Here is a 288,358-nt window from a genome sequence, read left to right as displayed (position 1 = left end):
CGGGAGAGGAGGGAGGCCCAGCCTCTGGTGGGCTCTGAGTCACACAGGTCAGCCCTCAGCTGTCTGTCTCTCCCGTGCTGCACGGCCGAGCCGGGCCCCCAGATGGGAACTGCCATTTATAAGCTCTCTGGCAAAATCAACTTTCAGGTGAAGAAAACCCGCAGACCCGGTAGGTTACCTTTGCTTCTGAGCCCACGGCACCTGGGCTGCTGGGAGGGCGAGGAGCCTCCACGTTGGTTCGGTTGTCTCTGCCTTTGATGTGCTAGAAAGACCCAGGTGGCCTTCAGGGCTGGGGAGGAATGCTTCCGTGGGGTCGGCTGTTCGGCTTCTCATCATGAGTGCGTTTATAAGCCGGTTCACAAGTGAGCTCTGGGTCTTGGGGGCAAGCGCGCTTTCGGATTGCGCGTGGGTCGCAAGAAGGATGGAGACTCCGGAGGCATGCGGCGGCTACCGCAGGACCGCTCGGTAGGTTTACTTTTCCGTAGCAGATGGAACATGAACTCCGGCATTATTGTGACCAGTTATAAATACCAAAGACATGTGTTTGCGGTTCACAATCTTCCTAAAAGCACTCAAGGCCTTCTGCGCCTTAGTCGGCAGCTCCCAAATCTTTCTTGAGGCGCGCTGGGAAACCGCGTTCGGGCTGCGGCGCCGGAAGGAGAACGGTGGGGGCTGGGCAGGTAGAGAGGCGCGCCTGCGAGTGCGCGGGAAAGCCTGGGGCTCTGCTGGGCTCAAAAAGCGGGGGGATACCGCTTCTGTGTCCCCACCATAATGTGCCACACTGTATCGGGAGGGTTGCTTTTCGTACCCTTTCCTCCCTCTGAGGACAGAGAGGGAGTCCTCCGGTAACTGTCTAACAAGCCCTGGGTTGAAGGAGGCACTAGCGTTTTTTTGCACGGGGAGTAAGTCTCTGCAACTAGCTGAGTTTGACCCTAGTGGCTCTGGCTTCCAGGTCACCTTTGGATGCTATTTTGTAAGCCAGGTCCGATTACCCTCATAGGTGTGATGAGGGCATCAACACACAAACATTTTGATGACGATGATAATATAGAGTGCTTTATCCTTGGCTAGAATAAAAACTATGAGTAGATCCCCACTCTAAATTTTCCAGCGGGATCTTTCTTACCTGGATAATATTACTTTAATCGGTGAAGTTATTTCATAATAAGTTCCCTTAAATACTTCATAATGTAACCGATTCCATTACTAGACTAGTATTGTGAGAATTCTGTTTGCTGGTGAACAGAGTTGTTCTTAGCTATGTGTTGTAATGGGGATGAAAGGGCTCTTTTAAAGACATTTACATTGGAAAACAGTTCGGCAGTTCCACAAAAAATTAAACAGAGTTACCATATGACCCAGCAATTCTATTCCTAGGAATGGAAACAATCCAATGTCTATCAACCGATAAGTGAATAAACAAAATGTGGCCCTTCCAGGCAATGAAATATCATTCAACAATAAAAAAGAATGAAATTCTGATACATGCCACCCCCTGCTGGGTGAAAGAAGCCAGACATAAAAGCCACAGATTGTATGATTCCATTCATGGGAAACAGCCAGAAAAGGCAAATCCACAGAAAGTAGATTCGTGGTTGCCAGGGGCTAGAGGAAGAAGGAAATGGGGAGTGACTGCTAACAGGTATGGGATTTATTCTTGGGGTGAATGGAATGTTCTGCAATTAGATCATGGTTGCACAACGTTCTGAATATACTAAAAAAAGACAATTTTACTCTTTAACATGGTGAATTTTACATTATGTAAACTTTATCTCAATTGAAAAATTGCAAAAAAAAAAAAAAGTAGCCTAATCCCCTGTCTTTGTGAAATATATTCACTGATATATTATGTTTAGATTTCAGTGAAGGCCAAGACGGTCCGGGTTTAAATGGCCCCGCATACTGTTGTGAACAACTGGGCCTCACACAAACATATGTTCGTTACTCCAGGTCAAATGCTGGCTTTTGGTTTGAGGACTTCACCTTCCCTCCTCCACATGTACCTAACCAGGAACCTCACGTGCTCTCTCTTTCAGAGGGTCAATATATATGTCATTCTTACTGCCAAGACCTGGTACACCTGGATTATCCACAAAATGGGAAATCACCAAGCTGCATGCCAGCTCGCAAAGTAAGACATTCAAGCAAAAAGAACACTCAGGTAGGCACTGTTGGCTGACATTCTGGGTTTGGCAGTACCGTCTCTCATGTGCCAGGGAATGGTCTTTTTACACCACCCCCCACCCCGGGGCTTACCCGAGTATCTCCACAGGCTCCCATGTCCATTCTCTGCCATTTCTCCTGTCCTCAGGGCCCATCCAATCAGAACCTTGACCATGGGTTGTGATATTAGAAATACCCCGACAGAGTGGTTTGATGGTTCATCCAACAGATTTGGGATAAGGTCGGAGGCTTCCATGTACACAATTGCTTGTCCAGTCTCTGAATGTGGTCTTGTTGGCAAGCGCCCTCACTGCCACCGGAAGCAGGACGTGAAATGGGAATGTGTGTGTCAGTCGTGTCTACATCTGATGAAGAACCTCAGCATGCACGCCCTGCTGGGGAATCCATCAGCTGTCACGGGTCCATCCAAGCTAGGATCTCTAGCTAGTAAGTAGTGATCTACTTCCCCACGAGATCCTCAACCTCCCCCTCACTGTTCTCCCTGCCTGGCCGAGATTTTCCAAAGGAACAGGGGTGCCTGCTCCTCTGCAAACTCGACTATTTCTAGCATCTTCTCTCCTGACACATCAAGACTTTTTGGGTTGCATGTTCATTTGTGTTTTTTTGTCATAAGGTTGAGGACACTGGCATTAAATGATCTCTGCTTGGCTCATCAGATCCCATTGGATCTGAATGGGATTCCTGAAAGCAGGCAGCAATATTCTTTCTTTCGTATGTGAATAACACTATTATTCAATTTGGGGCCACGAGGCTGATTCATCATTGCCCCCCTGACCAGTGCTGAGTACAAAAGACCAGATCTGTGGTTTTGCTGCTTGTTTTTCCCCTTAAAAGTTAACTCTTGATCAGAACAGGAATCGCTGTTGTGAGGAGTTTGCTCAGCGCGTGTGGTTCCCATCTGCTGACTTCCCATTCAACTTAATGATACTTGGCAGGGGCACAGGACACGAATAGGGAATCTGCAAAGGGCACAAGTACTAGCTTTTCTGGCAAACTGACGGCTTCAGCTTAAGTAATGACTGATGTGAGTTTTACAGCTGGAGCCTCCCGGAGTCCCTGCAAAGTTGTGTCAGCCTTAAAACTAACTTCAGAACATGCCTTCATCTCAGGAAGAAAAGCTTGGATTGGGGATGCAGTTTGTAATTTAATAGGATGCCTTTGGAGCCAGCAGAGAGGATAATAGAGGTTTTATGAGAAGCTCTAGGGAGAACAAATATATGCTTGTTCGGCTTGAAAAAAAAAATGCAGAGTTCAAGTGCAAGGTTTAAACAAATGCTTTAAGAAGTTTCTCAGAGGGACCTGAACCACCAGAGCTTGAATCATTTACAGTCTTTTCTTGTATGGATCTTTTTTTCTTGTATAGATTTTTTAAAAAGTATACTGAGCTCTCTAAAAATCTTAGAAAATGATCATTTGATACTTATTTTCATTCAGTAATTTCAAAACTGTAGAACGTAAGATTTAGAGGTTGACATTTCGGGGAGTCCCAGATTTGGTTTATAAGATAGAACCACACAGAACATTGTGAAAACAGTTTTCCCAGCAGACTGAGTATAAAATTCTTCCATAGTAGAGTAAGAATAACCCCCGACTGGGAATGCCACTCTAGCAGATCATTCTGTATGTACATCTGCAGGATAATGACATGTGCCTGTCCTGTGGTGACGAGAGTCATATTAGAGCTTGAATATTTTTTTTTCTCATGAGGCGTACCCAAACTGTAGTAGTATAATACATGATTTTCACATTCTATGTAATCAATCTACTCTTGTGAATTGGAATTTGGTACTCTGATTTTCTCTTATTGGCTCTAAGTGCAAAATGATAAATGTCATTGTTCCAAAGTCATTAACAGGATTCTGAGTGTTGGCAATATCTCTAGCCTCAGGACATTAACCTTTAGGAAGTATGTATCAGCTGATTGTGTTACAAGATCTCTAAGTCTAATTGTAATCCCCAATGCTGTTGGCCTTGGCTACTGATAGTAAGAGAAACTGCAGAATGCTTTCAATTCAGTGAATACCCTTGAAAAGAACGATTTAAGCAAAATCTCCTGGAAACCATAGAATTCGGCCAAAGAACCAAGAAATGAATTCTCTCACTCTTGTTTTCCTGCTGTTTTCTGATATGGTGAGGAATTTGAAAGAAGGTTGAAAATCACTTTTCAACCATAAACCATATTTTATTTTATTTTATTTTTTTAGATTTTATTTATTTATTTGAGAGACAGCACAAACGGAGTGAAGAGCGGAGGGAGAAGCAGGCTCCCCACTAAGCAGAGAGCCCAATGAGGGACTTGATCCCAGGACCCTGAGATCATAACCTGAACCGAAGGCACATGCTTAACCAACTGAGCCACACAAGTACCCTCAACAATAAACCACATTTTAAAACATATTTAGTTATTTATCAACTTTAGGTTTTGATGAAACCTGGTGTTCAGTTTCTATATTCAATACTATGAAGATTTGACTGACTTTGCAAATAAATTGCTTTTATATTCCATATAGTTTTGTGATTATGAAAGTAATGCATGATAATTACAGAAATTTTGGAGACTGTAAAAAAAATTAAGAAAGTATTAACATTAAAAAAAGAAAGTGGGGTGCCTGGCTAACTCAGTCGGTAGAGTGTGCAACCCTTGATATCAGGGTTGTGAGTTCAATCCTCACCTCCGGTGTGGAGCCAACGAACCCAGAAGTAATCACTCAGTATTTCAGTATCTTTCTTTCCTCTTTTTAAAGTGTTTATTGGGTAGCGCAGTCGTTAGGCGTCTGCCTTTGGCTCAGGGCGTGATCCCGGCGTTATGGGATAGAGCCCCACATCGGGCTCCTCCATTGGGAGCCTGCTTCTTCCTCTCCCACTCCCCCTGCTTGTGTTCCTTCTCTGGCTGGCTGTCTCTATCTCTGTCGAATAAATAATAAATCTTTTAAAAAAATAAATAAAAAATAAAAAATAAAGTGTTTATTATCTATATGTATTTCTTTTAAAACTGGAAGCATTCGATCGATAGATACAGATATATCTTCACTCTTCATTACGGTGTGACCATTTCTCTAGTCATTCTATGTTCTTTGAAAACATGATCTTGAAGATATAATATTTCATCTTATTAATATTTTATGCTTGATTTAATAACTTTCTTTTAGTGTTGTTTCTTACTACTATAAAAAAAAAGCTGCCATAACATATTTGTATGAAAATCTTTTTGCATGTTTCCCTTTATTTCCTTAATACAGATTCCCAAAGGAGAATTATTTGGTCAAGGGCTTTCATGGCTCTTGATATAAATTGCCAAATTCTTTAACAGAAAATTTGTATCAGTGTGCACCCTCACCAGCCATTCCTGAGCAGGCTTATCTCACTCACTATAAATTCACCTGCAGTCTCCTGCATAATGTATTCCATTAATTTTTTTTTTTTTTTTTTTAGGGGCACCTGGGTGGCTCAGTCAGTTAAGCATCTGACTCTTGATTTTGGCTCAGGGCATGATCTTAGGGTTGTGAGATCAAGCCCCGAGTCAGGCTCCCTGCTCAGTAGGGAGTCTGCTTCTCCCTCTGCCTCTTCTCCCCCTTCCCGGACCCCAAACTCGTGCATTTTCTCTCTCTCAAATAAGTAAATAAAATCTTTTTCCAAAAAAATGTTTTTAAAGGCCTAGTCCCTTAAGATTAGGGGAATGAGGTAGGGAAATGCCTGAGTAGTTGGGTCTATTCTAATGTTTCAAAATTGTGATTAGTAAAGCTAGGACTCAGAAAAATTGGTGATTTTTGTGACTCAGTTTGGTCTTTCTCAGAAAAGAGAAAGACCCTTTATGCAGAGGATATGGGGTTCACAGTTGGTTGTCCTCTTGATTTTCCGAGAGCAGATCTTCTCAAAGTAGGGAAGGAAATGACAGGTCTGAGTGAGCTAGTAGAAAACGAAGGTCCGAAAGCCCACCACCACCTGTGTTTCTGTGTTGAAAGAAATACATGCGATTAGAAAAACAGCCCCAGTTATTAAAATCCCTGAGGGGTTTGACTAAATGTGAGAAGTTGTCTGTTCCTCTTTTAACCTCTCGATCCCACAGGCCACAAAGTCATTCTTAAGTCATCGTCTGTTTGGTTTCCTTGGTTTAGGACTTTACATGCCCACAGTTTTACTTACACCCCATACGGTAGCAATTATTAGCTTCAACCCTAGAACTTGCCGTTTTCGTGGGTCAGAAATGGCTGACTACCAGCTAGTTTCGTAGGGCTCAAACTCAAACGTAGGGAATTCTTCTTCATTATTATGAGTAAATGGTAACATTTTGTGATGGGAGCACCTGTCGCGTGGCCTCCACCCTGCTCTTTCTGGGTGGGTGTGGACTGGTGATTAACAGCGAGGCCGAGCCTTCTGCTCCCGCCCCACGGAGGGGAAGGTGGGGAGAGTTGGTGGTGTTGGTGGCAGCTTCGCCACCAGAGGGTGCGCTGGCACCGATCACCGCACGTTTGCCTGTTTGCCCGATTCCAATGGAAAACGGTAACTATATAATCGTTGTTAGTATTTATTGTGCATTTACGGGGAGCACTAAAGTGTAAACATATCATATTATTATTTGTATTTTTAACATTAATTATACTTCCGTGTGCTTGCCGCCTATTATTTCATTTCACGCTTACCGCAATTCTGGCAGCAAAATACTATTTTTATTTTTACAGATGAGATTGAAGTGTACAGAGGTTAAGTGGTTTTACAAACGAAAAGAATAAAACAGATTTTATCGACAGGCTCAACCCTCTATTAAAGCGTTCTTTCCTTCCCTCCCCGTTTTTTCTCTGTTCCCCCTGGCAATGCAAAGGAAATAGATCCTTGTTTAAAAACAAAAAGAGCTGAAGCTTATTCCACAGAGCCGGCAAACTTTCCAGCGCCGCCCGTTGCTAAAGCAATAACCGGCCACCCCCATGCCTGGACCCACACATTTCTCAGGCTCCTGCTTCCATGACTCCTTTCCCCCTCACGCTTGCCTGAGATGACTATTTGATCTTAGTTTCACCCTTATTCATATTGTGAGGGGCGGAGGGCAGACGGGAGGAAACCTTAGGACTCTGCATAACCCTCAAAGATGGCGGCTAAACTTGCTTCCACAGCACTCGACGGTACGTGCAGGCTACCTACGCGCTGTGACTAAGCCAGAGCCGAGGCATACCACCGCCACTAGCTGGGTGGCCTTGGTTCAGTCATTTAACCTCATCCATCCATTTATGCAACATAGTACCATCTCATTCTTAAGATTTTTGTGGAGATTTGATCAGCACATAGAGAAGTTCTTACTCCAGTGGCTGGCAGAAAACTATTCGATGAAGGTCACTAATACTACCATTTTCTTTACTTCTCCCAACAACCTATAAGGTTGTTACCTGCTAAAGAGCAGAGAACCTGGCTGAGAGCAAATGTGTCGAGTGCTGGTGGTTCATGGAAGAGGAAATCTGAGTTCCCAAGAGGCCAAGCGACCTGCCAAAGGTCAACAGCTAGCATTTTAACTACAACATATTTTCAAAATTGTTTTCAGTTTTTTGGTAGGCAAGACTGAGAGACATTATTTTCAAATAGATTACAAAAGTCACGCAGCACTATAAGCCCACCTTACACAAGAGCTGAAGGCCCTCCAACAGCCTTCAGAAAAGGCCTGACCTTTTCTGACCAATCCCAACCCCACCCCAGATTTAGGGGAGCCTTGAAGTTAATTTCATTTAAATATTGTAATGTGACTCTCCAAACAATTAGCATTTTCTTTATGCTTTGATTGTTTTTTAAAAAATATGGGAGAATAAAATATATCTATTTATACTATATATATAAAAATACATATACTATGTTATTAGTATAATGTATTTATATAATTATATATTTATAGTTTATGTAACTATATTTATATTTTATATAATTATATATATATTATATAAATATATAGGAGAATATAATTTTGGGGACCAGTGGTCATGGCTGGAAGGGGGAGGGACAGAGAGAAGTAAAGTGTGGTGGGAAGGCCTAGAACTAAGGCAAGAGATTGGAACCCTGGGCTTCCTTGTCCTTTTTTTCCAAAAGGAGCAGCTTGGATTCTGCTTCTAAAGTCCTATGATTTGAGGGGTGCCTGAGTGGCTTAGTTGGTAAAGCATCTGGACTCTTCAGCTCAGGTCATAATCTCAGGGTCCTGGAACTGAGCCCTGTGTTGTGCTCTTTGCTCAGTGGGGAGTCTGCTAGAGATATTCTCTCTCTCTCTCTCTCTCTCTCTCTCTCCCTCTCCCTCCTTCTCCATCCCACCCCACCCCCTGCCCAACCCCAAGCTGGCTGTCTCTCTAAAATAAATAAATCTTTAAACAAAATAAAGTCCTGTGATTTGAATATTTTCTACCATTATCCTGCAGATCTTTCCACATGCTCTTTTAGATATTACACAGTGTGGGGCACCTGGGTGGCTCAGTTGGTTAAGTGCCTGCCTTCAGCTCAGGTCATGATCCCAGGGTCCTGGGATTTAGCCCCACATCAGGCTCCCTGCTCAGTGGGGACTCTGCTTCTCCCTCTGCCTCTGCCCCTGCTGCTCCCTCTCATGCTCGATCTCTCTCTCTCTCTCTCTATAAGAAGTCTTTAAATATACATATTACACAATGCTTTATATTCTCAGTACCAGCTTTAGAGGTCTGTAAGTTGTTAGCTTTTTCTTTCTATGGACTTTATTAATATACTCTTAAAAGGCTGGCTAAGTAATTACATTAGGTCCAGTCACTAAAGAGAAGAGGTAAAGTCATCTTGTGGAGTAAAACTGAGCAATAAATAGGAAGCAAACAGCTGTATGTCTAAGGGCTTCTGGGGTGCAGGAGTAGTGCACAGTGGGGTGGCCTAGGGTGGATACGTGGCCTCTGGCACTCAACAGCCTTTGTGAAAATTGTGCTGCTGGTAAAGTACTCTAAGAAATTTGGAATTTTTACTAAGAATTATATTAAAGTATATGCTTCGAGGTAGTATGTATCCTTCACGAGCAGAAATACGCTATCTGGGGTCAAGAAACATTTGATGCTTGAGGTGCCTGGCTGACTCGGTCAGTAGAGCATGCGGCTCTTGGTTTCAGGGTCATTAGTTCAAGCCCCACATTGGGTGTAGAGCTTACTTTAAAAAAGTAAGAAAGAAAAAGAAACATCGATGCTCAATCAAGGCCACAGAAAGACCACATCTCAGAGACCGGACCTTGGGTGTCAGTCAGCCGGACCTCCTTCCCAGTCAGGTTTGCAGCCTGAAACAGATGACCGTCCAGTCTCCAACATTTCTCCTGAAGGGGAGCTTATTAATTTAAGAAGTAGTCTCCAGCGTAGTCAGGGCTACAGACTTCTTGATGCTGGGCACCATGTGTGTCTCCCTGCAGTTGTAGCCCAATGGCCCAATCCCTAGTCCAAGGAACAGAACAGAACTTCTTCTCTGTTCACTCTGACCACCTCCCTCTTCTCTAGGTCATTGTTCCTCTTAAAATATAAGGAAAACAGGGGCTCCCGGCTGGCTCCGTCGGGGGAGCATGAGACGCTTGATGTCGGGGTTGTAAGTTTGGGCCCCATGTTGGATGTAGCGATTACTTAAAAATAACATCTTTTAAAAATATAGATAGATAGATAGATAGATAGATAGATAGATAGATAGATAGATGATAGATAGATAGATGATAGATAGATAGATAGATAGATAGATAGGTGATAGATAGATATTCAGCCAATGCCGTCAGAATGCAGAGGAATCTGGTAGAAAGCCTCCCTTCCTTTCTTTCTTTTCTTTCTTTCTTTCTTTCTTTCTTTCTTTCTTTCTTTCTTTCTTTCTTTCTTTCTTTCTTTCTTTTAAGATTTTATTTATTTGACAGAGAGAGAGACAGCCCGCAAGAGAGGGAACATAAGCAGGGAGAGTGGGAGAGGAAGAAGTAGGCTCCCAGAGGAGGAGCCCCGTGCGGGGCTCTATCCCAGGAAGTAGAAAGGCTTTCTTAAGTGCAGAATTCCCACAAACATAAAAAGAGAAATGAGCAGGTTCCAGGAGGTGTCAAGACCAAGTGAGTTGTAAGAGCACTCAACAAATGCAATTCCTGTAGGACCACCCTAAGGCGATCCTGGTCTGGTTTCTGGCTCAGTTCAGCCAATGAGATTCAGAAAGCATTTATTCCATCTCCACTCTGTGTAAGGCCCTGGTGATTTCAACACCAGCCCTGTCCTCAAGGAGTTCATGACCTAGCGAGTAATCTTATCTAAAGTGGCCGGCTCAGTCACTCTCTATCCCTGCGCCCTGCTTTATTGTCTTCAGGTACTTCATTCTAGAAATATTCACTGAATGCCAGCCACATGATCAGAATCGACAAAAAGCCCAGCCTTTGTGGAGCTTATATTCTGGGGGGAGAAAACAGACCATAAACAATAAATAAAATATATCATTAAATTACACAGTACAATAGGTGCTGATAAGTGCTTTGGAAGCAAAGAAGAAAAAGGATAAGAGAATCTGCAGTGTCCAGGGGTGGTGGTTTTCAAATGCTTTAGTGTGGTCTAGATCAGTTTCATTGCAAAGGTGACATCTGAGAAAGACTGGAAGGTGAGGAGTGGGACCTGCGGATAACTGGGAAGGAGCATGGTGGACAGATGGAAGAGCTGGTGCATGGGCCCTGGCAGGAGTGTGCCTGGCCGGTTGGAAGCCAGTGTGGCTGGAGGAGAGAGAATGAGGAGGAGAAGAATAAGGGAAGAGGAATGGGGGGATGGCGGGTGATCTGTAGCCCACTAAACAGATTTTGGCTTTTATTCTGAGTGAAACGAAGAACCATCACATGGTTTTGGATAGAGCGTGACATGTTCTAAGTTTTCTTTTAAAAGGATCGCTGGTGGGGCACCTGGCTGGCTCGGTTTGTGGGGCATGCAACTCTTGATCTTGGGGTCATGAGTTCAGGCCCCTCATTGGGGGTAAGTTTGCTTTAAAAAAAGCATGTTTAATGGAATTGTACCTTTGTTATACCATCAAAAGTCTCCATCACAGGGGCACCTGGGTGACTCAGTCGGTTGGGTGTCTGACTTCGGCTCAGGTCATGAACTCAGAGTCCTGGGATCGAGCCCCAAATTGGGCTTCCCGCTTGGAGGGGAGTCTGCTTGTCCCTCTCCCACCCTCTTTACTCCTCCCCCTGCTCATGCATGCTCGCTTTCTCTCTCCCTCAAATAAATAAAATCTTTTAAAAAAGGTCTCTATCATAAAGTAGATTAATGAGACTTCATGATATACTTCTTTGTTCATTTGGATCCTCAAAAAAAGTAGAAACTAGGATGGGATTAGACAAGCAAAACATTTACTGTGGGGGGTGCCTGACTGGCTCAGTCGGTGGAGCATTGATCTTGGGGTTGTAAGTTTAAGCCCCATGTTGGGTGTAGAGATAACTTAAACATAACATCTTTAGGGGCACCTGGCTGGCACAGTTAGTTAAGCATCCAGCTGGGCATGAAGCCTGCTTAAGATTCTCTCTGTCCCGGGGCGCCTGGGTGGCACAGCGGTTAAGCGCCTGCCTTCGGCTCAGGGCGTGATCCCGGCGTTATGGGATCGAGCCCCACATCAGGCTCCTCCTCTGGGAGCCTGCTTCTTCCTCTCCCACTCCCCCTGCTTGTCTTCCCTCTCTCGTGGGCTGTCTCTATCTCTGTCAAATAAATAAATACAATCTTTAAAAAAAAAAAAAAAAAAGATTCTCTCTGTCCCTCCCCCTCCGGCCCTCCCCGCCACTAGCTCTTGAGCGCTCTCTTGCTCTAAAAAATTAATTAATTTAAGCTTTGTAAACATTTTATTAAAGATTTCATTTATTTGAGAGAGAGAGCTCATGAGAGCACAAGCAGGGGGAGCCGCAGAGGGAGAGGGAGAAGCAGGCTCAATCCCAGGACCCTGGGATCATGACCCGGGCTGAAGGCAGACACTTAACCAACTGAGCCACCCAGGCGCCCCTAAATTTTATCTTTAAAAAAATTACTGTGGGACCATCTGTGAAGGGGAGGGAGCCGGGGAAGCAGGGAGAGACTTCAGGTAGCAACGCAAACCTGACACCTGATGAGGAAGGGGCAGGAGTGAGACTGGGTGGGAGGAGCCCAAGACTGCAAGAATTCTGAGAAATCCGAGGTGGGAGTCCTTGAGTCCGTTAAAAAATGAACTAAAAGGGGCGTCTGGGTGGCACAGCGGTTAAGCGTCTGCCTTCGGCTCAGGGCGTGATCCCGGCGTTATGGGTTCAAGCCCCACATCAGGCTCTTCCGCCATGAGCCTGCTTCTTCCTCTCCCACTCCCCCTGCTTGTGTTCCCTCTCTCGCTGGCTGTCTCTCTCTCTGTCAAATAAATAAATAAAACCTTTAAAAAAAAAAAATGAACTAAAAAAACCCCTGCCATTTGGAACAACAAGGATGAACCTAAATGGCATTACACTAAGTGAAATAAGCCCGAGGCAGAAGGACAAACACTGCATGATACCACTTAAATGAGGAATATAAAACAGTCAGACTCATAGAAGCAGGGTGTAGAATGGTGCCTGGTGGGCTAGAGATATGGGGCGGTATTAGCCAAAGGGTATAAAGTTTTAGTTAGGCAAGATGAATAAATAGGTCCTGGGGTGCCTGGCTGGCTCAGTAGTAGAGCATGGGACTCTTAGGGTTGTGAGTTCAAGCCCCACCTTGAACATATATCTTACTTAAATAAAAAAAATTAAAAAGTGAAAAAATAAAAAAAAGATAAGATCTTCTAGAGATCTCTTGTATAGCACAGTGCCTATAGTGAACAATTCTGTATTTTATACTTTTGTATTTTATACTTTATTTTTATACTTTAAAATTTACTAAGAGGGGGAGCCTGGGTGGCTCAGTCAGTTAAGCATCTGCCTTCAGCTGGTCCTGGGATCGAGCCCCACATCAGGCTCCTTGCTTGGTGGGAGTTTGCTTCTCCCTCTCCCTTTGCCCCTCTCCCCGCTGGTGCTCTCTCTCTCTTTCAAATAAATAAATAAGGGCACCTGGGTGGCTCAGTTGGTTAAGCAACTGCCTTTGGCTCAGGTCATGATGCCAGAGTCCTGGGATCGAGTCTCACATCGGGCTCCCCCTGCTCTGTGGGGAGCCTGCTTCTCCCTTTCCCTCTGCCTGCCACTCCCCCTGCTTGTACGCACTCTCTCTCTCTCTCTCACTCTCCGTCAAATAAATAAATAAATCTTAAATAAATAAATAAATAAACAAACAAAGAAAGAAAGAAAATCTTTAAAATTTGCTAAGAGGGTAGATCTTATGTGAAGTATTCCTATCCAGAATGATAATGATGATAAATAAAGAGGGCAGGAGGAAACTTCTGGAGGTGATGGGTATGTTTATGGCATAAATTGTGGTGAGGGGTATATAGTTATCTGCAAACTCATCAAGTTGTATGCATTAAATATGTACAGCTTTTTAATATGCCAGTCATACTTCAATAAAGTGTGTGGGTTTTTTTTTTTCCTAATTAAAAGGATGGAAACAAACAACAAAGTTGTTCAGTAAAGGAGTCAAGGTCTGGCAAGAAGGGGCCTTTTTTAGTTCCCTCCGTGCTCAGTGGTTGGCTGGGAGCAGCCTGTAGGAAGAGTGGCTCCCAATCCAGCGTGGGGTGGATCTGGGATGTCAGCAGCCGGGGCCCTCGGTCACGCATGCCCCCTCAGCAGAAGATCTGAATGGCCTGCTTTCCTGGCCACCACAACCTCCCGCCAGGTCCCCTGAAGGCTGCTTATATCACTTTTGTTTGTATGTCTTGTGAGTCATGGACTAACAAAGCTGGATTGAACCTCAGAGGTGATATCATTGAATGTCCTCATTTTATTTTTTTATTTTTTTTTTAAGATTTTATTTATTTATTTGACAGAGATAGAGATAGCCAGCGAGAGAAGGAACACAAGCAGGGGGAGTGGGAGAGGAACAAGCAGGCTCCCAGCAGAGGAGCCTGATGTGGGGCTCGATCCCAGAACTCCGGGATCACGCCCTGAGCCGAAGGCAGACGCTTAAACGCTGTGCCACCCAGGCACCCCGAATGTCCTCATTTTAAAGATGAAGAGAGACTCAAAAATTTTAAATAAACTTTCCCAGGGTAGCACATTTCATATTCCTGCCCCAGTATTAGATGCCAGGGGTCCTGCCACCCTTCATGGTGACAAGCAAAACTGTGCCCTCCCTCTCTGAGAGCTACGTGGAGGCAGTGAGTCTCAGGTAGTACACTGAATAGCTCACTGATACTATAGTCAGAATTATTATGCGGATAGGACCCCTGTATAACTGCATAGCATTGAGAACACCATATAACAAAAAATACCCTCCGGAACCTCCCCATTTCTGCTTCAGGGAGTCGTCTGTGTCTTGGCAGCATTTATCTTGCTTTAGAATCTCCTTAGACATCTTGGAGAGGAGGACCATTCTAGGCAATTCTGTGATAGTTCAACTTGCCTTCTTCTTTTTTTTTTTTTTTAAGTAATCTTTATGCCCAACATGGGGCTCAAATTCACCACCCCAAGATCAAGACTGAGCCAGCCAGGGGCCCCTTGCCTTCTTGGTATCTCCACATAAGTGGATGAAAAGTATCTCAAAAGTAAACTCATCCTTTTTCATCTTTTTCCCATACTGCCCCTCCTCACCTTTGCTCCCATCTTTCCCTTCTAGATAAATGACATCTCTCTCTCTTTAGCTGACAACTGTTCAAACTAAAAAGAGGGGAACGTTCCTCCATTCTTATCACCCTTTCTCCCCACACCCAATGAGCAGATTCAGTTGGCTCTGTCTCTAAAATACAACCAATGTCTGTCCATTTTTTTCCATGTCCACTGCTGCCACTCGTGTCCAAGCTACCATCATCACTCACTTGTACCACTAGGGTAACCTCCTACCATGTTTCCTGCTTCTCTAACAAATAGCAGCAGCCAGAGAATATTTGTAAAATGTCAATCAGATTACATCACACACTTGTTTAAACCCCTACTGCCCTTAAAATAAAATTTTCATTCGGGGCGCCTGGGTGGCTCAGTCAGTAAAGCATCTGACTTCGGCTCAGGTCATGATCTTAGGGCCTGGGATTGAGCCCCATGTTGGGCTCGCTGCTCAGTGGGGTATCTGCTTCTCCTTCTCCCTCTGCCCTTCCCCCAACTTGTGCTCCCCCTCTCTCTCCTTCTCTCTCTCAAATAAATAGTCTTTAAAAAAATAAAATAAAATCTGCATTCTTTTCCATGCCTCACAAGGCCCTTTATGACCTAGCCCATGCCTACCTTGCTGATCTTGGCTCCTACCATTGCCCTATTCAATCACTATGTAACAGTTCTGCTGACTCTTGTTCGGTCCCTTAAATATGCCCAGCTCAGTCCTGAGCTCCTTTGTTGTTGACTCTGCCTGGAATATTCTTCCCAGGGCTTCTCTCAACTGGCTCCTTGATTCAGGTTTCAGTTCAGATGTCACCTTCTCAATGAGGCCTTCCCTGGCCATCCAAATGAAAGTAGCCCCCATCCCACCCTTATCCTCCAGCTGTTACCCTGCTTTATCTTTTTCATGCCACTTACCATCCTCTGACTCTATTTTATTTCTCGTCTCCCCCGTCTAGAATATCAGTTTCTCTCCCTCTTTTTTTAAAGATTTTGTTTTTAAGTAATCTCTACACCCAGTGTGAGGCTCGAACTCACAACCCTAAGATCAGGCTCTACCTACTGAGCCAGCCAGGTGCCCCTAGAATGTCAGTTTCATCAGAGAAGGGGCTGTGTCTTAGTTCCTGGCTGCATCCCTAACGCCTGTCTATCCCAGCTTGGCCCAGGTTGGGGTCTCAAACTGAACGTGTATTGAATGAATGAATGGTACCCTCGATGTACACAGTCTGTGCACATCTGATGTTGTGGGAGATTTTGATCGTTGACTTAGATGATCTTGGCTTTCCATAGACAGCATCCCAAATGCTGGGATTATTGTCTCAAACTCTGTCAGTTGTCACTATTGACTTCAACGCTCAACTGATAGACAATGTTTGCTGTTTTACAATGGAATATGTGTAATTTCAAAAGAGAATCTTTTATAAACAAACATGGGAGGGACCCCTGCCCTCTGATCACTACTATCCTAATTTTATTGGTTTGGGGGCTGATAATTTTTTGTTAGCCTCTAAATTCAGTAAATACCTTCTCATCCCCATCACATTTATATAAGCCACCATCTCTAACAAAGAAGCAATCATGTTCTTTGAGAAACAGTTAGTTAAGTCTCAACACTTTTAGATAAATTTTTAACAACCTCAAAAGTAAATTCAACATTCATAAGTAATAGAATAAGGTAAATTACAACGATCATGTGAGCAAGAAACAAAAGGCTGGTCCATGAGCAGACAGAAATTTCTTGCTTCAATTTGGGGTGTGGGTCAGGAGGGTGCGGGGCGGGGGGAACAACATCTTTTTGTACTGATCACCAATCCCCAAAGGACTAAAGAGTCTTACTGATGGACCTCTATCCAGAATAAAATAGGAGGGAAACTTTTCTAAGAATGCTCACCATCCTAGACATTTCTGCTTTTTTCTCCCAAGGAATGTGAACTATCTTGTTTTACATTTTTTAATTTTATCATTTAATCCATTTGCATGGCACTGTTGCAAAGCATTTGAAAAACACATTCCAAAGCAGAATTCACTGGAAGTAAAGCCCTTGGCTTCAAAATCCAGTGTCCAGCAGCGCCCAGCATCCAGCACGTAGTGGGCACTCAGTAAGTTTACTAACCAGATCCAGAAGTCCAGAAGGGGTCCCGAAAGGAGATTGAGCCCTAGGTCCCAAAGGCTCAGTCATTGTTTTGAGAACTCTAAAAGAATATGAATTGAAGTTTCCACGTGTACACACTCAAGAATTTTCCTAGGCAGAGACCAACAGACCACATGCTAATACTGTCAGAAGCCCATAGTGAGGCTTAGATGTAAAGACGGTGGGCAGGTTTGCTGCAGATGAACAGAACATTGACTTTTCTAACCATTCTGTACACATTGCATCTGTAAAATGGAGGTTATGGTGCACGTCTGGCCCTGGATCTCCCCTGAGGGGTTAGGATTCCAGGCCCTTGAAAGTCTGAGGTGGTGTTTGTGTTGTTGCCAGGTGGGGACCAAAGGCAAAAAGCAGTTGTTCCAGTGATTAGGTCCAGATTAAGGACGGCTTTATGGGCCAGGGCTGACATCTTGAATCCTATCCTACAGCAGATCAGCAGATGCTGCAATTCACTGAGAGCAGGGATAATTGATTCTCTTGCTGCTGGCCCAGGAGGAAAGGAGCAGCTGGGCTTTGCAACTGTTGTGGCAGATCGATTTCAAAGGAGGCATGGTTCGAAGAAGCCTATTGCGGGCGTCCGGCCAAGAGACAGAGGCGTGGGTGACCACGGTGATTCCCAGGGGAGGAACCCCGGTGACACTCTACCTGAACTCGAGGAGTGAGAGTCACACCCTGGTTCTCGATCCTGAAGTTACCAGTCAGAGCCGCAGCGGCAAGCCTCTGGCTTGAGCAAGCACACAATGAAATGGAAGCAAGCAAAGAAATGGAAGGAATTCTGTCCCCACCATACCCCCTTTGGCTTGCCCTCACCTAGAACTTCCTTTCTGCAGAGAGACAGTGACTGGCAGCAGGCATCTATCTACGGTCTCCTTCTTCCTGGGCAAACATTTCCCAGCCTCCCTTGCATTAAGGGTAGCCATGTGACTGAGTTCCTGCCAATGAAACGTGAGTGGAAGTGGGCCCCTCTCAGGCCTGGCCCTCGAACCCCCCACCCACAGCCGCCGCTCTGTCGTCTCATCCACTGGCTGGATGGAGACAACTTGGGGCAGCGGAGGGATGGTGGAGCCATGGGTGGAAGGAGCTGGGCCCTGAATGACTACAGTCCGCGGAGTAGGGTTTGGGGATTCTCTACAGCAATGAATGTAGCCTGAATAACACACTTCTGGGACTGCAATTGCTAGAAACCCTTCCCAGAAAGAGTCTCGCAAAGTCTCACTGATGGAGCTGCTGGCCTGCCAGAGGGGACTCCAAACTCGGGAGCTGCCCCTCAGACGCTGGCCCTGCAGGGCGTCCTGGCCTCCCCTTCTGCACCAGGGGTGGAGGGCGGGGGTAGGGGTGGGGGGAAGCAGCTTCTTCCACCAGGCGGGGCGAAGGCGCTGCTTCGCTCACTGCAGGGGCGTGCTAGGGGAGTCTTTGGATAGACTCCCATGCCCTTCCCTTCATATCCTGGGGTGTGTCTCTGTGGGTGTTTGCTTGTTTGTTGTTTTTTAAAACGTGTGTGTGAGTGTGTGTGTGTGTTAAAATACATAAAACATAAAATTTGCCATTTTTACCATTTGCTTGTTTTTCTTTCTTGCATTACACTGTAGGACCCTAGGCCTTGGTAAGGATCACATCCCCGTTCAAGTTGGGTCAAAGACAATTTTCTTTTCTTTTTAATTTATTTTTATTTTTTTTTAAAGATTTTATTTATTTATTTATTTATTTATTTATTTATTTATGAGAAAGAGAGGAAGAGAGAGAGAGTGCACACAACTGTGGGGGAGGAGCAGAGGGAGAGGGACAAGCAGACTTGGGGCCGAATGTGGAGCCCCACAACCCTAAGAAAATGACGTGAGCCAAAGTTAAGAGTCAGAAGCTCAACCAACTGAGCCACCCAGATGCCCCTTTGCCTTTTCTTTCCTCTTTTCTTTTCTTGCCATATGTAAGCTCTATGCCTAACATGGGGCTTAAACCCATGAGCCTGAGATCAAGAGTCACATGCTCTACCCACTGAGCCAGCCAGGACCCCCCAGAGACATTTTCCACAGCTACTTTTCCTCACACCTCTGAACGTAGCACATGGTGGCTATTCTTTCTTCCCCCTCCTCTGTTTCCAAAACAGCTTCTGGACCCCACCAGTGCAGGAGCTGTAGATGGGCACTTCTTCATCTGTTTGGGGATCCACTCTGTAGAAAATTCCAAAAGGAATCTCGTTTTCATTCACCCCCTAGCACGAGCCTTAGGGTGTAATAAGCCTTTTCGGAGTTAACTAGCAGGGAGCAGCCAGTCAATTAGGGAGTCTCAAAGAGGAATACGAGGACGGTTGGTGAGGATTAAGTTTTGCTTCTAGAGGAGGTTTTGGTTAGGACATGTTTATACCCACTCCAGAGTTCAGTGACCCAGAAACAGCAATATGTATGTGGATGGCAGCTTCTCTTGCTTCTCCCCCACTGATAACCTTTTCTACCAAAATGACTCCCAACTTTCTTTTTAAGATTTTCATTTTTTAAAGTAATCTCTATACCCAACATCAGGCTTGAACTCAGAACCTGGAGATCGAGAGTTGCATGCTCCATGACTGAGCCAGCCAGGCACCCCTACTCACCACTCTTGATACCATCTTCTAGAAAAGCCATCTTTCATCGTTGTTCATTGCTACTGAAGCCTCCAGAGTTCTATTGGGGCATAGTTTGTAGCACAAATTAGAAAAAAGCTCCTTCTCTGGCATCCACAGCCTCACCCCAGATTCCCTAGCTTGCCTGGTGGAGGAAGGCTGGATTTCAGCCTCCATCTGGACCCCAGCCAGGTGCTTTGTGCAGTGCACAACTTGCACACCTGCAGTGATGGCCCCTTCCATCTGATGGCTGAAGTTCCCCCCCACCCCCCCGCAGCGTTGCCATGCGTTATAACCAGTACCTTCCTCCTCCAGATCATCAGTGTCATCACAGGGGCTCAAACACATAGGCTTAGGGATCTTAAGGTGACTGGAGGTAGAGGTGACTTGAGTTACACTGTGTCAAATAAAATTCTGTGGACTAACCTGAGAACACAACTATCTCAACATCATCGTTCCTATGGGGGACATGTATTCCTAGGTCTTTTCAAAAAACCAACTCAATAAAAGTCTTTAGGGGACAGTCTGCCCATTAAAAACATAGGACCTGACTAGAATGCATTTGACCTCCTTCTCATCCTTAGGCTTGTGAATGTCTGTGGCTCCCTCTAACTTTGGCGGTGGCTGGCTCAGATTTGATCTTGGCTCTCTCAGACTTTGCCCTACAAGTTGCACAAACTTGGGAGAATAGATTTCTGGATGTAATGTTTTCTTTGAAACTTGAACTCCACACAGAGGATGTATCTTTGTAAATGACTGATTTAATTAAAAAGCGGACAGGCACTGATTATATGCATTTCTCCTCTTATAATGCTTATTTTGGTGGCTTCCTAAAAACTGCTGTTTTGTGGCTGATGGGTAAGGAGAACAGATGTTTCAGCTTGGTCTTTTCTCCTTGATATTTCTCATCTGGGCATCATCATAATATCAAGGGACAAACAAAGCTGAACTCAACACCATCACTTGACCTCATGTCTGATTTATGAATTCTCTCGCGACCATGCAATTGGAGAAGAAGGCCGGCTCTGAAGTGTGTTTTGAATTTTAATATCTTTTCATACTGGCCTCTTTTTTTGTCAACCACCATGTGTGTGTCTGCCTTAACTTGCTGACTAGAAAATTGAAACATACTTCTAGCCGGCAGCCAGGAACAAAGGGAAAAATTGTCTAAAGAGCTATTTAGCTGCCTGCTTTGCCCCACCCCCACCCCCGCCAACACCCCCTCACTTATATGAACAACCCTCACAAGACTCTAAGCTGCTTTTGTATTAATGTCAGTCATGGCATTTCTCACAGGGTTCTGTGAGCACTGAAACAGTAAGGGTTCTGCCCTCTCGGGGTGTACTGTTCTGTTGGAGGAGCTTGAGGGGGTCTCCCATCATCTGGCAAGCCAGATTCTGGGTTAAAAGAAGTGTCTAGAAACCTGGCTCAAGGTTATGTCCTTTTAACTCTGTCTGCTTCCTGGCTACTTGGAAGCCAATCAGGATGGGTTCAAGGAATTGGCAGTGACTTCATCTGAAAGCATTTTCCTGAAACATGTAAATATTTATACCTCCAGGGACGCTCTGACTCCAGAAAGGCGGGCCCCAGCAGGTGCTCTGTGGAGGTGAAGCAGAACCCACAGGACATGCTCAGGGGCGACAACGTCTTACCTACCTGTCAAGAGAATTTTGAATTCCAGTGACAGGAACGATCCAAAATAGGAAAGTTCTGTAAGAATCGAGAAGCAGGGTGGGTGGGAAACAGGCAGTGCCTGAGAGTCAGGCTTGCAGATGTTAACTCGCTAGTGGAGGGGGCACCCTGGAAATAGCCTCACGAATGGCAGTTCGTCCCCGAGTTTGTCCTGCTCTGTGCTGTATAATGGCATGCTGCGGACACTGGGCCCTGAGAGCCCTGGACAAAGGAAAGAGGCGGTCAGGTGTTCAACACAAGGGCTTCAGAGGACTGTGGGGCCACCTGGCCACAGGAGATGAGAAAACCGCCCTCCAGCCTGCACCCACCACTGGGAAGCCTCACTAGTACCTGGCAGTGGGGCAGAGACGGAGACAACGAGTTCTGTCTGGAGATCCGCTGGCCTGGCGGGGCTGAGGCCTCCGCGTGAATAAACTTCCTGATCATTCAGCACTTTCTTAAGACACCTGTGCTTTTTGGCTGCCACGCGGGGGAAAAAAAAGCCAAGCTCTTGGCAGCTTCCTCTGATCTGGCGTTAACAGCATCGCACCAGTCACTTCCAGAGATTTATGACACTTTCTTTGTGTGGTTCCCATGCAGGCATTCAAATGTAAGATGAATTTTGTTCAAATGGTCTATCTTCTGTCCTCCCCAGGTTCTCAAGTGCTTGGCCCCGCCCAGCCATAAGCTGCAAACACAAGCAGAGGCATATTGGTGAGGACAGTGGGCCAAGCAGAGTCGTTTTTGGGATTCGCTGGGGCTAGAATCACTCGCTTTATTCTTTCTGATAGCTAGAGGGCAAAAGTCCTTTGACCACGCTCAGAATTTGTAGATTATGACATTTCTAAACTTCCTGTTACCCCAGATTTGGCCCAGTTCCCACTTTAACTTCTCTTGTGCCTCCCTGAACCTTTCTTTCATGGATCGTATCACAGTTTTTAATTGTAGATTAAGTGTGATTATTTATTTTACATCTTACTCCCGTTAGACTGTAAACTTTAAGGGAGGACAGGCCACGTTTGTTTTGCTTGTTACTGAATTCCAGCATGAAGCACAGAGAATGACGTATGGTTGGGATCCAGTAAATATTTATTAAACGAAAGCGCAAGTGAATGAATGAATGAATGAAGCCTGAAGACCACAGAGAATAAGTCTAGTGCCATCACTTAGGAGATGAAGACACAAAACTTAAATGATTCATCTAAGTCTGTGAAGCTTGGTTGGGTTTTTTGGGGGGTTTTTTTGTTTTTGTTTTTTTTGCTTTGTGTATATGAAGACACATCAAATTTGTCAATTAATTTCAAAGTATTAATTGAACATTTATTCTGTTGTATTAGGGGATCCAAAGGTGAATAAAATCCAATTCCTATTTTTAAAAAAAGCAGAGGCACCAGGCTGGCTCAGTCGGTGGAGCATGCGACTCTTGGTCTTGGGGTAGTGGGTTAGAGCCCCACACCGGGTGTGGAGAGGACTTAAAAAAAACACAGCAGTTAAACTGTTAGGATAACAATAATGACTATTCCTTAAGTGCTTACCAATACATTATTTCATTTAATACTTACAACAGTCCTATGAAGTAGATTTTATTGCCCCCATTTAACAGATATGGAAAGGTGAGCTCAGAAATAATATTGGTAAATTGTATTAAGCTTTTACTAGGTGCCAAAATTGTTCCACATGTTTTACCTCCATTTATAAACACATTTAATCCTCAAGACTTGACTAGGGAAGGATCCACTTCCAAGCTCACTCATGTGACTGTGGCCAGGGCTCAGGTCCTCACCCACAGTTGGCCAGAGACAGTTCCTTGCTAAATGGGTCTCTCTATAGTGGTAGTCACAACATGGCAGCTTGCTTTCCCCAGAGCAAGGGCCGAGAGAGACAGAGAGACAGAAGAAGAGGCAGAGAGACAGAGATCAAAGATAAAGTCTTAGTAATGTAATTTCAAAAATGACTTCCCATCACTTAATTATTGCTCTTTTCTCCTCATTTTCTATTCTAGTCACTAGGCCCAGCCCATACCCAATGGGAGAGTATTAAGGGCATGAATACCAGGGAGGTAGAAATGACAGGTCATCCTAGAGGCTGGCTACCACAGCAAGGTTAATTTAATAACCTGAAGTCAATCAGTGTACTTTGCCATATAAATAGCACAAAAAAATATATGATCACTTCAACGGATGAATAAAGTATTTGATAAAATTATTCATTGATGATTAAAAAAACCTTAACAAACTAGAAATGGAAGGTATTGCTCTTATTTATTTATTTTTAAGTAGGCTCCATGCTGGGCCGAACGCAGGCCAACTCAGGACCCTGAGATCAAGACCCAAGCTGAGACCAAGATTTGGACACTTACCAGACTGAGCCACCCTGGTGCCCCTGGGATTGCTCTTATTCTGATAAAGACTTGTGATAGATTGCATTAATAGCCTCACTTTCTCACTCCTCCTGTACCACACACACCCTTCGCCACGTAACTTTACAGGGTCCTCCCACCATAGGCAAAGTTACTGTTGACTGAGTCATATTTGGCAATAATATTTGGGATATTAGCAGATGTGCTGCCAGCAAAATTCTGAAGTAGGATTGCCTACTGCAGTTTGCTCTTTTGTTCTTCTACCATTTACTATGAGAAGGAGCAACCCAAGCTAGCCCACTGGCTCCAGAGCTTATTTAAAAAAAAAAGGGGGGGGGGTAACATTTGTAATGGTATGAAAAAAATCAAATACCTACAAATAAAACAAAAGATTTGTAACATCTCTGTAGGACCAAGGACTCTATATTTTAAAAATGTCAGTTATCCCTAAATTGATCTCCCCACTGAAATCCCAATAAAATTCCCAAAAGGTCTTTTGTGAAAATTTACATACTGATTCTTTTTTTTTTTTTAAGATTTTATTTATTTATTTGACAGAGAGAGAGATAGCCAGAGAGAGAAGGAACACAAGCAGGGGGGGTGGGAGAGGAAGAAGCAGGCTCATAGCGGAGGAGCCTGATGTGGGGCTTGATCCCATAACGCCGGGATCACACCCTGAGCTGAAGGCAGATGCTTAACAACTGCGCCACCCAGGCGCCCCTACATACCGACTCTGAAATATGTTTGGAAATGCAAAAGGGCCAAGAATAGCTGAGCCAATCTTGGAAAAACAATATGGAAAGATTTAATTTTCTCAAAAAAGTTAAACCAATATAATTATCATATAATAATATTAAATCAATGTAAGTAATTATAAACCAGGGTGCCTGGCTGGCTCAGTCAGTGAAGCATGTGACTTTTGATCTCAGGGTTGTAAGTTTGAGCCCCACACTGGGTGTAGAGATTACTAAAAAATAAAATTTTAAAAGGGGTGTCTGGGTGCCTCAGTTGGTTCAGTATCTGAGTTTTTATTTTTTTAAGATTTTATTTATTTATTTATTTGAGAGAGAGACTGAGCAGGGGGAGAGAGAATCTGAAGCAGATTCCACGCTGAGCAGGGAGCCTGATTCAGGGCTTGATCTCACCACTGGGCCATCACAACCCGGAAATCATGACCTGAACTGAAATCAAGAGTGAATGATCAACCAACTGAGCCACCCAGGCACCCCAAGCCTCCAACTCTTGATTTTGGCTCCGGTCATGATCTCAGGGTTGTGAGATTGAGCTCCACACTGGGCGTGAAGCCTGCTTAAAGTCCTTGCTTCTCCCTCTGCCCCTCCTGCCCTGGCCTCTGCTCCCACTCGCCCGCACACGAGAGCAATCTCTATCAAATAAATAAATAAATAAATAAATAAATAAATAAAAGTGAAAAGGCAAAAAAAGAAAAAAAAGGCAAATCTCTGAGTGGAAAAAAAAATGTGTAACTAACAAAGATCTATCCAGAATATATAATGAAGCCCTATACATTAATAAGAAGAAATAACAAGAAAAATGGGGAAAGAGATAAATAAATACGTCACAAAAAAGGAATGGCCAATAAATACATCAAAATGTGCTGAACAGGGGCTCCTGGGTGGCTCAGTTGATTAAGCCTTTGACTCAGGTCATGATCTCAGGGTCCTGGGATCCAACCCTACATTGGGCTCCCTGCTCAGTCAGCTTCTCCCTCTCTCTCTCTCTCTCCACCTGGCTCTCCCCTCTGCTCATGTGCTTGTGTGCACATGCGTGCGCTCTCTCTCTCTCACTCTCAAATAAATAAATAAAATCTCTAAACAAAACAAAACAAAACATAAAGAGGGGCACCTGGCTGGCTCAGTCGGTAGAATATCTGACTCTTGATCTTGGGGGTCTTGAATTTAAAGCCCCGTGATGGACAAAGAGTTTACTTTAAAAAAAAAAAAGGGAAGGGATATCAGTATACACTCCTAAGAATGACTAAAATTACAAAGACTGAAAATATCAAATGATGACAAGACTCTGGAACAGCTGGCAGGGGTGTAAATTACCACAACTGCTTTGAAAACTATTTGGTAGTATCTTCTAAAGGTGAGCGTGTGTATGTACGAGAACCCATCATCTCCACTCCTACGTATATCCTGAGTGAGTAAGTGTACGTTCACCAGAAGTCATGTATAAGATGCTGATAACATTATTTATAATATCCAAAATTTGCAACAATCCAAATGTCAATCAGTAGCCAAACAAATTGTGGTAGTCATACAATGGAGTATTACACAACAATATATACACGATTCCATTTATATTAAATTGAAAATCGGGTAAAGAGAATCTGTGCTGTCAAAAGTCCACGAAGTGGTTCTCTTTGAGGAAGGGGAAAGGGATCGTGATTGGGAGGGAGCCTGAGAAGCTTGGTGCTGCCAGTGTTGTAAGTGGTGGTTGTGTGGGTGTATTTATTTTGTGATGATTCATTGAGCTGTACTCCTAAGAGTTATGTGTTTTTACGCATGTAAATTATACTTTAATCGTAAGTCTTCACTAGTGAGCTGCTGGGCTGAGCGCTGGGGAATGCCAGGGTCAGTGGTTGGCTGAACACTGGACACCTCAACCAATCATTGTGGCAAGGGTGATAAGACATCCTGACTGATTGTTCGCAAGTATTTTTCAACAGGGGTATTGTTGGCATTTTGGGAAGATAGCTCTTTACCATGCAGGACCGTCCCACAGCACCCCTGGCTCCCCAAACACTAAATGCCACTAGACATCTCACCTACACACACACCATTTCCCAATTTGGGGTGGTGGGAGCCCCATTCTGTTTTGTTTGAAAACAATCCCTTTACACTGATCGGGACCAACTTTTGGAGCTGAAGTAAATTCCACCAAAGCCAAAAGGCTGATACATAATAAAAGAGGGTGCAATGGCTTTGGGGAGAAAACCACAAAGGCCACTACATACTGATGAAAAATGGGGACTGAAAAAACATTAATCATCCCCCTTCTGTCTGCACCAGCGTCTTTCATTTCTTTAAGGGGAAAATTCAGTCTTCCAGGGGAAGTAGTGTGTTCAGTGAGTGAAAATACTTATTTAATTGCTTTGTGAGAAACAGGTAAATGAAAATAATTGGCGACCTGGATGGCTTTTTTTTTTTTTTTTTTAAGATTTATTTATTTACTTGACAGAGAGAGACAGCCAGCGAGAGAGGGAACACAAGCAGGGGGAGTGGGAGAGGAAGAAGCAGGCTCTGTCCGAGCACCCTGGGATCAGCCCTGAGCGGAAGGCAGACGCTTAATGACTGAGCCGCCCAGGCGCCCCTGGATGGCTTTTCTTTATGTACAAGTTAGTCTAATATCTTAAATGTCCATCAACTTGCTCAGAGAGGAGTTACTTTAACACATGCTGTTGTGAATGTACACTTAGCCTCTGAAAACTAATTTAAATCACAAAAAATAGGGGCACCTGGCTGGCTAAGTCATTAGAACACGTGACTCTTGATCTTGGGGGTAGTGAATTCAAACCCCACGTTGGGCGTGGAGCCTACTTGAAAGAAAAAAAAAATTTTTTTTAAAGATTTTATTTTATTATTTATTTTGACAGAGAGAGCCAGCGAGAGAGGGAACACAAGCAGGGGGAGTGGGAGAGGAAGAAGCAGGCTCCTAGCGGAGGAGCCTGATGTGGGGCTCGATCCCGGGACAGCGGGATCACGCCCTGAGCCGAAGGCAGACGCTTAACGACTGCGCCCCCCGGAGGCCCCTGAAAAAAATTTTTTTAATTAAAAAAAATGATCTTTTGGAGGCACCTGGGTGGCTCAGTCAGTTGAGCACCTGACTCTTGATTTCCGCTTAGGTTGTGATCTCAGGGTCCTGTGATCAAGTCCCAGGGCACGTTCTGTGCTCAGCGGGAAGTCTGCTTGGGGATTCTCTTTCTCCCTCTCCTGCCGCCCCTCCCCCCCCACTCATTTGTGTGCTCTCTCTCTCTCTTTCTCAAATGAATAAATAAATCTTTTAAAAAATGGTCTTTTTGATGAAATGTGGAAACATGGAAAAAGATCAATGCTATTATGCGCGGTAGAGGATGCAGGAGGCGCGGAGGCATGCACACTGTGGTGGCAAATACGTAAACTGGGAGTGCCTCTGACCACGGATAGAAAGATGTTCTGCAAAAACAAAGAGTGGGTAGTGGTCCTTTTCTCTTTTCTCAGAATGATCCCTAAAACTATTGCATGGCCTTCTATGAATGACAAACTAAAAAAAGAAAGGAAAGCCTTTCTTCCCTTGGAGAAAATCCCATTTCCCTAGGAGGTACCATCGGTTTTTGTTGTTGTTGTTGTTTGTTTTGTTAAGATTTTACTTATTTGTCAGAGAGAGCACAAGCAGGGGGAGAGCAAGGAGCCCAACATGGAACTCCATTTGAGGACCCTGGGACCATGACCCGAGTGGAAGGCAGACACTTAAGCGACTGAGCCACCCAGGCATCCCGAAAGTACCATAGTTCAAGCTCAACTCCGATGAGGTTCTTTAAAAAGGACCAGCCCACCTCCTTGGGGCATGCGGTTGGGAATTCTGGCTTCTAGTTCCAACCCTGCCGACAGACTGATGATAGACCTCACACATGTCCTGGAAGCTTTTCCCATGTCTAAAGCTGAGAGCGGTTTCACCTGCTGCTGCCATTTAGCTCGTCGAGGTACATTTAATGCCCACGAAGCTCATGGTGGTATTTCAGATTATAGTCTTTGAGACCTTGGTGTTTATGAAGGAGAAAGAAATAGTAGGAGCACTGGTGTGTTGTTAGAAGTGAATTCCTTCAACCAACTTTATTGTGCAGTGTCTATATGCAAGGGATGGTATTTGGACTTGTGAGATACACACAAAATGTCTTAAGTTAGGGCTTCCGCCTTCAAGGAGCTTACAATCTTCTAATGATAAAAATATCTCAGATTTATTCATGGTTTACAGTGTGACAGACACTGTGCTTTATGTAAATTCTGTACAAATTAATTCTATATTATCTATCATTAAGATGTATTAACATGTAATGAATTTATTTAATCCCAACAACATCCTAGGGAGGTGAGGATTATTGGCATCATTTTATTTCATTTTTAAGTCAGTTCTACACCCAGTGTGGGGCCTGAACTCAGGGCCTTGAGATCAAGAGTCCCATGCTCTACTGACTGAGCCAGCCAGGTGCCCCTATTAGCATCATTTTAAGAAATAAGTAAATTATGGGGATGCCTGGCTGGCTCAGTTGGTAGAGTGTACAACTCTTGATGTTGGGGTCATGAGTTCAAGCTTCACGTTGGGTGTAGAGATTACATACATACATACACAAATAAATAAACAAACTTAAAAAAGAAAAGTGCATGTTCTCCATCACTCTCCTATACTGTTGCCCATGCATTAGTGTAACTGTCTTCCTCAGCTAGCTTGCAACCAGTCAGTTACCCTGTACATCGGTGCTGATCTACAGAATAATACCTTTTCTTAAAGTTTATTCATTTTTCTTAATAATTTCTACATCCAACGTGGGGCTTGAATTTACAACTCCAAGATCAAGAGTTGCAGGCTCTCCCGACTAAGTCAGTCGGGTGCTCCATGACGCCGTTTTGATAGAAGACTAGTCTTTTAGCCAAATAGCCAGATTGGAAAGTCGGTACCCATACTCAGCATCAGAGGCATTTTATTTATTTGTCTGTATTATTATTGTTACCATTTTTTTTAAGATTTTATTTTTTTAAGTCATCTCTACACCCAACACAAAGGCTTGAACCCACAGCCCCCCCCATCAAGAGTGGCGCATTCCACTGACTTAGCCAGACAGATACCCCACGCAATGCTGTGCTTTATCCTGAGAACTGACTCATCTTCTAGCTGCAAGATAACATACCCTCTTTCCAACATCTCTGAAATTGTCAATTAATCTAGAATGGTGGGATAAAAGTCATCACATTTAGTTTGCAATTAGGTGTTTTGATATCTGTTATTTGGGGGAAGGGAGCTATGAGCAATGACCAAATGTCATTAATAACAATATTTTTTAATGTTATAACTTTGCATTGTTAATTATTTTTTAAAAGATTTATTTGAGAAAGAGAGGGGGGAGAGAATGTGCAAAGAAGTGGAGGGTCAGAGGGAGAGGGGGAGAGAGAATCCTCAAGCAGACCCCTTGCTGACCACAGAGCCCCACGTGGGGCTCAATCCCAAGACCCGGAGATCATGACCTGAGCTGAAACCAAGAGTTTAACCTGCTGAGCCAACCAGACACCCCTGTGTTGTCAATTATTAAAATATTTGTCTTTTTCCAGAATCTAGAAGGAATTATAGGTTAAAGATCAGCTAAAAGGAGAAAAGGATACAAAACTAGGTCTTTTTTGTGTTCTGGTTCCTCTGATCTACACCCCATTTATGCCTCCTAAAGTCACAGACTCTCAAATTTAGAAAGAACCTTAACTCTCCACTCAGTGGGGAGTCAGCTTGAGATTCCCTCTGCCCCTCCCCCCACACTCTCTCAAATAAATAAATAAATCTTTAAAAAGAGAAAGAAAGTCGGGTTCCTAGGTGGCTCAGTCTGTTGGGCGTCTGCCTTCAGCTCAGATCATGATCTCAGTGTCCTGGATTGAGCCCCTCACTGGGCTCCCTGCTCAGCAGGAATCTGCTTCTCCCTCTACCCCTCCCCCCACTCACGTGCACACATGCTCTCTCTCTCTCTCTCCCTTTCTCTCTCAAATAAATAAAATACCAAAAAGAAAGGAAATAGAAAAGAAAAAGGAAGAAAGAAAAGAAAAGAGAAAAGAAAAGAAAAGAAAAGAAAAGAAAAGAAAAGAAAAGAAAAAAAAGAAAAGAAAAAAGACAGACTAAAAGGCATTTGTAGTCCGATATTTTTCACACTGTGGACCCCAACCTATTAGAGGCTGTAAAACCAATGGACTGGGTTATGATAAGTATTTGCAAAAAATTAAACAGAACAGAGTAAAACTGAATACATATGGTAAAGGTAATTATCATTTAGCAAAACTTTTGTTTTAATTATTTTTTTTTAAGATTTTATTTATTTATTTGACAGAGATGGAGACAGCCAGCGAGAGAGGGAACACAAGCAGGGGGAATGGGAGAGGAAGAAGCAGGCTCATAGCGGAGGAGCCTGATGTGGGGCTCGATCCCAGAACGCCGGGATCACGCCCTGAGCCGAAGGCAGACACTTAACCGCTGTGCCACCCAGGCGCCCCATCTTTGTTTTAATTATTATATTAGTTTCATAGGACTGCCATAAAAGAAACACCACAAAGTGTTGGTTTAAAGGAACAGAGGAGCGTGGCTCAGTTGGTTTACCATCTCCTTTCAGCTTAGGTCATGATCCCAGGACGCTGCATCAGACTCCCTGCTCAGCGTGGAGCCTGCTTCTCCCTCTCCCTCTGCTCCCCCGCCCCAAGTAAATAAATAAAATCTTTAAAAAATAAAATAAAAAATAAAGCAACAGAGGGGTGCCTGGGTGGCTCAGTCAAAGTGTCTGCCTTTGACTCAGGTCATAATCTCAGGGTCCTGGGATCCAGCTCCTCATAGGGCTCCCAGCTCAACGGGGAGCCTGCTTTTCCCTCTCCCTGTCCCTCTGCTTGCCGCTCACCGTTTGAACTCTTTCTCTGTCAAATAAATAAAATCTTTTAAAAAAATAATAAAGCAACAGAAATTTGGGGCACCTGGGTGGCTCAGTCAGTGAAGCATCTGCCTTCAGCTCAGGTCATGATCCCAGGGTCCTGGGATCGAGCCCTATATCGAGCCTCACATCGGGCTCCCTGCTTCTCGGGGAGCCTGCTTCTCCCTCTCCCTCTGCTTTCCACTCCCCCTGCTTGTGCTCTCTCAAGCGCGCTCTCTCTAGCTCTCTCTCTCTCTCTCTCTCTCTCTCTCGCTGTCTCTCTGTCAAATGAATAAATAAAATCTTAAAACAAAAAAAAAAGCAACAGAAATTTATTTTTTACAATTCCAGAAACTAGCAGTCCAAAATCATGATATCAGTACAGCCGTGCTCCCTCCAAACTGTTGGGTAGAATCCCTCCTTTTCTCTTTCTGCTTCTGATGGCAGCCAGCCATCCTTGGCCGTCCTAGCTTGCAGCTGCATCCCTCCAGTCTCTGCCTGTCATCACACGGCCTCCCCTCTGGGTGTGTGTCTCTGTCCAAATGTCCCCCCTCTCAGAAGGACACCAGTCATACTAGATTAGGGCCCACCCCAATGACCTCATCTCAAGTAGATCACATCTGCAAAAATCCTATTTCCAAATCAAGTTACATCCACAGGTACCAAGGGTTAGGACGTCAACATATTTTGGGGTGGGGGGGCACAATTCATTCCATAACAATGATATATATGCAAAACTTATGTACTGCGTCACAGTGTAAAATGTGTTTAACATTAATTGTGATTTAAAAAAAATCTTGGGGGCTTGTGGCTGGCTCAGTTGGTAGAGCATGTGACTCGAGCAAGGGGTCGCGAGTGTGAGCCCCATACTGGGTGTAGAGATTACTTGAAAAAAATGTATCTTGGTAAACACTGTTTAACCACTCATCCAGTTCTTAACCTTTCTGTAATAACTTGCCAATGGTAATTGGGACTATCCTGAGCCTGCCAACAAGTGGCTGACTGTCTCAGTAGACTCCCCATGGAGCTATAGACAATTCTGATTGTTGGCAAGGCTTTTATCAGAGAAGAATTTATTAGGACTGCATCATAGCTTATAAGAGACCTAAGGAGCACCTGAAACCACAGGATAGTTTTTTTAGTTGCAATGGTTGCAGGTAAGTGCTCTTTTGGAACAAATTATTATATGACATGAAAGTAGTCATACCTTTAAAAAAAAAAACACAAAAAAAAGGTAGTCATACCTAGTGATGAGGATGCAAATTTTGTAAAACTTAGTTTTAAAGAGGAGGTACTTGACTGGTTCAGTCAGTAGAGCATTCGACTCTTGATCTTGGGGTCATGAGTTCAAGTCCCACGTTGGGGGTAGAGTTTACTTAAAAATAAAAGGCACGTTTTAAATACTACATATGAGGAAGATCTCATTGCCAAAGCCTGAGGAAGGATGCATAGTCTTTTTATAATTGAAAGCCTTTCAAATGAGTTCAAAAAGATGTGTTTTCTTATTCTTTTTTAAAAGATTTTTTAAAAAATTTTTATTTATTCATTTGAGAGAGAGAGAGAGATCACCAGCAAGGGTGAAGGGTGAAGGGAGAAGGAGAAGCAGACTCCCCGCTGAGCAGGGAGCCCTACCTGGGTTTCCTTTTTTTTTTTCTTTTTTTAAGATTTTATTTATTTATTTGACAGAGAGAGAGACAGCCAGCGAGAGAGGGAACACAGGCAGGGGGAGTGGGAGAGGAAGAAGCAGGCTCCCAGTAGAGGAGCCTGATGTGGGGCTCAATCCCAGAACTCCAGGATCACGCCCTGAGCTGAAGGCAGATGCTTAACGACTGAGCCACCCAGGCGCCCCCCTACCTGGGTTTCTGATCTGAGGACCCTAAGATCATGACCTCAGCTGAAGGCAGCCGCTTAACTGACTGAGCCACCCAGGTGTCCCCCCAACCCCCCCCCTTTTTTTAAAGCTTTTATTTATTTATTTGAGAAAGAGAACACACAGGGGCAGGCGGGAGGGGAAGGGGGAGAGGGAGAAAGAGTCTTAAGCAGACTGCACTGAGCTCAGAGCCCAACTCAGCCCAAAATTAGGACCCTGAGATCATGACCTGAGCCAAAACCAACAGCCAAAACCAGCAGACACTTAACCGACTGCACCACCCAGGCGCCCCAAGAAGACATTGTTCCTAGTTGTAAAAGACAGAACAATGAGCTCGGTCAAAGGCCTCCCAACCAATACAGTAGGGTCTAAGTAAAATTGTGAAGCCTTACCTTGCCAGGTCTCTTAGGATGTTGCTACCACTCTGTCTGCTCTCTGGAATTCATCCCATTTCCCTCCTCTGCGCCTCACCAGCCTGCTCACCCTCGTGGAAAAAAAAAATAACTTAGACTGATCTTTCCTTAGGTGATTTCTAAACAAATTATGCCTGTTTTTACTTTGAAAGGCTTTACTATTTTATTGATGGAAGATAATTTTTTTTAATTTTTCTTTTTTTAAAATATTTTATTTATTTATTTATTTGAGAGTGAGAGGGTGAGCTAGAGCGCACAAGCAGGGGTGGGGTGGAGGGAGAGGGAGAAGCAGGCTCCCCGCGGAGCAGGGAGCCCCATGCGGGCCTGGACCCCAGGACCCTGGGATCATGACCTGAGATGAAGGCAGGTGCTTACCTGATTGAGCCACCCAGGCGCCCCGAAGGTAATTTTTAGAGCTTGAAAGACACTCTGAGTAACTGAATCTTTTTTGTCTCCAGGACATTCAGGTTGGAAACAGTCCTACCAATGACAGTCGTCACCTTGCTGAGATTCTCAGGGGAAGGAGGGGGGTACTTGCACTTTGGGAGGAGTCAGAGGGGTACATCTTAGAATGAGAGGAAAGAAGGCATGGAGTTTGAAAAGATCTCATTCTGAAACCACCTCCCTTCCACGTCCCACTTCACACCTATGAAGGAAACGGTACCACCTAACCTGCTTCTCCAAGGGGGCATCAGACCTGGGGTCTTTCATGACTCCTGGCTGTGTTGTGGGCTTCCCACTGCAGGAAAGATACTAAGGCTTGAGCCAGATTGCTGATTTGACTCTGCTGGTCATTTTCCTAACATTCGTACCAGCTTTTTTTAACTCTTGCATGGGGAGGCTGAAAATGTAGAAGGAGCTTCTCAGAGACACTAATCATCCTGAAGGGCTTGATCAATGCTAGTACACAGGAGCAGAGAACTTGGGCCTCTGAGGACTTGTGTGGAAGTGAGCCTTCTATCTTTTGCTTGCTTGTACAACAACACTCAGTCCTGCCCCTGCAGAGGTCTGTCTCCCCACCTATTACCCCACCTCCACCCTAATCTCTCCCCCAGGCAATGGGAGGTGCTTGGGGAGTCTTTGTCCCCAGGTTGGAACAAAACAGTCTCTACCCTCTGGCATAGTTGATGCAGCTGATTTGTTCTGGGCTTTTTCCGAAATTAGAAAGAATCCCTTTTTTTACTCCCAGTGAATGGGATGAAAGCTCAAACGTTCAGTTTCAGGTAGGGGAAGTCAGACTTGTGTTGTAGACATGCACGGGATTTCGGGATTTCGCGGGCACGCGGCCCCTCTCCTTGCCCCTCCCTCTAAGTCTTCCATCCCGTCAGCCCTCACTGTGCTAGACTAGAAGAAACCAGGGCTCCTGCCTGTAAAGTTTTCTTGACTTCTCGTCCCCCAATCCTGTCTGCCTACTGTTTTCATTTAACGCTCCCTAGCATGGTGTTATTTTGCATGAAAAATGTGGTGGGTTTTTGGGTGCTATCAATTTCCAATGAATTTACACTGTAATCTCTGTCCAGGCTCCAACTTTGCTTACACGTAGGGGCACAGCTCTTGCACAGAAATGGTGGGGTCCAACTGAAATCCTACATGGAGGCGCTGATTACAGCGCGAGACACTGACCTTGAGCTTGGGCTGTGTTGCTGTGTGGTGATCCAAGCCATCTGCACTCGGCAACAATTGAAACCTTCAGATCTCTCAGGCGTTTCCTTCCTCTGATTATAACTTAGGGGTTGCAGCAAAACTCAGAAGGAAACAGAGCAGACTCTGGTGCCAGCTTGATTTCTGCAGGGCACTTCCAAACAGAGAAATCTCCACTTTGTATCTGCTCTTTGCTCAGCTGACATGCAGGTACTTAACATCTAACTTTGTACATTTAATTTTCTGATTGCCCGCCCCTTTTGCCCAAAGGGAAGAGGGGCCTTTTGTTTGTAGAGCCAAAGTCTGGCAGAATAACCTCTCCCTGTTTTCCACATCTCCCTTTTGACTTCTCCTGCCTGCTCTTCATATGCTCAGAGGTCTTGCCTTATATTAAAAATGTCCAAATAAAGAAAACAAAGGGGGAAAAAAAGGAAAAGAAAGTTAACGTTCCATTCTTCACTTCCTTTCCCATCCCTTAACATTCCCATGTCTTTATGACTGTGACTTTTCCTGTGACTTCCAGGGGAAATGCATACAAATAAATACATTCAACCGAAGTGTGGAAGAAGGACACACTGTCACTCTTGGGAGGTGGAGGTGATGAGTGATAAGGAAAAGTCAAGGCACAAGAGGATTCTTTGAACTCAGGCTCTCCTGAAGGGTGGAGGCTGCCAGCTTCAACCCAGGAACACCAATAGGGATTTTTTGGGTGACCTCTAAAAAAATCCAAGACCATAAGGATTTCTTTCTCTGACCAGGCACCAGACTGGGGCAAGAACTTCGGGGATACAGTACTTTTTTTGTGTGTGTGTGAAGATTTTTATTTATTTATTTGAGAGAGAAAGCACGAGTGATGGGAGGGGGGAGAGAGAGAGGGAGAAGCAGACTCCTGGCTGAGCAGGGACCCCGACATGGGGCTCGATCCCAGAGCCCTGAGATCATGACCAGAGCTGAAGGCAGAAGCCCAACCAACTGAGCCACCCAGGTGCCCCTACAATAGTTTTTCTGAAGCATGAAGATTTGACAGAATAGCTCCTAACTCAGGGGCCAATAAGTGATGAGAGGGCAAAAATGAGACCTTTCTTTCCCCAAGTGCTTTATCAACACTCTTACTTAGTTTTGCTAGACATGTCTTTGACGACAGTCGTCACAAAGTGTTGGTGTCAATAAAAACTTTTACATTGCATCTCACTTATTCCTATTCAGAACCCTCTGAACTAGGCATTTTCATTCTCTTAAAAAAATTAGAGGGGCGCTGGGTGGCTCAGTTGTTGGAGCGTGTGAGTTTGAGCCCCATGTTGGGCGTAGAGATTACTTAAATATAAAATCTTTAAGGGGCGCCTGGGTCGCTCAGTCGGTTAAGCGTCCCATGGTCTTGGGATCCAGCCCTGCTTCGAGCTCCCTGCTCAGTGGGGAGTCTGCATCTCCCTCTCCGTCTGCCACTCCCCCACCACCCCCGCTGGTGCTCTCTGTTTCCCTCTCAAATAAATAAATAAAATCTTAAAAAAAAAAAAAAGGTAAAATAATTCACCCAAAGCCAAATGTTCTTTTTTTTAAGTTATTTTTATTTTATTTTATTATTTTTTTAAGATTTCATTTATTTATTTGACAGAGAGAGACACAGCCAGCAAGGGAAGGAACACAAGCAGGGGGAGTGGGAGAGGAAGAAGCAGGCTCCTAGTGGAGCCTGATGCGGGGCCTGATCCAGGACCCTGGGATCACGCCCTGGGCTGAAGGCAGATGCTTAATGACTGAGCCACCCAGGCGCCCCCAAAGCCAAATGTTCTATCTCCAAGTTGCATACTCTTTTAAGTCTATTTTCCATGTCCCCTCCCGTCTTTTTTTATGGAGTGGTGGCAGTAGTGTATGTGCACGTGTGCGCACATGTGTTTGTGAATTACTTTTATTTTTTATTTTTCCCCAAGAGGAAAAAAAAATAGCTAATAGTTTGAGAACAATCTAAAGTGGCTCTTTTATCTACAAGACAGCTATGCTGCCTTGCCAGGTTATAGACAAATGCAATGTAAAATACATAATTTTTTTAAGTAGGCTCTATGCCTGGGATGCCTGGGTGGCTCAAGTCGGTTAAGCACCTGCCTTCAGCTCAGGTCATGATCCCAGGGTCCTGGGATCAAGCCCCACATCAGGCTCCTTGCTCAGCAGGGAGCCTGCTTCTCCCTTTGCCTGCTGCTTGCCCTGCTTGTGTTCTTTTCTCTCTCTGACAAATAAAAAAAAACTTTTAAAAAATTAAAAAAATAAAAGTAAAAGGACTGGGTTTTGTTAGTGGGTCACCATCCATAGGTTACTGTGTCTGAAGCCTGGTAGTGTCACAGTCCCCCCTCCCTTCCACTTGCGGGCTAAGGGACAGATGCTTCTAGCGCAGAGTATGGTATTCTGTTGGCATTTGCCAGGCAGGCGGCTGAGCTCCCACAGTTGTGGCTTCTATACTAAGATGGGAGGTCCTGGTTGTTTTTTGTCATTCCAACCACTTACAACATGTAACTGTTTGAAGAATATGGAAACTGTAACAGTTCTATTTTTGTTCCAGTTAAAAATAGTTCAACATAGACAATGGTATCTCAGCAGAGTAGAGATTATACTAATTTGGTTATTTCAGGGTATTAACTAAATGAACACCACCCCCTGGCTGCATCTTTAGACTTCTATATTTATCCAAATCCATTTGTTAAAGGAGCACATCAGGAACGAGCGAGTTAGTCCGAGTTTTGCTCACATGGTTATTGAGACTATAGAGAGGGAATAGAAGGAAAATGTCACAAGGGAATATTTCTTTGCATTCGGGCTTTTGTTTGCTGTGATGGACGGAAGACTGGAAAAGTGAATTGTTGAACAGTCCAGTCTACTATATATTTAGTAGTCCATTTCTGTTTGCCACAGAGTTGCCAGGAGCTGCTTATAATCATTATTAACAATATCCATTATCGTGGGAGCCTGGGTGGCTCAGACGGTTGAGCATCTGACTCTGATTTCAGCACAGGTCATGATCTCATGGGTCATGGGATTGATCCCTGAGGCAGGCTCCGCCCTTGGCGAGGAGTAGGCTGGAGATTTTTTTTCTCTCCCTCCACCCCCTTCCCCCTTCTCTCTCTCTCTCTCTCTTTCTAAAATAAATAATTAAGGGGCACCTGGATGGCTCAGTTGGTTGGACATCTGCCTTCAGATGGGGTCATGATCCCAGGGTCCTGGGATTGAGCCCCACATCGGGCTCCCTGCACTGCAGGGAGTTTGCTTCTTCCTCTTCCTCTTCCCCTCCCCCCTGCATGTGCTCTCATTCTCTCTCTCTCTGTGTGTCAAATAAATAAATAAAATCTTTTAAAAAATAAATATGGGACACCTGTGTGGCTCAGTGGGTTAAACATCTGCCTTTAGCTCAGGTCATGATCCCAGGGTCCTGGGATCAAGTCCCACATCACCCTGCTTTGTGCTCTCGCTCTCTGACAAATAAATGAATAAAATCTTTAAGGTAAATAAATTAACTAAATAAAATAAATCTTTAAAATTTTTTATTATTTTAGGGGCACCTGGGTGGCTCAGTTGGTTACGCGTCTGCCTTCAGCTTAGGTCATGATTTTGGGGTCCTGGGATTAAGCCCCTCATTGGGCTCCCTGCTCAGCGGGGAGTCAGCTTCTCCCTCTCCCTCTGCCTGCTGCTCCCCCTGCTTCTGCGCTCTCTCTGTCAAATAAATATATAAAATCTTTTTTTAAAAAATTTATTATTTTAGATTAAAATCTGGCATGGAGCACCTGGGTGACTCAGTCAGTGGAAAGTGCGACTCTTGATCTTGAGGTCATGAGTTTGAGCCACACGTTGGATATAGAGATGACTTAAGTAACTATTAAGGGGCACCTGGTTGGCTTTGTTGGTTAAGAGTCCAACTCTTGTTTTTGGCTCAGGTCAGGATCTCAAGGCTGTGAGATCGAGCCCTGCCTCGGGCTCCAAGCTGGGCATGGAGCCTGTTTAGGATTCTCTCTCTCCCTCTTCCTCTGGGCCCCCCCCCAACCCACCCCTGGTTCGCATGCTCTCTCTCTGAAAATAAAAAAAAATAAAAATTATATATATATATAGAAATTATATATATAGGAAAATACATATATATAGGGAAATATAATTATATATATGGAAAAAAAGAATCAATTAAATGTAAAAAGAGATACAAAAGAAAATAAAAATGACCCATAATTCCAACAGGCTAAGGTGATATTTATGAATATCTTACCTTCTAGCCTTTCTTTCTAAGCATAAATTATTTTTAGACAAAATTGGGGTCCTGCTGAATATTTTGTTTTGCATCCTACATTTTTTACTTGATATTAATTCATGAATATTTTTCCATAATTTCAAATAAGATGATTTTAAAGTCTACATAATATATACAAAAACCTATTTTTTTCTTTTAAGATTTATTTATTTATTTTAGAGATGGAGAGAGAGGGAGAGTGTGTGCGTACACATGCCTGTGAGGGGGTAGAGGGAGAGAGGGAGAGGGAGGGAGGGGAGTGAGAGAGAGAGAAAGAGAGAGACAGACAGACTCCCCACTGAGCATGGAGCCCAACACAGGGCTCCATACTAGGCCCCAAGAGTTGAACGTTCAACTGACTGAGCCACCCAAGTGCCCCCAGAAACCCATTTTAATGTAACTTGCAATGTGGTTGAATATATTTAATGGGGTCAAAATGCATATCTTTTATTTCCTATATTTTTTACATGTCTTCTTTTTAGTTTTCAATTTGCAAAAAGCTGCTTTGACCCAAATTATAAGAAAACCTGAAAGAAAAATAAGAAACCATTACAGTACCTTTTGAAATATAATAAAACAAATGATACCAAATGTGTTACATAAATCAAAGAACAAGGGCAATGTGGGAATTTAGGTTGAAAGTTAATTCTCCTTTTCACATAAAAGTGTCAGAGTAATCAAATAGTTAAAAATGACACTCCATAGTTAAAGACTAAAGATAGTAGTCCTATAGTTAGGGGCTTCTCACATGCCAGTATTGCTTCAACAAACATGAGCATACTTTTAAAACATTTATGGATACTGTTTTAAATTAACTTTTTTTTCCCATAAAGAAGAAATGTTCAGGGCTTGCCCTGTAACAATGCGTTCTGTGACTACTTGATGGACATGAACTTACTAGCTTAATTCTTCTCTATAAGGAGGAATGGGACCAAGACAGCAAAACACTCTCAATAACCATTATATGCTATCATGATTATTTTGTAGACATAGCCCATAAACCTGACTTTCAAATAAAGTAGAAGGGACACCCTTGATTTCCTAGTAATGAAAACGGGGACAGATGGACACACTGCACGTACACACACACACACACACACACAGTGCCTAAATGCATAGTAACATTTTTTTTTTAAGATTTTATTTATTTATTCGACAGAGATAGAGACAGCCAGCGAGAGAGGGAACACAAGCAGGGGGAATGGGAGAGGAAGAACAGGCTTCCAGCGGAGGAGCCTGATGTGGGGCTCGATCCCATAATGCCAGGATCACGCCCTGAGCCGAAGGCAGACGCTTAACCGCTGTGCCACCCAGGCGCCCCCATAGTAACATTTTTAACTAGTTCTCGATGATCCATTACATAGGACTTTGAGAGTTTTAAGTTGATCTAATATGGGGGCTCCTGGCTGCTCAGGTGGTAGAGCATGCCTTGATCTTGGGGTTGTAAGTTTGAGCCCCATGTTGGGTGTAGATATTACTTAAAATCTTAAAACAAAACAAAACAACAAACAAACAAAAAAACCCATAGATCTAATATGTATACTACTTAACCACAGTGCTGTAGTAAAAGCTAAAATATTATGAATTCTAATCTCCTCTGTTGATGTTTCTTCCCCTTTAGTCTGTATAAAATAGTTGAACTGGCTGATAGGAAACGTGAATCCCAGTATCAGTTCAACCTTGATCATAGACACATCGCCTAACTTCTCCCAGACTCAGTTTCCCACCTGTGAAGTGTCAGTAATTACAGAGCCTTTAGGCAAAGCTGAGATTACTATGTGAGAAAGTGCCCTAAGCATTTAGAAAAGCATGGCCCAAGATACATCAAGCTATTATTATCATACTCCTGTTATTTAGAAATGCAGCGATTAACTGAAATACCACTCAATGACAAAGCAAAGCTTTATCTTTTCAATTTTTAAATAGCTTTGAAGATGAAAGGATGTCGAAAGTTTTCTTCATAGGAGCTCAGATCCCAGCTGAATTTGTTTTTAAGTAGTGTAAGGGTTTGATGATTGTATTTCAGTAGAATTACTAAAAACAGAGATCTTATGCTTCTTTAAAAAATGTTTATTTTGAAGCCTAACATGAGAACAAGATGTATAATGAATCCCCATGTACCCATCACTTACAGTCAACAGTTGTCAAGATTTTGCCATCCTTATTTTATCCATTCTTTTTCTTTCTCTTGCTCAAGCAATTCCCAGACATCAGGTCATTTTATCCATACATACTTCAAAATATATATATTCTCTAATTTTTTAAAATTTTTAAAGATTTTTCTTTCTTTCTTCGAGAGAGCACACACACGTGCATGCGCTCTCTCTCTCTCTCTCAAATAAATAAATAAAATCTTTCAAAATAATAATAATTAAGAAAAAGAAAGAAGCGGTATCTTGCCGTAGTCTTAACTTGCATTTTTATTGTGAGTGTGACTGCGCTGCTTGTCGTTGCTGTTGTTGTGTTAGGGCTGTTTTCATTAATTTCCTGTGAATTATCTGACCTTATCTTTTGCCCATTTTTCAGTTGAGTTATTGCTCTTCTTGGTGTTTGAAAGTTAAGAGACTATGGATTATGGATATTTGCTGTCTGTGACAAAATTTGCAATGAACTTTTCTTGGTTTGTTAATTACCTTTCCCCTCGTTTAAAAAATTAGGGGGGCGCCTGGGTAGCGCAGTCGTTAAGCGTCTGCCTTCGGCTCAGGGCGTGATCCCGGCTTTCAGGGATCGAGTCCCACATCGGGCTCCTTGGCTAGGAGCCTGCTTCTTCCTCTCCCACTCCCCCTGCTTGTGTTCCCTCTCTCGCTGGCTGTCTCTCTGTCACATAAATAAATAAAAAATCTTAAAAAATAAAATAAAAAATAAAATAAAATAAAAAATTAGGGCATAATTTATACACAGCAGAACTTACCCTTTTTAGAGAATAATTCAATGAGTTTTGACAAATGAATATAATTGTATAACCCACCGTGACCACAATCAAGATTTAGAACAGTTCCTGTCATTTGCTTTTGGCTCTGCCAATCATATTCTGTTTGCCATGATTTTGTACTTTTTCTTAGCTACTATAACCATGACTTAATGTAAACAGTTTCTTTCAACAAATATTTCATAATTCCCTTCTGGGTTTTAAACAAATATTATACAGCCTAAATTTATATTCTACCTGGGGAGGTGAGGACACACACAACTAATAAAATGCATTTTTTCCTGTTAAAGAAACTTCTTCTTAAAAGTTACAGGTCATGATCCCAGGGTCCCCTTCTGGGGGCTTCACCCGCTCCCTCTGCCTGCCTGTGCTCTTTCTCTCTCTCTCTGTCAAATAAAAAAAAAAGTTACAAGTTTCTTTTTTTCTTTTTCAAAGATTTTATTTATTATTTGAGAGAGAGGGAGGGAGGGAGGGAGAGAGAGCGCAGGAACAGAGGGAGAGGGAGAGGCAGACTCCCCTGCTGAGCAGGGAGCCCCAGGACCCTAGGATCACAACTGGAGCAGAAGTCAGATGCTTAACCAACTGAGCCACCCAGGTGCCCCCAAAACTTACAAATTTCTATAGCAAAGGTGAATAGGATTGCTCTTTTTGAGGGATTATGGGGCAACTAGTAGGTTGATGAAGCAAAAAGGAATATGGCAGCCTCTCAAAGACTTTTGGTGGTTTTGGTACTTCCAACATGGTACAGAAGGATAGTCCACTCCAAAATACACCAGTTTGGCACAAGGATTTTTTGAGTTGACACTCACTTGGGTGGGGGTGGGCAACTCTAAAGCCAGAGGATGAATTTCCCTTTTGTAAAGGATATTTACATTTATAAAGGTGATTTTCATTTGTAAAGGTGTCTTCCTCGCCCTTTCTAGAAAGAGAATGACTCCTAAGACAGCTTTTATCACCTGGGACGGCTTGAGTCTGCTTAACAAACCTTATAAACAACCCTGATTTACCATACATTTTCTACTCACCTCCCTACAACCCACTCCCCCAAAGTCCGACCCCCCCAATCTCCACCCTGAAATACAGATACCTAAGCTCAGGGTCTTTCTGCCTCTTTGGGTTCTCACTCCTTTTCTGTGAAGCTTCCATATGCAAATGCAATAGGCGCTTTTCTCCTGTTAACCTGTCTTTTGTCAGTTTAATCTGTAGGGCCCCAGATACTGGACCTCAGGGAGTGGAGGAAAAGGTTTCTGGGTTTCTCCGATGCCCATATCCCTTGAATGTTTGCAGTTTAGCGGAAGATTGAATTTTGCTTCGTTGCTTTCAACAGCAGCACTCAGTGACAGCAAAGTTCAAGGATTTGGAGTTCTGTTTCCCAACCGCCAACCAGCGCTCAACCTCTGTGCTGAGCGAGTCCTTCAGAAAACCACAGGAAGTTTCACAAGAGGTGGGCAAGCTTGTTTGTCTGCTCCTCAGGGGGGTTGGGGTTACAACACAGCCCCCCACCCCCACCCCCAACTCTGTCTTCTCCAGGTCACCTCACTGGTAGTTCCCCAATTCCTTGCAGATGAAGTCTTAGCTCCTCAGCTTCTCTTTCAACATGTTGGCCTTCACCTCTCTGGTCAACTTTTCTCGACTTTCTCAAGTGTTTGATTCAGCAGAACAGGTTGTGCCTACTCAGTTTTTGCTGGAGACCTTCCCTCTCATCTCTGAACTTCATATTCTCTTCCTCTCTACCTATCTCCTTTACAGCTCGCCAAGTCTCTTCACACTTCCTCATCTTTGATTTGCATTTTAATGCATTCTTGATAAATTGATTGATTGCCTGAGTAGAGTGTGCCATTTTTATGTAATTGTTCCATGGGATGTGATGGAAATTTCAAGTGTTCGGAAGGCCGCAAATCTACCTACCACTTACTTTCTACCTTACCAGCCTCTGTGGTGCTGTGCACATGGTGAGGTCTGAATAAATACTTTTTTTTAAAAAAGATTTTATTTATTTGAGAGAGAGAGTGTGTGTGATAGAGAGCATGAGAGCTGGATGAGGGGCAGAGGGAGAAGCAGACTCCCCACTGAGCAGGGAGCCCAATGATGGTGACCTGATTCAAAGGCAGATGCTTAACCGACTGAGCCACCCAGGCACCCCCCGAATAAATACTTAATGTGTTGAAGAAAATGGGGGTTGCTGAGCACCAAAAGAGAGCAGGGGAGCCTTAGCGTTCCTCCAGAAATTGCTCTCCATCAGCGATTGTTCTCCTCTTCCATGTGGACAATTCATACAGCCTACTTAAACTGCCCCTCAGGCCTCCTCCATAGAAACTCTGAGCCACCATTAGGTTTCTATTTGTATGTATTAAGAAGGATCATTATCTCCCTGGAATGTCTTTCCTGAACAAAAAAGCATTTCTGTTTACCTAAAGCTGTCTTTTTTTTTTTTTTTTAATTTTTAAAAAAGATTTTATTTATTTATTGGGGCACCTGAGTGGCTCAGTTGTTAAGCATCTGCCTTCAGCTCAGGTCATGATCCCACCGTTCTGTGATCCAGCCCCACATCAGGCTCCCTGCTCGGCAGGAAGCCTGCTTCTCCCTCTCCCACTCCCCCTGCTTGTGTTCCCTCTCTTGCTGCCTCTCTCTCTGGCCAATAAATTAAAAAAAGATTTTATTTATTTATTGGCCAGAGAGAGAAAAAGAGAGCAGTGGAGCAGGCAGAGGGAGAAGCAGGCTCCCCACTGAGCAGTGAGCCTGATGTGGGGCTTGATCCCAGGACCCTAGGATCATGACCTGAGCCGAAGGCAGATGCTTCACTGACTGAGCCACCCAGGTGTCCCCCTAAAGCTATAGTGTTAAGACACAGATTTCAAAGTCAGATGCCTTGGGCTCTGGGTATAGGTACTACTTAACTGAAAAAGAGTCATCAGATTTCTGTCTTGTATTTGTGATGAATGGTCCGTATTTAGCCACAGAATACTCTTTATTTCTTCATTCTTTTCTCTACCTCCCAGCCTCCTGAGATTAATGAAATCTCGAGCAAAACTTGCCAAAAAAAGTCTTGTTATTCTTCATAAGTTACAAAATGAACATGTCTACAGAGGGGCCATACCTGACAAGAGCTATCCCAGTCCTGGACAGTGACTCTTCATCTCCAGGATAGTATTAATCCCCCAGGCACAGGCTCTGTTTTTAAAAGCCCCTGCAAAGAGGTAATGCCAGTGGGAACTGGCCGTAATAATGGCGACTATTCAGGGCTCCTGGCTGACTCAGTCAGTGGCACAAGTGATTCTTGATCTCAGGGTCATGAGTTCAAGCCCCACATTTGGGGTAGAGATCACTTTAAAAAAAATTTTTTTTTTTTTTAAATAATGGTGACTACTCCATGGCAAAATGAATGCAGGTTCTCCCTTCTTGTATTCAAAATAAGGCATGGAGAGCTACTACGCCTTTAGCAGAAGCTGAGGGTAGCGTGGGGACTTAAATTAGTAGGAAGGACTGATCAAAATAAATATTGGAAATTCACTGTCCTGGTCAATTGAATAAAAAATAATCCTCTCTCATTTCAAACTTCAAATAGCAAATCTCTCTCACACAAATACACTCTATTAAAATTAATTCACTGCAAATTATTTCTGACTGACAGAAACCTGGTTTTTCTCTGAGACGGTCTGACTCTACTCTCTTTCTAGACTGGTTGAGCCCCGAAGGCATGTAGTGCATTGGTTAGGCAGGAGAATTTAGGAGCTAAGGCAGCTTCGCCCTGTGGTAGCTTTGCTGGGTACTGCATGCTTCTCTCTCATCAGGGAAAGCTGTTGTGAGAAGTCAGCACGTCAATACAGACCAAGCACTCAGGATTTCGCACACAGCAAGAGCTCAGTAAACGTTCAATGAATTTATTATTATTTTTTCCTTATTGAGGGATCCTCTTTAGGAATAATGTCTTAGAAATTTAAAACCACAACAGCAATTGCTTCGGTTTTTGTCCTATAGCATTTGTTTCATTGGATATGAATAAGCTAATACTTTAAAGAGGGCAAACAAAGTGTGTTTACTCCGTAAAATTCCCAATTATTTGAGGAACAACCCACCGAATTAAGTTTCAGTTTCAAATGCCCTTTGAAAGTCCTGTATGTTTGCCAAAATGATCCACTGTTAGTGTTTTCTTTGGGGGGAGCGGCAGAGGGAGAGAGAGAATCCCAAGCGGAGGCCACATTGAGCCTACAGCCTGACAAGACGCCTGTCCCAGGACCCTGAGATCATGACCCGAGCCAACATCAGGAGTCGGTCACTTAACCCCCTGAGCCACCCAGGCATCCAAAAATGTAATTATTTTTTAAAGAATGTAATTATTCAGAAAATTGCAGTTTTTATGTGTCCTTTGGTTTTCTCTTACTATTATAAAATTAAGAAATAGTCAAAGCATATAAAAAATACAGAAAATACTGCAAAAAAAAAAATCTGTTTCCAATACCCATATAAAATACACATCAACATTTTGCCATATTTGTTTTCATCCTTTTTCTTTTTAACGAAATAAAATGCCACAGCTCCAGTTAGAAATTTCTCCCCATTCTTCTTCCCCTTTCTCTCCCAAATTTAGGGTGTAGTCTTCCCACCTCTGTCTTTTGTTTTTTTATCTTTGCGTGGAGCCAGGCAATTATCATTTAATGAGAGTGTTAAGGTCAAGGGCTCCAGGGTCTGAGGGATTAGGTAACATGATGAAGTCTCTGAATGATGAAGGACTTTTTCACCAGCTAGGTGTTTTCCTTGGCCAGTTCTGATCAGGGTAATGCGGGGATGCAGAAGCTTCTCTAAGATGAAATCTACTTGGACACAGACATGAAACTGTGGTTACCTCCCCACCCTCTAGACTCGGAACTGAGGCTTAACCTGGTTAGAAAATTTGCTGTGGGTCACACCATGTTAGCCTACATTTCAACGTAGTGGTCTGATTTCTTTTTCTTTTTAATGTAAGCTCTATGCCCAACATGGTACTTGAACTCAGGACCCCAAGGTCAGGAGTCACATGCTCCACCCATTGAGCCGGCCAGGTATCCCTGGCAGTTTCTAAGCCCATATCTTTTTTTTTTTTAAAGATTTTATTTATTTATTCGACAGAGATAGAGACAGCCAGTGAGAGAGGGAACACAAGCAGGGGGAGTGGGAGAGGAAGAAGCAGGCTTATAGCGGAAGAGCCTGATGTGGGGCTCGATCCCATAACGCTGGGATCACGCCCTGAGCTGAAGGCAGACGCTCAACTGCTGTGCCACCCAGGCGCCCCTCGAAGCCCATATCTTTAACCATGAAACACAGTGCCTTCCAAATATTATATTGTTTATTTCTGTTGCTGTCATGAACAAAATGGAAGTAACCAGAGTGATAGTTGATGCTACAGGCACCGTTTCTGACCAAGCAGAAGAGACACTAGCTACCCAGTGCATATTTTCCAAGTACCAGTCCTGAAATAACCAACTTCGATCATCTTTATCACAGAATTTTTGAGAGAAATTTTAACACATTTCTTTTTCTTCTTTAAGGCCATTTTAAAGACCAACCTTTGTGATGGGTTTGTTGGTTGAAATGTGAGAGAATGAATTTTCTAAATTATTTTCAGGGGAATAATTTTGTTATCATTTTGAAATCTTTTTTTTAAAGATTTTATTTATTTATTTGAGAGAGAGAGAGAGAGAGAAGCAGACTCCCCGCTGAGCAGAGAGACCAACGTGGGGCTTGATCCCAGGACCCAAGAGATCATGACCTGAGCCGAAGGCAGACACCTAACTGACTGAGCCACCCAAGTGCAACCTCATTTTGAAAATCTTATTTCTGATTATCTCTGTGCCTCCATTGATTCCACCCAACACTGATGGAGAAGAATAGAACTTGGCAGAAATATGATGAGAGGGACGTTTCCAGCAGTAAAAATAAAGAAATGATAGAAGCATATAAGGATGATATGAGCTGACTCACCTAGCTTAGACAATAAAGAAAATACATTGTAACGAGGAGTCCTAACTAGAGTAGCTTCAGAGTTGGATAATTCAAAGACCCATGTCAGTTCTTTCCATCATCCTGCTTTGAGCCTTCCATTTTGTGTATAGAGTAGCTACAGAATTCCCAGGTACCACATTCAGGCATGACAATGTCCAGTGCAAGAAGGGAAAGTCTTTATTTATTTATTTGTTTGTTTGTCTGTCTCTTTTTAAGGTGAGGAAACTTTTTCCAAAGCCACCCAGCCAACGTTCCATCAGGTCTCAATGTCTTAATGGCTGTGAGACCTGCTCACACCTAAAGCAATCCCCAGCAGGTGTCAGGTGTCATGGGACCACTGCAACTGAGTGAAGTCAGGCCTTACTCCTGAGCTGGGATTGGACCTCCTTGCCTGAAAGGGGAGGATTCCTGAACTAGAGTCCTTGTGTGGTTAACAAGGAAGTGGATGATAGATGTTGAATATGCAACAAGGTCTAATATTTGGGGCAAGAAAGACTGATATTTGCTTGGGCCTATTCTATTCAAAGGGGCTTTTTAAAAAAGATTTTCTTTATTTACTTGAGAGGGAGAGCAAATGAGAGAGAGAGAGAGAGCATGAGTGGGAAGGAGGGACAGAGGGAGGGGGAGAAGCGGACTCTCCACTGAGCTGGGAGCCCGATGCTGGCTCAATCCCAGGACCCTGGGATCATGACCTGAGCTGAAGACAGACGCTTAACCAACTGAGCCACCCAGGTGCCCTAAAATGGAACATTGTTATTCCTATTTCACTCATGATGAATCTGAGGCACAGATAAGCTAAATAAATTGTTAAATGTCAAAGAAGAGTTAAGTGACAATGTTATCATTTACACTCAGGTTGGCCTGACCTCCAAGGCTATGCTTTTCTGTATGATATAGGTACCAAAGTAAATTATCTGTCAGTGAGATCTTTATGATAAATCTCCTTGATAAATTATCTTAGTTCTTGGCATATCTTAAGAATATTACCTACAATTATAGTTATGCAAATGTAATCATATTACTCAGGTTGTTTTATGACCTGCTTTAAAAAATACTTGCACTCTCTCTCTCTCAAATAAATAAAATCTTAAAAAAAACACTTGCCAATTTCAGGGTCACCTGTTGGTTCAGTGGGTAGAACAAGCGATTCTTGATCTCAGGGTCCTGAGTCATGAGTTCAAGCACCACATGGGGCATAGAACTTACTTAAAAAAAGAAAAATATAAAAAAAAACCCCAAACCTTGACAATTTCTTTCTTTCTTTCTTTCTTTCTTTCTTTCTTTCTTTCTTTCTTTCTTTCTTTCTTTCTTTCTTTCTTTTTTCTTCCTTCCTTCCTTCCTTCCTTTCTTTCTTTCCTTCCTTCCTTCCTTCCCTTTCTTTCTTTCTTTCTTTCTTTCTTTCTTTCTTTCTTTCTCTTCTCTTCTTTCTTTCTTTCTTTCTTTCTTTCTTTCTTTCTAGATTTTATTCATTTATTTGAGAGAGAGAGGGAGAGAGAGAGAGATCAAGAGCACAAGCAGGGAGAGTGGCAGGGGGAGAGGGAGAAGCAGACTCCCCGCAGATCATGACCTGAGCCGAAGGCAGACGCTTAACCAACTGAGCCACGCAGGTGCCCCGCGAACTTGACAATTTCATGAGTGAAAAATGCACCTTGTTTTCATTTGCTTGAGTTTCCATAACCCTTAACAGTGTATTCTCCACCCAGCGATCAAAGGAGTCCTTTAAAAAAGTAAGTCAAGGAGTGCCTGGGTGGCTCAGTCAGTTAAGTGTCTGCCTTTGGTTCAGGTCATGATCCCAGGGACCTGGGATTGAGCCCTGTCTCAGGCCCCTTGCTCAGCGGGGAGCCTGCTTTTCCCTCTGCCTGCCACTCCCCCTGCTTGTGCTCGCTCTGTCAAATAAGTAAAATCTTACTAAAAAAAATATAAGTCAGATGATGCCATTTGTTTGCTCAAAATCTCAGTCATTATTCATCTCAGAGTAAAAAACAAAATCAAAGCTCCTATAAGTGTTCTTATGGCATTAGAGGAACAGTAAGCTTTCTTTCCCTGTTACCTTTTGTACTGAAATTCCTACAACTTTCTCTTCCATTCACCTACCCAGACACACTGGCTTCTTTGCTCTTATTCAAATATGCCAGCACATTCCTACCTCAGGGCCTTCATACTTGCTGTTCTCTTTGACTGAAATATTTTCGATATCTTCATGGTCAGTTCCCTTACTTCCTACACATCTTTGCTGAAAAGTGACTTTCTCAGTGAGAGCTTAAATAACAAGTCTATATAAAACATTCTTTATCTTTCTTCCATCATTTACGTGAGAGTACTTATTACCTTCGAACACACTATGTAATTGTCTTCTTTGTTTTGCCTGTCTCTCTCTAACCCACACTAAAACATATGCTCTACTGGGACAAAAATTTTTGTCTGTTTTGTCCAGTGATGTAGCCTTTGTGTTGAGGTCAGTGTTTGGCAGATAGTATGTGCTCATTAAATATTTGTTGTCCAAGTGAACATTTTATTATTTTTATTTTATTTTATTTCATTTAAAAAAATATTTTATTTATTTATTTGACAGAGAGAGACCGCCAGCGGGTGAGGGAACACAAGCAGGGGGAGTGGGAGAGGAAGAAGCAGGCTTCCAGTGGAGAAGCCTGATGCGGGGCTCGATCCCAGGACCCTGGGATCACGCCCTGAGCTGAAGGCGGACGCTTAATGACTGAGCCACCCAGGTGCCCCTTTATTTTTATTTTAAGATTTTATTTATTTATTTGGGTGCCTGGGTTACTCAGTTGGTTAAGCATCTGCCTTTGGCTCAGGTTATGATCCCAGAGTCCTGGGATGGAGTCCTGCATCCGGCTCCCTGCTCAGTGGGGAGTCTGCTTCTCCCTCTGCCCCTACCCCCTTCTCATGATCTCTCTCTCTCTCATGGTCTCTTGTTCAAATAAATAAATAAAATCGAGAGAGAGGTGTGAGAGAGAGAGCCCCAGCCAGGGGAGGGCCAGAGGGAGAGGGAGAATCAGAATCCCTGCTGAGCAGGGAGCCTGCCAAGGGGCTTGATCCCAAGACCGCAAGACCCCAAGACCCGATCATGACCTCAGCTGAAGGCAGACACTTAAGGGACTGAGCCACCCAGGCGCCCCTACTGAGTGAAAATTTTAATGTACAAAAGACTGATAAGTTACTTCTGTTTTTCCTTTTATAAACTGATTGTCATGTCCTTTGCTTATTTTCCTATTAGTTCAAAGTTTTTATTGATTTGTATGAGCTCTTTGTATTGTAAAGATATCAGTTATAGGGCAAATATTTCCCTCAGTTTTTTTCCCTGTTTTTACCATTATGTGTGTTAAAAATATTTAAAAATTTATGCAAATCTACAAATCTTTTCCTTTGTGATCTTGTGCTTTGTTAGGACAAGTTTACAAAAGAAAAACATTACTTTTAAATATATTTAGTTAAAGGGTGAGCTGTGCTGAACATTTTTTTTTCTATATTGATTATATTTGAGTTTCTACTATGTGGATATATAGTGCTTAAAGAATCTAAATAATGATTTAAACTTATAATCACATGTATAGGATTATTTTCCCCTGTTTTTTTTTTGTTTTTTGTTTTTTAGTAAGTTCTAACCCAGTTGTGGGGCTTAAACTTGCAACCCCTGAGATCAAGAGTCCTTTGCTCTACTGACTGAGCCAGCCAGGCATTCCTCTCCTGGAGGGTTTTATTGGGTGAGCAAGATGGGTTAAACTGTTACTAAAGCCTCTCCTTTTACTTTGATTCAAGGAAACCGATTTGATGTACAGGATAATTAAAATTACAAAACAGGGGTGCCTGGGTGGCGCAGTCATTCAGGGCGTAATCCCAGAGTCCTGGGATCGAGCCCCGCATTGGGCTCCCTGCTCCACTGGGAAGCCTGCTTCTCCCTCTCCCACTCCCCCTGCTTGTGTTCCCTCTCTCGCTGGCTGTCTCTGTCAAATAAATTAATAAAATCTTTAAAAATAAATAAAATAAAATTACAAAACATTTGTGTGTTTATAATTTTTGCATATATTTATTGAGTTGTAAATATATTCCCCCAATTAACATGGAAATAAAAGGTTACTAGGCTATAAATTTAAATCATTAGGATCTTACATCACTGGAACATTTATGATAATGGAGTCCCCTTATAAATCCTATTGTGTTTGATAGTAAGTTCTTTCAAAACTGAACTTGGTTGCATACATTTTATTTATTCCACCCCCTTCCTTGAATTTTAAATGGTAAAAATGTCTAGTTGCTTAATGTGACATTTTGAATTTTTACAAATACTAATTTCATGAACCAAATTTTAATATATTTTTTAATCAAGAATACTATCAGAAAAATGTAGAAATATGATTATGCTGCTTTTGGGAAACAAAATGCCAATTCTTTCTTCCTTCCTTTTTTAATTTTTTGTTGCTTAAAAGCACTTCTGCTTCATTATTCAATTATGCCTTTTTGTTAAAACTGATTCTGATGGTGTGTTGACAGAAATAAACATGTAGTCCTTTGGAACTTAAAAAATAACATTAAAAATCCTTTTTATGGTATGGTGGATCACAAAACACTTTATTAAATTAATTTATTTTTTTAAAAGAGTTCTTAAATTATTTATTTGTTTATATATTTGAGAGCAAGAATAAGAGAGAGAAAGAGAGCACAAGCAGGGGGAGGTATAGAGGGAGAAGCAGACTCCCCACTAAGCAGGGAGTCCAATACGGGACTCAATCCCAGGATCCTGGGATCAATGACCTGAGCTGAAGGTAGACGCTTAACCGACTGAGCCACCCAGGCTCGCCGTGAAACACTTTAATGTATTTTTCCTTTAATATTTTTCTTGCAAATACTCAGAAACTAATAAGCTCAGGTTGGGTTATTTCTCTCTTCCCATCCACAATAAAACAAGTTACTTAAAATCTTTAACCTGTACATTACCCTTTTTTTCTATACATTACTCTTAAATTGGAGGTATTTAATAAAGATAAGGTTAATGTAATAACAGAAACCAAATGACAAAAATCTTTCATAAAGTAAGTAAATCGTCTTATTCTCTTACATTAGGTTATGTACATGGCACCAGCCGTCAGTTTAGATTGGGTAAAACAATATGGAGCTAGAATTCCTGGTTTCTAATTATTCAGTAGCCGTGTGGCTGGGAGGAAGGCATTCATGTTGCACTATCTTTAAAATGGGCTGTAAACTCTGAGGCCTGCCTCTTGCAGTTGTGAATCACTTAGGGTAATGCACCCCTTTGCAAGCTGGATGTGCAAGCCTGAAGGTGGAGCAGGTTTGCAAGCCTTCCTCCTGCCTGGGGGTAGGTTGACTCAAGAGCCAGCTCTCCGCTCCGCTAGCGCATAAACGAGCACAGCTGACTGGGGACCAAGCAGAGGACCTAGAAGGGTCTCTGTAGACCTTCAGATAAACAGAAATAAATCAGAATGGCCCCAGCCGTACCACCTACAGCCACTTTCCGCTTTAAACCCCCGCTGCTCTGGGTGTAAAATGAGCATAAATTAGTACTAACTACTTTAGAGTTGTTTTGAGGATTAAAGGAAATATGCATTATCTATCTTTCTTGCATAGAAAGTTCAGCGATAATGGGTGAAAATTCTCTTTTCTAACCCTTCTCTTCCTCTTTTAATGAAAGACTGCTCACCACAGCAGTGGCGGTGAAGTTTCAAATCAACCTCCTTTCAGTCAAGATCTCCGCAAGGAAACTAGTATGGTTTAAATCAGTTCAGTAACACCAAGGTGTAAATGACTGGTACCCACAGGTGGCTTGCAAGAAAATTTTGCATTCTAAAAGAGGATAACTCACTGGAAGGATTTCAGAAAATACGGATTTTTTTTTTTTTTTTTTTTTGGTAGGAAAGTGAATAGAATTCCCTGAACCCATCACCCTGACACAGAAACCATGCCTTGTAGGACTGTGGGAGGGGACACAGAAAACGCACATTTAATTAATAAGTACTTGAACCATAGAACGAATTCACCCCCACTCCCCTCACCAAGGAGCCTCTTAGATCTTGACGACCTTGGCCGTCTTTATCTGACAACGAACCTTCGCTAGAGAGAAGGCGAGAGGGAAGACCCAAGCTCAACTCAATTACCAGAAAGGATGTTTTCATTTGAATGAACTCTACCCAGTTGTTACCTCCCCACTCCTCTCCGCTAACTTTTAACCCTTCTGGAGCGGCGAGATGCTGGGGTTCAGGACGAGGCGAAACGGCTGCCAGAGGCCCGACGGGCTGGGGGCTCCCCGGCGGGGCAATCTCCACTGCCGCCCGCTAGACCCCGGGAGGGGCAACCAGGGCGGGGACAGCAGCGAAAGTTCCCCGCTCTGTTCGGGTCCTCCCCAAAACCCGAGCGAGCCGAGTGGGGGACGGGTAGCCGGATCACAGAGGACTTGGCAGTTTCCGGGAGGTTGGGGAAGCGCCCCAGGGCACAGCCCGGCCAGACGCAGTCTTCGAAGTGGGCGTTCTGGGTTGCACAGACACCACTGGGAAAGGGCAGGCGCCTGGGAGGGCCGGCCGCCCCACCCCCACCTGCGGCCGCGCGGGGAGTGCCCGAACCGCTTGGGCACAGCCCCGAGCCTCCCGGGGAGGGGCACACGGGGGAGGGCGGGGCCCCGGGAGGCGGGGGTCGCGAGGCGCTCCGAGGCTAAAGCCGCGCCCGGAGCCCGGCGGGGAGGCGGCAGGAGGGGCCGGGAGGGCCGGAGTGAGCGGCGGCCGCAGCTGCAGCAGGACGGCCCGCCGGCGGCTCGGGGCCGCGCGCCGGGAACCTCGCGGGGCGGGCGGGCGCGGCACCCCCTGCCTGGCCGCCTGCGCCTCGGGGAGGCGGCCCGCGCGCGACGGGGCCAGCAGCATGAGCAGCGGCTACAGCAGCCTGGAGGAGGACGCCGAGGACTTCTTCTTCACCGCCAGGACCTCCTTTTTCAGGAGAGCGCCCCAGGGCAAGCCCCGCGCCGGCCAGGAAGTGAGTGGCACGCGCGGAGGGCGCAGCAGCCGGCGCTCGTAGCTCCGGGGATCCCCGAATCCACGTGTATCTGTGGGGCGCGCCGGGCATGCCCGCGGGAAGGAGGAGGGGGGCGGCCGAGAAGGGGCTTCTGCCTTTGGCATCCGGGGGTCGTGCTTGGAGGTCGTGCACATGGGCGTGCGGGAGTGCGCTGGGGGCGGCCAGGGCGAGGGAAGGAGGTGGAAGGGCAGGAGACCGAGGGCCCACTTCTGCCTTCCGCGCCAGATGGCCTCTGCGGCCCTGCTTCGGGCGGCGGGCTGCGGGAGAGCAGTTCTGAGAGCGTGGAGGCGTCCCTGGCCACTCCCGGCGTTTCCTCTCTGCCCGGGCAGTCAGTGGTCGGGGGCCTTGCCTCCGGCCTCCACTGGGCATCGGTTCAGTGGGCAGTGAGGCCCAGAGTGGCTTGGGGGCCCTGTAATAGCCAGGGGTGGCGTTGGTGACCTGGCCTCCTCTACCTTCCGGGTCCAGCACCTTGGTGGTGGGGGCGGGGACGATAGCAGGCGCTCTCTAGATCTTGGTTTCGGGAGTCAAGGTTGTGCGTGTCCTGCAAAGTCAAGTTTATGAGTGCCTTCAGTGTTTTGCAAACAAGTTCCGGTGCTAGGTAAATACCAGCCGGCGTGAGCTGAGCCTTAGGCCGGTTTCTTCCTTTTTTGGAGGAGGCATGCCGTGGGAAGTATGACTTGGGAAAAGATGGGAAGGGAGCTTGGGCCGGTTTCGCCGACCCGGACCGTGTTTTCCTGGAAGGCTTTCCCGAAACGGGCCACTTGGGGTGGACTCCTCAGTCCCGTGCGTGAACCCGCGGCCTCCTGGCCCTGGGAGGCACACCAGGAAGCCCTGCCAACCCAGCCGTGCTCACATCAGATTAGTGAAGGCTGTAATGGAACAAATTTGTTGCTCTTCAACAACGGGCGCTCACCAGACCGTTGCTGTTAGACTCCGTCCTGGAGACTGGAGGCAAGGAAAATCGTTCAGGGCCGGATGATGAGTTATGGGAGGGGTGAGGACGGAGTATGTGTCAGGGTTTCCTCGCCAGACCTTTTAAGTTTATTTAACCACTTTCTGAGGTCAGATTTCTTTTTATGATTCGGAAGTTCTAGTCTTTTCAACCTCTTAACTCCCAAACCAGAAGGAGGGGGAGAGGGGATGGTGAAGGGCAAGAGTGAAGTCAAGTGCCCTTTATTCAGTAGCGGGTAATCCTGAGTAAAGTTCTGGGGCGGTAGTCTGTCCTCTTTATTGTTTCTAAGGCTTAGGGCTGCACCATTTACTAGTCACTTTGAGCGATGGCTTAGCTCAAGCTGCTGTAACAGATACCATAGACTAGGTGACTTAAACACTAATATTTCTCATGGTTTTGGAGGCTGGAGGTGGATCTAGGTCCCCGGCTGGTTTTTTGGGTTTTGGCAAGGACCCCTTCTTGGCTGGGCTTCCTGGCTTGGAGCCCGCTGACTTCTTGCAGTGACCTCCTATGGAGGAAGGGCTAGCTTTCTTCCTCTTGGAAGGACGCTGATCCCATCGTGGGGGCAGCCCTCAGGCCACATTATCTCCCACAGGTCCCACCTCCTGGCATTTAGGGCTTCATCATAGGAGTTTTGGAGTGGGGGTCCAAAAACCTTCAGTTCATAGCAACTGATCCTTTATTTTCGGTAGAGTGTATTTTAATGGCATGAGTTTGCTCTGAGGTTTGGAAGGCAGAAATACTCTTCCCCTCTGTCGGGGAGGAATTACTTTTCCTTGTGCTTCTCTCACTTGGCTCTTCTCTTTCTTGGCCTCTTCTGTCTCTCTCTCCTCTACTTCGTATTTTCTCCTGCCACTTACTGCTGTCACGATTTGACTAGAACTTAACAGAGGTGGTTGTGTTCGTTCGAAGTTGATTCCAGAGGTGGCTCTTCTCCAGAAAACTTGCTGGTTCTCAGATTCTCCAGGTATGTGATGCTCCTTCACAAGGGCCACGATGTCCAGGTTAGAATTGGGGGAGAATGTTTTAGTGCTTTAAAAAATAAAACAACTCCCCCCCCCCTGGTTTAGACATACAGGGTTTCCATTCATTAATCTAGCATATATATTATATAATGCAACTTATTTAGCTTTTAGAATTAGTCTAACATTATGTAGTTTGTAGTATTGTACTGAAAATCAGGACAGTAAGACCTAGTTCTTGGCTTGAAGGGCTTGTTCTGTATATTCTGAAGCTTTATTGCTTGTGTGTTCCCCCTCCTAACATAACACATGCAAGGTGCTGAGTTATGGGACTTACTTGCCAGGTGGCAGAAGTGTTTGAAACTGAATTTTTGTGGGCATTTTGGTTAAATTGAATGTGTTAAATTCTTGATGACCTTTGTGAGTTAAGAAGTAAAAAACTTACAAATATAAAGCAAGGTATTCTAAGTATAGAACGTTTCTTTTACCTAAGGTTAGATAATAGATACGCCTTTTTCATTTTATTTATTTTCTTTTTATTGTTTTAAGTAATCTATACCCCCAGTGGGGCTTGAACTCAGGACCCTGAGATCAAGAGCCAGCCAGGGGCCCTGCCTTTTTCATTTTATTATGCTGGTGATTATAAGAATAAGATAAGAGTTTCTAACAAAGCATAAAAGTGAAATTGGTCCTTCTCTAGAGAGGTGGAAAGAGAGAGGTTGCCATAAGGATCTATTACTGATAATAGTATTTTTGTTGTTGTTTTTTTGGTGCTGAAGCACCTGGTGAACAAGCCAGGAAAATTCAGTTTCTATGACTCTTGAAAATAACCAGAGAGAGCAAGATATTTGTGGTAAATGCAGGTTGGAGAAAAAGGGGGAGGGGGATGAGGATTTTCTTCTCTTCTCTTGCCAGGCAAAGGAACATAGCCCAACTTCTTTCTGTCTCCAACAAAAACAAAAATCTTATGGATATAAAGAAGATACTAGTTTTCTTCCTTATGGTGGTACCCTCTTTAAAAAAAAAAAAAAGGCTTAAAAACCTGTCTGGAGGATATAAACAGGAATGAGAGGTGGCCTTTTCTGTGGCATTTGGATGTCATGTTTATTGCTGTATCCTTGGGGCCTCCGCTGGTATCGGACACACAGTGATTGCTCAGTGAATATTAGTTGTATGAACGAATGCTTTCCTGGGTTGAGAATTGGCTCCTTACAGGTTTTTCATTTTTTTTTTTTAAGATTTTTATTTATTGATTTGACAGAGACAGCCAGCGAGAAAGGGAACACAGGCAGGGGGAGTGGGAGAGGAAGAAGCAGGCTCCCAGTGAAAAAGCCTGATGTGGGGCTCCATCTGAGGATGCTGGGATCACGCCCTGAGCCAAAGGCAAACGCTCAACGACTGAGCCACCCAGGCGCCCCATCCTTACAGGTTTTTCAAATGTACCTTATCTTATTCTCCCAAGAACCCCCTGGAAAATTAACTTAATGAAAGGTAAGGCCTTGTTAAGTGATTCACCGAATGGCCCACATACTTTCCTTTTTGTTAATTCTCAAAAAAAAAATTTGAGAAATAGAGCGCATGCACCTGTGTGTGCAGGGGGAGGTGAAGGGCAGAGGGAGAGAGAATTTTAAGCAGGCTCCACGCCCAGAGGGAGGCCACGTGGGACTCCATCTCCCAACCCTGAGATGATGGCCTGAAATCAAGAGTCAGTTGCTTAATCAGCCACTCAGGCGCCCCCCCAACTAAATTTTAAAATTCGATTTTCTTTTTGCAAATATGGACATCTATAATTTAGGATTTTCTTAAAATGTCAACCCCCTATTCCACATACATGTTCGTCACAGTGTTCAGAATTCATGCTTGCGGATCCCCTGTTGTTTCATGCAGAACCAAGAATGTGGGCAGTTCTATAATTCATAATTTTCCTTTTCTACACATTCAGACTTCCAAGAGTAGAAAATGACTAAAATTATTAATCTATTGGAACATATCTTTCTCCATAGCTAAGGTAATCACTTTTCTTTCTGAACCTTGGCTAGTTAATGGGAATAAGGAAATGAGACACTTTTTGTTTCAGCAGAATAGTTAAGAGGTCTTTGAAGATTTTATTTATTCACTTGAGAGGGAGTGAGCAAGTGAGAGCCGGCGTATGAGCTGGGGGGGAGGGGCAGAGGGAGAAGCAGACTTTCTGCTGAGCAGGGAGCCCGATGCAGGACTGGATCCCAGCACCTTGGGATCATGACCCGAACTACAGGCAGACGCTTAATTGATTGAGCCACCCAGGTGCCCCGAATAGTCAAGAATTCTTAAAATTGTCTCTGAACCACTCACACTTCTAAAGAAGTTATACTGCAGAATTGTTTAATAAGGCAGGCCTGTGTGACTCCGCGTAACAGGTCTCAAGTTCGCCCTGTGTGTACTTATTATAATTTAAATGTTTTTCTGACTTGCTGTTTGGTTCTGTGTCTTGCTGCTAGAATCAACAGTAATGAGTTGCACTGTTTCATTCAGTGTGTCCATTAGAAGCTTTGGCGATAAACCACTGGGGGTAAGAGAATAATGGTTTACAACCTCAAAGGTATTTTGGCTGTACTAACTCTTACTCTAATTTTTGATCCCTATATTATTGAATACAGACATTCCCACCAGCCCTTTTGCCTGGTGCACGGTGATTTGCACATTTCGTCTCCATGTCTGATAAATTCTGGTTTTACGCAGTACGTATTAATCCATTGGAATTTTGTGTTTGTGTGAACAGAACTCACAAAGACACATTCCTTTTAACTCAATTTCAAGAGAAAATTAGTCCCCTCTTCTATGAACGATACATTCTCTACCCCGTTTCTTCTGGCTAACTTGCAAGATTTGGATTCATTTGGAAAGCAGTGACACAAAACATTTATGAAAAGAAAAGCTAAAAATACCCAATAATGTGCTTATTCTTTTTAGACTTCCTTTGGCAGTCAGTGCATGTCATACTATAAACATTCATTTTCTGGGAGAAAAAACCGAGGCAGACCAAATGCTTTCTAATGTGGCGTGGTCCCCAGCTCTTAGCCCTGAGCATCAGCTCTTGTGCCCCCTCCCCCCAGCTGCCCCCATAAGTAGCTGTCTTTTGATAAAGTTCCTGGTTTGAGGCTTGCTTTTCACTTCTGATTTGGCTCAAGGCCATTATGGGGAGGCGGGGGCTGTCCGAAGCAATGGTGAAATGACAGGATAGGATAGGAGATCTATCCTGCAAAGGAGCGCTGTTATATAATGTATCTTGCCTAACTTGGCCTGTTTGTATCCTTGTCTCATGGAAGAGCTCTGTACAGTGCCTAGGAAGAGGTTTAGTTGTAAGCAAGCATTAGCAATGTGACAATGCCCTCTCCTTGTTCACTCTCTGATACAACTTTTAAATAACCGCATGTAATGAGGACTCTAGTCATACTAGCCTTACTTCCTCTCAAGATTCACATGATTCCCCATCACAGAACCTTGGCCTGGGATTGCTGGTTTCCATTCTCCTTCCCATGTTAACTCACCTGTCCCCTCGGAGAAGTCTTCCAGAACCACCACTCTGAAGTAGGTACCCCGCCCCTCTTAAAGCCCTCTGCTCTTTCCTTTCATAGCAAAAATTGTAATACGTTGTTATATTTAGTTGAATGAGGACAGAGACTGCCATATTCACAGAGCGCAGAAGAAATGCTCCGTGCTTAGTAGGTGCTTGAAGGAATGAAAGCCTACTGATTTTGGATGGAAGTCGCAGTACTCGGTACTGTAAGTTTTCCTTTATACACAAATGTACACAATTTTTCCCCCTCTCCTAGACCATAAGCCTCCACGGTGTCTTACGCATTAGTTGTCATTTAAAAATAGATTGGTATTAAGTGTTATTACTAGTTTAGGTATAATTCACTTCATATATTTTTCCTCCTTATTTTAAGAAAGCCTGTCATTCATTTATTCAATAATTGAATTTATTTTATAAACAATTTATTTTTGCAATGAAGGGAAAGAGCAGAGGGGTTTTTAAAAGATTTTATGTATTTACTAGAGAGAGAGTGTGCTTGTGCCTACAGGGGGAAGGGGCAGAGGAAGAGGGAGAAGCAGACTCCCTGCTGAGCAGGGAGCTGATTAGGGGCTCAGGGCCTGATCCTGGTATCCTGAGATCTTGACCTGAGCCAAAGGCAGATGCTTAACCAACTGAGCCTCTCCAGGTGCCTGGAGAGCAGAGGGTTTTAGGAGGGAAGGGGTGCCTGTTTTATTTATTTATTTTAAAAAGATTTTTAAGTAATCTCTACACCCAACACGGGCTCGAACTCAAAATCCTGAGATTAGGAATCACAAGCTCCACTGACTGAGCCATCCAGGCGCCCCCATTTAATAATATTTTTTAAAAAGCTTACCAAATAGAACATCTCTCTAATTTTTCTTTGACGAGCTTGCTCCTTTAGTGCAAAGGAAACTGGTACGTGTTGTTTTTCAGGGAACACCTCTATTGTGTAGAGTGTGGTAAAGCTATACGTCTGTTTAGATGGCCAAGTTTACTGAGAAGGTGTATCCCTGTAAAGCAAGTCACATTTTCCTGTTGACATCTGTCCAGAAACTGTAGATGATTGTGTTCCAACAGAAACCTCATCATCCTCAAGGATATGAGATCCATTAAACAGAGTTAATATTAATACCACTAACCGGAGTTTACCAAATTCTTTCGAATGAGGTTTTCCAGGTTTTTCTTAATAGTTAGCTCTGGTTTGACTGTCAGTTGCTAGTCAAATGGTTTTTGTTTACTTGTTAATTTTTAATTTTTTTTTTTAATGGAGAGGGCCAGAGATGCGGTAGGAAGGATATCCCAGCCCATAAAAAATGATTAAAATGTGATATGCTTGTAAAAATGTTATGAGTAGAAGAGACCATCATTCATTCTAGATCTATTTATTTGCTTTAGAGAGAGCGCAAGAGCGGGAGAGAGCTCACACGCAAGTGGGGGGAGGGGAGAGGGAGAGACTCTTTTTGAAGCAGACTCCCTGCTGAGGATGCAACTTGATCTCACTACCCATGGTACCATGACCTGAGCTGAAACCCATTCGGATGCTTAACCAGCTGTGCCACTCAGGCGCCCCTAGAAGTGACCATCATTCTAAAACTGGACAGTCCAGTATGGTAGTTACTGGTCACATGTGATTGTTGAGCGCTTGAATGTGGCTGGCCTGAATTGAGAGGTGCCGTAAAGTATGAAATACACACTGAATTTCCGAGACAAAGGAAAGAGAATATAAAATAGAGTGAATCAGAGTGATTGTTTAATATTGCTTACATGTTGAAATAATATTTGGGATATGCTGACTTAAATTAATTTTTACCTTTTTAAAAAATACGAACATATAATGTATTATTTGGTTCAGGGGTACAGGTCTGTGATTCATCCGTCTTACACAATACGCAGCACTCACCACAACACATACACTCCCAGTGTCCATCACCCAGCCACCCCATCCCCCACCCCCTCCGCTTCAGCAGCGCTCAGTTTGTTTCCTGAGACCTGTTTGTTTCTTAACGTGGCTACTGGAAAATTTAAAATTATGTATGTGGCTCACATTCTGTTTTCTGCTGGACAATGCTGTTTGCTAAAGCAGAGCTGCAAGCTCTTGCCAGGGCTTTCGATCTCCATCTTTAGTGGCTGCAGATGTATGGATGGGTTGCCAGCCATTTGCTGGGAAGATTTTTCTTCGTGAAGGGGAACTTGCCTTTTACTGTTGGGAATAGTTCTTCAGCCTGTCTTGGGTCATGCATACCAGCATTTTGAGGTTATGAAACTTGTGTGTGGGCAACTTCCCTTTTTTCTGACCTATGAGCTGATAGGATAAAACTGTCCTAATGGCATTTCAAACTGCAACTCTACCTTAGGTTTACAGAGGATGGTGTTCATTATTTCATAGAGTATTAAAACAGCAAGAGTAATACGCATTTTATGGACTGTAATTGCTAACTGCTGCTACATCATTCAGTCAGCTAAGAATAATTTACTAATTATATATTGCAGCACTCAGTGTTTTTTTTTTCCCCCAGATGCTAAACAGAGTGAGATAATTGGAGGAGGAAGGATGAATTTAGGAATTGGAGATCAGAAGAATGGATTGACAAGATCTGGATTTAAGAGGTTTTAGTAAGCAATCAGCAAAGTGTTTTTCATGAAATTAATGCAGGTTAGACAACGTGTGTGTTAAGATTGTAAGGTAGTTTTCTAAATTCCCGTGTTCACGGTATGTTCACAATGTGCTTGGCTGGTGCTAGGGTTTTGGTGAACAAAACAGATAGAAACCTGCTCTCAAGTTTAGGTCGTAGTCTCAGGGCGCCTGGTTGTCTCTGTCAGTGGAGCACGTGACTCTTGGTCTTCTGGGTTGTAAGTTTGAGCCCCATGTTGGGTGTAGACCTTACTTAGAAATCTTTAAAAAAAAATTTTTTAGGGGTGCCTGGGGGGCTCCGTTAAGTGTCTGCCTTAGGCTCAGGTCATGATCTCAGGGTCTTGGGGTCTTAGGATTGAGAGCCCCCCTCACCCCGCGTCGGGCTCCCTCTGCCACTGCCCCTCCCCCCTCACTCTCGAGCTCTCTCTCAAATAAAATCTTTTAAAAAAAAAACTTCGTTTGTAGTTTGTATTCATCATTTCTCATCCATGTGAAGAACAAGATCTTAGTCCAAACTTTGGCTCTCATCTTTGTTTTGTATGTGCTAAAAAGAAATAAGTAATTTTTCATAAACCTGTCATTTTTACTTGCAGGATATTAAGGTTTTATGGGTAGCTGGAGCAATAGGTTTTTGAAGTTTTTTTGAAAATAAGAATACTATAAAAATCGCCTCATGTATAGTTTGGGGGAAAATGGTCCATCATCTTATTATCCTAATCCAAATACTGTTTGCAGAATTGTTTCCTAGTTTTTTCGTTTTTTTTTTTTTTTTTTTTTTTTTTTTAAATTTCTACAGCCGTTGTAGGGCTAGAACTCATGACCCCGCGATAGGAGTTGCATGCTGTATGGACTGAGCCAGCCAGGTGCCCCTCATTTGTCTTTTTACATACATATAATCCTACTGATTCTTTTAAATCCCATTTTAAAAAAATTGTGGTAAAATACACCTGACCTAAAATTTGCCATCTAAACAGTTTTTGTTGTTCACATAAACCATTTTTAAGTGTTCAGTGGTGTTAAGTACCTTTTCATTGTGGTGTCTCCAATTGCCAGAACTTCTCCATCTTGGAAACTGAAACTCTGTCTCCATTAAACTGCAACCCTCCCCTCCCCCATACTCTTGGCAGTCAGCATTCTGTTTTCTGTTTCTATGCATTTGACTATTCTAGGTAGTTCTTACAAGTGAAGTCCTACAGTATTAGTGTTTGTCTTTTTGTGACTGGTTTATTTCACTTAGCACGATGTCCTTAAGGTTCATCCGTGCTGTAGCATTTGTCAGAATGTCCTCCCATTAATGGAAGATTCTGCTGGATGTATATACCGCAATTTGCTTATCCATTCATCGGTCCGTGGATATTTGGATGCTTCCACGTCCTGGCTGTTGTGAATAATGCTGCAGTGAACATGGGTGCACAGATATGACTTAGAGACCCTGCTTTCAATTCTTTCAGGTATATACCCCCAAGTGGCATTGCTGAATTGGTAGTTATATTTTTAATTTTTTTAAAGGAATTCTGTCCTGACAAATTTGAATCTTGCTATTTAAACTTAGAATTATGAGCTCTTTCTGAATGACTTCACCTAGCACAGCTATCGTTTTCATGTCTGCCTTGTATTTTATTGAATAGGCATTATATTCCAAATATTGGAAGACTGGAATGTTTCTGATTTTTTGCTACTATACATAACAGTGTGAATATTTAGAGCGAGAAACCTTTTCCATTATGGATTAACTTTTCAGGATAGATGTACAAAACGGAATTTTACTTTGCAATGATGGTACGGCCATTTTTTTTTACCTCTTCCTTTTTTTTTTCTTTGTATGTTGACTTTTTTTTTTTCTTTTTAAGATTTTATTTATTTATTTGATAGAGACAGCGAGAGAGGGAACACAAGCAAGGGGAGTATAAGAGGGAGAAGCAGACTCCCCGCCGAGCAGGGAGCTTGATGCAGGACTCCAGGCTTGATCCCAGGACTCTGGGATCATGACCTGAGCCGAAGGCAGACGCTGAACGGCTGAGCCACCCAGGCGCCCCTATACCTCTTAGTTCTGTATCGCTAATTGAAGGCTGTATTTTTAACTAGTTTCTTTGTGCCCTTAGCTCCACTGGGTATAGTCATTAAAACAGAGGGAAAACTGGGGCCCCTGGCTGGCTCAGTGAGTAGAGCATGCCACTTTCCATCTCAGGTTTGTAAGTTCAAGCCTCCCTTTGGCCCCCCTAGAGTTTACTTAAAAAATAGAGGAAAAACTTTGTAAAGGCACCTCATTGTTATTTAATTGCATTCCTTTAACCAGTAAACTGAATATTTTTCTGTACTTCTAAGTGGCTCTTCCTCTTGGTGTGAGCATTGTTCATGGCCTTTGACCATTTTTCGAGGTAGGCAGGAAATCTCCAGAGAGCGCTGTTCTTCAGTCGTTTGCATACTTAGCTGGTAGATGGTTCCCCTTTTTTTGTGGTCAGCTAAACTTCAGGTTATTTTTGACTTACTGTGTTTGTTCCAAAGGGACATTACATATTCTGGCATTTTGAAATACTTCACAGTGTGTCTCAGGCTGACATCACTGAAACTTGCAGCAAAAAAAAAAAACCAAAAAAAAAAAAAAAAAACAAAAACACCAAAACACCACTTTACTCCTGTAATTATGACACAGGAAAGGCATTACTAAGAAAGCATCAATGTCCTGTGAATACACTATGGAATACAGAGGGTGGGAGCTGGATGAAGTGTCTTTTACTAACCATGTTTAAAAAAAAAAAAAAGGTGACTGAAGGTGCCTGTTTATCTTTGAATTTCGATAAATTTAGTGCCAGTTTTCCAACCACCCTGGTAGAATTCAGAGGAACCTAAAGTTTACAAATAGACCAGGTATTGAAAAGAGGATTGTAGGACAAACTAAAACCCCCAACTACCGAAGAGGATTTTTATACTGTTTGCTTATAAGCTTATTGTCTTTTGAAACATTACAATTAGATGGAATCTGGCATCACCGTCTACTTTAAGGTTTGCCTGTGTTGAAAATTTTTGCTTAATCTTTTATAATCTGATTAACTCCTAGTTTGCCCTCATTTAATTTTTTTTCTTCAGAATATTTTAATTAAGTGAATCTTTAAAGATTTGTAAGGAATTATTTCTGACTTTAGATAGATCATGAACCCTCCTTAATCCTCATATTCTTAGAAAACTCAAACAAGTTTACTCTGAAAATTTCCTATAAATGCTTGTTTCGAGGAATCCTTTTCGATATTTTGCCAGCGAAGTCATAGAAATTTATGGTGTATCTGATCACGGTTCTCAAACAGCAAACCAAAAACTGAAAAACCTGTGTGAAAATAGAAAACAAAATAGCTGTATGCATTCCATAGGAGGAAAAAAAATACCAATATTAAAAATGAAGTTTAGCATTCCACTGTGTTTTACAGTTTATGGAGCTTTCCAAGGGACTTAAAATGCAGTTGATTTATTTGGGCTCTAATTTCAGTGGAACTTGGAGATGAGAAATTAAACCAACAGAAGTTTTTATTGGTTTATACCTTCTGCAGATATCAGATTTTAATTGCCTCGCAGAGGTGAATTCAGGGATATTTGACTGGAGTCCGTCATTTCCCAGCTATGGGAAAATGTAAATATTATGTAGGTGGTTTAAAGAAACAATAATATTACTTTTGCCCATTTAAGGTCTGTTTCTGTTTGTTTAAACAGGCTTGTGGATCGCTGTTTCTTGCCAGTTTTCCTTTGGGGGGAAGTTACTGCCCTTTCAGATCTCTCTGAAGTTTGAAAATTGCTCTCTCTAATGACCGGCGCTCTGGCCACGTGGTCAGTCGGTTGGAAGGGGTGTGGTGGTGGGGCTGCTGCTGTGGCTGAGCCGAGCTGGGGTTTGATCTTGGCTGTCCTGTTGGGCTCGGTGAGAGGACGTGTGTCCTATGAACTGTACCCAGAGCATAATTATTCCTGCCATTTCGTGTGGAGGATTGGAGCTAGGTCCTCTAGCAGAAAGTAGTTCCTTTAAAAAAGGCAAACATAGCACCAGTATCAGCAAATCAACTTAAAATTCATTCTCGCTGGAGTAGTTCTGTGCAGTTTTAATTAACAGTGGACCTTGATCTTTTGAGGTGAGGGCTATTAAAAAAGAAAAAAGGAACTGGATTTTGTTATGGGCTAAAAGGGGGTGTGTGCTTGATTGATGACAAGCAGCTGTGTAAGGCAGCCTGGGTTTAAATCCGTGCTAGCCAGCCAGTGTCTTGGGCAAGTCCTCGCACCTCTTCAAGCCCCGATCTGTGAAGTACCAGCATGCTTGGAGCATAATAAGCTGGAATCAATATTAGCAATTTAAAAAAACTAGCTCTTTATTTTTAAAAGGTTCTTCTTCCATATACAGTCACGCACTTCGTTAGAGTTTTGGGCTGAGTGGAGGGAGATTTGAAGCCAAAGAATGAAAGGTGGCAGGAAATGAGGTGTGTCTCTTTGGTTTTATTAACCGAAATAACTGGGAATCTCTTTGTCCTCCATCGGGAAGAAGCTTCAGTCCTTCCTGGAGGCTTAATTTTTTTTTTTTTTAAGCCACTTTCAGTCTCACTGTAGTTCCTTTGTTTTCTGGGAAAGGGGTTGTCTTCTGACCAAGCCTGAGGCCACCTATCAAAGTCTTCACCCAACTTCTTTTTTCCCTTAAAGCAAGTCATCCCAGTGAAAAGAGAATGACCAGGCCTGTGAAAATGTGGTTCTTTTGTTTAAGAGTTTATGGATAGGTTAACAGACCGAATCTTTTTCTTTTAACTTCTCTGTTCTCCCTCTCTTACCTGCCTCTGGTGCAGGATTCTGGCTGCAGAGTTCTCCTCAAGGGTGCCAGCTTGACCTGGTGACAAATTTTGCTTCTTCCTGGGGACTTTCCTTTTTCCTCCAGAAGGTGTAAATCGCCTTGTGCTCACTGTTTTGTTTCTGGTTTTCATGAGATCAAATCGAATGAGGTAATGCAGGTGAACTGTGTAAAGTCACTGCAAAGGCCATGCTGCGGGCTGTCACTGGAATCCCATCTCCACGCGCTGTGGCTGGGTCCCCGGCCCTCTGGTCTTCCACCCACAGTGTGTCAGCGCTGCTGGACACAGCCACGGTTCCGAACCAAGCCCGCTTGTGCGCCGTTCGAACGCAGGCATTAGCTGCCCAGGGAGTCCCGTGGTCTGCTTGGCAAACTCTTCCGAGTTCGTTTATGCTCCATAAAACCGGCATGAGTGTTGGAATCTGGTGGGAAACCTCTTCCTTTGGACCACGTGAGCCTCTTGGGGTTTGCTCTTCCCTCTCCGTCCCCAGTCTGGCCTTGCTTTGGTTGTGTTTCTTACAATAAATTGGTTGTCTAAAACTGGCGTTATATTCTTAATGCTGCTGTGAGTATTTTTAATCAGTTGAATTGTAAATTAGCTGAACTGTAAATTTTACTGATACTCTTATGTAAATATTACCTACTTACGCGTATAAAAAACTTGGGTCATTAACTAGCATGTGAGTACATGCTCAATAAAGGTTAATTATTATTTTTAGTAGTATTAGCATTATTAAAAACAATTTGCTAGGAGATTTTACTAAGGTAGTGTGATATGGTAGAAGAATCTAGGGATCTAGAATTGGGAAATCATCTTGGTTTTGAATCTCTGGTAGCTTTGAACAGTTTCCTTAACTTGAGTTATCAGCTTGTTAATCTTTTTTTTTTTTTTTAAGATTTTGTTTATTTGAGAGAGAGAAAGAAAGCCCGCGCATGCCTGCTCGAGAGAGAACATGAGCTGGGGGGGAGGCAGACTGCCTGCTGAGCGGGAAGGCTCCATCCCAGACTCTGGGATCCTGACCTGAGCTGAAGGCAGACGCTTGACTTACTGAGCCACCCAGGCGTCCTCAGCTTGTTAATCTTTAAAACAGTTGTTAGTGAGGGGTGTGGAAAGTATTCCTAGGTTATAAATTGTTACATAATTGCAAATATGACTGCATCACCGGTATGTTTAGAGACTACTATAAAATTGTTTTCTTCATATATGTTGTGTCCTATAAATTGATTTTAAATTCTCCACCTACAGTAGTATTGGAGGTAACACTTCATAGTTACTGAAAAATAAGTTTATCCTCCCATCTCACTCATGTATGTCTATTTTTATCTGAAAGGTAGTGATTTTTTAAAAATTGTTATGTATTTATTAGAGAAAGCACACGTAGGGGGAGTAGCAGGCAGAGAGAGAAGCAGGCTCCTTATTGAGGAGCGAGCCCAATGCAGGACTGGATCCCAGGAGCCTGGGATCATGACCTGAGCCAAAGGCAGACGATTAACCGACTGAGTCACCCAGGCGTTGCAGCAAGGTAGTGATTTGTATTTGGGGACCTGAACATTTTACATCTAAGCAGCACGTTTAAATTAGCTTATGAATGGTGTTTATGAAGCACTCTGATGCTTTGGAGAAAGATGGCATCCTAGCTCATTATTGAATGAATGCATCGGGGGCTTCGAGTAAATTTAGTTCTGAGCCTTCCAGATTATGCTGTGAGCTTCATGAGGGCGGACCATGTCTGTCTTGTTCACCATTATATGTTCATTGTTAGTGGGGTACTTGTCCGAGGGCACAGAATGAGGTCTGTTGTTACTTTTTAAAAAGATTTTAAGTAATTTCTACGCCCAACGTGGGACCTGAACTCACAACCCCAAGGTTAAGATTCACAGTAACTGAGCCAGCCAGGTGCCTCTGTTATGTTATGTTATTTATTTAATTCATTTATTTGTTTATTTATTTTTAAAGTAGGTTCCAGGCCTAATGTGGAGCTCCATCTCATGACCCTGACATCAAGGGTCACATGCTCCACCGAGCCAGCCAGGTGTTCTGTTGTTACTTATTTATTTACTTTTTTAAAGATTTTATTTATTTGATAGAGAGACAGCGGGAGAGGGAACACAAGTGGGGGGAGTGGGAGAGGGAGAAGCAGGCTTCTCACTGAGCAGGGAGCCCGATGAAGGGCTCTGGGATCGTGACCTGAGCCGAAGGCAGCTTCACGAACGACTGAGCCACCCAGGCGCCCCATCTGTCGTTATTTGTTAATGGACCACCTGGTTTTCATTTGACTGGGTTTGTGTCAGAATCATAATCAAGAAAAAGAAGTTGGGTGAAGGCAGTGAAACATGTTTCTTTCAGAGGGAATAATGGTAAAACAATGGTAATAAATTCTGTGTCATGTGAAGGTGAGACTTTTAGATGAAATAGAAAATATATTGGTCTGGGGATGTGGAGACCTGGGTCCTAGGCCTGTACTTTGTTCCTAAGAGGTAATTTTGGAAGTTAATGGTTAATTGATTCTAGACCTGAATTCCTGATTGGAGGGAAAGTAAGTCTTAAAAGTGATGAAAGTCTTGAAAGAGATTCTGTGGAATGTATTGAGATGCCAAATGAATGAGTTTGGAAACAGCTGTATTAGGTCATATCTGGTTGGGCGGGGTTGAACTTAAGTGAATTGGTTAGTCATTGGTGTTTGAGAAATGAGTAGAATATGTACAATTCTTTCTTCCTTTCCTTTTCCTTTTCTCTCTCTCTCTCTTTTTTTTTCTTTTAAGAGTTTTTATTTATTTGACAGAGATAGAGATAGTCAGCAAGGGAGGGAACACAAGCAGGGGGAGTGGGAGAGGGAGAAGCAGGCTCCCAGCGGAGGAGCCTGAGGAGGAGCCTGACATGGGGCTCGATCCCAGAACGCCGGGATCACGCCCTGAGCCAAAGGCAGACGCTTAACGACGGAGCCACCCAGGCACCCCTCTTTCTTTTCTTTTTCTTTTTTTTTTTTTTTAAGATTTTATTTATTTATTTGAGAGAGAGTGCTAACCAGGGAGAGCACAGGGGGAGGGGAGAGAGGGAGAAGCAGGCTCCCCATTGAGCAGGGAGTCTGGGGCTTGATCCCAGGATTCTGGGATCATAATCTGAGCCGAAGGCAGATGCTTAACCCACTGAGCCACCCAGGAACCCCGTAGAATTATTTCTTTTCCTGAAGAGCTAATGTCTAGGGAAAGAAATAAGGGGGTCCTGGGTGGTTTATCGAATTTATATAATAGTGCCCTGTATAATAGTGCCGATAAGAATGGGTTTTGCGCAAGCCAAAGGGAACACTTAATTGTTCTGACCTTCTATATTGCAGGAGTTATAAACCTAGTGTCAAGAACTATTTAAGAAAGAGCCCACCAGCAATGCCACACTCCTCAAAAACAGGGCAGGATGAATGTATGAGAGTCCTGTGCTCACGGAGAGTGCTGGGCCAGCGGGGGTAGTTACTGTGCTTCCTGAAGGGTGAGTGCTTGTAAGCAGGTGCGCACTCCTATCTGGGAGTGAGGAAGTGTATTCATTTCCTTCAGAAGATTAAATTTTGTCTTTTGTTTCCAGTGTCTCTTTTATTCCAGTTGGTCTGCATTCACTGTTCCCAGGTAAACGTTCCAAATAAATTTCTTTTAGCGCTATAAAACATCAGAGTCGTGTATCCAAATGTGAGGCTTCCAGAGGCTTCTATCCCTTTGCCCACATCCTGTGTAGAGTGCCTTACTCAGCCTCTCCATTCACTGATCCATGGATATCCAGTTCAAGGCTCATTTCTTACAATGTCTTGTCCTCTGATTGCTACAGGTGTATTTAAGTATTGCCTTTCTGACAAGACTGAAGAAGACTGTTGAGGGCTAGGGGCCTTTGCTTTATCGAGGCCATATTAAATGATTTGTGAGGGTGGTGATTAACTTGATTCATTATTGAGACTTTCTTTCCTGGGAAGAATTATTTTTAATCTGAGCGATTTATTTAGAACTTTCATCTGTTTCTAATTTCATACAGACTTCATGAGGTACTTCAGCAAGACCCTAGAAGGAAAGATATTTCTTTAAAATTGGACTGTTATTTATTTATTTTAAAAAGATTTTATTTATTTATTTGACAGAGACAGCCAGCGAGAGAGGGAACACAAGCAGGGGGAGTGGGAGAGGAAGAAGCAGGCTCATAGCGGAGGAGCCTGATGTGGGGCTCCATCCCAGAACGCCGGAATCATGCCCTGAGCCGAAGGCAGACGCTTAACGACTGAGCCACGCAGGCACCCCTAAAATTGGACTTTTAGACATTTGAGGGATTACTGAAAATTTAGAAAGATGTAACTGTGACTCTAAAGGTATGGACTGGGTGGAATGGTTCCTTTTAATGTGAAGAGTCTGAGGTTTTCTCCTATTAGCTAGAAGGAACATGCTTAAATTTAAATTTAAATTTAAATCCATGCTTTTAGTCATGGAAATCATGAAAAACTATTTTTCTAGTGACTCTTGTTCTTTCCATTAAATACATCCTAGTGTCCTTGAAATTCTGTGGTGTTTTAGATTTGGAAAATGTGTGATGTGATAATACGGATGGCAGATTTCATAGCTGCTCACATTTTGTGTTTTAATTTGAAATGTTGGCTGCACAAAAGGAGTCTTGTGTCAGAATGGTTTATGTGAACTCACATGTTGTATTGGCATTTTGTGGCAAGTTGAGTACCAAGACTCCAGACCCTTAATGTTACAGTTATTAAGCATTATTTGAAGTATCTCTGAATTTACATACAGGCATTACATTCATTTAGGCACTGATTGATTTTTAACAATTTTAGTGATCAAAAGGGAGAATGTGGGCTGAACTATCAAGTAATAGATTCCCCCAGCTGTATAATTTATGTCACCAAAAAGGTAGACACATAAAGTTAAAAAGCTGTTTCAAAATACTGACCTGTTCTTTGTGGCTGTTAGGACTTGCAGGAGTGAGTTCTAGCCAGACCTCAGTGGCTGTCTGGTTATTGAGGTGGAATGAAGGCAGTGGGTGTGGGGATGAAGTGGAAGAGGGGCCGGGTTGCAGATCCTGGCAAATTGGGATTTGGTAACTCTGGATGTGGGTATTAGGGTGGTGAGAGAGGACAGGGATGAATCATGGGTTTCTTGGCTTGGGTGACTCAGGAGGTGATGTGGGCATTCGCCAAGAAAGGCAATATAGAAGAAAAATCAGACTCGGGAGGGAGGATAAGTTCAGACAACCTATTGACTCCAGGCAATAAATAATGAATGAATGAATCTAGGTGTAGTTTTTTGAGCAGTCTGTAGGGCATCAGAGAGACTTGTCCATAAGCTAGAGGACGTAGACCTGATCTGGGGAGAGAGCTTTGGGATTTGTTCAAGCCGTGGGAGGAGGAGGACCCAGGCAAGAAGGACACACTGGCATTTAAAGGGTAAGCAGAGAAGAAGGGTGTGTCCCCAGAGATAACCAGAGTGAGTGGCTGGAGAGGTGGGAAGAAAGCCAGGGGAGTGGTGTCCTGGGAGCCCAGGGAGGAGCCCGCCTCAGGAACAGGGGCTTGGTCAGTAGGACAAGTGTGGCATACAGAAAAGCCAGGGAGCCAGGGACTGAATTTGAGCCAGTAGGAGTCTCTGGAGACCCGCAGGAGCTCCTCTTCAGTGAACCACAGGAGCTCCCCTTCAGTGAACCACAGGAGCTCCTCTTCAGTGAACCGCAGTGGCAGCCCAACTGCAGAGGGAGGAGGAGTGAATAGCTGTGGAGGAGATGGGAAAGTGAGTGCAGACACTTCTTCCAAGGTTTGGCTGGGAAGGAAAGGACCATGCCCTAAAATGAGGCCATGGGACAGAGGGAGTCGTTGGTGTGTTGTCATCATTTTTAAATGAGACCCTTGAGTAGAAAGAAAGTGGAAGGGGATTGGAGGATACAGGTGAGAGACAAGGGTTCCTTTAATGAGATGGCTGTCTTGGCAGCAGAAGGGATGGTGTTTGGACCGGAAGTGGGGAAGGACTGCTTAGAAAGAAGATGGCTCCTCTCCGAGAAGAAGGGAGGGGTTAAGTCTGGGAAACGTGCCTGATGGAGGTGGTGGTGACTAGGAGTTTGAGTAGTGGCAGATTGGTCCTGATCAAGCAGGTGGGTGTGCATGTGTGTGGGTGTGTGTGGAGAGAAAGCCAGAGGCACAGAGAAAGAGGAGGGAGCTCTGGTGGGTCTGGAGGACCAGGTGGTGTTGTGGGTGGAGCGGATGGTGAGGGGCACACCTGTGGGTGTGGTGAACGGCTGGGAGAGGAAGCAGGTGCTAAAAGGGCCTTGCTTGCCAGGCCAAGATCTTTGGGTTATATTTTCTGGGTAAGGAGGAGCCGTGTAAGGAGGAGAAATGAGGTCAGATCTATGATTTTGCACCTGATAGCAGTTTACCGCAGAGTTTACACAGAGATAGGGATATTGTTTGGGAGGCTTTGCAGTAACCTGGGTGAAGGTCATTAGGGCTTGCAGTGGGGCAGTTACTGTGGGAGAGGTGAGGATTCCTGAAGTTGACTAGGTAGGTTGGCACCTGTTTGACCAGGTGGGGAAAGAGGGACGGACACAGGTATGTGGATGGGGTTGCTGAGGACGGTACTGCCATTGTGGAACTAGGGGGAAGATAAGCCAGTTTAGCGAGGTGGCAGACACTTCAATTTTCAGGCACGTTTTGCATCCAGTTGGCAACTAGAGTGAGGGGTCTGAAGCTCAGGATAGAGGTCTCTGCAAGAGACAGAAGCATGAGATCATCATCCTTGAATTGGAATTGGTTAGGATTTATTTGAAGGAACAAGAGAAAGATAAAAATCTTGATGTGGATATGGACTGTACAAGGTAAACTTCTCGGACCATTTCAGTATTACTAACTTTCGTAGAATAAAGTCTTCGACCAGAATGTGAATGTGCCTCCCAGAATGGCTCAAACATCAATGATGAAAGGATGTTAGGAAATAAACTGAAGAAAGTTTCAATAGAAATGTTTTATCTTGATAGTTTCTTTCCCTGCTAGGATGAAATCCCTTTCTTAATCCTTGTTTGTTATTTTTGATAAGAGTCTTGAGAAAACTAATGGGAACTAGCTGGTTGTACTTCTGAAACGTCTTTGAAGATGAAATATGCTCTCTTGAGTGTGGTATCACGGCATTTCACTCCTCAGTTTGGCACCAATGAATACCTAAGACTCGGATATGCTGACGCAGTGTCCAGAGATGGATTAAAAAAAACCAAACAAAAATTAAATTCAAGTGGTTTTCAGGAAATAGGCTGATTACAATTTATATTTAGCTACATACTTGTTTGTAGAGCCTTACTTTGGATCTGCCATAAAATCCACATTTTTCCATTTTCCTTCCCAAAATGTAGAAGCAGGTAATAACTGCTGACCTGTGGAAATGTTAACTAAACAGAAGTTAAGTCTATCTATCTATCTATCTATCTATCTATCTATCTATCTATCTATTTATTTTTAAGTTTTATTTTTATTTAAGTAACCTCTATACCCAGCATGGGGCTCAAAGTCACCACCTGGAAATCAGGAGTTGCCATCTTACCCAACTGAGCCAGCTCCCCCCTTTTTTGGGAAGTAAAGTCTTGAGATCCTTTGGAAGTTCCAGCAGTGTGGTGGGAGCTTTAGAATTTGTATAGAGATGTGGTTCAGGTTCTCCCTAACCCGCTGCCTCTCTGAAGTGCCTGCACTACATTTGGTTGTAATGCCATAGAAGGGTCCTGCTTTTATGGTATCGACGAACATTTACTTTTTCAAAGATTTTATTTGTGTATTGAGAGAGCATACAGGCATGAGTGGGGTGGAGGGGCAGAAGGGTAGGAAGAGAGGGGATCCCAGGTGGACTCTAGCTGAGTGCTGAGCCTGACGGGTAAATGGTAGTTCACAGTACAGTAATTATGTAAAAGTAGTGTGAATAAATACCCTTATAGCTGACCATCCAGCTTTATTTTTAAGAATCTGAGAGAGAGTGGGTGTCTGCGCATGTATGGGGGAGGGGCGGGGGGAGAGGAGAGAGAAAATTCCAAGCAGACTCTGCACTGAGTGCCCAGCTGGTGGTGGGGCTCAGGCTCACCACACTGAGATCATGACCTGAGTGGAAACCAAGAGTGGGACGCTTAACCAACTGAGCCACCCAGACCCCCCTGACCATCCAACTTTAAAGATAACACTTTGCAGATGAAGTTGAAGTTCCTGGGTCTTCCTGGCCCCTCCCATTCCCTCCCTCTCCAGTTCCTTTGTGTCGTTGCCACCCATGTCTTTAATACCTTTATGACTGGTGTCTGTGTAAATATTAATCATCAATAGTTAGTGTTACTTCACCTGTTGTTTTTTTTTTTTTTTTAAAGCTTGCAGATGTGGTGTGATTGCCTGTATTCTGCTGCAGGCCACTTTTTTTTTTTTTTTTTTTTTTTTAAGATTTTATTTATTTGACAGAGAGGGAGAGCCAGGCAGTGCGAGAGGGAACACAGCAGGGGGAGTGGGAGAGGAAGAAGCAGGCTCCCAGCGGAGCAGGGAGCCCGATGCAGGGCTTGATCCCAGGACCCTGGGATCATGCCCTGAGCCGAAGGCAGATGCTTAACGACTGAGCCACCCAGGTGCCCCTGCTGCAGGGTCACTTCTATTCAGCTTTGTTTTTGAGATTCTCGCTACTCCAGTTCATTCTTTAAGTGCTGAGCACCACTGTGTCCATTTTTCTGTTGATGGACATTTAACATATCCTCCTTTTTCCCTATTACAAATGACATTGCGATACACTTCTTTAGGTGTCTCCTTCCACGTGTGTGGGACTTTCTGTAGGCTGTATGTAATCCCAGGAGTGGAATTGCTTAGTTGTGGAGAAGGGAATGTGTATCTTCATGTTGGTTGGCCAGGTTCCTCAGTTCCGTCGTTGAATTGGACAGCTTGAGGATTTAATTATTCTTCACTTGTATGTTAGTATTTTCTTGAAACCATAATGGGCCTATGGAAATGTGTGGTTTGGGGAAAATTTGCAATACAGAATAGGTCGTATTTATTATGTATTAATGATTTGTAACTTCAGTGATTGTGTAAAGTTCCATTTAAATGAATACTATATGGTTTTTATATCCTCACCTAGGATCACGATGAAAGTCTATAAAAAAAGAAATTACTGAACTGTATTTTTTTGGTTATCTGTGTTCACCTGAAGTTATGTGGAGTGTGGCTTGGTGGGAGGGGTTAAAAAACATTTTTATTGAGGTGTAATTGACATGTTGTTTCAGTTGTACAACATAATGATTCAGTATCTGTATGTTCCAAAATGATCATCAGATCACTGTACCTTGTTACAGAATTTTTGTTCTTGTCGTGAGAACATAGGGCTTAAGTACCTTAACTGCTACTCTCTCAGCTACTTTCAAATATGTGCCCCACAGTGTTAGTAATTTTGGCCCCAATGCTGTACTGAAAATCTCTTCTTCAGTCCTCGTTCTATCTCAGAGTGATCAAGTGGAATGGAATGAATGAAGAATGGCATAAATCCTGATGGGATCTTTTTGAAGTAACCGGGCATGCTCCCTTCGGCTGAAAGCAGGTTCTGTTTTCTTATCATAGTCTTCCTCAAGCTGCCTAGGTTTAGTTTGTGTTTTCCAAGAGACTTGTTGGACTGGATTTAGGCTGATACTAATCAGTTCCTTCATATTTCCCCCTCGGCTTTTTTTTTTTTTTTTTTTTTTTTAAAGAGAGAGGGGAGGGGAGAGGGACAGGGAGAGAGAGAATCCTAAGCAGGGATTCCCAAGTAGGAGCCAGACACGGGGCTTGATCTCACAACCCTGAGATCATGACCTGAGCTGAAATCAGGAGTTGGACACTTAAGTGACTGAGCCACCCAGGTGCCCCTTCCCCTGTGGGTTTTTAAAGAACTTCTGCACAACTCTCTTTTTAGTAAGATCCAAAAACCATTTGCTATTATGGTTTAGTTGTTTCTCCAAACATTTATTTGCTTCTGGCAGGAATCAGTAAAAGAGCTACTCCTTGTGGACCTTGGCTGTAAGTTCTGCCATGTGTCATGTCATTATTGACAGACTTTTTTTTTTTTTAAATATTTATTTATTCGACAGATAGAGACAGCCAGCGAGAGAGGGAACACAAGCAGGGGGAGTGGGAGAGGAAGAAGCAGGCTCATAGCGGAGGAGCCTGATGTGGGGGCTCGATCCCATAACGCCAGGATCACGCCCTGAGCCGAAGGCAGACGCTTAACCGCTGTGCCACCCAGGCGCCCCTATTGACAGACTTTCTGCAGGAATACAACGGGAAAGATCTCCTCGCCATCATATGAGGAGATGAGGGGTGAGCTTTGCATTTATGCGGATTTAATGTTGATCACTACTGATTTATCTGAGGCTTTGTGGGCCTGTTACATGTTCTCCACTCTCCTGTTAGTTGTTGTTTTTTTTACGTTTTTATGTATTTATTTATTTTTAAAGATTTCACTTTTTTATTTGACTTGGGGGAAGCAAGTGAGCACAAGCAGAGGGAGAGTGAGAAGCAGGCTCCCCTCTGAGCAGGGAGTGGACTCCATCCCAGGACCCTGAGATCAGGACCTGAGCCAAAGGCAGATGCTTAACCGACTAAGCCACCCCAGTGCCCCTCCTGCTAGTTTAGACTAAGAGCTTTAAAGCCGGTGATCATCAAAATAGAGAACAAATTGGAAATCCTGTGGATGTGGGGTCCTGTGAGTGTACAGTTGTCAAGACTGGGTTTGAGAAATGACTTGACCTCAAGGGACATTTATTGGGCAGGTAATCTGTCTTGAACAGCAGCATTTCCTTAGTCCTGGATAGCCTCCTTTGTGACCCCCTGAAGTACCTAGTGACTCTTATTCTGATACTTAGAGCCATTGAATCATAGCTATTTGTTGCAAATTATCTTTTCTGCTGTATCAGGCTTCCTTTTTTTCTTTTTCTTTCTTTTTTTTTTTTTTTTTTAAGATTTTATTTATTTGACAGAGAGAGACAGCCAGCGAGAGAGGGAACACAAGCAGGGGGAGTGTGAGAGGAGGAAGCAGGCTCCCAGTGGAGGAACCTGATGTGGGGCTCGATCCCAGGACCCTGGGATCACGCCCTGAGCCAAAGGCAGACGCTTAACGACTGAGCCACCCAGGCACCCCTGTATCAGGCTTCCTTGTAAGCTGATCAAAATAAGCTCTGGTTGACAACTCGCCTGGTTATATATTTTTTAAATTTTTGTTTAAAGTAGGCTCCACACCCAGCATGAGGCTTGAACTGGTGACCCTGAGATCAAGAGTCCCGTGCTCCACCGACTGTGCCAGCCAGGCGCCCCTTACTCGGCTTTTCAGTTGTTTCCTTTCTCCTCTGACCTAGCAATTCTACTTCTAAAAATTTATCCTTAAATTAAAAAAAAAAAGCTCCAAAACCCAAAGATACATGAAAAGATTTGTTACAAGAATGCTCATTAAAGCATATATTTATATATATTTTTTTAAGATTTAAAAATTTTTTTGGGATGCCTAGGTGGTTCAGTTGGTTAGGCATCTGCGTTCAGCTCAGGTCATGATCGCAGAGTCCTAGAATCAAGTCCCGCATGGGGCTCCTTGCTCAGCGGGGAGCCTGCTTCTCCCTCTGCCTGCTGCTGCCCCTGCTTGGGCTCTCGTTCTTTCTCTCTCTGATAGATAAAAAAAAGTTTTTTTTAAAGATTTTATTTGTTTATGTATTTATGATCTACAACATGACTTGATATCCATAGTGAACTGATTATTACAGTCAAGCTAATTAACATGTCATTTCCTCATGACCATGTTTTTGTAATGAGAGCAACCTGAAATCCGTTGTAGCCTATTTCCTGTGTTTAGTACAGTATTAACTGTAGTTAGCCCGCCTGTGCATCACTCTCTAGACTGAACTCATTCTACAGAACTGAAACTTTGTACCCTTTGACCAACAAACATAAGCTGTTGTTACAGTATTCAGTACACACATATTCACAATTTTTTTTAAACTGGAAAAGATTTTTAAAACGGCATGTAGTTTAAATACAAAAATAGAAAAAAAAAAAAAAAAAACAAAAAACAAAACAGACCCCAAAGGATTTACCTCACTGGGTGATAGGATAATCTCATTTGACTTTTTTTTTTTTCCCTCCTGTAATTGTCTTGTTTTTCTTTTGTAATAGAAAAAAATTTGCCTATGATTTTATTCTGGTGTCTGTGGGTAAAAACACCCGAGAGGTTCCTGGCAGGTTAATCCTAAAAAGGACAATTTGATTTTTTACTTTATCTTAGAGTTTCATTTGTTCCCCTTGATTGACTAATTATTTAAATAGTTAAGATTCATTGTGGCATGCATACAGTTGTGTCCAAAATACTCTTTCTTACAATGGCAACTTCCTAAGAGTATCCTTTAAATTGCATATAGTTTGTTAATCTTATTGTGGTATTTTGTTTTTCTTAACTGTAGTTTCCCGTTATTTGGATTTTTTTGCATGTCGACATTACTGAAAATAAATATTTTGCTTTGCAGGGATAGTAAACCAGACAGAGTAGTGTTGATAATTCAAGGAAATAGCCGAAGCCATCAGTTAAAATTGCTTAAAAAGCCGGGTGTACCTTGATTAGAGGTTTCTAAAGTAGAAAGCCGAGGGGGGGGATTGGGGGGCGCCTGGGTGGCACAGCGGTTAAGCGTCTGCCTTCGGCTCTGGGCGTGATCCCGGCGTTCTGGGATCGAGCCCCGCATCAGGCTCCTCTGCTGGGAGCCTGCTTCTTCCTCTCCCACTCCCCCTGCTTGTGTTCCCTCTCTCTCTCTGGCTGTCTCTCTGTCAAAAAAATAAATATTAAAAAAAAAAAAAAAGTAAAGTAGAAAGCCGGGAATATTCTTAATTCCCAGTGCCTGTGCTGTTAAAACTGTTCCTGCAATGAAGGTGGGGAGAGCGAGAGTCCACGAGTGGGTCAGGAAGAGTGCGGGCCAGCAAACCACACTTGCAGGGCCCGCCGTGGGAGCGTAAGACTTCTCGGCAGTGTTGTGTGTTCTCTCAGCAAACGTAGTCTTCTTTATGTCTGCTTCAGTATAGATCTCTTGTCTTCTAAGTCTTAAGCCCGCCCGTCTCAGGTGTGTGTGCCGTATTTATCCCCACCACCTTCGGTAAACCTCCGAATGGACACCAGTGTGAGAAGCAGGGCCTAGACAGCTTGGGTTTTTTCTTACGGAATCAGGTGGGAAGTGTTGATGGTTTGCATGCTTTGAGGGAGCTTCTAGGTTCATTCTACCAATATCAGATGCCTGCTGGGCTGAGACTCTGAGGGTTGGGCTGAAAGAGCTTGAAGGAAATGGACAGGTAACTATGGCGAGCCCATGAAGTGATGAGTGTGTGGTGTGTTGGTGGGTAGGCACTGTATTCAGTGTGTTATTACAGTATCTCAGTTGGTTACCGACCCAGCAACAAGCCTTGTTACCCACTTTATTTACAAGACAGTACAGTGCAGATGAAGTATCCTTTCTTGAGAAAAATTTTCATTTTAAAAGTTTCTGTGTGCTTTAGGTATATGTTGTTTTATTAAGTGAAGCTGTATTCCTAGCCTGCCTTCTCTCTCAGCCAAAAAAAAAAAAAAAGAAAGAAAGAAAAATGTTGTTCCTGAGGTTAAGAATGGAGCATATATTTTTTTTTTTTTTAAAGATTTTATTTATTTATGTGACAGAGAGACAGCCAGCGAGAGAGGGAACACAGCAGGGGGAGTGGGAGAGGAAGAAGCAGGCTCCCAGCGGAGGAGCCTGATGTGGGACTCGATCCCGGATCGCCAGGATCACGCCCTGAGCCGAAGGCAGACGCTTTAACGACTGCGCTACCCAGGCGCCCCAAGAATGGAGCATATTTTATACTCAGACACAGAATCTTCATCTTATTTATGTAGATATTTGAGTTTTGAAAATGGAGATATAACTAGAATAAGTAAAATGTGTAAATATTCATTGCACAGCTTAATAAGGTTCTCTTTCCCTCACTTTCTGTCCCCTCTCCAGCTCAAACTACAGTACATTTCTGGCATCCCAGGAGGTTCATTTGTGTCCGTGCCTTTTTTTTTTTTTTTGGAAAGCATATGTGCTGCTGCAGCGAGCCCTTCGTGTCCGTTCCTCATCGGTCATCTTCTCACCTTTCTGCGAGAACCACTGTTCTGATTTCTGTTACTATAAATTAACCGCTGCATCTCGAACTTCATATAAATGAAATCTGCAGTACATACTCTTTCTGCACCTGGCGTCTTTTGCCCAATGCAATGTCCGGTGATTCACCCACGTGTGATTTATCATTCATCAAACATAAACGAAGCCCGTATTTGTTTTATTCACAGAGTTAAATTGTTTTTTGGTCCTTCTAGGAGTATAAGACAGAGGAAGTGGGAAATAAGTCCAGATTTCAGGAGTGCTGTACAAGGTACCCGAGAGAAAGGCATATGGCTGACCATGACCTAGAACGTGCCGAGGAAAAGTCTTGATGATATGCTGGTACCAGGCTTTGTGTAGAAGAAGGAGTGAGGCTGGTACTCTGAAAAGTGGCTGGATCGCAGACATGTGGGCGCTAGAGCTTGGGTAGGGGGTGGAGTCTGGGCTCCCAACAGATATCGGTGTTCGATGCATGCGTGAGATGGATGGCAGGCATAAACTTGGCCCCCGGACCTGGACCAGGTCAAGGAGATGCTTTCTTGAATGTCTGGCCATGAAACCTTTGAGGTATTTACCACTTTGGAAAGATTCGTTGGGCAGTGGTAGGCATCGCGGGGATGTCGGCCGAGAAGCATTCAAGGTCAGGAGGAAGATCTGGGCTGGAGAAAAAGAACGCAAAACTGGTTGTAGCTGTGGGAGTGGACCAAGGCTCCTGGCTAGAGCTCTGGAGTAGTGGGGTTCACCAGGGGTGGGTGTCAGAATTGCTCATAAGACTCTTGGAAGTATATTGGGGGGCCTACCTAGGAGCTTTGATTGGCTTCTGGGGTCACAGCAGCTACTTGGATTTTTACAGATGCCTCCTTTTATTCTAATGTGCGTTCCCTCCTCATGCTGCAGGTTAGAGTCGAAGGGAGGTGGGTCTCGGGCTCCCCTCTAGGACACACATCCCACTGGCAGGAGAGTCAGAAGACAGAAATTTTGCTGTCTGGGTAGGCAAGAGAGCAGTGTTCAATGTGTCCCAAAGGTCTTGTTTCCAGAGTGGTCATGGTGTCCCTGCTTAAACACTGCCTAAACAGGGAGCCTGCCAGCTTCCCAGGCAGCTGTTTTTGGACCATTTCGAAGATCAGAAAAGCTTTTTGGTGAAATAAGCCACACTGTCTCCGTGTATAGCTGTCGCAGACTGGGCCTTGCAAGGAGCACAAGGCTAGTCCACGCTACATGTGATAACTCCTATGGTTATAACGACAGTTTTCACAGCTGCCCAGCTTCCTTTCCCCATACTCAGCCTCCCCAGTGCTTACTACTCCCCAGTGTAGCCATCAGAGCCTTTGTTGTGATCCTTTTAAAATTGTTTCTCTTTTCACTGTTGCTCTTCAGATAAGACATTCCCCAAATTTGGCATTTTGACCAGCACTAAATAGAGAGGGACCATTTATTCCCCTCTCGTTGTGTAGATAAGATACTTCTGCATTTTTTGAGGTGGTGTGGAGGGATCATAAGTGTAGACCTTGTATATATACCTTTAATTCATCTTGAATTCATCCTCCTGTTTGAGCCTGTGGATCTTAACTTTTATCTGGCCCACCCTCCCACCTGTGTGTGATAAGCAAATTTGATCCTCTCCAAGCAAAAGAGGAGAACCAGAGCCTCAGCGGACAGCCTTGCCTGCATGTCCCTACCCCATGACTCCTCTGATGTGTTCAGTTCTAATCTGACAGATAAGACCAAATTCAAATTTTTTTAAAAAAGATTTTGTTTATTTGAGAGAGAGAGAGAGCACGCTCGCACAAGCGGGCACGCTCGCACAAGCGGGCACGCTCGCACAAGCGGGCACGCTCGCACAAGCAGGGGGAGTGGCAGGGACAGAGGGATAAGCAGGCTCCCCTCCGAGCAGAGAGTCCAATGTGGGGCTTAGATCCCAGGATGCTGGGATCATGACCTGAGCCAAAGGCAGATACTTAACTGAATGAGCCACCCAGGCACCCCTCGAATATTTAATCAATACTTGACTCATGAATTGTCCTCGGTTGCCGAAATAAGATTGCCTTTGAACTCTAGGAGATGTTTACTAGGAGAGGAGTTCTAAGGGGTCTTGCCTTTTCCTGTAACTTAAAGAAGCAGTTATACTACACTTACACCAAAGTGATTTGCCATTTTGTTTTGGATGTTTCCTATTGGTTCTTACACATATTTGCTTACAATATATCATACTCATTGGAAAGTCCCTGCTCTGAGTATTTACTTTAGTCACACCGTCCTATAAACTATATGACTTGGTCATGTAAGGCTTTATGGCTGGATTCCCCCCTCCCTTTTTAAAGATTTTTTATTTACTTATTTGGCAGGAGAGAGCAAGCATAAGCAGGGGGAGCTACAGAGGGAGAAGGAGAAGCAGGCTCCCCCCCCCCCCCCAGCAGGGAGCCAGACAGGGTACTTGATCCCAGGACCCCAGGATCATGACCTGAGCTAAAGACAGATGCCTAACTGACTGAGCCACCCAGGCATCCCTGGATTTTTGCCTTTGCCTCTACTGCTACTAACACTGATTTGTTAAATGCTTATAAAGTAGTTTCCAAGAGGGATTTGTTATATGTGCTTTGCTGCATTTGATATAAATAGATTTGAGGTTGGTGCCATATAACCATATACAGAGCTAACTTTGTAAGGAAATATTATTGTGTTTCAGACCTGTAAATCTAATCATGGAAAAAGCAATCTCTTGACAGGCTGTGCCTCTCCGTGGTGCCCCCTCTTTTTTAAAATTTAAATTAAATAATTTTTTTTAAAGATTTATTTCATTTGAGAGATAGAGTGGAGAGGGGTAGGAAGGAGCAGAGGGGAAGGGAGACTCTGCACTGAGCTCCGAGCTCGATGTGGGGTTTGATCCAGAGACCGCGACCTGAGCCGAAACCAAGTGTTGGATGCTTATTGGACAGAGCCACCCAGTGTGTCCCCCCCCCCCTTTTTAAAGTGCTGACTAAATGTCAGGAACTTTGGCAGCTTACCTAATTTAAGGCTGAAGATATATGGACAGGCAATAAAAATAATGACCTTCATACTTTGAGATAAAATATTAAGTTATTTTTAAGGTGTCATTTAATGTTTGATTGTAGTGTAGACTTGATTGTTATATATAAACTGTCAAACCTTTTTTTTTTAAGATTTTATTTATTCCTTCGACAGAGAGAGAGCTAGCGAGAGAGGGAACACAAGCAGGGGGAGTGGGAGAGGAAGAAGCAGGCTCATAGCGGAGGAGCCTGATGTGGGGCTCGATCCCAGAACGCCAGGATCATGCCCTGAGCCAAAGGCAGATGCTTAAGAACTAAGCCACCCAGGCGCCCCAAACTGTCAAGCTTTTAAGATTTTGGTCTTAAGTAATCTCTACACCCAATGTGGGTCTTGAACTCACGACCCTGAAACCAAGCGTCGCATGCACCACACGTACTGAACCAGCCAGGCGTCCGCAAACATTCTTTCTGAATTACGGCCAGTGCTAAGGCAGCAGCTTGACATTTACAGTAGATTGTTGGTGGTTAGATATTAGGTTATCATGCTTTTCAGTGTGTCAGCAGTGGCCTTTTTGCATAGGGATGGAAGAGGGTGGCATCATAGCTACAGTTGAAAGAACTGAGGTGCTAATGGCAGAATAAACCTTGTAATCTTAAGGTTTCTTGAATAATGTAATTTTCCAAATAGATGACATATTTTGTTCTGCTTTGTGGAACCGGGTCTGTGACTTCTTTAAAGGCACTGTTTTAAAACTTTCTGCATCTTTCTGTGTATGCTATAATACAGTGCTCGCTTCTTGCCAGGTCTTTTTTTTTTTTTTTTTTTTAAACACACTCTCGGACCACGACTTTACAGGCACTATGTCTATTTTGTAGAAGAAACAGATTAATTTATTTTTCCAGCCGGTGCTTGCACAGCCCTCAGACTTGGGGACTTCTTTTCATTTATTTAGGGTTGTCTTTCGCTCCCTCCTAACTGTAGGAGAGTTCCTTTGAATATGTGATGGGATCATGTCAGTTTTACCACGGTAGTCACATACTTACCACCTAGTGGCTTAGTCCTTGGAAGGCTGATTGTTTCAGTATATAATTCTCAGCATAATTCGCTCTAAAGTCTTTGTTATCTTCAGTAACCAATCGTTGGCATATCTGGGGAACGATGTCTGAGGGTGATGACCATGGATTCGCAACTCGGGGTTACCCTCAAGGATCACCAGGTTGATAGAGGGCAGTTGCTGGTGGAGGTCCTGGGTCAAGAGCAAATTTATTTTGAAAGCGGTATTACTGCTCTAGTATCCAGTTTGCCAGTTCTTCCTCTGTTTTCTCCATGCTAACTCCCACTAAAATCAATTTAGTAGTACTGGGAGGAGTAATTTCTTTCTTTCTTTTTTTTTTTTTTTAAGATTTTATTTATTTGACAGAGATAGAGATAGCCAGCGAGAAAGGGAACACAAGCAGGGGGAGTGGGAGAGAAAGAAGCAGGCTCCCAGCAGAGGAGCCCGATGTGGGGCTCGATCCCATAACGCCGGGATCACGCCCTGAGCCGAAGGCAGACGCCTAACCGCTGTGCCACCCAGGCGCCCCGAGAGGAGTAATTTCTACCTTGGCACAATAATCTGGCCACTAGTCTGACTAATACAGATTTTAAAATTAAACTATTTGGAGCGAGAGAGACAGAGCGTACAACGAACTGGGGGAGAAGCAGAGGGAGAAGGGAGAGAATCTTAAGCCGACTCTGCTGAGGAGCCTGACGTGGGGTCAATCCCACGACCCTGAGATTACAACTGGAGCCAAAACCAACAGTCAGATGCCCAACCAACTAAGCTACCCAGGAGCCCCAAGATTTTAAAGTAATCTCTACACCTAGTGTGGGGCGTGAACCCACAACCCTGAGATCAAGAGTCACATGCTCCACGACGAAGCCAGCCAGGTGCTGGTGGGATGTAAGACTATTCATTAGAGGGGCACCTGGGTGGCTCAGTAGGTTGAGTGCCTGCCTTTGGCTTGCGTCGTGATCCTGGCATCTTGGAATCGAGTCCCACGTTGGCCTTGTTGCTCAGTGGGGAGCCTGCTTCTCCCTCTGCCTCTGCCCCTCCCCCTGCTTGTGTGCACACTCTCAAATAAATAAAACCTTTATAAAAGCAAAAACAACAAAAAAAGACAATTCATTAGATAAAAACTTTGAAGTGGCCTGATGGGAACAAGTAGGGCCCAAGTACTAATGGGGACAGGGTTTGTTTCTGGGTCTGAGAATATCGTGAACTTAGATCTTGGGGATGTTTGTATACATTGGGAGTATACTCAAACCACTGCCCGGTGTGCCTCACATGGGTGAATTTTATGGTGTGTGAGTTATATCTAAGTAACTTTAAAAAAAGAGATCTTATTAATGAATTTTTAGTGCAAAGAAGATTCCGGAATTGCTTGTGATTTCCCGCTTTCCTTTTTCCATTCTCCAGATCTCCCAAAGTAGTTGAAATGAAAGATAAAGAACATTAAACACTCTTTTATCTTCTGGTGGTGGGTAAATGCTGAGTGGCCCTGAATTTGTGCAGTGAAAGTTATTTACACAGGCCTGCGTCTGTAAGCCCAGAGATAAGAAAAATCAGGCTGAAGGCTCATTCAGGCAAAAAGTGATCAGAGAATCTGTGCAGACATGCCTGATGGCAAATCTGGGATTTCCTGATATCGGTCCTTTAATTTATGGACCATTCCAGGCTGTCAACAAAGTAGTTGTCTCAAGTAAAATTCCCACACATGCTACAATGTGGATGAGCCTTAAAGACGTTAAGCTCAGTCACAAAAAGACGAATGTCGGATGTCACTTAGTGAGCTGCCTGGGGTAGTCGATTCGCAGAGATGAAGGAGTATGGTGGTCGTCAGGGGCTGAGGGAGAGGAAAAGGCGGAGGTATTCTCGAGCGGAGTTTCAGTTAGGGAAGATGAAAACGTTCTGGAGATGGATGTTGGTAACGGTTGCACAACTGTGTGAGCTGAACTTAATGCCACTGAGCTGTACGCGTACAAATAGGTAGAATGTGGGGAGCCTGGCCGGCTCAGTGAGTAGCCATGCGACTCTTGATCTCGGGGCTGTGAGTTCAAGCTTCACGTTGGGTGTAGAACTTACTTTAAAAAAAGGCACAGCTCGTTCAGCGTCTGACACCTGGTTTCGGCTTATGTCGCGATCTCGGGGTGGTGAGATCGAGCCCTACGTCAGGCTCCACACAGATTCTACTGTCTTCTCCCTCTACCCCTCCCGCTCATGCTCGCTCTCTCTCTCAAATCTTTAAAAAAAAAAAATGGGTAGAATGTTAAATTCTATGTTATACATATTTAAACACAAACATACAAGAAATCAGTTAAGAGTAAAATCACTAGCGGGGTACCAGGGTGGCCCAGTGGGTTGAGCCTCTGTCTTTTGATCTCGGCTCAGGGTTTGATCTCAGGGTTGTGAGTTCAAGCCCGGTGTTGGGTTCCACACTGGGCATAGAGTCTACTTAAAGTAAAATCACTTTAGAAGTAAAGAGGGTGGGCCACGGGGGTCTGGATTCTTTACCAGACTGGGCACCGATTTCGGTGGCCTCGTTTCTGCTACTGTCCTCGTGTGCGTGAGGAACAAACCAGACGCTCAGTGAGGTCTCCACGCGCTGTACCTTCCTTCTGATCCTTCACCTGTCACTCATGGAGCATCTCCTGGGTCCCAGAAATTGAGCTCTGCCCTGGAGAAAGATGAAAGTGTGCCTCAAGGCGTTGATAATCCTGAGGGAGGTTGGGAGAGATGCATTTGCTTTTAAAAGTGTCACATTGCAGGGTGCCTGGGTCGCTCAGTCCTGGGATCGAGCCCCACATCGGGCTCCTCCACTGGGAGCCTGCTTTTTCCTCTCCCACTCCCCCTGCTTGTGTTCCCTCTCTCGCTGGCTGTCTGTGTCAAATAAAATCTTAAAAAAAAAAAAAAAAAAGGCATCACATTGCATAGTACTCATCTGTGGTAGTAAGTGTGGGTGGCACTATTTAGGTGGGGGGTGACAGTGAAATGTCTGGAAACCTAATTTAAAGTAGTAAAATCAATACATGGCTGCAATTTGATACTCACAGATGCACTCTTTAAAAAGACCGTGTCTATAAAAGAGTAAGAGTTGTTTATAGCCTGAAAATTCTTCATGGAAGAAAAAGAAATCCTCATGGTGCCAGAGGAGCTGGGAACTTCTTGTGAGGAGCCACCAGGACGAGGCTGAGGCCATGTATCTGGTGGCTCGTGTTTCCTGAGGCAGCAGACAGCAAACACACAGCTCGCTCGTTCCTTAAGGAACCGATGGGCCGGGCAGTGGAGGGCATCACAGTACGAACGGGAGACCGAGCGTGTTAAGAGTGTCCTGTAACACAGTGCCGTGGGTGAGGGGGCTTATAAACCGCAGGAGTATTTCTCACGGTGCTAGAGTCTTGAAGTCCAAGACCAGGGGCCTGGTAGATTGGCTGTCTGGTGGGGCCCTGCTTCCTGGCTCCCAGCAGCATTTTGCTGTGTCCCCGCGCGGTGGAAGGGGGTTAAGGAGCTCTCCGGAGTGCGTTTTCTCAGGGTTCTTTCTTTTTTTCTTTTTTTTTTTTTTTAAGATTTTATTTATTTATTTGACAGAGAGAGAGACAGCCAGCGAGAGAGGGGACACAAGCAGGGGGAGTGGCAGAGGAAGAAGCAGGCTCATAGCGGAGGAGCCTGATGTGGGGCTCGATCCCATAACGCCGGGATCACACCCTGAGCCAAAGGCAGACGCTTAACCGCTGTGCCACCCAGGCACCCCTTTCTGAGGGTTCTAATCCCTCAGGATCGATCACCTCCCAAAGGCCCCGCCACCAAATACCATCTCCCTTGGGGTTAGCACTTGCACGAACATACAAATTTTGGGAGGATGCAAACGTTCCGTCTGTAGCACAGAGTAATATATAAGTAATTGGAAATAAGAACAAATTATGGAAGGGAAGCATAAAAGTCCGATGGGTCTGTGCCACGAGCTTGGACAGTCTAGTTTCAGAACACATTTTAGACGCTATTAATGTTTTTAGGGAGAGCTCATTCTCAGAGGCAGTGTTCATCTGTTAAATTCTTTACAGGGTGGGGGGCGGGGAGGAGGTGAGGGAGGGTGGTGGAGAGGTGAAGCGAGGTGAGGATGTGATATTTTTGGAACAGTTTGAAATACAAAGTAATTTCCTGATAAGATTAGTTCCTCCTAAGTTAAACCCCAACTGTGGTCACTCTCTTAGTAATGAAGTAGTCAAAGCAAAGTGGACAAGCTTAGAAAAATTGGGTCCCTAGCTCTTGTGCTGAATTCGGACACTGTGTCCTAAGCCCACTTAAAGTTCACTTTAGGATAAGGGAAGGATCAGTTTTTGTGGAGTACTTTATTTTGATTTGATTTGTTTGTGAATTTTACAGTAAAAGTAAATCAGTCTATTTCCCTGTCACTTTTCCACATTGGGGGGGGGTGTTTGTCGCGCCTGTTTGAAATAGAGCAAATTTTTTTTTTTTAGTATAGCAAATTTTGAAAGAAAGTATAGAAAAATACTAAGGATTAAGAATTACAGTGTCTGGGGGGCACCTGGGTGGCACAGCGGTTAAGCATCTGCCTTCGGCTCAGGGTGTGATCCCGGCGATCTGGGATCGAGCCCCACATCAGGCTCCTCTGCTATGAGCCTGCTTCTTCTTCTCCCTCACCCCCTGCTTGTGTTCCCTCTCTCGCTGGCTGTCTATCTCTGTCGAATAAATAAATAAAATCTTAAAAAAAAAAAATTACAGTGTCTGGAAACAAATCCTGTCCCCCCTACCAAAAAGGGACACTAGAAAATAATTATGCTAAAAGTGGTATTACTTTCTACTTGCTAGTTCCGTTATCACTCACCAGTTTACATTAAGAAGCTGTTGTAAGAGGCATTTATTTATTTATTTATTTATTTAAAATATTTTATTTATTCATTTGACAGATGGCCGTGAGAGAATACAAGCGGGGGGGTGGGCAGCAGAAGGAGAGGGAGAAGCGGACTCCCTGCTGAGTAGGGAGCCCCGTCTGGGGCTAGAACCCAGGACCCAGGGATCATGACCTGAGCCAAAGGCGGATGCTTAGCTGACAGAGACAGAGCCACCCAGGCATCTCTGTAATAGGCATTTAAAAGGAAATTATTAAAGAGCTATCTCATTGTGTTTAAGGGCATGAATACTGAGAAGTTTGTGTTGGCTTGTATTATAAGAAAACTGTTGTCTGAACCTGGCTAGGTGCTGTTGAAGGACAAATGAGACTTTTTATTTCTTAGGTAAAGTTACCACTAGGTCATTAATCTGATTTCTTGACCTTTAAAGAGTAGGTCACAGGGGCGCCTGGGTGGCACAGCGTTTGGGCGTCTGCCTTCGGCTCAGGGCATGATCCCGCGTTATGGGTTCGAGCCCCACATCAGGCTCCTCTGCTGTGGGCCTGATTCTTCCTCCCCCACTCCCCCTGCTTGTGTTCCCTCTCTCGCTGGCTGTCTCTATCTCTGTCAAATAAATACATAAAATCTTTAAAAAAAAAAAAAATTGTAGGTCACAAATTTTTTCTGGTGATTCTGTCATTTGTTTCATCTTTTAAATGCAGGGAAATTTCTTTTTAAAGTAAAATTTCCCCAGTGACTAAGATAATACATACTCAATGCACAATACTTGGAAGTTAGAAAAAACTGGAGAAGTTTCTGGAAAATCTCTTTCAGGCAGTCTGTTTCAGGATCACTTTTGGCTGTGTTTTGAGGAAGCTTCGTCCCTGCTGGTTTGCTTTTATCCAGACTAGCCATCCTTTCTGCTTTGGATGCCACATTTGTGGACGACTTGTCAGAGACCCCACTCCCCTTTTCCTGCCTCCTCTCTCTGGTCTCTTGAATGTGGAGGATTTAGGAGGCAGTCACCTAGGCTCACCCATCATTCCTGTCTTTTTCATGGGTGCACCAGGAGCTTTACTTGGCATTTGTTAAACATTAAAGCTAATAAGGGCGCCTGGCTGGCTCAGACGCCGGAACACGCTACTCTTCGTCTCAGGGTTGTGAGTTTGAGCTCCACATTGGGTGTAGAGATAACTTAAAAATCTTAAAAAAAAAAAACAAAAATTAAAGTCAACAGAACATACTGCAGCAGCCCCGTACTTGTGAACGTCTGTTCTTAGGGTTTGTTTCTAAGTCTGGGGCTTGGCGATCAGAAGGCTTTCTGTACAGGGCAAGAGCCCTGCTGTGGGAGGCATTGGGTTCAGATTCTGGCCCCGCTGCTCAGTGGAAGTGTAGCCATGACAGGTTCAACTCGGTTTCTCATGTGCAAGGGTAATAACGTTTTTTAGATAAAATTATATGATTTACCGGGTGCATGGCAGGCTTTCAGAAAGTGTTCTCTCCATTGATGTTATGCCCAGCAAAACCTGTTTGTTTCTTTCATTCAGAAATGTTTGTTGAGCACCATCTGTAGGCCAGGCTTTGCTGTAGGTACCGGACACCAAAACGGGAAAAAAGTACCCCTGTCCACAGGGAGCTCAGATTCTTGTGGGGAAGGCAGTAATAAGGTAAATGCCTAGTATGTATGATATATTAAGTAGTGCTGGGTTCTAAGGAGAAGAGTAAAAAAGCATGGAAGGGGTGAGTGAGTGTGTGTGTGTGTGTGTGTGTGTGTGTGTGTGTGTGTGTGTTGCGGGAGAGGAAATACTGAGTTATTTAACCTGTAATGTGTCTGCATGTTGTTTCCATGTGTAGTGGGTCTTTATGCACAGTTGGAGGCCAAAACTTGCCCCTTTGTGGAAGTGGAACTTCTTTGCTGTCCCTGGCATGTTTCTGGGAGGAGATGGGTTCTGATCTTGCTTGGCCTGGAATGCAGGCTCCAGTAACAAAGGGTTTGAGAGGTATGTGTACGTGCAGTCTTTGGATATGTCATGGAAAGTGCTTAGAAGAGGGTCAAGCATTCAGTAAACTTTAGCTCTTGTACGTTAATGCTGTTTAGCTATTCTGTGTCTTTTGTTATAGAACTCAAACCAGAGAGGGGCCACTTTCTTGGAAACATTGTCCAGTGTTAGGAAGCAGTAATTACGTAAGTGTCAAATTTGCAGCATGGACATAATGTGGACCCTCCTCCCCCCAGTTTCCCCACACTGGTCACTTCTTTCTTCAAATCTCTCATCTTCTCTTTTTTTCCCTCTGGAACCCCTGCAGCCATTTGGAGGAATGGGTTTAAAGGCAGGAACCGGGGTTAATGTATGTAACAAAGCCCATCTTGTGTTACTATCTATTGAATCAGTAGGCAGAAGGAAGAAACACATTCTCAAAGCACAGTCAGGTTTCTAAAAATGTACTTGGATAAAGAGAAGAGGATAAAAAAATGTAGTAAAGGTGTGGTGCCTGCTGATGGATGGAAAAACAGAAACAGCACTTTTCCTAAGCTGGAGCTGTATCTTATTGAAAAGCTAAATCCGACATTTGGAAAATAACAGTTCCATTCAGGGATGTGAGCTTATTCTGTGTGATCTATACCTTCAATTTCTCATTATTTCTCAGGGGTGCTTTTTAGTTTAAGGAATATGGATTCTGTTACTGGTATTAAAATTTTATGCTTAAAAAACTTTATATATTATGTCTGCTCCAGTTTAATAATGGTCACTAAGTTTTATTTATTTATTTTTTTAAAAAAAGATTTAGTCTGGGGGCGCCTGGGTGGCACAGCGGTTGGGCGTCTGCCTTCGGCTCAGGGCGTGATCCCGGCGTTATGGGATCGAGCCCCACATCAGGCTCCTCTGCTGGGAGCCTGCTTCTTCCTCTCCCACTCCCCCTGCCTGTGTTCCCTCTCTCGCTGGCTGTCTCTATCTCTGTCAAATAAATAAATAAAATCTTAAAAAAAAAAAAAAAGATTTAGTCTAGAGAGAGAGATTGAGAGAGCGCTTGCACGGATGTGAGCCTTAGTGGAAGGGGCAGAGGGAGAGGGAGAAAGGATCTCAAGCCGACCCTGCTGAGCATGGAGCCCCACGCAGGGCGCTCTTCCAGGTCCCTGAGATCACAATCTGAGCTGAAACCAAGACTCGGATGCTTAACCGACTGTGCCACTAAGTCAGTTTTTAATAGTAAATAAATGTTCATTGAAAATATTAGAACTATCCCCCCTCCCTAAAAAAAACAAACAAAAAAAAACCCAGAGGCTCAGAATTAAAAGATACCGGGTTCTTTGTTGGTTATCTTATTTTGTGGGCTCAATTATCCTCTAAAATCAGCAAAGCAATGACGTATAGTGGGAAGTTTAGCATGGCTCTGGGTTAGGATGTCAGCCTCTTTCTCAACCATTGTATACGATTTGAGACTGATCTTTGTCTCTGTTTTCTCACATGTGAAGTAATTACCTCAAAAGATGGTTGTGATGATTGAGTGGATTAATACATGTGTGTCTAACACAAGGTCGATGTTAAAATTAAATCTGATTGATTTGGCTTCTGTCAGGAATATCCTGATGTTGACTTAGCCCTCAGTCAGATCGCCCAGTTGATAAACATTAATTTTTAATGTTAGATTTTAACTTACTGTTAAGCACGGGCTTTAGTAATACTGCTAACAGAGGGGGCGTCTGGCTGGCCCAGTTGGTGGAGCATGCAACTCTTGATCTTGGGGTTGTAAATTCGAGCCCCGCGTTGGGTGTAGAGATTACTTAAAAAAACAGTATCTTAAAAAAAAAGGGGGGCGCCTGGGTAGCTCAGTCGTTAAGCGTCTGCCTTTGGCCCAGGGCGTGATCCCAGAGTCCTGGGATCAAGTCCCACATCAGGCTCCTCTGCTGGGAACCTGCTTTTTCCTCTCCCACTCCCCCTGCTTGTGCTCCCTCTCTCGCTGCCTCTCTATCAAATAAATAAAATCTTAAAAAAAAACAAAAAAAACAGTATCTTAAAAAAAAAAAAATACTGCTAGGAGTGGTGGCCGTGATGACGACGGCAGGCAGCCTGACACTGTAAAGCGCTTCGTGTGTGTTACCTCGGTTACTCTGAGCAGGGACCCTCTGAGGGCAGGTTTTTCTAGGATCTTTTTTTTGCTGACAAGAAGCAGATTAAGAGATTTAGAAAGTCATGAAGGAAAAATGTTAAGGGATCACTTTTTGTTGGTCAAGAGTACATGAGTTAAAAAGTCATGGGAGGTTGCTGATAAGAGTTGGCAGTAAGAACTTTTCTTTTGGAAGCAGTTCAGTGTTTGGAGGAAAAGAAGCCAGGGCCTGGCTCTGCCTGGGCTTAAGCCGGACCCAAGACACCTAACCATGCTTGGTGCACACGATACTGGGTTTTTCGAAGGCCGACTGGATTGCATCCCAAAGGTCTGGTGTAGTTGCATAGTTTTCCTGAAAATTCCCAGGAAGTGTCTACTTTGCTTTCTTCTCAGTTGATCTGTCCACCTGGGAAATAACTGGCTTACTGCTGATTATTATTAGTTCCCACAGGGTTGAGAGCCCAGCCTGTAATCTCTGTTTTGCAGGGAAGGAAGTAGGCTGGAAAAGTACTGCAGACAGTTTGGTCCCCCGACACTCTGGGCAGGCCCGAGACGGTTTCGATGTGTTGTAGCCTGTTCTCTTATTCAGGGTACCTGATGTTGGGGTTCTCTGGGAAGCTGGGAACTTGTGGTGAACCAGCAATTGGCCGTCCTGACACTTAGCAATTTAGAACTTTTGGTACATCCGATACCCTATTTACCCGGAAACGAAAATTCTAAGTTCTAGAATGTAACATTACATTTTCTCCTTATGTTTGTGCTTATTTCATCTTTGAATGCTGACCTTTTAGTGACTATAGAGAGACGTTAATTTAACAGTGTTTTATTTATTTATTTATTTATTTTTAATTTTTTAAAGATTTTATTTATTTATTTAACACAGATAGAGACAGCCAGCGAGAGAGGGAACACAAGCAGGGGGAGTGGGAGAGGAAGAAGCAGGCTCATAGCGGAGGAGCCTGATGCGGGGCTCGATCCCATAACTCCAGGATCACGCCCTGAGCCGAAGGCAGACGCCCAACCGCTGTGCCACCCAGGCGCCCCTTAACAGTGTTTTAAAATAAGGCCAAAGAGACCTAACAAACCAGTATGAGCACCTTGATTGGATCAAACACAGCTATAAACGGTATTTCTGGGACAGATGGGGAACTCTTAATATGGAATGGATATTAAGTTCTTATCGATTTTCTTAGGTATGATAAAAGCATTTTGATTATGTAGGAGGATGGCCTTATTCAGAGATTCGTGTTTAAGGATGTAGAGGGTAGAGTGACCTCATGCCGGCAGTTCAGAAATGGATCTGCAAAAATAAATGAAGCCCACCCCTACAGAGGGTAGAATTAAGTGCACTGAGGACCCAATGCCTGGCCCGTGGTGGTATTTACAGTATTTGCTGAGTGGGAAGCCATCCCTAAGAGTCCAGCGAGCACTCTTCCGCCTGCTGCTTCCCCTCCTCTGAGCTCCTCAAGGGCAGGGTCTATCTTTGGGAAGATTCAAAGCACCTTGCACGGGGCTGGGCACTCATTCATCTGGTGAATGAATAGGGGAAAATGTGAATAGCACAACCATTTGAAAGTGTTAGCAGCGACCATTTCAAAGTGAGCTGTTGTGTTTTCCTTGCAGACTTACTGACTGGCAGGAACCCAAGAATGAGGGGCAGTCTGTCTGGTTCCTCATGGGTATTTTCAGGAAATCAGGCTGAGTTTGTAACAGGTCTGAGAAAGGAGTGGCAGGGCATTGGGTGGTCCAGTCCTGATCTCCAAGACTGATGTATTTTTGTAGAAAATAAGCAGGTGTCACTGTGCGTGTGTAGTGAAAGCTCAGCTTTCTGGAATTTTTCATCCTAAGCTTTGGAATTTGGTTTACTCTCAGGCTGGGCTACTAGTCAGAGGGGTTTTAAGAGGCTGGTGGGTAGGCTTGGCGTTGCTCTCAGGTTATGAAGTGTTGTTTAAGCTGTTCTTGGGTGGTATGGGAAGGGAGGAAAAACTTACCATTTTGTGCTAATTTATTGCCTATTGCTCATATGTGTTTTACGTTGTTCAGTGTTTTCTCAAGAAGTGCAGTGAGAAATAACAACTATAGTCCGCTTTCTTCCCTGAGTGCTAAGCAAATACGGTGTTTAGGCAGAGAATGGGATTAGTTACAGAAGGCTGATTGTTTATTTTCTGTTTAGGGTGAAAGAGGTGTGGCACAAAGGAAGGAAAACCATTTACTTGATACATAAAGTTGAAATTTGGTTCGTTTCTTCCTTTCTTTTTTTCCTTCCTAATGAGACATTCAGAGTCGTTAACTGAAACAGCCTTCTAAAAATATCTGTTAGCAGCACAGAAAGTATTTTCTCTTTGTCTAAAATTAGCTGATTTGAGCTCTGTAGCCTGGTTTCCTAAATCCTTCCATTAGGTGCTCCAGCCGCTTCTCTCTGTAGTTTCAGGAGCTCTGGGTTACATGTTTGATGGGGAAGCAAACGAGGAATGACTTCATCTTTGACAGACGGATTTACAGATGTCTGAGGCTGGTTGCAGTTTAGGTCTCACCTCTTCCAGGAAGCCTTCCCAAGCTGTTTCTGTCCTGTGCTCTTCTTTTCTTTTTAAAAAATATTTTGTTTATTTGTTAGAGAGAGAGTGTGAGAGAGAGCACAAGCCCTGGGGGCAGGAGGCAGAGGGAGAAGGAGACGCCCTGCTCAGCAGGGAGCCTGATGCGGGGGGGGGGGGGGGCTCGATCCCCGGACCCTGAGATCATGACTTGAGCTGAAGGCAGATTAACCAACTCACTGAGCCACCCAGGTGCCCCTGTGCTCTCTTTTCTATCCCCCGTCTTCCTCAGTAGCACCACTTTCCATGTCCCACCCCTGTCCTGAAGGGCATAACCTGTGTTCTCGCTGTTCTGTCCCAGTGCCTCACACGACTGTTCGCTGAATATTTAGGTGCTTAACAAATATTTGTCAAATGTCAGAGTTGGCCCGTTTACTGAGCAGAAAGAGAGGGAGTTATTATTTGGTGATGGTGTTGACCAAGAGACCTATCTCTTCACGGGGAGAATTAAGGAAGTGAGAGCTGAAGAGAAAGCAGGAGAGAAACTCGTTGAGTTGGGAGCGGCCCGGAAGTGTTGACAAGGTCAGGGTGTGGTGGTGGGAAGAAGCCCCCTGCCTCGTGGCGAGCCTGATGAGAACACCTGCATACCAACCTTGCCTCTGCCTGAGCCCTAGATGGCACGGGACACTTCTGAGGTGTGTTTATGTTTCTGGAATAGTGTGTGCTTTCGAAAGATGTGTTTACCTGCCTCTGGTGGGGAACAACATTGACTTTGTGAAAGTTAGGTATGCTTAGTTAGCAGTTCGCATTTGTCAGTTTCTGAGTATGTTTTTCAGTTATTCGGACCGTGTGTGTGCTTTCTCTTCCAAATCCCTTGAAAGAAGGGGGTCCTAGCTTCTCTTTTAGACTAATAGAATTTCTGTCTTAGAAATGTTCCCATTTTGCCACTGTTGGGATATTCAAGGAGGACCACCTGTCATCCCATTTCCCTCCCTGAGTTCTGAATTAGTTGAGAAGGAAAACCAGAGAGAGGAAGATGGAGACCAGGGTGTATCTGGATTGCTGACAATAGATGAAGCTGATAATGGAGAATGTGGCCTATCCCCGTGGGCAGGTGGTCTCCCCGAGGCTGACCTCAGTGCTGGGCTGGGCATAGCCCCGCTACGGGTTCAGAACAGAACGCTGGCCCCCAAGTGAGGACAGAAGGAGAGGAGGGCTCTGCATGCACACCCACTTTGTGCTTCCAGACCCGCTGGTCCTGTGCTCCTTCCTTGTGGAAGAGGCAGGCTCCTGGGTGGAGAGAGGAGGCCTTTTTCTATTAAGAGGTAAGATAAATGACACCCATAGAGGTGATGTCCTTTCCTAAAGTCACACAGCCAGTTGGCCACAGATTTTTCTCCTGGGCTCTAGAGGCCATTGGTATGGATAGAAAGGACCTAGTTTTGGAGCTGGCCAGGCCGTTGACATTGTGCCTCTGTGAGCTTTGTGTTGGTTTATGCGTCTGCACATGGGCTTCGTCTTCCTACCTCAGGGACTCTTGGGGACGGTCACAGTAGATTTAACCTATGTCTAATAACCCGGGCTCGTTCTCCGTTTCCTCCTCATGAGCGTGCAGAGCTCACCCAGCCTGTCTGCACCATTTACCAGCCCGTATGTTCTTTCTTTTCCATCCTGGCTTGGAGCCTCAGGAGACCTGCTGATTGGGAGGTCGTTCTCAGCAGAGTGGGCTTGGAAGTGAGTATTTTAATTTTGATATTTTGGGAGGGGAACCATTGTTCCTAAGGAAGTGAAGTGCTGCGTTGAAAGAATTTTACATGTCCTACACCCCGTAGACGGGACTTGCGTTACACCTGGAATTGATTTTGTAGTCAGGAGTTGAACACTGTGGCCTGTTTAACCTTGGGGAACAGATGCCGTTCAATTCCAGATATTCTATTTCTTTTCTAGGACATTCTTTAAGTGGCTGTTCTAAGATTTTGTTATACATGTTAGAGGACTATGGAAAAGTTCCTGGTGGGGGGGCGTGGGGGGCTAGGCGAAAGGGTGAAAATGGGGAAACAGTCACATCTTTGTGCGAGGGACCTGGTGCGGAATGTGTCAAATGGGACGGAGCCCTGTCTCCGTTTCTTGGGATGTCCTGGATTAGACCTTCCCGGGCCCTGGGGGCCCTGCTCTTGCAGGCGGGCAGAATGCAGCTCTCGGCAGGCGCACATCCTGTGTGGAACACTGCGCGGTGACCTCTGCTCAGTGTCTGCTGCTCGCTTCCTGTCCACATCTTCGCGAGGCGCCGCTGGGAGGCCGTGCGCACCCAGCTTTGACCCACACACGTTTGCCTCAAACCCTAACGCTCACACGTTCATTAAATGACCTTCCATTTCTCTTCTTTCCACCTCAAGCCCGCCTTTTGCTTTTAGTGTGTTTCCAGCTCCCGCAGAGACCCCCTCCCCCGCCCCCCAGGCTGTGCTGGCCCGACCCCCGGGCGGGTGGCTGAGGAAAGGTGGGGCAGGAGGGAGGGCACTTCCTGCGGGCCTGGGACTTCCTGCGGAGCCTGGAGGGGAAACAGGGCTGGAGGGTGTGTGAACCCTCCGGGTTACACCAGCAACACAAACACTCCTGCACAACAAAGACACTTTCAAATGCTGTAAACACCCCCCCCCCCCATGAGCACCCCCCCCCTTACTGGCAGCTCAGTTTCCAGGGCAGTTTTGGGGAGGGTAGCTTTTAATTTTTAAATTGGTTGACGTGAGAGGGTGATGTTAAAAACCGTCTTTCCTTTTGGCAGTCTTTGGCAATAGCAGTTTTTTGTTTTTGTTTTTACGTGGTTGGAGAGGCTCTTCTATTTCCCAGACCACAAGGGCCTATTTTTTACCGAGGACTCTGGCCGGTTCTCCCCACAGCTTCCCTGCTGGCTTCTGGGAGGGCGGCAGGCCTGCGGGGCAGGTGGCAGCCTCCTGCCCTGGTCCCTGGTCTTCCTGTCGTGGTTGTTTAGCTGAAGGAGGCCTGCCCCCCTGCGCGGGGTCAGCACAGCAGTGTGTCCATTTATGCTGAAGTGCCGAATTGCTTTGTGTTTACTTTTGTTTTTAAGGTTATTTCTAATTTTTTAATATGTGAAAGTCTTTTCTATCCCTGCTTTAACAGTCATACAGACTTCCGGAGCAGTTTTTGAAAAATTTGTAGAAGTTTTGTGCGGAAAGAGAAACCATCTCCAATCTCACCAGTCTGGCATGAGCACTGTTACCATTTTGGAATATTTCTTTCTAGTCTTTGGGCATGTCAAAAGATAAAATTCAGCTGAGTAAATTTTATAAGATCTTATTGGCTTTAGTCAATGATTCATGGATCGGGCAGCACATCCCATCTGACAGAAAGGAGCTCTGAAGAGCTGTACAAAGCGAAAGATTTTTTTTGGGGGGGGGGGGAGGTGCACGCAGGGCACATGGAACAATGACTGGGAAGTACAAAAGCAGAGAGATTATGGCAAGGTCACCTTCCTTTAGGGGACAGAAGGGATCTCTCAGGCTGATGACCTCACTAGTGCTGACCAGGTGATTCCAAATGGACTGGTTTGAGGCTCCACTCCTGGGGGAGGCTGAAACTGTAAGTTAGGTAGTAAATCTTTGTTTGGAGATCTGGGCTTAGCACAAGCGACGCCATTTTGGGCTTGTGGTCCGACTGGGCACGTAGTCTGTCATACTGGATGTACAGTTTCTCCTCTGATTTTTACCCCCCTGCTATTCCTATGAAAGACTCTCCTGTAAGGTTCATGTTAACAGCTCCTGTAGGGTCCCTCTGAGATTTGAAAGTATTATTTAGCTATTTCCTTAAGCTGGGAATACAGTCTCTAATTTTTAAACTAATTCTGTGTGGTCCTGGCCAGATTACTAATTCGTTCTCTTTCCAACACAGGGGCTTGAACTCATGACCCTGAGATCAAGACCTGAGCTGAGATCGGGAGTTGGGTGCTTAACCAACTTGAGCCATCCAGGTGCTCCCAGATAACGAACTCTCTACTAAATTGTTAGTTGTGTTAGTGCCTCCCCCTGCAAAATTTAGGTTGAATACAGTGTTTCAAAACAGCTAAGCCTCCAGAAGCCAGCAGTGCACATGGTTGGTTCTTTCCTCCTCCTGCTTTCTTGGCCTCGTGAGGGGTTTTGAATCAAATGGACCCAGTATGAACCTTACTTAGCTTCTGCACTAACTGCACATCCTTGTAAGCCTCCATTTTCCTATTTGCAAAATAGGGATAATAGTGGTACCCAATTATAGGGTTATTGTAAGAATTCAGAGTCAGGTTGTGAAGGGGGTGGCGAAGCGTCTGGAGTTTGGTGATGAGATTCACGAAGTGCAGCTCCTGTCACCTTCCTCCCCTCCTCAGCCCCTCCCAGGGATTTGGGTTGGCTAATTCTGCTGTCTGGTTTTGGAAGAGTGGCCCGAAAGGAAAGGGAAACAGAATGGGGGAGGTATATTGAGAAGACCTTTTTTCCTCCCCTAAGTGCTGGGGAAGTTCAGCTGTTTGTTTCTGGAATTGCTAGAACTCTCAAGGCAGCAGGTCTGGGCTGGGATTGGCCTGGGTGAGGGTGGGCCAGGCCCTTGGGCTTCTTGGAGGGGATTCTCCCTCCCTGGTCTCTCTTCTGCTCTTGGAGTGAGTTTGGGTGTCACGTAACTCACCCAAGCCGCTCACTGTGACCAGCCTTGTATCCCTGACAGGCTTCCTATGACTTTTGTATTTCTCACCCCATCTACGACTAAGCAGGAGGGCAGGAGAGGATTTCTTTCTTTCTTTTTTTTTTTTTTTTTAAAGATTTAATTCATTTGACAGAGACAGCCAGCGAGAGCGGGAACACAAGCAGGGGGAGTGGGAGAGGGATAAGCAGGCTCCCAGTGGAGCAGGAAGCCCCCGATGCGGGGCTCCATCCCAGGACCCTGGGATCACTCCCTGAGCCGAAGGCAGACGCTTAACGACTGCGCCACCCAGGCGCCCCAGGAGAGGATTTCTGTAGAAAAAAGTTATCTTTACGAATTGCTTATGTGAAGCCCTTCAGGGTAATAATTCACCTGATTTTTATTTGAATTGCTCTATCTTTTTACTTAACTATGAAGTACTTTCACCTTCTGGGTAGGAAGATAAAGGTGGTTCCTCAGATAAAACCAACACCTGGGGCTGCATTCGTAAAAGAAACCCTGACAGGGTAAAGCTGGGCGTGGAGATGTCTTCTGAGAACAGAGGGCAGCAGTGGAGACTCTCTCTCTGTCCTTCATCGTGTATTGCCTGTGGTGTGGAAGAATGAGGCCTTCTACACGTGGTAACTTCAGTCAAGTCTTTTAAGGGCTGTGAACAAACTTATTCAAAAGAGCAGCCATTAGTGGAGTGTAGGGGAGGATACTTCAGGAAAGGGAGTGGAGTGAATGAATGGGAACAAGAGTGCTAGAAAACAGTTTTAACCCTTGTGGCCCCCTTCGGACTTTCACCTTTGAATAACGAAAATCTTTCCTGGTCCTGACATCTGGCCTAAAAGGACTGATGATTCTTTCCCTTTTTCTCATGGTGCCACCTCTGTACATCCGATGGTGTGAGAGCGAACTTTACAAGTATGTTTGGACTAGTGCATTACTAAGGCTGCAATGAGTAAGAATTGAGTATTTAGAAATCCAGGCCTTAAGGAGTTAAATTTGACTTCCTGGGGGCGCCTGGGTGGCACAGTGGTTGGGCGTCTGCCTTTGCTTCAGGGCGTGATCTCAGCGTTATGGGATCGTTATGGGATCGAGCCCCACATCAGGCTCCTCCGCTATGAGCCTGCTTCTTCTTCTCCCACTCCCCCTGCTTGTGTTCCCTCTCTCGCTGGCTGTCTCTATCTCTGTTGAATAAATAAATAAAATCTTTAAAAAAAAAATTGACTTCCTGGACATTGCCCTCAACAAATTGCTGTCATCCACACTTTTTAACTCTGTGTTGCCTGAAAATGTAGAATTTAAGTTGCTTTCACATCTTTTTTTTTTTTTTTTTGTAATGTGGTGGTAACTTAGACTCCATATTATAATTGGCAAGGAGGAACACCAAGTATCTTTTGGAGAAGCTTGCTTCTGATAATTTTTTTGGGGAGTCCTGGCCCATAGACATTTCTAATTTTCTTGAAAGACTCTGTTCTCCGTTCAAATTAGGTGATGACTCTTACTTGCTTGCAAGCCTCTGCCCTTGATTTTTCACATTCCTGCGCTTGGTGGGGTTGGAGCAACCCAGAGCCTGCTCAGCTTCCCAGATGGGCTCCACCTGCCTCCTCCTGGTTGTTGCAGCATTCCCCCACGCTTCCTGTCTGGCTCACCTCCAGATGAGGCTGCTCATTTCCTTTCTCTGGGACCTCCCTCCCCTTATAGCCAAGGTTCAAAGGTTCCATAACCAATCAAAGGATGGGGAGGTCAACAGACCTGACCTGCAAGAGCCTGTGGCATCCCCGGGCTAACCTGGACTGGGACTGTGGCTCCAGAGCCCGTTGCTCTTAGCCAGAGGCCGTGGCTGCTGGATGAGCCTCGAGTTGTGAGCGGTGAGATATTCTCATCTGGAATTCAGGATGGACACTATGTCACCACTTACCAGTGTGGTATCTTTCTCCCTTCCCTCCTGGCTTCTCAGTGATTGCTTAGATTATTTTTCCAGTTGATTTTCCTAGTACTCAGTGGACTTAACATTGTAGGTACTTGATTTAGGGCGGTGGTGGAGGTAGAATATTAGTAAACTGGGGCGCCTGGCTGAGTCAGGAGAGCGTGCAACTCTTAATCTTGGGGTCATGAGTTTATTTTTTTTTTTTTAAAGATTTTAATTTATTTATTTGACAGAGATAGAGACAGCCAGCGAGAGAGGGAACACAAGCAGGGGGAGTGGGAGAGGAAGAAGCAGACTCATAGCGGAGGAGCCTGATGTGGGGCTCGATCCCAGAACGCCGGGATCACGCCCTGAGCCGAAGGCAGACGCTTAACCGCTGTGCCACCCAGGCGCCCCTGGGGTCATGAGTTTAAACCGCACATTAGGTGTAGAGATTACTTCCATAAATAAAAAAAATATTAGAAAACTCATTGCTGTAAAGGACAGGGACCATAGTCCAAAGCTCTCATCATAAGCAGGGAAGCTGTCCTTGAGGACACGCCTTCCTTTGGAAACCCAAGAACCCACTGCTTCTCCTGTTCAGACCGAAACCTCAGAGAGGCGGGCCAGCTGACTCACCTGTGGCCACATTCTTTTGCTAATTATCAAAGCTGATTAGCTGGATTTGGATGTGCTTGTCTCTGAGGCCCCTAATAATCTTTCCTTCCTTTGTCACCCAGCTCACCTGGAATTTGAGAAAGTTACACCAGTTGTGAAAATGTATCGCCTTTCAGAAATGAACCGCATCTTAATGGACTCCTTTGAAAACATGTGGAACTGGGATTCGGGAGTCCGAGTGTAATCTGGTACGCCTTGAGGTTGGGCTCTGCAGCGGGGGCACTCTGCAGAGACGGGTCCCCCTCCAAGCTTGTTTTCTGACTCCAAACAAACGAGTGGCTGTCCGACGATTGGCACACGACCCGGTTTTGAAAGCACAACCATATAGGGTATTGTGGACTGGTAACCAAGGGCTTTAGAAAGTGAGGTCATGGAAGGCCCAGATGAAGCTCGCTTCATGCAGATCACAACTGCAATTAATCTTATTAACACCCTGGGCCCGTGCCTGCTCTCACTGCCCCGCGTGTGTGAGGTAGTACGGGGCATGCTTTGAAGGACTCGCGCCTTTGATGGTGCAGATGGGGAACAGAAGCGTATACAGCCTGGTTTCTGGTCTTACAAAGGCCTTTTGTGTGCCCTTGCAGATTCATTGAGTTTCGAGAAGCAAACCAAAAACCTCCCGCAGATTTGATAAGCTGTACAAAAGCAAGGGTGGCTTGCAAATGCAGTCTGTAGATGGGGGCTCTGTGACCGGATGGACGTGAGCCGTTGACAGCCGCCTTCCAGCCCCGGGCTGGGCCCAGGACTGTGCTCGGAGTGGAAGGTTTAAACTTGCTGTCAGGTTATGGGGAGGCAGAAGTAAACACAGGAAGCAGCCCACCAGGTGCCGCAGATGCGAGATCTGCCTGGACGGGGGCAGCCTCGGGGCTCCTGAGACAGGAAGTGAGGGCTCCTGTGGCTGGGACGGCTTCCCCAGGAGGTGAGGAGCAGAGTGGTGTGTGCACACGGGCTCTCAGGGGGGAGTCTAGTGTGGCTGAGTGGTAGGAGTGAGGCTGGGAGCATATAAAGGCAGTAGATGGCTCTTGGTGACCTCTCTCCCAAGTGCATGGAAGAGAGGCCTAGTACAGTGCTCCGTCCTTATAAGGTTGCAGCCTGGTTCTATTTTTGAAGTCCATTAAAAAAAAAAAGTCCTCCAAAACACCCACCTAGACTCCCTTCTGCTGTTCTCTTTGTTGTTAAACAAGTAGCCTTGAGACAAAGAGGTGGTTTAAAATTGTCAGGTTTGACAGATGTGGTTTGGGTCTGCTAATATCCCTGAATGAATACAGGATCCACTCACTAAATGAATAATTAATGAAAGAAATATCTGTTCTTATATAATGTACCCATCTGTTCCTAAGAATGAATTTCATACTTAAAACATCATTACGGGTCTGTTTTCTTAGTTTCCCGCTGTGTGCTGATACGCGTTTATTTTCTTCTAACTTGCGGGTCTTCTCAGATCCTGTAGCACTCTGAAGTGCTTTGGGGCTCGCCGAGGGGGGTGGGAGAGGGAGAGGAGGAGGTACAGTGAGCACCCTTTCTGTCCACAGAACATCCCGGAGGAGCAGTGTTCCCTGGGGGTGTCGCGGGGGCTCTGTGCCCATTGCCCTCGTCCTCTCAGCTGCCCCCTTTGCCGTCTGCTTTTCCTACCCTGAGATGGCACTGATGCCTCTCTCCGTACGAGGAGGGGGAGGGGGCTGTGACAGTCTTCCTCTTCCTCTTTCTTTGCTCTTGGAAACATGAACAGCAGACATCTTTTATGGCTGCACAGAAGCCTGTAGTTTGTAAGCTGAATGTGGGCAAGGTGAGTCCCTGAACCCTCACCTAGAGGAAAACAGAGCCCCAGCTCTATATCCCACTGTTTTTAAACTCTTCCCATCTGGCAGGGGGAAAAGCTCAGGACTGGCCAGGATGAATCAGCATGCCATGGCCGTTCCCCAAGATAAGCGTGAGTCTCTAGTCGTGGCTCCCAGCCGATTGTCCACACTGGTGCCGTGAGAACGTGGCAGTGAGCAGCACCCTGTACTTTTAAGGTCAAGAACAGCAGCATGAAGCACCCCAGAAGCAAGTGTTCCTATTCTTTCCCTCAGGAATAGCATATTGTTGGCTCCAGAACCCAGTTGTCTCTGACTCGAGCATAGCGTTTTACCCTGCTCTCTTGCAGCTTCCCCCCACCTCGTTCCTCGCTTACACCTGTGCACGCTACGGTCTAGACTCACGTTGTCCGGTTGAGCCTGCGAGCCACACGTAACTGTTTACGTTTAAATTATTTACAGTTAAAGAAGAGTGACAATGCAGTTTCTCGTTGCAAGTGCTCACATGCCACACGTGGCTGGTGACTTTTCTTTTGGGCAGCATGGCTCTGGCTCCTCTCCCTCCCTGCAGAAGACGCTGTGGGACGGCGCTGGTGTATCAGCAATGCTGATCCTAACTGGAGAACTTTCTGGGCTCCCTCAGCATCTCTGCCTACTTTTAAGTCTTTGAGGTTGTGGAACCAAAAGTGAAGAACGTCTGGCAGGCATCGAATGCAAGTGCAAAGCTGTCCCCTGTGGCCCTTGTCACGCCCAGAACATGCTCCCAGCCGAAAAGCCCCTCTCTGGGGGTTTAGCTCCGTGTGAGATTCTGTCCTGTCGCCATCACAGGGGTTCCACTGTGCACACTGGAAAGACCCTTCAGGACAGTTTTTCCTGCTAACACGTAGTTCAGCAGCATCTAACTTGACCTGTGGAGGGTTTCTTTTGAGCCCCCAAGCTGCTTGCTCACTAGCTGCTGGAGAGGACTTGCTTACTGCTGGGCTTAAATGCAGACCTGTGTTGGTTTCTGCTGGGTCTTCCCGTGACGGCGGGGGAAAGCTGTCTCCCAGAGAAGATTCTTCGTTTTTGGTGAGGTCCACAGCACTTCATTTGCTATCTTTGTTGGAGCAGGGTCTGGAAGGAGGACTTGTAAAGAAGTCGTGATCAAGGCTCCCTTCCACCTGAGCTGGCCCAGCCTCCATTCCATTTGCAGCAAGGGCCCCGTGTCCCGAGACAGGGCAGTACCTGGTGTTTCATTCTGGACCAGGACGGGCGCTTGTCCTCCGGGTAGCGCCCTGGGTCTCTCGGTCTGTTGGGGACATCATCAGGTGAACAGCTGGAAGATGCGATTGAAAGTAGGAACTCATGAGTTTGGAATCCCACCTCAGTTCGAGGACACACCTGTTGGTCTGGTCCATTACCCTTGAACGCCGACACAGGCTCGCCCCTGCACCTGGCCAGGAGTCTGGGGGCGCTGGGCCCAGCCACGGAGACGTATGGACGCTGTTCCCTGAGCCATCGGCGTCAGGAGCTGTGCACCCATTGTCCTCCACTCAGAATCTGGGCTAGTTGCATTTTTCAAAGGGACTGTCGTTTTATTTTTTTAAAGAAAACACGCCGGGGAGTGGGGCGGGAGTAGGACAGAGTCCACGAGGCTGCCGGCCACGAAGATGCAGAGAGGCAGCTGCCACAGCTGTGTCCTAGCTTTAAGCGCTTGGCACCGGGCCGGGCGCCAGTGGGCACTCAGAATTGTTGAATAATGAGTTGTGTTGTATTTTCGTAGCCGCTCCATAAAGTATGTATTGGTTTGCACATGTTTCAGAGATGAGAAAACAGACTCCGACGGGTTAAATAGCTTGCCTTTGGTCCCCAAGCTAGCACCAGTGATTCAGAGGTGGGCCACAGTGGGGCAGGAGCCGGAGGCCACCTCTCACTCGCACCCGGGAGCCGGTCCTTTGGTCGCTTTATCTTGTTATTATTGTTAGATTTTTAACTTAAAATATTGAGATAAAATTTCGAGTTCCAGAGAAGTTACAGCCAGAAGGGCATAAACAACTCTCAGACCCTTGGCCCAGTTGTAAAGGGCGTTGGAAGGGCAGTCTGGAGGTCTGGATTGAACCTGGGACGGCCTGTTGCGCTGAGGACACCGGCTGTGAGCAGGGTGGGGCCCTGTGGGGGGAGGTTGACGGGGAAGCAGCAGCCCTGTGACACCCCACCCAGGAACCAGGCAAACCCCAGAGCAGCCCCCGGGCTTGCTGGATGAAAACACTAGAGGAGAGGGCAAGGTTTATCATTTTCTGGAAGAAGGGGGATTCTGGAGGTTTGGAAGCCTATAAAAGATAAGTGGCCTGTAAAAGAGAGGATCTGGGACTGCCGGAGCAGGCACACCTGGGTGTGGCGCCGGGAGCAGTAAGGACACATTCAGACGGCTGCGCCCCATGTGTTTCCTGTCCTTGCCAGCGCAGGTCGAGGTTACGTCTGTACTGTTTTCAAGATCTCTCCTGTGCTTGCCACACAGGTTTTGAAAAACCCCTCCTTCTTTTTCACCTTTTGGCCCTTGTACCTGCTCTCTTCCTTCTGGATTGCATGTTTTTTCTCCTTCTCACCCATAAGGCCGTCTTCCCAAAGGCATTGCATTCAGAGGATGGGCAGGAGGCTTCTTCCCTATGGGAGAGGAAAGGGGAGGGTCTCTTAATTTTAAAGGGGTAAAACTTGGGAGGTTTTCCAGCTCTAGAGCCTTCCTCCAGTTCTGACACTAAAAGAAACCAGTGTTCTCCACTCCAGGGCCCGAGCTCATTACCTCTGTGCCTTTCCCCCTGCTTTCAAACTCCTTCACCCAGAAGCTGCTAAGTTACCGTTTCAGAAGCCTTTTCCCCTCGACCTTCCTCACTCCTACTCAGCCTGTGCCCGACAGGGAGCGCCGAGATGGTGGAGGTGTGGCGCCTGCCGTCCCCGCGCTCGGGCGAGGGCCTGGCACACAGCAGACACTCAGTAAATATTTACTCAGGGCGCAGGCCTTGGTGTGTGGCCGAGGTGCGCAAGTGCTGTGTCAGTCGACTTCACAGTACGGGGTCGAGTAAGAGAGGAGATCTTGAAAGTTCTCATCACAGGAAAAAGAAATTGTAATATGTGAGTTGATAAGGCCTGCTAACTTGTGGTCATCGTTTCACAGTATGTCCAATCCTTCTGCAGTACCCCTAAAACAGATACAGTGTTGTGTGTCAGTTACAGCTCCAAAAAAAAAAAAAAAAAAAAAAATCCGGGTCCCAGCCTTTTAAGGTGTTAGCTGCTTCTCGGGGATCTACTTTCCAGTTGATCCTTTAATAACAGGGTGTTCTTCCTTGAAAAGATCTTGAAGGTCCTTGGGGCCACTTCTTTTCTGTTACTGCTCCTTATGGTTTCCTTGGTTTTTAATCTCTGAGAAGGAAGGATAGTTGTTACACAGGCATGTCTCAGTTACGCCTATGTGGGTGATCCAGGGTAAGGTTCTCTTTCCAGACCTGCCAGCTCCTTCCATTTCCCTCAGGCTTCTGGGAAGGCTGACGTGAGGAGGAGCTCCACGCTGGGTGTAGAAATTGCTTAAAAATAAATTCTTAAAAAAAAAAAAAAAAAAAAAGGCATTCACTAAATTGACTTGACCCTGCCTCTTTGTTCGTAATCACTCTATCCCTTCTTCTTTTCATTCTCAGGCTTCTCATCTTATTTCGGTAGTAAGCCCTAGGGTGGACATACGCTACCGTATTTGTGCAGTTAGCTGTTTTGTTCATTTTAAAAATTTTATTTATTTTAGAGAGAGGGGTGCGGGGGAGGAACAGAAGGAGGGAGTGGAAGTATCTCAGGCAGGCTGCACGTGGGGAGCAATGTGGGGCTGGATCTCCCGACCCCGAGATCATGACCTAAGCCATAATCAAGAGGACATTTAACTGACTGAGCCACCCAGGTGCCCCATTTTGTACTTTTTTTTGGGGGGGAGGGTACATTTTTCATGGGGGGCTTTGGTTGCCTTGATTCCTTAAAGGGAACCATCTTGCTCCATAGGTCACATGTTAGGCCAGGAAGCACCTTCAAGATGATTCACTCTGGTCCTTTTTATTTGATACGAAGTGAGGGGAGTGCCCTTGGGTCAGTGAGCCGAGGGCACCGGATTAGTGGGCTACAGATGCTGGGTCAGAGCCCTGGCCTGGCTGGAATTGGGCTTCCTTGTCCCAGCGCCCTCGTGCCCTGTCGGGGCCACATCTCACACTTGTGAAGTGGAGACCTCTTACTGTCCACTTCTTAGTTTTTGCTTTGGAGAGCCTTTGGACAGTCTGTATTGAAAAATGAACATCGGAACAAAGCCTCATTATCTCTTTTAGCTGTGGCTGGTGGCCAGTGAATTTGGATCGAAAGAGCCGGGCAAGCAGAGAGGTGCAATGTATGTTTTTAATTTCCTTAGAAATAGCCATCGAAGCTTCTGAAAGGTTATTTTAATCTACAGCTTTTTTTTTTTTCTCCTTTCCTAACCAGTGACACCAAAAATAGGATTGCTTTGGGGTTTTATGTTGGCAGACAGAATGCTCCCCAAGGGACTCTGAGGCTCCCTCCTCCTGCCGGGGAACGGGCATGCTCTCTGTATTTCTCTGGCGTCTCTGAGCCGGGCGACTTCACTAGGACGCTGCTGAACTTGGGAAGTTACTGACCTGTATAGTCAGCTTCCCGCTATGTGCAGGCTCTGAATTCAAAATACCTGACACCTGAATGAATCAAGACCCATTTTATGTTTTGGGTTTTTTCTTTCTTTCTTTCTTTTTTTTTGGATTTTATTTATTTGATCGAGAGAGAGCAAGTGTACTAGCTCCCCATGGGAAGATGGGAACAGAGACTGGCTTGGGTAGCCTGTGGCCGCGAGGATCGTCCGAAAAGAGACACTTCAGAAGTTTTATTGGGGGGATAAATCAGTCCATATTAGCTGCTCTTCCTCTTTTTCTCTTGAAGATTGTTAGGACCCTTCACCCTTTAAGTTGCTACTCTCAGGGTTGAATGTGACCATGCAGCCTTTCTTTAAGTTTTCAAACATCCAGTGCGGGAACAGTGGGGACCTGTTTGTGTTAGTGGAAACAACATGGAGGACCTGATTAAAATTGAGTTTGATTTTTTTTTTTTTTTTTTTTAGGATTTTATTTATTTATTCGACAGAGATAGAGACAGCCAGCGAGAGAGGGAACACAAGCAGGGGGAGTGGGAGAGGAAGAAGCAGGCTCATAGCGGAAGAGCCTGATGTGGGGCTCGATCCCATAACGCCGGGATCACGCCCCGAGCCGAAGGCAGACGCCCAACTGCCGTGCCACCCAGGCGCTCCTGAGTTTGATTTTTTTTTTTAATTTAAATATTTTATTTATTTATTCGACAGAGAGATCACAAGCATAGGGAGCCGGAGCAGGAGGGAGAGGGGGGAGGGAGAAGCAGACTCCCTGCAGAGCAGGGAGCTCAACATGGGGCTCTATCCCAAGACCCTGGGATCATGACCTGAGCTGAAGGTAGACGCTTAACCGACTGAGCCAATCAGGCAGTCCCGAGTTTGGTTTGTTAACTATTTGGGTTGTTCCCAGACAAGGCCCCCACCCCCCGCCCAGGTCTCAGGAACTGGAGTTACTGAAGGTTGGTAGGCTTTGGGACCAAGCTTCAGGTAAGTTGCTGCCATGGAACAGCTAAGTTTCTACTAGGAGGTGAATCTACTTGGAACTTGATCTATTTTGGAAACTGGAATGTGACAGCCTAACCAAGTAGACATATCCCAGTCTACTGGAATTAAATGCAACACAAGGCAGGTGTCTTGGGTAGTTGGCTTCCTGGGTCCCAGCACACTGAGGTTTGGTCATCTGTGATTGCATATTAGCCATTGCATAATGTCATGGGTTGGTTGAGCTCTTCAGACGGTAAACCATTGACGAATCCTTCAGTGGTAAGAGGGTTCAACTATATCATCCTCTCCACGGTGTGGAGAGTCAGAGCGGGGGTGAGCCTGGAGAGGTTGGGGGGTGGTGAGAGTGGTTGGGCAGGGGGAATTTGGCTACTTGTATCTTGACATGATTTGTTCAGAAGGTAAATGACCTTCTGGTAGTTGTGTATAATTAGGTCATTGAGTGCCGGTTAACATTATTAACTACCATGCTTTTTGCTTATGAATATGGTAAAGCTGTAAAGACCATAAAGATCATAAAACGTGCTAAAGAGAAGCTGTTGGTATGTGTCCATAGATATTGTTTAAAATGGAAATGTCCAGTCTTGCAGGTACTCAGAGAATGGTGTTTGTACAGAAGGGAAACTTAGCAAAGACAGTTTTACAAAATAATAAGCGAAGTGTTGCTTTTAGCTGCTGACGGATTAGTTTTATTCGATAGAGCCCTCATGAAGACGTAGTCTGAAGGAATGAAAGCCATATTTGGTGGGTGACCCTGAGATTTGAAAGTAAGAGGGCGTGTGTGTTCGTGCCTGTGTGCGTATTTCAAGGTGAAGTGCTCCGGAGTTCTTGTGTGGAATGTGAAAAGAATCCTGGCTTATCTGCTTTTTTTTCTGTGCTCGTTCATGTGTCGCATGGCTTGTTTTTCTTCTAGGATGTGGAGAAAGAGAAGGAAACCCACAATTACCTCAGCAAAGAGGAAATCAAAGAGAAAGTTCATAAATACAACCTAGCAGTCACGGACAAGTTGAAGATGACCTTGGTAAGCACCCGTAGTACTGTTCGCGCTGACAGATGTCAAGACAAATACAAACTGTTGGTATTACCATCTGCAGAAGTGTGATGGCCAGGGTATGCGGGACAATAAAACGTATTTCTGCAGCTTTCGAATTAAAGCTATATTTCGAAGTAGCCTTATCGCCCCGTCGGTTACTCCTTTAAAGTTTTATTGTGAAAGTGTCTGTGATCCCTCTGAAGGATTTGTAGCACTGAGTATTGCCGATGCCTGTTGAATGCAAAGGTGGTAACTCAGATTCTAATAAGGCTTAGGTCAGTTTTATCTTGTGCAATTAAATCTGGAAGTGTCGGGAAAAGGATTTCATGCCCATGAAATAGAATATAATTGAGCTAAGATTTCTCTCGGCTGGTTGTCGTGGAAGACGGCGACTGTAGTACTCACCCCCTCCCCGTTGTCGTTTCGGGCTTCTGCAGTGTGGTACCGAACGCTGAAGCTCAGTGGGGAGCGAGGGTGTAGGAGGGCGAGGGCACAGGGCTTAGTGGCAGGAGGAGGAGAGCCAGCAACAACAGCGCAGTATGTATGTGCCTCACCCTGGACTGGCGTCTCTGCTCGTCCTCGCGTTCGGTGACTTTCCTCGAGGCACCTGCCGTCCCCTGATGCCCCTTTCCGGGGCCCTTGCACTTCTGCCTCTCAGGCTGTTGACTGTGAACGGACAGTCCAGCAAAGGACACGGTGACTCGTTTAGAACAGGCCCTGCTGAATTCTGTGACCTTTGGGGAGGAGCGTTACATACAAACCCTTGTGATGGAGGATCCCTCGCCAGTGGGACTCCCCCGAAAGGGGGAAGCGGGACGCGTGATCCCGGGATTGTTCATTACTCCAACAGTGATTCTGTTTCAGATGCACGTTTCATCAAAGGAGAAATACCCACTTGCCATGGGTTCTTCTTTCCTCCCTCATGGAGATGAAAACATGCAAGCTTCCATCTCATTTTAAAAATAGAAATTTGAAGTGTTGTGTAATACTTTCCACAAGAATGAACGAGTGAATTAGTATTGTAAATTGATCTTGTGGAAAGGAAGAAAGATAATGGACCAAAAAGGAGGTTTTTTTATGTTTTAATTTAACTGATTTCTGTATAACACCTGAGGCTTTGTTTTAATAAAACATTCGAATGCATTTTTTTTTTCTAAATATCCTGGATGTAAAAAGGAAAAGTGAAGATTAGACCATGATTCCTAATTTTGGTAATTAAGAAATAGTCTCTACCATCAGTTGAGACAAGTGCTAAACTCAGCAAGTTGTGTGTATTAAATATGTGCAGTTTATTTGTATAAGAAGCATACCTCGGGGAAACGGGTAAAAATAGTATATAGAAGGAGGTGTAAATACCATGTTAAGACAAAAAAGACAAGTGCTTACAGTATCTGTAGTTGCATTGCAGCCTTAGCTGGTTTTGCACTGTTGCTGCTTGAGGCACCCGGGATGCATCGTCACGCACCCCGCGCTGTGGGATGTGTGAAGTGGATCCTCTAGAACATACCATGATAGCCACTAGGAATGGGATAGCTTGTTCCCGTACACCCCCCTGCAGGCTTGTTTGGGTGTTTCCAAGTCCCCCAGAGACCTTCCTTTTCTTTCTTTATTTTCTGAAGATTGTTTTTATTTGAGAGAGCACACAGCAGGGGCGTGTGTGCATGAGGGGCAGGGGCAGAGGGAGAGGGAGAAGCAGGTTCTCCCATGTGCAGGGAGCCCGATGCAGGGAGTCCCTCCCAGGTCCCCGAGATCATGATCTGAGCTGAAGGCAGACGCTTAGCTGACCGAGCCAGCCCGGCGCCCCACGACCCTCCTTTTCTGTGTCCTAGCTGGTCCCCAGCTGCCCGTGTTTCCTCTGAGCAGTTGGCCCCGACGTGTCCCCCACACATGAGTGAGTCTTGGGATCTGGCTGGCCTCTGCTCCGGTGGACTGTAACCTCTCCAGCGGGCCCTGACCTTTCACATGTGGCTTCAGAGGCGTCTGTCTCGGCCTGCAGTCCCCACAGCCCGAGGAGGCTTCTGTCGCCACATCTGCCCTCCAGACCCTGTCTCTGGAAGCACTTTGCCGGGGTGATCTTAGCCTCCCTCAGATCCTTCCCTCAGGGCCGATCTTGAGTGAAGTTCTGTCACGGAGCAGTCAAAGCAAAGAACAAGAGAAAGAGTGTCTCGCCTTCCATCTAACTGTGCTGTGCTTCCTGCCTCAGAATTCAAATGGGATTTACACTGGCTTCATTCAAGTCCAGATGGAGCTTTGCAGACCCGCACAGACTTCTGGGAAACTGGCTCCCAGTAGCAACGGCTGTATGAACACGCTTCACATCAGCAGCACCAACACCGTCGGGGAAGTGATCGAGGCCCTGCTCAAGAAGTTTCTCGTGACCGAGAGCCCTGCCAAGTTTGCACTTTATAAGCGTTGTCACAGGGAAGACCAAGGTACGCCGCCAGGGCTGAGATGAAAGTGGTCTCTGCTTTTTCATCTTCGTCCTCGTGAGCAGCAGGAACGCTGCTGGGTGTGTGTATCTCAGAGCCCAGGGCCAGGTTCTGGAAGCCATGGCGTTCGTGACTTGACTTCTTGTTTCCTGGCATCCCGTGTTCTTGAGCCGGGCAGCTGTGGGTCTGAGGCGCTGTGAGGCATGCACACGCGATGGGTGCACGGGGTGGGGGGGATCGCTTTGAATTTTTTTTTTTTTTCTTAAAGCCTTAATTTTGATGCTCTTCCGGAGAGAAAAGAATGCCTCTGTGCTTGAGGGTTTCACTCTCACAGTCCACATTTGATGTGCGTCTAAACGTGGGGTGGTCTGGGGGGACTTGCTTCCTCTGAGATTCGGTGGATGGGGAGGCGTGTGTGTGTTACTGCACGTTTCAGACTTACTGATGTCACTGGCACAGCCCTGGGCCCTAGTGTTTCCTGAGCTCGCCTCCCCTGCCATGGCACTGGGGCAGTGTGGCACCCGGCCCCCCGGGGCACGTAGTGGGTGAACAGCATTCTCCTCTGGGGTCTGCCTGTCTGAACTTCACACCCACAGTCAGCGGGTGGAAAGAGAATGTTCGGTAACGGCGTGAAACTGAGGGGCAGTCCAGGTCAGGTAGTTGAGCAGAAATCGATAACCAGTGGTGGACGACCGTGACTCAGGGAGCCACCAGGTGCTCCTTTGAAAATGGTACAGATGTGTGGGCAGTCGGCTACTTAAACTGTTTCTTGGGGGTAAGGCCTACAGCAGCAATGGAGGAAATAATGTCGACATGCTAGAAATCTCCTTTCTTCAGTTTGGGGATGTAACACAGCCAGTTGCTGAGCGAGCAAACTTTTTTTTTTTTGAACCCAGACTGTGGGCTGGGCCCTGCCCAATACAAAGAGGAATGGGCCAAGGTTCCTACCCTTAGGAGTCCCCAGGCTCAGAAGTGTGGGGTTTACATCTCCAGGGAAATGAGTAGCTAGGGTGCGGTTGTATCCAGAAGCACCACAGCACTGTACAGGAGCTCAGATGGTATCGTATCTTGCCGGCCTCGTCGGCTGCCCGCTGCACTCGAGCTGCCCAGACGGACAGTGATGGCACCCTGTTGAAATATTACCCTCGTGGCTGGCAGAATCTTTGAACGTGGCAGGCAATGCTAGTACCCTGTGTGTGTGTGTGTGTGTGTGTGTGTGTGTGTGTGTGGCAAGAGACCCATACAGCTGTGCCTGCAGCCAGCAGAGCCTGCGTTCTGACTCCTTGGTTTCTTTGCAGCTGCTCCTAATTCTAAATTAATCTATAGAGAGATTCGCTCTGATTTGTGTTTTTTGGATGGTATATTTTTACTGTTTTTTCGAGGGGTTGCAGATGCTTTCGTGAGTGTATTTATATTGCTTTCTAAAAGGAGTAGCAGAATGAATTACAAGCCCATCTTGGGACTAACTAATACCATTTAAATTCATTCTTGAGAATTATTTCCATTTCAATCAGGGCACAGTGCTCTTCAGCTAGAATGGAAATAGCATAGATTTCATTCCCCTGCAGGCTGTTCACGGTGAGAGGAGGAGGAGAAGGAGGAGGACGACGGTGACTCGGTGGCTGGGTGATGGGGCTGTTGCCTTGAGCTGGAGAAGGGGATGGAAGGCGAGGCGTATGGTCTAGGGAACGAGGAAATACCCTGTAACGGGCTGTTTGCTTCCGCAGTCTATGCCTGTAAGCTCTCGGACCGGGAACATCCGCTCTACCTGCGTTTGGTAGCTGGGCCCAGAACAGACACACTGAGTTTTGTTCTTCGTGAACATGAAATCGGAGAGGTGAGTTGAGTTCATTCTTGCTTTCACTGTGTAGAGCAGCTGGCCCTGTTCTACTGCTCTAGTCTAGTGATTTTATTCCTGCCGGGGCGGGGGTTGGGGGTTGGGGGTGGGAGAAGCAGGAGGTAAGAGAGCGTGCCTGCGCATGCGCATCTGTCTGTCTGTCTGTCTGTCTGTCTGTATCTCTTGGGATGGGGAGAGCTGGTCTGTGGAGGGCAGCTTTCTGTGTGTTTTCGAATTTCAGAAACGAACCCAAAGTTAGCCTACTATATATATACACACACATAACTTTTTTTTTTTTTAAACAATATCTGTTCTCTTGGTTTATAATTCTCAGAGGTGGGGAGAGAGCAAGTAAGAACCCTTCCTCCCACCCGAAGGGCCCTTTTCACTCCTCCTACCTCCAAATTACCCTCATCCAGTTAAATATGAAAGTCGATACTCTCCATATGTTTGCTACTAACATCTCCAGGCTCATTCGTTTAAGGAGATATAAAAGGAAATGCAATCAAAAAATGAAATTAAAAAAAAAATGCAGTTTCTTTACCATGGAAGACGTGTAACTTTCTAGAATCTTTTCTTCTTGCCAGAGTGGTTTAGAAATTATGTTTGTATATGCATCATTTGCCATTTTCTCTCCAGGGAGGATTGAATTTAGGCCAGTTCAGTTGGAGGAAAAAAGCACTTTATAGCATCCTTCTAGATCAGATGCCAGCTTTAAAACAGCACTTGACTAAATCTTGCAAGCCCTGGTCTCCGTCTTCTGCCTGAACGGAAAGTGGCACGAATTGTCCTTGTAGAACATTGTGTGATGCAGTGAGAATAGTTTCCACGCTGAAAGTTAGTAAACCAGGACTCCGCTTCCTACTGTTCCTCTTGTTCGTTTAGGAGCACGACCTTGCGTAAATCGTCTTTTTAGCCCTCAGTTTTGAAATCTGTAAAGTGGGACTAAAGATGTTAAAAGGTGGTTTTGAGTCACAAATTAAAAATATATATAAACATGCCTTGTAAATTGTTTATAGATCTGTAAGTTGGAGCTTGATTTGGGGAGTTCTAGGAAGACAGTGCTGTTTTAATTAACAGAATATTCTGATGTAGAAAGTTTTGTTCTCCTACTCCATGTTTCTTTTTTTTTTTTTTTTTTAAGATTTTATTTATTTATTTGACAGAGAGACAGCCAGCGAGAGAGGGAACACAAGCAGGGGGAGTGGGAGAGGAAGAAGCAGGCCTCCAGTGGAGGAGCCCGATGCGGGGCTCGATCTCATAACGCCGGGATCACGCCCTGAGCTGAAGGCAGACCCTTAATGACTGAGCCACCCAGGTGCCCCTCCTACTCCATGTTTATTTTCTTTAATAACCAGGTCAGAATTCTCCAGAAAGCCGCCTACCATGGTGCCTACTTGGTGGTTATTCCATATGTTCCATCTCTTCTGCTTGTGTTAGGTTATCTTGGGTCCTTTCCTCCCCACACCCCTGGGAGTTCCCTGTCAGGATTGTTCCTGGGGCACGTAGGTGGCTCAGTCCATTGGGCATCCCACTCTTGATTTCGGCTCGGGTCATGGTTTCTGGGTTGTGAGCCTGAGCCTGGGGGCGTTGGGCTCAATGCTCCGCACCCAGCAGGAGTCTGCTTGGGATTCTTTCCCTCTGCCCTGCCCCCGCTTGTGTGCATGCACTCATGCTCTCTCTCTCTCTCTCTGATAAATACATCTTTGGGGGAGGAAAAAGAAGAAATTGTACCTGGCCAAGGCAGTGATTCTCAGCCCAGGACCCCCTTTTGGAAGAGGAGGATGTGTCTTAGAAGGGGAGGATGTGTCGTTTGAAAAAAATAAACAAAACCCTCCCTGGTGATGCCAGGTACCTTTCTTGACCTTTACTGATCAATTAAAAATTTTTTCTTAAACCCCACAAATGTTTGTTCTGTGCCTGCGAGGTACCAGGTGCTGTTGGGGAAACCAGTTAGAGACTCAGGCAAGTGGCAAAGCCCAGAGAGTGAGAAGCACTGTAGCTGGAGTGTAGGTAGAGTGTAGGTGAGGGAAATGCTAAGCAAATCATTGTCATAATTTTTAAATCCTTTGTGATTCGGGCTACCATTGCTCAGTGAGAGCTTCTAATAGACCTCATCCTGGGTGGAAAGGAAGGAAGGGAGGAAGGAAATCATGGAGGACTTCTTTGAGGAAGTGGCGTTTAAGCTGAGACTTGAAGGTTGAGTAGGCGTTTGCCATGCAGAGTGGAGAACATGGGTAAAGCTACTGAGGGTAATGTAATGAGTGGGACAGAGAGAGGGGAGCTAGAGGGGTCAGGGTCTTTCAGACTTAGCAGGAACAACCAGGGGATGCCGTGGAAGGATTCTAGCAGGGGAGGGGCATGCCTAGGTTTGCATTGTACAAAGAGTATTGATATTCAGCCTGGTTGCTGGGGAATAGATGGGGGAAGGGAAGACTGGAGTAAGGAGGTCATGGGCGGGGTTCTCCCGGGCTGGAGAAGAGGGTGGTGAATAAGTGGGGTGCAGCAGAGGCAGTAGAGAAGAGCAGGCCAGTTGGAGAGCTGCTTAGGAGCTGGTAAGATTGTGGGAGGTGAGAGAAGGTGGCAGTGATGGTGGTGAGTGCAGGGAGAGGGTGAGGGGAGAGGTTTCTGAGGCCTCTGTGGTCAGGTGGAGAGGGGGCCGGTCAGCCTTGAAAGCGTCTGTCTAGTACACCGAGGTCCCTGAGGTCTTTGGCACCAGGGAGGACTGTTGTGGAGAGCTGCGGGGGCGGTGGTGCAGAGGTGCGGGCCAGCCTGGGTGCCCTCGGGAGGGAGGGCTGGGGTGCTGGGGGAGGGCTGGAGTGGGAGGGAAGCCCTCCTCCCCCCATGTGCTCAAGGCCGGCATGCCTACGTTCTGACTTCAGCTGACTTCAGCGCCTGGCATCTCTCCTTGTGTCCTTGCACAGTGGGAAGCCTTCAGCCTTCCGGAACTGCAGAATTTCTTGCGGATCCTGGACAAGGAGGAAGACGAGCAGCTGCAGGGCCTGAAGCGGCGCTACGCGGCTTACCGGCACAAGCTGGAGGAGGCCCTCGGCGAGGTGTGGAAACCCGGCTAAGCGCGGCGTCCCTGCCGCTCGGACCGAGAGGCGCGGGCCCAGCGGACGGGCCGGCAGCCGGCGTCTCTCTTGTCGGAGGGCGCTCTTCTTGCCCCGCGATGCTGGGGTCTCCCCCCGCCTTGATGCCTAGATCTAGTTCCCTCCACCGGGCACGCAGCGTCCGCACCTTCGGCCACCTTCGGCCTCCTCTGTCCGGATTCTGCCGCTTGTTCCCGACGGCGCTGGGGCCGCCCCCGGGCAAGCTGTGAATCTGGGCTCCTCGGAGCGTCTGGCCGGCTTGGAAGCAGGACTCTGGGTTTTGTTTGTTTTCTTACTTTACTCCTTTGTTCTAGTTAATTATGCGATGATGAAGTTAAGCGTAAGGATGTGCAAATGATTCTTTTTTTTTTTTTAAAGCTTAACAAGGAATCTCTCTGAATACTTGTCCTATGTTGAAACTACCTGTCCGGTTTTTTTTGTCTTTAAATGTCAGAGGAAGCGATCCACGTGAATTGAAAGGCACCGGAAGCTGGGAACTCCGAGGCCTTTGTGGAGGGTTTGGTGAGGAGTTTGACGGAGAACGCGAAGAGCAAGTTTGGAAGAAGGCGCCAGGGGCAGCGGGGAGCTCTGCGGGGCTGTGGTTTGGGTGAGGAGTGGATGGTCGTGGAGAAAGGGGTATTTGGTTATGACATGAAAGCGAAAGCATTTGGTTTTGAGATGTTAAACCCATTGTGTAGTATTGCTTGATTTGCTGGTGAGTAAGATGTGGGAACAGAGCCAAAGAAAGTAGGAGCTAGACCAAAGGGAGGACCTGGGAAGTCTGCAGGTGCTCAGAGAGCAGAGCGTCCGGGCAGGTGGACTGAGACGGGGGTGGGGGTCCTGCAGCAGGGGGCTGCCCTCTCTGGGGACCAGCCCCTGCGCTCCCTTCTCGGAGTAGCTTCTCTGGGCGCTGGGGCAATGACCGAAGGCTAACTCCTGTTGCCTCATGGTCCCGGTCTCCCCCACCCTGGCTGTTTCTGAGTTGAAAAGGAGTCTGGGTAGGGGTGGCTGTTTTCCTGTTAGCTGGGAGAGTTGTCAAGTAGAGAGCTCACAGCATCCTTTTGTGACAGTCACTCTCCTTCTTTCCGTTTTCCTTTTTTCTTCCCCTTCCCCTCTTCCTCCTCCACTCTCCCCTTTTCCCTCCCCTTTCTCTATTTCAGTCTGTTCTTACATAAAGTAGAATAGGGATGTGGATTATAGACCCAGTGCCATCAGGTCCTCCTTCCAAAAGGAGTACTTGACTGTAAGGAGGAGGGTGGCCAGAAAGGGAGGAGCCCCCCGCCCCCAGCCGCCCTTGAGCTGACCACACAAGAGGGGTTCTGTTTGGAAATGCTTTAATAACAGTGCATGTTCCTACCAACCAAAGAAAGGCCTGTGCAATAGAAGCCTTCCTTAAAGCAGGTCAAATAACCTCATTTTTTGCCGCAGTCAATCTGAAAACAACAGGAAAGCTGTGCTGTGGTTCTAAAGGGGCCTTATAATCTATTTTAGTCTAGATATATTTTGTTTATAAATTCCCAAGGAATTGTCAACACTTTGGTGACACCTAATGGATTCTTTTTGAAATTCCAAGGTGCTTCATTTCTTTGCCTCTTAAGTGAACTGTGCCTTTACTGCAATTCCGTTTCCCTCTTGGTGGCACTTCTGCCTTTTCACAGAGCACCCGTCTTGTTGGAGGCAGGCGTCCCCGGTGGTTCTGCTGTGCACACATGTCACTGAGACAATCATACCTTCCTAAGCTTTGTAAGGAGAGTTGGGGGAGAAAAAAAAAGGTAGAACTAGCTATAAAATATGTATGGCACATCTTGTTTAATTTTGCATGTAACTTCTTTTTAGTGCATCGATGAGGTTTTAGTGACATGGTCACCCAACACTTTACCTTTATTGTTCAGGGAATGCCTTCATGATTTTTGTGCTGGTTTTACTGTTCAGACTGTGGCATGGGTTTGAGTATACTGTTATCAACCACCTGGTCTTTCAGTTGCCCACCCAGTAAGTTTATATTTCGTGAAGTATTTGTTTCTCAGATTAAGACACTGTTAGAACCTAAAGTAGTAGCTGATGGTTATCTGTGAATTTTTTTTTTTTTTTACTTGAAGTAGATTGTCTAAAAATAGGCATCCTCCTCTGTAGTATCCAGAACCTCGCTCGTTGTCGTGTGCACTACAAGTTGCAGTTTGGAAAACTTGCTGTATTGAAATTCTGTCAGTATATAATTCTTGGAATACTGACGGTCTCTCCCAAACACTGGTTCCTGCAGCAGCATTTTTCATGCATAAAAGAAGAAAGGCCACTATGGCCAAAGATTTTTAAAAATCATTGTACAAATTCTTATGTTAAATGAAGCTTTGCTGTAATACTGTTTTCTCTTCAATATGTGATGGTACCGGAATGTTGTTAAATGAAGGGGGTAGTATTGCAGGGGAGCATTTTAAATCACAGAAGTAAAAAAGTTATAATATTTATAATTTTGGTGAGTTTATTTTTATAGGGAAGATTTTTCTTCCCTGCAGTTGTTTCTGGAATGGCAAATTGTTTCCATTATTAAAAGTTGAAGTTGTTAGCTGATGTGTGTTCATGTGTTTTTATTTATGATAATAATATGCCAGGTAAAAGGAGGTCGCAGGAGTGGGACGAGCCGCTTTTGCAGATCCACGAGGACATGTGCCGGAGCGCAGTGATTTACTAGGCTTGAGTGGGGCACATTTGTTCTCCCAAATGTTGCTTTTCCTTTGTCTTATCCTCTGGGGAAGAAAACCCTAGCTGAGTGTCTGCCCCTACAGCACATTCCTAAAACAATTGTTTTAATTGTGAAATATACATACATCCAAAAGTGGCAGCATGTGAACAGAGAATTGATACAAAGTGGACGCCCTGTGGCCCCTACAAAACAAAGCAGGGAGGGTATCCTCCCTTCTTCAGAAATCCTCTCCCTCCACCTCCCTTCCTGCCTGTAGGTCTATCCTTGAAACAGACCACTTTTGGCGTTAAAAGCGTTTGTATTTTTTGGTCAGCATGACTGACCCACGCGGGATGGTGGGATGGGAGAGAGTGTGGGGGTCAGTGGTGATTGGGTGTAGGCTCCGTGGGCACGCCCGCCGCTGGGCTCTAGGCAAGCGTTTTTGCTTCTGCACTGCCCCCTAGAGGTGGTGGTGAAATAGGGGCAAGGCGGCACCCACTGGTGAGGGGAAAACCTACGAAGAGATGTTTTAGAAGTGAAAATATTATAGAAAATGATGGCTTTGTATAGATCTCTATGATGAAATATCCAAAGGAATCTAGTTTGGGAGTTCAGCTTGGGTTACTACCCAGCGTGCAGGAGGTTTTTGAAATTTTTATCCCTTAAAGGGAGTTAGTTTCCTACCCTAGGCTTTTTGTCAGAATTTGTCACCAACTGATAACTTGTTTAAGTTTTCTTATTTTGCAAAATCCTCAAGAATGGTATCCTGCCTTTTGTGTTTGGGGAAAAAAGGGGAGAGGCACCTGGGTGGCTCAGTTGGTTCGGCTCAGGTCATGATCTCCCAGTCCTGGGATCCAGCCCCACATTGGGCTCCCTGCTCAGTGGGGTCTGCTTCCCCCTCTTCTTCTGCCCCTCTCCCCAACTCGTGCTCTCTCTCACACTATTTCTCTCTCAAGTAAAATCTTCAGAAAAAGGGGGGTAGTCTCTATACTGTAATAGCAAATTCAAACAAAGTGTTTACAGTGTGCCAGGCATTATTCTAAAACCCTTTATATGTATTAACTCATTTTCTCCCCCGTGAGGTAGGTATTGTCAACATTCCCATTTTACGGATGCGGAAGCGCCCAGAGGTCCAGCAGCTTCTCGCAGCCACTCGGACTGAGTGGCAGAGCGGGTCCGGGCCGCTGACCGTCCTGCCCTCCGCTCCCGGTGGAAGCTCTATCCAGTTTTCCAGTTCAACTGCCGGTTAAAAGCCCGTTACGTTGCCGATGATGGGCAGTTGGTCGGAAAGCAAGCCTCTGGGTGCGGCTGGGATTTACGGGAAGTGCAAGGACGGCCTTGCTGCCTGAGCGCCCTGCCGTCCTTCGGTGGTGGCGCTCGTTGCGCATCCCGTTGAAGTGATGGGGAGAACGAAGTATTGAAGCATCTGCCGGCGTTTTCACTCTACGGGTTCTGCTGTGCCGGGGAGACCGACAGGGTAGCCAGGCCGCGTTCTATGGCACTTAGCACGATAAGCCCTTAGCACGATAAGCCCCGGAACCACCCCGAGGGTAGCCCCAGGGAGAACTCAGGGCTGCCGTTTGCGGAGGCTGGAGCTTGACTCCCGCAGCGCAGCGAGGACGAGCCCCTCCCGAGGAGCGCGGGAAACCAAGTACTGAAAGTCTTGAGCGCTCACACTCGTCTGGGGTGAGTAACTTCATGCCTAGTTAGGTGTGCAGAAGAGCAGCTTTGTGCAAGGATGGGGGGGAGGGGAAGAGGAGTGCGCAGCATTAAAAACGAACAGGTGAAATGTCATCTGCAGGGTTGTATTTTGTTTTTTAGGGGATTTTGGTTGGTGCTTTTTCGCTTCATTTGGTTCTTTTGGCAGACCTTTCCCTAGAATTCTGCAAGGTGAGCCTGGCAGGGTAGGGGACAGACCCTTCCGATCTTAAATCACAGTTTCCAGAGACACTCGTGACTCGTACTTGGCCGAGGTAGGACTTGGCAGCAGCTGAACCCCGAAAGCGCCTCTCTCTTCCCCTTTTGGAAATGTGAATATTGGCATTTTCACGTGTTTACACACAAACAGCAGAACACCCCAGGCTGTTCGTATACTTCAAAAGAAGTTGGGGTTTTGGCTTTGTTTTTGAAAGGGAGTTACTTTAACTAGAAAAGTTGCTTTGAGCCTTTCTAAATGAGTCTTAGCTTTAGTGTATCTGGGTTTTAAGTGGCACAGAAGGGGGGGTATTTGCAGCCTCCCCTTGTTTTTGCCACCCTTTACTGGCAAGAGGGATTAAAGAAACCCTGTGCTGATCCTTTCTCTGAGGTGGAGTGCCGGGGGCTCTGCTTTCAAGGGCTTTCTGATTCTTCTTTTCTCTCTCTCTCTCTCTCTGCCCCCTCTCTCTTAAAAGAGAGAATCTTAAAAGATTCTCTTAAAAAAAAAATCTCTTGAAAGAGAGAGAGAGAGGGCAGAGGGAGAGTCTTGAGCAGACTCCGTGCTGAGTGCGGAGCCTGACTTGGGGCTCGACACGGCTCAATCTTACGGCCCTGAGACCATGACCTGAGCTGAAACCAAGGGTTGGAAGCTTAACTGACGGAGCCACACAGGGGCCCCGAGGGCTTTCTGATTTTCAAGTGCAATAAGATTTGCTTAAATTCGAAGAATTCTGGAGCAGCACACTACAGTCCTTGAATTACTCCTATTGCTGGTAGGAGGGCAACAGCTTAAACTCCAGTGTTTCATACTGAGCTATAAATGGGGTCTGCAGATTCTTTTCAAACTGGCAAACATTTCAGGTATTTTTTCTTGCATGTGTTCTCTCTCAAGGAAAATGTGCAGAGTCCATGATTTTTAGGTAGTCAGGCATATCCTCTAATGCCTTATCAATAAAAGACCCTTGTTGGAGAAAAGGGCAGCCACAGTAATCGGGGACTTCAGGAAAGGCCAAGTTCCACTGCATTTCTTCTGGATAAACTTTAATCCGGACTTCGTGTGTGTTGGGGAGGGGAGTGAGCCTCAAGGAAGACAACCAGCGAGGGTGGAGGGGTGTGGGTGAGGCCAGGAGCAAAGTGTCCGTTCCCTGTGTCACCCTGTGCCCACCACCCTCAGCTTACTCTGTGCAGTTTCGTTCACCTCAGGCAGCTGGAGCGGAGGCCCAGTAGGTCTGTGGAAAGTTACTTGTTACGAGGCTGGTGCTTGGGAAGGGGCAGTCCAAGATCTGTTGGAAGAGCTCTCAGGAAAAATGAGCTTCCCGTGCTACTCACGGACTGCCTCCAGAACGACCGGAGGTGCTTATTTTATTTTTTTAAATTATTTTTTAAAAATTTATTTTTATTTTAAATTTTTATTTTTTAATTTAAATTCAGTTAACATATACTGTGTTACTAGTTTCAGAGGTGGAGGTCAGTGGTTCATTAGTCTTGTTTAACACCCAGTGCTCATTACATCACGTGCCCTCCTTAATGTCCATCACCCAGTGACCCCATCCCCCACCCTTCTCCCCTCCGGCAATCCTCAGTTTGTTTCCTATGATTAAGAGTCACTTATGGTTTGTCTCCCTCTCTGATTTCATCTTATTTTTCCCTCCCTTCCCCTATGATCCTCTGTTTTGTTTCTAAAATTCCACTTCTCAGTGAGATCATATGATAATTGTCTTTCTCTGATTGACTTGTTTCGCTTAGCATAATATCCTCTAGTTCCATCCACATCGTTGCAAATGGCAAGATTTCATTTTTCTTCATGGCTGAATAGTATTCCATTGTATATTTAAACCATATCCTCTTTATCCATTCGTCTGTGCATGGACATCTGGGCTCCTTCTGTAGTTTGGCTGTTGTGGACGTGGCTGCTATGAACATTGGGGTGCACGTGCCCCTTTGGATCACTACCTTTGTATCTTTGGGGTAGATCCCTAGGAGTGCAGTTGCTGGGTGGTGGGGTGCTCTGTTTTACCTTCTTGAGGAACCTCCATACTGTTCTCCAGAGTGGCGGCACCGGCTTGCACTCCCACCAGCGGTGTAAGAGGGTTCCCCTTTCCCCGCACCCCCGGCGGCGGTCATTGTAAAAAGGCAGATTTTTCTGCATCCCACCCCAAAGCTGAATCCGTATCTCAGAATCCGCCACGTTAACCAGTGCCCCATACTTGTTCAAATACTACAGATCTCCAGAGGCATCCCTCTTACGCTTTTTAAAAACACCATTTTTTACTGTAGTTGACACAATGTTACATTCGTTTCAGACGTACCACACGGTGATTCCACAGTTCCGTATGTTACGCTGTGCTCCCAAGTGCGGCTCCCATCTGTCACGGAGGACGCTTCTGGAATACCAGCAGCTCTATTCCCTGTGCTCTTTTCTCCCCAGAAGTATTCGTTCCATCCCTGGAAGCCTTTATCTCCCACTCCTCTTCACCCACTTTGCCCAACCCCCCATCTTCCTCCCCTCTGGCAACTGGCAGCTCTCCGTATTTATGGATCTGCTTTTGCTTTTTCCATTTATTTTGTTTTTAAGATTCCACACATACATGAAATCACGTTTTAAATTGAGGGTAATCGCTAGCCTGCAGAGAGCCTCCCTGACCTGCGGCCCTTAGCCCTGGAACGGAGTTTTACATGCAGTACGGCCCTGTGCCCCTGACCACGGCCAGCTGGGTCTTCGACTGATGCGGCTGTTGATCAATGAGACCTTCTCAAAATTTTTAAGTCAGTGCAGGAATTATAGTCAGCAATGGATGCTTCTAGACCTCGTGGGCTTGTGTCAGTGGGGGAGAGAGACCGCAGAGAAAGGAGGAGAATGGAACAGAGGAGCAAGGGAGCAGCTCTGTGGCCTCTGAGACGGAGAGTGAATTCAGAACCTACCTGGGATATTAGGGCTGCCGCATGCTCACGTTCCCCTCTTCCCTCAGGCAAGAGTCCGCTCTGTGTCGCTCTGTACTAAAGTGCCCGTTCCCACAGGGGGATCAAGGAGAGAAACAGGGAAATTTATGGCACTAAATGCCCGGTAGGAAAGATGATAGGGCTCAAATAGAGCTCAGCTTCCCCCCTAAGAACTAGAAGAAAAGCAAACCCAAAGTAAGCAGGAGAAAGGAAGTACTAAAGAGTGGTAATGAATGAAATAGAAAACAAACAGAAAACCAGTGAGACCAAAAGTCAGTTCTTTGAGAAGCTGAGTTCAAACCTCACATTGGGTGTAGAACTTACTTAATAAAACAAGTTGCAAAAAGAAAAATTAGTTTACTGTTGGGTTCTGAGATATCTGTATTTTTTTTTTTTAGGATTTTATTTATTTATTTGACAGAGCACAGCAGAGGGAGCAGCAGGCAAAGGGAGAGGGAGAAGCAGGCTCGCTGAGCAGGGAGCCCGATGCGGGCTCCATCCCAGCACCCTGGGATCACACCCTGAGTGAGCTGAAGGCAGGTGCTTAACGACTGAGCCACCCAAGTCCCCCTTATATCTGTATTCTTGTAGCCACCTAGTTGTCCTTTTTTTTTTTTAATCTTTCAGTTTATATTAGTTCTGTTCTTTGCAGAAAAAGAAACTCGAGTAGAGCATGAAGTGTTTTAATTTCTTTCATTCAACATGTATCTCTAAGTGACCCTGAAGACGTCAGGCACTGGGTGGATTATGGTGGGACAGAACCTCATGGCCCCTCACTTCCTGGAAACCAGAGTCCACGTGGAATACAAACTGGTAAGTGCTGTGAGGGGAAAGTACAGAGTGTTATGAGTGTTGACAAGGTTGGAGGCTTCCTTTGAGGATGAGTACGAGTTGCCTCACAGATTCCATAACTTACGTGAACATTCTCACACAGTGGGGACTGGTTTCTGAAGTCCTCCTCTTGGCAGCATGTTATGTCGGCATCACTCTTGCTGTTTTTCCTCCATTATGAGAAAAGAACTTGAGGGCTAAACAATTGTCTCTAAGTTAAGAGTTCATCTTTGGCAAGGGCAGAATTAAAATTCACAGTGGCAATTGCTCTGGAACAAACCATTTTTTCCCTCTGTAAATTGGAGAGAGTGTCACCTGTTTGCTTACCTGCCAGGGCTGATGGGAGGACCACATACAATGATGAATATGAAGGTACTTTGTCCACTGTGAAGCCCAGTATCATGTAAGGTGGTGTTATTTTCCAAGTTCTTGTTCCTAAAGTGGTGTTAATTAGTGGCTGCTTTACCACTGGGCTAAGATGCTTACCTATCCTGTTGACACTGAAATTCATCTAGAAGCATCACCCAGGATGCAGTTTCCAAAGGGGACATTGTCCCAAGCAGAAACATTTCTTGTTTTGTTTTTTTAAACTCTCGCTTAGGAAAGGCAACAGTTAAAGTAAAACTAAGCAAAACGCTCAAGATTCCAGGGCGATTGGTAGACCAAGTAATCAGCGTTCAGTGCCTTCCCTTGCACTCCCCACAAATACAGTGGCAAGAGTGTTGTCTTTCTTCCCTGACAAGTTAGAGCCACATGCTCAGCGCAGCTGGGACGAGGGACACCCGTGCTGTCCCGCCTCCGCGAGGCGAGAGTGATGCTGAGATACCCAGACCAGAGGGCCACATGTAGACGCAGTCTGGGGCCTTTACCCTTGCTTCTAGTCGGCGTGGTCGTGCATGTGACGGCTCCCCCCACGTAGGGACCTCCTTGGGGACTGGACCACAGCCGCGGCTCACTTGGTAGCTCTCCCAGCTGCAGGGCACATCCGCAGGACGCAGCATTTCGTAGTCCTGTCTGGAAACTGCCAGTTGGGCAGCTTTGAGCCAGGCCGGTGTTGCTCTGCAGGCAGCCGGAGTTCGCCCTCGGCGGAGCCTCGCTGGGCCTCCCGCGCACCGCACGCGGCCGCATGACCGAGGCCCCACTTCTCTTTCCCTGCGCTGCACTGAGCACCAGGCTTGCTACCCCAGGCTGCATTTAACATGGGAGCATCTGTAAAGGCGGAGCCAGAGGTTGATGGCGACCCTGATAGAGGACCCCGTCTGCTGAAGGAGTCCGGGTCGTCACGTTGCTCTCGGGCCTCCTGAGGCTGCCGCGCACCTGACGTGGGACGCGCGGCGGTCGGGCGTCCTGGGGAAGCAACCTAGACAAAGGCGCCCTCGCAGACCGGAATGCATCGCTGAGCTACTTGGCTGCATGGGGACGAGGCAAGAGAGCCGTGCGTGATCTTGTTTTGGACAACGGGGTTTCCCGGATCAAGTCCAAGTGTCGCCGCGCTACAGCCGCTGAAAGAGCTGTTGGCCCCGCGCAGCGCTGCCCCCGCGCCAGCCTCCGCGAGCTGCGGGACGTGCTGGAGACAGGGCTGGATCGGCGACGAGCTTGCTAGCCGAGTCCATTAAAGCATGTTCCAGCATGCGCTGAGAACATTTAAGCGACCATTTCAAGAAGCTTCTCCGTGGTTTTGGAACCTTAGCTGGGAGCCAGTGTTTGTTTATATTCTTCGTGTATATTATACACGTAAAACTTTTTCCCACTACGGGATAAGGGGCGCCTCTACCACTAGAGAGCGTTGCCCTGTCTCGGGTACCTATGATTGAATAGGCTTTGGCAAAAGGCTTGCCTCAGTTTCTCTCCATAAACTAGTCTGTCATTGTATTAGTCATCTCTTGCTGCATAACAAATTACTTCAAAATCAGCTTAGCCATTTCTTGTATCACGTGGTTTCTGTGGGTCAGGAGTTTGGGAAGCAGCTTAGCTGGATGGTTCTGGCTTGGGCGTCTCTAGTTGAGATGACTGCAGCCCTGGTCAACACCCGAAGTCTTGGCTGGGGCCGGAGGATCCGCTTCTGAGATGGTTTGTTCACACGGCTGGCTGGCAAGTGGCGCTGTCACGTGCAGGAAGCCTCAGGTCCTCACCACAGAGACCGAACCGTAGGACTGCTCGGGTGTCTTCGCAGTACGGCAGCAGGCTTCCTCCAGAGCAGCCGAGAGGAAGGAGACGCCGGCAGGTCTTTCATGATCTAGCCTCTGAAGTCACACAGTACCCCATCCGCCCCGGCCTGCTGGTTGCGTGGGCCAGCCCCGATGCGTGTGGAAAGGGACCTCACAGGATCGTGAGGAGTCAGCTTGGCTGCCAGCTTACAACAGCTGTTCTGGAAACACATGGGTTGTAGAGAGGGGCTGTTCTTCTTTCCCAACAGCCATGCTGCGGAGTGGGGTTAGAAACCACTTGCATGGTAGGGGCACCTCCCCTTCTTACCGTCTTAGTCTGAAACTAGTTTCCCTGTAAATCCAGGTATTAGGGACAAGTTCCTTTTTTTTTTTTTTTTTTTTTTTTTGCAGTCCATTAATACTTGCTTTCTATATGTAGGTGCTCCTACGTTGGGTGCATTAATGTTACGGAAATGTTTATAAACATATCCTCTTGCTGGACTGACCCCTTTACCTTTATGTAATGCCCGGCTTTATTAGCCTTTGTTTCAAAGTCCATTTTGTCTGATACATGTATAGCTGCCCCTGCTTTCTTTTGGCTCCTTTCCATGGAATACTGAAACTTTTCATCCATTCACGTTAGTTGTGTGTACCCTCACAGCTCAAGTGAGTCCCTTGGAGGCCGCATGGGTCTTGTGTTTTTTGTGATTGGAGAATTTTAGTTCTTTTACCTTTTTTTTTTTCAAGTAGGCTCCATGCTGGGTATGGGGGTTCAACACAGGGGTTGAACTTACGATGCTGAGATCAAGAGTTGGACACTCAACCACTGAGCCACCCAGGCACCCCAGTTCATTTACATTTAAAGTAATTATTGATAGGTATGTACTTACTGCCATTTAAAAAATTTTTTATTCATTATTTTTACAGCCATTTGTTAATTATTTTCGGCTGTTTCATAGCTCCTGTTTCTTGCTTTCTTCCTTCGTAGTTGGTGACTTTTCTGTAGTGGTATGTGTGTCTACTACTGGTTTTTGTGTGGTGGTTACTATGAGGCCTACATGTAACTTCTATTTCCACCAACCTATGTTGACAACTTTTTTTTTTTTCAAGATTTTATTTATTTATTCGACAGAGATAGAGACAGCCAGCGAGAGGGAACACAAACAGGGGGAGTGGGAGAGGAAGAAGCAGGCTCCCAGCAGAGGAGCCTGATGTGGGGCTCGATCCCATAACGCCGGGATCACGCCCTGAGCCGAAGGCAGACGCCCAACCGCTGTGCCACCCAGGCGCCCCTCTCTTTTCAATCTATATACTGTCCTAGATGTCAGGAACAGAGTAATTCCATTTCATAACCAAGCTCACTGCCAGGCAGAGTAGGCACTCAAATATATAATGGAGTAGGGAAAATCGTTCTTAGAGAAAGCAGAGTTCAACAGAAAGATGGCTTTGAAGCCAGATGTTCTTTGAAATCCTTATTTTCTAGCTTTGTGAGCTTGGATAAATTCAGCTGAAGGAGAAAACCTATTCTGCAGTGGTGTTCTATCACTGTAAATACTAATTACAAGCATCCTTTGAATCTCTTGATTCTATCAGCATCAGTCAGAACTGCAGCTTAAGAGAATATATTTTTTTAAGATATATTTTTTGGGGGGGAGAGTGTGTGCATACATGAACAGGTGAGGGGGCAGATGAGAGGGAAGGAATCTCAAGCAGACTCCCTGTATAGTGTGGAGCCCAATGTGGGGCTCGATCTTACGACCCTGAGACCATAACCTGAGCTGAAATCAAGAGTTGGATGCTTAACCGACCAAGCCACCCAGGTGCCCCAGGTTGAGAGAGTATGTATGGATCTCCGTTCTCCTGGGCAGAAGGTGGTCATGGAAGGTTCCTCTGAAAGACGCAGTATTAGAATAGTTATCTAGTCTGTGCCAGTCTAGGAGCAGGCTCCCATGTCCCACATCTAAATCTTGTCTTCTGTGGGAATTCCTAGGCCATCCATGGAGGTCTCAGCTCAGCGCCTTCAGCTTGGGGACTTTGGGCTCTCCTGTTGTCTGCTCATCCCACAACAGACCAGGGTATGCACATGACCAGCCTTTCAAGCCCCCCTGCTGGTAGAGAAAGACCGTGAGACACGGAGTTCTGTAGGGGGTCTGCTTCTACAGGACAGCATAGTCTCCGCGGGGACAGGTGGGATCAGGTAGAGAAATGGCTAGAACACCTGCCTGGCTCAGGGGGTAGAGCATGCAGCTCTCGATCTTGGGGTTGTGTTTTGAGTCCCATGTTGGGTGGAGAGATTACTTAAATGAAAAATTAAAAAAAATCGATCTGGTAGAGTCTGTACTTAGCTTTGTCTATACAAATAAATGTTCTTTTTCATTGGATTCACCTTGTGATACACTGAAGTTACTTTTTGGAATTTACCTAAGCGTTCAGAAAGTATATAGAAATACACTTCTGTTTGAACACTTCACTTAAAATCTTAAAAAAAAAAAATCTCTCTACCCAATGTGGGGCTTGAACTCATGACCCCAAGATCAAGAGTCACATGCTTTACCCACTGAGCCAGCCAGGTGTCCTTCAAAAAAAAAATTTTTTTTTTTATAGTGATCTGGAAACTTTACAGGTGTCCTCTAACATATTGTTTTTCTACCTGGTTTTCATGATTTGTAAGATATGAGGCAAACTCCTAGGTCAGGGATTGGCAAATCCTGGCCTGTTCTGGTATATAAAATTTACCAAACATAACCACTCATACTAAGCATTGACCGTGTTCCAACAGCAGAGGTAAGTCGTCGTGACCGAGACATCCCTTGTCAACCCCCGTCAAAGGTCCTCCCTCATTTAGGACAGTGCATCACATGAGTGGACACAAGGGAAAGCACCTTGGAAATTAGTTTTATCTAATTTTTATTTAATTTGAAGTCTGCCAGGATAAGACTCTTTCCTGCAAAGCTGTAAATGCATAAAGACTTATCATTTTTCTCCATGGTGCTCATTCAAGGATATCGGTCAGCAAGAAGCACGTACAGAAGAGCTTTCCAGATAGAGACTACAGCACCCCCTAGGTGAGTGATGAAAGGATGAACCAGCATGGGGGAAAAGAAAGCATCTTGTCAAAATTACTACTTGTGGACTAAAACAAAAGACACATTCCCACTAGAACAGAAATAAATTTTAATTTGTTGAAAAGTGCAGCAGTGAACAGGGTCTTTCGAAGGGCACTTTCTAAGTCAGGTGACTGAGATGACACAAAGCCAGGGCAGAATGACTTCTAGGAACAGATGACACAAACACAGGAATTCACAGAACTCAGTGGGACCTAAGTGGTGGTCAAAGAACCCAAATATTCCCATCTAATTCATTGGCAGATAAGTTGAAATACCCTTTGCTTTCTCTTAATAAGGACCTGGAACAATCCATCTTGTTAACGCACTAATCCTCAGACACCAAAAATAAATTTAAGAACGTTTCTCACAGATCAAGGTATAATGTCCATGGCTACTGTCACTATTTTGTACCAATATTTTAGTATTGTGAATTAAAACGTATTTTGCAATGGTACCGTTGGTCAAATTAAAAGATGTTCAAAAGGGGTTCCCCACTGGTTATTTGAGGGAGAGCTTTTAATAGGAAATCTTAGAAGGCAAAAATCTCTGTTCATTCCTTGGGTCACTCCTAATGGTTATATAGTTTTCTCCCCTGAAGGGCACGAACCAGTCCAGACCTGGCCTTCTTAAAAGAAAATAGTAAGAATCCAAACTCATGCAATTACTAGAGAAACAAGCCAAGCGTCCTGCAGTGTGTTCCTTGTACATACATTCTGAGAAGTTCAGTGCGTTTTGTAGTCTGCTGGGCTATGAACTGAGGCCTCTTTATGAAAGATGATTTTAGCACAGATCCAGAATGAAGCCAGTCTAAGAGAAAGTTAAACTATAGGCCATTCCCAAGTTAGGAGGAAATGTACCAAATACAGGGGAGGTACACAGAGCGGGCATCCCATCCCCACCACGTGAACAGAAGTCCGCTGAGTGTTAAGAGCAGTGTGGCAGGGTTACTATGGGCAGCTGACTTGTGTCACTCTTATGACTTTACCTGCTCTCAGGAACCAGCATCATAAAACTGAATAATAGGACATGACAATATAAGACCTGGTAAGAGTTGGTTTCTTTTTATTCGGGAATAACTGTGGTCAACTTTCAGTAAGGCGGAAGTTGACTGATTAATGTTAAGAATCGGAAGTGCAGAATAAAGCTGATACCCATATTTAACATTGTAGTTGCTTTTAATTACAAAATATTTAGAATTTCTTTCCCTAAAACATTCACAGCAGAGGTGTTCATTTGCCGATTTCTCCTCTAAATACCACCACAGTTACAGGGATTGCGTGAGGTAAAGGACAAACCCGATGGCTATTAACCCAACATGGCTCCGGATCCGGAGTTCTGACAGAGAAGCTGCTGACAGCCATGTCTTACAAAGTGCTTAAAGCTCAACCTAAGACCTTAAATAAAGCTAAAATCACTATTGCCTGAGTTGAACAGGTTATACCACAGCTCTTCCTCCTCCCCCTGCCGTCCCACCACAGATTAGCTTTCTTGTGAAGAAAACAATAGAAACGGGATTGGTCTTTGAGCCCAGAAACCTACAAACGTAGGTGCTCCAAACAGTGAGGAAACCTCGGCAAGGTCTGGCTTTGACAGGGAATTAGTGAATGAGGCCCAGATTATCCAAGACTCCAAACACTCAGAAAGAACTTCTCTAAAAGGGAAGAAAGTAGGGCAGAGCAGCTGGAACTCGGCATCAACCACACCAGCTGAACAGAGTGTCAACAGAATGCCGGGCTCCCTGCTACCCAGGCACTTACTCCATCCCAGCTGCAGCCCTTCAACCTGGCAACCCGAGAGCGCGGTCTACAGAAGGCCCTCAGAAAGTGCAACCTTCGCCAACCCCTGGAAGTTCTCTCCCTGCTGAGATACCTAAGCCACTTTGTTTTTCAGATCTCCAAGGGGTGGGCATCAAGAGAGGCCCCCCTTGTGGTTAGCACGTGGTTAGCAGCCTCCAGGAAGGAGATGGCTGGCACCTTTTGTAACTACCCGGAATTAGCCTTTACCACAAACTTACTGCTCTAGTTCAGTGTAGCACCAGCCCAGAATGCAAGAGAAAGGAAACAACAAACACCCAACAACAAAAAACCAGTGCTTGGCTGAGAGACAGATTTTGAATTTGTGACCTTATCACATTGTGATGGATATTAGAAACAATATATTTCTACTAATCTGAAAATGGTGGTACTTGTTCTTGCTCTGATGGTTATTCAAGCCACGTGATGTTGGTATTTTCGATAGTGAAGTGGTCGAGCTGTAAAATATCCCCCCACCCCCCAAGTATTGCCATTTATCTGAATGGATTTACAAATTCAGACTCTGACCACATGGGGAATAATCAAGAACTGTAACCCCAGGAAAGGGTGTGGTGAGGACAGAGACCTCAGGAGCATCGTTATTAGCTGAAGGAAGGGACCAGGGCCAGCCATTCCTGACGTAAGGGCAGAGTTCACAGTTTAACACATTGCACAAGGAAGTCAGCTGATCGGGTGGCTTTTTCAGACAGGACTTAGAGCCAGTCCAGAAACTGTTCCAGGCGTGGTCGTGAGGACGAGCTACAGATACCGACTACGTCACGCCACCGGACAGGCGTGCAGGCACCCAGCCGCAGACGTCGCTACAGCGGATGTTTTGAAAACCTTCGAGTCCTGACACTGCCATGATTGCTGAACATGAGGCGAGGATCAAACCTGTAACTGTGGAGCGGAAAGAAAAGGATGTCACAGGGGCGCCTGGGTGGCACAGCGGTTAAAGCGTCTGCCTTCGGCTCAGGGCGTGATCCCGGCGTTCCGGGTTCGAGCCCCACGTCAGGCTCCTCCTCTATGAGCCTGCTTCTTCCTCTCCCACTCCCCCTGCTTGTGTTCCCTCTCTCACTGGCTGTCTCTATCTCTGTCAAATAAATAAATAAAAAATCTTAAAAAAAAAAAAAAAAAAAAAAAAAGAGTTTAAAAAAAAAAAAAAAAAAAAAAAAAAAGAAAAGGATGTCACGTTAACTCGAGTTAGCCACTGAGTACTTCCTTCAGAATGTTCAGTGGAAAGGATGGCAGGAAGGAAGACAGAAGAACAGTTAAATCACCAGAAAGGAATCTAGTGGCAAAGTCTGTAGTATGAAACAATGTAGTAAAAAGCAAAGAGGAGAAAAACAAAGTTAATCTTGAGAGGCATTAGGAGGAGGCAAGATTTGAGGTTTTTCTTTCCTTCCTCCCCCTCCCCCCCGGGGGGTGTGGAGGCATCTTGAAGTTTTAAAGTGGCCTAATGGCAGAGTCTAGCCGTTGCTGGAGCCCTACCAGCAGCTTCAAAGCCCTTTCTTTCACAGACAGAATGACAGGTAAGAGCACCGGTGTGCACCTCAGACACAAGTTTCCATCTGGCTCATTATGAACTCAGGTGAGTCATTAACCTCTCTGGCTACCAATAAACAGTGACTGTAATTCAACTTGGCCAAGAGTCAAGTTACCATTCAGCTTTTACTCTTTTCCTTCGGTGGTAAAGTTAAAGAAGGCAGATTGGCTGGAAAGACATTTTACATGTGTAGGCTAGACCTAACATTGCACTTTACTTTTATCCTGCAATGTTTTGGGATAAACTATTCAGCATTATTTTAGAACAAGGGTGGGCCATACACTCGGTCCCAACAACTCAACTTTGTTGCTGTATGTAAAAGAATGTGGCTATTTTCAAAGGGTGGTGGCTGGATTGGGCCTGTAGGATCTAATCTGCTGACCCCCATTTTCAGAGGATTCTATAGGCCTAAGTGTTTGGGAAAGAACAAGCTACTGCTAAGGAATTTAAAAAGAAATCAGGTGGTTTCAATAGCTGAGGCTAACATGAGTAACGCCAGCAGCTGCAGTCTCGGTTACAAACTCCTTAGAACGTGAGCAAGGCAAGTAAATTCTAGTTACAACAAAGCGAGCTCGCCTGGGAGTCAGGAGGCCTTGCAGTGTCAGTTCTCATGGTGACCCCTGGGCAGCTGTACCTCAGGGCTCTGGCAGCTGCCTGGAAGTTCCATGGGTAAGTCCTAACACTTCAGGCCGGATGGACTGAAGATCTAAGAGCCCTCCGAGGCTGCTGTAGGACCTAATTTTATCTGATAAAACACTGCGAGCAACGTAGCTGCTGGAAACCTCAAAGTCCTCATGTATCAACTAGAAGTCTTGTGCCCCTTACAGACCGAATTCCCTACTTCAAGGAACTGGCAGAGGTGAGGGTGCATTTCACTAACCTGGAGGGAAGCTCCAAGCTGGGCAGTCAGAATGCCTGACCGGTGATTGCATTAACAGGGTTACCCATATAAAAAAGGGCTGAAGTGATATAAAGTTATGATAAATGTTGTCTTTTTATATTGTTACCTAGTTTTAGTTTGCTGGCCTCCACGTCTCTCTGGCTCTATATACAGCATTTAGAAGCAAAAGTATTTTTAAGGTTTTATTTGAGAGAGAGAGAGAGCGAGAGCAGGGGGAGGAGCAGAGGGGGAAAAGAATCTTAAGCAGACTCTGAGCTGAATTCAGAGCCCGACATGGGCGCCAAAACCAAGAGTCGGATGCCTAACCGACTGAGCCACCCAGGTGCCCCGACGTTTCTTTAACAAACAGCCTGTAATCTAGTTTCTCCGCTCATTCACATATATTACTAATGTGTACTGAAGATACTTCACACAAAGACAGCTAAATAACTGAGTTACTACTTGTTACTACTTTCTATCAGCTTAGGACATCAATCTCCCCTCTTTCTTATAATAAAAATGAGAACTAAAATAATCCTTCCCTGGTGAAAATTCAACTGAGGTTTCATAATCTTCAAGCATAAAATGACAAGTTTCTTACCACAGGCAGCTCAGATTCACGGTGTGCTGAGACCCAGTGTCACTGGTGAAAAGCTACTGTTTCGGAGGAACAAGGGGAGGAACAGAGCTGGCTTAGCAGGTGATGCTCTCTTCTGCCTCATACGCTACGCTGGTCTCACGTATTTCAGTATCTCTCATTTTGCGTGTTTAGCATATTAAATGTACTGGCAAGCACTCAAGTTTCTCTGGGGTTTCTGAGAAATGAAATGACGGCATATCCTCTCGGAAGTGCTCGGGGACAGGGCAGCACTTGGTCGGCCTACTTGATAGAAACCCCACCTGTCACCAGTACAGTCAAGTTGGTACCATGACCAAATCACGCAAGGAAGGGGAGGAAGAAGAGTCCCACGTGGTGGGGAGCAGGGCTAGGCCTCCAGCTAAGCAGCGACTGGCACGGGAGAGCAAAAGTTTCAAAGAGCTTATTTTCTCAGCACACCAGGTGAATGCACGAAGACACAGTATTCCTACTATAAAGCAGAACAATGAGGAACACGGCTTAGCTCAAAGCCAAAAGGACCCCTCAGGCTGCCTCTGCCTTCAAGAATGGCATGATTGCTACAGACAACTTGACAAAGCCATCGAAGACAATGGAAACTTACCCAGGGTCAAACACCCCTGGAGTGCGACAGGTTGGTCCAGAACAGGACTGTAACATCATTAGCCGGTAGTTCATTTTTCCTAAAAGCTCTGGGTCTATACTTTTAGCAATGTTCGTGATTTGGTCTGGGTCTGCAGTCAGGTTATAGACTTCTACAAATACCTACAAGAATGCAAAGATGGGGGAAAGAAAAGAGCAAGCATTAATATTTGAAGTACTCCTCGTGTGAATGATTTCTAAATGGGAAGGGAAGAGGTGGATAAGCACAGTGCCCAGGAGAACATTATCTGGTCTCAACATCTTCAGAGAGCCCAAGGGTAAACATGAGACCACGGAGCATCTGTTCTCGGGGTTAAAGGGCTTCAGGTCCGTGGCCCACGTGCTGGAAAGGGGCCTCCAGCACACCCTATGCCTTTAGGCAGAGACAGGAGGAGAGATTAATTACTTTTTATAATAAAGGCAGAGAACAGGATGCAGGACCCTTAAATAGCAAGGTCTCAGAAAGTAGACTCAGTGGTAATACTGTTACAGAAGTGAGAGTTGACATCTGAAGGCTTATTTTTGCATTAGAATTAATAGATATGAAAGTACTCTAACCTGTGCTGTACAGATGTTAAATTTCCTGTTTTAAAAAGCAGTTTTGGATGTCCAACACCAATTGGGAAAGGACACAATTCCATTATTTCTGACATTAGACAGATCTAATACCACTATTCCCCCCTGCCCCCAACTCTGTACTTTATTCTCCAAGTGACAGGCTAGGAAGATGACAGGTAAACATTACGGGGGAAGGAGGAACGAGAACCGACTCTGAACGCTGCTCTTCTGCCTGCTGTCCAAAGTGCTTAGGAGCCATGAATGAGCGGTGAGCAAGTCCATTTCTGAGAAACACAATGAGCATCGGCTCCATATGGCAAGACATGGGCTGCCAGATGCGCACAGGCTGATAAACAGTACGAAACCACAAGGGATGGCGGGCATGAGATCCTCAATCCATTCTGATCTCTGGTGGCTAAAAGCCACAAGGCGGGAGGAGGGAGCCTCCTGGTCGTGCTTTTGAGGCCCCGCTGCTGAGCTGTTGGAGCGGCTCGGGACTGCACTGTTGTGGGGACAGGAGTTCTGAACACCCTGGTTGTCAGTAAGCCTTCTAGCAAATGTCCTGACTCCTTTTACCTCCACAGAAGTTGGAAGTGTCTTACTCTGACCCCAAACTATCAGGGCATCAAACAGACCAGGCAGGTAGCAGTCTGAACCAGCGGACAGTGTGTTTAACGTATATTTGCGTGGTGATGGGAGTGGAGAAAATCCCATCCAGAAAGGGCACAGAGAAGCACGGTATGGCTTTGGGAAATTTTTTTTTTTTAATATTTATTTGAGAGAGCGAAAGAGTAAGAGCACGTGAGTGGGGGGAGGGCAGAGGGGGAGGAAGAGAGAAAGTCCCAAGCAGACTCTGTGCTGAGCACGGGGCCCAGTCTCGGGACCCTGAGATCACGAGCTGGGCCAAAACCAGGAATCAGACGCTTAACTGACTGAGCCGCCCAGGCGCCTCTCTATTTTCTTAACTAAAGGAAGCCTAAGTGGAAGTAAAGATAAGAACCCTAACTTCCTTAGGGAACATCCTTGGAACTGCTCTTCTGCTACCACGCCCAGCCGACAGAGCACCGACACTAGGACACGAGCGGGTGGGGGAGGCAGAAGGCCTTCTTACCTCCTGGTCATCAAACTCACAGTACTGCAAATCCCACTGCGCCGACAGCGTCCTCACACAGGCATAGGTGTTGTTGTAAGCATCTTCACAGACGCAGTCTGGGAAACATTGCTGTAGGGATGTTCAGAAAGTTAACTCAGGATAGTTCTGTAGTAAAATATACCACTTGCCTAGAGGGGCTACCAAGGTGGCTCAAGCCAGACCGACCACTGGACAGAAATGAGGCAACTTTCCACAGAGAAGTGAATCAAAGACGGATGTGGGGCTTTGTTCCTTACTGTGGCTAACCTGATTAAGGAACACGTTGTGGTAGTTTTGTTTGTGGACTCTTGCCATCACTGTCTGCTAATCTCATGCCAAGAATCTGTTGTAGCGAGCACCTGGAGAATGGGTGGGATGGAATGGTAAGGAGACGAAATCAATCTCCTAGGGGGACATCTAAGATATACTGAAAATGTCATCTTAACGGGTTGGAGACAAAGGCTCAAGTGAGATTTGTGGAATCAGCTTCAGGTAAGTTATTTCTTCATGCCTTCCTTACTAACTTTTGGTTGGTTCTTAACTATTCCTTATGCTTTGGTATTAGGCTTCTCTCTGGAGTTGACTTTCCTATTTCCCATTATCCAAAGTGAGACCAACACTGCTCTTACCACCTTTGTGACCAGCCTGGCTGCCACCGAGCATGACGCTTAGGATGGCAGTTACATGTAACTGTGGTGACCCCGTGTCTCTACTGAAGGCCACTGATAACTCCCTCATAAACAATGGTACTGCTATTGGGAAGGGTAGGAAAACAAGAACAGGGTATGCTTGTTACAAAAACTGAAGAATTCAAGGTGCACATTCTGATAATAGGTCAGAAATATCATTTTCAGGATTACTAAATTTGCCTTGTCTACTAATCTCTACAGTCAAGTGACAAAATCAAGTGAAAGAGGACCGAGACTCAGATTAAGGGTTTTGATACTTGACACATCTAAAACAATGCCTTGCCGTGCTACTGGTAAAACCGTCTAAGCCAACTCAAGCTATTACTCACAGACACTCCAGGACTCAGCAAAGGACAGGTTGGGTCGGTGACATTACGGCCTTCTCCTTGATATTCCACCAAGACATCTGATCGCCAAGTCAGGTTACTGGCACCTTTCTGGAAGGAAGAGCAAAAGTGGTTTCTGTGAGGAGTATAGACTGTGCTAAGGATCGCAAAGTTATATTCTGCTAGAGGGGACGTGGGAGTCCAACTAACCGGGCTGCGCATTCGGTAGCTGAAGATGGCAAAACCCGATGCAGAGGAGGGCTTCTAAATATGTTTGGTATTTACAAAGCCCTTACAGTTGCCAGTCAAATGCTTTAAGCATATAACAGTTACTTCCCAAGACCACTGCTGTGAAGCTGGTTGGGAAAGCGAACTGTAAACTCCATGTAAGAATTCTTCTAGGGGCACTTGGGTGGTGCAGCTGGTTAAGTGCCCAACTCAGATCTGATCTTGGGGTCGTGGGATTCAGCCCTGCATTGGGTTCCCTGTTCAGCGTGGAGTCTGCTTGGGTTTCTCTCCTCCTCTCTCTGCCTGCCCCCCCCCATGTGCTCCCTCTAAAATAAATAAAATCTTAAAAATTCTTCTAACCCATCTGATGAAGAAATTTATAGCCAAGTACACACAAGGACAAAAATTAAATACTAAACATGGCTGGTGTGCTAACGATTATAACACGTACAAAAGTTCTTGGTTAGAATGAAGATACCGTACAAATATGAACTCATTTATTTCACTGCACATTAGTGGAGTGAAAGGAAAGAAGCAACAGCATTTGAAAGGGGAGAGTTTAAGACAGGCACACAAATGGTGAAAGGAAGGCGGCTAAAGTAGCAAAAGGAAGTTCTGGATCAAAAGGACACTATGAGCACTGGAAGGAAGCAGAACACTTGGTAGTAAGGTTTCCCCAAATCCAGCTTTTAGACAAGGACTGGAGAGATGGGGCGGCAACCAGAGAGAAAAAGGTGCTGACAGGAGGCTGCCCCCTTGGTTCTGTAAAGAATAACAGGTGGTAGGAAGCAGTGGGAGGTTTTTAACCAGGGAAGGAACACAATCAAGGCTGTGCTTTAGAAAAGTCATCCTAGTAGCAGAATCGAGAGATGGAGTAGAGAGATGGAGATAGGGAGATCAGGTTAGAATGTGCGCTTAAAATGGTCTACAGCCTTACTAGTCAAAGTCTGGTTTGTGGTGTTAAAAAGGAGACAGCAGGCCTAAAATGGAGCCACTTGTGCTAAACCCCACATCAACAAATCAAAACTTAATACCTAACCTAACCTAGTTGCAGTTTCAGTCCTCCAGGAATGAAACTTTCACCAGTCAACTTGGAATTCCCTGGTTAGCCCTAGTGAGGTAATCTGCCCCATAGGCCCTTCCATTCCCCTCAGGAGGGTGACCTTACCTGAAACAATGCATTCTTTGCTCATAATTTCCATTATCCACCCCCTTTCCACCTTAAAAAACTTTTCCTTTTCTACAGCTCTGCAGAGGTTACCTTCTATCCATAGATGAGTTGCTGCCTGATTCATGAATCACTGAATAAATTTTTAACAGATCAGGTGGCAGTGCCAGGAGCTGAAACTTCTGACAGCATTCTGGGACAAGGAGAACCACTGGCATGATACTTGCAAAACTTTTTTTTGTTGTTGTTAAAAGTAGGCTCCATGCCTAGCATGGAGCTTAATTCAAAGCTTGAACTCATGACCCTGAGATCAACACCTGAGCTGAGATCAAGAATCAGATGCTCAACCAACCAAGCCAGCCAGGCGCCCCTGCAAGCCCAGTTTTGAGTTCACGGTCCTTTCACCATTTCTGAGGGCTCTGCGTTCTAAGTTGTGATCCTAGTCTAAGTGGCTTTCTAGTCCAGGGCTTAGCTGGTCACTTTGAGCTGGCAGAATGTTCCATTCAGAACCCAATTCCCCAGCCCTTGGTTCAGTCTGCAGTTCTCCAGTTATGTGGAACCTCTTTCCAGTCCAAGTCCCTGTTTGCTGGAATTTGCTGGTTTAGTCCACGCTGGGGAATTGCTGGTGATGCACACGGCCTTCTCTTGGCTAGTCCCCAGTAAACCTCTCTTGGCTACTGCTGGTATGTTAAGGTATTTATTTGTCATCTTTTATGTAGATAAGAGCTATTGCTAATGAGGATCTTGGAAGCCAAAAAGCCACAAAAATTGGTGGACATGAGTATTTTACAGTGCTCGTCATCCCAAGAAGATCCCTGTGATAGGACAAATTGGTCACCCACCAACTTCAAGAAAATTTCTATGCAACAGGGTACACTGTAAAACACCAACCCCCAATCCACTGGCACATCCCTTTTAGGTATTTAGATTGGCTCTGAGAAATCCAAAGTCTTAGCTAATTAAAAACTGAAACTCTAAAAAGTCAAGTGCATCACCTTCTGGCACACCTGCATATTTGTACCTAAAAACTATGGTTTCTGAAGTTACAAGTATCTACAAAAATGGCACAATCTTACTAAGAACAGCCCAGAGTTAAAATGGGCCTTATGGGGACAAGTAGACAAGATTGCTCATTTAAGAAACATAATTGACACTGCCACCCTGGCAGGCAGCCTCAGCCAGCACCAGAACCTATCCCAAGTGACTTCTTGCTGTGCCACACCCAGTGGGAGGCCTTGTCTGGCACTGGCGCCCCTCCCCCCATGAGTGCCCCTGCCCTGGGGTGGGGGGCAGGCTCCGTACATGAGAGTGCCTGCAACAGCTGCAGCTGGACTTTGCAGCCAGCAGCACCGGAAGGCTGCCCTGCCCACAGCTACTGCAGCCACCTGCGCCCGAGAACTGCCCTGAACACCAGGAAGTCCACACCAACTGCAACGCAGCCATGACAGGAGGGTGCACACAGCCCACACACGGGACATCCCTGGGACGCATGGCTTGGGTGACTGGGGGAGTTTGCACTACTGGGTCCCCTAGGATACCTTTGGCTTAAAGCCACTTCTTCAAGACCGGGAGATGTAACTAATCCACTTAATATGCAGAAACAAATATATTCAAACTAAGAGGCAAAATGAGACAAAATATGTTCCAAAGAAAAGAACAAGACAAAAACCTTAGAAAAAGAACTAAACAAAATGGAGATTAACAATATACCAGATAAAGAGTTCAAAGTAATGTCATAAAGATGCTCACCAAATTAGAAAACTGGATGAACGGTGAGAACTTAGAAAATATAATCAAACAATCAGAGCTGAAGACACAGTAAACGAAATGAAAAATACACTAGAGAAAATCAACAGCAGATTAATTGTTGCAGAAGTTGCATCAGTGATTTGGAAGACAGGGTAGGGGAATCCATGGGACAACATCGAGCACAGTAACATTCATAATAGGGGTCCATGAGGAAGACAGAGAAAGGGACAGAAAATCTACTTGAAGAAATAAAAGCTGAAAACTTAACTAACCTGGCAAAGGAAATAGACATCCAAAATAAGTGTCAAGAAAAAAAAGCTCACTGGTAAACATAGTAAAGATAGTGAATCAACCACCTACTATATATCTAGTGTAAAGGTTAAAAATCAAAAGTAGTAAAGTCATTAAATCTACAATAAGCAGTCAAGAGATAACAAAAAATAAGATGTAAAACATGACATCAAAAATATAAAAAATGGGGCGGGTTAAAATGTAGTGCTTTTAGAATGTACTTGAACCTAAGTAACCATCAACTTACAACAGACTGCTGTATACGTAGGATGCTATATGATAACCACAAACCAAATACCTGTAACAGATACACAAAAAATAGAGAAAGGAACACAAACACTAAAGAATGTCACCAAATCACAAGGGCAGACAGCAAGAAAAGAACAAAGAATTACAAAAACAACCAGACACACCAAAATGTAAATACATATCCATCAATAAGTACTTTAAACGTAAATGGAATGAATGCTCCAACCAAAAGGTATGTATGTCAGGATGGCTGAACGGATAAAAACAAGACCATATATATGCTGCCTACAAGAGACTTACTTCGAATCTAAAGAACACACACAGACTGAAAGCAAAGGGATGGAAAAAAGATGTTTCATGGAAATGAAAACTAAAGGTTGGGTTAGCAATACTTAGAAGACTTTAAAAAACAAAGGCTGTAACAAGAGACCAAGAAAGGAACTACATAGTAATAAAGGGATCAATCCAACAAGATCACATAATACTTAAAATGTCTGTACACCAACATAAAGGCATCTAAATACATAAAGCCACTATTAACAGACATAAATATATAAATGGACAGTAATACAGTAATGGATTTTAACACCCCACTTACATCAATGGATAGACCATCCATCAATAAACATTGGCCTTAAGCAACGCCTTAGACCAGATGGACTTAACAGATACATACAGAGTATTCTATCCCCAAAGCAGAATATACATTCTTTTCAAGTGCACACAGAACATTCTCCAGTATAGATCACGTTATGCCACAAAACAAGTTTCAATAAATTTAAGAGGACTGAAATTTTATCAAGCATCTTTCCTGACCACAATGGTATGAAACTAGAAATCAACTCCAAGAAGTGCAGCTACTATGGGAAACAGTATGGAGGTTCCTCAAAAATTAAAGACAACTACCGTACTACAGCAGTCCCACTTCTAGGTGCTCACCTGAAGAAAATTAAAACATTAAATTGAAAAGATATATGCACCCCTGTGTTCACTGCAGCATTATTTACAACAGCCAAGATACAGAAGTAACCTTAGTGTTCAACGACAGATGAATGGATAAAGAAAATGTGTACATATACAATGGAGTACTACCCAGCCATAAAAAAGAACGAGATCTTGCCATTTATGACAGCATGGATGGACCCAAGGGGTATTATGCTAAGTGAAATAGGTTAAAAAGAGAAAGACAAATACTGTATGCTTTCACTTACATGTGGAATTTAAAAAGAAAAACAAGCAAACAAAAACCCAGAATCAGATCCATACATACAGAAAACTGGTGGTTGCCAGAGGGGAATGGGGTGGGGTAGGTGTAGTTGGTGAAGGAGATTGAGTTACAAACTTTCAGTTATGAAAAATTCAGTATAGGGAATATAGTCAATAATGTCATGAATGGTGACAGAAACTACACTTACCACGGTAAGCATTTCACAGTGTGTGTATACATATGTCAAATCACTATGATGGGAACTAAATGTAATAAATTATTATATGTCAATAATACTTTCAACAACAACAAAAAAGATAAAAACTGGAAGAAACACATGTGCAGGCTAAGAGCAATATCCTACGAAACAACCAATGGGTCAACAAAGAAATAAGAGGAAAAAAATACCTTGAGACAAATGGAAATGGAAGCACAATAGTTCAAGACGTAGAAGACACCACAAATACAATTTTGAGAGAGAAGTTTAGGGCGCCTGGGTGGCTCAGTCGGTTAAGCGGCTGCCTTCGGCTCAGGTCATGATCCCAGGGTTCTGGGATCGAGGCCCACATTGGGCTCCCTGCTCAGCGGGGAGTCTGCTCCTCCCTCTACCTGCTGCTGCCTTCTCTCCCCCAATGCTCGCTTGCTCTCAAATAATTTTTTTTAAAAAGAAAGATAAGTTTATAGTGATAAGGCTCATCTCAAGCAACAAGAAAAATCTCAATCTAACCTTACACCCTAAGAAACTAAAACACGAACAAAGCCCAAAATTAGTAGAATAAAGGAAATAATAAAGATCAGAGCACAAATAAATGAAACTGAGACTAAAAAAACAATAGAAAAGATCAGAGAAACTAAAAGCTGGTTCTTTGAAAAGATAAACAAAATTGGTAAATGTTTAGACTCAAGAAAAAAATATAGACGGTCCAAATAAATAAAATCAGAAGTGAAAGAGAAGTTACACCAAAAGGGACAACCTAGAAGAAATGGATGAATTCCTAGGAACACACAATTTTCCAAGACTGAATCAAGAAGCAGGAAATCTAAACAGACCAATTACTAGTAAGGAAACTGAATCAGTAATCAAAAAACTCCCACCGAACAAAAGTGTGAGACCAGATGGCTTCACAGGTGAATTCTACCAAATATTTAAAGAAGAGTTAATATGTATCCTCCTCAAACCATTCCAAAAACCAAAGAGGAAGGAATGCTTCTGAATTTCTCATTCTATAACGCTACATTACCTGGATACCAAAACCAGACAAAGATACCACACACACACACACACACACACACACACACGCACACACACACACACACACACACACTATAGGCCAATATCCTTAATGAACATAAATGCAAAAACCTTCAACAAAATACCAGTAAACTGAACTAAGCAATACATTAAAAAAAAAAAAAAAACCAACCAATTAAAAGCCATTCCTACAGTCTTCCCTGCCTGCACTAATTGGTCTGTTACTCAAACATGAAAATAAAAGATGAATCTATGGCAGAATCTAAAGCCTGTTTGGCAGTGTTCTTCCTATGGCTCTCCTGATTCCATACAACCTGCTCAGGCCGTCCTATTTGTAAATGGATTATTTCCTGAAATGAGTGGGTTAATGAAAAGGCAGAATACAGGATGAGAGGCCACTGGCTTGAGTGAACCTGTGACCATAACTAAACACTTTGAGAGGACTTGGACCAAAATCATAAAGAACAGCCACCTTAATGGTCTTATCGGGTCTCCCACATCATACCGTCCTAGAAAGTCCATCATCAAATAGCTGGCCCGGGGTCCATTACCTCATTTGTAATCAACTGGGGCACTTCAGAGAAACTGTCCTCAAATGTCCTACACAAATTCCTCAATGTCCCCAAGGAAGAGCTCCCACATGGGCCATTCCCAAACCTGACAGAGCTCCAAGGGACCCTCCAGTAAACTGGTATCAGTAATACCCTAAACATATAAGGGGAAAATAAAATTAATCACATTCTTTGCTAAATTCTGGTAGATACCAGGACTACACTTTCTACTTTATTTTTTATTTTTATTTATTTTTTTAAAGATTTTATTTATTTATTTGACAGAGAGAGACAGCCAGCGAGAGAGGGAACACAAGCAGGGGGAGTGGGCGAGGAAGAAGCAGGCTCCTAGCAGAGGAGCCTGATGTGGGGCTCGATCCCAGAACGCCGGGATCACGCCCTGAGCTGAAGGCAGACGCCTAACGACTGCGCCACCCGGGCGCCCCTACACTTTCTACTTTAAACCCGACTCTTGGGGCACCTGGGTGGCTCAGTTGGTTAAGCATGACCGACTCTTGATTTCAGCTCAAGTTATGATCTCAGGGTCTTGGGATTGAGCCTCACATCAAACTCTGTGCTCAGCGCAGAGTCCACTTCAGATTCTCTCTTTCCCCCCCGCCCCTCCTCCTGCTTGCAAGCACGATCTCTCTAAAATAAATAAATAAAATCTTAAAAAAAAATAATAAACCCCACTCATAGGACAACAAATCCCTCAGAGTGAAAAGAAGGTTTATATAGTAGGGGTATCTCATAAAGTTCAGACACAGTTTCTATCTCGACCAGTACAAATGACTTAGGACCTTTTACTAAAAAGCCGCCTTTTTTTGCTCTGTGATACAGCCCCAATTTATTAGGTAGAGATCTCCTTTCTAAATTAAAAGGGCTAATAAATTTTGCTTCTAATGTGACCTCACCTTAGAATTTCCTGACCAACCTGAACCTGATCTTACATTCTTTATGACTGGTCTTTGATACAGATGAGGAAGAATTCCAACAGAAATCCCCTAATTTAACTGAAATGCCTGAAAAATCTGTGGGCCACTTCTAATTCTGACATTGGGGAATAACAAGTACAGAGCCTACAGAAATTCAGACAGAACTAAATCTACTCCTGTACTGCCCTAATATCCATTAAGGCCTGAGGCCATACAAAGCCTCACACCTTGCCCAGGGGTTATTCATTCCCTGTTCCAGGCCCGGCAACATGCAGAATTTTGCCAGTCTGGAAACATAATGGGAGGGGATGGCAACTTGCCCAGGACTTGAGAGCTATTAATGAGTTATTCCCTATTTCCCAGTTGTTCCAAACCCAAACACCCTTTTGTCACAAGTTCTACCAGACTCAAATGGTTCACTGTTGTAGACTTGTTCAGCCTTTTCCAGCATCTCTGTGGACTTCAACAGCCAGTATCAATTTCTTTTACTTGGAACAATCAATAATATACCTGCACAGTCAGGCATCAAGGATTCATCAAAGTCCCTCACTATCCCCATACACTCCACCAAGATTTCACTATCCTCCAGTTCCCTGGGAAATCAGTCCTTCTATAGGATGCATACCATTTCTTTCTATGCTGTTACCAAAGAGGTGTCCCTAAAGGATTCCATTTACTTGCTGTAGCAGTTCGCTGAAAAGGGACATAAAGTCTCTGAGGAAAAAACCACAATTATTTCTAGACACTGTTGATTACCCAGGCCATAATTAAGCACTAAAGGAATCTAGCTATTTCGAAAAAGGATTAAGCTGAGCACAGCTTTGTGGATTTCTAACCTAGCTGGCTATTACACATTATGGGTTTCTAATTTTTCTTCCCCACTCTTATGAATTTACTAAAATTTCAGTCCCTGAACCCCTTGCATGGGAAGACAAACATGAGAAGGCCTTTTTAAGACAAAAAAAAGCACTAGAAGATTCACCTGCCCTAGCATTACCAAACCCAACCCTTTCACCTCATTTGTGCATGGAAGAAATAACCAAGCAGTGGGAATGCTCCTGCAAGAACAGGAGAATAAACACAGGCCTGTTATTGCCTGTTCCAGCAAACAGATTCCACGGCTAGAGCCTGTTCCAGCCACCATAAGGCTGCAGCTGCAGAAGCCTCAGTGAATTTAACTTTAGCAAATGACATTTTGCTGTAAACTCCAAACACAGCTTCAAGTCTTCTCAATTCGGAACCGACCCAACACTCCTGCACCCAGACCAACGTCCTGTGAGCTCTTTCTGCTCCCACCGCCTCAACTGCATCTAAATGTCTCACCTATTAGGTCTGCCATCTTGGGAAAATGATTTTTGTTCCCAGAGGCCTCAAACTTCTTCCTTCTGGCCCCTTTGAACAACTGCAACTGGACTTCATTCAGTCGCCAGCTGGTACAGGTTATCCGTATGTTCTTGTGTGCATGCCTTCCAGATAGGTTGAAGCCTTTCCCTGCTGCAAGGCTGATGCCCTTACAGTAGCAAAGAGACCATTACAAACATGTTTTCCACTTCCGGTATACCTTCTATAATTTCCAGTGACTGAGGCGCCCACCTCACTGGGCAAATCATACAACCTTAAAGTCTTGCAAACCTCTTGAAATGATCACTGTGCCAATCACCCGTGATTATATCAGGCACGGTTGAGAGAACTAATGGGATCCACACACTTAAGATCTCTTAACTTGCTGAAATGACTGTATTTCTTTGACCTAAGGTGTTTGGTGCCTCTGGCCTTGCCGACTATTCACAGTACCCCCCTCTGGGAAACTTAAACTCACTCCACATGAGACAGTCAGTGGCAGACCAATGTCTACTGGTATACAGCTTTCTGCTGGTCCCTTGTTGTTTCAAGCCGGTCTGACTAGCTACTGCAAGTCTTTAATGTCTTATGCTAACGCGTATCATCAATAGGTTAGTGAAGCTTTCCCGGATCCCAATTCAAAGGATCCTGCTAGTCACAGTCTAGAGCCTGGTGACTGAGTATTCTGGAAACATCATAAGAAAATAGCCTTCAAACCTACTGGAAAGGACCTTACCAAGTGGGTCTTGACCACTGACACTGCTAAAGAAGGCTCCACCTGACATCTGGTCCTGCACAGACACCGGAAACCTCCGTGTCAAACTGATGAGGCAGAGAGGCAGGTGATATGAAAGCAGACTGCTTACCCCTGGGTCAAGACTTCATACTTTAACTGAACATGAAACTTTTTTTCCTTCTCCGTCTTTCCTTTACTCTGGTCTTAGCCTGGAAAGATAACACCCTCGATCTGTTATCTCCTGGGTCAGTGCTAAGGAAGGTAACCTTTCAGACTCCTGGCTTTGTCATCAAAGATTGTGATCTATCCATGAGGCTAGAGATCCCCTGGTCTTCCCTGTGACCAGTTTGTCTCCTCTTCCCAATTACTACTTTACTACCCACGCTCCCCCACGCCACCCCGTTCAAAAAGCTTTTTGCCAAGTTCAACTCTAACGGCTAGAACATCCCGTGCCTTGTTTTTATCGTTTTCCCTAACTGCTATGTGCCTGGACACAAGTATCTATGTAAATCTTAGTATACCTGTACCCTACGCTCTCATGATTATGTAGGTCAGACCTGTCCCTTTTTCACTCAAAGATCTCACCAGCAGCACATACCTTTGCAAGGCATTTAAAATGACCCTGTTTCAAGCTAGGAGATTTTCTTCCCATCTGTGCTGAAAACCTAACTGACCCTTGGCTTGAATGGGTCAATGCAGCAGAGTCTGTGAACAAATCCATTAATACAACCACTTTAATGGAGATGGTCTGAACCCCGACAGGGTTTGTCTTTGTCTGTGGTTATCACTCTCCTTGGGCCTAGGAACGCCTAGATAGCTGGCACATAGCTGGACAATGTCTTAGGTTATCTAGCTGTGCCACTAATTTTCCACAACGAACTGTGATACCTCATTGGTTGACTCCCTTGGATATATACATCAAGTCAGAAAGAAATTTCCAGGAGACAATCATGACTCAGAATTCACCTTCTTTTGCAGGGGCATACTTCTCTGGTTCTCAGTAAATATAAATTAGAATATGATTAGAAACCTTAACTGAAAAATATTACCGAATCCACTGCTAAGACAATAGCTGTCCAACAAAGATCCTTAGACTCTCTGGCCAAAGCTGTTCTTGTTAATAGAACAGCCCGATTATATTTTGGCTGAGCACGGAGGTGTCTGAGCTATGGCCAACATCAACTGCTGTTGCTGGATTAACACCTCTGGGGAAGTTGAAACCCAGCTGTGTAAGATAACGGAGCAAGCCACTTGGCTCAAAGAAGTGACTCCTTCAGAGGGGTCTTTCTTTGACTGATTTTGATTGGTCTGGGTCTTGGGGACTCCAAACATTGGGAATTATCCTGTTAATAATCATCTTCCTGGTGCACTGTATTCTCTCAAAAGCTTTAAATATGTGTTCACAGCCACTAACCATCAAGCAAATGACCTCCCCAAGACTAGAATGTCAGAAAAGGAATAAACAGAGTGACTGACTTAAAGATTTTGAACCTGAAGTCGTGGCTTGTGAATATCACAGAGATTAAGCAAATGATATCATGACCTATGAATACCACACAAAGGATGGGCAAAACCTGCGAGAACTATAGAGCAAAAGCCGAGAGTAACACTCATGCCTTAAATTATTACCACATCTCTCAGTTAAGCTGAGTCTGATCAAAAGGGGGTAAACTGGAGGAGGGAAAGATGGCGGAGGAGTGTAGGGGACCCTATTTCAGCCGGTCCCCTGAACAGAGCTGGATATCTACCAGACCATCCTGAATACCCACAAAATCAGCCTGAGATGTAAGAAGATACGTCTGGATCTCTACAAACGAACATCTCCGGCACTGGGTCGCGAGGTATGCAGCGGGGAGCCGAGAGGCTGCGCGCAGATATTGGAAGATAAACGGAAGGGGGAGGGAGCCGCCGAGCTCGGTCACCGGGAAGGCAGAAACCTCCTGCACTGGGGAGCGGCCGCACTCACAGACCGGTAGCAGCGGGGAAACCAGACTGAAACCTGGAGCTCGGGAGCGTGTGTGCAAAACGGAGGTGGCTGGCGGTGTTAGAAGCGCAAAGGGCAGAGACGGGCGGCCCTGGAAGTGAGGGCAGGGAGAGCGGCTGTGGGGCGCACAAACCAGGGCGCTGCGGATTTTTAGTAGCACCGACAGAAACGGAGTCAGTGTGGCCTGGAGAGCTCAGTGGAGAGCAGACTGTGATCTCTCTGTTCTGACACAGAGATTTGGATACGGTCACTGCTGCTCTGACTCTCAGAAGACACACAGAAAGCCGCCAGGGAAAGCCACCAGAGAACAGAAGCCCCCCAAAAAACCGGTTCTCACTGTGCCCATCACCCCCGCCCCCCACAGGGGGCAGGGCAACTCTGCCCAAACAGGGTTGCCTGAGTATCAGTGCGGCAGGCCCCTACCCCCAGAAGGCAGCCTGAAAGAACAAGAGGCCCACATCCCTTAGGTCCCTATAAAACAGGTGCATCTTGCTTGGGTCTTGGTCAATAATTTGGACTCTGTATATCCCCGCAACCATACCTCATCAGAATGACACGGAGGAGAAACCCCCAAAAAAGGAAAGAAACAGAGACTGTGGCCTCTGCCACAGAACTAATGGATATGGATATAACCAAGATGTCAGAAATGGATTTCAGGGGCGCCTGGGTGGCTCAGTCGTTAAGCGTCTGCCTTCAGCTCAGGGCGTGATCCCAGGGTCCTGGGATCGAGTCCCGCATCGGGCTCCCTGCTCCACTGGGAAGCCTGCTTCTCCCTCTCCCACTTCCCCTGCTTGTGTTCCCTCTCTTGCTGTCTCTCTGTGTCAAATGAATAAATAAAATCTTAAAAAAAAATGGATTTCAGAGTAACAATTATCAAGATGATGTATAGGCTTGAGAAGAATATTAACAAAAATATAGAATCTCTAAGGGCTGAAATGAGGACGCATCTGGCGGAAATTAAGAATTCTATGAGTGAAATGCAGTCTAAACTGGATGCTCTGATGGCCAGGGCAAATGAGGCAGAAGAACAAATTAGTTGGTTAGAGGATGAGATGATAGAAAAGAAGGAAAGAAAAGTAACATGGAGAAAAAACCCTCCAATTTCATGAAAAAAAGCTTTGGGAGATTATGACTCAATGAAATGTTCCAATGTCAGAATTATCGGGATCCCCGAGGGGGAGGAGAAAGAGAGAGGTCTAGAAGAGATATTGGAACAAACTGTAGCTGAGACCTTCCCTAATCTGGTGAAGGAAACAAGCATTCATGTCCAAGAGGTAGAGAGGACCCCTCGCAAGATCAATGAGAACATACCAACACCATGACATGTAATAATACAATTTGCAAATCTTAGATCCAAGGAAATAATCTTGAAAGCGGACAGGGGGAAGAGATTCCTCACGTACAGAGGGAGGAACATCAGAATAACATCAGGCCTGTCTACAGAGACCTGGCAAGCCAGGAAGGGCTGGCAAGACATATTCAGAGCACTAAGTGAGAAGAACATGCAGCCAAGGATACTGTATCTAGCAAGGCTGTCATTCAGAATGGATGGAGGGACAAGGAGCTTCCAAGACCGGCAGAAACTGAAAGAATATGTGACCACCAAGCCAGCCCTACAAGAAATATTAAGGGGGAGTTCTATAAAAGTAGAAAGACCCCAAGAGTGATACAGAACAGAAATGTACAGAGACAATCTATAGAAACAATGACTTCACAGGCAACATGACATTAAAATCATATCTCCAATGTGAATGGCCTAAATGCTCCCATAAAACAACACACGGTTGCAGAGTGGATAAAAAAGACATGACCTATCCATATGTTGTATACAAGAGACTCACTGTGAACCTAAAGATACATCCAGACTGAAAGTGAAGGGATGGAGAACCATTTCTCATGCCAACAGACCTCAAAAGAAAGCTGGGGTAACAATTCTCATATCAGACCAACTAGATCTGATTTGATTTGATTTGATTTTTTAAAAGATTTTATTTATTTATTTGACAGAGAGAGAGACAGCCAGCGAGAGAGGGAACACAAGCAGGGGGAGTGGGAGAGGAAGAAGCAGGCTCCCAGCAGAGGAGCCTGATGTGGGGCTCGATCCCAGAACACCAGGATCATACCCTGAGCTGAAGGCAGACACTTAACGACTGAGCCACCCAGGCGCCCCAAGACCAATTAGATTTTAAGCTAAAGACTGTAGTTAGAGATACAGAAGGACACTAAATTATTCTTAAAGGGTATATCCAACAAGAGGATCTAACAATTATAAATATCTATGCCCCCAACAGGGGAGCAGCCAACTACATAAGCCAACTGTTAACCAGAATAAAGAGTCATATAGACAATAACACATTAATAGAAGAGGACCTCAACACTCCACTCTCAGCAATAGATCATCTAAGCAGAAAATCAATAAAGAAACAAGACCTTTGAATGACACACTGGACCAAATGGACCTCACATATTACAGAACACTCCACCCTAAAACAACAGAATACTCATTCTTTTTGAACGCACAAGGAACTTTCTCCAGAATAGACCATATACTGGGTCATAAAACAGGTCTCAACCGATACCGAAAGACAGATTATTCCCTGCATATTCTCAGACCACAATGCTTTGAAACTGGATCTTAATCACAAGAAAAAATTTGGAAGAAACTCAAACAGTTGGAAACTAAGGACCATCCTGCTTAAGAATGTTTGAGTAAACCAGGAAATTAAATAACAACTTAAGCAATTTATGGAAACCAATGAGAATGAAAACACATTGGTCCAAAACCTATGGAACACTGCAAAGGCAGTCTTAAGGGCAAAATACATAGCTATCCAAGCCTCACTCAAAAGAATAGAAAAATCTAAAATGCAGTCCTTATACTCACACCTTAAACAGCTGGAGATGGAACAAAAAAACAGGCCTAAGCCACACATGAAAAGAAAACTGATTAAGATTAGAGGAGAGGTCAATGAATTAGAAACCAGAAATACAGTAGAGCAGATCAACAAAACTAGAAGCTGGTTCTCTGAAAGAATTAAAAAGATCAATAAGCCACTGGCCAGACTTATTCAAAAAAATAGAGAAAGGACCCAAATTAATAAAATCATGAATGAAAAGGGGAGAGATCACGACTAACGCCAAGGAAATAGAAACAATCATTAGAAACTATTATCAACAACTATATGCCAATAAATTAAGCAACCTGGAAGAAATGGATGCCTTCCTGGAAACCTATAAACTACCAAGACTGAAACAGAAAGAAATTGACAATCTAAATAGGCCGATAACCAGTGAAGAGATTGAAGCAGTGATCAAAAACCTCCCAAAAAACAAGAGTCCAGGGCCTCATGGATTCCCTGGGGAATGCTACCATTCAAAGAAAAAATAACACCTATTCTCCTGAAGTTGTTTCAAAAAATAGAAACAGAAGGAAAACTTGCAAACTCATTCTATGAGGCCAGCATTACCTTGATCCCAAAACCAGGCAAAGATCCCATCAAAAAGGAGAATTCCGGACCTATATCCCTGATGAATATGGATGCCAAAATTCTCAACAAAATCCTAGCTAATAGGATCCAACAGTACATTAAAAGGATTATCCATCATGATCAAGTGGGATTCATCCCTGGGATGCAAGGATGGTTCAACATTCGCAAATCAATCAGTGTGATAGAACACATTAAGAGACAAGAATCATATAGTCCTCTCGATTGATGCAGAAGCAGCATTTGACAAAATACAGCATCCTTTCCTGTTTAAAACCCTTCAGAGTGTAGGGATAGAGGGCACATTCCTCAATTTCATAATAACCATCTATGAAAAGCCTACAGTGAATATCATTCTCGATGGGGAAAAGCTGAGAGCCTTTCCCTTAAGATCAGGAACACAAGAAGGATGCCCACTCTCACCATTATTGTTCAACATAGTACTAGAAGTCCTAGCAACAGCAATCAGACAACAAAAAGAATAAAATGCATTCAAATTGCCAAAGAAGAAGTCAAACTCTCTCTCTTCACAGATGACATAATACTTTATGTGGAAAACCCAAAAGACTCCACCCCCAAATTACTAGAACTCATACAACAATGTAGTAACGTGGCAGGATACAAAATCAATGCACAGAAAGCAGTTGCATTTCTATACACGAATAATGAGACTGAAGAAAGAGAAATTAGGGAATCAATTCAATTTACAATACACCAAAAACCATAAGATATCTTGGAATAAACTTAACCAGAGAGGTAAAGGATCTATACCCTAGAAACTATGGAACGCTGATGAAAGACACTGAAGAAGACACAAAAAGATGGAAAAACATTCCATGCTCATGGATCGGAAGAATAAACATAGTTAAAATGTCCATGCTAACCAGAGAAATCTCACTTTCAATGCTATCCTGATCAAAATACCAACGACATTTTTCAGGGTGCTGGAACAAACAATCCTAAAATTTGTGTGGAATCAGAAAAGACCCTGAATCGCCAAGGAAATGTTGAAAAAGAAAAACAAAGCTGGGGACATCACGTTGCCTGATTTCAAGCTATACTACAAAGCTGTGATCACCAAGACAGCATGGTACTGACACAAAAACAGACACACAGACCAATGGAACAGAATACAGACTCCAGAAATGGACGCTCGACTCTATGGTCAACTAATTTTTGACAAAGCAGGAAAAAACATCCAATGGAAAAAAGACAGTCTCTTCAATAAATGGTGCTGGGAAAATTGGACAGCTATATACAGAAGAATGAAACTTGACCACTCTCTCACACCATACACAAAGATAAACTCCAAATGGATGAAAGACCTCGATGTGAGACAGGAATCCATCAAAATTACAGAGGAAAATGTAGGCTGTAACCTCTTTGACATCGGCCACAGCAACTTCTTTCATGATGTATCTCCAAAGGCAAGGGATACAAAAGCAAAAATGAACTTTTGGGACTTCATCAAGATGAAAAGCTTCTATACAGCAAAGGAAACAGTCAACGAAACAAAGAGGAAACCCACGGAATGGGAGAAGATATTTGCAAATGACACTACAGATAAAGGGCTAGTATCCAAGATCTATAAAGAACTTCTCAAACTCAACACCCAAGAAACAAATAATCAAATCAAAAAATGGGCAGAAGATATGAACACTTTTCCAGTGAAGACCTACGAATGGCTAAGACACATGAAAAAATGTTCAACATCATTAGCCATCAGGGAAATTCAAATCAAAACCATATAGAGATGCCACCTTACACCAGTTAGAATGGCAAAAATTGACAAGGCAAGAAACAAATGTTGAAGAGGATGTGCAGAAAGGGGAACCCTCTTTCACTGTTGGTGGGAATGCAAGTTGGTACAGCCACTTTGGAAAACAGTGTGGAGGTTCCTCAGAAAGTTAAAAATAGAGCTACCCTATGACCCAGCAATTGCACTACTGGGTATTTACCCCAAAGACATACATGTAGTGAAAAGAAGGGCCATATGCAACCCAATGTTCATAGCAGCATTGTCCACAATAGCCAAACTGTGGAAGGAGCCGAGATGCCCTTCAACAGATGAATGGATAAAGATGTGGTCCATATATACAATGGAATATTACTCAGCCATCAGAAAGAATGATTACCCAACATTTGCATCGACATGGACGGGACTGGAGGAGATTATGCTAAGTGAAATAAGTCAAGCAGAGAAAGACAATTATCATATGGTTTCACTCATTTGTGGAACATAAGGAATAGCAAGGAGATCATTAGGAGGAGGGAAAAATGAAGGGGGGTAAACAGAGGGGGAAATGAACCATGAGAGACTATGGACTCCGGGAAACAAAAAGGGTTTTAGAGGGGAGGGGGGTGGAGGAGATGGGCTAGCCCGGTGATGGGTATTAAGGAGGGCACGTATTGCATGGAGCACTGGGTGTTATACGCAAACAATGAATCATGGAACACTACATGAAAAACTAATGATGTACTGTATGGTGACTAACATAATAAAAAATAAATAAAAATAAAAAACAAGGCCAAAAAAAAAGGGGGGGGGCGTAAACTGTTAAAAAAGAGACAACAGGCCCAAAATGGAGTCACTTGTGCTAAACCCCATGCCAGCAAACCAAGATTCAATACCTAACCTAATTATAGTCCCCCCGCCCCCCGTCCTTCCCCATCCTCCTTAACTTTAATCAGTCAACCTGGAATTATCTGGTTAGTACTAGTGAGGTAATCTGCCCATTGGGTCCTTTCATTCCACTTAGGAGGGCAACCTTGCCTGAAACAATGCATTCTTTGCTAATAATTTTTTTCTGCCCCCTTTCTTTAAGAACCTTTCATTTTTTACAGCTTGGTGGAGTTCCTTTCTATTACCGGATGAGATGCTGCCCAAATAATGAATCACTGAATGAAGCCAATTTGATCTTTAAATTTACTCAGTTGGATTTTCAACAGTAGTCTGCCAGCAATTCCTGGGAACTTGTTAGAAATGTACAATCTCAGGCCCTACTCTTATCCTTAATGAGCCATGGTCTGCATTTTAATAAGATCCACTGGTGATTCATATGCACAGTAAAATGTGAGAAGCACCTCTGAAACAGTGGTTCTCCAGGTGCTCCACCCTCCCCCAGCAGCATTAACATCATGTGAGTACTTACTGCAAATACAAATTCTTAATTCCTAGTTGGGGAGGGAAAACGTTCCTTATGAATGCTAGTCTCAGAACTGTGCACTAAGGACGTAAGTGGACCCACATAACCTGATGCGCACAGTGGGAACGAGAGACAGCCTGTGCATGGCTTCAGAGTGCCACAGCTGCCTGCAAAGGGGGATGCAGAGACAGGAATGCGTTTCCTAACCCACTATGCTATAATGAACCCTGAACAATCCCTTGCAGGTCAAGGGCTCAGAAATCTAATGTCACAGGAGAGTTCAGAAGCCACTAACTCCTCTTAAGTACCTACTCTGTCAACACTGAGCCATGGAAGCAGGGATTCAGGGGAATAGCTTATCTGTCTAGATCAGCAGTCTCAAACTTTGCTACATAATAAAATCACCAGGGGAGCTTTAAAAATCCCGAGGGCCAGGTTATATCCCATGTCAATCAACATGGTCAGGAAGGCTCATTAAGCATTTTCTGTCAAAGGCCAGACATTACGTATTTAGGGTCTATGGTTACATCGTCTCTGCAGCAACTACTCAATTTCGCCATTGTACCAGGAAAGTAGGCCTAGACAATATAAACATGGAAGAGTGGGACTGTATTCTAATAGAACACTATTTACAGAAATGGGGGTGGGCTAAATTTGGCCCACAGGGGTTTGCCAGCCTCTGGTCCCTAGCACCACTATTCAGTACTTTCGGACTGAAATGTTCTGTGTCTGTGCTATTCAGTACAATGGCTTCTGTAGCACCTGGGTGGCTCGGTCAGTTAAGCGACTGCCTTCGGCTCAGGTCATGACCCCGGAGTCTTGGGATCCAGCCCCCGCATCGGGCTCCCTGCTCCTCCCTCTGCCCCTCACCCCGCTCGTGTGCTCTCTTTCTCTCTCAAATAAATAAATAAAATCTTAAAAAAAAAAAAAAAAAAAAAAAAAAAAAAGAATGGCACCCGAGTACTGGATATGTGGCTAGTGACACGGAGGAACTATTTCATGTGATTCTAGTTTCCTTAAATAGCTACACGGGGCTAGCAGCTATGGAATCAGTGCAGAACAGGGGCTCTAACAGCAACAAACTGCTCTGCAACCCCACTGCACCAGTAATTCACCAGAGTATCTTCCAAACAAAACAGGAACAAGGAGAAGAGCTGAGTCCTAGTGGCACTTGCACAACTGTGCAGAGAAATTAAGTACTGTTGACCCTCAAACAACATGGGTTAAGGCCACCAACACCCTGCATGGCTGAAAATCCAAGCATCATTTTTTTGACTCTCCAAAAACTTAATTACTGCCAGCCTACTTCTGACTGAAAGCCTTACCGACAACACAGCCGATTAACACGTTTTGTGTATGTATTATATACTGTATTCCTACAATAAAGTATGCTAGAGAAGAGAAAATACTAAAAAAATCAAGAGGGAGAGAAAATGTATCTATAGCACTGTATTTCTCATACCGTAAGTCTGTCATCTGTTTACAAGGTGATCTTTCCTACCTACATTAATACCATCTTACGAGATACAACACACCGTGCATGTTATACGTATTACTAACACTAGACATTAAAAATGAAAAAACATGCAAAAGAAATTCATGTGTATTTACAGGTATAACGATTCATGCACTGGTAACAAAGCAGCAGCAATATGATTACTCACGGTAGCCTAGTGTAGCTGCCGCAGCCGCTTCATGGTAGCCTAGCTTAATGAACGAATCGTTATAAAATTTTTAGGGCAAAAAAAATTTATGGCAGACAGTGGTATGTCATATTCATAACACAGCACTGGCAACATGGTTACATTAAAAAAAAGCCTCTTACCGGTGATAATGGGCTGATACTCAGTTTCTCCAATTATGAGAGAGAGAGCCACAGTGCGTGGTAATGTAATTCTTTGAAAGCAAAAACATTAAGCGAACTAATACATTATTAATCTTATATTAAACACCACTCACCTTATGCCTATGTAAGGAAAGGCTACACACATCCATACAAGTCTCATACACGATGTTCTCCACAGTGAGTACTTAGGTGGTGCAGCTGCTGGTACAGTTCTTGCTGTACAGTCCTTAGATTTTTGCACAAAGACACAAACCTACACGATGTAAATTTATTAGCCATACAGCGTGGTGACCGCACTATTAAGTGGACCATCAAAAACGTCTTCATCCCAGTCATCTTCTTGTTGAACAGGCTGAGGAGGAGGAAGAGGAGGGGCTGGTCTTGCTGTCTCAGTGGTGGCAGAGGTGGAAAGGGAGGCAGGCGCACTCTAACTTTACAAAATAAATCACAATTGTCTGACCTTTTGCCTTTTCATTTCTCTAAAAATGTTTCCATATGGTACCAATCCTTCTTCCTTTGTTTGGTTTACCTTCCGTGCCCGTATCATCGAAGGGTCCATGTCATCAAAGAAGTCAAAAGCAGCCGTGAATAATCAAAACCCTTCTGCCAGATTGTCTGGTGTCAATTTGCCAAGATCCAGATTTTGAAACCCTTCAACACTCCTCTCCCCACTTTTTGCCACATCCATAATCTCTTTCACAATTTCCTCTACTGTAAATCTTGTGAAGTTAGGCACATCTGGACAGTTTTCTCCAGCAGGAATTTATTGTTTTGGCTGTGATGGTTTCTTCTATAACAATATCTTCGATGGTGTAATCTTTCCAGATTTCCATGATATTCCATCAGGGTGCTCTTCCACAGTGTTAACAATGCTTTCCATAGAGTACTGTGTGTAACGAGCCTTACAGATCTTTACGACCCCTCATCTAGAAACTGAACTAGAGACATTGTGTTTGGGGCAAGTAGACCACTTTGATGCCTTCAGTGCTAAACTCATGGGGTTCTGGGCGGCCATCCTCATTGTCCAATATCAGAAGAATTTTAAAAGGCAGATCCTTATTGGCAAGGTACTTTCTCCTGACTTCAGAAACAAAACATTGATGGAATCAATCCAGAAAAAGGATCCTCACTGTCCAGGTCTTCCTATACAACCAAAAGACTGGTAGCTGGTATTAATCTTTTCCCTTCAAGGCTCAGGAGTCCTGATCATAAATCCAACTGCATTTGCACAAAACAGTAGGAGTCAGCTTATCCCTTCCTGCCTTAAATCTTGGTGTTTGCTTCTCTTCCTTACTTATAAGTGTCCTTTGTGGCATTTTTCTCCACAATAGGGAATTTCTATCTGTACTAAAAACCTGTTCAGACAGATATCCTCAATGATTTTTAAGATCTTACTTGAGAGAGAGCAGAAGCGGGGGGTGGGGGTGGCGAAGGGCAGAGGGAAAGGGAGAAGCAGGCTCCCTGCAGAGAGCCTGAAATGGGGCTTCATCTAAGGAACCTGAGATCACGACCTGAGCCGAAGGCAGATGCTTAACCAACTGAGCCACCCAGGCGCCCCTCAATGATTTTCTTAATGGCACTTGTGAACTTGTCTGTTGCCTATTGGTCAACAGAAGCTACTTCTGTTACGGTGACATTTTTAAGCCAAATCTCTTTCTAAAAGTATCAAACCATCCTTTGTTGGCATTAAATTCCCCAGCTTTAGATCCTTCATCTTCCTTCTGCTTTAAGTTGTCATATAATGACGTTGCTTTTACTTAATCATATTAGAGTCTATAGGTATGCCTTTCTTACAGCAATCCTGCACCTACATAAAGCTACATTTTTAATACAAGATAAAAAGGCATTTTGCAAAAAGTGTAAGGTTTTCACGCCTGTTGGCATAGCTGCAGCGATGGCTTCATTAATTTCCTTTTCTTTTTTTTCCATGGTGGTCTTTATACTGGATAAATTTATCTTGCAATGGTAGGCAACCAGAGCTGTAGACCTCAATCTGTGGTACATAGCAAGCAATTCACCTTTTTCTTACAATGTCGTAACATTTCTCAGCTTCTTGGGAGCATTTCCAGCATCCCTAGTGGCACTTCACATGGGTTCCACGGTGTTAATCAAGGCTTATGGTATAGCATGAAACACAATGAAAAATACACGAGAACGGGAAGAGGTCCCTGTTTACGATGATGCCCAATTTACTGGAGAGACAAGCTGTTCATGCAGAGATGATTAGCATCACATGGCATTTTAAACAGATACAACACTTAAGCTCACTGTAACAGCAACTGGAGGTGGCTAGAAAATTACAGTTATACGGTATGTACTGCAGTTAATGTTATGCAGCTATGATTTAATACTACATCATTATGTTTATATTTCTCTCAACTAAATAGTGTTATGTATATTCTGTGTAAGTTTTGATAAACTTTAACTTTTTATAATAGATTTGTATATATTTTATGGTAGTAAGTAATAAAACAGTACCTACAGGTATTTTATGCATTCATGGCATACCTAGCTCTTTCTTATTTTCTTAATACTTCTAGGCTACATGGTTCTCTGCTAGTTTTTAAAAATGGTTACAAATCTCCAAAAAATTTTCCAATGTTTATCAAAAAAAAATCTGCACGTAACTAGAGCCCTACAAGTCACACCCATGCTGTTCAATGATCAACTGTATCCGCTGCATAGTAATTTCACCCCCACACAGTGAAGATGTTTATTTCCTAACTAGAAATAAATAAGGCACATAAGTATAAAGTTTGTGGGAGAACATTAAAAGATGTAAATTTTCCTCTTACTGATCTATAGATTCAATGCAATTTCAACCAAAAATCCAACATGAATTTTCAGTTAATCTTAAAAGCTGTTTTTAAAGTTTATATGGAAGAGTGGCAGCTAGGGTCCCCACAAGGGCAGAGAGGTTTGCCTTTACAGAGATTTAATTACACAGCTTTATAACAAGACAAAATGATACTGGTACAAGGATAGACAGATCTGAGGAACAGAAAAGACAACTGAGTATATATAGAGAAAAAAATGAAATTGGATCCCTGACTCCTATCATACTAGAAAATCAATTCTAGGTACATCAAGGACTTCAGGTAAGAGGCAGAAGTACAAAACTATTCCAAGAAAACCTAGGAGAACTATGTTTTGATCCAAGGTTCAGAAGCATTTTTATAAGCAAGATACGAAGAATACTAACCATAAAAGTCATAATTTATACATTTAACTCCTGTGCTCTCATATTTTAATGCAGAGAAAAGACAAGCCAAAAACGGAGTACATGATGGGCAAAGAGAGGTATTTCACAAGGGAAGCAACACAAAAGGCATGAAAAACTGATTTGCTCATTAAAAACTCAATTAAGGGGCACCTGGGTGGCTCAGTCAGTTTGTCTTCAGCTCAGGTCATCATTGGGGTCCTGGGATCAAGCCTCACATCAGGTTCCCTGCTCAGCGGGGAGTCTGCTCCCTGCCCCCCATGCGTGCTCACACTCTCTCTCCCACGTGTGCGCGTTGTCAAATAAACAAAATCTTTATTTTTTTAAAAGCGTTTATTTATTAGCGAGACAGCGTGCACTCACGAGAGCGAGAAAGAGAGAGAGAGAGAGAGAGAGCAGGGGCAGGGGGAGAGGGAGCAGACTCCCTGCTGAGCAGGGAGCCTGATGAAGGACTCAATCCCAGGACCCTGGGATCATGACCTGAGCTGAAGGCAAACACTTAACAGACTGAGCCACCCAGGTGCCCCTCATATAAATAAAGTCTTTTAAAAAGAACTCAACTTAAAAAATGGGCAAAGGATCTGAACAGACATAACTCCAAAAAGATACACAAATATCCAATCACACAACAAGATGTTCAACATCATTAGTCATTAGGAAAATGCACAGCAGAGCCACAATAAGATACCACTTCATACCCACTACAATGTAATAAAAAGAAAGTTAACAGCAAGTGCTGGCAAGGATGTGGAAAATTTTGAACCCTTGTACACTGCGGATGGGAATATATAACATGGTGCAGCTGCTTTACAAACAGTCTCGCAGTTCCTCAAAAGATTAAACGTAAGTCACCATACGACCCAGCGATTCTATTCCTAGGTGTGTAGTTACGTACCCAAGGGAACTGAAAACATTTGTCTGCACAAACACTTCTACACAAGATGTTCATAGCCCCATTACTCGTAATAGCCAAAAAGGGAAAACAACGTATCAACTGAGGAATGGATAAACAAATGTGGATGGATAAACAAATGTGGAATATCCATACAATGGAATATTATTTGGTAATAAAAAGGAATGAAATACTGATACATGTTACAAAGCGGATGATTTCTGAAAACCTTATACTCAATATAAGAAGCTAGTCACAAGAGGCCACATACGCATGATTCTATTTATACAAAATGTCCACGACAGACCAATCTATAGCACTAGAAAGTAGGTAAGTGCTTGCCTGGTGCTGGGAGAGGGAACATTGGAGGAGAGACAGCTAATGTATCTGGGGTTTCTTTTTGGGGTGATGAAAAGGTTCTAAATTTCGCTTACGGTATGGTGGCACAACTCTGAGTATACCAAAAACTACTGAACTATAAACTTTAAATTAGTGAATTGTATGAATTAAGTGAATTAAACTGTGAAAAATGATTCATCTCATTAATAAACAAGGAAATGCACAGTAGGACCAAATATAATTTTGGTCTTTTCTATCCACTAGATTGGCAAAAATTAAGTTGTCTGACAGTTTCTTATAGAACAAAGGGAATTCTCAAACATTGCTGGTGGGAGTGTAAATTGATGACCATTTTATAAAAATGACTTGGTAATATTTGTAGAAATGAACAATGTGCAGTTCCTGTACCTTGGTATACACACATGTTCACTGAAGACATGATAGTATAAATACGCTCTAACGGCACTGTTCCTTTTTTTTTTTTTTTTTAAAGGTTTTATTTGAGAGAGAGCAAGAGAGGGCACGAGCAGGGGGGAGGGGGAGAGGGAGAAGCAGACTTCCCGCTATAGCAGGGAGCCTGATGTGGGACTCGATCCCAGGACCCTGGGATCATGACCTGAGCTGAAGGCAGACGCTTAACCAACTGAGCCACCCAGGCGCCCAACAGCACTGTTCCTAAAACAAAAATACCACAACAGAAAAGTCTATCGACTAACAAGAAAACAGATAATTAAGTTTGGATGCATTCATACAGTGTATTAGGCATCTGTGAACAACATGTATCAGTTTGGAAACAATGCTGACTTGAAAAAAGTCCCAGATTACATTTTTTTTTTTTTTTGAGTGCAAAAGAAGTATCAAAACTAAGGTATCTTGTTTAAGGATACATACATGATAATTACTAAAAAATAAAATCCAGAGAATGATAACCATGAAATTCAGGAATATGATCACTCCTCTGGGGCAGGCAAGGGATAGACAGGTAGGATAGGGAGGGGCATACAGGTAAATGCACCAGGACTGGGAATATTTGAGTTCTTAAATGGGATGATGAGTTCCTGGGTATTTCTTGTGTTTCATAACTTAAATGTTTGAGTGACATGTATTCTCTTGTATGAAGCACATAGTACCTAATGATAAACTGTAACAGATTCGGACAAATCAATGATTAACAGTCACCTATGAGTTACCATAACCAGCTAACGCATTTTAATATTGACCCCTCCAATTTAATATTGATTGTTCCACAGATCCTTAGCTCTGTGCAGTGCCAGACACACAGTAGGTACTCAAATATTTCTGAGTTAATTTTGTTTTCTTTAGAATAAATTCCCAGATGGAACTGCTTAATGTGTGTATTCTATTTTTTTAAAGATTCTATTTTTAAAAAAGATTTATTTTTTAGAGAAAGAGAGAGCAGGGTGAGGGGCAGAGGGAAAGAGAATCCTGAAGCTGACTTCCCACTGAGCCTAGAGCCTGACATGGGGCTCAATCCCAGGACCCTGAGATCATGATCTGAGCTGAAATCAAGAACTGAGCCACCCAGGTGCCCCTAAGATTTTTTATTTTTAAGTACTCTCTACACCCAGCATGGGGCTTGAACTCACAACCTCAAAATCAAGTCACATCATCTACTCTCTAAGCCAGCAAGGTGTCCCTTAAGGTATTCTGTATTCTGAAGTGAAAGGTTTTGTCAAATTAGCCCCCGACAGCTCATACTGATTACACTTTTATGAATCAGTCTGAGTAGTTTTCATTTTCTCAGACTTCTGCAAATACTTGGGTATAAATCTTTTTAATCTTTGTCAGTTGCGTAGGCAATAAAGGCCTCCTTCAGTTAAGCATTTCTTTGATCAGCACTGGAGCAATCTTTTTTGCATTTACTGTGGCCATTTCCAATTCCTCCGTGAGTTGATTAGTTCTTCTTTTGCCCACTTTTCTACTGGGATATTAATCTTTGCTTTCTAGGAACTCACCTAAGAACTCATCTATGACCAAGAACTCATCTATTATGACCAAGAACCCTCTGTATGTTGCAAGTATTTTCCCAATTTGTTATCTGTCCTTATTTTGTTTATGATGGGTTTTGGGAGGAGAGGGGAAGAAAGGAAGATACAGATCTGTTTATGAGGGTCCAATCAGTCTTTTAGAAGACTCTTTCCCACCACAGAGAAAAGTTCTATTCTCCATTCCCCAAATTTCATAGTTTAAGATTTAAATTTTTAGTTTTAAATTTGTACAACCTGAAATTTATTTCAGAATCTTGGCTCAGGCCTGACTGAGGGCTTTATACTTACCAAAATGGGCAATAAAGACATCCCATCCATCTGTGTCTTATTCAGGTTATATCCAGCAATATCCAAAATAGTAGGACCCAAGTCAATGTTGGCAACGAGCATCTATGAGAATGAGGGAAAAAAACAACAAGCAATCTAGAACACAGTTGGTCTGGTTTTCCTTTCCTATCTATAATAAAGTTCTTCCCCCCACCCCACCCATGAGACAAACAGCATTTACTATTATTATCTTTTGTACAGCCGACTTACTGAGGTCTTACTGATTGATTTATATAACTACAATAATTCAAAAAACAAAACATAAAGGTTTATAAGACTTGTAATACATGCCTCTGGGAAGTTATGTATCTATTCAACCATACTGTTATTGATCAAAACACATTTTTTGAAACTTCTTTGGGACTGCCTGAAGTCCGATGAATCATGAGAAACTGTTGGGGTAATTATTTTACACAAAGTGTTTACAACTTGCATTTCTACAGTTCACTAAATTTCATTTCAAATGGACTCCTGACATTTTTGAAATCCTCAAAGGTTGAAAGTTTCTTACCAAGGAAGATATTAGCCCTTTTTGTAGTTTCTCAAAGTGATAACAGTACTAAAAAATGTTTGCAATAGGAGATGGAGGAGGGGGATTAAAAAAAAGATGTTTGCAATAGGCTTTGGAAACTGCAGAAAACTCATTCCAACAGTGCATCGATCAAAGTTTCCTTAAAGAGCACAAAACTAAGATGTGCTCAATAAACACTCTAGAAATTAAGGTTATTGTCCTGCATTTATACCTTCCTTGCCTTATTCCTTTGGTTTATTAGACTATTTTCCTTCTGTATACAAATCCTCTTTAGGACCTAAACCAGCATAGTCCCGTAGAAATACAATGGGACCACATGTGTAATTTAAGATTGTCTAGTGACCACATTAAAGTAAAAAGAAAAAGGGGAAGAAATTCATTGTATATATTTTATTTAACTTGATATATCAAAAATAGTACTATTTCAAAGGTAAGCAATATAAAAAATTTAGTGAGATTTTATCTTTTATTTTTGAACCGAGTCTTTGAAATCTGGAAGGTTACAACACATCTCAGTTTGGACTATCCCATATGTTTTGGCTCAACAGGCACAGCGGCTGGTGGCCAGTGTGGTGGACAGTGCAGGCCTACACAGGACCTGAGCATATACCTAAAGTCACTTAAATCACAGGCCAGGAAAGCTTTCACAGTGCTGAAGACAATCCACCGGGGAAACCAGGGAAACGAATGTTTGCCGAGTACCTATTGTGCCAATCCTTACAGTTTATCCTCTGTTAATCCCTACCATGGACCCTAGGATGCAGTATTCCCCCCGTTTTACAGATGAGGAAGTGAAAGAGAAGTAACTGAAACAAAATCAACAGCTTGTAACTTGAAAAGCTACCATGTACTGAAAGGAAATAACAGTCTTCAGGATGGCTGAGAAAACTTAGAGCCATCTTAGGAAAGGCCAAAGGGGGATTAAAAAATAAAACCTAACTGAGGAACTTTTCATTTAAAAACAAAACCAAAAGTACAGACATAAAAGGTGAGAAAACATCTTCAGAGCATTGTTCACCAGGGGCCAGGTTTCCTGGCAGCTATGATGGCTCTTACGAGGACAGAGTGATACACTTATCTTGGCTCTGAATCAATTAGTTTAATGCTGAGCTGTCAGAAATTACCATCCAGTGGTAAGTCACTCATGGGAAAGGCAATCCTTTCTTCACTTTTCTACTTAAGTGATAAAAGTTAGAGAATTAGAATTAGATTCTAATTCTAGACTCAAGAATTAGAATGGATATTATGGGCCCATGATCATAATGACTTCTAGAAACACTAACAACTCAAGTCCTAAAATGGTACTGCTTCTATCACTAAGTATAAAAGTCACTGCGGAAAAACCCACAAAAACAATGTCTCTAGGAACTATTCAAGACCCAGTGTAGGAGATATCTTCCCTAATTCTAAGTCTCCCAGGCAGTCTGAACACACTCTGAGCCACTCTGAACACAGTCAACAAGAGTGGTATGAATATGGAAGAGAGCATGGCAGGGAAGAAGAGACAAGCAGGAACATAACTTCCAGAATCAGATCAAGGCAACAAGACCCTGACGTGTGACTGAAAGATCTTCAGTCATGTCTAGAATATGAATGAAGTGAAGCCAAATCCACACGTTATTACTAGGATGTCCAAGGCAGTTTTATAAGAAGAGAAAAAAAGTAAACACCAAAATAAAATGGTGACTGCCTGTTTCATCAGGAATTGCCTTAAGAGCCATCAGCTATATTATGGAAGGCTCTCTCGAATGGCAGTCTCCTCTATGGGGAGAAAGGTCTGGAAGTTTCAGTACGAATCAAGAGTCGCTAAGATTTGTCCCAAATACCCAAGCACCAGAGACATCATCCCAGGATTCTGTTCCCAGCTATCTACAATAATCACATTTTCCCTAAAAAATAACGGACAAATTCTCTTCCCTTCCAGGCTTTGGTTTGACTAAGAGGTAAAGAATCTCAAAATCAGCATACTATGTCAGAATATGGGAGACTTCTAGTGGATACGGAGTATGAGGGAAGAATCCAACAGAGAATTCTACCTGTCTCTGGTTTTTACAAACAAGAATTAGAATGGATATTATAGGCCCAGGATCATGACTTCTAGAAACACTAGCAATTGAAGTTCTAAAATGGTACTGCTTTTATCACTAAGTATAAACTTAAAGATTCATTTATGGATTGGAACTGAAAAGCACTGACAAGACCAAAAGTAAATTATTTCATAAATCACAGCCTCGCAGTTTGGGGACGTTCTTAGGATTTATGTATATAGATATTCTGATCAAATAAAAGCTCTTAGAAAATTCTGGGGCATGAAATCAAAGGATATCACGTCTTGGACCTGCTTATTTTTTAGCTCTAGAAGATTGACGGTGCTACAAAATTATGAAGAAAAAATAAGCCAGCTCTCTGGAGGATATGTCTGGTTTCCAAATGGACATTTAAACCCTGATATTACAGAATTCATGTAGAGTGATCAAAGGCAAGGCTGCAAGCACACCAGAGAGCACCCCAAATCCAGGTAGTGAAAAGCACTGAACCGCATAAGAAAGCAGAGGACTCCTCACATCTTGGGCTACGTCATCTGGATTCACCCCTCAGCCCCAGCTTCCCTATAAAATAAGCCAGGGAGTCACGGAGTTACACTTGAGAATTTTCCACTTACCATTCTCCCAATTTCACATAGGGAAACAAGGCTTATTTGGCCAGCCTCAAAGCCAATATGTTGTCTTCTTGACCCCCCAGTTCAGTTCTATTTTCCCTGGATCATGCTGTGTCATTTCCCCCCTGCTTTTTCCTTTCTTAAAACCGTTTTGAAGAACTTCTACCACCAAATCTAAAGCTAGATTAACTTCCAGCTAGGAAAGAAAACCTCAATAAGCCAGTCTTTGGCATCCGCACATATCACCTGCTTCTGCTCTCCAACAGCTAACACACAGCTAAGCCCACTGGTCAAACGTGCCCTGTTCTGGCCATCATTTTTTTTTTTTTTAAAGATTTTATTTATTTATTTGACAGAGATAGAGACAGCCAGCGAGAGAGGGAACACAAGCAGGAGGAGTGGGAGAGGAAGAAGCAGGCTCATAGCGGAGGAGCCTGATGTGGGGCTCGATCCCGGAATGCCAGGATCATGCCCTGAGCCGAAGGCAGGTGCCTAACCGCTGTGCCACCCAGGCGCCCCTGGCCATCAGCTTTTGACAGCTCAGCTTATTATGCCCAACTCATAACCCTGTGACACTCACACAGGACAACTGGCACCAAGACAACTACGTTGCCACCACAGGTGACAAATGATCCACCATCTCTGACACTCTTTGTGCTAGGTGGAGGCTGAGCATTTCATACTTCTCAAGCTACATCTGTCAGCAGAGCAATGCAACACACACACACACACACACACACACACACACACACGGATTTTGAGAACAGACACAGTTAATTTTCAGTCCTAGTTCTGCCACTTACTATATATGACCTTGGTAATAACCATTCAAGCAACATGGATATCCCCCAATGTATGTTAAGGGCTGGGTATTCTAAGCTTAGACAGTGCCTCTCTTCTAGGAACTCCTCAAGTAAAAGAAAGACAAACTCAGTAGGGTGTGGTGAGTGTGAGGGCAGCTAAGAACATGGGAAGGGCACCTACCCCAAGTGGGGGCGGGGGTCTGTAGTGACTTTCCAGACAAGAGCCCCAAACCAAAGCTCTAAAGGACAATTAGTGAGGTGGAAGGGGCATGAGCAGGGCATTCCAAACAGAAGGAGCAATCAGCCATACACACACACGGAGGTGAGAAAGATGGTGCACTTAGAGGTAAAAGTAGTTCAGCAGAGCTGCCATACTGTCCCCTGAACAAGCCAAGCTCATTCTCAGATGTGTGACTTCACATTTACTGTTCTGCCGAGAATGCCCTCCCACAGACCTCTGCAGGACTAAATCCTTTTCAACACCCAGGTCTCTGCTCAAATGCCTCAGAGGCTTTCACTGACAACTGTAGCTAAAGTATCTGGCCCTCCGGACACTGGGAGTTAAGAATCAATCTTCCCTGACCGCTCAGTGCTGTGTATCCAAGCCTGCTGGCCCAAGAAGATATTTAAATATTTTCTGAGCTATACTGTAATGGTTAAGGATAGACTCTGGAGCCAGACTCTGATATTTTATAGCTACATTATCTTGGGCAAGTCATTTAACTTCTGTACCTTAGTTTCCTCATCTGTGAAGTGGGCATAACAGTATCTGTATCTCATAAGGCTATGAAAGTTAAATATTTGAGTTGATACAGCTAATACACTTAGAGTAGCACCTGTCACACGCTAAGCATTTAGTAAGTGATAGATATTATTGTTGAAATGGTCTCCTAGGAACCAGGTTTCATTTAGACTGCTTAGAGAAGGTGAACTTTTCTGATTTTAATATTTAGATGCCACTGTTAACTTGAAGATAAAAGGAACAGTTTGTCTGATGGGCAGCTGGCTGACACATGCCATTCTGTTCTCATTCAGCCTCCTTCTCCACACTGGTTAGAAGTGGCTCTAGTAGTCCTGCTCCTTAGAAATGCACACAGCTGCCGACATGTTCTCCTGAGTCAACTCCCAACACCAAGATCAAGAACACGCTTTTAAGACCAAGTGAAATAAGTCAGTCAAAGGAAGACAACTACCATATGATATCACTGATACGTGGAATTTAAGAAACAAGGCAGAGGATCGTAGGGGAAGAGAGAAAAAAATGAAACAGGACGGAAGGAGAGAGGGAGACAAACCATAAGAGACTCTTCATCTCAGGAAACAAACTGAAGGTTGTTGGAGAGGAGGTGGGTGGAGGGATGGGGTAACTCAGTGATGGATGCTGGGGAGGGTATGCGTTGTAATGAGCACTGGGTATTAAATAAGACTGATGAATCACAGACCTGTACCCCTGAAACAAATAATACATTATATGTTAATTAACTGAATTTAAACTAAAAAAATAAAAAAAATTCAAAGAAAGAAAGGAAGGCTTAGAAAAAGAAGACTTAATGGTCTTCCAAACTCGCTATCTCCTTTGAAAAGAGACCCATTTACCGGGTACTGAATTTGTAGTGGGAAGTGACTGGCTTTAGGAATGTAGGTGTTAAGAAAAAAAGAAAACTTGGGCGCCTGGGTGGCTCAGTCAGTTAACCGTTTGCCTTCGGCTCAGGTCACGATCCCAGGGTCCTGGGATAGAGTCCCACATTGGGCTCCTTGCTCAGCGGTAAGTCTGCTTCTCCCTCTGCCCCTCCCCACTGCTCCTGCTCACTTTCTCTCTCTCTCACACTCTCGTGCAAAAATAAAAAAAATAAAAGAAAAAAAGAAAACTCAAAAGAAATTATGAAGGCCATTTTACCTTTCTGAAAGAATTTCAACAGAATTCCATCATGAGCGTTACAAAAAGAAGTGAATTACAGACGCTTAAAGTAAACATTAAATCCCAAAGTTAGAACAAAGTAACTGGTATACCCAGAAAGGCTGGCCTGTTTTCCAATTTTAGCTTAAATGATGTATTTGCTCATTCTCTTTTGTCTCACAGAGCTGGGACTAAAATTGTGTTATTAGAGAAGAAAAGACGTAACTAGTAGAGCTTATCAATTCTTCCAAGCATTAGACCAAAGTGTTTTGGATCAGAGTGCCCACAATCTCTAGGAACAAAGTGTCTCAGTATTAGGTACCAAGTTTGGAAAAAGACACTGAAACCAAATGGAAATGGCAACAAAAGAAAGTGGTACATTATGAGAGTTCTAGGAGAGAGAATCAGTAAAACAGAAATGCTTTACTGAGGAAGAGTCCCACAGAGAGAGGGACAAAATCATCAGAAGACATGCTTTCTACAGCCTTATACTTAGTGAGGTCAGATCGGCAAAAGCTATCAGCTGGGAGGTCAGAAATGCAGAATCGGAATCTGCATTTTAACCAGGTCCCAAGGGGAATCAGCACGAGGAGCTCTGATCTACGGGATAGTGGGCCCCAAACTGGGCTGCCTCTCCGAATTATCTGTGAGCTAAAGAAAAACAGCAGAGGCTGGGTCTCTATTCTAGTCTAAGTGAGTCCATCAGAACCACTTTGGATGTTGAACTTTTCACAAATTCAGAAGGTGATGTTGATGAGGACCAAGGTGGAAAGTCACTGCTCCAGGACAAAGTAAAGATTTACAGTCTTGAAGGACAAATAAAAGCTACTCATATTGATGTGATATGTATATATGGGAGGGTGGGGGGAAGAATACAGTTAACAGAAGGTGGCCGGGAGTTAAAAAAATAAAAATAATAAAGGCCACCAGCGTCTCCAAGGCTTATAAATACATTTACAAGATCTTAAGCCGATCAGACTTCATCCTAGTAGGAGAAGAAATCTAATCAGCCTCCTCTTCAGAGAAGAGCCTTCTTTTCTCAGGCAAGCGCTACCTGTAAACACCACCAGTTTCTCAGGCACCTACCTTGCTTGTCTGATTTGGTTTGATCCCAGGTCCTCGAACCAGCAGTGGAACTTTGATATCAAACTCATACAGCTGTCTTTTGTCTATTGGCAAAGAAAACTGTCCTGAAAACAAAATACAGAGGGTAAAGTTGGAGCCAGGATAGAAGTGTCACTCACACATTCATTCAATTGACAGTAAGAATGAAAACAACTCTGTTCTACTATTTATGGGGGTTTAATGGAAAGTTTACAATTGCTTGGGTCTCTTATTACTACAAGGCAGGAAATGAGTTCATCTTCTTTAAACAAATGACTAGAGGGACTCCTTTGGTCTAAGATAGGACAAATTCAGCAAAAACAATGACTGCAGAGTACTGAAACACAAATACATAATTTATGTATGATACTCAACCTGACCACAATTGAATGAGGTTACTCTAAAAACGTAAAGGGACGTAAATAAAGGGACAAAAACATTTATCTGGCCTTTCCTGAATAAACTGCATTTCAAGATAATCAAACAGCTGACTTCTTCTCTAAGGAATTCCGACTAATAAATGCAAAAGGACAGGGGCGCCTGGATGGCTCAGTCGTTAAGCATCTGCCTTAGGCTCAGGGCCTGATCCCAGGGTTCTGGGACCGAGCCCTGCATCAGGCTCCTTGCTGTGCTGGGAGCCTGCTTCTTCCTCTCCTACCTCCCCTGCTTGTGTTCCCTCTCTCGCTGGCTGTCTCTCTCTCTCTCTCTCTAATAAATAAATAAATAAATAAATAAAATCTTTAAAAAAAAATGCAAAAGGACAGAGTTACGAAGTCAACATTTTGCCATTTTTGAGAGAAGAGGGGATTAAAGCAACAATTATCAATGGAAGCTTCAGCCACAAAAGGTTCATAGGACAGGCTCAGGCTGACACCCCATGAGCCATTAGCTCATAGCAGCATCACTAAAGTGGGTCAACCAGACACCAACATGAAGTGATATACTAGGAAATACATATCAGTATCACCAAGGAAGCATTCTCACTGGAAATGTCCATTTCTATTAAGACTCCTAGATCTAACTACCAGTCCATAGAAAATGCTGACTAAAGAAACACAAGTTAAGGGGCGCCTGGGTAGCGCAGTCGTTAAAGCGTCTGCCTTCAGCTCAGGGCGTGATCCTGGCGATCCGGGATCGAGTCCCACATCAGGCTCTTCCGCTATGAGCCTGCTTCTTCCTCTCCCACTCCCCCTGCTGTGTTCCCTCTCTCGCTGGCTGTCTCTCTGTCACATAAATAAATAAAATCTTTAAAAAAAAAAAAAAAAAAAAAAAAAAAAGAAACACAAGTTAAGGCATCATGAGAATGCAATTAGCCAAATCCAGAATGTGAGATGTTCTAAGTAACAACAACAACAACAACAAAAAACCCTTTTCCCAATAAATTAGTGGCAACAACAGCCTCAGGGCACATAAAAAAATACGGGTAGCATGTGGCCTTTGTCTAGATCCCGATATATAATAAACTAGTCAGATGCACAATGTAGTGTGGATGTACAGGATCACAATGTCTGGAGTTTCTTCAAAACCTTCTAAGCTGGGGGCGCCTGGGTGGCTCAGTCAGCTAAGCATCTGCCTACGGCTCAGGTCATGATCCCAGGGTCCTGGGATCAAGGCCCGCATCAGGCTCCTTGCTCAGTGGGGGGCCTGCTTCTCCCTCTGCCTGCCGCTCCCCCTGCTTGGGCTCTCTCTCTCTGACAAATAATAAATAAAATCCTAAAAAAAAGAAAAAACCTCCGAAGCTAAATAAAGACAAACATGGGGAAGGTAGGAAGAAAAGACTGGCCACATGTAGCTGAAAAATTGAAGCTGGAAATGGAGGTTATTTTTTTAGTCTCTACTTTGAGAGCTTAAAAAATTTCACAACAAAACATTAAATGCCTCATCAATCTGCTCCTATACAACCAAGTCTCACGTTAGTAGTTTTCAAGTTTATGAAATTGATAGCTGGAGAAAGAAGACATTCATTTTTCAGAAAATCCAAGTAGAAGAAAGGGAAGTCAAGGATGTGGGCTGACTCATACATAGTTTTGAAAAGACAAAACATCAAACAAAAACCACACACATACACACACACACACACAAATCAATAAAACTTATCTCACAATTTCACAAGAAAGGGGTTTTCCTCCAAGACAATCTTCTCTTGGTCTTTCGATGTAAGATCTCTTACCCTTAGTCTCTAAGGTCTACTTGCCCTTTAAATATAGTACAGTTTCGGGGGCCCTAGGTGGCTGAGTCAGTTAAGCGGCTACCTTCGGCTCAGGTCATGATCTCAGGGTCCTGGAATCAAGCCCCGCATCAGGCTCCCTGTTCGTCACTTTTCCCTCTCCTACTGCTCTCCCTGCTTGTGCTCTCTCTCTCAAATAAATACATAAAATCTTAAAAAAAAATAAATCCAGTTCAGTTTCTTACCTTTTTCCTAAAGCCTGCCTCCAACCTAGAAAGCTCACTCTCTGCTCCCAACTCCTAGAACGTCATGTAATTTGGCACGTGAAACAGCAAATAATGCAACCTGATCTCTCCATGTGCGAATGAGCTGACCCTCTAACCAGGGGGGTCCTGAGGGCAGCACCTACCCCTCTGGCCTGTCCACTGCTACAACAGGCCCAGAGCTCCCTGCTAGTGCTACTGACTGGGTGAAAAAGGAAAGGCACCTCATCGAAGCCACAGGAATACCCCAGTCTGCCCCTTACCTGTGTGATAGCCATTGTCTGAGGTATAAAAGATGTACGTGTTGTTAAGCTCCCCATTGAACTCCAATCTCTTGACCAGTTTCTCCACAAGGTCATCAACTGACAGTAAAGTCTGCCATCTGGATATATACAGAGGGTGACAATAGGATTTCAGAAACAACGGCTGAAGGAATGCTATCTTGCCAAAAAAGCAGGAGCAGAGTCCAAAACAAAACCACCCAAAGCCCCCAAAACACGCTCCCCAAAAGCTCAAATCCCAAACTTCCTTTCCTCAGACCCCTCACTGAAAAAAAAAAAAGGATTAGAAAATCCCAGAACATAATTAGTTCATTCCAAATTTAACTGTTTCCAAAGAAACAAATGAGGCTTTTAATAACCAGTTAGCTTTATTATACTGGTGATGAGAGCAGAAACAACTGGAAGGGAAAGCTGTCAATTCAGTACTGATTAGCACAGATAAATTCAGATAGACCCATGCTACAGCAACATTTAAGGGTCTAAACTAGGGGTCGGCAAGCTATAGCGATGGGCCAGTGTGCTCACTGTTTTTGTTTTTAAATTGTGGTAAAAAACACACAATGTAAAATTTAACATCTTACGTTTTAAGGGTACAAACAATAGTATTAAGTATATTCACACAGCAAAGCGATCTCCAGAACCTTTTCTTCTTGCAAATCTGAAACTCTGTACCCATTAAACAACTCACTGTTTTTGTATGAAGTTTTACTGGAACAAAGTCATGCTCACTCATTCACATATTGCCTAGTTTTACTCCAACTGCAAAGCTGGGCAACTGTGACAAAGACTGTCTGGCCTAACAGGCTATAATATTTACTCTCTGGCCCTTTACAGAAAAAGTTTGCTAGCTCCTGGTATAATCTAAATACATCTTAAGAGAGTGTAATGAATTTTTAAGAACTGACTTAAAGAAATTCCTTGAAATTCCAAATAGCAACGGCAAATATTCTGCTCTAGTCTAAGCCTTTGGGTCTTATGCAAATATTGGGCCTGATCTCTCACAAACTGACCTTTTCTTCAGACACAGGGAAATTTTTTTTTTTTTTTTTTTTTACCAAATGGCTCCAGTTTGCAATTATGTTTTAACAAGTCTTAAAAATGAATTGTTTTATTAGTCCTGAGGTCCAAAGACCATCTCCTACACCTTCTGGGGCAGCAGACCCCCAATCAAAGAGTCTCTCCCATCAGCTTGCTACCTTTTGATTTTGTCTCAAAGATAACCACATGTGCAGTCCCTTGTTCATGGGCTGATTTGGAAAGTCCTCAAAGACCACCCAGATTGAGAAAGTAGTAGCTCTTACCTTTTCCGAAATGCATTATCTAAAAACTGAATTGAAGAATTAGTCATTGGGGTCTTGGCTTGCCTAATTAACCAGTGCTTGTTCTAAAATTTAAAAGAAAAAAAATGTTAGGACCAAGTCGCTAAAATCAAATAAGCTACTAGAATACATAATGAAAAGGAGCATTTTATACTTCAGCAAAAACGAACTTACTGGAGCAGTTAAGGAACTTCAGACTTCCTGTCCCCTGCCCCATGTGTTCCTAAAAACACTTCCTATAGATTCTCACTCATTCTTTAGCTTCTTCCCAGTAGCTCCCTAATGAAAGAAGGCCTGGGCTCCTTGTTAGCAACGTTAACCAGCATTCAAAGAGATTTAGTGAAAGATATTGGGAAACTACCGGCTAAAAGGAGTCTAAAACTATAACACTGAGTCCATGCTTTGGGTCTACTATCCAAGCTACAAATGGGTAAATATTAACTTTACCTTCCAATAAGTTTTGCCCTAAAAAGCCATCATTCTATCATCCTCTATTTTCCTACCCAAGATATTGATTATCCTTGAACCTTGTGGAAATCTCATCACAGCAATTTCCTAAAACCTCAAGCCCAAATCTAGAGGGTTCTTCTCTTTTAAATAAAGCACTCACAGTTTTAAAAAACAAAAACATTCCCATACATCATTAATTCTCTCCTCTCTACTCATAAAGCCCTAAGTTACCATCTCTCAAACTGTCAGCCTCCAAGGGTTCTTAGTTAACATGTTTGAGAAACGTTATACAGCATAGCCTCCTGTTGGAAAATCATGTTGGAACAGGAATAACTCTGAGAAATTCTATAACAAAGTGACTTTGTTAAAATTTCTAAACTTACTTGCTCATGGGAACCTCTATTAACTTCTTTAGGAACATAGAGAATGGCCCTCTAGTTCAAAACTCAGTTCTCCCAGCTTTAAAGATCCTACTTAAGCACTTGCCTACAATGTGCCCAGCAACGTGCTGAATATTTCTATGTTCTTTAATCCACGTTGCGGCTGCATGAGGAATCAAGACCTCCAACTTTACTTATCTATTTCTCCCACGTTAGATAGAAAAGCAGAAGTTAAGTATCTTGCTCACAGTCAGGTCACTTAGCTTGAAAGTGGTAGTGCTGAGTCTAATCCAAGACTCATTCTGTCTACCACACCTCGCCAGCAATTAAGATTTCTGGGCAACAGGGACGAGGCAGTAGAGAACTTCTGCCTTTGAACCAGTGAGCAGCCTACCCTCTGTGCCAAGGGAAGTGTGAGTAACTGGCATAAGGGGCAAATATTTAAGTTATGGCCCTTAATTATAATCCCTGCTCTCGTTCATTTCTCCATTTAACTTCCCTTTCCAATCACATTGCACTATGTCACCCCCTCTTTTCTATGCCTCAGGTCTGGTGAGGGCCACCCACGGGAGCTACTGCAGGCCTAGCTCAGCCCCACGGAACGTGTCTCAGCCACTACCACTGCCACGTAGGAGAGCCAGCACAGAGATTAGCAGGAGAGCCTGCAGTCAGGAAAGAGCATTTCTTTAATACTTCCTGTGGACTCTCTAGCTGCTAACTGGATGTGTGGCAGGAAGCTTATCTGCACTTCTGAAGCATGTTTATGCTATCTATTATACTCAAGACAGGTGCAATTACCTTTAAAAGATCTGTAAGGAAAACCAACTACATGGCTCAAAGGCTCCCTAACAAGATAATATACAGTTTCTTATATCAAGTGTGGTTTAATTCAAGGGTTAGGGGAAGCTACCACTCCATGGATGTTGAAGTTCTTATTTCTTGGTGCAAAGACGTTCTGGAAGGTCTTCTGGTACTGAGGTGCGGCTGTCCAAGGAGAATGAGGTGCTGGTGTGGAGATCATCATGAAGAACGGCTCAGAGTTGGACTTGTAGTCCAGGAAGCCCAAAGAGATATTAGCCTGAGATATACAAAGATCGGTCATCTTCTACCCAGGACTTGAGAGATGCATGTTCTCAGATATACAGGAGGTAGACGGTCATATTAGCTTTTAATCAATCTTAAGAATTTAAACCAATTTTAATGATCTTAATATTAACACAATCTATGTTACAGTTATTTACAAGTATGTTGTTGGAACAACTATTTGGGTTTTAGGCAATACTTATTTAAAGAAATGGAAAAACATACCATCCTAAGAAAGCAAATAAGATCTTAGTGATTTTACACGATCTAAAAATTGTTATGCCTCCCGTAAGGAGAGAAACAGTAATCTGGCCTTTTAAGGATTAGCTTGCATTAATACGGCTTAGACTATGCCTCTGACACCCTAAAGTACATAAAAGAGAGTCAATCTAATTCACAGTGGGACAGGTGGATTAAGTTACCTTAATCTGTAGACATCGTAAGTTATGCCAACTAAAGCAGCTAAGCTAAATGAATAATATTAAATCCAAATACATCACACCAGGATTTTAATTTATATTGACTTCAATTTTTCATTTGCTTATCTGGAGATACATTATGAAAATGAAAGCATCCCACATACATGCTATGTGTTTAATTGTTCTAGTCGATTTATAGCTTCATTTATTCCCATCACTAAACTCAACGGACTGACTGCATCAATTGCCTTTCACCATCTCACTATTCCTTTCACCTGCTTACTCTAGCCCTGTCAGAAGCCTGCGGTCCCAACGCGCCGAGCACACTTCTGCCTCAGTGCCCCCCACACCCGTTGTTCCCTCTGTCTGTGCACCCTTTCCCCTGATCTGCATAGCGCACTCTCACCTCCTTAAACGATATCTAAGTAATGCCCATACCTTGCCTTGTCTATCTGGAGGGACTCTGCTTCATTTACTGAACCACCTGCTATGCTGGGTGCTGGAATATTTGGTGAATGAATACTCTATGGAAGGCTGTCATTAGAAACACCTTAGATAGGAAAGGAAAGTCCTAAATTCACCCAGTTTCAGTAATTTTTATATATAAATCCACAAAGACTTAAGAACTTCCAGTCCCCAGCACCCCATCCTCATGGTGAAGCTGCCATCTCAGAGCTTGTGAGTGAATCTGGGGTCAAGAGTAAGAACCTCTCAAGTAAAACCTCTTCAAAGTAATCTCTATAGGCTTAGAGATTAGCCTTTGGAAAAGGATTTGTTGATGGAATTTCAAGAACATTAACGCTGAGCCTGGCTTATATACAAAGAAAAATGCCCTCGGGAGTCTTTAATCAGTTGGAAATATTTTTTGGCAGTTAAATGAAGTTATTATTCATTCCCATTACTCAACATGACCAAGTCCAGAGGTTTTCTAGGCAGAGGTTTCAATCAACTGTGAGCCAAACCTGCAAGAACAGAGCTTTGATAACTCACCAGAACATCTGTCAGGTAGTCCACACTGTAGTTTTCGCCATGCTTTCGTGCCTTCCCATTGATAGAGAGGGTATAATTATAGTATTTAGAATTCTTTTCCTATTAGACAGGAAAGTAAAATTTGTTAGGAAGTCAGCACACCAAATGAAAGTCAGAAATCATGCTGGGTTAAATTACACTCTGTTTAAATAGTGATAAGACATTATGGGGCACCTGGGTGGCATGGTTGGTTAAGCGTCAGACTCTTGGTTTTGGCTCGGGTAGTGATCTCAGGGTTGTGAGACTGAGCCCTGCATCGGGCTCCATGCTCACCATGGAGTCTGCTTGAGACTCTCTCCTTCTGCCCCATCCCCCCAGCCCTAGTCAAATAAATCTTTAAAGAAAAAAAAAGGCATTTAAAAAAAAGGGTAATTACTCACATTAGTACTGAATTGGATTTTTTGCCTAGAGTTTTATCAACTATTGGCATAGTTTCAATAATCTGTCATAGTTTAAAAAGCCACAAGTGGATCAGACAGACAGCAAAATATGTAACTAAACCTTGTGTGATGCAGGAAAAACATCCTCCAGAGGAGTGACTCACAATCAACAGACTTTCTTTTAAAGAGATAAAATAGCTCATCCTAAACTCAAAGCAACTTATGTCAAAATCAGAGCTAAATTAGAGAGTACGCATATTTTACGTCTCTAGGGCTGTGTATAATCATCACCAACGTCAGTAATCACTCACCAAGGCATACCAATAACTCCAGCCTAGAGGTACGTGTTCTAGTCCACCTGCATCTGGGGCCCCATACTGAAAAGCAAGACAAGCAGGACATTAGAAATACTCAGACATGAACAGATCAGAAAGAAAGAGGAAACTTTTAGAATCCTTTTAGATCAGTGCCTGAAACCAGGTGCTCAATTTTCCCAAACACATAAACCTAGTCAAAAAGTAAAGAACACTATAATCCTAGGAACTTCTGAAGTTGAAGTTTGCAAACTATGGCTAGTAGGCCAAATCTAGCCTGCCAACTGTTTGTATGATCAGCAAGCTAAGAATTTTTTTCCATCCATTAAAAAATACAAACAGCAATCAATAGAGGAATATTTTGTGACATGTGACAGTTATAGGAAATTGGAATTTCAGTGATGAAGTTTTTTTGGAACACAGGTGAACTCATTTTGGTTTGTGTATGTCTATTGCTGCTTTCATGCCACAATGGCAGAGTCAAATACAGGAGTCCCCCTTATTTGCAGTTTCATTTCCCATGGTTTCAGTTAACCCCTGGTCAATCGTAGTCCAGAAGCAAATGATCCTTCTGTTAGAAGGTTCACAATGCCTGCCATTCACCTCCCTTCATCTCATCACGTACGTGTTATCATCTCGCATCACCACAGGAAGGGTGAGTACAATGCAGTAAGATATTTTGAGAGACACAACATTCACATAATTTTTATTGCATTATATGGCTGCACTTGTTCTATTTTGTTATCGGTTGTTGTTAATCTCTCACTGTTCCTAATTCATAAGTTAAACTTTATCACAGGTACATATACACAGCTACAAACAGTATATATACAGTTCAGTACTATCCATGGCTTCAGGCATCGACTGGGGGTCTGGGAAAGCATCCCCCGTGGATAAGGTGGTGGTGGGGAACTACTGTCATCGCAAAAGAGACATATGACCTGCAAAGCCCAAAATATTTACTTCTGGCCCTTCCTAGAAAAAGTCCGCATGGCTTAGGCCACAGAGTTCATTTCCTGAGCTACTGATGGCATAGACTGAATACTCCAACTGATCTTGTGGCTAACAACAGCCAAAATAATCAGACTATGGGCTCTCAGCCTATAGCTTCACTTGTCCTGATGATGAAACCTCCTTTGGAGCTCAATTTATTTGATGAGATGAATTAAGTGACCAGAGAATTATCCCATTTTATCTCGACAAGGTTTAGCATTGCCCATTTAAGGAAGAATTTAATCTATGAGAAATTGTTGTATTTTAATGAATTTCTTCTAATTTTGTATAGACGTTAAATGATCTTTGATATGCAAAGTAGTATAAATTCTCTTTATGACCCACAGCTTTATCTTAATAACCTAGTAGCTGTACTTATTTCTCATGATTCTTTTCAAACTGACTCATCTTCCTTCAAACTCACAAGGCTGCAAATTCTCCCAATTGTGGGGAGGGAAAGAATGAACAGAATATTCAGATCAGATATTAGTGTCTCTAGCAACCATGGATAAAGTATGTAAGAAAATGTACCTCTTTTCTTTGTCCTGCATCCCCAGTTTTACTATAAGAGATAACTCAAATAAACTATTTCTTTTAAGTTTGAACTCTAAAAGCTAAGGCCAATGTGGTGAACCTGGGGGCCATGAAATCTGACCTTGGTAGGCTTTAATGGGTATCCCTCTATCCAGGCGCATAAGAGGTCACTACATCAACCACTAAGTCATACGCTTTAGTGGCCTGAATATCCCAGGCTCTGGGCGTTTTCCCTCTATCATTGATCTCTCCACATTTTATTCCCATTCTTTCAGGTTAGAAAAAGGGTTAGTCTTAAGTTGTTATAACGCAGGAAAGGTGGTAGAAGGAAAAAATTCTTCCTCATCCTAATAAAGGAGAAGTGGAGACAAAGATACCATGACAGCCACATGACAAGCAAAAGGAAGAAAAAGGGGAAGATCCATCAGACAGTAGCAGTCATAGGACAACTTTAAAATAAGTGCTATGAGGCTATTTAAAGGAAGAAGAACTATAATACTTAAATCATGTAAATATGTTCAAGTAAATAAATTCTTGTTTAATGGGCAGATTAGTAGAAAACAACATATACCAAAAACATTTTAACATGACTCAAGTGGATAATAATTAAAAGACAACACGAATTACATTAATTCACATTTATAAAGCTTTTTTTTTTTAAAGGGAATAATTAGATCATTCAACCTACCTCATTTAAGTATTTCCCTGCGAAAAAGGTCTGATAACCACACATCGATCTGAGAATTGCTGGGAAAGTATTTGGTTCTTGGATCTTCTGCCAAGACTTACTACTGCAGTTTCCCTCTAAAGTGTTGTTAACAACGTGATGATTATGTGGGTACTTCCCTGTCAAGATACTGGCTCTGCTCGGGCAGCAAAGAGCACTTGGCACATACTACAAAGGGAACAGAAGCAAAAAACCCGGTTACACAAGAAAGATGGATTTCTCATCATTTCTAAAGAGAGTAAAGAAAGCTACTTAATACTCTAACTTTGAATGTCTAGTTTCTCATGGAATAGAGTTTTTTCTTTTTTTTTTTTTTTGGTAACACATGACACACTTTAGAGCTGCTTTAAGTCACATAGTGGAGACAGTAAACTAGATAAATCAAGAGAACAGATTTCTTTTTCAGTTGGTTTCTTTCTGCAGAATAGAAGTTATTCCAATCTCATCTGCCAAAGAAATATTTACATGATAGGAGCTAGGTCTTTTTTTTTTTTTTTTTTTAAGGTAGGCTTCATGCCCAGTGTGGAACCCAAAATGGGGCTTGAACTCAAGACCCTGAGATCAAGACCTGAGTTGAGATCAAGAGTAGGACGCTTAACCAACTGAGCCACCCAGGCGGCCCTAGGAGCTAGGTCTTAACCAAGAATAAAGACTACTACTTGACTCTAATGTAGCTGAGAGGCACAGGTCCATTTTCAGGGTGATCTGTAGCTTTATAGATTTCCTGTATCACTTAATACACTGAATGTAGATTATTTTTTCTACTCTAATTATATTCCTATTAGCTACTATCATCACTAATCTTAGCCCTTTCTACCTAATATTTGTATAGGTCTTAGTACACATCACCAAGCCACTTTACAGAGAATACTAGTTTACACTCACACCAGCAGGGAAGGAATGCTCATTTAAGTACACCCTTGCCACAATTACGTATTACCCCTTTTAAACAGTTGGCATTTCTTTGGCCTTTCAAATTGGATTTGGCATTTTTAAATACTGGTGGAGACAGACATTCTCCACATGCGTACTGACCAACTGTGTTTACGTGAATGATTTGTTCATGTGCTTTGTACGTGTTTTCTTCCTGGGGCATCAGCTTCTTGTTATATAAAATCTGAGTTAAGGAAGGGTTCAGTCATGTAACAAGTATTTGTCATTTTTTACTTTTGCTTTTTTAATTTTGTCAGATATTTGACTTCTGTAATTTTCACATTGGCAAGCCTTTTAATCCTTCTGCTTTTGTGTCTGCTGACCTATTTTTTGGTCAGTCACGCTGTTTATTGTACCTTCATATTACATTTTATTATCTGGAAGGGCAATTTCCTCCTTTAAGAAATTATCTTGATTGTTCTAACCTACTTATAATTCCAGATAAATTTAAAATCACTTTACTCAGCCTAAAACAAATCTTGTTGGGATTCTGATTAGAATAAACTAATCTTGGGTCTTCCCACAGAAAATGATGGGTGTGTCTACATGTTAAGTATTTTTATTACATCACGCACGAAGTTCTGTAACCTTATTTATAGGTCTTAACCATTACTGGCCACCACCAGCTATACCTAGAGTCTGCATTTTCCTGCTGTATGAATGGGCTCTCTTCTCTCTCCTCCGGAGTACTTCTCTAACTGGTTACATTGGAGATTATATTTATTTTTCATTTCTACTTTACTAAACTCTATTAATTTAAAAAGTTTTCAAACAATTCTACATTTTCTAGGTAGAAAATACAAAGAAGTGGAAATAATTTGTCCTTTTCCAATATTCCAGTTAATTCCACGGGACTTATGCCAATGACTAGACAGTTCAGGACAGCATTAAGTGACAAGTATCAGGGCCTTGTCTCATCTCTAAAAGCAGTGGCCTGAGTCTTTCACCTTAACTATAAGGTGAGCTATTTGTTTGAAATACTCATCATAGTAAGGATACATTCTTTTAACAGTTTAATAAATTACCAGGAAAGGATGGTAAAATTTCAGGGGACTTTCAAGCATCTATTAAGATGAACATTACATTTTTCGTCTTTCAACTACTGATCTTGTTGGTGGACAACATAACAACCACCATTATGTAGTATTTACTGTAAGTCAGGCGCTGATACAAGTGCTTGCTTTACATGTATCTATTTGCTTAATATCGCAAAAACCCTGAGATAGGTTTTAGTACACCCAGTTACAAATGGGGAAACCAAGGTCCGCAGAAAGGTTAATAACCTGCCCCAGGTCACAAAGTTAGAAAAGAGGCAGAGAGAGCATCCAAAACTAGGTGACCCAGCTCCAGAATCTGTGCTCTTAAGCACAACACTGTGCTGCTATTTAATGGATTTCCTGATAAGCTGGACTACTACTTACTTGATTATGTGCATGAATTTGATTTGTTAGTATTTTATTATGGATCTTTGCATCTACATTTGTTTACTTACTTACTTACTTATTTATTTAAGTGGGCTATTTATTTAAGTGGGCTCCACACCAGCCCTGAGCTCACAACCCTGAGATCAAGACCTGAGCTGAGATCAACAGTTGGATGCTCAACTGACTGAGTCAACCAGGCGCCCCTGCATCTATGTTTATATATACATATATATTTGTATCTAATACATGCACATATATGTGTATACACACACACACATATGTTGGTTTTGTCTGGTTGCTATTACCTTTCTCAGGTTTGATCGTCAGGGTTAACTGGGCTTTGTAAAGTGGCCTGCAAGCATTGACCACAAAGCAATTTACACAGCATGAATGTTACTTGACTCTTATAATCCATTTTCAAACCTCAAACAGTGACGTTTTAAAGAAAATTCTCTAGTTCTGAGCTATAAATCAAACTGGCTTAGAAAATACCTACAATTAAGGTTCAATTCGTAAAAAGTAATGTTTCAATTAAAAGAATTCAAATCACATTAATTAAAGTCCTTCTTTTAGTTCAGACATTTAACTAGGAAAAAAACCACACAGATTACACTAGACTCCCCAAAAGAGAGTGCTTCTTCTTAGAGCATGAACAGAAAGTCTCACAAAATTAAGTCTGCCTTGAAACTTACAGCACTGGAGAAAGTCATCCCCATTTCTCCAATGAGAGCCTTGGTTTTCTTTAGTGGTGTCTGTGAAGTAAATAATCATCTGTTAAACCATTTCCTTCAATAAACAAAACACACAGACCAAAACTCATGTTGTTTGCATCTTAACTCACAATGATCAGCTCCATTTGACACTAAAAAACTGCCAAAAGAGTCCTGTGTGATTCTGGAGATGAACCAAACAGGTTTGGTTAGTCAGTTATGTCCCATGCAAAAGATCAGAGAGGTCATCAGGCCTGCAGGAAGGGAAAGTTCACAGCTGATAGCATTATTCTAGCAATACTGATTTCAGTGTAATGAAGTTTTGGTGCTCTCTTTCATCACCAGCCCCCTCACAGGACAGATAGGGCAGATCTTCATTAATTCATCTTTAGGAGTAGAACGTGGGCTAAGAGATGAAAGGAGACTTCCACCCTTTGAAACAGAAGTAACACTTAGGTTCTGACTCTTATCTGAGAGCCAGATAAGGTCCTGACGACCAGAAAAGGACTCAAATATCACACATCCAGTGGTGGAGTCCAAATGCATGCATTTTAACTATAAGCTCAAAACCCCATGCACTAGGCCAACCACCGCCTCAGGTAAGAACTTGAACCAGGTGGCAAAGAGTACAGACAACAATTAATCACAAATCCTAGAGTGAGGACACAAGTATGAAGAAGGTCATTTAAATACAAATAAATACAAATAAAAGAAACACTAACCATCTTTATTCAGAACCCAGACAACAAAAAAGGACCATTGAAGAGACTCTAATTTTAATTGTATTGTATGAATCAGTTCATGATGATTTTGAAGTACCTTTGAAATCTAAGACCATATTCAGTGCAGTTTTACGTATACCTTATCGTGCAGTAATTCCTTAAAGATAATCTAGATATATAATTATGTTAACAAGGGTCTTGTTTATAATACTGTATAAATGACTCTCCCCCACTATTTTACATAGATAGTAAAAAACCTAAAGAACCCATAAGCTCAAAAGGATGAGAATTCTAACTTATTTAAGAAGACCTTTCATAATTTCATGAGTAGATCCATAATAGGTTCCCAAGAAATGCTACAGATATACAAGGTCTTCGTTAACCTTCAGAAGGAACATCACCAGCTATGATCTTCCACAAAACATCACTGAGTGCTACTTTCAGGTAAAGAATATTGGGCTGAATGAAACACTGGTTTGATGAGAAATCTGAGTTATGATGACACAGGGAGGGAAATGAGAATACAAAGTTTAAGTGGGGAAAAGGACTATGTGAGTTATTATATGGGACTTAATCCTCAAACTGGTGAATATGCAAAACTACTGAAGAATATCTGATTTACTGTGTGATTACAGCTCATTTGTTAAACACTTAATGTGTGCCAGGCACTGATTGAGGCCAGGAAGGACAAAAGACAGAAGGTCCTTACCCTCATGACCTCTGTACTCTTGGGGACTTAAACATTTCAGGCAGTGAAAAGTGCTATGAACAAAATAAACAAGGATGATGTGCTTACAACTGGTGGGAGTGAAAGGGGGAAACGACTTTAGATGCGTGGTCAGGAGAGGCCTCTTTCAGGAGGTAACTTTGGTACTCAGAGTCACATGATGAGGAGGCCAGCCATGCAAAGATCTAGGAGGTGCTTCCAGGCTGAGTGAACAGCAAGGACAAGGGCTGCTGGAGAACAGGCACATATGAGGAACAGAAAGAAGCCAAATGTGGTAGAAGTAGCACAGCAAGTAAAGGAGACTGTGGCGTAAGACAAGGTCAAAGCGTTAGGCAGGAGCCAGCAGATGATGCAAGGCTGCCTAGGAACACAGATTTTAGTGTAAGAAATTTATATTAATGACTGTAATCTTTATACTGTTAACACTAGTACAGTGATAACCATAATCTGTGCTGAATCAAACAAATCCTAAACAAGAAACCACACTGTACTGAAAATGTGTGTGTCCATGCTAATCTGAATGCTAAAATGGAGGCTTAAGATGTCAGTAAAGATAGCTGCAAGGCTGGTCAGGTGAAGGGTGTGCAACACTGCTTAAGCAGCCGCCAATTTTATACCTGAATATGGGTAAATGTGTTCCTTTACTCCTCCAAAGCAAATCCCTTCCATAAAAATCCTAAGGAGTCATTTACTTTTTTGGCTCCCGTGTACAGCTGCTCTGAAATAAAATTTTAACATTTCTAATAATCTATGGCTAATTTTTCTTTTAACAATGAAAGACCACTTTGCTTTAAGCAAAGACAGGATGTATTTTTCCCCTACATTTCATCATGGCTCCTTCCCTCCCTTCCCTGAAGTTTTGACCAAATGTCACTTTTGCTAAAGTGAATGATTTTAAAAAGAGCAACCCGTGCTTCTGTGAAGAACAGTGTGTTCATCCTGCCATAACATTCAAGTAAAATAAAAAACAGGAACTGTTCCCTAAGCAAAAAACCCAAAGTCCCACAGATGATACCCGCAACAAATACAGTGAAATGTTAAAGATGATGCATAAAAGACGATTTCAAAGATGACTGAAAGATTCTACGTGAAACAAAAATCCCACCAGCACTATAATCCCTCGACCTGAGCTGATCTGGTGGATTGGACTACTGTTTATTTTGCCAAAGATGGCAGCAATTCATAATCTTTTTTTGAGTCAGAGACCTCACTCTCTACACAAAAATGAAGATAAAATACAGGGTATTACATATAAGTTAAGGACTTCCATGACCCCACTGGTGTCCCTGAGTATCATCTTAAGAATCTCTGACCTAATAAAAAAATAAAAAATAATAAAAATAAAATAAAAAAATAAAATTAAAAAAAAAAAAAAAGAATCTCTGACCTGAGGTATAAGTGAGTATGCTGATATGGGTATGTGGAATGACATCTGGTGAGTCAGTATTATCACAATATTCTAGAATATGAGAAAAATGGGGCTTCAAGATCATAAGACACCAGGCTTTGCTACTTATTAGCTATACGAACTTTGGCCAAGTTACTTAACACCCTCTAAGTATTAGTTGCCTCTTATTTAAGGGAAGGACAATACATACAGCAGAGGACTCCTGTAATGACTGAAGCACAAGTATAAAATACTTCACACTCTAACTGGCTCCAAGTAGGTTTTCAAATGCTATTATTGTCTTAGTGCCTTCCCTTCAAGTCCCGTTTGACAACTAGTGGTAGAATACTCTGGAAAAGGCTACAAGAGAAGCCAGAATACCCAGGAGAGTTGGGAGCATTAAATTTGACCTGTTCCCTCTACTCAATTTTGGCTCTTCTCTTTAGTATAAACACCTATAAAAAAGAATCTGATACTGGTTTAAAGAAGCAAATATGGCTAACACGCTAAGGAGAAGATACATCTGTGGTAAGAAGAAGCTCAATTCTGAACTCCTTATATTTCAGTGATAAATTTTTGTTTTCAGCAGAGATGTAAAAGCTTGACCTTTTAATTGTTTTAGTCACTAAGCTAGTACTAATTTTTGATACAGATGGCTTACACTTTCTAGACAAAACACTTTTCAAGGACACACACACACACACAAATTTTTTAAAGGAATTTTTTGAGGAGGGTCAGTGTAGTGCTGGGAATGGAAAAAACAAAGGAAATTCCAGGAAAGCAATTAAGTCAAGACTCTTCAATGTCAATGTGGTGGAGTAGAAACTAAATGGCAATGAAGCGTATGTGGCACGAATTAGTGTGGAGTCAAAATGCAAGCATCTTAAACATAAACTAGAAAAGGTTTTCCGTGTGGTGAACACAGTCCTGAGTAAGAAATACATTTTCACTCATAACCCAGAAATATATATATGGATAAGTGTACCTTTACTATATATACCACATGTATCACACCAACATTTTCTATTCTACTCTATTCCACAGGAATATGTAAATGTAAAATGCCGGTAGCTACTCACTAAACTGATTTCACAACTCGCTTATGGGTTGAAATTGGCAGTTTGAAGGACACTGAGGTAGGGTGTTCCCAGACATTATAAGTTAGGAACCTCTTGTGTGAAGTGTTCTCATAGTTTCAGCACTTAGCTGAAAGCAAAAAGAGAACTAAACGAAGAAATAAAGGATATATATATTTTCTTAAAGATAAGAGAAACGTCACACTGAGGATCAGAGCACTCGTCAGGATTCTGACCTGTTTCAACTAGCTAAGCGCCTCGGGAAAGCCACTTTCTGTGGCCTCCAAGAGTAGGGGGCTGGGTGAATGCTTCTGAAGGTCATAAATTCCAGAACTCTAAGATACAGAAGCAACATTCACTCTGGGAAAGAATGAAGTCTCATGACAAAACACATTTAAAATGGAACACGGGCAATAGCAGCGAATGCATCAGCCAGGTGCTCAATCAGGCTAATTGAATTTTCTTGACTCTTGTTAGGCAAGGCGCACCCTGAAGAGTTCGACAACCTACCTGCCAGATTATTTCATTTCAGCACTTATTTTATAAATATCAGGCACAGACACTGTACACGGAGATGAATACAGAGGTAGCCTAGGTCCTTCAAAGAGAGGGCTAGACTTGTCCTCAGATCCTCTAATCCAAAAGAAAAACACGGCTTGCGTGCTCTTAGCCAGCATCTGCTCCTCCTTGGTTCAGCCCATCCCCAACTGGCGTCCACCTGTTTATTTTGAGCTATAAACGCGAACTCCACAGCACTAAGGTCCAGACTAGAAGCTCTGTGTGGTGCGTGCATGTGTGTCTACTCAGAAGAGACGCGGGAGAAAGAGGAAATAGAATCCTGCGGCCCCTCAAACTTGCGGAAGGGGTCTGGCGTGGCAAAAGCAAATCTATCCGGAGTTAAGGCAGCCAACTGAGGGAACTGGGGTGGGGATGGGGAAGAGGACAAGAAACCTGGGGGTCAGCCCGGGAGACGGAGGGGCGGGGCAGAAATAGAAGAGTTACCATGCCGCCGAGCACTTCGTCCTGGTCGTCGGTGAGCAGCAGCACCACGTTGGGCCTCCGAGAGCCCTCCGCCACCCCAGAGACCCCCAGGCAGCTGCCCAGCAACAGCAGCAGCGCCGGGCTGCAGGAAGGCAGGTGACGGGGGCTGTTCCGCCCGGGCCCACTTGGGGCCAGAGGCAGGAGCCACATGGCGGAGAGGGCTCCGGGGGGGCCCGAGACCGAGCGGAGTGACGCGCAGGTGTCTAAACGGCAAAAGGCGGAGGAGCCGCAGGAGGAAAAGGGTTGCCAGGAAAAGGCCGGGGTCTGGGGTCAGGCGTTTTCTCCCCTAGCACGATCACGTGAACCGGGGACAGGGGGCGGAGCACGCCGTGCGGTCACATGAGGACCGACGGGGCGGGACTGCGGGCGGAAAGGGAGGGAGGTCGGATCAGCGGGCCGGAAACCGGAAGTGGACACGAGGGAGCGAAGAACGGGTCGGAGATGCGGCTTGGGTTTGCTTCAGTCTCTGGCTCAGGTTGGGTTCTCAGGGGGTGTGAATCTGAACGCTTGGTGCAAGGATTAAAATGGAGAGAAGATAAGATGAAATAGAGGAGGGAATCAGCTCACAGTAAGCGATTAGAGAAAGGAGGAATGGACCTACCAGGTAGTAAGATCAGCTGGTGGGCGAGGTCTGGTCTCTCGTATTTTATCCTCGAGTCAACAGACACCTAAGAAAGCCCTTATATTAATCATTTCTAATTTTCTCTACAACTCACCTGTTAAATTTGAAGCTGGATTCCGAGTCATCTTTCTTAACTTCAAGCTTCAGCTGATAACGTGATTTCAAACAAGCAAACGATTTAGGAATATCCTGACAGCCTAATATTACTTGGTGAATTTTTGAAAGCCCTCTTAGAAGATGTTGGAGGATATGCACATTGAACAAAAACAAAACCCCTGAAACATGGTTACCCAACCACATTAAGTAATCTTTAGGGGAAAAAATTCCGTGAACTAAGGCTCCAAATATTTCTGTAATAGCTCTAGTACAGCTCTACCTCAACCCTCTGCTGAAGTCTATGAAAACAGAATTATCCCTGGCAAGGTGAAGGGTCAAGCCTCATTCCTAATTTAGAGCAACAACCCGTACCTCCTGGCTGCTAACAAAGTGTATTTTCTCTAAGCTAGACCATCCGGCATGAAAAATGTTTTAAAATTCATGAAAGCACTGTACTATTATGAGGTAAAAATAATTGTGGAAGTACTTTGAAGTATCATATATACAACTATAAGTCTTATGCAAAAGGAAGTGTTGCCTTTTTGGAAAAAAAAAAGGTTTACAGAAAGAGAGTCTTTACAAAATGAAGTAAAGATCCACTGCAAGAAAAATTCTTCTGGGAATCTGGTCAGACTAGTTCCCAGATGGCCATGGTACTGGGTTACAGCCTCAAACTAGGCTCATTTTGCAAGCTGATGCAATAATCCTAGGAAATCAAGACTTCCAGGAAGACTTCTGGCACAAAAAAGAACCTGCATTGATGCCCCAAATTTTAAGATTATATCACTGTTCTTAGTTCAAGGCTAGATTATGAATTATTTGATGGCAGAGATTGTATAATTAAGGGCCAGCTTTATTCCAGATGCTAGACTAATGCTGAGGAGACACTGTTCCTTTTTCATGGAACTTGCAGTCTAGTTGCAGAAAGATAATACAATCTAATAATCACAGAAATGTATAATTACAAATAAGGAGACAAATAAGTAAAGAGAGAAATGAACATTTAAGGATTCCCTGAGGAAGTAAACTTTCAGTGGCAGTGAGGAGTTTAAATAGAAGATAATTTGTTAATGGGGTAGTGGGGTGGTAGAATGTGTCCTAGGCGTGAAGTACAGCACACGCAAAGATTTCGAGGTAGTGCATTCAAAGAACTAAAAGATGCCAGCGTACTTGGAGCAGAGGGAGAGAAGGAGGTGGACAGGTAGACAGAGCCCAGATCCTATGTTAAGGATTTTGGTCTTCATCATAAGGCTAATGGGAAATCACTTGAAGAGTAGGGGAGAAATAAAATCATACGTGAATTTGTATTAGGTCCTTTATGCTGTGGTATGGTGTACAGATTAGAAGAGGACAAGAGTGGATGATGATAAGAGAACAAATCCAGATTTTGTGGGGTGTGAATCTTATATGTATACAATTTGGCAAGGGTGGTTCCTTAAGAAAAAGAATAACAATTTTGAATACAGAATTAGGCACAAAAGTGATTATTTATTTAGACTAATAAAAGAAATAACCATATTACAGATTTTTAAAAGTTGAAAAATATTACAAATGCAAAATTTTAAAATATAATATTTTTATTAATGAACTACCAGACACACGTCTCCATGCTTCCCCCCCAACATTTTATAGCTATGTACACTTCAATCATCTCTCCATATGACTGTGGCTTTGTAATATATTCTGTAGAGAGAATAGGAAAATAATTTAGTCTTTTATTTAGCATAGTTGATCAGTATTCATTTTTTATTACTGATAGTTCAGAAATTTTTTTTCATCCTCAGTTCATTATTGGTTATACACACACACGTACTTATTGTAATCATGTATTATGAGTTTATATCCTCTTCATTGATGTCAATTTGAGGTTATATCAGAAAGATACAATATTTTTAGTGCATTTATATGATTCGCTTTGTTAACAAATTGATTATCAAACAATTCAAGAGCCTATTTATTACTTTCACTTGCAATTTATCTCTTCCATGATTACTGTTTTTGTTATGATCTGCAAAAAAAATGATTGCTATTTACTTTTCAATGTCAGGATAATTTCTTTTGATTTTCTCACTCGTCTTTATCACTTTGATTTCATATTCATGAATTTTTTACCTCAATTTTATCTCAGTGCTTTAATAAAATAAATTTAAAGATGACATAAGAAGGTGCCTCCTGTATACATCCACATCAGGAGTCTGAAATTTGTCAGTTGTTTAACTGAAATATTCCAAAGTGTCTTTCTAAATGACAGTTAAAATGTTTTGTTTGGGTTTTATCAGCTGTTAGGTAAGTTTGTATTTTTTAAAAACGATTTTATTTATTTATTTGAGAGAATGGGGCAGAGGAAGGGGCAGAGGGAGAGAATCTTTAGGCAGACTCCCCACTGAGGGTGGAGCCCAACACCAGGCTTGATCTCAAGACTCCGAGATCATCACCTGAGCCAAAACCAAGAGTCAGAAGCTTAACTGACTGAGCCACCCAGGCGCCCCTGCAAAGTGGTTTTTAAAGAGCATGTAGCCCTTTGTTATAATCATCATAATAGTTGTGCTGACATATGACTGTAAATGTTGTTTAACCGCAGTTTAAAATAGCTCAAATATTTTTTCACCTTGTTGAATAAAGTCTCATTAATGTTTTCAGTTGGGTAAGAAAGTTAAAAATTGCTAATAGGGGTTCCTATTAGAGGAGTAGTGCACAATAATTGACAACGGATCATTTTGTCACATCTAGAATAGAATGTATAATGTTATTATTTGGTGTCTGGTTATATATTTGATTTACCACTTTTGAAAACGTTTTCCCATGCGGGGTGCCTGGGTGGCTCCGTCAGTTATGTCTGACTCTTGATTTCAGCTCAGGTCATGATTTCAGGGTCCTGGGATGGAACCCTTCAGTGGGGGTCTGCACTTACTGGGGAGTCTGCTTGTCCCTCTCCCTCTGCCCCTCCCCCTGCTCATGCTTTTGCACTCTCTCTCTCTCTCAAGTGAATACATAAAATCTTAAAAAAGGATGTAAAAAATGTAGATGTTTAAAAAACAAACAAAAAAAACCCAAAACATTTTCCCATCAGGACGTCTGGCTGGCTTAGTTGCTAGAGCACACATCTCTTGGTCTCAGGGTTGTGAGTTTGAGCCCCATATTGGGTGTGCAGATTACTTAAAAATAAAGTCTTTAAAAATTTTTAAGAACATTTTCCCATCATTTAAATTAATTTTTCATTAATTGTTGTGGTAAAATAAGTCACATTTAAACATTTTATAATTTTTTCCTCCACCTTAAGCGAAAGTGGTTTAAACCCAGCTATTAGTTGAAAAATTCCCATGACATTTCCATATGGGTACAACACTACTTTTTATCATGACCTTCGAAGTAAAAATATCTTTAACTTAAATATTTAATAACCTTAAGACCTCTATCTCTGACCATGAGGGAGTTATAGGGCAGACTGTCCTTTTTGCTATAGACAAGCAGAAAATGGCACAAGATATGTCTCACAAAATGGACAACATTGCAGGACTATGATCCTGTGTAAAAAGGAAATAATTGTCCCCACTCTCAGTCTATAGGCACATTCTGAACCAGGGAGCCAGAAAGAGGATCCTATGTAGAACAAAGATGAGTTGAAGGGACAGAGATTAAGTTTGGGGGAGGCTGAGGTGGCTGGAAGTTGTGAGGCGTTCCTATGAGGAGAAAAAGCTCCAAAAATCTGCAGATATCCTTTTGAGATTTTGTTGAACACTAAGATGTCCGTGTGTAGGGTGAAGCCAGCATACATAAGGTAAGGCAATGAATAACCAAGGAGATGTAAGAATTCTCAGAGGAGATATTTGAGATCCAACCAGCAAGAAGAGAGTCTTCCTCGGTCATCAGAGGTATTTAATAGAGAACCCAAAAAGGTCAGACCTTAGTAATAGGGCTAAATTATCATGAGTGGAAAGTATTGTATACCTGCAGTGACAAAGTTTATTTTTTAAAGATTTATTTATTATTTTAGAGAGAGATTGGGGTGGAGGGGCAGAGGGAGAGAGAATCTCAAGCAGAGTCCCCACTGAGCACAGGGCCTGATAAGGGGCTTGATCGCATGACCCTGAGACCATGATCTGAGCTGAAATCAAGAGTCAGACACAACTGACTGAGCCACGCGGGCACCCCTACAATGAAAAAGTGTAAATACAAGTCTCAAAATATCAAGCTGATCTGCAAGAAATGTTTTTTTTAAAGATTTTATTTATTTATTTGACAGAGATAGAGACAGCCAGCGAGAGAGGGAACACAGGCAGGGGGAGTGGGAGAGGAAGAAGCAGGCTCATAGCGGAGGAGCCTGATGTGGGGCCCGATCCCATAACACCGGGATCACGCCCTGAGCCGGAGGCAGACGCTTAACCGCTGTGCCACCCAGGCGCCCCGATCTGCAAGAAATTTAACTTGCCTGTGAGAACAAGGACCCACACTCTTCAAAGGAAAACTACAAAATCTAGATGCTCAACAATATGAAATTCACAGGTTTACACGGGATATCAAATAGGAAAATGTGACCCATAACTAGGGAGAAATCAGTCAAAGGAAACATAATAAATGACTCAGATGAAGGAATTAACAGGTCAGGGATTTTAAACACCTCTTATACAAATATATATCACAGTCTAAATAGATTTAGACTGTCTGGGCATCCTGCCGAATAGCATATCCATCCATTGCATTGATGACATGCTGATCAGGCAGGATGAACAAGAGGCAGCTAACATACTGTAGTCTTTGATATGACACGTCCTCTGGAGAGTGGGAGATGGGCCCTAAGGAAATTCAGGGACTTGGCACTTCAGTAAAGGATGGTGGGGGTCCTGGGGTATGCCATGTCATTGCCTCCAAAGTAAAAACGAATGGCTGCATCTTGCTTTTCTTATTTAAAAAAAAAGGAAGCACAGTGCTTGTTTGACCTTTTTGCATGCTGTAGGCAACTTAATCGACCTAGGAATCCTGCCTCAGCCCGTATACTGTGTGGCATGAAAGGCTGCCAGCTTTGAGTGGGGCCTGGAGCAGGAAAGCACGCTGGAGCAGACCGGGCTAGCTAGCTACATCATCTGTGGGTCCTACTGTGAAATAAAAATGCAGGGGAAAAGTACCACTAAGGGTACTAAAGTATAAATTCTTTAAAAAATATTGTATTGCTAACAAAATGCAGTGGGGATTATAGTGATACATGAGTAACACCATAATCTGACAAACTACAATTAACATTTTTGGTGTTATAATTTATATATCCAATTAACACTCATACTTTATTAATGTGATATCTTGACTGCTAATATATTTTTTTCTGGCTTGCTTTCCTGTAAATTCATTTCTTAGGCCATCAAAATGTATACTTTTAGCAACTTCATTCGATATAATTAATAGTAATGTGTGGTTTTTTTTATGGTTTGTCCTCAGGTGTTTATTTGCAGGGTAAAAGATGGAGAAGAGGAAAATCTGAAATGGGCACAATTACACTCTCCCATTCCGAGTCCTGTAAGAGGAGGCAGGTGACTGGGCCGCTCAGGTACTCTGGGTCTGATCTTGGTAATGACCACCAGCACTCAGAGGAGGCCTGTGGAAAGAGGCCAGGCAGGCAGCCAGGAGCCCACCCTCCTCTGAGTGCTGGCAAGCAGCTGGCTCTCTCTTCCCAAGGGCTAGGGCACAGACTTTCCATCACAGTGTGACTGCCCAACGCTTGCACTCCATCCGGAATGGAATACCTGGTTTCTGATCTTGGTAATGACCACCAGCAATACTCACAGCATTTGAGGGGCCTGGGATATAATTTGACTCGTGGGATGCACTAACATTCAGAGGCCAGTGCTCCTCTGAGATACCATGGAAACATAACCTACCCAAGAATGGTAAGATGAGATGTCCCCAGGCTTCCAGAAGCCGCAACAGGATCCTATTCTTAAAGTCCCAATCACCTTTACCTCAAGCTTTTAAGAAGGTTGCTAACTTTTGAACTACTTTGGTCATTTAAAAAACAGCCTACACCCACATACTGTGTTGTTGAAGCCACTCAGACTTCTTCTGGGAGGGAGGAAGGGGACGCTAGGCCCCACAAGATTCTTGTGGAATAATTTTTCTAAAAACATGTAAATTTCAGGGTGCCTGGGTGGCTTAGTCTGTTAAGTGTCTGACTCTTGATCTCAGCACAAGTCTTGATCTCAGGGTCATGAGTTCAAGCCCCGCTTTGGGCTCCACACTGGGCATGGGACCTACTTACAAATAAAATAAAATAGGGGCTCCTTCATGGCTCAGTCAGTGGAGCGTCTGTATTTAGCTCAGGTCATGATCCCAGGGTCCTGGGACTGAGCCCTGTGTTGGGCTCCCTGCTTAGCAGGGAGTCTGCTTCTCCCTCTCCCTCTCCCTCTGTGATCTGTCTCGCTCTATCTCAAGTAAATAAATAAAGTCTTAAAAAAATAAAATAAATACATGTAAATCTTCCTATAGATCAGTTTTATTTAGATATGAATTTGATTTTAAATGTAAAGCACAAGTTATTGTAATTTTGCAATTGTAAAATTGTCACTGGTATAATAGTTACATTGTGATGTTTCCTTTGACATTTCCTGTAACTTGTAGAGGGTGCACAAGAAACCTCAAATGGGTTCAACCTTTAATATATGGTAGTTGAAGGTGCCTGTATAATCATTCGATCACTGTGTCTTCAATTACAAGGAAAAATTAATTTTAAATTGTTTTCATCATTAATAATTGGTTTGTCTGTAGTTTCACATGAAAATGGTGTTATTTTCATTTATAAGTTTGTGGATATTTGATTTGCCATGTTGCAGAAGTTTTCTAAACTCTTCGGAGAATTCTAAACTGTAAATTTTAATAATTCAAATAATTCTCTGATTTGCTTTATTTCAGTGTTCTCATGAACACATGTGCTTTTATTTTGTAATAATTTACTGACAAAGTGTATTGCCTGAAAGCTGGCAGTTCCCATCATAGCTTTCAAAGATTTGTGCAAATATCACAAAGATGAGATTTGGGGAGCAGATGGGGACCCCCACAGTAGGTCCAGCACTGACCTTGTGTAGAGCCCCTTTCCCTTCCTATTGCTGTTGCCACCACTGCTGCTTCTCCCGTGTTCTTTCTGCCATTGCTGCCATCAGTCTGGGCTCTGTTCTTTTTCTGGGTGCCTTGGGGCCCTGAGACTCTCTGACTGCCCTGAGGCGTGAGCATGTGACAATTGTGCATGACTTGGTGCATGACTCCTGCTTATTGTACTCCTTGTCCTGGTTTATCTCTTCTGCTCACGTACATGTCCCATTGGACTTTATTTTCAAAACACAAGTTCAAAGATAAAATTGTTAATAATTTCAAGCTGGTGACCACAAAGCCTAAGCCAAGTGTGGGGACCTTTTGAGAGAGGCTCTGTATAACTACAGGGTCCACATCTTGAAGTCCGTCCTGGTGGCAGATCCAGCCTGTGACACAAGGTACCCTTTTGCTTGGGCCATACACTCTGGCAGACCCTATGCTATCCCGGTTTCAGTGATGAGAAAAGATGCAACGTGGAACAAGCCCCAGTGGGGAAATTACCCCCAGACCCTCGGGTTTTGGGAGCAGGGTCATGTTATCTACAGCAGGAATTACATATCTTTTGAAAAACAGCTCCTGGTGTACTGAGCCCTGATAGAGATGGAATTCTTAGTCATGAGACACCAAATGATCATGCTTCCTGTACTGTCCATCATGAGTTGGGTCCTCTTGGGTCCCACCAAGTCAGAGTTGGTCAGGATCAGCGGTAATTTTACATGTGATGAACTGTTACATCTGGAACCAAACATGAGCAAGATCAGAGGGCATAAACAAGTGCATGAAAAGGTAGCCCAGACCCACAGTGCTCCTCATGGTTCCTGGAGTACCTGAAGGAGGAGGAGAAGGTCCGAGCTTGGTTTATGGATAAACAGCTTGGTGTATTGGTGCAGGATGGAAATGGATGGTGGGTTGCATTACAGCCTCACTCCGGGCCGGCCTTGAATGATAGCGGTAAGAGAAAACCATCCTAATGGGCAAGGCTTTGGTTGGTGCACCTGACCATCCGGTTTCTGAGATAAGGGAAGTGGTCTGCGGTTAGCATATATATGCATTCATTGGTAGTGGTAAATGACCTTGGCTGGTCCCATCATGAGTATGGAAGGAAAATGACCGGAAGATTAGGGATAGGGAGTTCTGAGGTAGAGGCCAAAGGATGGACACACAGGAATAGGCACAAAGTGTGAAGATCATTGTGTGACATATTTATGCTCACCAGAAAGCATTCACTGTGGAAGAGCTGCTGAACAACAAATTAGACAAAACAGCTTAGTCAGTTTAGGTTAGCCACCCTTTGTCAGCGGCTACCTAAATCCTGGCATGGTAGGCACCTCACGCTCAAAGAATGTCACGTGAGTACGGGTGGGAAAGCAGAAGTTTGGCTCCCAGCTGATATGCATTGAGCAATCACAATTTTTTACTATTACAAAGAAAAGGTTATATTCGGTCACTTTGAAATCTAGTGTAACAATAATTAATTAGGCAGTAGTCAGATCTCCAAAATTCCTCTAGGCACTCACATTTTATGATTTAAATGTCATTCATCATTGGGGGCGCCTGGGTGGCACAGCGGTTAAGCGTCTGCCTTCGGCTCAGGGCGTGATCCCGGCGTTCTGGGATCGAGCCCCACATCAGGCTCTTCCGCTATGAGCCTGCTTCTTCCTCTCCCACTCCCCCTGCTTGTGTTCCCTCTCTCGCTGGCTGTCTCTATCTCTGTCAAATAAATAAATAAAATCTTTAAAAAAAATAAATGTCATTCATCATTAATAGCCTTTGTTTATTGACTGTCTATGTCTTACTATGTATTTCCTAAGGTCTGTCTAAGGCTTGATGGTTTTTAAAAGTACTAAAATCCCTTGTTTACCTGGCATCCCAACTTTTTGGATTGAAAAATATGAGTCTTCTTCATGTATAGTTATTAAACTGAGAATAGAGATTGTATTGTAGTCCAAGGATATAAATAAATTCTAATCAGCAAAAAGAAAGAGTAAAAATGAGCATCCATGAGCAGAAGCTGAAGCCCAGCAGTGACCTTTTGAATTCCTCTTATGTTTGGGAATGAGTAATCCCTGAAGGATTAGAGTGAAAGATTAAATGCTAGATTTTAGAAATCAGCCATTCCAAGCATAATTAAAGCTTTCATCATAGCAGTTCAGTATTTATGTGTGTGCCTGAATGTGCTGAAAAAAATTATCAAATTATCAAAAATGTTGAGAGTCTTGTTAAGGTGGGTTTTTTTTTTTTTAAGATTTTATTTATTTATTTGCTAGAGCGAGAGAGCGAGCACTAGAGGGGACAGGGTCAGAGGGAGAAGCAGGCTCCCGGCTAATGGGGGAGCCCAATGCAGGACTCAATCCTGGGACTCTGGGATCATGACTTGAGCCGAAGGCAGATGCTTTAACCTACTGAGCTACCCAGGCGTCCAAAGTAGTTTTTTTTTTCTTTTTCTTTTTGTTTCTGTTTTGTTTTTATTTTTTTTTTTAAGATTTTATTTATTTATGTGACAGAGAGACAGCCAGTGAGAGAGGGAACACAGCAGGGGAGTGAGAGAGGAAGAAGCAGGCTCCCAGCGGAGGAGCCCGATGTGGGACTCGATCCCGGAACGCCGGGATCACGCCCCGAGCCGAAGGCAGACGCTTTATTTAACGACTGCGCTACCCAGGCGCCCCTTGTTTTGTTTTGTTTTTAAACAAGCTTTAATTCACTTTATTTTTTGTTAGGTAGTTTTAAATGGTGGGTATCAGAAGGTTATCGATAAGACCCTGATAACTGTTTGGAAGTAATTTAAATGTTCATAGCCTGTAGCTTGTGCACTAGTTTCACATAAATTGTATTCTGTAGATTTTAGTAAATTGTACTCAACTTAGACATAGATGCTTCTTAGCTCCTTGTAAATGTAATGCAGCACTAGATCTTGTATCTGGTATAAAATAATTAGTATGATTATTTAAATAAAACTAAGGTTCTTTTTTTTTTTTAAAGATTGTATTTATTTATTTGACAGAGATAGAGACAGCCAGCAAGAGAGGGAACACAAGCAGGGGGAGTGGGAGAGGAAGAAGCAGGCTCATAGCAGAGGAGCCTGATGTGGGGCTCGATCCCATAACGCCGGGATCACGCACTGAGCCGAAGGCAGACGCTTAACCGTTGTGCCACCCAGGCGCCCCTAAAACTAAGGTTCTAAACAAGTTGAAATACTGATGATTATCAGTAGCATAATTAACCATAGTAAATTTAATTTTAGCTATTACCTTTAGTCATGATCAGTTTGAAATCATATTCTGTGAGACCATTAGTTCTCTTATACTCAATTAATTGGCTTTAGAGCTTCAGGGAATTCACCTGGGGCCTTCCAGTCACCAAGAAGCCGTAATGTAAGATCCAAAATGGACTGCTCTTTGCTAACAACACTTCTAAGATTCTTTTCAATGAGAATCTTTTTTCATAGGAAAGCAGGTAGTTGGTTGGTCTTTTGTCTAGTGTGATGAGCGTACATCAGTGAACAAAACAGACAAAAATTCTTTTCTTACCAAGCTCACATTTTACTGGCAGAAGATAGATAATAAGTCAGTAGTTGATATAGTATATTGGAAGGTAGAGTGTATTATAGAAAAAAAGAGAATAAGGAGGGGGAATAAGGGAGGGTAGGGATCCACAGTTTCAAATAGGGTGGTTAGACCCACTGAGAAGATGACATTTAAGCAGAGACTTGACTCTGGTGAGGTAAGAGTCACGTGCATACCTGGGGGATGATCACTTCAACACATGGAAGGATCTTGAATCTGCTTTCCTTGTTATCTTTTATTTTGCCAATTTCCTCTCCTCGTGTGATTTGGTACTGATGGGAAACGAGAAATAATTTTTGAAGTTCTGATTAATTTAGAAATGTTGACTGTCAATGACCTATTGTGTTTACTGGTCTCGTTCACTTGGAATAGCTTCATCCACAGGTCCTGATAGAGATACCCAACATGAGGTGCTGAAGACTATTAATCACATCTTTTACTGGATGGAGTTAGAGAAAGGGCTGGGGAGTCAAATAAGAAAAGAGATCCAATTTCAGTGTTTCCCTTTATGAAAGTCCTGCTTGTTGCAAAGTTTGGCATATGAAAGTAGGCTCCCAGGACTCTATTCAAAGCTGGAAACAATAATTAAAAAAAAAAAGCTCAAAAGACTAAATAATTTCAATTTTTTCTATTTCATACATTTTAAAATTAAATAGATATAGTAGTAGTTAATACAGTTATAAAACCATAAAATAATATTTCTAGAATAATTTCAAATTCTGGATACCTAAGGGAAAAGTCATTAACATTTTGCTTTTCTTATATTAACTCCAATTTCAAAAAGGGTCTTATTGTTCTCGCGCTGTTTACAAGTATTGTGGTGGTAGTGCCAAGAGACATCAGGTTTTTTTACCTGTAGGGTCAGGCTCTATTATGAAAGTGCCTTGAGAAGTAAAAGTGTGCTGAACAAACATAAAGCACCATCATTGTTCACTAGGTACATTATGGCTCCTTTTAGAAATATGGCAAATATTTAATAGTGCTAGGAAATAGACAAATACGTATTCATCCATAATGGAATATGTATTTATCCATGATGAAAACCAGACACTTTATGCTTTAAGAGAAATTCACTTTATTCTTTGTGATGGGCAGTAATTTAGCCTCTCTGTGCCTCAGCTCCCTCATCTGAAAAGTGAGGATAAAATAGCACTTACCTTTGTAACCATGTATGGTGAGGGACGTTAACTAGACTTATCCTAGTGATCATTTGGAAATATACTCAAATACTGAAGTGTTGTACACCTGAAATTAACTTAAAAAAATTTTTTTATTTATTTGTCAGAAAGAGAGGGAGAGTGAGCAGAAGCAGGGGGAGTGGCAGGCTTCCCACTGAGGAAGGAGCTGATGCTGGGCTCCATCACAGGACCCTGGGGTCATGACTTGAGCCGAAGACAGACCCTTAACTGAGCCACCAGGCACCTCTGAGCCACCAGGCACCTCTGAAACTAACTTAATGTTATGTCAATTATACCTCAATAAAAAAAAAGTACTATTTACCTGCTTCATAAGGTTAAAGTGAGAATTAAATAGGATAATTTGTGCAAAGAACGAAGAACAGTTTCTGGCACACAAAAAAGTGCTCAAAAACTGAAAATTGTTATTAAATTCACAAAAATACATACAGTGGAGAGGCATCTCAGAGTTCTTCCATTGAGATCTAATGTAAAGATACATCTTTCAGGATATCACGTGAACTTTTGATTTTTCTGTCAGAATCAGCAATGTCTATTTATTGGTTTGGCCATCTCATGGACATTTATCAAAACCCTCATTCTCTGTGAGGTCTCGTGCCTGGGAATTAGTTGATCTTAATCTAGCACTTTATTTTTCACTGATGGATTAAAGTTCACAGCGTTATTAAATCTCAAGTATATGCCAAGTCTTCGGAAAGGTTATTGTCAGAAAGTAAGGGCGCCTTGAAAGGGGCCCAGATCAGGTGGGAAGGTGGAAAGGGCTGGGCATTGTGCCCGGCCTATGCGAAGACTATCCCGGCCTCGGACTATTGAGTGGCATTTAGAACTCTCCCCGGCATGATTTCTAGCTGATGACTGAATAGGATGCAAGAGTTACCCTCTTTTTGAATTAAATCACGTGCTTAAAAGTGAAGGTGGCCAGAACGCCCTCCCCCTCCGGCTGAGGGCTGCTTCGTCCTGATGTGCTCTGGCCACATCCTCCTTGAGGCGGATCAGATAGCGCTCCCAGGAGAAGTGGGGCCTCACCTGCTGCAGGTGTCCCTATGTAGTCCGGAGGCGTGGCCGCACCCCACCCCGCCCCTCCGCTCTTCGGGGACTGGGCTGCGGGGCCGCCGCTCCGGTGCCTGAAGCGGGGAGGTCTGGCGACTCGGGGATTTGGGGCGGACTGGTGCGGCGCCCGGCCGCAGGCACCCCCGGCGCCGATGAGGCCGCGCCTCCTCCCGGAACTGGTCCGCGCGGCAGGGCGGGAGGAGCCGCAGGAGCCGGGCTATCGCACGCCGCGGGCCATGGAGGTCCTTCCCGCAGGCGGGGGCCGGATGGGGCGCCCGGAGCCCAGGGCAGGGCCGGAGGACGCGGCGGTGGAGGCGGTTCCCGGAGTGCCCCGAGCCCCGTGCGTGCGAGGGGCGCCCCCGGCGGAGCGGCCTCGGGGCTCCCGGGACTCCTGGGAGGCTGAGGAGGACCTGGAGTCCGGCGAGCCGCGGGACGGCCGGACGAGCCGCACGGCGTCCCTGGTGAGCGGGCTGCTCACCGAGCTGTACAGCTGCGCGGAGGAGGAGGAAGCGGCGGGCAGGGGCCGCGGGCCCGGGGGTCGCCAACGGCGCCGCGACAGCCTCGACAGCTCCACGGAGGCTTCCGGCTCCGACGTGTTCCTGGGCGGCCGCGGCAGCGCCGGCGACTCCCGCGTGCTGCAGGAGCTGCAGGAGCGGCCGAGCCAGCGGCACCAGATGCAGTACCTGCGGCAGAAAGGTGAGCGCCGCGGCCGGGGGCTCTGGGGGGCTGCCCGGAGCCCGGCCCCACCGCGCCCGCTTGCGCTCCAGCGCTTACCTGGGCACACCTGGCTGAGCCGCCGAGCGCTCAGACAGTACGTCTGGGGCGTCTCCTCTGACCTGCCGCTAGTGCCCACAGCGTCACCGATTCATGACTGAACTTAGTGCTTACTATCCCTCCACCCCCATTCCCTCTCGAGTTGTCCGGTGGAACCTCAGTGGGTGGGGGTGGTAGCGGCGGGTCTCCACTCCTCACCCCGCCATGTGTCTGTGGAGGCCCAAAGGGAGAGGCAGGCCACCGTCTGATTTCACCAGAACAGCTGTTAGGACGGGTTTGGAGTTTCTGATACGTGTATCAGAAGTTACCTAGAGGGCGCGCGGACAAGAGAGGCGACTCCTGCGGCTTTTTTTTTTTTTTTTTCCTCTTCCCCGAATCCGCCCTCCCCTGCCCACAGCCCTAGGATAGTGTTTCACTAGTGAGGCAGAATAATTCGATAATGCAGTTTCTAAGCAGAGCGGATGAATTCCATTTCTGCCAGCCTGTCTGGCTTCAGGAAGCTCGTTAGGTGGATTTTTTTTCCCTCTGGGTGGAGGATTAGCGGAGGGCCCTACTGTGTTGGCACTATCACGGGATTTGACTGCTGGTACCTTCAGTTGGAAAGGGCGATCTGAAAATGGCCTTGTTTTCGGTGGGGAGAGGCTAATTTGGTATTTCTTTTGTTATCAGACTCTGATGCTCACGTCCTAATTGAGATCCCCCCCCCCCCCGTTCATAATAGTTTGCCTTTCAGGCACTCACACAGTTATTACAGTTGTCTTTTTTATGGGCATATCAAGACTTCAATTTACAAAATGAAGTGGGAAGTGGAAAACAGATGCTAAGTCACCATAACATTTTTTGCATTAATGTCCTTGTGCTAAATTACCAGGAGAGGGAGGAAGGAGAGGAAACTATAGAATGGTCTCCTGTCTCCTAATTGTAATCAGTCTAGCTGGTGCCAGAGGGGGAAACACACACACCAGAAAAGGAATAAATCTGTCTGCTTTCTCAAATCTATGTAAACAGCATTCAACTTCCTCTTTTGGCTTCCTAGCAAAGGTTTTTTTTTTCCCCCAGCTGATTGTTACAAATGGCTTCCACCTTCCTCCCCCTGCCTAGGACTTTGCCTGGAATAGTGCCATTTCATTTTATACAGTTACTTGGCTGTTCTCAGAGTGTCTGTTTATGCCAGAGTTCCGTAAGGTGATAGTTCTTTCAGAATCTAACAAAGTCAATTTTGAAGAATTATGATTTGGCTTTCTGTTTTTACAACAATGTTCACTTTTCATTACTGAGCAAATTCTGGGGATTGGTAATTTCCTTTTGGAAGAGGAAATTTGGCAAGCTAAATTGTAAAGAAGAGGTAACAGTACAGCTTTGCACGTGGATTTCAAACCAGTGACCACTCTATTAATTCATTAAGACCTCTAAGAGTCTGTTTTTTTCCAAGTTTCAGTCTTACTGCATGGTTAGTTGCCTGCTACCCTTTCTTTCCTTTAAATCAACCCTATTAGAATGAACAAAAGTGCCATATTCTAATAATGTTACACACAGACACCCCTTTATTGATGAACATCATTAGAATAGTAAGAATAGGGGTGCCTGGGTGGCTCAGTCGGTTAAGCGTCTGCCTTCAGCTCAGGTCATGATCTCAGGGTTCTGGGATTGAGCCCTGTGTCGGGCTCCCTGCTCAGCAGGGAGTCTGCTTCTCCCTCTCCCTCTGCCCCTCTGCCTGCTTGTGCGTGCACTCTCTCTCTCTCTCTCAAGTAAATAAATAAAATCTTAAAAAGAAGAGTATTAAGAATAAAGAAACAGGTGGAAGCACCTGAAAACAGCTGCCTGCATTAATAATTTTATAGTTTATTAGATTACTTGATTTTATTCAGGGTCAAAAAATGTCCCTGCTAACATAATGCTTAGTAAGAATTTCATATAATGCAGGTAATTGGTGTGTTAATTCACTCTTCTCTCTATTAGGAATTTTGCTGTAGCACCTATTTATAGATGTTTGGCATGTGTGGATCCTTCATTTACGTGCGGCATGAAAATGATTTCTCAGGAAATCTTGGCTCTCTTCTCAGCATTTTCATAAAGGAGGTGGACTTTGAGGTCAGAATGCTGGAGCTGATATCCTGCCACTGTTCATTACTAGCCGTGTGACCTTGGGCAAGCTTTTTAACCTTTCTGTCTCTCATTTTCTTCCCTTGCAGCTGGGGATAATAATAACCTAACCCGAGAGAGGGCTGTGGTGATAATTATATAAGTTTTTGTGTGCAAAATGCTCAACAAATGTTAGATACTATTTTTATTATTATCACATACACCAGAATGCCTTGGAGAGGAGGTTGTCCACTGCTTGTCAGTTGATGATCGCACTTTTGCTCGTTTATTTAACACTCATTTAACAGCAAAAGTGGCTGAGGCGGTAAGGCATACAAGGATAAAGGAGAGCTTCTTTCTGTCTTCAGGATGCTTGTATATCGGCACATATTGCTGTAGAAGACACTTGTAACTCACCTCTGAAGATTTTTCGCATATTGGACAATACATACACTTCAGAGAATCACAGAACTGTAGGTTCCTTAACAGTCACTAAAAATGACTCTTTGTTGGAAGAAATCTATAATGTAAATGCAAGATGATGATATTCCTACCCGTTTTCTTTCTGGAAGGAAAAATTTTAAACATTCAAAGAAAGGCTCTCTGCTCTATGGAAGGAATCTAGGAATGAAGAGCCCTCTCATCTCTTTCTTATAGTTTGTTTCCATATTTAATTGTCCTTAGAGCACAAATACTATCATTTAACCTAAATGTGCTCTTACTTCCCACTATATACCGCCATGTTTAAACTCAAGGTAAGAAAAATAACTGGCCTTTGGTCTCTTCCTCATAGTAGTCCTTTATTCTTACTTTAGTGTTATTTGTATTGATGTTTATAAAGACTATTCACATTTGTTTCTCAGAATTATCTTGTATGCTAAGCAGAATTTGAGACTCAGAGCACTACCTTGTCTAAGATCACAAAGGTAGTTGCTTGATCCAAAGAGAATTTGCATTTTTAAGGTTAAATACATTTTCCATGATGTGGTCAAATATGACTGCTGTTAAAGCACCCCCTTGCACTTCTGTTACACAGACCCCCAAAGTTCATTTTCTTTGACCTCTGGATTTTTTTTTTTTTTTTTTTTTTTTTTGCCTTTGAACACTTCTTTTGTTCTCTTCTGGTCCTTGCTAGTTTCTCCAAATCCCACACAGGACCTTTAATGAGGGCCTAGCTAATGCCAAGTTGAGTGGAAGCTTCTTGCCTGACTGGCAGGTCACACTGTAGTGACTAATGATAATATTGAGTGACAAATAGGGGTGCCTGGGCGGCTCAGTCAGTAAAGTGTCTGCCTTTGGCTCAGGTCGTGATCCCAGCGTCCTGGGATCAAGCCCTGTGTTGGGAACCTGCTTCTCCCTCTCCCTCTGCCCCTACCCCCACTCATGCTCTCTCTGTCTCTGTCTCTCTATCAAATAAATAATGAATTCTTTTTAAAAAAGTGTGATAAACAGAACTCCCAAATTGTAATGATTATTCATACAAAGTTTGTGGATAGTTTTGCTTCCCAAATCTTTTTTCACATGTGGAAAAACAGCTGTTGGTAATATTAATGTTATGAATGTAGACTTATCCTTAATTTATCCATTTAAAGGAAAAGTATTTTCTATCATATTTGAAAAATTACTGAGTTTCTAAAATGAAATATTGTACCTAATAGTCAAGTTATTGGAAGACTGTATATTTAAAACAAAACCAATATTATTATATTCATCTACATTAGAAAATGTGGTTCTATTATTATTTTTAACTGATCATGTACAAACATGTGAGTGCTTTTAAAAACATTTGTTATCAACTATTAGGTTTATCATTGATGTGACCGACTCAAAAGGATTCTTTTCTTGTAAGCTTACCATCTGAGCACTTTAATGATACAAAATATACATGCCAATTTTCAGGCAATGAAAGGTAAATTTGTAACCAGAGCTAAATATGACAAGAGTCTTTGCTTACGTGTTGCAAGTAGCCTCAAGGATAAAATTTATCTTTTTTTTTTTTTTTTTTAAGATTTATTTATTTATTTATTTAACAGAGACAGCCAGCGAGAGAGGGAACACAAGCAGGGGGAGTGGGAGAGGAAGAAGCAGGCTCACAGCAGAGGAGCCTGATGCGGGGCTCGATCCCAGAACGCCGGGATCACGCCCTGAGCCGAAGGCAGGCGCTTAACCACTGTGCCACCCAGGCGCCCCAAGGATAAAATTTATCTTACAGTATTTGTTTCAGTGACAGGGCAGGAAATGCTTGAGTGACTTATTTGATCAGAATATCTCAGCTGGGGCCGCCTATGTTGCTCAGTGGGTTAAGTGTCTGCCTTGTCTCAGGTCGTGATCTTGGGGTCCTGGGATAGAGCCCCACTTTGGGTTCCCTCCTGGGGAAGAAAGGGGACTTGGCTTCTTCCTCTCCCTCTGCCCCTCCCCCCACCGCTCGGGCTTTCTTTCTCTCTCTGTCTCTCTCAAATAAATAAAATCTTAAAAAAAAAAAATCTCAGCTGAATACATACAGGTAATCCTGGGTAAGAACCCAGAATTACTTGGTTTAAATGGATGTTCTAGATGTTTATCCTACGATTAATATTACATTGGAATTTATATTCCTCTCTGGATATTTATGTCCTTTTTCTTTTTCTTTACTGATAGACATTAATGAACTGAAGACAATCCTTCGAGAGCTAAAGTACAGAATTGGCATTCAATCAGCAAAGTTACTTCGGCAGCTGAAGCAAAAAGACAGGCTTCTGCACAAAGTACAGAGAAACTGTGATATTGTGACTGCATGCTTGCAGGCTGTGTCCCAGAAGCGAAGTAAGTATGGGAGTGCGGGTTAGCCCTTTTGCCACACGTGTCTGGAATGTTAGTGGAGCTGAGCCGGTAGTCGTGTTTTTGACTATATCACAGAGTTTTAAATGGAAGCTTATAGCCTCAGAACCAAGAACTACGAACAACTCAAGTTTCCTAGTTTTTTGGTTGCAATGTATAGTGCATGTCTGATGTTACAAGCCTAGTTTAATCTGGATTTGAAGTAGTACTTCATTTTGACAATGGTTATTTTTTACCTGATGCTAAATAAGGACTAAAATCTTTATTTTTTGAATTGCATCAAATAGACACCACCTAAAAAAAGCATATCTTCGTTCTCTTATGCTGTGTCACTCAAATAAGTACATTAAAAATTGGCTTAAAAGAAGGACACTTTTGTAACAGGGTCTTACAACTTGCTTTGAAGTCTAAAAAGGACAAAATATTTTAACAAATTAAATCCGTCTCCTGGGCCGTCCATTCATAGCTAAGAGCTGTGTGGTTTGTTAATTGTTAAAATGTTAAATCACTGATCCATGTTAAATTCTAGATATAAAACACGTGAATTAATTTTTTAATTCTCCATGCAGTAGTTTTATGTTTTCTTCTGCTAACATGTCTTTATTTTTGTTTTGTATTCTTTATTAACATGCAGCACGGCAGAACTCTATGTTCAGGTATGGCAAATAGAGGCGCCAATGATGTTTTGCTAAAATGCCTATGACAGCTTTTTAGGTGCATGTGAAAGTTGCCTTACTTTGTTTCTTTACCCTGTCACATTTTATATATAAAGTGATACCTTTTGTAGTTTTTTTTTTAATTCCAAATTAAGATGTGTTTGTTTTCATAAAGCAATTTTCAGGGCTTGATGAGTTTCAGATACTAAAATTAATGGCTTCAGTTCCATTCTTCTGTTTATTATTAAATGTAAATACCACCCTTTCTTCCCCCTGTTTTATTATATCACTGTTTGTCAGCCCCACCCAAATTATTATTCTTGCTGTTTACTAAAGAAGACGTCAACCTAATGTATATTAAACAGAATGTTGCTTAATTATTATAATGATATAACGGCCCATACAGAGAGCAGGGGTGTCATTGAATAAGGTTTTCTCCAGAGCCAGACGCTTGTCTGAAATAGCTAGAGAAGGAGAATACATATGTAGATATACATAGATATACATCTACGTATATTTATTTATGTCTGTCTATAAAAAGTTAGCCTGTATTGTAGGTAGTTGATATTTTTCCATGGATTCTGATAGATTCCCAAGTGTCTAGTAAAAATGCTGTTATTTTCCCCTTTTATTTTGAAATACCTTGATTTTTCTTTTTTTTTTTTCAACTATGTTTTCATCTACCCATTATTATTGTTTTTACCAGAAGTTAAAAGCATGAAGAGGTAAATGCCTGGAGTTTGGATGTGTGGGGAAGTCTAAGGGGGGAGACAGAGAGGAATGTCTGACTGGCCCAGGATCAGGGGTTGATAATTACCAGGGACTGATAACCGATCAGAGTTTGAATTTACTTGACTGATAAAAGGACGGGCATTTGTGTCTTTTTAGAAAAAAATGTGTTCACAAGCACCTAATTCAATCTGTGAATTTGTGAATGCAGACTTCTTAACGTGTTTTAGAGTTTGTCTCTTTAAATCTAGCCACAGTTTTGTACTTCAGAGAGTATGGGATTAATACCTCTTAACCCTGGGAGCTGAATTATCACCTTGGTAATAAGACTTAACTAAATGGAACAGAATGTTTTTTGTTGAATCAAGAAAGGACAATGGATCAGAATTATCATTCTCATCATACGATATTATATTATGATGTAGACATTGTTCAAAATTTGACTGAATGGTTATTCCTCCAGAGGTTAGAGGTTTTGGGACTCAGTGTCTGATTCCCATAGTTGCACATTTTGCTTCTTTCCTCAAAGTCATCTAATAGATACATTTGATTAGAACTCTTAAAGAATTTAGATTTCACTATTCTACACTGAATAAATGGGCTTTCATTTTAGTAGTGATCGGCAGTGATGCGTTTAAATACAACATGCATGTTGACTTCTTTGTATTTAATACGCAAAAGTCCACAAAACCCCCGTTTCTCCTTCTATATATGGATCCAGTGCTTATAATTCTTTCCGTAAGTGATGTTCCCCCTTCCATAACATGTTATAATATAGAACTATTTTAATCTTCAATCAAAAGGGTCATTTCCTGTTGATACACCAAAGGAGATATAACGATTTCATAAGTACGTGTGGATTATGAACAAAAATGACTAGATCGTTTTTATTTTGAACACGTATGATGTAACTGCCTGGATTTTATGGTTTCCTACACCAAGCCTTATGATAGAATCCCTTTATTTAAAACAGGGGTGGGAATCAGAAGAGCAGAATCACTATTTGCCTTGTAGAAATGCAGATTTTCTCCCTATATTTAACTGTCTATCTAAGGATAACCATGGTATAACCAATTTAATATTATATAATAAAATTAACGATAAGAATGGTAGCGACTATCACTGTTCATCAAGTGCATGGAGGTGTGCCGGAAAATCCGCCTCATGGCTTCAAGACAATGAGAAGAATAAGATGTGTTTGGCCAGGAGTTTGATTCTGATCTCAAGATTTTTAAGTGATTGGCTTATCTTATGATTTAACTATTTTTTTCCTGAAGGCAGAAGGGACGTCCTCTTAATTAGCAGCATTTCCTAATTTTACAATTTTCTGCATTGGTGTAGTAAATACTTATGTTGTTTATGCTGGTTAAGTTTGTGAAATGGAGTATAAATCAAGTGATAAAATCTAGCTGTCATTGGAAAACTGTGGTAAGAGAAAAGGGTGGGAAAACTGTGAATGTTTATGGAAGTATTGTCTTTATTTTAGCCTTGTCAATAAGAACAGGAATCTTTTTTTTTTTAAAGATTTTATTTATTTATTTGACAGAGAGAGAGACAGCCAGTGAGAGAGGGAACACAAGCAGGGGGAGTGGGAGAGGAAGAAGCAGGCTCCCAGCGGAAGAGCCTGATGTGGGGGCTCGATCCCACAGCCCTGGGATCACGCCCTGAGCCGAAGGCAGACGCTTAACGACTGAGCCACCCAGGCACCCCAAAAACAGGAATCTTAAACAGCTTATAGCCTCATTCGATTGATGTGTCTACTCTGGCATCTTGATAATAATGTGATTAAATCTTGCTATCTATCATAAATGCCTGGCAGACACTGACACTTGTCAAATAGTCAGTGGTCCTTGTTCTTCTTTTGCTATGGTTGTCTTCTCTAAAACAGTACCTTGTTCTCTGTGGCAGGAGAAGGAGTTTGTGTGGCTCTGAGTTTGGTGACACTGACATTTAACATTTTCCGCTAAACAATTCTCTGTGTTTTTAAAACAAATTATAAAAGTAAATGCACTAAAAAAAAAAAAAAAAGAAAAAAAGAAGTAAATGCACTCAACCAGCCATTTCACTCCTAGAGAATTGAAGATGTATTTCCCCATGAAAACTTATACATGAATGTTCATAGTGGCATTATTCATAATAGCCACAAAGTGAAAACAACTCACATGTCTATCAATGGATGAATGGATTAACCACAGTGGTATATCCATATAATGGAATAGTATTCAGTCATAAACAGGAATGAAGTACTGATTCATGTTACAACATAGATGACCCCAGAACACATTATACTAAGTGAAAGAAGCAAGACACAGAAGTCCATGTATTGTATGCTTCTATTTGGAATGTCCCGAAGAGGTAAATTCAAAGAAATAGAAAGTCAATTAGTGGTTGTCAGGGGCTGAGTTAACGAGAATGAGGAGTGACTGCTAATGCTATGGGTTTTTTATTGGGGTGATGAAAATGTTCTGTAATTAGGTAGCGGTGATGGTTACACAATTTTGTGAATATACTAGAAATTGCTAAATTATACAGTTTAAAAGGGTGACTTTTATGGTATGTGAATTATATCTCAATAAAAAGTGTTAAAAATATAATACATTCCTTATGGAAACCTTGGAAAATATAAAATTATAAAAAGAAGAGGAAAAAATCATTTTCTAAAGACAGTCTTTTCATAGTTCTAATATTTATTCAAGTGTTTTTTTAAGATTTATTTATTTTATTTTGAGAGAGAGAGGGAGCACGAATGGGGGGAGGGGGAGAGGGAGACAAGCAGACTTCCTTCTGAGCAGGGAGCCTGATTCGGGGCTTGATCCCAGGACCCTGAGATCATGACCTGGGCAGAAATCAAGAGTTGGACGCTTTAACCGACTGAGCCACCCAACTGACTGAGCCAACCGACTGAGCTCACAAAATTTTTTCAAAATTAGTGTACTAAATAACATTTCTGTATCCTACCTTTTTCACGTAATATCACAAGCTAGTGTCATTGACATAAATTATCCGTAAATATAATTTTGAATGATTAATACAGTGCTTTTCAGTCTATCTTTTTGTTTTGTTAGAACATTGTAATAGTGAAAAATCTTTCAGTCGTGAGTACAGAAACACAACTTAAACAAATTTAAGTGAAAAAGGAAGTCGATTGGCTTACATAATTAAAACTCCAGGGGTATGGCTTCAGGTGTAACTAAATCAGATAGAGCTGCTCAAATAGTATCTTTAAGACTGATTTCATCTCTTAGCTGTGCTTTCCTCTGCACTGGATAATGCCAAAATGGCCAATATAGCAACTCCAATTAAGCAAGCTTACCTGAAAGAACAGATCTCTTTTTCCATAGTTCTAGAAAGTTCCATAATTCACTTTCCTTGACCTAGTTGGGTCACCTGCTCACTAAAAATCAACAAAATATTTATGTGTGTAGAAGGTGGTGACGTGATAAGTACTATAGGAAATGGAAAAAAAAAAACAGGTAAAGGGAGATTTGGAGTGGCCAACAATTGGTACTGGTATTGCCAGTCTTTTAAATTTTAACTATTCTAGTGAGTGTTTGTTTAGTGACTGTGTGATTTTTATTTTCATTTTGCTGATTACTAATGTGGTTCAGCACCTCTTTGTATGTTTATTGGCTATTTGTCTCTGAAGAAAAGGATTGCCTACTTTTTCTTATAGACCTGCAGGAGTTCTTAAAGTGTTCTGCCTGAGATCATGACCTGAGCCAAAATCAAGAGTCAGATGCTTAATGACTGAGCCACCCAGGAGCCCCAAAGCTTTCGTTTTCTTTTAAGTAATCTCTACATCCAATGTAGGGCTCAAACTTACATCCCTGAGAGGAAGAGTCACACGCTCCATTGACTGAGTCAGCCAGGTGCCCCAGTAAATTCTTTTGTATTTTTTAAAGAACATAATCTTTATCATCTGTGAATACTGTCTGTTTTATGTCAGTTTTCATTACCATTCTTTCATTTCTTGTTCTTGTCTAGTTAGGACAAGGTTAACCTTGCACTGGTTAGGACCTCCAGGATAATGTTGAACAGAAGTAGTGATAATGCAGTGAAATTTTTATCTCAGGTAAAATTTCAGAGGGAAAGGTTTTTTTTTTGCCTTATCATTTCCCCATTAAGTACAATGCTTACTGAAAGTTTTCTGTAGAAATCCTTTATCAAATGAAGGAAATTCTCTTTGTCCAATTTGCTAAGATGTTGAACTTTATCATATCATATACTTTGTTGCTGTATTGAGATGATATGTTGAATGCTAAAACAACTTCACGTTCCTGGAAATATCCTAACTGGGTCATGTGGTACATGTACATACATACATACATATATATACACACACACACACATATGTATATATATATGTATATGTATATATTGCTGGATTTGGTTTGCTAATATTTTGCTGATGATTACTATGGCTATGTTCATGAGTGACAAGCCTGTAATTTTCCTTTCTTATAATGCTCTTGTCAGGTTTCTGGAGCCTCATAAAAGAACTTTCAGAGTGTGCTCACTTTTTCCATTCTTTGGAAGAGACTGTGTAAGACTGGAATTATTCCTTTCATGTTTGATAGAATTTGCTGGTAAGGAGAATCTGCATGGCTCAGTTGGTTAGCATCTGCCTTTGGCTGAGGTCATGATCTTGGGGTTTTGGGATGGAGCCTCGTGTGTCATGTGTGGGGCTCCCTGGTCAGCGGGGAGCCTGCTTCTCTCTCTTTCTCCCTCTGCCCTTCCCCCTGCTCTCTCTCAAATAAATAAATAAATACAATCTTAAAAAAAAAAAAAAGAATTTGCTGGTAAAATATTTGGGCCTGAAGTTTTCTATGTAGGAAGGTTTTAAATTATAGATTTAACCTAAAAAAAATTATCGTCTTATTTATATTTTATATTTCTTCTTGTATCAGCTTTGGTACATTATTATAGAATTTGCCCATTTCACATAACTTTTCTCGTTTATAGGCAGAAAATTTTAAAGACTATTTTTGATTTCACTGATTTAAATAGGAATTCACTGACTACTTAAAATATCTTTTATTATAGAATGTATCATCATAAGGAGCATCCTAATACATATATGTGTTAGAAATAAATTTAAAAAAATAAAGTTCTACATAAGTGGATATCTACCTACCAAGACTGAGTAATACTTACTAGCACTTTAAAAGCTCTTGAGTGTTCCTCCCTGGTTGAAACTTCCTCTCTTCCTCACATCTGTGTTAATCATTCCCTTACTTTTCTTTATAGTTTTTCCACCTCCTGTATACATTCCTGAACAATGTATACTTTCGAGAAACTGAGTAGTAAGCCCAACTCTAGCTGTACAGGGAAAGGGGAATTAATGTTGCCTCTGTTAGATAAAAGCTCCCCAAAGATAAACCAGTCTCTGGGTCACAGTGTGGTGTTGGGTTCCCCTGAGAATGCCCGGGACCCCCTTCTGGGGGAGCCAGGGAGCAAGGTTATAAACGAGTCCTGTGGCATCTTTTGCTGTGTGATCAGCTAAGTGGGGGAGTGGCGTGCTTTTTATTTTTGATTCAAAGCTGACCATGGCCTTGCTCTTGCTCTCAGAAGTAGGTCAAAGCGGAACACTTTTGTGGGCGTGGAGGGGAGGAGAGGGCGAGCACTTGGTCAGCACATTGTGAGATAAACAAGTACAGATGAGAATGTGGACCTGCTCTCCTAGGCATTCTGTCCTCCAGTTAGAAAGATGGTCCAGTAGCAGGAAGGATCTTGTGTTGACTGCCATCAACACAACTGTCACTTGAGCCACACTGCTACACTCTGGACCGGTTGTGCTCAGTCTGGTGCACAGCTGTTACCTTGGGATTTCCCTTCCCTCTCTTTGCCCCTCTCCTGTGTTGGATCTTTAGTTCCCTATGTTCCATGTTTTCTTCTTTCCCGATTATTCATTTTATATCAGTGCCCATATCCCCTTGAGCAAGAGTGCCTGTGAGTAGAATTTTGGAAATTGTGCAGGAATGAAAATGTCTTTATTAGATCCTCACATTGACAACTCTATACTTGCTCTGTTGGCTTCTTGCTTCCATTCTTGCTCTGGAGAAGTCTGAAGCCTTTCTGATTCCTCATCCTGTGTCCTGGGTTGTTGTTTGTTTCCTCCTTGAAAGTGGCATCTTCACTTTGTTCTTAGTGTTCTGAAACCACCATGTTCATGATTATGTTGCTTGGTGTGGATCTGTTTTCACCTGTTGTGCTCGCCGTAGATAGACTCCTTCAGTGAGGCAACTTACATCCTTCAGTTCTGGAAAATTCATGCAAATTATTTCTTTGATGCTTTTCCTCCCTCCTTTTCTTTTTCCTCTTTCTGGAATTCTATTTTTTGGCTGTTGGAACTTCTGGACTAGTTCTGTAAGATTCTTTATTTTCTTATTTTCCATCTCTCTGTTTTGGTGTTTTGTTTTTTTTTTTTTGAAAGATTTACTTATTTATTTTTAGAGAGTGAGCGAGCGAGAGCATGAGTGTGCAGCCCTCAGCTGGCTCTCTGTCAACTCCCTCCTTGAACCCTCTTTAGAAACAAAACCTTCAAACTTTTGTAGGGATGGGAGAAGAGTAACTGCCTAGCCTCATGAAGTAGAGGAGAGGACCTAGGAATGCAATTGTTTCTCAACAGCTTCCTCTACGTCTCCTTATTAAGCCTCCTCAAGAGCTGGCTGCCTATCTCTGAGTGTTTTGTGGAATATGTGGTGTAATAAAGCTTTGCCCCTGTCAATTTGGGATTTGGCTTCATATGATCTGCTAAGTCCATTTCTAGTTGTCTATGTGCTTTTTCAGCTTCAAAATTGTGGTGTTGTCTCTTTTCCCCCTGGTCTTTGTAGGTTATGATAAAAATCCCTGTACTGTTTTTTTAGTGTAATCTTGGTGAGGACCAAAATTACATGCAATTTTTTCAGTCTTTCTTCTTAACCCAGATGTGCACATTCCTTTTTTACGAGCTCATTTGTTTTGATAGGTGAAAAGAAATAAGCATTTTTTTTCTAGTTTTACTGAGATATATTTAACATATAAGGAAGTTAGCATTTAAATTAAGGTAGATTTGCTTTACATTTGGAACTTTGTGGCAGAATTGTGAATTTTGGCACAATTTTGTTAACATTGATAACAGATTTAGGTATGTTTTGGTATGTAAGTAGCAGCTTGGTCTGCCCTGAAGTAACTTAGTAAGAATTTGACTAGATGAAAGAAATGGGATTATAATTGCTTACGATATTTTTAGCCACAGCCTCCTCTCATTTTCTTTCAACTCTTTAGTGTCTTGCAGCTAAGGATTATTTTTTTTTGTTTTGTCCTAATTTGCTTATTCCTACGCATACTGCAAGTTTGTATAATATTTGGAACAGTAATAGCTTTTGAACCTCTGACTTCTGAGAGATTCTTGTGGCTTTGAAAAGAAACAGTAGATGTTTCTTGTGAGCCTTTACAAAGGGAACTGTGGCTTTTAGGAAAAAAAGATCTGAATCTCAAAGTCGTAATCATTTAGAGCCAGAAGAGAACTTAAACCTGCTTTCTACTTCCTCCCAACCTTATGGTTGAGTAAGGTGAGGTGTAGGGGAGTTGAGAGCCTTGCTAAAACTCACTCAGCTGGTTGGTGACTCAGGAGTTCCCTGCTGGATTTCCTTGCTATCAGTTATGACAAAAGAAAAATCTATATGCAGCCAGCAGGGGGCGTTCTCGTCCTCTTTTAAGCTTTCTTAAGAGCAGTATTACATTTATGTTCTCTGTACAGTAGACCTCCCTTATTCACGAGCAGTACGTTCCAAGACCCCAGTGGATGCCTGAAATCGCGGATAGTACTGAACCCTCTATGTACTATATTTTTTCCTATACATCCGTACTTATGATAAAATTTAATTTATAAATTAGGCACAGTAACAGATTAACAGCAACAATGATAAAATAGAACAATTATAACAATATACTATAATAAAGGTTATGTGAATGTGGTCTCTCTCTCTCTCAAAATATCTGATTGTGCTGTGCACACTCTTCCTGTGATGATATGAAATGATACAATACCTGTGTGATGAGAGGAGGTCAGGATATGACACACCAGGAGCATCATTTACTTCTGGACCCTGGTTGACTGTGGATGATGGAAAGCGAAACCACAGAGGGGGAACTTCTTTGTGGTCTGGGTTTGGAGCCCACTTCTGCCACTTACTAGATGTGCGTTCTCATGCACGTTTCTTTTTTAATTATTATTTATTATTTATTTATTTTAAAGATTTTTATTTATTTATTTGACAGAGAGCGAGAGAGGGAACACCAGCAGGGGGGAGTGGGAGAGGGAGAAGCAGACTTCCTGCTGAGCAGGGAGCCCGATGTGGGGCTTGATCCCAGGGTCCTGGGATCATGACCTGAGCTGAAGGCAGACACTTAACTACTGAGCCACCCAGGTGCCCCCTCACGCAAGTTTCTTAACACCCCTGTGCTTTAGTCATCTCATCAGTAAACAGGGAATGATGATAATACCTACTTCAGAGGGTTGTTATGAGAATTAAGTGAGTTAAAGTGTATAAAATGGTTAGAATAGTGTTGGCTGTATTATTTACTATTATGCCCATTATTGTGGGAAGGTTCAGAGGCTGCGTTTTCCATCAGCCTTTGGATACTTTCCTTTTTAAGGCAACTGTGAAGGTTGCTAAGGCTCCTCATTAAAAAAAAAAAACAATTTGGGGGGGCACCTGGGTGGCTCAGTCAGTTAAGCTTCTGTGTTCGGCTCAGGTCATGATCTCCGGGTTCTGGGATCAATCCCCATGTCCGGCTCCCTGCTTAGTGGAAAGTCTGCTTCTCCCTCTCCTTTGCCTCTCCTCCCCCACTCATGTGCACGCACTCTCTCTCTCAAATAAATCAGTAAAAAAATCTTAAAAAAAACCCCGATGGGATGGGGTTATTGGAAGAGGAGATATCGAATAGTCATCATTCGGGTTTTTTACATTTTTTAGCCTTTGGGAAAGGAGAGCTTACTCTTCTCCAATAACGTGCAAGGAGGTTCCTTCTCTTTTATGTGTTTCAGTTGGTCAGACATGTAAACATGTCTTTGGGACACATGTTATATCTGAAAATAGGCAACTGCCTGTCTGCAATAGGAGCAAATATGAGAACCACCAAAATCCTCCTTGAAACATCTCAAAGAACTAGGATCAGAAGAATGATAGACATGTGCCCTGTGGACATGTGTGCCTTGTGGGGGAGACATTTCAGGCAGAGAAGTGGTGCAGAGGCTGTGAGAGCATCAGGTATTTGGGAGATGTTTAGTACTCTTGTGTTACTGGATTTAAAATTAGAGGCTGGAGGCAAGCGGCAGAGCTCGAGGCTGGAGTTTCCATGGTGTCCTGTAGCACCACTGCTGAGCACGAGTGATGTGGTTGGATTTTTGTTTCAAGGGTCACTTTGGCACGAGTGAGGAGGACAGGCTGGAGAGGGTGAGTGGACGTGAGTATCAGGAGGAGGCTGATGCAATAGAGCAGAATTGGTGGGCCCTGAGAGAAGGAGCCCTGGGAATGGAGAAAAGGCAGTGAGATATTTAGGACCGGGAAGGTGGTATGGGAAGAGGGGGAATCTGGGGGCTCGAGGGTTTGGGTAAGTTGTGGGGGGCATCGGTAAGTGCTTAGAGCCGAGACCCCTGAGGAGCACCATGTGGGACTGCTAGTGGGGAGTGGGGAATGGCCAGAGCACAGAAGCTGGACACAGAAGAGCCCGCAGAGGAGAGCCGTGTGGAAGAAGCTGCTGGTGGACAGAGACAGTTTCCAGGAGAACAGCTGTACAGAACAGCTTCTAGAGAACAGTTTTCAAGAACTACTGTAAAGTGGCTGTACATATAATTACTCTAGAGAAGTCAAATAGGAGAAGCATTGAAAAGGGCATTGGATTTTGCCTTTTTAAAATGTTGGAGAGGAGTTTCTGTTGCACTCGAATGGTGGAGACAGAAGACATATTACACTTGGTTTAGACAGCAAGGGTGTTACGTTCTTTCCGAAGTTTTTTGGTGATGTGATGAGATGGGTTGAGAACTAGGCTTGTCCTGACTTTCTTGTAAGGAGCCTTTTCTGTGTCCTCTTTGATTATTGTTGGTTAACCTTTTCCTCCTCTTAACCCCACTATTCCCTATCCTTAGTTCTACCAAAGCACCAATTATATATATATATATATATATATATATATATATATATATATATATATATATGTATATATATGGTGGTAATATGGATATATATATGTGATATGTGTGTGTGTGTGTGTGTGTATGTGTATATATATATATATAGTGGTAATTTGTTTCTTTATACATCTGTTTATTTCCTTCCCCCACCATTAGACTAGATCTCCTGGGGGAGAGGCTGTATCATTCACCTTTTTATCCTCAGCACCTGTTACAGGGCTTGGCATTACAATGGAGCTCACTGATGGTCTGCTGGATGGACGGACGGACGGATGGATAGATAGCTAGGGGGTGTGGATAAATTAAGAGGTTGGATCAAAGTTGCTGTGCACATGTGAGGCAGGCAACTTGGTGACGGAAGTGAGAGAGACCAGGTGGGCTCAGAGCTTGTGAACAACAGTGCATATTTGGAATCATCACTTGGATAAATGCGGAAGGGACTGATTAGGAAGGAGCAGTATTAGGATTGCTGAGACTGGAACTTTTTAGTTAGTAAATGTGCGGAAATCTTGTAAAATTTTAAAATCTTAGAATTTTGGAACTAGAGGGTTCCTCAGAATTAATCAGTGTCACTGTTGTTGAACACAGGACACCAGTGTGTGAAAGCTATTTGAGAGTTTGGCTATTTGGCAAGTATGTATTTATTAATTGGTAATGTTAATGCAGTCTTAGCTCTATGTGAGGAAGGAGTGAGTAGAGAAAAATTAGGTTATATCATTCTAGTTAGAAGAAGGTCTGAAAAATTGTTTGAAAACTATATATCAGGCAGCGGGACAATAGCAAATACAGATAATTCAGCTGTATTGTCTTTTTTTTTTTTTTTAAAGATTTTATTTATTTATTTGACAGAGATAGAGACAGCCAGCGAGAGAGGGAACACAAGCAGGGGGAGTGGGAGAGGAAGAAGCAGGCTCATAGCAGAGGAGTCTGATGTGGGGCTCGATCCCGTAACGCCGGGATCACGCCCTGAGCCAAAGGCAGACACTTAACCACTGTGCCACCCAGGCGCCCCCAGCTGTATTGTCTTTATCTCCTTAAGAGCATTGTAAAAGTTTACTTACCTGATTCTAAGTATTCATCTGACTCTCTTTCCCTCCTCAGGATGTCAGATGTTTTTTCCTACCTGCTTCTGGGTGTTTTTGTCATGATTTTTACTTTCTATGGGTTATAGATCATTGAACAGTAATGTAACATTTTTTTCTGGTAATTGCATGAACAGGTAGGTGTTAGCAATGGACTCTGTAGAAATATATATGTATATGTATTTTAAAGATTTTATTTATTTGAGAGGGCATGAGAGAGGGAGAGCAGGAATGGGGGGAGGGGCAGAGGGAGAAGGAGAAGCAGACTCCCAGAGGAGCAGGGAGCCCAGTGCAGAGCTCGATCCTAGGACCCTGGCATCATGACCTGAGCGGAAGGCAGCCGCTTAGCCACTTGAGCCACCCAGGCACCCCAGAAATATATTTTTCTATCTTATGTCGGGAAAGAATAGCTTCTAATGAATGCACATCAAAGCCCGTGCCCTTTTAGACAGAACTTTTTTTTTTTTTTTTTAAGATTTTAGTTATTTATTTTATCTGAGAGGGAGAGAGTGCGAGCAGGGGGAGGGGCAAAGGGAGAGGGAGAGGATCTCAAGAAGACTTCGCGTTGAGCTCGGGGCCAGATGCGGGCCTCGTGCCACCACCCTGAGATCATGACCTAAGGGGAAACCAAGAGTCTGCTGCTCAACCGACTGAGCCACCCAGGCGCCCTAGACAGAGCTCTTTTTTGGTCTCATTCAGCATTGCCTTCTCAACATCATTTGCAAAAATGGGTTCCACTAAGGCAACATCAGAGTTTGCCATTTGGCCTGTGATCCCTCCCACAAGGTTTCTGATACGTGTGAAACTCATAGATGGGCGCTTTGGTTTTTTGCGGGTCTGGATCCTCCTGCAGCTCAAAGGGTCTCATTCTCAGATCCTGCTGCCACTACACAGACTGGCCAGTAGAGGGCAGGCTTGCTCCTTTCGCTGATCTGGGGCTTGGACCCCGCGCCCCACTCCTGCTGCGTATTTCTCATATCCAGCAGTTTTCTGATTTGTCAGATCACAGTTTCCAGAATCAGTATGTAATATGATTAAAAATGAAGCGTGACTCTTTTGGGGCAGATCTCTTTCAGCCCATGTTGGTGACCTTCTCTGAGTTTTTTCTGCCCTAATTCTCCCCAGATCAGCCACAGAAAGTATAAGGTACTCAATCTTTGACCCTTATGGTTTTCAGGTGTTGGATGATGACTCTTAATAGCACGTGAAAGAGGCTTCTCCTGTGGGAATCCCACACCAAGGTCCTCGGTGCTCCCGCGCTCCTACAAAAAGAGACCTGGACTTTTACATAGCTGAACAGTCTGTACACATTCGTATTAATAGGTTTTGTTGCTGTTGTTCTTGGAAAGATGTGATAATAATAATCCTCCCTTTTAGAGGAGGAGCTAAATTTGTGAACCGTATTAGACTGTGAGTTCAGGAGTCCTGGATTCTGTTTTTGATACTACAGTTTTTTTCTGCAGATCATCCTGCTTGCCTTTGTTTACCTGTTTGTAAGCACAGTGCTCTTCCCAGGGACTTAGTGGTGTCTCTTCTTCAAGGTGTCTCATTGAGAACATATGTTTCCTCTTTCGAAGTTTTTCTTGCTGTATCTGGGAGTGGGGAGGATTCACCCCACACCAGAAACCATAACAGATTTCTTGGGGGTAATGACTCTTCTGTCAGCCATCCCAGCCTGGCCGTTTTTTTATTTAATTGCAATTCTGTCCCTCAGTTCTATCTGTAAGTGAACGTTGAACAGTGAGTAGAAGGCGTCTCTATTATAATCATTGCTAGCAATCAGCCCCACCTGTGTGTGTGGGCGAACTGTAAGCTTTGCTCCAGCTGTGTGGACCCATGAACTTCGTATCCAGTGCTATCTATGCCCTCTCTGTGGATGGCTGGGACCCGCCTCTCTTAAACTTTCCCTGCTCTTGAATTTCAGTCTGTGCTTTACTTGAAACCACATCCAGAGTGTGTGTCACTGCTGCGAATACAGTTAGGGAATATGAGTCTCAGAGTGATTGATGACCTGAATTTTCCCAGGAAATCAACCCTATTCTCCCCTCAATTCATAGATTAATGAAATTTGAGATCCTTGGGGATCATTTAATGCAAGGTACTCATTTTGCCGATGATGAAGGCTCAGAGGGGCTGAGCAAGATGTTTACAACCACCTTATACCTATCAGGAAGGCGCCTATAACAACAACAACAACGGGAAATAACAAGTGTTGGCAAGAATGTGGAAAAAATGGAAACACTTGTACATTGCTGGTGGGAAAGTAAAATGGTGTTGCTGCTGTGGAAAAAAGTGTGACAGTTCCTTAAAAATTAAATTAAAAATAGAATTATCATATGAGCCAGCAATTTTTCTTCTGGGCATATACCCAAAAGAATTGAAAGCAGGGCCATTTGTAAACCCATGTTCATAGCAACATTATTCATAATAGCCGCAAGGTGGAAGCAGCTCAAGTGTCCATCAGTGCAGAACAGATAAACAGAACGTGCTACGTACGTACGGTGGAACGTAGTTCAGCCTTTCTGACTCAGGCCACGACGTGGACGAACCTTGAGGACATTATGCGAAATGAAATAATGCAATCACATAAATCCTCTATGGTTCCACTTGCATGAGGTACCTAGAGGAGTCAGAATTATAGAGACATAAGATAGGTTGGTGGTTGCCAGGGACCGGGAAGAGGAGGAAATGGGGAGTTATTGTTTAATGGGTATAGAGTTTTAGTTTGGGAAGATAAAGTTCTGGAGACGGTTGTACAACAGTGTGAATGTACTTAGCACTCCAGAACTATAGACTTAAAATGGTTAATATGGTAAATTTATGTTATGTGTATTTTAATGCGCGCGTGCACACACACACACACACACACACACACACAGATGCTTGTGCCCGCGTGGGTAGTTGGTGCTGTATTTCCTCTTACCTCCTGTTCTGTGCTTGTCCTAATATGCCAGGCATGGCATTTCCCCCCCCCCCTCAAAATTATGATCAGAAGCTAAAGCATCCTTCCTTGGGTTGGTTCACCACTGCCCAGAAAAATAATTTTCATTGTTGATGTGTGGATGCTGCTTGACTCCGTCTCTGCCTTCCTCTCCTTCACGTCACTTGTCACTCTGTGCTCCAGGCAGGTGAGTTACACTGCAGTGCTTAAACCTCACCATATTCTCTCCAGCCCCAACGACTTCCTCTGCCTGCTCCTCTTTTCTCCCCCACCTCTACATGGTAATTTCTGTTTTTAGGGTCCTGCTGAGCCATCAGCTCTCCTGCAAAGTACTTTTGACCACATAGTCTGAATTAGATGCTCACTGTTTTCAGGGTCATCCTGGCTACATGGAATTGCCATACTTTGTTTCCTGGTCCGTATCTCACGCTGAACTTGACGTTTTCAGTGTCTAGCACACTGCTTGTATAGGTAGATGCTCTAAAATGTTTGCCAAAGATGAACTGTACCTTGGAAGATACTGCTGTAGGGGACACATATTCAAAACTGCCTGACACCAAGTCCCACTCTGCAACTCTCTGGCTTTTTTCTTTTAAGGGCATCTCTCATTTTTTTAAAAAAAGATTTTATTTATTTATTTGACAGAGAGAGAGAGAGCGCAAGCAGGCAGAGGCTCGCTCCCAGGACCCTGGGATTATGACCAGAGCTGAAGGCAGACGCTTAACCAACTGAGCCACCCAGGCACCCTCTCATTTTTTCTATCGTGGTAAAATACACATAACATAAGCTTTATCATCTTTATCACTTTTAAGGGTATAGTTCGTGGTATTAAGTACCTTTATATTGTACACCATCACCACCACCTGTCTCCAGATCTCTTTTCATCCAGCAAAACCATGCCCACTAAACAAGAACTTCCCAATTTTCCCTCTCCCCAGCCCCTGTCAACCAGCATTCAGTATTTGTCTTTATTTCACTTAACGTTGTCAAGGTTTGTCCATGTCGTAGCATATGTTGGAATTTCCTCCCCTTTAAAGGCTGAACAATGTTCCACCATATGTATGTGCCACGTTTTGTGTATTCATTCATCTGGCGATGGACACTTGGGTTGCTCTCACCCGGTGGCTCTTGGGAATAATGCTGCTACAAAGTAGCTCTGACTTTATAAACATGGCAGAGCTGGCCTTGTGCCATTCATACAGCACTACATCAAAAACACACCTTTCATACTCTGAATTCTTTTTGAAATTAAAAAAAAATATTTTATTTATTTATTTATTTTAGAGAGACAGAGAGAGAGAGAGCACGTGAGTGACCACAGGGGGAGAGGGAGAGGGAGTCCCAAACCGACTCTACGCTGAGCGTGGAGTCCAAGTGGGCTCGATCTCATGACCCCGAGACCATGACCAGAGCTGAAAAGAGTCTGACTCTTAACTGACTGAGCCACCCAGGCACTCCTACCCTGAGTTCTTAATAGCCTTCATCCCGAACTGTTTTTCTCCATCCATCTGCTTTTTGTCCTGTTCCAGTCTCCCCAGCTTTGATCTTGTGACTTGTTTTTCCTCACTTAAAATTGCTTCTGTGGCTTCCCTCTGCTTCTGTGATTCATACCCACCCACTTGTTTGTGGTTTCAGGTCGGTCATCCACAGGTCCTGTCTGAAGGCTTGCTACCATACGTCATGGAGTATGGGATCTCTTGATAGAATGTCTTCCCCTCCCTCTTCCTCCCGTACTTTCTCCTTCCCTCCACGGCTCTACCTTTTGCTTTTCCCAGCTATTCTCATCAGAGAAAGGAGGCTTCTCTGGCTGCAGCTCTCCCATGCTCTGTTCAGCATGAAGCCTCCCTTCCTTACCCTTCATTCCTGCTGGCTCCCCTCCCCACATCTCCCACGATTGCAAAGCCTAGGAGAAATGAAGAGTGACCTCCTGTACCAGAGACAACCAATAGCAAAATACAGCCCCTGCTCCCAGCAGCCCTTGTTGGTGGATCTGGGCACGGGCAGCAGCGTGGTTCACACCTAATCTGGTTTAGCCTTCTGACTTCTCCACTGCTATGTGCTCCCCGCCCCCATGCTTTCCTCCTCATTCCTTCGCTTCACTCTCACCCTGCGCCTCCTTTGTCATTCCCCAAAGTACCACTGGCGTGAGGCTGCTTGTGGGTAACACACTTACCTGAAGGTTCCAGGGTAACATGGAAGAAAACTGCAACATGCACGGAAGGACACAAGAAATGGCTGGCTATTGACTTGAGTCTAAGACAATCTTGTTCTTCAGTGTTCTTTGGACTTCTTTCCCTGAAAACTTCTCTTTGGCAATCATTTCTGTTAGGCCCTACTAATCTATTTTATTTATTTTATTTTGAAGATTTTATTTATTTATTTGAAAGAGAGCGAGAGAGAGCACAAGTGGAGGGGGAGGGGCAGAGGAAGAGGAAGAAGCAGGGAGCCAGATGCGGGGCTCCATCCCAGGACCCTAGGATCACAAACTGAGCCGAAAGCAGACGCTTAACCGACTCAGCCACCCAGACGCCCCCCTAGTAATCTATTTTAGAGCACAACTGTCCTTACTGTTAGGAAGCCAGAAGACTAAGGAGGTGGAAGGTGAACTCACATCATTGGCCTAATCTGATTTGTCCCTTCTGGAAGAGTCAGTCATAGAGGAATTTGCTGCCTCTAACATCCCTCTATGTGGTTCCAACTCACCTGGGTGAGGTCAGGTGGGATGGTGGAAGCATCCTAAACATTTCTCTTTGACTAAAGTTCATTTTGAATCAAATTGTACATCAGATTTTGTAATGCAAATGTGGGACATATGGCAAGGGAGCATCTGAAGTGTTGATTCACTGCATCGAATCTTTAGCATCAGTAAGTAGTTAATGAGATTTTGCTACCGCGTGTGATATTGCGCAAGAGTTTTCAGACACGTTCTTAAAAGTCTGGGCAATTTGGTTTGAATCATCTCAAATGTTATCCTGACTCCGAGATATAGTAATTACAACAGCTGCTCCTTGCACATGAGGGAACGCAACAATGGCACCAGCATCATTCAAGACTGATTACACCCTGAGTCCGCATCATTTACCATTTGCTCTCTATGGAGAGGGTCTTTGGTTTGTTGCTTTCTCAGCTAATTAAACCAGCTTCCTGCTTCCTGTTTCACATTTGGCAAATTATTTTTAGAGATAAATCATATCTGCAGCTTCTTGGGGGAACTTCAAGGTGGCCCAGATTTTGCTTGGATGAGTTGTGGGATGAGTTGATGCAGAAAGACATGCCCCATGGGGTCTCCACCAAGCCTACCTCTCCAAGGGCACTAATTAACTCCTGCATGCCCCATCATGTTGTCATAAAGGATACAGCTGGTTTTCTGTAATCCCAGCCTAAGAACTTCCCTCGTTTGCTCTGGCATCATGGGGTTTTTGTTGTTGTTGTTCACTGCTGGGCTAAGCTGACCTGGTTGAAGCAGCTCCTTGTTACCTCTACCCACACTTTGTTTTAGTAGGTTAATAGAATAGGGGGAGTTTGAGGAAATGATGGGTACTTTATTCACTTTTTGGTAACATAAATGGGGCTGTGAACAAGTCTTTCAGAACTTCCAAAATGTTTTTGATCCTGCTCAGATAAAAATTATCTGGTTATATTTTATTGGCTTAGAGGCTAGAGTGCGGCTTTGGAGGGAGACAGACCTGCCTTCAAATCCCAGCCCCACCACTTATTGTTTGTATGACCTTTGGAAAGTTATTTCATCTCTTGGTTTGTTTGTTTGTTCCTTCTTTCTTTCCTTCCTTGGTTCCTTCTTAGGGAATAAAAAAAAGTCAGGAAAGTACAAGGAAAAATACAGGAAGCTCCCATATTCCCACCACACAGGATTCATGGTGTTGGATTGTATTTTTCTTTCAGTCATTTGTTTCCTCTGCTTAGCAAAAAATTATATGCATACACTTTCTTTTACTCCCCATTTCTTGGAAGATAATATCTACCTTTTTGGGTTAAAATGAGCTCATTAAAGCACCTAGCTTAGTGCTGATTCAGAGTAGACAATTAGTACGTGGTGGTTGTTATTAGTTGTTCTCCTTTCATCCTCGCTTCTTTCTTTGTGCATCTCCCTTAGAAAATATAGTTCTGGAAATTTACAGACTTATAAAAATGATTTTTTTTTTGGACAACCTATTTCTCCTTCTAGAATGTCTTTGCCACTCTCAGCTTGAGGAATTAGTGTTACTACATGTAAGAATGTGGAATACACCATACAACTTATTATATTGCAAATCAAAATTTATCGAAAGACCAAAACTTTCTAATATATGCTGGCCTACATTTGGGAAACCTTTACAGTAAAATGATTGAACCAAATTTCGGAAACTTGCATGCATTATTTAAAACGTTATAATATTGGTGGAATGGAAAGATTGAGAAGAAAATTGCTTACTTAAATTGTGCTGTGAAAGATTGATTTCCTGCTTGTAGTGATCTTCTAGAGCAAGTGGCTGTTGGGTAACTAATGCTGGGGCTTTATTAATTTATGAAGAGAAGGGAAGGATTAACTTGTCTGCATTGAAGTGAGTTCTCAACATGTCAAAAAAAATCAGGGTGATGAAAAATGTGAGCAGTTTGTCAATTTAAATGAATGTTCTTTTTTATGGGCTTCCTAGACTAGTTTTGCACTAAAATCTGGATTCCAAAATGGGTAGTGACATAATTAAAGAGCAAAGAAGCTAGAGTGAGCTGGTGGCATTGTTAGTAATCTATAGCAATATTGATGTATTAGTTTAAAATGTCTTTCCTTTAGGGGCGCCTGGGTAGCGCAGTCGTTAAAGCGTCTGCCTTCGGCTCAGGGCGTGATCCTGGTGTACCGGGATCGAGTCCCACATCAGGCTCCTCTGCTATGAGCCTGCTTCTTCCTCTCCCACTCCCCCTGCTGTGTTCCCTCTCTCGCTGGCTGTCTCTCTCTTTCAAATAAATAAATAAAATCTTTAAAAAAAAAAATGTCTTTCCTTTAAAAGATAGTCTCGGGGTGCCTGGATAGCTCAGTTGGTTGAGTGACTGACTCTTGATTTTGGCTCAGGTTGTGGAATCGAGCCCTGCCTTGGGCTCCAGGCTCAGTGCAGAGTCTCCTTGTCCCTCTCCCTCTGCTCCTCCCCCTGCTCTCTCTCTCAATTAGATAAATAAATAAAATCTTAAAAAAAAGACAGTCAAAGTGCCTTTTGTACTATATATATATTTCAAGATTTATTTACTTATTTATTTATTTGAGAGAGAGAGAGTGTGTGAGTGCACAGTGCCCGGAGACAGGGGGAGGAGTGGAGGGAGAGGGAGAAGGAGAGAAGCAGACTCCCCCCGAGTGGGGTGCCCAATGCAGAGCTCGGTCTTACCACCCTGAGATAATGACGTGAGCTGAAATCAAGAGTCTCAACTGACTGAGCCACCCGGGTGCCCCCGTTATACTAGATACTAAAGATATAATAGGTTATATTTATATAGAGCTTACTGTGGGCCAGACATTGTAGTAAAGTGCTTTACCTGTATCATTGGATCGTTAGAATAACTCCTATGAAGTAGGTACTTTAATTGTCTCATTTTGTGGATGAGGAAATGAGACAATGAATTTACCCCAGTTGCATCGCTACCGAGTGGTAGAGCCAGGTTTCAAACCCAGGCAGCTGGTTCTAGAGTCTGTGCTTTTTCGCTGCTTTATTATGCTGACTGCCATTAGATATAGCATTTCAAGAGCGTCTTCTGCCTGATAAGTAGAGCACATATGTGACATTTGAGCATCACATATTTTGGAAACTTGTCAGGGAGACTAAGAATAGTATTTGTGGATTTTTTGGTACATTGTACAAATGTCAGTGAAAATAACTGTTCATAAACACATCTGCTTATTTCTCTTGTGGTTGAATAAAAAGCTCTTTTTCAATGAGTGGGAAGGTATGGCTCTCTTCTTGGCATGATGAATTTATGATGTGTATTTTTAACATTCATGTACTGAGTACCAAACGTGTACAGAGTTCCAGGCTCGCTGCAGGCAGGGGAGGGGAGAGATACAACAATGAATAAGACTTCGTCCCTACGCTCCAGGGAGTTTATGATCTATTAAGAGGAAAAGATCTGCCTATAAATAATTCAAAGGCATAGATGAATCAGCTGTGGGGTTGGGAGAAGTGTGTCATATGGAATATAGGTGTGAAGGCAGGTACCATTTGTAAAAAAATTATTTTTATTGAGAAATAATTGACACCTTAGTTTTAGGTGTACATCATAATGATTTGAGATACGTATATATTGTGAAGTGATTGCCACAATATGCAGGTACTTTTTTTTTATTTTATCGTTTAACATTTTTATTTGCATAGAGTTGGCACACAATGTTACATCAGTTCCAGGTGTACAACATAATGATTCAGCTTCGTGTACATTATGCTGTGCTCCTCACAGATACAGCCACCGTCTGTCACCATGCAATGCTCTTACAGTATTATTGACTAGATGCCCTATGCTGAACCTTTTATTTCCATGCCTTATTCATTCCATAACTGGAAACCTGTATCTTTCACTCTCCTTCATCCATTTTGCCCATTCCCCCCCACCCCCTTCCTTCTGGCAACCGTGAGTTCTCTATAGTTCTGATTTTGCTTTTAGTTTTTTTTATTCATTTATTTTTTTAGATTCTGCATATGAGTAAAATCATATGGTATTTGTCTTTCTCTGCCTGACTTATTTCATTTAGCATAATACCCTCTAGGTCCATCCATGTTGCTGCAAATGGCACGATCGCATCCTTTCTTATGGCTGTGTAATAGACCAGTGCGTGTTTATACCACATCTTCCTTATTCATTTGTCTATCAGTGGGCACTTAGATTGCTTCCATATCTTGGCTATTGTAAATAGTGGTGCAATAAACATAGAGGTGCCTAAATCTTTTTGAAGTAGAGTTTTCGTTTTCTTTGGGTAAATACCCAGTAGTGGAATTACTGAATTGTATGGTATTTCTAGTTTTGATTTTTAAAAGAACCTCCACAGTGTGTCCCACAGTGGCCGCACCAGATTGCATTCCCACCAACAATGCATGACGGTTCCTTTTTCTCCACATCCTCACCAACGCTTGTTATTTCTTGTTGTTTGGATTTCAGCCATTCTGCCATGTGTAAGGTGGTATCTCATTGTGGTTTTGATTTGCATTTCCCTGATGATGAGTGATGTTGAGCAGCTTTTCATGTTTCTGTTGGCCATCTCTATGTCTTCTTGGGAAAAATGTCCATTCAGGTCCTCATGCGGGTGCCATTTTTAAATGTTTAATCCAGGATCGTGATCTGATATTCTCTGTGTGTCACAGAGGCAATTAAAAAACCACAACATTTACTGAGTGCCTATGGTGTATCAGGACCTGCGCTAGAAAATCATTTAGAATTTTTCTAAAATACATCATGGTACTTAGTTTTCAAGGGTCAAGAAGCTTTAAAATTTAGAGAAACCAGAGATAACTTTTTTTTTTTAAGACATAATCTATTCCCTCCCTAGGAGCTGGCATATCTGATTGATTCTGGCATTAGGCCAGACTGATATACTGCCAAGTGACACTCTGGAGAGCGGGGACTAAAGACAATGGTAATTGAAGGTGCTGGCATTGCCCTATCAAGTACATGAGTATAATAGGCCACAGTTGTATTGCTTCTAGAGGAGAAGGAGCACATAGCAAGTGGATTTACTAAGAGTTGTCTGCTTCTTTAAGAGTTTTTCTCTATTACCAAAACTTTAGGTTGACTTTCAAAAGCTAGAACATGTATATGACCATTCCCAAGGACGCACCGGTGGATTCCTAAAGCTTTTATAAAGGTAGAGGTAGAAGTGAATATAAATCACCAGATAAGCTACACTGAAGCTGTGTTGATAGACTGTAAAATCCCTCCTGCCCCCAAGTATCTGTCACCCGTGTAATTCAGGAGATATGCGATTTCCTTTTCACGTAGTTCCTAACGTGATTTGGAATTTCTTTCTAATACCTGTCTTGGACTCTTATATAATAAAAATAATGATCTAAAGATAATGTAAGATTCTTAATAAATACAGAAAAATTCGGTTTGTTCAGAATATTCTTTTTAAGTCAGGAAAGTATAGTAATACATTTTAAAAGTATTCTTGGGGTGCCTGGGTGGTTCAGTCGGTGAAGCGTCTGCCTTCAACTCAGGTCATGATCCCAGGGTCCTGGGATTGAGCCCCACGTTGGGCTCCCTGCTCAGTGGGGATCCTGCTTTTCCCTCTCCCTCTGCCAATTCCCCCTGCTCGTGTGCTTTCTCTCTCTGTCAAATTAAAAAAAAAAAAAAGTATTCCTATTGAGGACCGAAGCCAAAAGGATCTTTTTTTTTTTTTTTTTTGCTTAAATTTCAGTTTACCTAAAAATATGACAACCCAAACTGTATTCTCTATGCATCACAGTTGGTGATATTGGGTTGAGGACAGAGTAATAGAATCTGAGTATCAGTTAAATTGAAGCTACCTCACTGGTATTGATTGTTGAACCATACCTCATTTTACATGTCCTCCCAGGGTACTCCTGACTGCTGGGCATGCAGCCTGAGAGCTGCAAATGACAGGGCGTTGAAGACCTCCTGAGGCTCTGTGTTTTATTATGGTTAGAGCGTTCTTGAATTTTGCAGATATCTGCCTCCCTGTAACTCCCATGTAGCAGTTCTGATTTGGTCCTTTGGAGTACATAGGAAGCTAATCTCAATACTCCTATCAAGTGAGTGAGGGCAGGAGGAGAAGAAGGTAGAAGAGGGAACGTCTGGGGAGGACCTCAGTGAGGTGTGCTGGCCAGTCAGACGCTCCTGTGGGTCTGGGCCTGGTTCATCTGCTGGGCAGGTGTCCGGGTAGACCGCGCACCAGGCCGTTTTAACCTTTAGCCTGTAACAACAGTAACAGCAAGTACTAAGAACAAAAGGACACCAAATGTAAGTGTTATTGAGTGCCTGCTTTGCGCCACTGTGTGCTAGACTCTTGACTTGTTATGCCATTTCATTTTCACAAGAATGTAAATCAGTAACATTGATTCTAAAGGGGAGGAAACTGAAACCCAGGAATTAATGAACTTGCCCAGGGACATTGAGCTAGTTGAGTGTGGGCGTTAGAATTCTCACCTTGTCTGCAGTGCTTTCGTGACACACCACACTCCCTCCTGGAGGGCTGTATGAGGTGCAGAGACTGCTTTCATATGCTCCCTCATTCGTCTGCACATTCTGCATCTTCTCTCTGAGTGATCTGAGCCTCCCAGCCCAGCCAAGCCAACATTAATGTCCATTCTAATCTCTCCTTCCCACACTTCTCTCTTCTCACCATCAAAATTAAGCACGTCCTTTTCCAAGGCACGACCCTTCTTCTCTGCATAAACGTATATTTCTAAGCCACCCTAATTTGCATCGACAGGTATCAGAAACCCTCTCTTTTCATATCCCTCGACTGGGTCAAAGGAATCTTAGAATGGTTTGGCCCAAAAGGTTGGGAAGGCTAAGCTAAGTAGTTAATCAGGACTGGGTTGAACAGTGATTTCATCTTCTAAAGTGATGGTGTAAGTCTTCAGTTCCACTCTTGATGTGGAAGCAAAGAGCCAAATACCATAATTGTAAGAGCAGAGATGAGCTTTTTCCTTGGCTCATTTTCAGTTGAAATATAATAGCTCAATAAAATAAAGCCCTGGGAAAACATTGGAATGTACAATCCTTAGGAGGAGGTAAAGATAATGCTATCCCTCCAAGTACTCACATAGTATTTTATTTTATTTTTTATTTTGAGAGAGAGAGAGAGAGGGAGCAACTGAGTGCAGGGGAGGGGCAGCGGGAGAGGGAGAGAGAGAATCCCAAGCAGACTCCATGCCTAGCGTGGAACCCAGCCCAGGCTTGATCTCAAGACCCTGAGATCATGACCTGAGCTGAAATCAAGAGTCGGAGGCTTAACTGACTGAGCCACCCAGGCGCCCCTCACATAGTATTTTTTAAACCTTTAACACTGTCTTATCTCTACCCACTTTGTCTCTCCTTCAGTAAACTGTAAGTTCCTTGAGGGTAGAGAATGTACTAAATTCATACTTTTATTTCCCCAGACCATAGCATGATGCCTTTCCAGCAGCAATTGACAAATAAACATTTATTTCATGAATGAATAAATAAACAAAAGAAATAGAAAGATGTCATTATATGGTCAACATAAACCTACCTTAAGTAGTATTAAATCAGCTTCAGTTATTTTGAGGCCAGAAAATACTTCACAGAAAATAACAGGTCAAGAGGAATAATATGATGATTTCTAAAATTTTGGGTTAGCTGTGTATCTGAGGTTATGTGGACCTACCTGGCTGTGGGATTTTAAGTGTATTTCCAGTATGGTACCCTGGAATGGGACTTCCACTCCCCTTGTGAATTATTATATCAGTTTTTAATTTAAAAAATTTCTGGTCTGTCGATAAAACTGATTATTCTTAAAATACTTCATCCAAAATATTTCAGTGTGTTTGGGGGGAATGTGAGGAGTGGTTTTGTTCTTGAAAATATCTGATTAAAGGGAATGGTCCTGGGAAAGCATCAGCAGGGACTCTCAGGGGGTAGAAGGCTGGGCTGAGTTGATTTGGTATTGGAATTTCAAAGCCTCTCTGTTTCATGCTTGATAGAATCCTTTCTCTGTAGTAAACCAAATACAAAAGCCACACCTGATGGTCTTCGAGGATGCCTGTATTTAAACAGAGAAATCGGTTTTTATGACTGAGGGGGAGAACATCATACAAAAAGAAAAGAAAAAATGTTCCTGTGTACGTAAGGTGATGTGTCAGATAATTGTAAGGTTTTTCTCTTCCCCTCCCCCCCAAGTTTCTTCCTGCTTCTTCCTCTGTGCCTCTTCCATGAGGGGAAAATGGTTATGAAGCTCGTCACCATGAGCTCAGATTGTGTGGGCTTCGTCCTGGGTCATGGGTTGAGGGAACTACTTATTACGGCCTTCGTTTTAGGTAGGTCTGAGGAGAGTGTCAACTTCTTACAGCTCTGCCCACAGAAACGATCCCTTCAGGGGAGCTGTTATTTTTACTATTTGGGAGCTGCTCACAGACCTTCAAAAGTCGTGAGGGGAGCAAAGAGGAGATTGGGGCTTTATGCCACCAGCCCCCCACCCTTTTTATTAGCAGGGATGCAAAGGTGTAGTACCCACCGTCTGCCCAGTGGGAGACACCCTAGACCTGCTCTCTGCTGAGACCTCTTCGGACCCGCAGAGACTTGTGCACTCGTGAACAACGGCCAGGGAACACTGCAGCTGGAAGGATGAGCTCCAGGCCCATTTCCCCAGAGCAAGCCAGCTCCCTGCGGTTTTTTTCTCTCCTCAGAGCAGGCTTCCAGGGCTTTTTCTCTTGGTAATTGTCACCACTTGTTCTGTGCAGTCCCTGAAGATAAGCACGTAGGCCCTTTTTATTTTAAGATTTTACTGTTAAACAAAAATAGCAGCATTAGGAAATCACAGAAGTCCCTGATTTCTGTCTGGAAGTCCCTTGGGACAGAGCTTTTATTCCTCAAGTTGGGCTTTCTGTTCCTTCTGACTTCTTTCCCCTTCTCCCATGAAAGGGATAATTTGCTCTTAAGGAAGCCTCACTCCCAGCTCATAGACCTGAAGGTGCAGGGGCAGCCGAACAGTCCTGACTTCTTGGGTCAGCCTGGGAACTTCCCTCTCTGGGGATGTCCCAAGGGGACTGGACTCTCGGAGACATGCAGGATGTTCCTTCAGCAATCCAAGAAAGATCCTCATTCAGTATGAAGCCTTCCTTTTCCCAAATTCAGCTAGAATTCTAAGTGCTCTGGACTGTGCCAAGATACGATTTGCCCAAGTGTGAATTCAGTGATGTTATTTGATTAGTGAAGGTCACTGCATTAGTTAAGAGGGATGTGAAGCAGGCCTTGGCTGGAAATCTTACCACCCGAGAACTTCAAGCAAAGTCCATGCTAGCATTGTTTTGGCTGCAAGTTGACTTCAGTTGACATCTTTTGCCTCTAGAAAACAATATTCCAGACATGAATAAGAAACTATGAGTCATACAATAAGTATAATACTAGGCTTGTGCCATGACTGCTCGTAGACCATTGTAGTTTAGTGCTTGTTTAATTATCTGTTTGCTATAAAAGTCGGCAATCTTGGCTTTCCTCTCCAATGTAAACAAAATGATATTACTTAATTCCCTCACTACTTATTGGTATAATAGTAGAAACTGTAAATTTTTTTTTTTTTGTTTTCAATTTCTATGTAGTTTAGAATGGGAATGGGAAGTTTTCAAGGAAACTTTTTTTTTTTTTTTAAAGTAGGCTCCATACCCAGCATGGAGCCCAGTGAAGGGCTTGAACTTACAAACCTGAGATCAAGACCTAAGCTGAGATCAAGAGTCAGATGTTTAACTGACTGAGCCACCCAGAAACTTTTTTTTTTTAAGGAGTGAATTTTTCCTTGTAATAAATCTGAGGTGAAATACAATTTTTATCAACAAGCCCCTGTTACTAATGGCAAAAAAAAGTATAGTAACTGAAGAAGAGTTTCAAGGAGAGGGCTTTTTGTCAGCCATGACACATCTAGGTGGCTTGGCAATCTAGGGTCTAGATTCAGCTTTGGCAGTCCAGAAATTTGGTTTCCTCAGCTCCCTGAGAGTTGACCGAATTCAGGGGTATTGGCTGCGCTGTTAACCGGTCAGTACATTGTCTCCTTTGCAGCAAAATCTATGGGAAGTCAGATGACATTCAGTGTTTGCTTGGTGAGCCTGGAGTCCGAGCCAAAGGGAGGGGGATGGTGTGAGTGGCATATGTCAGCCAGCTGTGGGAGCTGGATGTCCTTTCTACTCCAGAGGCAGTATTGTAGAGCAGCGCCCATTGCTCCTCCTCTTGGCTGCTGAGGCTGTCTTTCCTGCTGGCCTGGTGCTGGAAACGGAGTGTGAATAGCTTCTCTTGTTAAAAGAGAACACAAAACCCTCTAAGGTTTGAGCCGATGAGAGCTCTGGAAGACGAGATTGTGCATGCAGACACCAGCTTGTTTTCTTGGATTTTCCCTCTCCTTCCAGTTCTCTTCCTTTGATTCCGGCCGTTAATCACCATCTTCACCCCCAGGGGCCCGGGGTGCCCTCTAGAAAATTGGCCAAAGCCAGACATCAGTTCTCTTTCTGTTATTGTTCTCAGCACAGCTGAGATAGGCTGGAATAGTCAATGGACATCTTATTAAAAATAAGAGAAAGCTGAAGAAATGAACATGTACTGAAACTATGATATCATCAGTCTGATGAAGGATAGATTTTTGTACCCGAGCTTCATGTAAAATGTTGGGAAATCTAAGCCAAACAGTTAATCATGACCAGGTTAAGCAATGACTTCATCTTCTCAAGCGATGAGGCAGAGTATTGCCTTTTCAAAGCACTTTTCCTCTGGTGGGGCAGGCATAACTGAGTAGCTTCTATATCCCGTCTGAGCCAGGTTTACTTTTGAGGATTAACAATCTCATTTTAACAGATTCTTATATATGAAATGTATATTTTATGCTTAGGGTTGTGTCATTTCTGACATTGTCCTCAAATTCTGGGGCTACTTCACAAAGCCCAGAATGTACTGATTACCAAATAAGTATGCCAGAGTCGTAAGAATGACTTCTTTTCCAGCTCTTTCAGAGTCTCACTAGGAATGCATTTAAAAAATATTCCATACTTTTCAATCAATGGCAGCCATTGTTCCTGATGCTCAAAGTTTTCCATCTTTGGCCAACAGTAGCCTATTCATGTGACTCTCATGTCCTTTTGACATGACCCTACTAGTCTTGGAGCACTTCCTTACTTCCTTAGCTCGTCAAAATGGTTCAGGCTCATTTTGTACTTTCTTCTGGCTCGGACCTAGAATCAGTCACACTTCAAAGGAGCCCTGGTTCTTTTTAGTGGGCAATGGTTTTTAGAGACCACAGCCTGGGGGCTGTAGGTATTCATTGCTGTTGGGTCGTCCTTAGTTCGAAACCTACTCAGGGATACACAGTTGACCCTTGAACAACACGGGTTTGAACTGCATGGGTCCATTTATAGGTGGATTTTTTTTTGAGTACTATAAATACATTTTCTCTTATGTATGATTAAGATTTTTTCTCTAGCTTTATTGTAAGAATACATATATAATACATATAACATACCAAAGTGTTTTTTTTTTTTATTTTTTTAAGTACTATCTCCACCCAATGTGGGGCTCAAACTCACAACCCTGAGATCAAGAGTCACATGCTCTACTGACTGAGCCAGCCAGGTGTCTCTCAAAAGTTTGCACAGAAATTAATTTTTAAAAAGATTTTATTTATTTATTTATTTATTTATTTATTTATTTATTTATTTATTTAGTTTAGAGAGCTGGTGGGCTGGGGGAGGGGCAAAGAGGGAGGGACAGGGAGAAGGAGAGAGAATCTGAAGCAGACTCTGGGCTGAGTGCGGACCCCAACACTGCCTAGCAGATCCCAGGAACTTGAGATCATGACCTGAGCCAAAACCAAGAGTCCCCACTCAACCCACTGAGCCACCCAGGCACTTCAGGAATTAATTTTTTTAAAGTAAGCTCTATATTCAACATGGAACTCAGGACCCTAAGACCAAGAGTCGCATGCTCTCCCAACTGAGCCAGCCAGGTGCCCCATCCAAATATGAGTTAATTGCCTGCTTTATGTTATTGGTAAGAGTTCTGGCGAATAGTAGGCTATTAGTAAGGTTTTTTGGAAGGTCAAAATTTATTTGCAAATTTTCTACTGTGGGAGGGGAGTGGGGAGAGGTGTATGCCCCCAATTCCCTTTGTTCCTTATTCAAGAATCAACCATGTATGTATTTTTGAAAAGAAAGAGGAGCATCTCGGTGGCTCAGGCCGAAGGCGGCTGCATTCAGCTTGGGTCATGATATCTGGGTCCTGGGATCCAGCCTCCCCCCATTCTCTGCAGTAGGGCTGGCTCCCTGCTCAGCAGGGAGTCTGCTTCTCCCTCTCCTGCCCCTACCCCCACTTATGCTCTCTCTCTCCTCTCAAATAAATAAATAAAATCTTAAAACAAAATTAAAGACATTTGACAAATGTCTGGAGACATTAAAAAAAAAAGAAAAAAATGAGTTTATACCAGTATTTCCAATTTAAATATAATATTGCAGGATTTAAAACCCTTAATTTCTTTGTGCACTTGTATTTTCTGTCACACTGAAAAGATCTTGGTTCCTTTTAACGTTACATAATTATTTGCTTTATCCCATAGTGTTCATAAGAATTAAAAAAACAACATCAATATCATAAATAACAATAATGCTACTTATTGACATTTAAGATTTCTTTGCAGCTCTTTTTGCCCTTAGAATATAACCACCATTCATGTACAGTCATAATACTGTATTCTAAAGCAATTTATTAATTTTTTTCTGTATTCTTGTGCCATCAACGGGATATTCAGTTAGGTTCATTTGTTTCCACTCATTTTCATTTTTTCTTTTTATTAATATGCTATTCCAGAGTCAAAACTATGTAAGGCACAACCAGAAGATCTCTTGGTTTTCCATTCCTCTTTCTTCCACACTGTTTCCTCTCATATAAATACTTTTTAGTTTTGGTTTATCCATGTAGTGTTCCTTTTCTAAATATTAGCAAATACAAATGCCTCTGTATTTCCTTCCACATCCTGTCCTTTATTCCTCATTCATTTTTATGATTAATATTAAATTGGTTAATGTCATAGTTTAAGAATGACCTTTTTTTTTTTAACAGTAATAATAGTTCATAGTTCTAAACTACTTAAATGTCTGGCTGGAGACATGAGGGAGCACTTAAAAAAAACAACACTGCTTTTAAATGTGAACACTTTTTTTTCTTGAAGCCTATTCTTCCAGGAGAAACAACCAATATTCTTATTTTTTTTACGTGCTTTCCGTGTCTCTCTAAGCTGCTAGAAAAGAGTTTAACACAATTTGGGATGAAGCTTTTGTTTCACCATCTGCCAGCTTCCCTGCCACGCTGCCAGATTCGTCCTTCCGTCTGCGAACTGTCCCTTCTGACGCTGTTTGGTTAGGTGGGCACTTGCATCTCTCTGATGTTCTGCACCTGAGACTTGCCCTCTTTGGTGCACCCTCCCCAGCCCCTCCCAGATCTTGGGGAAAGCGCAGAAAACTCCCGCTGCTTCTGGTCCCGGGGCGCAGTTGTTCACCCGGCCGCTCTCCAGTTCCCAGGCTCCCGGGCTCCGGGGTTTCCAGGCTTCGCAGCTCTGCGGCTCCCGGGCGCAGGTGCCAGGAGCCCGCCGGGCGCTGGGGAGCTAGGGCCGCCCCGCCTGCGCACAGTGATGCCGGGATTGGGGGCGGGAGCACCGCCTTCGTCTCCCGCGCACTCGCTCGCTCCCGCCCTCTTCCCCGCCCCAAGCCCTCTCCTGCCTCAGCTGTGCAGGCTCCGCACTGCAGATGCCTGCCGACCGCCCCGCGCTCGGCGCCTCCAGCGGTACCCCGCAGGTCCCTTCGACCCCCGAGCGCCGGTCGTACTCCCGCTGCTTCCAAGGGCTCCTCGACTAAACCGACTCGCCAAGTTCGGCGCGCGAAGCCGCTACGCCGGCGGGGTAGCGGGGACCCAAGGCGGACGGTGGCCGCAGCGGAGCCCAGGGCGCTCTCGAATGCGGCAGGACAAGCTGACCGGCTCCCTGAGGCGCGGAGGGAGATGCCTGAAGCGGCAGGGTGGCGGCGGCGGTGGCGGCGGCGTGGGGACCATTCTGAGCAATGTGCTCAAAAAGCGCAGCTGCATTTCTCGGACCGCGCCCCGGCTGCTCTGCACCCTGGAGCCGGGTGAGGACCCGGGGCTGCAGATAGGGCACTGGAAAGTAGCGTGGCGCCCCGGAGCTGGTGCCTCTGCCTCAGTTGGACTCCGCCTAGGCCGGGGAGCGCTCGCAGGCCGCCTGGTGCGGGGTTCCGCGGCTCCACGCAGGCGGGGCTGGGTCGATCTGGGAGGGAAGACCGCGGACGAAGGCCTGGGCGCGGGCAGCGGCCTCCCAAGGCTGGGAGGACCCGCTGCTGCCGGCTCCTGCCGGCGGGTCCCGACCCCGCGGCCTGTGCGCGGTCTAGCCCTGTTTGTGCCGGGAGCCGCTAGTGAGCGGTGCGCTCGGCCTTGTGCGCGTGATAGGGCAGTGCCGGCGGCTACCCAGGGTACCAGAGGCCGCGCAACCAATTGTGCTCCGGGCTTACAGGAAGCTAGATCTTGAAAGAGGTGTGTGAGGTAGCGAAAGGCACAGGTTTGATACTTCGGGACCGAAGGGAAGGCAGCGGCTGCGAAGGACAAATCGGGTGCATTTTCCTGAGGGTCTGTGCCGCGTGAGTGCCAGGCTCTGCTCGCCTGGAGCCTCTAATTTGTGTGCCCGTGTGGGGAACGGGTAGGACGCACTCTTGCAAGTAGAGGTTCTTTCTTAGAGCCAAAGTCCGGGAGCGCGCTTTGCGTGCTAGGCTAGGCCTTTTATACTGCTAGCTTGTGTTTACACATCCCTGCTTCTCTAGGCTGCATAACTCCGCGTCTGCTCCACCACCCAGCATCCCTCCCTGGGGTTTTATGGGCCCGGCCCTGGCGCGGGCTCCTGGGCATAGAGCTTTCTGTCAAGGGGTGGCCGCAGAGGCAGCCGGCTGCACTCTCACCGGTGCTTAGCGCTGGCTCGCTTGTCCCCAGAGTGGCACCAGCGTCGTTCCAGGCGAGTTTGTCCTCCCCCCGCCCCTGCCTCCTAGCGCCATCGGGGACCTGCTATCCTGAGGCTGCTGGCGAGAATCTGACGAGGCGCAGAACCCCAAAGGGTGGTACGCGTGACTGTCTTTACGAACCTTGTGGTTTCTTTGTTTTTCTCCCCAAGGAAGTGTCTAATTGCAGAGACTGTAGTATTTATTCACCATCTTCCTTTACCCTTAAAAAAAAAAATCTCCTTCCCACGTTAAAAATGTTTTGTATTTCTGAATACGGAACAGCAGTGACTATCAGATGAAACATAAACCTTCTCCCCTCCCTTACTCAGAAGAAAAGAGGAGAAAATGACCTGATTTCAGCTATCCCATGCAGGTGGTGAATGATCAATTCCAGTTAAATCCTGTGACTCATTTTAGATCATGAGAAAATAGTTGTGGTTTAGACTAACCCCAGCCGGTTTTCAGCACCTGATGCCCAGCAGGTGCTCTGAGAAAGCAAAGGGAGCATAATCGGTCATACATACAGGGAATCCAGAGCTTTTAGGTCGGTTGAAATAAGTCAGCACGGGACAGAATTTTCTTGCCTTTGTTACAATAAAGCAAAAGTCATGACGATATGCTCCTCCGTTCAGCACCCCGAATCTGGACAGCAACCTTAAAACGAAGTGTGTTTTTCATACTGCCTTAAATCATTCTCTCCAGCTGGAGGCAATCATGTGGCCATCGTGTCATTGCTCTGCACTGAGGCAGGACTTCATTTAAACCATCTCAGAGAGATGAGAATTTTCGGGGGTACTTGATATACCCTTGGAGAAGGAGATCTTATCTATTTAGGCAGAATATGCTTGTGGCCCTGAAGCTTTGAAAAGACATAGCAGGGCATTGATTGGATGCCTGGGGTTCTGTACCGCAGCTTGACTTTAGAAATCTAGGACCCAACATTTGCATTTTCAGTACTCTTCCAGGACTCCCAAGAAGGGCATCTGCATAGTGTCATGGGCTTGGGCACCTCGTGCACATCTCTTTCCAGCTTCTTGACTCTCTCTATATATGTTTTTAAAAAGGACAAGTCTACTTTATTATTGTAATTCTAAATTCTGAAGATCGTTTCTATCCACATACCAGTCCTAAGCAGTGGTAGTTGTGGGGAGGGTTTCAGTATGTCTAATCTGCAATCAACATCTTAGAAGCAAACATATTGTCATAAATGACAATCATAAATTATAAAACTGAAATGCTGTTAATAATGTTTGGTGTATCTTGATCCTTGAACTTTTAAGTAATAAGTCTTTAAAAAAGTGACTTGAAATATGATTTAATTGATTTTGAAATTGTAGAAAAAGAACATAAAACATTTTCAGATTTGATTATATTATTTTTAATAAAATTTATATGGGAATAAAAATTGTCATGTAATTTCACTTCAGGAACAACAGCACATACTTCTAACGTGGAATTCTGAATAAAAGCCCAATATGAATATAGCATGTAGTCTTTATATATTATAAACACATTGTCTTGATATATTCTCCTATTTCTTTTGTTCTTTTCCTTTGATCTGGGATTGGAATCAAAGAAGTTTATTTAAAGTTGTAGACAACTTGGAATTAGAGCCCAATTATATTTTTAGCTTGTAGTCTATGATTAAACATACCAACTGTTTTATCTTCAATGAGCAAGTGTATCATGACAGAATTTTAAGATACATGAAAATCTCCAAATAAGATTGTTAACATGGATTATTCCACAAGTGAGAAGGCAGTGACATTATTTTTATAACTTTTAATATTTCACTGAAGTTTCCTTCATAGACTTAGTCCATGCAAATGTCTTGGAAAGCAAATTCTGTAAGTAGAGAATTCTCTTCCTAAGTTTCATAAATATTAATTATACTGTGTTGGGTGGTTTATAGTTAACCTTCACAACAATCTACTGACATAGATATTATCATCCTCATTTTAAAGATAAAGAATTGAGGGGCGCCTGGGTGGCTCAGTCAGTTAAGCCAGCAACTCTTGGTTTCAGCTCAGGTCATGATCTCGGGGTCCTGAGATTCAGCCCCGTCTGGGCTCTGCTCTGGGCACGGAGCCTGCATATTAATCTCTCCCTCTCCCTCTGCCCCCCTCCCCATGTGCTCTTGTGCTCTCTCTCTCTCTCTCAAAAAAAAAAAAAAAAGGAATTGAGACTGAGACAAGTTAAATAATTTGTTTGACTGTAGGAACCAAAGTTGAGTGGGGGGGCGTCTGAGTGACTGCAAGTCTGTGGTGTCTTGTTTTTGTTTTTTTTTACGTTCCCGACAGTTGTGGAAGCCACCATTCTGTGTGGTAAGCTCCGTTCTAGTGGCCGCAGGATGTTTTTCTATTTTAAAAATCAGTATTATTACCTTTAATTTTAACAAAATTGACTAAAATTTAGTAAAAACATATGCTTTAAAAATGTTATGATGATTCAGTAGAATCAGGTTAATTTTTACTTTTATTTTTGATCTAACTTGTTATTTTCTTCCAAAATAACAATTTTATATTTTTCTTTTAGGAGTTGACACAAAGTTGAAGTTCACTCTTGAGCCATCTTTAGGTCAAAATGGTTTTCAGCAGGTAACTATTTTCGGTTTTGAAAATACTCTTATTCGGGGGCATCTACAAAGTACACTGAGATATATTCTCGAAGTAGGAAAATTAGCATATACTTTGATACACATAAGGTGAGTCAGTTTTTAAAATTATAGGTAAATTAACTTATGAGCCTACAAGTGGCCTGGATTTATATCTGCGAAGAAAAATTTTATACTTGCTATTAATGGTGCAAGTGTGAGAAAAGATTTAAAAACCCGAATATATATTATTTTGAATCCATAATACATGTTTTTGTTTCTGAACTAGAGCTTCCCAACCATTGTGTGTGCACATGAGTCCCAGGTGTATTAACAGTACCTAAGGTGGGGGGTGGGTAGACATTGGAGCCTAGCTGAAAGAAGTTCTATTCACCTCAGTGTGCTGTACAAATTTTGCCATAACTCTCTGGGTGTCAAAATAGGAAAAAGGTTGAAAGCGCTTATTCAGGTGAGTATTATCACTTTACCAATTCAGTGTTTCTTCCGTGTTCCCAGTGGTATGATGCTCTCAAGGCAGTTGCCAGATTATCAACAGGAATACCAAAGGAATGGAGGAGAAAGGTAAGGAGGACTCAGAGGGCTAAAATACAAAAGGATCAGCACTGTGTTCCTCTTTAAAGTGTCTGAAATGTCCAAAAGAATATTCTAGATTTAGTAATTTGAAAGCTGTCTCTCTTCATTTTTTATTCATTTAATAAACATTTATTGATGATCGATTCTGTGCCAGTCCCAGATCCTGAGGATACAGGAGTGGGAGGATAAACAAACAGACCAAAGTTTTTGTCCTCATGGAGTTTACAATGAATACAATATGAAGTATGTTAGATGGTGATAAGTGCCATGCATAAAATTAAAGCAGAGCAAGAAATGAAGAGAGCGGGTGGGGGTGGGGGAATGGGGATAAGGAGGTGGAATTTTAAATAGCAAGGTGACATTTGAATGGGGCCCTGATGGAGGTGAGCGTCTGGGAAGGCAGCTACCTGGGAGAAGAGCACTGCAAACGGGGAAACACCCTCCAGCGAGAGTATCTCAGGAGTATGCAAGCAAAAGCAAGAGGCTAGGGTGGCTGAAGCACAGGGAGCAAGGGGAAAGCAATTGGAGAGACGGTCATAGAGGTAAATGTGCTGGGGGTGAGGCGATGGCAGATCACGTACACCTTATAGGTCATAGTAGGACCTTTGCCCAGCCCGAGATGGGCAGCATTGGGAAGTTTTGAGTGGGGGACCAACCTGATACAACTTATATTTTAAATGGACCTCTCTGGCTTGATAATATGAGGGACAAGGGCAGAAGCAGGGAGATCAATGGAAGACTTGGGATAATTCAGGCAAGAGGTGGATCCAGGTTGCAGTAGTGGAGATGGAGAAAAGGGGTCAGATTCTAGTTATATTTTGAAGGCTGAACTGACATGGATTCCTGTTAGATTGAATATAAGGCATGTGATTCTGATGTTTGGGAGAAAAATCTGGCTGGAGATAATGATCAGTGTTACTCCTGCTAAAGTATGTTCAAATACAAAAACTTGAAATACTTTCTTCGTATAGTAATTTATAAACCTAGTCTTAACATCCCTAGAATTTGAACATTGGGGTTTCCTCAACATATACATTAAAAATCTTACGGAAACAGCTTTTCAGGATAAAGTAATCAAAGGAATAAAAATATCCAGTGACTCTTTTAAAAAAGTTATTCATTATGGGACCCCATCTGTCAGATTTGTGTGTGTGAGAGAGACTGAAGGATGATTTAAAGCAGAGGCTGCTCCATGGTGAAAAAAAGACCCATTCCCCATGAACGTCCAAGTACAGACAGCAATTCTGAGCCAAGTATAACAAGCTCAGAAGATAATATACCTAATCCAGTGAACTGAAATAGGAGTTGACATTTTTTTTTTTTTTTCTTAACAGTATACCTAATGCCTGAATCATTGCTTGGGTGCATAGTAGAAGCTCAACAAATGTTAGTGGAAAGAAGAAATGAAAGGCCCTAATTGGTGCAATTCAGTAAAGCAAACATTTCAATGAAAAGTTGATTCCTACGTGTGGGTTCTATTTGGTCTAGGATCAGTTCCCATTTTCTTGTTAGATGCAATAACTATTTTTTAATAAGAAAGGTGAAATTATAGATTTTACTTTACCATTCTTTTTTTTTTTAAAGATTTTATTTATTTATTTGACAGAGATAGAGTCAGCCAGCGAGAGAGGGAACACAAGCAGGGGGAGCGGGAGAGGAAGAAGCAGGCTCCTAGCGGAGGAGCCTGATGTGGGGCTCGATCCCAGAATGCTGGGATCACGCCCTGAGCCGAAGGCAGATGCTTAACAACTGCACCACCCAGGCGCCCCTAGCATTCTTCTTTATCTCTTAATATTTTAGGTTTGGTTGACCTTGGCAGATCATTATTTGCACAGTATAGCTATTGATTGGGACAAAACCATGCGCTTCACTTTCAATGAAAGGAGTAATCCTGATGATGACTCGATGGGAATTCAGATAGTCAAGGTAAGACCCCTGAGTTTGGCCTGTTGTCCTGACTTAGAAGGTTTCTAAGAGCCAGATGTTCCCTGGACAGAGGATCAAACCTTATAGTCTGAATGTCTGTGTATTTTCTGCTTTCTTATTCCATTAGTTAACAGCCTTTTAATGGGAACTTTGACTCTGGTCTTGTTTTCATAAATTTGCATGTTGGCAGTAAGAAGAAAATGTTCCTATTCCTATTCTATTTATTTATCTTGCTCACTTGATAAGAGATTGAAATTTCTTTTTCTTTCTTTAGCATGGGTCAGTGCTGTTAGCTGAATTTTGACATTAAAGTTACAGGTTGGGAAATTTAAAGTTAAGTATATTTCATATTAGAATAATTGGGTTCTTACTAGGGTCTTTGATGATTTCTTAACTGCCAATTTATGAAGATAGAGTGACTGATGGTTCTACTTAAAACCAGATGGTCAAGGGGTCAAGCCAGCTGTGGAGGCAGCTGTGGTTTGCCTACTGGGATTATTACAATTGATTAGGGCCTGTTGCCAAAAGCCAAGGTTGCTGATACCATTTGATCCCACTCTTGTTCTCTTACATAAGCCTCTAGCACATGGCTTTTGATTTTATAGGAGTTCATTACAGTGTAATGCTAAGCTGGGGTTTTAAAAGGAAAGTTGTCTCATATACATTTTGGCCACCAGAATTTGGCTAAGGTTTTGACAGATTTGAAGATACTTTTTTCTTGAAGAAGTACTAACTGAAAGGAGCTACTTTGTGGTCTAACTTGGTCTGTTTCAGACAGATGTTAAAAACAATGATGAAATTCTATTTTGTATGTTTTAAAAGCCTGGGCACTGTCCGCATTTCAGCTGTTTATTCAGGATTTCAGAATGTTTCTCAGAGATGAAGTATTCCGTATTTGAAATGTTTTCTTTCTTTTAAATTGTGAGTTAAGGTCGTATACATTTTATAACAATCATGTTATTAAGAGGATCTTTCATTTTTCTCCTTGAAGTGACTGCTGTGTCAGTAAAAATGACACTAGCTCCTGAAAACCATAGTCTCTGCTGAGTTATTAAATGATATATATTGTCCTCATTAAATATTAAAGTGTGACAGATGTTTCTGTATGTTTTATACAAATTTATAAAACAATTCTGATAGATTTTTCTGTCTTGTACAGAATGGCTTTCCTGTCTCTCTCCAGTCAGATTGCATATTTGCTATTTTGATTTTGCTCCTTAATCTTATTTAGAGTTTTGATAGCTGAATATCACATCGTGTTTCAGAGAAAGGAATAATGTTAACATCTGTCCTACATGTGTTGAAATGACTCGCTTTATCTGAGACATAGTATTAAAAGAAACTGTCAATTTATATAGACAGGTAATGTAATTTTTGTTGATCCTGAATCACTTTTGTGTTAATTCTGGAAACACTTTAAATTTTGACAGGAAATTATAAAGAAGGTTAGAAAAGTTGCCTGACTGAAATGCCTCTTGACGATGTTCTAAGTCAACTATATCTCAATAAAACTGGGAAAAAAATGTATCTTAGCCTATTAGAAAACATTAAGAAAAAATTTAAAAAATTGTTTTGGCTCAGGTGTATAACATTTTTAAAAACTAAAATCCATGTTGATAATAATGCTGAGGCAAAGTTATAACTAAAAGCATTTTTTTGGAGCGACTATAAGGAGCCATTTTAAAAAACCATGTTTGCCTCCTGCAGGATCTTCACCGCACAGGCTGCAGCTCTTACTGTGGCCAGGAGGCTGAGCAGGACAGGGTTGTGTTAAAACGGGTCCTGTTGGCCTACGCCCGATGGAACAAGAATGTTGGGTACTGCCAAGGCTTTAACATCCTGGCTGCTCTAATTCTGGAAGTAGTGGAAGGCAATGAAGGGGATGCACTGAAAGTGAGTATGAGACTTTGAAGGGCAATTGAAATTCTTCTGAGAGTGAAATACTGGAACTGTAATTCCTCCTCCCTGATGTCCCACCCCCCTTCCAAGATGTTTGCTGCACCTTTGTAATGACCCCTAATGACCATTTCCCCCACGGTAAAGCCAGGTCAAGTGACAGACTCCTGTAGCGGCCAAATGTGAGGAGAATAATTATGTTTTTGGTCCCACATATAAAACATCACATTTTTATTTTTATTTTTATTTTTTTTAAAGATTTTATTTATTTATTCGACAGAGATAGAGACAGCCAGCGAGAGAGGGAACACAAGCAGGGGGAGTGGGAGAGGAAGAAGCAGGCTCCTAGCGGAGGAGCCTGATGTGAGGCTTGATCCCATAACGCCAGGATCACGCCCTGAGCCGAAGGCAGACGCTTAACCGCTGCGCCATCCAGGCGCCCCAAAACATCACATTTTTAAAGCAAGTTGAATATGAATTGTATTAATTTTTCATGGCTCGTAACAAATTAGCCACTTAAAATAGCAAACATGATTTACCTCACAGTTTCTTTGAGTCAGGAATCTGGGTGCACCGTAGCTGGCTCAAAGTCGTATCATTGTGGCATCCAAACTGCTGGCTGGGACTGCAGCTTCATCTGAAGGCTCAGGTGGAGACAGCATTCGCTTCCAAGTTCATGTGGTTGTTGGCAAGATTTAATTCGTCACAGGTGGCTGGGCCGAGGGCCTAAGTTCCTGGCTGGCTGTTGGCTGGAGACCTTTTTTAGTTCTTTGCCATGTCTCCATCTTACAACAAGGTGGCTGGCATTGCTCAGAGTGATTAAGAGAGTAAAAGAGAGTGAGCAAGGTAGGAGAGATTAAGTTGCAGTTTTGTAGCTGAGTACCAGAAGTTACATTCCATCATTTTTGCCATATTCTATTCATTGGAAGCCAGTCACTAGGTCCAGCTCTTACTCAAGGGGAAGGGCTTATGTAAGGATGTGACTACCAAGAGGTGGAAGTCACAGGTGTCATGTTAGAAACTGCCTACTCCACAAGTTATGTTTAATTTTGGTTGGATCTTCTTATTGGGTTGCTTTACTATTTCATAGATGGGGGGAGGTATGGAGGAGGTAAGTTGGGAGTGAGTGTATAATGGATGGAGTGAGTGTATGATGGAAGCTATTTGCATGGAGAAAGGTTATGGAAGTGAATTATATTTTATTATCTTTTAATCTTCAATGCCTGGAAGCTTTATTAGTAAAAAACTTTCTGGAAACACTCTGAGATAGGTTACAAGCAATTTAAGCTTATAAATTGGAATGTGAGTCTGGGAGTCACCAGAAAGAATCTTTATGAGAAATGAAGCATTTAACATGCACATAATGGCTACTTCCTTATTAGCTTGGGGGCAATATGGGGTTGCTAATTCATATTTGAGCTCTCAAACTGCTATTGGTTGCATTGCTTTGTGATGGATGGGCTGGATACTTACTCTTTGTATTCAAGAGCCTCCCCCAACCCCAGCCTTGTATTTGATTGTGGTAAATACCTTAGTGATCTTCCCAGTCACTGACTAATGTCATATGGAAAAACAAACAAATGTTCCTCCTGGTTTTATATGCATCATGGTGGAATTAATTATAAACCCAGCCCGACCTAGTCTAAATCTGTATTCACCCTTTCATTTTTTCCATTCTTGTACTTAAGGAAACAGCTCTGAAACTACTTGTTCATCAAATAAGTGGGGGAGGGGGAGCCAGTGACAAATCAAATACATGAGTTTAAAACATTTTTTATTAAGCCTTTTTTTTTTTTTTTTTAAACTCAGTCTATCAGCTTTAGTCGATTTTTTCTTTTCAGAGGTAATTTCCATGACTATAAAATGAGAACTCTTCCGTTGAAAGGTTGGAATAAGCAGTTCAGGTTAGGGGGTGAGGTGGAGAAGTCTGGGGGAGGGGACATACATGCCAATCAAATCATGAAAAAAACTCCTTGAGAAACTAAAAATTCACATAAAAAAGATGGATGAGAGAAAACTGAGGAACAGAATATTTATATTTCGGCCTCTAAGAAAATGAACTCATGAAATGAAATGACATCATCATCATCATTTCGGAATCTTGTGGTTAGACATTAAATACGCAGAGGAAGGTTAGATTCACGAGGAATCACTTCAGATGCAAAGGAAGATATTGGGGGTCAGTCTTTTTCAGCAGCTATTTTGGCCCCTGCAAATTTTAATTATTAGGCAGATATATAGTTATTTGAGATGTAGGCAAACCATTTTGAGTGCTTTTCAGCACCTACTGGTTTTCGTTAGTAACTGTTTTTAACTATTTGTGAAAACGTTGAAGCTCCTTCATTATTTACTTTAAAAAAATACGTAATTTTTTTTAGAGCAGTTTCACAGCAAGATTGAGAGGAAGGTACAGAGATTTTCCATATGCCTCCTGCCCCCACGCGCGTACCGCCTCCGCCACCATCAACATCCCCCACCAAGGGTACATTTGTTACAATCCATGAACCTCTGTCATGAACCTCTGTCAACATGTCGTGATCACCTAAAGTGCAGAGTTTACATTGGGATTCACCCTTGGTGTTGTACATTCTGTGGGTTAGACAAATGTTTAATGACCTGTCTTTATTGTTGTAATATTCATACGGAGGATGTTTACTGCCCTGACAATCCTCTGTGTTCTGCCTGTTCATCCCCCCACCCTCCCGCAACCTCTGCTCTTTTTACCATCTCTACAGTCTTGCTGTATCCAGAATGTCATATAGTTGGAATCATACGGTATGTGTAGCCTTTTCAGGTTGGCTTCTTCCACTTTGTAATATGCATTTAAGGTTCCTTCGTGTCTTTCCGTGGCTTGGTGGCTCATTTATTTATTTATTTTTTATTTATTTATTTTTTTAAAAGATTTTATTTATTTATGTGACAGAGAGACAGCCAGCGAGAGAGGGAACACAGCAGGGGGAGTGGGAGAGGAAGAAGCAGGCTCCCAGCGGAGGAGCCCAATGTGGGACTCGATCCCGGTACGCCGGGATCACGCCCTGAGCTGAAGGCAGACGCTTTAACGACTGCGCTACCCAGGCGCCCCCGGTGGCTGATTTATTTTTAGTGCTGAATAATACTCCACTGTCGGGATATGCCTAGTGTGTTTATCCATTCACCTGCTGAAGGACGTCTCTGTTGCTTCCAAGTTTTGGCAAATATGAATAAAGCTGGTATACACATCTGTGTGCAGGTTTTGTGTGGATGTGAGTTTTCAGCTCCTTTGGGTAAATACCAGTGAGTGTGATCGCTGGATCATATGGTAAGAGTATATTTAGTTTTGTAAGACACCACCAAACTGTCTTCCAAAGTGGCTGTACCATTTTGCATTCCCACCAGCGATGTGTGCGAGTTCCCGGTACTCCACGCCCTTGTCAGCATTGGGTGTTGGGAGCATTCCACATTTCGGCCATGCTAATCATTGCAAGCGGTGGTATCTCGTCTTAATTTGAATTTCCCTGAGGACATATGATGTGAAGCATCTTTTCATAAGCTTATATCCCATCTGAATACGTCTTTGGCGAAGTACCTGTTAGAGTGTTTGGTCCATTTTTAGTCACATCGTTTTATTTTGAGTTTTAAGAGTTCTTTGTGTATTTTGGATAACAGTCTTTTATCAGATAGGTCTTTCACAAATATTTTCTCCCAGTCTGTGGCTTGTCCTCATTCTCTTGAAGTTATCATTCGCAAAACCGAAGTTCTTTAATTTTGAAGCAATCTAGCTTACCAGTGATTTCTTCCATGTATCGTGTCCTTGCTCTTGGCATCTAAAAGGTCATCACCATACCCAAGGTCATCTGGCCTATGTTATCTTCTAAGAGATTTATCGTTTCGCATTTAACATTTACGTCTGTGATCTCTTTTGAGTCAATTTTTTGTGAAAGGTGTAAGGTTTGTGTCTAGATTTATTTTTTGACATGTGGATGTCCAATTGTTCCAGCACCATTTGTTGAAGAGACTCTTTTTGCACTATTGCCATTATTTATCCTAATTTTTTTAAAAAGGTCTAATGTGTGGTCTTCGAAATAGATTAGTGGGTGGAGTGACGTACCTAACATTACACAGAGCTGTCTCTGGTGTCCTGCATCAGAGTTTGAGATGCCTTTGGACAGAGAATTTCAATGTGTCACAGGAATTACTATGATAATTGAACATTTATTTTTGTTTTTCTTGTTTCATGTAATTTTGAGAGCTCAGAAAAGCTGAAGTATCTCTCTTAGTATTATATCCTTAGATAAAAAGTGCAGCAGTAGACCATTCCCTTTAAATATTGCCTTTGTGATCCTGTAACATCCCTCTTGTCCTTACTCAGAGAGGGCAGTCTGCTGTGCTGGACATCTGCACTCCCCAGCAACTGGCCCCAGTCTCTCCAAGACCTCCTTCCTCCACACAGATTGAATATACTGTACTCCCTTTATTGCTAAGCTCCACCTACCCACTCTTATAATAAAGGTCTCAGAGGGACCCTCTCAAGAGTATGGCCCAGTCCTGGGGTGCCTGGGTAGCGCAGTCGTTAAAGCGTCTGCCTTCAGCTCAGGGCGTGATCCTGGTGTTCCGGGATCGAATCCCACATCGGGCTCCTCCGTTGGGAGCCTGCTTCTTCCTCTCCCACTCCCCCTGCTGTGTTCCCTCTCTCACTGGCTGTCTCTCTGTCACATAAATAAATACAATCTTAAAAAAAAAAAAAAAGAGTATGGCCCAGTCCTTATTGACTTAGTCGAAACAATGACCCTAAAAAGTAGAAATTACAAGCCAGAGATGAGGGAAAGATGGGCCCTTGTCAGGTCTGGGAGAGAATTTTCTTGGAAAATAGAGTTTCATGTTAGACTGAAAATTAAAATGTGAGACCATGATATAGGGTCAGCTATGATTTTATTCTTATAATTGTGTTTTTCCTGCACTCTGGGGAGTGAGTGGTCTAGGGAGAAGGAGCACAACAGAGGATATGAGCTGACAGGGGAAGGACCAGAGATTGGCATATAGAACTCTTGCATTTTGCTGGGTCATTCTGCTGGTTCTTGACATCTTAACAAAGGTAACACAAATAGAAAAGTAAGAATGAAAGTAGTAATTTCAAGAACTGGTGAGGCAATCTTATGAAATAAATCCAGATTTTGAAAGTACCATATGTTCAAACAAAACCCTTGTTGCATTCTCCTGGGAGAGGAAAGTGGGCTAAAGGCCACTCTGAGTTCTAATAACCGGGTTGATGCTGAGTGTATCTCGAGACTTGCTTTCACTGTGGGGGCGGGGGGAGTTATGATGGCTCAGCTCTTGGTTTTCATATGAAGGTTGTGAAACTGTGCTGACATCAGGGAGCCAGTATTGGGATTCCTGCTGGCTGCTGGTGGTGCATGGGCTCCATCACTTCTGAGTGAGGCTGAGGGTTGTACCAGCACAGCTCCTTAGGGGGGTGAGCTCAGGTCTAGTGGCCCATCTAGAAACTTTAGACAGCAGTGGGCTGTGGGTCTGAGTTACTTAATCATTATGCCACTCGCTCCTTACCCAGCATGGAGATGAACCTTGAAATTCCAGAATATTCGGTATTGACACATTGGAAGGTTGGTGTGCTTTGGCTAACTGCATTTTTGAATATGTTCCTTCTATTTGGGACATATTGGGATTCTAGTTTTAGGAAGCAATCTTACTCTTTATTTTTTTCTTCAGATTATGATTTACCTTATTGATAAGGTACTTCCCGAGAGCTATTTTGTCAATAATCTCCGGGCTTTGTCTGTGGATATGGCGGTCTTCAGAGATCTCTTGAGACTGAAGCTCCCCGAATTATCTCAGCACCTGGATACTCTTCAGAGAACAGCAAACAAGGAAAGTGGAGGTAGTGATGACTCAGTGCTGTGATACCTTTGAAAATATTTTACTTCCCCGATTCTACAACCTGAGCCTAAACCTTGAGCGGAAATACTTGTTTTCAGGTATTTCTGTTAGTGAGCGTTTGGTGCGGTGAACTAGATGGCTAGAGAACAGAAACACAACTGAAAAAATCACAGGGCCACACGTTGAACCTCCGACTGGTCCTGGTTAGGAAATCCGTCAAGAACCGAATACTTTACCACTACCGGCTCAACACCTAAAATGTTGTATCGCACTCTAGATGAAGAGTGCAGTCCGTGTCTTACCATCCAGTTGAGCTGCTCTCAGCTGGCACCAAGCCATAGGAGTTGTTTCAAGCCGAGGATGGTACAATTTACAAAAAGACTGGGTTTGCCTGAACCATGGAGCCTATGGAGAGAGGAATATGTATCTTCCTTAAGTTTTGGGAGATAAACCACCAGTCTTTTGGATTAAAATATTCAGTGCTCCTTTTATCTCTCCGTGGTAAGAGTATTTAGATTTACTAGAGGTGAATGAGCTCCCCAGGACCTCCAGGTAGCATCTGAGCCTTGCAGGGAGGCCCCGGGTTGAGGCCGGGATGGAGTCGCTGCTGTCTGGTGGGCATCGCCCAGCTTTCTGAAGCGCCCGAGCTCGCGGCTGTGGTTGTACCCACTGCCTGCACTTCCCTGGCAGTGTGCAGGGTACCGGGAAGAACAATGAAGTTTGTTGTGTTTCCTGTAAACGGTAACCAGTTCCCCACCCGTGCATTTAAATCTGGGAAGATATGAAAGGATGTGAGGACCTAACCTGTGATTACAGGACACTGGAAATTTTAGTGGTGCCCGGGTGTCTCTCAGCATTTCCTTTTCAGCCATTTGAATAATCTCATTTAATCTGGCTCTGCAGTGTCCTTGTGCACCTGTGGGAATTTCATAATACTTCAGATAGACTGCCTGTCCCACGTCAGACATGCTTTCCTGGGTTCCACCTTCTGCACTTGCCCGTAAGCATTGCCCTCAGATTGTAAGTCTCTGAACAAAGATGCTCCTTTGTTCTTGTGGAAGAAGAGAAAATGAGTGCAGGAGAATAGAGCTCTTTTGGCTTATCCTTGGGTAAATGCATAGTCTGACTAATTTGGACGGAGGATCAGTTTAAATATGTACATTTTTATGTTTCATAAACTACATACTTAATGTCATCCTGGGAAGTAGAAAGGAGCTCTGTGTTTTTGGTGAACTCAGAAACTTCAGTGTGAGCTGTGTATAGTTTAGTTCACAATATTTTAAAATTTCATGTTGTTTAATCTCCAGATACTCTGGGCTTTTCCAGCTCTCTTCCTGTTACTGATTTCTAGTTTAATTCCACTGTGATCTGAGAGCTGTGCGTAATTTAAGAAGTAGACAAATAATTTTGTAATGAGCTATGTTTTTATCAGGAGCATTTGAATAAAAGTGGGCTTTATGAGGTTTTGAAAATTGGATTCTGCTTTTAAGAGGCTTAAAATCCTTTCTTTCTATCCTGTTTTTTGGTGAGGAGAATATTCTCCTTAATTTTCAGCACCCCACAATAGGTAGAGCCAAATTAAGTTTTCGGTTAAGATTTCTGAAATATCGGGGCCCCTGGATGGCTCAGTCAGTTAAGCATCTGCCTTTGGCTCAGGTCATGATCCCAGGGTCCTGGGATCCAGCCCCACATTGGGCTCCCTGCTTAGCAGGAAGCCTGCTTCTCCCTCTCCCTCTGCTGCCCCCTCCCCCCCCCCCGCTTGTGCGTTCTCTTTCTCTCTCTCTGTGAAATAACTAAATAAAATCTTTTCAAAAAAGATTTCTGAAATATCATAAAGAATTTGTGGAAATCTCTTGAGATTTTTATTAAACACACCTCTGTTCTTCCAAAAAGAGGAAGGAGAAAAAGGAGGAAAGAACCTGAATTTAGAGATCAAAAGAAATTAGTCAGGAAATGTAACATATTTGGTGGACATGGATGATTGAACAAGGCTAATTTTATATTTTGCGAAGCATCTATTCTGAGGAAACACAGAGTGTTTTTTTTTTATTTTAGGTGGATACGAGCCCCCCCTTACGAATGTCTTCACGATGCAGTGGTTTCTGACTCTCTTTGCTACATGCCTCCCTAACCATACGGTCTTAAAGATCTGGGATTCAGTCTTCTTCGAAGGTTCGGAAATCATCTTGAGAGTGTCGCTGGCCATCTGGGCAAAATTGGGGGAGTAAGTGATTGCCCCGTTCTGTTCTGTTCTGTTCTGTGGGGGGGGGGGCTTACGCAATGTTGTGCTCTAACGTGCAAAGCATCTCTATTTAAGTAGGAGCAAAAGAGAAAGTTGGGAACTTTGTCGAATTGCTTTAGCCCCCTGAAATCTTAGTTGGCTGATTCTTGATTGTTGGGGGGGAAAATAGAATCTATTTAGGGGAAGGGGGCAGACTTTTCCAGGTCTGTAGATCTCCTTCTCCTAAGTCCTAGTGTTCTGGCTGGTTTACTCTGCAGCCTGTCCCTGAACTCTAGTTGAGAAGTAGGGGAAGGAGAGGAACGGAGAAGAGGAAGATTGGAGAGGAGTAGCTGGGTTTGTTGATTAACATTCTTGGATGATTTTTGAATCCTTAGTCTTTATTTAGTTCTGCCCTTCAGGGTCATGATAAAATTAAATGAGATAATATGTACAAGGTGTCTCTGGTGCTTAATACATAGTCAGTAGTGGAAAACACAAAGGGCACCTAGCTGGTTTAGTTGGTAGACCGTGCTACTCTCCATCGCAGGGTTGTGAGCTCAAGCCCCACTTTGGGTGTGGATCCTACTTAAAAAAATAGTATCTGAGTTTCTTCCAAATTTTTCCTTGTGGTTGAGTTCCAATTTCAGAGCGTTGTGGTCTGAGAATATGCAGGGAATAATTAACTAAGAGACACATGAAAAAATGTTCAAAATCATTAGCCATCAGGGAAATTCAAATCAAAACCACACTGAGATACCACCTTACGCCAGTTAGAATGGCAAAAATTGACAAGGCAAGAAACAACAATTGCTGGAGAGGATGTGGAGAAAGGGGATCCCTCCTACATTTTCGGTGGGAATGCAAGTTGGTACAGCCACTCTGGAAAACAGTGTGGAGGTCCCTTAAAAAGTTAAAAATTGAGCTACCCTATGACCCAGCCATTGCACTACTGGGTGTTTACCCCCAGAGATACAGACGTAGTGAAGAGAAGGGCCATATGCACCCCAACGTTCATAGCAGCATTGTCCACAATAGCTAAATCGTGGAAGGAGCCGAGATGCTCTTCAACAGATGACTGGATTAAGAAGTTGTGGTCCATATGTACAATGGAATATTACTCAGCTATCGGAAAGAACGAGTTCTCAACATTTGCTGCAACATGGACGGCACTGGAGGAGATAATGCTAAGTGAAATAAGTCAAGCAGAGAAAGACAACTATCATATGATTTCTCTCATCTATGGAACATAAGAACTAGGATGATCAGTAGGGGAAGAAAGGGATAAAGAAAGGGGGGGTAATCAGAAGGGGGAATGAAACATGAGAGACTATGGACTCTGAGAAACAAACTGGGGGCCTCAGAGGGGAGGGGGTGGGGGAATGGGATAGACCGGTGATGGGTAGTAAGGAGGGCACGTATTGCATGGTGCACTGGGTGTTATACGCAACTAATGAATCATCGAACTTTACATCAAAAACCAGGGATGTACTGTATGGTGACTAACATAATATAATAAAAAAAATTAAAATAAATAAAAAAATAGTAGAACACATGGAACTTCTTTCCTTTCATCAAGAATTAATTCTGTGATGAAATCTATTACTACCAAACATATTACCACACAGATGTTACTTACATTTGTTACCAGTAGTAGAACTGCAAAAAGGAGGGTATTTTCACCCATCTCTAATATATTATGACTATTATGTTGAAATTCTACCTTTTGGGTAATGGAGGGGACATTAAGATGAAATTGTTATAGTTACGATGCAGAAAAGTTTTTGATGTTTCTTTCCTAGAGCTATAAACGACTTGAGTGGGTACTCATAGACAACATGTCAGAAAACTAATAAATCACTGCCAGTGTTTTGTTTCAAAAACCTTTTAACTAGCCTTTTTATTTATGATAAGTTGTTTCCTGGGAGACTTGCAGTAATTTCATACTTTTTGCAAGAAAGCTCCACCAACTATCAATTCAGGGATTTAGAAAGATCATTATTGTGTATAAGTATTTTGAAACATCACACAGCTATCTCCTTTGCTTTTGTTTTATGGTACACTGCTTTTCAGCTGGGCAAATAAATGAGAAGGTTTTGGTGCGCTGTTTACTTATCTTTTCATTTCCCGCCAATATCTAGATCTTTCTTCAGTCCTACATTTCCAACCTACTCTATGCCTGAAACTCTTTGAACTTTGCTAGTGTCTGTGGGTGGGATAGTACGGTCACCCGGTAACTAGTTCATGGGATTAAAATAGTGTAGCACTTTACTGTGTGCTGAGTCCATTAGAGTCGCCTTTGTGTTAGTTCTTATAGTTATGGGGCAGGAGGAAAAGAAGAGATTCTGGTTTTACTCCCCACTATCCATTATGTGTAGGATCGGAATTTATTCATCTGGTCCTCCCAGGGATGTCACACTGTGGACCAGCATTGCTCTAAGCACTCTAGAAGTGAAACTAACTCATTTAATCCTCACCATCATTTTATGAGGTAGGTACTGTTCTCACCCCCATTTTACAGACGTGGGAACTGACACAGAGAAGTTAAGTGAATTGCCCAAGGTCACTCAGTAAGTGGAAGGGCCTGATTTTGAACCCAGATACCCTGGCTCAAGGACCTGCACTTTTTTTTTTTTTAAACTTGAGATTTTATTTTTAAGTAATCTCTACAACTAACATGGGGCTCGAACCCACAACCCCGAGATCCAGAGTCGCATGGTCTACCACTGACTGACCCAGCCAGGCGCCCCTAGAATCTGCACTTTAATAATGTGAATCTACTGACACTAAGCAGGTATTGTTTATGAAGTTCAGGGGGTATAGGGAATCACACTGGTGGGACTTTAAGTGTTTCTGTGTCTTTGCTCACTACACTTCTACATTTTTTGAGCATGCCGCCTGTTAAGCAAAAGGAAGGGCAGCCAACACACGTTCCTAAGCGCCTACAGTGCCTTCATTATGTCAGGCAGCTTAAACACATGGTCTCATTTGGGTCTCCGCATAACCCTGGGAAGTAGGTAGGATTCTTCTCCTGCCTTACCAAGTGCGAAAGCTACCCCAGGAGGGTGAGTTGACCAGGTCCTGGTCACATATCTCATTAGTCGCAGAGCTGGGACTTAATCCTGGATCTTTCTGACTCCAGTGCCCGTATTCCTACCCACAAACTTTCCACTGGAAAAATTATGAACAACAGATCCATGGGACCTCTCCATTCCCCTTACTCCTGCAAGTTGGCATTTCTTCTTCTCATTCACACCACGGGTGCTTTGGGAATACGTAAGCTGTGGACTCTCAGCGCGCCTTCCCCCGCGTCTCTCACATATCCTTTCTCGTCTGACGCTCTGCGTTGGCTTGCTCCCTCATACCTCCTCCCGGCCTAGCGCGGTGTTTCTGCCCCGGTCTCCCTGGCAAATCCTACACTTGCCGTGCGACCTCCAGCCAACCTTGCCGAGGGCACATCTGTTCCCACACTCCCTGGGAAGTGCCTTTGAGGGGCTTTTGCCCTGAAGAGGCTCAGCTGGCACGTGACCCCGTTGCCATCTGCTGTCTGCAGCCCTGTGCCCTCTGCTCTCGCTGTTGCCCTCTGGCCATGCGGGCTTCCTGGCCACCTTTGGTTGCGTGGAGCTCCTTGCAGGGCCCGGAAAGGGCCTGCCGTCTTTGGCCTGTACGTCTTTGGAAAGCTTTTTCTTCCTTGTCAGCCTGGAGAATATTTTTCAGAACTCATCTGAAGTGTGATTTCCCTTCCTTACCCTCCAGGGTAAACTTAACCACTTTTTCAATTATGGCCACATGCTACTCTGTAGTTTTCTAATAGCACTTCAACAGTCTATTTCATTTAATGGCAATGGGATTGAAGAGCTCTCCAGAACCTGAAGTTTTTCCATCATCATGTTTTTTTGGGGTGGCCCCGTGGAAATTCCCTGACATTAGTATATGTCAAAATGTACGTCTTATGGTCGGTGGGCAAATACAATCATCCTACTGTACAAAGAACGTTGTAATAGATAAAACAAACACACAGGACTTTTGCTTTATTTTTTAATATTTATTTATTTATTTTTCTGTGCCAAAAAAGTTGTTTTTATTAAAGCAGAGGGACAGGACCCGTGGGCGGAAAGAGCTCTTTTGCTTTAGACCGTTCCTTTTTTTCCCCCCCTCTAGAAGAAGGATGAAAGTCTAACCTGCCTTATAGGTTGCCAGGTGACAGATTTCTTTATTTACACGTAGAACCAAATGCAAGGAGCAGGGTGTAATCTCCGGCTGACTGCGGTGCCCGGAGAAGAACGGAAACATTTCTGTCTGTGAAAGCGTCCTGTGGATGATGAAATATGCAGAAAAGTTCTTGTTCTTGCATTTCTCATGTTTCACTTCTACTGTGGTTTGGTTTCAGTCTATCAGTGATAGCACCATTTTGCAGATGAAGAGCCCCAGACTCCCTGCAGGGGGTAATTGTTCTTCAGTACTCAATTTTGTGGTTATTAGTTCTGATTGGTGGTGGGCATTGGGGTGTGTAGACGGTGTCACGTGAAAATAATAAAGATGCCACAGGTGGGGCTGTGAGGCTGGCGACCAGATAGGAACGATAGGAACTCATTCTGTAATAAGTACCTCTAAGCCGCCTTTGGTATTTTTTGGGCAAACTCTGTACCAGGGTTGTGATTAAAAAAAAAAAAAAATCAGCAAAAATGGGTTTATTTGGGAATAGCAGAGAATTGCAAGCCAGGACATGCAAACTGTGACGAGGCCATGGGCAAGTGCCCAGGATTGTGATTTTTGTTGATGGCCGAGGATTGTGATTTTTGTTGATGCTGACTTCGATGGCAAGAGGCAACATCCGGTTGCACCTGCAGTATATACCTGATAACCAGCATGGGGTCCTGAACATTTTCTTCTTCTGTTCTTCAGGCAGATAGAATGCTGTGAGACAGCAGATGAATTCTACAGCACCATGGGGCGCCTCACCCAGGAGATGCTAGAGAACGACCTTCTGGAAAGCCACGAACTCATGCAGGTGAGTGGGCCCCACGGCCCCACCTCAGGGAACTCAGGGAACTCAGGGAAATATGTTTGGTCAGCCCTCAGATTTAGTTTTTCATTTGACCAGGAGTCTATATGTAATTTGATCAGAATGTAACTATGTCACAAGAGGAAGAAAGACATGAATCATGGATATTTGTTATGCTTCATTCAAGCTGTGTTGCTTAAAAGTCCAGCCTCCAAAAAAAACCCCCAAAACTTCCGAATCTGATTTTTTTTTTTAGATTTATTTATTTCTTCGAGAGAGAAAGAGAGAGAGAAAAAGAGTGTGCAGGGGGAGGGGCAGAGGAAGAGAATCCTCAAACAGACTCCCCACTGAACAGAGCACCTACCGTGGGGCTCGATTCCATGATCTGAGCTGAAATCAAGAGTCAGATGCTCAACTGACTGAGGCAAATTCAGGCACCCATGAATCTGATTTTTAACCTTTTAAAGGGAGACTTGTGGGGCAACATAATTATTTTGTGGGAGAAATTATTGAGGATAAAAAGGAGATTAGTCTAATCAGCATTTTGGTTTGTCTTACCTATATTTTCTACTCATGTTATTATGTATTTTTATTAAAGATTTAATTTATTTGAGAGAGCACAGTGTGGGGGGAGGGGCCGAGGGAGAGGGAGAAGCAGACTCCTTGCTGAGCAGGGAGCCCGATGTGGACTCCATCCCAGGACAGTGAGATCTATGTCTTAATCGTTAAGTTTCAATATGAAAGACTTGAAGGGTTTTGTTACTTTCTGGCATGTTATTATATCTCAGTATTATATTCATGAAGGCATTAAAATTGATAGTGAGTATAGAAAAGATAGCAAATTTCTTAACATTCTCTCTTCCATTAGGTTGTGTAATATAATTTTACCCTTATTTTCCTCTGATGCTTCTGACTGCTGCTGCTTCTCTTCCTGGTTGTTTCTCTTGCCCACTAACCAACCATGGGTCTTGTCCAAGGTTGTCTTTGGGCCTTATTTCCTTCTTTCTCTGTGATTTCTCTCTCCTTTTTCTGGGTTTTAGCTTTTACCCTTATGTTGGGTTCCATGTGTGAGGTCATGTTTGGGTGCTGGGCCCAGTCAACAGATTGGTACACGAAGGCTCAGACCCTGACTTAGGGCTGGAGAAGTGGGGGAATTTCTATTCCTTTGCTCATTTCCTGGCATCTCCAGCTCCTTCTCAGAATCCCTGATTTTTAGCAGACAGCTACCTGACTCATTGAGAATGTTGGCCACCTGATAGAACTTCCTTGAACATTTGTATTTCTCATTTCAACTTTTCTTTGCATTCTCATCTCTTCTTCCTTCTTTCCTGTCTCAGAGGAGGAAGGGTTCTGTCGACGCTGACATCGATGCTCTGATCCCGACTCTTCTCACGTATCCCAGGGCCATTGCTGCATCATTGCTCATCCTCACTCAGAGGGAAGTACCTTTTACTGAACGTGGCTCTGGGTGCGAGGTCCATTCTTGGCATTTTCCACGTATGAGATCCCCTACGTCCCACACAACTGCCTGAATCATATGCCCAAGGCAGGACTCTGGTGTGTCGTCCTTTCTCCCTCACTCACGAAACTCCAATAGCTCCTTTGATGTACTGCGTACAAAATGGAGCGTGGATTTCTCAGCTTACCATCCAGTGCTGTTGACTGTCTGGCGTTAACGTGTCTTTCCAGCCATGCTGCTCCGTTTTGTACCCTTGACTTAGTCTAGTCAAGTCAGGCTGTCTTCCACGCTCCCTGAAATCCCTGGGAATATGCCTCCTCTGTCCCTGTGCCCCCTCGGCTCAGTCTTTCCCTTCTGCCTCCACATGTTCAAGGCCTGCCTCCTCCTGAAAAGTTCTAGTGCGCATACCATCTCCTTTGTGGAACATTCTTTGATAATCTCAACGAAAATCATCTCCCATTTCTCTGAATCACCATGGCATTTTCTTTGTTCCTCTCTTGTGAGCCTTCATCACATTTGACCTTGACTGAAGACCATCTTATTTCCTTAGTGATATTTTTAAACTCCTCGAGGACAGAGACTGTGCTTTGCTCGTAAACACTTAGCACTTTGGCTTTTACTAGAGCTGCTCAATAAATTTATTACTTCATTAAGCAAACACCTGTTGAGAGTCTGCGATTAGTTCCCTGCCGACTCTTTTTCAATAAATGTTTGCTGGATTAAACAACACTCACAGATGGCGGCCCTCCTTCTAGATTCCCTTTGCTCTAATGCAGTTGGCATTTTGCTGCCAGAGCGATCGTCCGCACTGCTTGGGTCATTTCTCTGTTCTTCATAACGCCTTCAGTGTTTTCTTGTTATTAACTGCAGTAAATAAGATGCTTCAGCCTATTTTCTAGGCCCTATATTAACTTCTCCAAATATTTTTGAGCATTTCTAGCTGTCAAAAGACTTCCTTGAGGAAGATAATGTCTGGTTTTACCTTTAAGGATGGCGTTGGTCAGGCTCTGTGTGTGTGTGTGTGTATGCACATGGGTGCCTGCACACGTGAGATTGTGTGTGTGTGTGTGTGTGTGTGTGTGTGTTGGAGGCAGTGGTGGAGAGCAGGAAGGGGATTCATGGTTATGGGAGTGGCATGAGCAAGGGCATAGCAGTGGAAAACTGTGTGTGTGTGATGGAGACTACAAGGAGTTTGGTATTTGGGGTAGGTATGGAAGACTACAACCCGTGGTAAGGATTGGATTTGACTTTTTAGGTCAGTGGTTGTGAAATCGTGCTTGCTGGAATTCTAGGGATTCTGTGGAGCCTTTGGAAAGGGAAAAAGAAGACCTGAAAGGTCCTAAGGAGAGAAGGAAAATGATCTGAGTTGTGGCTTCTGTCAGATGCAGGCAGGGGCAGACTGTGAAGGGAGGACTTGAAGGGGTCAAGTCTATCAGCAGGAGCCCGTGAGAGGCAGTGATGGGGAGAAACAAGGATGGAGCAGAGACGATATTTAGAAGGCAAAATCAATAGGACTTGGCCATAGAAAATGGATATGGGGTGAGGGAGAAAGAAATGGGGAGACAAAGGCAGCTGACAAGTCTCTGGCTTAGGAAGGCGAGCGTAAGTGTATGGGGGGAGGAAGATGGGTTTGTTTGGAGACAGGTTGTGTTGGAGGTCCATTCTGGCTGCCCCATGCCTTACCCATGCGAGGTGTTTCCACTACTTTACAGCCGGAACCTTCTGCACTGGTCAGAGCTCTGTTCCCACCCGGCCCTCTCTGCTCGTGCCCATACCCGGGCTTGTGGGTCCCTCTGACAGTCTCTCTGTGCAAAGCTGTGTGCCTACCTGGACCCCGCTCAGTCCCTTCTCTCCCCCACCCCCACACAGCCTCTCTCATCTCAGCCCTCACCGACGAGGCTGCCTTGGTGTTCCTTCAGCACGTAAGAGTTTCAACAACCAACTCAATGCTAATTAGAGATGATTTTACATTTGTTGGCATTTTTTCAAATATGTTGATCTTATTTCTCTAATGAAGTGGTTAGTTCCTTAACGATAAGGGCCTCGTTTTACTCTGTATCCTCATAACACCTAGAGGACTGTTAAGAATACACCTGGTTGCTCAGTGAACACACAGACTCATAGAACATTAGAACTCGAGGCAGTGGTTTTCAAACTTGACCGTGTATGAGAAACCTTTCAGGAGTGTGTTAGAATGCAGGCATTTAGCCCATGGTGATTCTGATGCAGGTGGTTTTTAAACAACACTTAGGGAAACAGTGGTTTAAAAGAAGCTTAGAGGGGCACCTGGGTGGCTCATTCGGTTAAGTGTCCACTTTCAGCTCAGGTCATGATCTCAGGGTCCTGGGATCCAGCCCCTCGTTGCGCTGGGTTCCCTGCCCGGCGGGGAGCCTGCTTCTCCCTCTGTCCCTCCCCTCGCTTGTGCGCTTGCTCTCTCTCTCTCTTTCTCGCTCTCCCTCTCTCTCTCAAATAAATAAATAAAATCTTTAAAGAAAAATGAAAGAAGCTTAAAGATCAACTAACTGAATTCTCTCACTTCAGAGAGTGAGCATGTGACCAGTTCCTTAGATTGTCTTGTGGCAGACCCAGGACCAGAGCCAAGTGCTCCACTCCTGGCCCGCTACTTTCCCCCTACCACCCAGCACACCGCTTCCACCTTATTCAAAACATGTCTTTCTCAAGGCTTAGTTCCCCTTTAGAAAAATAAAGCAATATTTTATTTCACTTAAACGTTGCCAGAACAAAGGAAAGACATGTTGACATACACCATTTTTGTCCTATAGAAGTGTCCAATCTTAGGAATTAGGAGAAAAGAGAACCACCTCATTCCCCTGCTTTAAGAGAATCCTAGAGGGAAGAATGCAGGCTGTGGTTTGATTGATGAGATGCCATTTGAATGGCTTTTCTTCTGCTGAGGAAAACATCTGGGTGGAGATGAACTGAGCCTAATTTTGTACAACTATGTTTTCATGTTTTTTTGTAAAGCATGTCAGTCGTGAAAAAAGAAGTAGGATTTTTTTCCAGCAGTATCTAAATATAAATGTCTATTTAAGTGTACGTTGGTAGTTTGGATCGTAAATTGACTTGTTGGTTTTCCTTGGCATCATAGGGTGTTACAGAGAGAAATGGCGAATGTCATTTCAAGGCACCCTCTTTCCTGTATTCACTCTTTAAAAAAAAAATAATTCAATGGCTGGGATCCAATTATGGTGGGCCATAAATCTGTCAGCAAACCTGAAATGGCTCCAGATGAAGAATGTAGGCTGCGTGTAAGGTCTTTATTTTTGAGCTGAGGACGTGGAAGGATTCTCCCTGGTGGTCTTCCCCAGTTCTTTCAGTTCTCAATGCCACACACATAATAATCTGCTGGGTTTTTTCCTTCTGTAAATCACATCTTTCTCTCTCTCTTTTTTTTTTTATTAGCAATGGCTGGTTTAAAAAAATTGATAGTGTCTGGAAAAGAGATTTGGAGGATGCCAGTGAAATTGTATATATGGATTTCAGTAAGACGTTTGACAAAGTCTCTCATGACTTCTTTGAGGGCAACAGAGAGAAAAATTAGGTGCTGTTGTTAGAAGGGTCTGTAGGTGCTTGGGAAAGCCTACGCCAAAGTGCTTGTCAATAATGATTGTTACCTGGGGGAGTGCTCCGGGGCCATGATGTGGGATCTGCCCTTGGACTGTTCACTCTTTTTTCTTTATTTAAAGATTTATTTATTCATTTGAGAGAGAGCATGCGTACACGAGAGAGAGGTGGGGGGAGGGGCAGAAAGAGAGGGAGAGAAAGAACCCCAAAGAAACTCCTGTGAGCGCGGAGTCCGACACAGGGCTGGATCCCAGGACCTCGAGATTATGACCTGAGTTGAAACCAAGAGTCGGACACTCAACCAACGGAACTACCCAGGAGCCCCTGGACTGTTCACTTTTTTCCATCCGTGATGGCGTGGAAATTACAAGGATGTGGATGCTTGTGCAATAGAAGGATCATGTTTGATGAATTAGTGCTGTCAAAAATTGTCGCCGTCTGCTCTGCAAAATAATGTGTGCCCGTAACTGGAAGTGTTTAAGTGGTGCCTTTGTGACCATCTGTTGGAGATGCTCTAGAGGGAATTTCTACTGCAGAAGGAAGTTGAACTAAATTATGGTCACACGCCTTTCTAGCCCTAAGATTCTATTAGCGCACCATATTTGGCTCTAAGGTGATTCCTAACATGTCTTCCTTGGAATCTGTTGTAAGTCTCTGATTTACGAAGTTGGGGACCTCGAGCTTCTCAGGTACTCTGAGGACTGTGGTGATGTGTGGCGTACATTCCTGGCATACACTTGCCTTCAGATGTGAGACCTTCAAATACGTGAGTGAATATATGCGAAGAAGTACTAGAAACGCATTTGTTTCAGGAGCGCTGATTTCTTCTTTGAAGGACTAACTGAAAGTAAAGGATAGAGGAAGAAAGACCAAAAATAGAGAATGAAAGCACCAGTGGGGCCAGTTTTCTTTTTGGTCAGATGTCTGAAACTGAGTGGAAGCTTGAAGGAGCTTCTAGGAGCCCGGGCCAGTTACGCTGGGGCAGGATGGGGTGAAGTAGGGGCGGGATGGACTTCCCATTCCTTTCTTACCAGCTTCCTTCATGGGGCTGGACAAGGGACTGTTTTGGTAACTTTCTATATGACTGGCAAAAAATAATACACAAGTGAATCTTTAGCTGATTCCCCTACTAATTGTCTTCAGTGAGACATCTGACTTCATTTATAAGCAATTTTGAAATTCCTAGCATTAATAATTTCATCTTTTAAACTTGAATCCAAATGGCAGGGGTTTCTTTTTTTAAATTATCGAGGTATAGTTGACCTCTATAACATTGTTAGTTTTAGGCTAATGGCTTCCTGGGAGAAATGAAACTGTGATTAATATACGTTTTCTGGTGAATAAGTACTTGAAAGATTGAAGAAATATGTTTGGAGCAATTAAATTTTACTAAAATTAAGAGAGCAAACAGGATTACTTTCCTCCTGCTGATAGAGGGATATATAATTTTAAAATTCTGGAGGAGCACAGGTGCTTTTCCCATTTTTATTTATAGATTTTTAACAGCCTCTGCTTTACACCCTGTCACTTTTTTCTTGTTTTTTTTTTTTCTTTAAAAATAACAGCTAACGATTTTCACCTGGAACTCATTCCCAGACATTTGAAAAGGTGGTATCTTTGGAGAAAGCATGCAGCTGGTCACAAGATCATCCACTAGACTTAATTTTGTCCAGAAAGTTGACATTAAATGTCTATAAAAATCATCAAACAAAGCTTTGAAAAATAAGCACTACATATGAAGATAACTGATGGGTACTTTGTTAAAGAAGTAATAGGGGGCGCCTGGGTGGCTCAGTTGGTTAAGCTTCTGGCTCTTGATCTCAGCTCATGTCTTGATCTCGGGGTTGTGAGTTCAGGCCCTGTGTTGGACTCCACGCTGGGTGTGGAGCCTACTTAAAAAAAAAAGGAAGTAATAGGGAGCTGTGAATTACTGAATTACCCCACCTGTCACTTGGGCACGGAGGCAGTCAGACTGCCCCCATCTGCCACCCGTGTTCACCACCTGGAATGCCCAGGCACAGCTAGATTGATTTGAGAACTCACGCATTGCATTTATCAGTATTTTGTTCTTCTCTAAAGCAGGTATTGAAGTAGAATCTCTCCACCTGCTGTATAAGGAGCAGAATCTACCTCTTCACGTCCAAATCATAAAACTGATGTCTTTCCAGGATTGATAAGAATTGTTTTAGGCCACCATTTCAGACTTGGCATTTTTGCTTTTGTTTTTCAGACTGTTTACTCTATGGCTCCATTCCCTTTCCCACAATTGGCAGAGTTGAGGGAAAAATACACCTACAACATTACACCATTCCCAGCCACAGTTAAACCCACCTCAGTTTCTGGGTAAGGTCTCTTTTCCCCTCTGCCTTTTCTTGTTTTTATGATGGATGACTTAGTACAATGTGTTATTGTAACTTCCTATTTGTTAAGACCCAGACGTATATATTCAAAGTATTTCAGTACTTAAAATCTGAATGTCTCTTTCCCAAAGGTTTTGATTGAAATTCAAGAGAGAGACTTTTAAACCTGTACTTTCCAAAGAAGATTGGAACATAAACTAAAGGCATTTTAGAAACTTATTTAAAAATATCAAATATTAAACATTTTAATAATTAAAATAGTATAGAACAGGTGCATGAAGAGACCGTGAACTACTTTAAAATGTAAAGACTGAAATTGACAGATATATATGTATAAATTTAGTGTTTGACAACAGCATATCAAATCAATAGTGAAAAATATATTTAAATGGAAAAAATAATAAAATTAGCAGAAGAAAATGTGGAAGAATATCTTTAGTTCATTGGCACTGGGAAGGCCTTAATAACTGCCTCAAAAACACTAGGGAAAAAGTTAAGTACTTTAAAAATAATTTTCTACACAACTGAAAACAGAACAAAACCAAACCACCATGAGCAGGCACAAAAATACTTGTGAAAAAATATTTGTAATTGATATATCTCATATAGAAAGTTCTAGAAATCAATAAGAAAATGACCACCCATTGAAAATGATGAAAGAATGGGAATAGGTAGTTTACATGAGAGGCAACATCACTTGTATGAAGAGAAATGTAGCTTACAACTAGATTGAGGCTCTGTTTTTACCTGTCAGATTGATAAAAATGGAAAAGGTTGACGTGCACTCTGTTGATGAGACTGCACGTTGCTGGTTGGAGGTTAATTATTACAAGATTTGTGGCAGGCAGTTTGGCAGTGTTTCCCCAGATTATTAGTACATATACCCTTTGACCCAGCAATTCTACCTTTATGATTATCCCACAAATATATGTGTACCCCTGCAAAACACAGTACGTATAAGGTTATTTATGTCAGCATTGCTTATAATAGTCTGTGAGTGGAAACCACTCAGGTGTATGTCGTTAGTGGCCCGGGTCCATAACACGGGCTACCTGCATACAATATAATGCAGCAATAAAAACAGGACGAGGAAGCTCTGTGTGTGAATATGGAGAGACTTTTAGGTAAATAGATGCGAGGTACAGAAGAGTGTATATAGTATGCTAATATTTATTCAAAAAGAGGAGAAAAATTAGATTATATAGTTCTATTTGCTTACCTATGCACTGAAGAACCCATCAGAAATTAGTAACAAGGGTCATCTTTGGAAATTAGATGGGGCAGGGGCAGAAGTTGGACAGGGATGGGAGGGAGACGTTTTATATATTAGTTATATGTATACTTATGTATAAAAATTATGTATATGTCATTTAAACCATGTGACTGTATCGTTTATTTTTTAAAAACACCATTATTTTCTTTGAATATTTTTTTTTCTTCTTTTATGTTTTCCAAGACGACACAGTAAGGTCAGAGACAGTGATGAGGAGAACGACCCAGACGATGAAGATGCTATTGCTAATGCTGTGGGGTGTCTTGGACCTTTCAGTGGGCTCCTGGCCCCTGAACTGCAGAAGTACCAAAAGCAAATTAAAGGTAAAGAGGCGGCTTTCTGTGTAGGTGATCTCAATGTATTGGTTCACTATAGCAAAGGTATTATTATTGTGTCTGATAAATGCCTGCTGTTTCCTGGCCTGATTACCAGTATTAAAGGTCTTTATTAAAAGTGTCTTCTGTGTTACTTAATCTTTTTTTTTTTTAAGATTTATTTATTTTTGAGAGAGAGAGAGCGCGTGCGTGCGTGCCCACGCGCACATGGCAAAGGGGCAGAAGGAGAGAGAAACCCAAGCAGACTCCGTGCTGAGCATGGAGCCTGAGGCAGGGCTCGATCTCATGACCCTGAGATCACCACCTGAGCCGAAACCAAGAGTTGGTCCCTTCACAGTCTGAGCCACCCAGGTCCCTTTATCATTTAGTAGGATCTCTGTTAGGTGTTGCATACATCATGCATATTTCTTCTTCTTTCTGATGTGTTTTCCTCCCACTTTATCTGATTCCACTTTCTTTGCTCAGTTCCTCAGCTCAGAACCTGGCATATGATAGATGCTTATTACCACCTGCAGTTTAAGTTTAATTGATACAGACTGGCTTCTTTTCCATCATAGAAATGTACTCTGAAACATTAGGATAGCCTCTACTTGAATTTGAGTGATTAGAAACTCATTATCTCATAAGACATTCTGCTGGATCCCTCTGCTTAGCCCCTGGTTTCTAGTTGGGAAGAGATAATCTCCACCAACCAGTTCTTTTAATAGTTCTTTTGAACAAAACAGAACAAGTCTACTCCCTCTTCCACTGGACGTCTCATTAAATCTTTGAGAACAGCCATCATGTCCCCCAAATCCTTCTGTATGGCCCAAGTTCAGAGTTTTTCAAAAGGTATCACTTCCAGAACTTTTAATATTCTGCATATTCACCTTTTAATGCCCTGCTGTTTGGTAGTGTCCCTCTGAATTGGAGGCTATGCTGCATTTGTTTTTTTCTTGTGGAGAATGGACTCCCTGTGGTCTGGACCCCATGGATGTAACGAACTCTTTGGAAGCAGTTCGTGGTCCTCCCACTGTGTTCTTTCCTATCTTGGGTGACGGTTCCTCCTTTAGAACATTTGCTCTACCCCTTCTAGTTTGAAGACCGTTCTCCCTGGTGAAAGAGGACAGAGACCAGAGATGTCAAGCCCTACTGTGTTCTCTTTGCCCTCTGCTAGCCTCCTACTACCTTCTCAGAGTCGTGGGGCTATTTTCTCATTTTTGTTCTTTGTGTTCAGAAGGTTTATTTTTCTTCGGCTGTTTTTTTCTGCTTGTGGAAGTTTTGTGGTAGTCTGTTTCTCAAGCCTTCGCGTGTTTTGAGTTTTAGCCTGCTTTATAGTTTTGGTTCACGTGATTTTGGGTGTATGTCCTTGCTGTATACTCTCATCTCTTTAAATGGCTTTTATTTATTTTAATTTTTTAATTTTTTTAAATTTCTATATATTTATTTTATATCAGGCCACATACCAAATATTCTCTTATTTTCATTGATGGTTTTTAAACAACCTAAACTCAGCAAGAGTCCTACTGATTTGTTGTGCCCTCCATCCCTTCTCTTTGTGACCTGAATTTCAGCTTTTGGTGTTTAGCCACGAAATCAATATGTACTTTAACTCTAAATTTTTTGCATCTGCATTTCTGTAGTCTGGGTATGTGTCCTTTTTTTTTTTTTTTTTTTCCTTTTCCCCTTCTGTTTTTCTTTCTGTGTAGCTGTTATGTGCTTCAGGATGATAGGATCACTTTCTCCTAAGTTTTATTGTTAGCCTTTCTTGTCAGTTTTAAGTAAGTTCAGATTAGCAGGTCCCCTCTAATTTTCTTCTCCTCAAAAAGGTGTTTTCAGTGAAAAAGGAAGTAAATTTATCTGATGTTTAGGCTTTATCTGAATAACACTTTTAGTAGATGTTAGCATAGTTGAAATCCCCCATTAATCATTTTTTAAAAGGTTGTTCCCAGGCCACTTTCCCATATTGTGCTAGAAAAGCCTGTGTGGTATGTGTGTACGCTCTCACACAGCACTTATTTCTGCTTCTTTGATGTGATCTCAGTTTTATTTAAGGGCCAAATCTACTAGTTGTAGGCGTCACAGGAGCAGAAACCACATCGGACAAAACACGTATAGTAGACAGCAGGAAATGTTTGTTAAAGGGAAAAAAAAAATTCATTGCCAGAGATGTAGTGATCTGAAATTTTGATGATTTTATAGAATGTTTTGCTGTTTTTACCTTAAAAACTAACTTCTAATGACTGACTAAACTCTCTAATCAGTTCCTTATAAATCCTCACGCAGTTATATGCTAATCTCTAAACGGACTTTAGACACCTGGAGTTCTCTTTTCCTAATGGAATTTTAGAAAATGGCAGTGACTTTCATGTCAGAACAGTTGATCTTCGGTCTACCTAATGATCAAAGTGGTAATAAAAATCCGGCAGTGAACACATACAGCTCATTTCAGAATCCACAGTTAGGCTAAGAAAATGCAGAAATATTTTCAGAGCCAAAGAAAAACACGAACCAGACAAATTGTAGCGAACGTTTTTTTTTGGTGGTTCGAATTAAGATACTACCCCGGAGCATGGTGTCATCAGTGCTCATTTAGTCTCTTTCTCCTCTATGACACCGTGTCCTTCTGTCTCTCCCCTGGAGTGCAGAACCGAACGAAGAACAGAGTCTGCGGTCTAATAACATCGCGGAGCTGAGTCCAGGAGCCATCAATTCCTGTCGAAGTGAATACCATGCAGCTTTCAACAGTATGATGATGGAACGCATGACCACGGACATCAACGCGCTGAAGCGGCAGTATTCTCGGATTAAGAAGAAGCAGCAGCAGCAGGTGCAGCAGGTGTACATCAGGGCAGGTAATGCGATTCTCTGTTTGAATCGATTTCAGGTCTGTGTCAGCTTGTGAAGGAAAGAGCAAGTAGTCCGAGGATAGCCTCCGAATTGCCCCTCTCTGTGGCTCAGCATTCACAAACACAGCTAGCATGAGCTAACAGCACATTTAGCATCTCATTTCTTATTTTATCAGGCTCTACGGAAGAAAAAGACCATGGGTTCCTTTTAGGTACCAAGAACCAGGCAATCGATGGTATTAAACACCTCTTTACTATGTGTGCTTGTGGAGAGGGGTTGACGACTGATTCAAATGTTGCAAAAGCCATGCAGTCCTTGGACTTGAGACATTTTGGAGCTCTTGCCTCTGGAACGCATTCATCTGGGCGCTAGTCAATTAAGCTATAAGCTATCCACCAGTCATTTAGGTAGTTATATAACTGATAGTTGTGGTCAGAGAAAAAGGAAAAAAAAAATTCCTGTGTCTCACTGATGGGTCGGCTTTGTCTTGGGGGGTCTGCTGAGAAGAACGTAAGTGGGATGCAGTTGGAAATGCTCTTTTCCAAGGACTGTCAAACTGCCTTTTTCTTTTTAAATTCCAAAAATCGCAACGAACAGTCTGCTTTATTCCTTAATACATGCTGATTTGGGAAGTGGTTCGTCTCGTCCTAAGTGAAATCCTAATGATTATGATGCCTGCCTGGTGTTAATCAAACTATGAAGTTGACATGTTTTTAAGAGGCTTGCGAGCCTGTGACTGATCTTGCACAAAATCTGAACTTACCTTCCACTTATAAGGGGGAAGGGGGCGACTTCCCGAAGATTCCTACTTCGACCTGAATCATTAAGAAGGAAAGCTCAAAGGAGACAACGATAGCACTTTAATTTTCAAAATATTGGTTCATACGTATCCTCATTTTGTCCTTAGAGCAAATCTGTGAGGAGGGGAAGGATGGATATTCTTATATCCTTTTAAAAGATGAGAAAATGGTGGCTCAGAAAGGCTTAGCCAGGTTACGTGGCTTTGGTGGGTGGTCAGGCCAGGGCTAGACCCCTGTGTTCTGATTCTTTGTGTAGTCCCTTTTCATATGCAGCATACACATCTATGGGTGGGATGGTGAACAGGGGGTATTACCAGTGGGTATTAAGTCAGCCCAGTGCCTTGTACTGTAGTCAGGGATCCGTGAACTATGCGCCACAGGTCAAATCCTGCTAGCTGCCTGTTTTTATAAATAAAGTTTTATTGGAACACAGGCATGCCCATTTATTTACATATTGTCTATGACCACTTTTGCACAACAGTAAGATATTTACAGTCAGGTCCTTTACAGGAAAAGTTTGCTGACTCTTCTCTAGATCATAGTTTATGTGCTTCTTTTTAGGGAGAGATTGTTGCTCAAAGGCAAAGTTCTAGAGCATTGCTTCTGAAACTTCAGTGTGCATATAAATCACTTGGCGATCTGTTAAAACGAAGAATCTGTTTCAGCAAGTTTGGGGTGAAGCTGAGATTATGCATTTCCAACAAGGTCCTAGGTGATGCCAGTGCTGCTGGGTGGGGATCCCACTCTGAGCAGCAAGCTTTTAGAGGCGATGGTATACGGTGGGATTAGCAGTGCAGGTGGGAGTGGTAGCACGTGACCTCAGCTTCTGAGATGTAAAGGAAGGTGGTGAGGTTGGTGGCTGAGGGACCAACTTCCCAGGTTAGGGAGGACAGGAAGTTAGGGCCTTTTGGACCTCATAGCTTCTGTTTTTGTGGAGCAATTGGAGATAAAGTCATTTGCTTGGGAGTAAGCTGGGGGACTAAGGTGGGAGAGTAGAGAAAGTAAGGAAGCTTTGGATAGGTCATTGGATGGAATGGAAGAGGGAAAGGAAAAGATTGTTCAGTGGCTTTGAGGACCCAACAAAATAGGAAATTAATGAATTTGAAGGGCTTTCAGTCCACCTGTCTGTGTGGTCCCCCCACCTTTTTCGAAAAGATAATGTGATTTGTGGGTCCAGGGTTGGGATTTTGCCAGGCATAAAGTCATGGGGATGTGGAGAGTGTGTGGTTTTTGATGAAGCAGCAGTCCCAGAGATCAGCCATGTATCTAGCCTGGTAGGGGTGTAAGTGACCCAGACACAGACGAGGGTGATGGGATGGTTGAAAGATCAAAGAACCAAGGTCTTTTTGTTTCAGTACCATAGATGGCTCTATTGAGAGCCCGAGTGCTAGAAGAGTCAAAGAGAAGAATAGGAGTTAAATATTTTTCAGGTAAGGTAGATCTGAGTGATGAGGTTTGGGATAGGATGGGGGTGGTTGAAGAAGTATGAGGATGGGTCAGTCAGAGAAACACTAAAGTAACTGAGAGGGGTGATAGAATATGGGGTGAACAGGAGAGAGTTGTCAGCATTTTCAGTAAGGACTGGAGTGTGGCCAGAGGTAGATGACAATAGTCGAGAAGCGTAGAAGTGAGTTCAGCTGATGACATGGACGTCAGGAGGAAGGTCGTTCACACAAAGGTGGTGGGGCCTTCTCCCTGGGGCCGTGTGTGTTTGAGCATCATCTGAAATAGGGGCTTGGTTGTAGCCACGGGAGGAGGAGGACAATAATACTATCAACAGTGCCCTCCAGGAGAACACAACTTTTGGTGCTTTCCAGTTTTCGATCTGCTTTCAAAGTCCATTGAGGAACCGGGAATGGATTTTCGTAGCTAGGCCCAGGCATCGGGGAGCAGTGACTTCACTGCGTTATTACCACCTTCTTATCACTTCTCTCATCCTGCTGTCTCTCACTTCATAATACACAGTATGTTCTTTTCCTACCTCTCAGAAACTAACAGCTGATAATCCATATGGTCATAGTGTTTGACTTATTTTAGAAAAGTCTTCTAAGATTTTCTAGATACAAGGCCTCCGCCATTGTTTCTCAGAGACAAAAACTCTTGGGAAGGAACAGTAGAGTGTCTGCACTTGAGTTAGTAATGAGGGGCTGGAGTCCGCTTCTTCTGTATCCTCAGCCTCGTGTATCCCCCTCTCTGAAGAGGACGGAATAGGCACAGTGGGCTCTAGGGTTGAATTCAGTTTTTGTTCCCTTCAGTCACATGGCCTTGCCAAAACCTGGGAAGTATACGGGCAGGATCGGGGGACAAGCTGTCTGTGATTCCTATGCCACGACGGATGGTTTCTCTGTGGTCTGTTTCATCCAAACTTTCACCGTTTCTTTCAGACAAAGGGCCAGTGACCAGCATTCTCCCATCTCAGGTAAACAACTCTCCAGTTATCAACCACCTTCTCTTAGGAAAGAAGATGAAAATGTCAAACAGACCTGCCAAGAATGCTGTCGTACACATCCCTGGTCACACAGGAGGCAAAACGTCTCCTGTCCCCTATGAAGACCTGAAGACAAAGCTCAACTCCCCATGGCGAACTCACATCCGAGTCCACAAAAAGAATATGACGAGGACCAAGAGTCAGCTGGGCTGCGGGGACACCGTTGGGCTCATAGAGGAGCAGAATGAGGGCTGCAAGACTAACGGCCTGGGGGCAGCGGAGGCTTCCTCCAGTTGTGTAGCAACAGCTGGAAAAGAGGGCAGCTGTTCTGAAGGCAGCACAGGGAGGACGATCGAAGGGCAGTCTCCGGAGCCTGTGTTCGGGGATGCCGCTGCCGATGTGTCCGAGGTCCAGGTGAAGTTAGAAGCCTTGGAACTGAACCGGAGGGATACCGCTGCTGTCCCCGAGCCCAAGGCACACCCGCCCTGCCAACAGCACTTCCCGGAGCGGCCTGATGCCCCTGGTGAAAACAAAGCCCCCAGCAAGCCTCCCCAGGGCAGCCACCCAAAAGCGCCCATCTTCAGCCCTTTCCCCAGCGTCAAACCACTGCGGAAGTCAGCCACCGCCAGGAATTTGGGGTTATATGGTCCTACTGAAAGAACCCCAACCGTGCACTTTCCTCACATGAGCAGGAGTTTCAGCAAATCGGGTGGTGGAAACAGTAGCACTAAGAAACGATGACGGCCCTCGGAAACGGAATCCCGATTCACCTTCTCGTGGCCGTATAAGGGTTCCAGCGGAATGGCTCGTAAGAGTTTTGACTGTCCAGCGAAAACGAATAGATAGGTTCAGAGATGAACACCAGTCCGTGAAAAGGGGAACTGGAAGTTTTGTAATGGGAGCTAGAATAGGTACGTGTCCCCACCCACCGATAACTGATCCAGTGAATTCTCGTGGCGGAATAAATATCGTAGTTTTAAAGTGTGAAGTTTTCCCAATTTTTCATTGTGAGTTGTTTAGATAAGACTGTGCATCTAGACTGTTAACCCCTCTTCCTTCTTCCTGTGCTGAGGGCCTTCAGGGTCCCTGTGACCACACTCCCCCCAAACCTTCTGGTTCTCTGGGTGTTACTGACCCTTGAGCATGCACAAACTAGCTTGCTAGAACAGAAACTGTAAAAAGGATGTAAGTTTCTTAGTTTGCAAAAAACTTCCCGATTTCCCTCTCCCTGCCCCACCGAGGGAATGTTTGTGTGTGTGTTTTTCTTCAGTAGTTTTTTCAGCCAGTCTCAAGATTGTTTTTTTTTTTTTATTCTTATGCTACAGTGCAGGAGAAAAATGTAGATAGCCTTTCTATTTCTGCCTGCAAAATGAAGAAAACCTCTATCTGTTGAAATTTAGGTTGGTCCTCCAACTCGAAGATCTTATGCAGTGAACACACATGGGATATGCATTAAACAAGCGCCCTGAGCAGCTTGCTGATTCCACGAAGCTTTTCCCAAGATTCCTCTTCTCCTCTTCCGAAGAGTTACGGTCCTCAGTGGTGGGATGCCTCGATGGGCTCCACAAGGAGCTGGTCCCGCATCTTCCGCCACGTAGCTCATTTACCTACCAGCTCTTCACGGCAGATGCCGCGAGGCCCCTGCTATTCAAAAGCCAGAACATAGCACCTGCAATTCTGTTACTTGAATTTTGTGCTTTTTCGATTGGAGTACTTTGTTGAGGACTTTGTTACTTGAACACTGCCTTTCTTGAGAGAAGGCGTTAGTGCTTTTAGCTCTCTCTTACCCACCTCTTCCCCGGTCCCAGCGGGTCAGAGACAGCACCTGGTATTTCCACTATGCAGATGGGAACTCTGAGCCACAACAGAGGTGAGGTAGCACCTCTGACCCTCACGGTAAATACCCCTGGTATTCAGTGTGACTGTGCCAGCGCCGTAGGCGGATTTAATGTGCTTTGTACACAGATGCATTGGCTACATGGGTTCTAAAAACCAAGACCGGGAAGCCATTCACGATGCTCCCTCCCGACTCGGAGGACCTTTCTCCAGATGTTACAGAGCCCTGTGATGGCGTTTCACAAAACCAGCTCTAACCTTTTTACCCAAAAAGGTGGTTCATTTTAAAAATGTTTCACGCAGCTGTCATTTGTCTGAACAAAGGCTCACGCCACAGTCCCTTTCTCTTACTGTCATTAGAAGAATAGACTCAGCATCTTTAGCCTTATCTCTGAAAGACCTTGGCCATGCTTGCAGGCCTAGTGTTGATGCAGTCGATGTTAATTTGAGCTAATTGGGTTGCCAGTTCTGAAACCAAAGCTATAATTTTAGAGAGGGCTTTTACTATGAGAGGTATTAATTTTTATAATAGAGAATGTGGTTGTGTGGGCTCTTTTGAACAGAAAACACAAGAATGACATACAGTGAGAAAAGCCATTTTATCCCTTCTGTGGTATTTTTACCCCCAAAGGAGCCAAAGATGGAAAATATGACTAATAAGTCATTGCGGTTTTGGTCTTGAATTCTGTGCCGTCTGAAGTTAGCATGCAGCTTCTTAAAAAGCAGCGATGCCCACCACCTCTGTCTTAGGAAGAGTGTAGGTGGAATGTTGGGCTTACTTTGCATTCCACCCCCAGGGGATGAGACCCACTGCATTTTCCAAAGTTAAGCAAATGATATGATTTTCTTCCATCTGCTAAAACTTTACAGATAAGAATGATTCCACCTTATATTCTTTTCTCCTCCCCCGACCCACATGAGTCAGAACAGACTCATCCCTTTGAGGGACGTCTGACTCGAATAGAGAATTGTTCTTTCTTCTCTTGAGGGGGCTTGCTGCTCCCTGAGGGTCTGGGCTTGGGGAGGCGGGGCGTGGGGTGGAGCCCACTCGCCACCCTCCTGAGGATGGCGCTGTTGCTGTCTACAAAGCGTCTTGGCATTAGCGCATGCCCCGCCCGTTTCCCGGGGTTGGTCTTTCTGAGAAAGGGCTGGATGCGATGGCACGTGCTTTGGAATAAGCATTGATCCCAAATGAAGGAAAGAAGAAATGAAAGTGTAATAGTCCTTTGAGGTAAAAATGACCTTGTCAGGATTTTAAAAACCGACGGATTTCTGTGGAAGCACGCTCTGTACCAATAACGTGCATGCATTGTACCATGTACTCACAATGTGAATTGGTCAATTTTGGAGCCTTGCCACCTTTAGAAAATGAAGACATGCGCAGTAGCCTGAACCACACAGCATGTGCAAAGACCAGTATGGACTTGTTATCGTCCCTGTGTATTGGACACTGTGCAAGCACCAGAAATACTTACCAAGTAGCAGTTTCTTTATTTCTAGCTATGTCTGTCCCGTCAACACTTGTGCGGGGAGCCGGCTCCTTCCGATGCTTCTGCACCTCAGTACTCTTAACAAAAGCCTCCAGATGATTTAAACCTAGTTTGTAATGTTGACCTCTGGGCTGTCACTGAAACACTGTATTCCTTTTTTGGGTCTCTGTTGTTGTTCTGCAGAATTGTACTGATTACAGAGATATGTGCATAAAGATTCTCATTGTAGCTGTTGTGCCGTTTTCTCTCCGAGCGCATGCATAGAATATTGTCGTGCCATTGACATTCCTCTTCAACTTTCCCCCCTCGCTGGTCACGTGATCCGGGGACCCGCCCAATAAGCTCCATCCCTTCCTGTCTAATCACTGGGTTGCGAGGTGGTCTGTGACCTTTGGCGAACTTGGCAGAACAGCGGGTTCCTGAGTATGAGTAAAGGGAGAGTTTTTTTTAAGAATGTGTGTGGCAATGTATGTGTGTGTATAAAAGTAACCTTTAGATTTGTCATTTTCCTTTGTTTTAATAAAACAGAACAATAAGAATGCAACTTAGCTTCCTGGTCTTGTGGATCCTAGATGACTGGAGAGTTGTGACCACGTGTATAGCTGCAGCCTGCTTCCCTCCTAAAGTCTCCCTTGACTCTTTCTCTCTTTCTTTCTTTCTTTTTTTTTTTTTTTAAGATTTTATTTATTTATTTGACAGAGAGAGAGAGAGACAGCCAGCGAGAGAGGGAACACAAGCAGGGGGAGTGGGAGAGGAAGAAGCAGGCTCATAGCGGAGGAGCCTGATGTGGGGCGCGATCCCAGAACGCCGGGATCACGCCCTGAGCCGAAGGCAGACACTTCACCACTGCACCACTGCATCACCCAGGCTCCCCTCCCTTGACTCTTTCTAAGCCACTTTTTTGCTGCCTACAGCAACCATTTGAGGCAGTATTTAAAACACAGTATTTTTCCTAATTAAAAAAGTAGCATGTATTTTAAGAAAATTTGCAAAACAGAGCGTAAGGAATCGTCAGTATCCTGGTACGGGCTTTTCCAGTATGTTCTTGTTTGTGTGCTGTGTGTAGACACACACCAAAAGGTAGATTAGAGCTGTCGTTCCAGTAAATGCTCTTATACGGCATCATTTTCAGCGACTGTAGGCCATCACGTGTTCAGGCCAGAGTTCACATCAGCAGTTGTCAGGTGGTTCCCGTTCACAGGAAGTTCTTGAGAGAGCGCCCCTTAGTACTTACATCTTTGCGTACAGCCTTAACTGTCTCCTCCGGGTATGTTCACCGAGGTGGTGGTGCTGGGTCAGGAAGTATGAACATCTCTAAGTCCTGAATAGTGTCCAGTTGCTGCCCTTAAAGTTGAGCTTCACATACAAGCCGCGAATGAGAATGCCTGTTTCTCTAACCCTCGGATGAGGCAGCAGTCTCTTTTTTTTTCTTCTATCTTTTTTTCTAGGACCTCCAGTATTGATAGAAGCAGTGACAACGGGCATTCATATCTCATTCCTGGCTTTTAAGGGAACCATTAAGTAAGATGTTTGCTGAGATTTCTGGTAGGTATCTTTTATCAGGTTAAGGAAATTACCTTTTATTCTTTGCTCACGAAAAGGTTTTCAAAAAATCCTTAGGTACAGTTGACCTTGAACCACAGGAGTTTGAGCTCCTCAGGTCCACTTATATGTGGACTTATTTGATAAACACAGTACTGTCAATACATTTTTTCCTTATGATTTTGCTAACATTTTCTCTTCTCTAGCTTACTTAATTGTAAGAATACAGTGTATAATGCATATAACATACAAAATATGTGTTAATTGACCTAATGTTATTGGTAAAACTTCCGGCCAACAGTAGGCTATTAGTAGTTAAGTTTTGGGGGAGTCGGAAGTTATATATGGATTTTTGACTGTGCTTCTAACCCTTGTGTTGCTCAATGGTCAACTGTATTGAACTTCATCAAATGATCTCCAGTTGTGTCCTTTGAGAAGAAAGTAGTGTTTGGGATTTGAACTTGAACTTGAGAAAATAAGCATTACCAGGTTTTATCGAAGAGTAGTAGATATTTTAGAGTTGGAGGTGATGGCAGTAAAAGTTTTATGTGCAAATTTTCATCGCAGTCAATTTACTAGCAGAAATTTGGAAAGAATGTAAACCTCTGAGAAT

The 288,358-nt window shown here is 43.4% G+C and overlaps 3 protein-coding genes and 1 long non-coding RNA gene across 5 annotated transcripts; 3 read left to right on the top strand and 1 right to left on the bottom strand.

The window, feature by feature from the left end:
• The first annotated feature begins 55,098 nt into the window (after positions 1-55,098).
• Positions 55,099-123,600, top strand: RASSF3 (Ras association domain family member 3). Its single transcript, XM_026500106.4, has 5 exons — positions 55,099-55,318; positions 113,560-113,667; positions 115,883-116,111; positions 117,836-117,945; positions 120,870-123,600. The coding sequence occupies exons 1-5, from the start codon at positions 55,208-55,210 to the stop codon at positions 121,017-121,019; spliced, it is 708 nt and encodes a 235-aa protein (XP_026355891.1). The 5' UTR covers positions 55,099-55,207; the 3' UTR covers positions 121,020-123,600.
• On the top strand, positions 55,315-58,234 carry LOC130544491 (uncharacterized). The gene is made up of 2 exons (XR_008960802.1): positions 55,315-55,384; positions 57,190-58,234. It is a non-coding gene; the product is annotated as an uncharacterized LOC130544491 (long non-coding RNA).
• An 11,106-nt stretch (positions 123,601-134,706) lies between the features above and the next one.
• Positions 134,707-195,509, bottom strand: GNS (glucosamine (N-acetyl)-6-sulfatase). Its single transcript, XM_026500105.4, has 14 exons — positions 195,109-195,509; positions 190,177-190,236; positions 187,089-187,295; positions 184,871-184,936; positions 184,141-184,239; positions 182,559-182,726; positions 180,801-180,883; positions 179,482-179,600; positions 176,771-176,874; positions 169,755-169,856; positions 142,842-142,949; positions 141,803-141,913; positions 140,096-140,256; positions 134,707-137,349 (listed from the first exon to the last, which is right to left on the bottom strand). Exons 1-14 carry the CDS (start codon positions 195,295-195,297, stop codon positions 137,271-137,273), a joined length of 1,656 nt encoding a protein of 551 aa, XP_026355890.1. The 5' UTR covers positions 195,298-195,509; the 3' UTR covers positions 134,707-137,270.
• An 11,716-nt stretch (positions 195,510-207,225) lies between these two features.
• On the top strand, positions 207,226-286,747 carry TBC1D30 (TBC1 domain family member 30). 2 transcript variants are annotated; one of them, XM_026500102.4, is made up of 13 exons: positions 207,226-209,444; positions 214,242-214,406; positions 250,241-250,302; positions 250,815-250,880; positions 252,693-252,818; positions 254,526-254,711; positions 260,418-260,586; positions 262,641-262,809; positions 267,709-267,814; positions 275,083-275,195; positions 276,669-276,808; positions 279,448-279,654; positions 282,834-286,747. In XM_026500102.4, exons 1-13 carry the CDS (start codon positions 208,901-208,903, stop codon positions 283,616-283,618), a joined length of 2,838 nt encoding a protein of 945 aa, XP_026355887.2. In that variant the 5' UTR covers positions 207,226-208,900; the 3' UTR covers positions 283,619-286,747. The 2 variants fall into 2 exon arrangements, with proteins under 2 accessions (XP_026355887.2, XP_026355889.2); XM_026500104.4 differs by lacking the exons at positions 207,226-209,444; positions 214,242-214,406 and adding an exon at positions 245,901-246,829 and having other exon boundaries at positions 282,834-286,429.
• Positions 286,748-288,358: the final 1,611 nt, after the last annotated feature.

This window comes from Ursus arctos, unplaced genomic scaffold (assembly GCF_023065955.2).
Source record: "Ursus arctos isolate Adak ecotype North America unplaced genomic scaffold, UrsArc2.0 scaffold_21, whole genome shotgun sequence".
NCBI classification, from domain to species: Eukaryota; Metazoa; Chordata; class Mammalia; order Carnivora; family Ursidae; genus Ursus; species Ursus arctos.
The sequence above is the reverse complement of the archived record's forward strand: the minus strand, read 5'-3'. Positions and strand labels throughout refer to the sequence as shown.

Bases quoted from the DNA above. Each gene is read 5' to 3' on its own strand.
- TBC1D30 (XM_026500102.4), top strand. From the start codon at position 208,901: ATGAGGCCGCGCCTCCTCCCGGAACTGGTCCGCGCGGCAGGGCGGGAG. The intron at 209,445-214,241 runs GTGAGCGCCGCG...CTTTACTGATAG, and splicing joins GCAGTACCTGCGGCAGAAAG to ACATTAATGAACTGAAGACA. The intron at 267,815-275,082 runs GTGAGTGGGCCC...TTTGTTTTTCAG, and splicing joins AAAGCCACGAACTCATGCAG to ACTGTTTACTCTATGGCTCC.
- GNS (XM_026500105.4), bottom strand. From the start codon at position 195,297: ATGTGGCTCCTGCCTCTGGCCCCAAGTGGGCCCGGGCGGAACAGCCCC. The intron at 187,296-190,176 runs GTAAGTTTCAAG...TTCCCTTTGTAG, and splicing joins GGATGACTTTCTCCAGTGCT to TATGTGCCAAGTGCTCTTTG. The intron at 182,727-184,140 runs GTGAGTTATCAA...TGTATATCTCAG, and splicing joins ACTACCTGACAGATGTTCTG to GCTAATATCTCTTTGGGCTT.
- RASSF3 (XM_026500106.4), top strand. From the start codon at position 55,208: ATGAGCAGCGGCTACAGCAGCCTGGAGGAGGACGCCGAGGACTTCTTC. The intron at 55,319-113,559 runs GTGAGTGGCACG...TTTTTCTTCTAG, and splicing joins AGCCCCGCGCCGGCCAGGAA to GATGTGGAGAAAGAGAAGGA. The intron at 117,946-120,869 runs GTGAGTTGAGTT...GTCCTTGCACAG, and splicing joins GTGAACATGAAATCGGAGAG to TGGGAAGCCTTCAGCCTTCC.